Below are 271,501 nucleotides of genomic sequence, written 5' to 3'. Positions count from 1 at the left end.
CCCCCGCCCCGCTCACGCCATTTTCCAGGCAGCCCTTCCCTCCTGCGCGTTAACGTTTCCCTCGCACGCCCACCCCGCCCCGCAGCGCCCGAAAGCCGGAGACAAACAGATCCCAGGCTCCCCACCACAACTCCGCCGCGCCGATGCTCCCGGCCGCCGCAGCCCGCGCCCCCCTGCCCAGAGCGGGGACTGAAGCGCGGGGGGCAAAGTGCTGCCCCAGCACCCAGCGCCTCAAAAAGCGGCGGGGAACGACCTCTCGCCCCAGCCGCGGTTGGAGGCCGCGGTGGCCAAGGGCACGTGCCAGCGCTCCAGGAACAGCCGAGGGCCCGCGGCGGTGCCGCCGCCGCCGCCAGCCGGGACGGCCCCACTGGCTCCCGGAGCCAGGCTGGTTTGGGGAGGCGAGGAGGGAGGATTCACCCGCTGAATCGCATCAGCGGTACGCGCACGGTCCGCACCGGGACTCGACCCCCGCCGGGGTCCGTCGCCGCAGCACCGACGCCGAGCCGGGAGCGGGGCAGGGCTTCGCCTCCGGTTCAGCCGCAGCCACGCATCTCCTGCGCCAAGCAGAGAGTCAGAGACCATTTTCGTGGCATCCAGCGGGACGTGACTGATCGCGGCTCCCGGCGTGGGCAGAGGGAGCCGAGAGCTCAGTGTGGCGAGCCGGGGGAGGAGGATAACGCTGCTCTCGACAGAACCAGATAATTAGCAGCGATGGGAAAGGACAGAGGCAGGTGAGGGGCTCGGAGCCCAGGCCACAGCAGCCGGACCCCGCGGGGACCGGGCCGGGCTGCAAGGGGGAGCAGGGAGAGCCCAGGAATGGCCCCCCCGGCATCGCCCCGCACCCCCAAACTGCGGGGCAGGGCGAGAGGGGCTGCGGTGCCGACAGCCAGGGCGCAGCAGTCCCTGCCCAGCGCTGCTCTGGTCCTGCCCGGCAGCGGCAGGGGGGCTGGCAGAGCAGGATTTAGGAAAAAGCCCCTTCCCCACGGCCCCGAGGGCAAGAGAGGCCCTGCCCAGGGGCAGAGCAGCCTCCGGCAGCACAGCGGGGGCACGGCCATGCCCAGGGTCCCTCGTCCACCCCGGATGCAGGGCGATTCGGAGGTGCCCTCGGTGCCCTCGTTGGTGCCCCCAAATGCAGACTACAAGTCCCGGCAGGCGTCACGCCGCGGAGAGCCCGGCCAAGGGCACCCTGCGAGGGGGCAGGGCCGGATCCCTGCTGGCCCCCCGTCCCCCCGGAGCTGGCGGGAGGCAGTGGGAAGAGCTGGTGAGAGGACGCTGACGGAGACGCTTTTTTCCCATCCTAAAAATAGCAGCTGGCCATTTCCCCAGCTTCCCGGCCTCGCCAACGCTCTTCCATTAAATGGAAAAAAAAAAGAAAAAAAACCAACCAGCCACCTTCCATCAGAAAGAGAGCGGCTTGCGTGTGTCGAGAGAGGCACACGCACGCCGCAAATAGAAACCGGGGACAGAGGAGAGCAAGAGGGAGCGGAAGAGGGAGCGAAGCCGTCCGTCCCCAGTTATTCCCGAGATGTTTTAATTAGCGCTCGCTCTGACTTTGAGGCTTTGCTTATGCACGGCGCAAAGTATGACCTTTTAAAAAAAAAAAAAAAAGGGGGGGGGAAAGAGAGGGGAAGGGAAGAACAAGGCACTGGAGCAGCTCAGAAACTGGGAAGTCGGCTGAGCTTCAAATAGGCTCAGCGTCAGGCTCTCAGAGGCTTTTAATAAGCTACAGAGTGAGAAATTTAACACCACAGGTACTATTTTTGATATACTTGTGGGGGGGGGGGGGGGGGGGGGGGAGAGAAAGACAGAGTGAGCGAGAGGAGGGGGAGGAGGTGGCGGGGAGAAGAAGAGGAGGCAGCCAAGATTACATCCTGGGTGGCAGTGCCGAAAATAGCCCTGCCCCGCTCCGCCTGGGGAGCCGAGCTCGTGTCCCGCCGGGAGGGCAGGCGGGAGGCCGAACCTGCTGCCCGCTGACCTTTGCTGGAGCAGCTGCCCACCCAGGCAAGCCAACTCACGTTCCCAGGCTGGAAGACCGCAGGGAAAAGGGGATTAGAGCGAGGCAGAGGGATTGCAGCCCCGCGCGCCCAGGGGCCAGCAGCTGCCTCGGCCTCCCCCGGCGGGCGAGCAGAGCCGGGGGGGCTTTTGCGCAGCAGAGGGAACCTGAAATCCCTCCGGGGAGGCGTGGGGAGGATGGCACCGAGCGAGGAGCCTGGCAGCAGATGGTACCGTTGGCAAGACACGCATCCTCAGGCGTCTGGCACAGGCAGAACCGGCCCCTCGCTCAAACCCACTCCTTCCCCAGCGGCACTGCTGTTTCTCGAGGCGCGTGGGGACCGGCGAGCTCGCTGCAGACATGCCAGGGCCTCCCGCTTCCTCCCGGCTGCGAGGACCCCGGGGCAGCCTCCTCGGACGGGGCTGCTGGCTACCAAGCCCCCCCCCCCCCCCCCCCCCCAACCCCGGCAAGCAGCAACTTCGGCAGAGCAACATCATCAGCCACCCCCAACCACACACGGATTCAGGAAAGACTCCCACCACGTACGGCATCTGCTTCCCTCTCCGCGCCAAGCCTGTCTCCAAGGAGCAGGGGGAGATTTCCCCTTGCTCTGTGTGCCACGCGCAGTGGAAACGCAGCAGCAGGGGGAACGGGTCAAAGCCTGGGCAGCTGCTGCCCAGCTGCAAGGAGTAATGTGAAGAAACAGCCCGGACGATGTGAATTCCTGTGGCAACGGAGCCGGGAGGCTGAGCAAAAAAAAAAAAAAGTTGGATGGGGTGGGGGAGCCAGGACAGAAGCCTCCGGTAGAGACGTGCGCTGCCCCGTGGATGCCTCCTCCCGCGCTGCCGTAATCCTGCTGTCCAGGTGGATTACTGGAGGTGGAGGTGGCTGACTGCACAGGGAGGGGGTTATAAAATCCACCCGATAAGCCTCCCGTAGGTGAATCTCCCACGGGAATCCCCAGCCGAACCCCAGGGCAGCGCCGGAGGTACGCCTTCCCCAAGCGACTGCACCCAGCAGACCCCGGCGTGGGGGCAGGAGCTTGCCCCCGGGCACCCAGCCACCGGCGCAGCACAAGCTGCAATTTGCTGCCTCAGAAGAAGGTGACATGCTACAAGACGGGATTACATTTCCTTTTAATTGATCAGAGCGTTTTCTCCGCCTCCATTTGTCCCGCACCATCTGTACAATCGGGGAAGCCAGGACAAGTAGGACAGTCTGGGGTTTCTCTACATCGACAGTGGGATTCCTGCAACACACAGAAGCGGAGTTGGTTTTTAACGCGGGGTGGGCTCGGCAGAGCGGTGGATTCCGATCCCAGGGCTTGGCCCCGGCTCAGGCTGTTAAACCGCCGCGAGTAAACAAGAGCCGCTGGCTCTCTCAGACCTGACCTCACGGGCCAAAGAGCGCGGGGACCAGAGATCAGGGAGATAGCCGGGGAGCCGCTGCCCTGCTGTACCTGCTCCAGGGAGAGGCCGGCGGAGAGGTTTTTGGTGACTCACCTGCCGGGCACAGCGCGCACGCTGCCGCAGAGTACGTCTCCCAACTGCCAGCACGTGGGAAGAAGAGGGGTGAGGCAGAGTCTTAGCAGGGCAGAGGGAAAAAGGGCCGTGAGGTAAGCAGCCCGGCCTTGCCTCCCCCGAGACAGAAGCTGTTTGTTTTTAGTGGAAGGGAGCGTACACGGAGCAGAGGCCGCACATCGCTCTCCCTCCGGGGCCCCAGGCATCCAGCCTGCTCCCGAGCTGGCGTGGCCTGGCCCAGCGGGGACCTGGAGGCAGCAGCGAGGCCCCAGCAGCGACCGCAGGCTCCCAGCCTGCGTCCCGGCATCGGGCCGAACCCCGCGGCACCTCGGGCCGAACCCCGCGGGCGCGGCACCGGCACCGGACCCTGCTGCCATCTAGCGGCTCCGGTTCGGCTCCGGGCGGGGGCCCCCCATGAGCCCCCCAAAACTGACGCCCGACCACGGAAAGGGACAGCTCTCGTGTCACCGTTCCCTGCAAGCCAGGCGCAAACCCCTTGCCCGCTCCCGGGCAGCCCAGCAGGCCTGGCTGCCGTGAGGAAGCTCCCCATGGGCAGCACAGAGCGGGGACTCGTCTCCAGAGCAGATCTGGAAATCTCTGCCAGCATATAGGTGACATTTACCTTAATTACTCCAGGGCTTTTACAAGGGCTTCATTAGCTTCTACTTTAATCTGAGCTTCTGCTTTAGCTGCTTCATCGGATGCCGCAGCCATCTCCGAAACAGCCTTCTCCAGGTTTGATTTTGCAGTCTGAACACAAGAGAGGAAGGAATGCGTCATCGGGAGACCACCGCAGGACAGGTGACTTGCCCTGCAGCCCCTGAGTCACTCCTCTCCCACCCCTCCCTCCACTGCAGCCATCGGCCCCCCATGCACGGGGCCCCACAGACCCGCCTACACGGCTGCGTTGGCAGCAGACGGCTCATCAACTAGGGAAAAGCCGTTCTTGAGACTAAGAGGGGCGGGAAGGGGCAAGATCAGCATCTGTCCGAGGGGAGGGAAGTGGCCTGGAGAAGGGTTAACGACTGTGTGGCTTCCTCTCCCCACAGCCTGTGGAGAGTTCACTGAGGAGGAACTCCGAGCCTTTGATCCCCATCGGTGGGTGATGGGGAAGCTCGGGGTGAAGGCACAGCCCCCGGTCCGGGCATGCTTTCTGCAGCCACAGGAAGCTTCGGAGATAACCACCCCACACAAGAGAAGCAGGGAACAAATCCACGAGGTTTGGGGAGAAAATCTCCACGAGGTTTGGGGAGAAAATCTCCACGAGGCAGCCCAGCTGCCAGGGCTGGCTCAAGGGAGGCAGGGTGCAGCCCGGCCCACGGGGACTGGGGTACTCACAGCCAGATCCAGCATGTCCATCGTCACCGCCTCCTCCGCCAGCACCTGCACGGTGGAGTCGGCGTGGACCGTGACAGAGCCGCTGCTCACTGCAAAGGCACAACAGCGGGGGCCGAGTCAGGCAGCGCGGGCAGGGCTGCCAGATGGGCCTCATTTGGGGGTCCGCACACAGGACAGCAACTGGCAAGCTGTTCCCCGGAATCTCCATGAGCCCTTTGCCAAAACAAAACCTCCACACTCTCCCGTAACGTTTCCCAGGTCCCACAGGGACTCATTTCCTACCAGGAGGGAAGCTAAAGCAGGGGGATGCTCCCAGAGAGTCTAAGCAGAACCAAGAAAACCTGACCCCAGACCACGGCCTCACACGGAGCCCCATCGTCCCGGGCAGATCCCCGGCCCCGCAGGGCAGCCTCTGGCAGCCCCTGGGAGGCTGGGAAAGCAGAAATCCCTGGAAGGGCACCAGGGCACACCTTGATCGGCAGAGCCTCCCTTGTGAAAGCCCTGAGAACATCCCCCCCCACGCACACTCTCCTCCCTCCCCAGCTCCGCCTACTTTCCTTACCGAAGTACTTGGTGGCCGTGCCGTCCTCAGCGTAGACTGTCACAACTCCCGGTTTGAGGACCTGCAGGGTGGGGACGTGTGAGGCCAGGATACCGAAGGAGCCGGTCAGGGTGGGCACATCCACCTGCTTCACGTTGGCACCGTTGTAAAACACCTGGATGGGGAGGGCAGACGGAAACAGTCCGTCACCAGGAACGGAGGGGAAGGAGAGAGGTGGCTTCCCTGACTCTGGAAAGCAGAGGGATGCGGTGCGCAACCCGCTCCCACCCCGAGGGAGCGGCCCTGCTCCCAGCAGCTGGCAGGTCGCGGGGTTTAACACGCAGCAAGGCGTGACCGGGACAGCCTAAAGCTTCATAGGGTGGGAGCGGGGCCAGGCTCTGGAGAAGGGGTCCTGGCAAAGGGAGTGGGAAAGCGCTCCGAGCCTCCCGAGAGGCGTGGTGGTGGCGGGGGAGGCGGCACGCGGAGACATGAAGTCGGGAGTGGGCGAGAGGCGAAGGGTGCAGCTGGGAGAAGCCTGAGAAGAGCGTAGGGAGACCTTGACGCCAACCGTCACCGCTCTGATGGGAGTCAGCGATGCAGCGTCCCACACAGCTCTGCCGATGCAGCACAAATCCTGCCTTGCAACACCGCAGCCCCGTCCCCAGCGCCCTGCCCCGGGAGAGCGGCAAGCCCAGCTGCCCCCGCAGCCCCGGGCATTTCGGGGGCAGACAGAGGCCGTGCCCCACGCCCGGGAGCGGTGCCAAGGAAGCAGGCAGCGGGGCCGGGCCCCGACAGCCACAGCAGCTCCAGCAGAAGGGCCGGGGCTGGAAGAGCAGGAACGTCACCCCGCGGGCCCCGGCAGAGCTGCAGCGGGCCCCGAGCGCAGGGGAGGGCGGCGGGAGAAGGGGGCAGCAGGCCCGGGGAGGGGGGCTCGGCAGCGGCGGGCGAGGGGCCTGAGGCCGGGGGCAGCAGGGCAGGAGCCGCAGGGATGGCAGCGCACCCCCGCCGTCCCCGGCCCTGCTCCTGACCGAGCCCGTCCGCTCGGCCCTAGCTCCGGGAGCCGGCCCCAAGCCCCGGGAGCCGGCCCCAAGCCCCGGGAGCCGGCCCCGGGAGCCGGCCCCGGGCACCGACAACCCGCGGGGGCGGCAGCACAGGCCAGGCCTCGCCTCGGGGCCCGCAGCCGGGCACCGGCAGCCCCAAAGCGAAGCAGGGGCGACCGAGAGGGCCCGGGTCAGCGGGCCGGGGCCGGGCCCGCCGCCTACCTGCGTGGGCGAGGCGAAGGTGAAGGCCATGGGGGCCGGGCCGGCGGCGGGCTCGGCATAGCCGCGGGCGCAGGGCGGCGGCAGCGTCGAGCGGGCGGCGAGGCGCAGGAGGAGGCGGCGGGCGCGGAACATGGCGGGGGCCGGGGCGGCGGCAAGGGCGAGCGGGCGGCGCGGGGCAGGCCGGGAGGGCGGCGGGACTACAGCTCCCAGCCTGCCCCGCGCCGCGCGACTACACGGCCCATGGGGCGCCGGGCGGGGACCGGAAGTGGCGTCGGCGGGCGGGGGGGCGCGGGGGCGCATGGGAGTTGTAGTTCCCGCGCTCCGCCCGCCGCTTGTCCCGCCGGTCCCGCTCCGCCCCGGCCCGGCCCGGCCGCCCCCGCTCCGCCCCGGCCCCGATGGGGCCCGAGGGGCAGCTCCCCGCTTCCCGGCTTCGGCCGTGCCCTGCCCGCCCGGGGGGGGCCGCTCCCCCCCCGCGCCCTGCCCGCCCCGCCGCGGCGTGGGGCCGGGGGGGGCCCAATCCGGCACCGGTGCCGGGGGTCGCGCTGGCTCGGGGGCGGGCAGGGCTGGCGCGGGCAGGGCCGGTGCAGGCAGGGCTCGGGGCAGCCCCTGGCCCCACGTGACGCCCGCGCCGCGCGGGGGCGGCTCCGGTTCATTCATAAATCCCGGGGCCGCCCCGCCGCACCGAGCGCAGCGGCGGCGATGGAGCCCCGGTCCCGCTTGTAGGTGAGTGGCTGGCCCCGCCGCCTCGCGACAGCCCCTATCGCGACAGCCCGAGCCGGCCCGGCTGAGGGGAACCCATCGCGCGTGGACGTCCCGGGGGGTGCCTGCATCCCTGCCTGCATCCCTGCCTGCATCCCTGCCTGCATCCCTGCCTGCATCCCCCGCCCCACAGCCCTGCCTGCATCCCTGCCTGCATCCCTGCCTGCATCCCTGCCTGCATCCCCGCCTGCATCCCCGCCTGCATCCCCGCCCCACAGCCCTGCCTGCATCCCTGCCTATCTCCCGCATCCCCCACCGCCGGGCTGGGGCCGGGGGCCGCTGCAGCCGGGGGGAGCCGCGCAGGTCCCTCCACCCCACGGGGGGCACCCACGCGTGGGGCGCAGACCCCTCCCCCCCCCAGCTCCCGCTCCCACGGGCGCGCACGTGCAGGAGCGCGGCAGCACCGGGGGGGGCCCGGCCCCGAGCACCCACCTCCCCCCGCCCTGCCCTGGGCACCGGCAGCGGGCGGGAGCGCGGCCCCGTGTCCCCCCCACCCGCGGGGACAGCCCGGGGACCGCGGGGACCGGCCCCCTCCTCCAGACAATGGCCGGCCTGTTCCCGCCGGGTCGCCATGGAGACGGGATTTCTCCATGATGGGGAACAGCAGGGACATTCTTCCCGCTCACCCCGGGGCCCCCCGCCTCGGGCCGGAGGGTGCCCCCGCCGGGATCCCACCCGTGGGGTGCCCGTCCCGCGTGGGGCCGCAGCCCACTCGCCTGCTCCCCCTGAACCTGGGGTCCCCCTGCACCCCCCCCGGCACAGCTGGAGGCCAGAGGAGGGACCCCCACCCCCTTCCCCTGCCCCGGGGGGTCGCGGCGTGGGTCGCGTCACCCCACGCTGCCCCGCTCACCCCAGTGGCTCAGAGGTGCCCGAGGGTGGGTGCGGGCGGGGGATGTCCCACCCAGGTGGTCCTCAGCACCCCGATACCCCCCCCCCCAGAAGGGTTCGCCCCCCGTCCCACGGCAGGGCAGCCCCCGGCCCCGTGTGACGCAGCCGGCGTGGCTCTCGCCGCCTGCCGTGACGCTGTCACCCCCCACGCTGTCCCCGCAAGCGGCTTTTCCCACCCGGCCACGGGCTCCATTCACATTTTTCGCTGACCTGATTTTGAGCGGTTTCCCAGCACCCCGGCCGGCGCAACGCCCACCCTGCCCGCCAACCCCGGGGGGGGGGGGGGGGTCCCCAGCATTGCCCACCCCAGCTCAGCTCCGGCAGCCTGGGACACACGGACGGGGACACACGGACCCGCAGTGGGAGCCTGGTGGCCCCCAGGAAGGACCCTCCTGGAGCCGCGCTGGGCGGCACGGGAGGGCGAGGAGGTCTCAGCCGGGTGTCCGAAGGCCACGGGGTTTATGCCACGGCGGGGGTGCGGAGGTGTCCGTCTGTCTGTCCATCTGTCCCCTGGCCCCGGTGGCTCTGGCTCCTCAGGAGCTCGGCCCTTTTCCATCGCCCCTGGGCCCAGAGGCGGCCCCGTCCCCTCCTGCGTGGGCACAGCCCGGTGACAGAGCCGCTGTCCGGCTGACTCAGGAGCATCACCCGTCACGCTCCAGCGGCACCCACGCCAGCTCCGTTCACCCGAGGCGTGGGGCGGCCATCAGCTGCCCTTCCCTGCCGAGGTGCCCTGCACGCTGCTCCCTCCGAACCCCGCGGGCAGGGGGCCAGGCAGCCTGGACCCCCGGCAGCCCCGGCTCCTCCGGCAGCGGCGCCTGGGTGCGGGGGGCTGCGCTTTGGCCCCGTGGCTCCCTGGGGACGGCGATGGCGGGGCAGTGCGGTGTCACCTCCTTCCCTGCAAGCTGTCCTGGTCGGGACCCCCGGGGCAGGATTGGGACCCCCGGGGCAGGGTCAGGACCCCCAGGGCAGGGTCAGGCCCCCCCGGGCCAGCTCTGGCCACCGTGACTGGCCACTGCTCGGCGGCTCTGGCTCCCAGCCTGGCATGGGGACCGCGGCCTCTCCCCACCGGCCGCCGGCGTGGGGCTCTGCGGGTGCAGGGCCGGGGTCTGCGCCCCACGCGAGACCGGGAGGCCCCGGGTTTGGGTGCGGGGGGGGGGTAACTGCCTGGCCCACCCAGGGGCTGTGCCCGGCCGGGGGGCTCCCGGGGGGGGCAGCGATCCTGCCTCCTTCTCCCCATCCCACCTGCATCCCTGCATCCCTCCGGAGCCACCTTCCCTCCATCCCTCCTGACCACACCCTCCGCCCCTCCCTCCCCTCCATCCCACCGTGCTTCCAGCCTCCCTCCTGACCACACCCTCCCTCCATCTCCATCCCGCGCCCTCCCTCCCGGCAGCTCCGCACCGCGGTGCCGGGCAGGGCCCGGCCCGGCCCCCCCCGCCCCCGGCCGCCGCCTCCCCTCTGTCTCCCCCCGCCCCAGGACGCGCTCGGGCCGGGACGGACCATGAGCGATGAGCCGACCCCCTGGGACAACGCGACGGAGACCACCACGGTGAGCGGGGCCCCCGCCCACGCCGCCGTCCTGGGGGGCCCGGGGGAGGCTGGGGATGCGCGTCCCGGCGTGGGGCAGTGCCTGGGAGCCGGGGGGTCTGCACCCGGGTGAGGACAGCGGCGGCCACCCCGCTGCCAGCCCCCCTGCTCCACCAGCCCCAAGGGTGGGTGACACCGCTCTGCGCCCTGCGTGGCCCCCCAACGTGCTCCGGGTGCTGGGGTCCAAGGGGTCCTGGGTGCTGCCGCCGGATCGGCCCCTCTCCCACAGCCGGGGCTGCTGGCTGGGGGGTGCGAGCAGAGACCCCCACGCTGGGGCTGGGGTCCCGTCCCCGCTCCCGCTCGGCGCGGGGGCCGCTGGCGGCTCTGCCCCCCGGCTGCGGTTGCCTTGGTGAAGGCAGGTCCCCGGAGCCGGCAGCAGGCCTGGGGGCGGCGGGGGAGCACGAGCGTCTCTGGGGAGCAGCGCTCGGCATCAGCCTCGGCGCGGGAGGGGGCTGCCCCGGCACCCCGGTGAGGCAGGGTTTGGGGCTGGGCCGCGTCCCCCCTCCGCCCCCGGCGCGTCCGCGGCGGCTCAGCCCCTGCTGCCCCGCGCAGGCGGTGCCCGGCGAGGTGTCCCCCCAGGATGGCTATGTGCTGCTCCTCGCCCTGCTCTCCATCTTCATCGGGGGCACTCTGGTCCTGCTCTCCAGCATCCTGATCATCTGCCGCCGGTGCTGCGAGGCTGACCGCCGGCACTCCAGGTGGGGATGGGCGATGCCGCTGTCCCCGGGGGTGTGTGGCACCGCGAAGGGGGCCGGGGGTGCTGGCGCGGGCCATCGCTGACCTTCCTCCCCCCTCACAGAGCCAGCGATGACCCCGAAAAAACCAACACCACCTACCTGGACGACTCGCAGCCGGCCCAGGGTGAGTGCCGCGGCAGGGCTGGGGCGATCGCCCACCGGTAACACCAGCTGCACCCCCGGCAGCACCCCCAGCTCCCCGGCGGGGGGTAAAGCAGCCCCTGGCCTCCCCTCTCCTGGGTGCAGCCCCCAGCCCCGGGGTAGGAATGGCCACGCACCCCCTTCTCCACAGATATCACCATCAAAGTGGAGGACCCCGACTGCCTGTCGTCCTCCAGCTACCGGGATGTGGAGGGCGAGCGGTTCCTGTCCTCCAGCTCCTCCACCGCCCGCCGCGTCTCCTTCAACGAGGCCGCGCTCTTCGACCAGGGCAAGAAGACCCAGGAGAAGGGGAGGAGGTGAAGCACCGGGCTGGGCTGGGGGGGCCGGGGGGCCGGGGCTGCCCCCTCCTAACCTGGCGTGCCCGGCAGGTACACGCTGACGGAGGGGGACTTCCACCACCTGAAGAACGCCCGCCTGACCCACCTGCACCTCCCGCCGCCCGCCCTCAAGATCGTCACCATCCACGAGTGCGAGTCCAGCGAGAACAGCCTGGCCATGACCCCCCGCCTGCCCCCGCCCAAGCCCGGCCTCGCCATCTTCCAGGTGAGCACCCGGCACCCCGGCGGGACAGGGGACCGGGGGCATGGGGGGTCCTGCAGCACCCCAGGGAGGCATGGCTGGACCTGGGGTGGGAGCCTCAGGGCATTGCTGGATAGTGGGGACGGGAGGTGCAGGGGTGCAGGGGGCCCCTCCTGGTCCCTGACCTTTATGCGAAGCCCCCTGAGCGCGCTCTGCCTTGCAGCCCCCCGTGGGGGCCCTGCCCCAGCCGGCGCTCCCCAGCCATGCCGTGTGCCCCAGCTCTGCCCTGCCCGGGGACACCTACAACTCCACCGTGGACACCAGCTTCACCGAGGCCAGCCCGTCCGCCTCCTCTGACTCCGGGGAGGGCCCCTCGGTGAGTGCTGGGGCGGGGGGGCTGCGGGGCAGGGGGTCTCCAGCCTTGGCAACCTGTCCCTGCCCCAGGGATCCTGTCCCCGCCCCGATCCCCCAGCACGGGGCCGGCCCCGCACCCCAGAGGGCCTCTTGCCCCCCCTGCTCCGTGCCCGGGCTCTGGGAGAGATGTGGGCATCCAGCTAGAAACAGGCTCTGCCCCCCCCCGCCATCCCCTGCCCCGGGGGACATTTGTGCATCTGCTGCAGCCGAGCTGGGCAGGAGCGGGACAAAGGAGCTGGGGCCGGGGGGGGCTGTGGCTGGAGCTGAGCGGGCGCTCACGGCCCCCTCTGCTCCCCCCACAAGTTCGCAGCGGCACCCAGGAGCGGGAAGGCGGCTGGGACGGGCAGTGCCAGCCCTGGGGAACCCCCCCCAGCCCCCGCGCAGGGCACGGTCCTGCAGTTCTTCACCCGCCTGCGCCGGCATGCCAGCCTGGACGGGGCCAGCCCCTACTTTAGGATCAAGAAGTGGAAGCTGGAGAGCACCCAGCGGGCGTCCAGCCTGGACACGAGAGGTGGGAACCGCGCGTGCGGGGGGCCCGGACCCGCAGGGATGTGCTGGTGGGGGTGGCGATGCAGGGACGGGGAGGGGGTCACCGTGCCGGGGGTGCGACGAGCACCCAGCCCTGCCCTGTGCCCCCCCAGGGTCCCCCAAGAGGCGGCAGTTCCAGCGGCAGCGGGCGGCCAGCGAGAGCATGGACCAAGAGGACCGGGACCCTCACCAGACCGACATCATCCAGTACATCGCCCGCACGGATGATGTGGCCTTCCACCCCGCTGGCGGCCCCTTCCTGCCCTCCCCCGCCAGCCCCCCACCCTCTCTCGGCAGGTATTTTTCAGTAGATAGAGGGGACAGGGACGGGTGAGCCGGGCACCGGGGGACCCCGCGCTGCCCCGTGCATGGGGGGCTCCCACCTTTGTGCAGCTTTTGGATGGGGCGGCCGGGGGGGGAGGGTCTGGGGACAGTCGGTGATGGCGAGGGCGGATTGGGGCGTGGGCAGGGCGGTGGGGACAGCATGGGGGACCGCGCGGCACCACGGCGCTGCCGCGAAGCCGGCGGGTGCCGGGCTGGCATCTCCCCTGTCTGCTGCTCGGCCGTGACGCCTGGGTGGTGCCCGCAGGCTAGAGCCGGGCGAGGGGGGTGCGGGCAGCCCCGGTGAGGCCGGCGTCCCGGAGCAGCCCAGCGCCTACCACGATATCTGGAGCCTGCGCGCCTCGCTGGAGCTGTACGCTTCCTCTGAGCGGAGCAACGACCAGGACTCCGTGCGCAGCGATGGCGGGGACAGCGTCTCCTCTGCCGGCGGCATGCCCCCCTGCCCCTCCTCCTCCCTGGACGAGGCCGAAGGCCCCGAGGAGAAGCTCTGGGGTCGGCCCAAACCGGACGAGTCAGAGCCCGGCACGCGCAAGCTGCTGCAGATGGACAGCGGCTACGCCTCCATCGAGGCGCCCAGCCGGGGGGGCGAGGAGGGGCCCCCCAAGGACCAGACGGCCTCCGAGAAGCGCATTTGCTTCACCAGCGCGGGGCGGAAAGGCACCATCTTCGAGAGCTTCGAGGGCCGGGAGCCGGAGGAGGAAGAGGAGGAGGAAGAAGAAGAAGAGGAGGAAGAGGAGGAGGAGGGGAGCACGGCCCGGGGCGCAGCGGGTGGGGGACCCCCCCATCCCCACAGCCCCCTGGCCTGGTCCCCGTACGGGCAGATGTTCCCGGGGCGGGACGCGCTGCCCCGACGGGACTACAGCATCGACGAGAAGACGGACGCCCTGTTCAACGCCTTTGTGCGCCACGACCCCCAGTTCGACGAGTCCCCGCTGCGGGGCAAGCACCGCTCCCGTACCCACCTGCGCAAGCAGTGGCAGCACGCCAAGCAGTACAGCGACCCCGGCGTGCGCTACCCGGCGCTGGAGCGGCACCGCACGCCCCTGCGCCGCGGGGACAGCGCCAACTACCCCCTGGACGCCCGCTTCCACAGCCCCCTGCCCCGCATCGTCAGCGCCGGCGACGAGGAGGCGGCGGAGGCGGCCGATGGGGTCCCCCCTACCCCAGCGCTGCCCGACCCTGAGATCCAGGTGATCGTGGAGGAGCCCGGAGAGGTGGTCCCCGAGCCCAAGGCTGGCTCCGAGCCCCCCGGGGACGACTGCCCTGGCCCCGGGAGGTGCCTGGGGCTGGGCTCCGGCTCGGAGCTGATGGACAAGATCGCCGGTGGCCTCGAGGAGCGGCTCTACGGGCACTTGAGGAAAGCGGGAGAGAGCACCGAGCGCACGGTGGCCGTGGCGGCCAGCGATGCCCCCCCCGACCACAGCCCTGTCTAGGCCCAGCGCGAGGGGGGAGAGACCCCGGCGCAGGGGGGCTCGGTCCCCACCGGGGTTTTGGGGCTCCATCCCCTTCTGCTGCCGGCGTGGGGAGCAGCCCGGGGTGCCGCGGGAAGGGTGGCCCCGGCACGGGAAGGCCAGGAGGGCACCTGGGGTCCCCTGGCCATACCCCCCCCAACTGCGGGGGTCCGGTAGCGTGGGGTGGCCGAGCTCCCTCGCTCCCGGGAGCGAGGTGCCAGGCGGCGGCGGCGGAGAATCCGGGCCGGGGGTGCCCGGGGGGGGGGTCGGGACGCAGAGGTGGAGCAGAGCGGTGGCTGGGAGGTCAGCGAGGAGGGACTTTGCTAATAAACCCCCAAACCCAGCTGAGGCCTAATCCTTACCTCACGGCAGAGCTGTGTAGCAGATACGCTCTCCCCTCCCTCTGTTTTTTTTTTGTTTTTACAAGCAATAATGCCTCCTGTCCGGCCGGGGAACGTCCTCGCGAGGAAGGGGCCGCAGCTGGGCATCCCCCCGGCCAGCTGGGGGATGCTGCGGGGCGGCCCTGGCACAGCGGGCAGTTATTTGGGGAGGGGGGAGTCACCTCGTGCCCACGAGCCGCCCGGTGCCGCAGGGAGCCTGGGATCTCAACTGGAAACGGGGGGGGCCTGGGGCAGGAGGATGCTCGAGGGGTTTGGGTGTCCCCCCCCGGCAGGGGCACGGGCGAGCCGTGGGCCCCGCAGCATCCCGAGGGCTGGGGAGGCAGGGCCGGCCCTGGGGCACCCCTGTAAATACCCCCGTAGGGGTGGGGGCTGCCCCCCGGCCCCTCTGCCCGGGTGCACAGAGCGGGGGAGGTCTGGCCAGCACATGCCATGGGTGGCCCCCCCTCCGAAGCGCTCCGCACCCCCCGGGAGCTCAGCGCCGGGCTCGAGGCGTTCGGAGGCTATTTATTGATTTTTACAGAGGTGGATGCTGGTGTTCCGGGGGAAGGGTTGGGTTTTTATTTGTGTTTCAAAGGATGGGTGGGGGGAAAAAAAAAAAAAAAAGCTCAAGATGCATTACCTGGGAGACTGGGCAGCGGGGGGGCAGGAGGGGCGGGCAGGGCTCAGCCAAGGGCCCCCTGCGCCCCTCCACGGCACCCCAATTGCATGCGAGTAAAGAGGCCGGGTCGCTCCTTCCCTCTGCAAAGTCTCTGTTCCAAAGCACTAACTCGATCTACAACTCAGTGTTTTTAAGTCTATAAAGAAAGGTGAAAACAAAAAACCCAAACCCAACAAAACAACTGTGACTTCTCTGAGCTTGCTTCTTAATTTCTCCCTTTCCCGGGACGGCCGGGGCCCGCTCCTGCCCCGGCATCGCCCCCGCCGCTGCTCCCCGGAGCAGGGTTTGCACCCACCCCAAAGGAGCTGACCCCCCCCCCCCACCTGCTGCAGGAGGAAGGACATGAAACCCACCTCACTGTTTTCACTTTATTTTTTTTTTCTTTAAAAAAAAAAAAAAAAAAAAAAAAAAGGAAAAGAAAAAAAGACAACGAACGCACCCATTCCCTTTTCTGAGCCCTTTTACAGCATGCAGGTTTAATAGAGTTTTGCTTTGTCTTAATACCTGTTTGTTTTTTTTTTTTTTCTCCTCATCTCGTTTATTTTAAACACATCACGATGTGTAGGAATCTCTAAATATACCGCAAATATAAACAAAAAAAAAAAAAAAAGAGGAAAATATATAATATATAACAGTAGTCTAAAACATAAAGTGCACGGCAATGGCTTTGCACGACTTCTACACAGCCAGGGTGGGCACGGCTGGGGCCGGGTCCCACCGCAGCCCGGTCCCGCTCATCCCACCCTTCCCATCGCAAAATTAAAAACAGAATCAGTGTCTTGATTGGCAAAGAGTGATTGGGGAGGAGGGGCAGCATCTTCGCAGCCGGAGATTTCATCTTCCAAGGTGGTAAGTGGGGCCTGGCCACCATCAGCTTCTGGTTCCTGGTGCTGGCTGGAGCGGGGGGCCGCAGGGAAGGTGGGGGGCCGGTTCCTCTGGTTTCTTTTTGGATCGCAAGCACAGTCCGCTCCCAGGAGAGAGGCAGAGATGGGGCGAGGATGGGGGACGCGGGCTGGCCCGGGCCCGGGGACGCTGTTTGCGGGAGAACGGAGAGGAGGGGGGGTTTAGGCAGGGCAGGGCAGGTGCCAGATGGGGGGTGCAAGCCCCGGCCCCGCTCCTGGCCCCCGCTGTGACCATGGGCAGGTCGCACCCCGCTCCAGGCCCCCCTCTCCCGCCAGCACCCTGCAGCTGGGAGGCAGAGGGGGCCTGGGCTCCCTGCTCTGTCCCAGGGAGGGGTGGGCACGCTTGCACCGCACCTGGCCCTTCAGCCAGGCAACCCCAGAGCCGCCCCTGGAGCCGGGAAGCAAAAACCCAAGGGGAAAACGCAGCCAAGGAACTTCATTCATGCTGAGGAGAGGGGAGCGCGTTGGTGCTTTCCAAGGTTTTAAGGTGATGGCTAAAGGTGGGGGGGGGGGGGGGGGGGGGGCAGCGCAAGAGCAGGCAATTTCCAACGCGGTTGTCGCTGCAATGCGCGCGGGAGGAGAGCGGAGGCAGTGACTGAACCAGGCTCAGGGAGCCTGCACGCATCTTCTCCTTCCCAAAACCGCTGGGCAGCTGCCGCGGAGACCCCACGCCAGGTACCCGAGCGGGAAGGGGCGAGAGGAGCAGCGGATCCCCCGGGAGACCCAGATCCAAGGCATTTGCTTGCCGATAGAGTAACTCCCCATGCAGGTGACTCACTCCCAGCCATGAATTAAAGATGAAAGCTGCCACAGGGGCTGAGCGCGGGTCTGACAGCTGCAGGGGGAGGAACAAGCTTTTATTTCTGGCTTTTTTCACACCACAAAGCTGGTCGTGATCCAAACAGATAACAGAGCCTCAGCCCCACGGAGCGCCGGTGACGAGCGCAAGCGTGAGGGCGGGGGTGGATGAGCGCTGAACATGAGTCATTGCTGGCTCAGTTATGAATGAGGGGTGGGAAGAAGCGGACAGCGCTGCGGAGCCGAGGAGGAAAGAGCCGGAAGGAGGAGGGGGAAGCAGGGAGGGCACCCGGCTTCCCTGAGGAGAGGAAAGGGCTTGGGCATGGCAGTGGCCCGGCCGCGGGTGACACGGCCACCTCCCGGACCCGGGGGGAGGTCCCATGGGGGCTCCCCCTCTCAGGGCCACCTCTGGAAACATCCCCAGTGCTCAGCATCCCGCTGCAGCCCGGCTCCTCCGCATGCCGGAGGCTTTGTGCTCCCCCCAGGTTGGGAGCAGCAGGGAGCAGAGCGAGGGAGAAAGCGGGGGGACCCCGGCGCCAGGGAAAGGGGTTATCACGACCCAGCCTGACCACAGCCCAGGAAGGGAGAAAGGATTACGGCAGCAGCTCTTGCCTGGCGGGGCAGCAGCTTGCAGGGAGGGGGTAGAGCGGAGCCAGGCAAGCAGCGGCGCAGGGCGCACAGGGGGGTCCCCACTGGGCTGCGCAGCCCCCAACACTGCAGGCAATCCGGGCTCTGGATGGCAGCGACATTTGCAGAGGGATGCTCAGGACCCAGACCTCTCCCCTCTCCACACCCAGGACTACAAAACACCCTTTCTAGCTCCCTCCCGCTGCCCAGGGTCGGGGCAGGCTCAGATGTGCCCCCCACTTCCCCGGGCAGTCGCCCGGGGCTGCCGGTACCTGTGCCGAGCGCGGGGGCTCCGCCTCACTGCTGCTTGCAGGTGGAGAGCTTGCGGATCTTGCTGCTGGCAGAGCAGGCCTTGCGGGAGGGGTTGGAAGAGGCGCTCGCCCGCCGCTCTGCCTTCGATTTGGTGCTCAGCTGTCCCGTCTCCGTCCCGTTCATGCACACGGCCTTGGGCAGCCCTTTGCCACGGCTCTGCCCGTTCTGCCCTGCCTCCTCCTCAGGCACCTGTCCTGCAAGGGAAGGGAGATGGTGAGACAAAGGAGGGCAGCGGCTCCTGAGGGAGCATGCCGCTCCCGAGGGATATCGGAACCTGTTTCTACACCTTTGAGGACCACAGCCGAGGCAGCCCAAACAGGGGATGCGTGAGGCAGGGAGCCTGAGACCACATCTCCCTCCCTGCTCCCACCAAGGACCGGTTCGACCCCTGTTTCTCCAGCATGCAAGAGAAAAGGAAAACCTGAGGCAGCGAGCGAGAACCATGGGCATGGCCCATCCAGGCCTCGAGAATGGCGTGCCCGCTCCTCCCTGGGCAGCCACCGTGCCCACCCCGAACCCGCAGGCAGCAGCCCAGCTCCTGGCCGGGGAGCAGAGGGACAGCAGTGGAGGAAGTCACTCCTCCTCCTCTCTCCTGCTGCCTTCTCTGGAGGAGGGTGCAAGTCCCAGCCCCATCCACCGACCTGCGGAGTACCCAGGGGCTTGATGTGTTTGTAGAGCAAACACCCAGGCGCTTTCGCAGTGCACGGGAAGCTCTGCTTCACCCATGGCAGCGTGGCCATGTCTGGCAGGGGCTGGGGGCACTGCAGCAGCTCAGGCATGCCACCATCCCCTGAAGGGACACCCAGATGGGGGAATGGCTTCAGATCAGCCCCTCTCCCCTCCTCTACAGGCCGGCTCAGCGTGACTCAGCACAGCAGATGAAGAGCCGTTCCCGGAGGCATCCGCCCGCTGCCATGGCTGGATGGGGCTTGGGCCGCATCCGTTCACCCGGGCGGTGACGAAGGACCCCCCCGGCGCAGCCCTGGCACAGAGCGGGAGGGGACACCGCCGCAGACGCAGCCCAGCGCGCTCCCATCAGTAACGTGGCGCATCCCCCGGCCAGACACAGGGCTGATGAGAGGATTCGTCAGGTTCCCGGCTCCCCCCCACCGGATCCAGCAGAGGCAATTTCCTTCCAGCAGGAACGTCACGCTCCAGGGCCCTTCAGTTATGACTCAGAGGTTTGAGTGGAAGCAAAGGCTGTAAGACGATTATGTATAATTTTCTTTAAAGGATGCTCAATCCTTTCTCTGCCAAGGCCGAACGGCGCGTCATCTCTCTGTACTTGCGCCAACGATCACCCCACCGCTGCTGAGCTCGGGGAGGAGGGGGACGCACGTGGGGACGATGGGAGAGCCGCTTCTCCTCTGGAGGAGGACAGCGGGGGTCCACCTCGGACCCCTGCGCTCTCCTCCGCCTCGCCGCATCCCTCCTGGGTACCGCTGCAGGCTCCCGCCTGCTCTGCTCCCATCCTCCGTCCCTGCACAGCTCTCACAGGGAGCCCAGCAAGTCCTCCATGGGTCAAGAGCCATTTGGGAAACAAAAGCTGCAAGGGGACGCAGAGGTCACCTCATTCAAAGTCACCTTCAGCACCCACCTCCCTCTCCTCGGAGGGCTCGGCCTCGCTGAACGCTCGCAAAGCGGCAAAGGCGGCAGGAACCCGGACCCAGCACAGACCGTGGCCCCTCTGCCGTGGTAAACCGCTTCGGTAAAGCCTCACCGGTGCAGAAACTGGGAGCAAAGCGCAGGCTGCGGGAGGGCAATACCCTTGCGGGAGAGCAAAAACACCCCCTTGGAAATAAGGCAGCAGATTGAGCACTTCCATGGCCAGCATGGCCTGGTGCAGGCTGCGAGCACCAGGGAACCGGGGTGCTCACTGGGGAGTGGATTTCTCCCCCTAAAAGCAGGCTTAGCTGCAGAGCTGGGCCCAGGCAGGAATTAACTTGAGAAATGACTCTGCCAATTGATCTAGAGATCAAAGCACTCAGTTTTTCAAGCTAGTCAGCTGCGCTCCCGGCTTGCTAAGAGCTCGGGAGCACCTTCCCGGTGCTGTGGTTTGGACACTCCGGCACGCCAGAGCTGGGCCTCTGGCCATGCAGAAAGGGGTGAGGCGCTGCTGGTCTACCACAGGCTCAGGACAGGGGCCCAAAAACAGTGAGAGAGGGAGGGTAGGATGGATCCGCCCGTTGTAGGGCGATTCCGGGTTACAAGTGCAATTGATTCCCCCACGGACCTGCTGGTGAGCTGCCCCTCATATCCCTTTCCCGACGGCTCCACCGAGTCGTGACACAGCTCCTCGTTACTGGCTCGTCACCGCTTACCTGAGCGCTTCTGCCTCGCCACGGGAGGAGACCGGGATTGACTCGCCAGCGATGGCTGCTGGCTTCGTGCACCCAAGCCTATTGCTGCCAGAGCCGATGGCACCCGCTGCGCTCCCCAGGGGCTTTCTTGCACCTCCCAAGAAATACAGACCCAGCTCCTCGCACAGCTCACCACAACGGATCGAAGTACCTCGGACATCTGTCGCTACCTCGAATACTTTCTGAAAATGACTGCCAAGGTGAGAGGCTCAGGAGCACGAAGCAGAAACGCTAGCTGTACCCAGCTGTGCGCTTAGGGACCTGCTATCGATCGGGTCGGCTTCCGACCCCGTGAGGGGGGGATTTTCTAGAAAAGGCTGAGACACCCAACCCCCCCGAGCCCCTCCAGAAGAGGGGATGCGCTGTCCCCAGGGCTGCTCCCGGGACGGGGCTCTCCCCAGCGACTCGGAGCAGAGCGGCTCGCTGTGGGTCGGGCTGCAGCCCGGGAGCAGCGCAGCACGGCCGTACCCCCCAGCCGCAGTTCAGGGTTTTTCCTCTTCTCCCTGTGTCCCAACTGCACGCCTGCAGAGCCTCAAATAACCCCATTCAGAGCAAAGCTGAACACTTATCCTTCCCCTCCCTCAGCTGAACTCAGGCCAAGTCCATTAACATTTCTGACTGGGGAGGGAAAAAAAAAAAAATATCCAAACAGTTCATTTGTCTTTTGTGTGACTCTTCCCTCCTCCCCCTCCCACCCTGCTTGAAAAGCACAGTCCCAGGAGTCTATTATGGATACCAAGGAGGGAGGGTGAATTGCAAGCTAATTTTACCTCCTTCACCAATGACAGTTGCTGACGTTCAAATTAATGAAAATAAAAATTCAACATGGGATGAAGTCTTGGCAACTGTCTGCCCACGCGGAAGCCAGTGACCCAGTGCTATGTCTGTTCGAACAGCTACATCCTACCTTACCATTACCGGCTGAACAGTGCTAAAAATAAAATAAATAAAAGGAGGGCTGAGAGGCATTGAGAACGTGCATGTTCGTCCTTGCCACCTCTCACATTTCTTAATGGCTCCATCCAGCTCATTCAGGCACAAAAAAGGTTTCAAAATAAAACCGTGAAGAGCTTTTGAACTGCTGTGTTTGTCAGACACAGGCACACATACACAATCTGCAGATAGAAACGCACCTTTTCAAGCACCAGGCATTACTTAAAGACTCCAGTCCTGGCTTTATTTTCCAGCCTCAGACTGAATGTTAAGGGAACAAACCCAAAAACACTCCCAAAATGAAGCTATGCAGCCATTTGCCTCTGCAGAGGAAGTGGGCTGCAGCAGAGGAAGGGGTTAATGGTAGGGGAAGGAAAAAAAAAAAAAGCAGAGCACAGCCTTCTAAATCTGAAACACAGCACAAAAGCAACAAGCAAGATGCTTACATCCATTTATTGCATATGCTGCCTCTCTCCGAATAAGAAGGCAGCCACTTCTGGAGAGGATGCTTTGTCACGTGCTCAGTGCCACAGTTATTCTCTCCTCAGCACTTCCCTTGGAAGAGATGTTTAACACCGATTGAACCAGGGGCATGTAACATTTAAAGCTCTCTACAGAGCTGCATAAATCTTTAAATAACCCTTTAAAAATAAAAGCACATTCTCAAAGCCCCTTCTTCCTCTGAAGAACGCAAGATTTAATGAGGTTCCCTCTTTTCCCCTCCCAAATTGAACACCCACTCCCACCTATGAGTCACTTGTACTCCTGCTCTCACTGCCAAGCAGAACCACAACTGAATTGATCAGTCATTTACAAGGTTTTTTTAAATTTTTATTTTAATATGGCGTCACTGTTAGAAATATAACACTCGCATGGAGCTGAGCAAATTCAAAAGGATCCTGCAGGAAAACTTGGGTAAAAAAAAAAAAGGATTAACATTTATTCTCTAGGCAAGCTGCCCCCCCTGCCTTTGCAAACGCCATGCAAACCCACCGGAGCAAACAGTACCCGCGCTAGGCTCCCTCCTCAGCCCCACTCCTCCCATGAGCCGCTTGTGAGTGCTGCACTTCTGGTGAGGGGATTTCTGTCCCTCACAAACATTGAACCTCTAAACTGCACCTTCATATCCCATCTCACCAGCCCCTCTTACCCTTTTTTTTTTTTTTTTGTTAACAGCCTTATTTTCAGGGATCTCTGCAAGTCCTGTGAACAGCCTGACCTCTGTCACAGCCTGATCAGGAGTTGTAGGGTAAAGCAGAGAGAACGATCCATCACAGTGGACCAGTTCTCAGCTGATCAGTGCTTGAGTCCAAATCAAACCTGTTCCTGCCGGGTTTGGCAGCACACTGGACCATACTTTCTGTCCCTTCCAGGGGAAGCCAAGCCAGAGGGGATTTATCTGAGGGAGAAGAATTTGTTCCACGCTCAAATATGTTTCCAAATCAAGGGCGGTGAAGAGCCACACGTGTTCGGGCACCTACCTAGGCCAGGGCCCTGCCCGACAGCGACGGCTGCTCAAGAGCAGCAGAACATCCAGTGTAGAGGAATCCTCCTCCTGCTCCGGATGGTTCCCTGGGGACTTCCTGAGCTCTAGCCCACGCCTCCTGTGTTTGATAGCCCCCAGAGAATCCACCCTTCACGGACGCATCCAACCCAGCCACCAACACTACAAAAACGTAACAGCCAAGTGCTGGGAAGAGGACATTAGACTGGCTGGAAACGCCACTTTATTTCACTGTCTACCTAAGCAACTAAGCAACAACTCTTGAAATAACTCAAAGGTTTAAAACCTGTCACCGTTCACCAGCTAAGTTAAACCAATATCACCACCTCCAGCCCGCCCATCCTGTCTAACTTTTAACATGGGAAGTGCTGGTCTGCGGGGCCACAATTAACCTTTAGGTCTCTAATCCCTCTGAAACAGCAGAAGTTACACAGGAGAACTTAAAAAAAAAAAATTTCCAGTAATTTGCCTGTCATCTTCTGACATGACAGCTCTTATTTGGGTTTAAATACCGCTGTTTGCATTAGGAGTGTATAATAGCTGATATTACCGTTCTGGAGATGATCTCCCACTATCAGAGTCACCTGCCTGTGTGTGGGGGCACATCCACCGCAGCTGGCAGATAGACACGGCTGCCGGAGGAGCACCCGCACGGGCCAGGCTCGGGCCAGGCTCCCAGGCATGCACAGGGCAGTAACGCTGCCCGTGGGACGCAGCCCGGCCACCCACGGCAGGAGGAGGCCTGGGAGCGGACACCGACAGTCGAACAGCAGGAAGGCGTGCATGCGTGGGCACAACGCTTCGCCCACTCAGTGCAGAGGGCTGAGCGCCAACCCGCACCCGACCGAGAAGAGGATCTCATACGCTCTGCTGTTCTTCAGAGGAAGGGCAGAGCACGGTGTTTTTCCAAACGCAGACATTAACGTGCAACGCCCAGCTGCAGTGCTGCAAGGCCAGAGACCCTCGACAGCAACCAGGACAGACAGCTCTGTCCTGGACCTGCTGGACACACAACCACTCTCTGATGTTGGAAGTCTGCCTAAGCTTCCACTTTTTAATCACACTGAAGTGCATAAACCAGACAGCAACACAGGCTAAACACCACTGGAAAAGTTAAAAAGAAACAAAAAACATTTTAACTAGAGCGAGAACGGACAGGAATGCATCTTCTGTACAAAAATCATTTGTGGGGCAGGTCAGCAAGAATGGGCTGGATTTCACAAGCCGAGTGACCCACTCAAAGGGGTCACAAACCATCTTCCTCTGCAGCACGCCGAACCCCTACAGCTACCCTTTGCTTAAAAATACAAAGCAAAAAACTAAAGAACGATTCCCTTGCAGAACAAAGTTACCTGCTTTTGAAAGAATACAATTGTCCTGGAAATAGGTGAGATCCTGCTGAAGCTTGGGGGAAGCGAGGAGATGCTCCTGCACTCCCCAGCCACTGCCATTAGCTCAGGCCACAGGAAGCCCAAGAGGGCAGTGGCTTTGGGGCCTAGGCTAAGCTTCACGCTCCTCTTCTGCACCTGTGGCCGATGGGAGCGCGGCTTCCTCTCCAAACAGCTCGTCATGACTGCTCCGCGCTCCGCTCTGTCCTCTAAGCCCTGCCTCAGCTTCCTCCTCTGCAGCTGGGAACGCACAGGGAAGCAACAGAGCACCGTTAGACAGGCACATGCTTATTCACTAGACTGACGCCAAAAAAGCAGTAACAGACTCTCCTGTGGGCTCTTGGGTTGGCTGTGAGATAGTCAAGTACTAAGAGCAACAGATCCACGCTCACAGAGGTTATCATCTGGGAAGGCTGGCCCTCCAAGGGGGGGTTACAGGCACACATAGACCAACCATACCTTCCTTCTGCCTCTTGAAGCCAGTTCAGAAAGGAAAATGTAAAATTAGAAATGGATGCAAGTGACGCTGGTTATGGATTTTCAAGCCTGGCAGCCTCATCATTGTGCTCAGCCCCCACTGTCTGTGACAGGGCTTCCAGCCCCAACACTTCTGCAGAATTACCTCTCGGGCACTTACACGGGGGCTGTTCCCAGCGAGAGCTCTTGCAGAGGAAAATGGCTAACCTCTGGTTACAACAGAGGAAAAGCATCTGGCAAGTCCTCTTCTCTCCTGCTTCTGTACTTAGACTCACTGAAGCACATACTTGATTGCTAGGGCCTTTCTATCGCATTTTTAAGAGGATCCTTCCTTTCAAAAAGCCTCCACTAAGCTGTGAGGAAAGGCCTGGCCCCGGTCAGATTCTAGCACAAAAGTCTGCAGGATGTAAGAAGAGAGCAAAGGACAGAGCTCTGCAGGTCACCCAGCTGGCACTGGGACATTAGTTCTATTAGAAAAGGTTATAAATTATCCGACTGTCACCAGTGAATCAGCACTTGGAAATAAATCTATCTCACTTTGATGAGACTCCCTTCATCTTGGCAGGCTCCACCTCCGACCCACCTACATATCCGTTTGGCTGAACATCTGAGCAGACACCCTGTTGGGGACTGTGACCCAAGGATGTCGTACAGCATGGAGCGAAGCGCTGGCTTAGAGAGTTTGGCTCAAAGCAGCCTCTCCCCTTCTCCCCCTGGAAGGCACTGCCTGGGAAGCCAATCTTGTTTCCAGTTGTTGCCCAAAGAGATTTTCAGCATCAGGTACAATTTGAGGCTTATCAAAATTCAAGGCCTGACACTTTATTCTTCCATGATAGTGCTTCAAAAAAAAGCAATTTCCACCTAACCAGGAAACCAAGAGAAAAACAAGGTCTTCAGGTGCAAGATTCGGTAAAACCAGACCTTGCTTTTACTCAGGTCCACAGAAGCCCACCAGGTCATCATTAAGGAAAAACTAAAGCAGTTTGGTTAGTCTTGAACTACAAAAACGAGGGCTTTCCTTATCGCAAGGAAAGGTCAGTCACGGGTACCTCTAATCACACTGTGGTAAAGTAACTCAGCATCCCTACAAACAGTACTTGAAACCTTCCCTCCAAAACAATTAAACTAGGCTGGAGCAATTCATTTAGAAACTCACATTCTGTTGACGTAGGCAGTGAGAACACAGGCAGCAAGACAAAGAAACTGCTGCCTTGATCATGTACAGTCCCGGTGCTGCAATGACTGAGCAGTAGTAAAGCTGAGCTCAGTAAAGCTGAGCAGTCTTTGTCTTTAGCCTTACCACAGACGTGCCCTTCAGCCTTCTGCTCACAAGCTACATGGTTTAGAGGTAGAGAGAGGCCAAAGAAGGAAAGCTACTTGATTACCACCACTTTGTGAGAACCGCATGGTTAAAGCCACACACATCGCTGTACTTACTGGTTAGCTTACCTTAAAACAACAGGAAGTCCCCAATAGAGAAAGAGGCAATTCTGTAACCAGATAGTTACCAAGACCGGAGCAGAAAAAAGGTCTCAGTGCAAGGCTACAATCACCCTTCTTCCCCAGATGTGCCATCTACTCTGAACACTGAGTCATTTTAGGGCTCTGCTCCAAAATAACTCAGTCTAGCAAAATTGGCCAAAACTGGCTAAACAGAGTCCAGCAGGAGCAAGCTATTAGTTGATGAAGGAAGGAAGTGGGCATATGGGTAACGCACAGGAATGGGCACCCTGATTGATCAAATAACAGACCAAGGCACCCAGAGCATCACGGCTCGCTCACTCTGCGTCACTCCCACCACTTAATAATCAATAGTCTCCTCCACTGCTGAAAGGATTATTCAGACCTCAAGGCTTTTCCTAAAAATCTTTAAAACAGACCAAAAAACCAAAAAAGCCACTTCTGCCCTACCCATCCCAGCGTCATTCTCTCCTACCTGGTACTGTGAAGTCCTGAGTGTAGATGATATCATCTTCAATGTCATACAAGTCATCATCTTCTTCCTCATTGTAGCCATGCAGATCTTCCAGATAAGGCACCGCCGTCATACTTCTCCACCTGTCCTTTGTTTCTGGGCTGGGAGGTATGGGCACCAGAGCCTCTGCCTGAGCGTGTTTCTTACGAAACCAACTGCAAAGAGTCCAAGAGCAGAGTTTCATCAGTACAGCTTCACTTTTCAGAGGGCATGGAGAAATCCTTGACACTGCGAGATGGCCCCATTCCACCCCAGTATTCAAAGGTATGTGCAGTTTGTTTATGGAAAACTTCCTAGCCAGTTTTACGCCACTGCAGGTTTTTTAACGTGTACTAAGCAAGAGAGGCGAGCGTCAAGAAAGCCAAGTCTGTCTTGCTGACAACGCTGCAGGGACACCAACAGCTGTGTAAGCCGCTCCACGAGGTGCTCTATCCGCTGGGTGCTTTGTCAGCTAAGGAGAGACTAACAGAGCGCAGGAACATCCTCTCCATCACCAACTCGAGCCCAAACTACCTACCTACAAGTCAAACCACATTATTAGAGCTGCTAGAGCTCCTGAGTTGCATTGCCAAAGCAAGCAGAAAAGGAGAAGCTTCTATCCTGAAGCTGAGGCTAATCCAGTGCAACAAGACAAAAGAAAGGTTGCAGAATGTCAGTCTAAGGAGAGTGGATTTACTCACAAGCTCCTTTAACACGCAGTTTTCAACAAGACCACAGCAAAAATGCTTACACTTTATCTTCTTACCCCACCTCTGCCTCAAGGGACTCCTGTTACCATTAAAACTAGTAGCCATAGTGCTACCATCTGCCTAGTAAAGGATATCAGCTCTGAAAGCTGTTCTTAATCAGATCAAGAATCCAACAGGCTTGCATCACGTCAGCCCCTCAGAAGCCATATGGGTGGCCTCTTAAGTTTTTAATCGTACTTTCATAGCAGGGTTCCAACACCAAACTGTCTCTGGGACATCTATCAGCGCTGCATGAGGGCACTGAAAGTTTCCTAGAAGTACTGCTGGAACCTCTGCACTCCTACCGATCCTCTCTTAAATGCAGGTGTGAACAGAAGTTCCTTCAGACCTAGGAGCTTCTAACATGCCTTTCCAGCCCACACACCTCCTCCTACTCCCTGCTCCCCCTGCAACACGTCCCGCAGCAGGGAGAATCAGCTGCCTATGGCTAGCAAATGAAAAGGTCAGGCGATGGCCATCCAGTCTCTCCGTCCCTAATAAATGGTGTTGTCCTGCTGCCTTTGAAGGCGGTGTGCCCAGCAGCTGGCTGTCCCTGCTAGCAGGGAGGCTGTCCTACAGAGCTACTTCATCAGGCTGTTACTTACGCCTTGCCCTGGAGGGTCATTCTACACAAAGGAAGGGTCAGAAAGCATCAAAACCTCCCACATTTAGGACCATCTCCTGAACCGCAGCCTGCTTTCCTGATAAACTTTTGAATTGATATCAACCCCCCTATTTCTACGCTGTGGACTGGACGTCAGTTAAGCCACAGGGACCTATCCTTCCTGGTCTTTGCACAGTAACAAAGGAAAGAAAAGCCTCACCAGATCAACTGCTTGTGCTCACCTTGCTAAATATTATGCAGATGCCACTTACCTGCAGAAAGGGACATTCAGAGTCTTTCACAGCAGGAGAAAGTCTAAGCCTTTTTCCCCTCCCCAAAGTTTACTTTAGGCCACAAAAGGGTGCTGCTTTAGGAAGCAACTCCAACTCCAGAAGTCTCACTGAAAACACACCTCAAAAGCAGAACAAGATCTAAAATCATCCCCTCACGGCATATTCACTTCTTTGCCTGACGACTGCTGCCCTAGACCAGCCTGATGTGACACGAGTGCTTCCCCCTCTGTAATTTGCACAGGCATCCAGTAACTCCTGGCTAATAACCACCGAGGAGGGCCTGAAGCCAGTCACCAAAGAGCTCTTCTAAACCTGAACCATCTGGTTTTTATCACTCTAGTTCCAAATGCATTTTAGGAAGTAAAGGTTGGATGCACCTCCTGCACAGAAGAATGGTAGTTATAATTTTGTTCTAGTCTTACATTGCTTTAACAGTAGGCCTAGAAAAAGGTGGCAATCTAACAAAACTATCCAGCAAAAGCAAGGAGTTAGGAGATAAACAAACGAAAATGTAGCTACAGGCACAAATCAGCTAGGATTCAAAGGAGGAGCGAACCCTTATCAAGAAACCCTGCTTCACAATTCGCATCCTCAAACCATTTGCTCTGTAGTGATTGAATTCTAAAGTCAGCCTGCTGCTCTGAGGAAGGCAGCATCTTGCATTTGCAGGACAAAGGAGTGAAGTCATCCCTATAGCCTAAAGCTTTAAAGTTTTAAAAGTATTTTGGATAATCACAGAGCATGTCATCATCATGCAAGGAATCATGTTCTGTCCTTCCATGCTTACAGTCTGAACGGATGGACAACACCCCAAACAGCAAGGAGGCTGGCACGTTCCGGTTAAACACCGATGTGGACCTACTGGCATTTCTTCCGTGGCCATACCATGACTGTACTGGAAGCCGTGGTGAAAGCAGCGTATTTTAGGAAAGTGACAGAACTGAAGACAGATCTAATTTGTCAGGTATGACCTCTGGTGCATGAAGTGGCATTACAAGAGTTAAGTAAAATGTCACCCCAGCTACTGGACTAGCAGGAAGCGAGCGGGTCCAACATAACTAGGTTTTGGCCAACAGTTTTAGCAAACCCTGCGGATGGCTTCCTTGGTGATGTGCATGCCACACAGCACTCCTAATTTGATCATTTGATTTCCTTTTCTTGGGAGACTGCTTTCATCAAGGAAGTGACTGCCAAGATAGCAAATTCAGCCTAGGCTGATCCAGCCTGGCAGGATCATCTAGCACAGGAACAGAAGACCCAACACAGCCAGCTATTTTTGCCAGGGGCGCTGGAGCTCGAGGGACCCAAACTAAATGCCAGGGACCTAAGGACAACGGAATTTACAGGACAAATGAGATCAGAATGACTGTTAGGAAAAGGAGTATTTTAAAGGGAGAAAGCCCAGAAGTCTGTAGCAACTAGTGTTTTTATTTTGCTGTATTTCAGCTCTGCCTCTTTCTTTCCTTCTGTCCTACTTACCAGGAGAGTAAAAATAGGTTTTTATTAACAGCAGAAACCTGAATCACTGTACTCTAGTCATAATGATTCCATCCTCCGGGAGGTGATTTCAAATACTTGCATATGCATATATGGTAATGAGGATCTAGAGTGAGAAGAGAAATTCATTGAAGTTCTAAGAAAATCAAAGACCTCTTGGAAGGAGCCTCAAGCAATTCTGTATTGAGTAGCAGAGTATTTCCTGGCAAGCAATTTTCCAGCAGGGACAGAGATTCTGCTTTCTGCACTGGTGCTAAATGTTATTAGTGAAGATTTGCTCTTCAGCTGAGGACCACTGGCTCCATCAAATGCCCTAATCTGGCTCAGGAAGCTACTGGCCACTGTCTAAGCCAGAAAGCAGCTCCTCTCCCACAGTGCAACTCTCCCATCGGTCAGCGATGCAGATGAGATAAAGTCCCTCCTCATCCTGCCTTCACCACTGACCCTAAAACACAGGCTGCATTAGAGTTCTGCTGACAGAGTGCCCCATTTCACCATTTACTCCCAAACAGTTTCACTGATGTTTTCCCAAGCCAACTGCCCTGGCACAAACACAGCCATTTATTTACCCGGTGCTCGCAGACTGCTTGCTTTAACACTAAGGGAAAAGAAAAGCTTTTGCCCCTTTGTCCACAACATCCCCTGGAAGAGGCAGATTCTCCTCTGGTCTGTGAAACATTTCTTAGCCACTCCTAGCCCTCTGAAACAGAGTGAAGGGAGCAGTAGCAAGAGATCATTTCTTACTACTTTGCAAGCTTGTTGAGAATGTCTGCAAAGCACAGAAACTCCAGACAACAGCGGCACTAGTATTAGTTGTGATCCTGCCAGTTAAGACGTGGTGCCCAGACGGGTTGCTATAATCTACAGGGAGATAAGACAGCAAGGGTCAAGGACTGAATGAAAAAAGGAATCTGGGTTGACCAATGCTTAATGAGCCTGTCTGGTTTGCAGCTTCCAAGCTTGAATTTTACATCAGAAGTCATCACTCTGCTCTTTTCAAGTTCTGGTATAAGCAAGGTTAAAATAAGAATCAGTAAGCACAGCTGCGGCTTCTAAATGCTTACAGCTAATTCACTTCCCATTCTAGGTCACAAATATTTCAGTTTGCTTGTTTTTTATATGGACAATTTTCTCTGAAACCAGATGCCAAGCTGCAGATCACCACCCTGCCAGCAAGGATCGGTTATGAATGATTCTCCACCTCCCATGATACCATGTAAGGGCTTCAAGCTTACTGGAAGGTCACCGTCACCACAAGAAGCAAGTAACAGCATCCGAGTTTAATTCAGTCCTCTCGCAGACAAACATGGAAGGCACACAACAGTATGCCCTGGGGAAAGGTAACACACGCTAGCAATAAATATATAGCGGCATCCCTACAATCACTGCTCCAACTCCTGTAATGTCAAGAGATGTCCGAGTTCTGAAGTCAGGTTCATTAAAAAAATAGAACTGAGTAAGAATGAGAAAAAGTTTTCCCCTAGCTGATGCTAGGGCCAAAGGTGACAGTTCAGACTCCTACAAGGAGGTGTTCTGTGCACAGATGGAGACTCACATTCCTTTAACACGCCATACACAGTTGCATTATGAAACCGATTTGCAGAACATGGGCAGAAGAACCAAAGATTCCTTCCGTGTGCCTGCCACAGGGAAGGAAGGCAGACCCAGGTGCCTCAGCAAGTAGAGGTGGAGTGCTTTTTTTCATGTGTGTCCTACTGCAGGGAGATTACTGCATGACGCCATGGACAAGGGATGGGAAAAGCCCATGAGTACCCACGCTGCAGCAAAGGTTAAAGGGAAACCCCTCTCACTCCCTCACATGCAGGCACAGAAGTCAAGGAGCACGCTCAGCGCCTGCAAAGGAATCTACAGTGGCAACAAACACAGATTTCCAAGGGGTTCAGTACCTGTGGTTTGAACAGCATGGCAGAACATCCAACAGCTACCCTCCAAACCTCTCGGGGAGGGCTCTGGGGTGAGCAAAAGCACTCGGGAAGGTGGCACGGCAGCCTCCCGGAGGAGACACTAGCCCAGCAGGTTAATTTGCACCTCCACTAATAAAAGGTAGAAGTGCCTTCCCTTTCCTGCTATAAACTCTTGCAATCGTATCTATGACTGAACAAATTAAGTGTGACACTTCTGGAGAAGGAAGGCAAGATGGTTGCCTTGGAAACAAGGGACAGAGGTAGAATTCTGCATCCACTTCATCACTTTAAGTGCTGCAGCAGGGTCAGTGAATTAGTTACAAAATGCAGTATACGAGCATTAAGCCCTTCAGCAAAAGCACAGGGTAGAGAGGAGATGGTGAATAATCTCTGTAGGGAGCAGGCTGTGAACTCCCTGGCTGTTGGCAGCTTTTCTTCACTGCCCCACGCCCCCACCCCAGGAGTACAAAATATTCACAGAGGTGAACCAAAAGTGTCAGTTTTCCATTGAACATCATCCTATCCAGACCCTTCTGGGAAGAGCAGGTTTCAAGACTCTTTCATTGTTATTCAGGGGTCAGTTTCTGGCAGTTTATAAACTCTTAGCTGACAGGCTGAGAGAATTTTAATTCAATTTACAACTCGCAGGTCTGCACTGCACTGATCGACGAGGTTTGAAAAGCCTCTGAAAGCAAAGAAGAGGAGAATTTAGCTTTGTCCCACTGAATTAAAACAAAGTGCAGAAACACGAGTTTGATGCAAGAGTTTAGCTACAGAAGTGAGGGGAGGAAGGCAGCTGGCAGGTATAAAACTAAGCAGACTCTTCCTACAGCATTCTTCAAACAGGGCTGCCACTACAGGGGGGAAAAACATTTGGAGTAGCTGACAAGAATAAAGTGAAGAATGGCAGAATTACCATTACTGGGCAATAAAGTAAAAAAAAAAAAAAAAAAGTGCCTGCCTGCCTTCTCTGCCTCCTGCAGCTCTGTTGCTTCACGGAGCAACACTCAATGCTTCCTCAGTGTTTCCCCTGAGACACTGATTAAGCCTTTTATCCTTGATCCCACTACAAGACCTAGAAAGATCACTTTATGGAAGGTGAAATGCGAGCTGTTTATCCAGCTCTGGATGGGTCCTGAGCACCCAGCTCCACGGCCACAGGACGCCTGCTCCGTGATGCTTCCCTTGGGATCACCCTTCCCCGCAGGACAGGGGAAGACAGCCCCTTCCCATCGTGCTGACACGAGCCTGGTCTGGCAGCATTTGGCTCCAATGCAAAAAACACTGCCCAGGACACGGGGGCTATTCCTGCTGATTTTCAGTGCACTTTGATAATCTCAACTGTCCGTATAAGCAAGTCACCACTCACATCAGCTCAAAGACATAAAAGGAGACTTCCAGCAGCACGGAAAGACACAGGCTAATTCTGGTTTGAGCCAGTATCCATCTCAGCAGGGCAGCCCGGGTAAGTCGCTTGATGTTTCTATAGTCTAGTTCCTGTGCCTTAACACATGCTTTTGTGGGAGGAGTGTAGAGAAACCCAAAATCATTAATGACTATTACTCCCACACACACTAGAAATCTAAGGATTCTAGAAATCAAGTCTTTTCTCTCTAAAATGCTTTCCAAAAACCCTCTGACAGTATCTGAATGGCTACCTGCTGTCCTTCCAATTGCTTTGTTCAATTTAAAAAAAAAAAAAAAAATCAGGGTCAGGTTAAGCATAAGGGCTAAGCTTCTCTTCTATTTAAAGGAAAGCCAAGAGAACCAAACACTGGATTCTTTAGCACAATGCTGCTCCACAAAAAGGAGATGGACAGACACATCCAAAGCCCAAGGCTGCAAGCGCTGCTGTGCTTGATGTAATTATTAGGATGCCACAGCAGGAGGAAGGAGGCAATTACTAATAGGGGAGAAAAGCCTGTTAAGAAGCACTGGCTAAGCTCACAGAAAACTAATAAGAGACTAAGCCTTGGAAATGCTCCTGTGTTTGCAGGTAGAGTCTTTCTTCAGCCCCTCTCCGTGCTATGAGATGAAAAGCCTCACCACCAGCAGCTGTGCCCAATTAGAGGGCAGGCTGTGCCTACAGAGCAGGGGAGATTTGCGACTGCCCTCCATGCCAGAAGCATGCTCTAGTTTCTCCTGCTTTCTAACTACAGGCAGGGTCTCTAGAGAAACCTCTTTGCTTCCAGCTGGGCAAAGCTGACGCAAAAACTCACTGCCACATGGGAGAAGTATAAAATCAAGTATATAGAGTTGGATAACTAGCTCAAATACCTAGCAGATAGTGACACACGAGAAGCAACTACGCTGCCCCGAGCTTAGGGGCAGCTCACTGCAGCCTTTGGACCCACAGCACCGATAGGAAAGAAAGTGCTTTCAGTGTTTTTCTCAACACCTACTAACGTACTCCATAAACTCAACTCCTGCCATGCTTCTTTACAGTGCCTACTGATAAAGCGTCGGTTTGGCTGCGTGGCAAGCTGATCAGCACCCTCCGACTAGCTGTAATGAACAGGAGAACGACTTCATTACAAAGTACAAAAGCATACAGTGCTTTGCTGTCTAGCTTGAAGCGCTCTAGTCCTCAGTGGTAGATGGGAGGACAGTCAGTAACAGCAGGAGCTATTGTTTCGAAGACCAGCTCTATATGGTGCTTTAAATGCCACGTGGCATTTAGGAGGCCAGCCCCAAGCAGTCTCTTTCATGGCCCACTATTATTGGGAAGTGTGTGCATGGGGAAAGGCAGTCTTGAAAAGCAAATGCCTGCTCCTATCATCTCCCAGACCCAGTGAAACAACCAATGCACGGCACTTGGCTACTATTTAAAAGTGTCAGCCTGACTGCTTAATTAATTGACCAGGCAGCTACATAAGACCTGCCTTCCCAGCCTCTTTGATCTCTGTCGGGGTAGGTCGCAGTCGCTCCTCTGCAGCACGCCAGTGCAGTTCAAGCCTGTCAGGTTTTGTTCTGTGGCTCCTGCAGATGCCTCCCATGCCATAACATCTACCAGGAATCATCATCTGACAGCACACGGCTACCACTGCTGGTTTTTTTCAGAGACACTACAAGAAAATACTGCTCTTCCTGCCTGCAGGCAGCACAAAGGAGGCCCATCACCTTCCAGGATCAGAGCCTTGTTTTTACAAGGTTCCCAAAAGCTTTCTGGGCAAGCTTGTAGGCAGGACCTCTGCTGAGCAGCTGCAGTCCAGCAGGCAGCTCTGCATGTCCTCAGAAGCACTTCCTATTCAAATAGGAGATAAGCTAATGCAGCCTCCGCGATGAAGCATCCTTATGATGCTTTTTGTTCTTGTACTTTTATCCGCCCAGGAAATCTCTGCTCAGAGGCAGCATGTTCAAACAGATCCTTTTTAAAAAAAAAAAAAACCCACCAAAATAAAAAACCCCTCAGAGATAACAGGGCCTTTCCCCCCTCAGACAATGGCAAGGATAAAGGGGGAGGATATGGAGGAGGGAGGAGTACGACATTAAAGAGAAAGAAAAAAAAATTCATATTGTCCTGGAACACTTCTCCACATACTGATTCCATATGGAGCAAATACCAAGGGATATTTCTGTCACCAGACTGTCCAAAAAACCAGAACTAACGCACATTACTAAACAGTCCTAGTTCAATAACCCAGCTTTAAGGAACCCCTGTTCTTCTGTTCCATTAGTACTAGCTGACCTCTGAAAAAAATTATCCAGAACCCTTAATTATCAAGAACCAGTCATGCTAGAAACATATTTTCAACATATTCATTATTTACCGGTTAGCAATTCAAATGCTTTAACCGGATGCTCTAATAGGAGGAAAAAAAGCCAAGTAGAGGTTGCCAGAGCTCCAGCAGAGCTGGAGGAAGGATATCTAGTGACTTCCATGTGTCTGCTGTCAAAAGGAAAAATGAGTTGAGAGCAATAGCACAGGTACATTAGCATAAGAAGCAGAAAGAGAATGACTAATAGGAAGAAGCTGAACACTCACTTGTGCTGCCTTATCTGCTGTATTGAAAATCTCTTGGCTGGGTCGTATTCAAGCATCCCTGAAAAGAAGGAAAAAAAGTCCAGGTGTGATCACAGATGCTCTCAGCCAAGTTGAAGACAGGAAGCATAAAGTTCTACCCTTCCCTCCCACCTCCCACCCCCAACAGCGACTGCGGTGTCCAGTCCTCCTGGCAGCTTCGGGAGCCTTTACCTCCAGGAAGAATCTGCTGCACCGGTCGCAGGAAGCTCAGCACAAAATCCCAACTTCATCGCTGACTACCTGACCAAGTCTGTTCCTCGGTTTCCCCACCTGCAAAGTGGATATGACCCTTCCCTCCTTCACACGGCAGGGACAGAGGCTTGTACAGCCCTGGATCATAAGTCTGAGCATGTCTCCAGGCAAAGAACATCAAGACTTTGCATTTCACAGATAATGCTATTGAACTTTCTCCATGGAAGAGCCAAAGCCTTAAGCACAGCGTATATCCAGTTGCTCAGCATCCCAGAACTCTAGTGAAATTCTATTCTGGAAGTACAGCCAGGGAGAACCGACAAAAACATAATCCTACTGTCCATCCTTTTGCCCTAGCCAGGAGTTTGATGTCTGGCATCATCTGCTGAGATAACTGGGGTGGGGGCGAGAAGAGGGGGGAAGAGGAAGAGTAGCTTATCTGCATTCTCTCTAGGAGAGAGGGAGGTGGATTCCGTAAACAGACTCATGAGATGCCTACTCTGCTCCACTGTCTTTAAAAAGCTTCACAACTCAACAGAAGGGAAGTAGCAGATTTTGCCATGTTCTGCAGAAACTAGCCAATGGGACCTAACAAGTCTCATCCAGCAGCATCCAAGATATTCTCCAGTGAAGGTTCCAAGAATATATTAATCTAAAATGTTAACAAAGTCTCACTGCTGTACATTACAAGTTTTGCTTTTACTGGATGATACCCCCTTGTTGCTCTTGAAGCACTAGCACTGTTGAGTCTTGCACAGGTAGCATGAATAGTGAGGTTTTGGAAAGAGGGCAGAGAACAGGAGGAGCCCATCTCCAGCAGCCAGAAGAAAAGAAAGGCTAGGAAGCGAAACAGACTGTCAAACAGGAGTTAAGAAAGTCAGGACAAGGAGCAAACAGTGCAGAGTACTGGGGAGAGCCAGGACACAATGAAAACACAAGGATGGGAGATACGTTTGGACGGACACTTAGGAAGGGAGGGCTGGAAAGAGACACTGTGGTTCAAGTAAGAAGTTGCAAGGGCTTTGCAGATGAACTTCTGCAATACTGTTGAACAAAGGTAATGGAAGAGATAAATCACCACCAGCACATGTGATAACAAAAGCTGATCCAGAACATCTTCCTTGTCAGATCAGTTTGTATCACATTACTAACAGTAACGAATATGGGCAAAGAAAAGGTATAGCGCAGGACTGAAGTTATTTCCTCCCCCCGCCAAAACCAAAATACAGTTTGCCATGGCAATTTGTAAAGGTTCATCAGTGCTGATGACAGCACTAATAGCTTTAAGGCAGGTGGGGTCACTACTGATCCCCATTAAATCACTACGAAGTTGGTTAAAGAAACACCAGAAGACCTCTCCAGGCTAGAGAAGGTCAAGTGCATCACAAGCATCTGGCCTCATGAACTCAAGGCACTAGAGCCTTCAGAGCCCAACTCTTCAGAGCTCTTTAGACAAAAGCATATGGGAAATTTATACTTCCCTTGCCGAGACCATAAAACCCACCATATGGCTATACTAGAGTTACATGGCTGAGCTCAACTGGAGCTAAAGCAATAGCTCCCTGCTCAGGAGCTCTAAATCTTGAGAGTATTTCCTTATCTCGGGTATCTTCTCCCCTGAAAAGGCTAAAACCCTATAAACAAGCAACCAGCAGTCCAGGCTGCAGCTACAGACGAAAACCGTACATGGCAGGAAGCGATTAATGCCAGCGCCAGCAGCTGAACAGCTCAGCGGCTAGGTCTGCTACTGAGGGACACCACTGAAAGTGTATTTTGAGATGGCCTTACAGTAAGGGTGAGAGAAGGGAAGATACGGTTGAACCATCTTCAGCAGAGAAGGGATTTGATCCTGGATCTTGCTGTCCTGCAAAGTGCTGCAATGCTTGTAATACAACATTTAGGTGCTTTTGCAGGGCTAATTCCAAGTTGTTTCCCCACCTTAGCCATAGTTAATGAAACGATGCTAGAGAAAGCCCTCCTTTTTTCAGTGAGTTATACGAAACAAACTCCCTTACAGTTAAAAAAAAAAATCAGATTAACACTGAACACAGCCTTTATCATGGACTTTCTCCACAACAAGGGTCCTCGCAATGTGTGCTCCTCCTTTCTTCTCTACTCCAGCACGTGTCTGTAGCAGTCCCTGCAGCCTTCTCGGAATCACAGAACAGCTGAGGTTGGAAGGGACCTCTGGGGATCACCTAGTGCAATGCTCTTGCTCAGAGCAGGGCCAGCCTGCCCAGGACTGTGTCCAGTTGGGTTTTGAATGTCTCCAAGGACAGAAACTCTACACACCCTCCTGCAACCTGTTCCAGGGCTCAACCACCCTTGCAGTAAAGGAGTTCTCACGTTCAGGCATAATTTCTCCTCACCTTACAAGAAAAGAAGTAGTAATTGGAAAACAACATGGGAAGGTGGTTCAGAAAGAAAAATCCCACACCTAATTAAGTGACCTATTAATAAGATTATTAAGACAGTAGCTTCACAGCTGAGCTGTCCAAATGTGTTGGATTTCTTTTTTTTTTAAAAGAAATAGGACTGTAAAGAGATCTTACATGAAGTCTAGGGGACACCAAAGCCAAGTACTGGCTAGGTTATCTTAATGTAACCCCAAACAGCTAAGCCAGGACACCCCCCCTTCCCCCCCCATTTATTTCTTTAAAGAGCACATTTCAAGGTGCTTTTGGAATCCAGCTTGTTATCATTAAGTTCAGGATAAACTTCTGCACATCCAAGCAGATATAACTGGAAACCCTTCACAGAAATCTGAAGCACAGAGGCTCAAGGCTTTTGCACTTTCATTTTGGGATTAATTTCACTAGGGTGCTGCAGAAGAGGAGTTGGAGCACCCTCATAAGCAGCTCACTTTGACCAAAGGAAAAAAAAAAAAAAAACAACACCAAACCATGCAGCAATTCAAACACTGTTCAAGGAATGACAGGGCTAACAAAGAGATTTAAGGCATTAACCAGATGAAACCAGTACAAGCAGAGGATAAAGTTCTAAGGTAAATTATTAAAAGAGGCCTAACAGCACCAGTTACAAATAGCTATGGTGCAGAGAGCTGTATTGTTCTCAAGCAATTAAAAAGGCATAAAGAAGATAATTGACCAAAAAGAAAATTTACTTTCATGAAAATGGACCATATTTTGGGCAACATTGGAAAGAAAATGGTCTGTCCAATCACCAAAAATGTACATTCATGCGTTCAGCTCTGACTCACTCATGGCAGCTCCGTGGCTGAAGTCCTGTACTGAAAAGAGACTTCATCAAGACAAAACATCATGTACTATTCACCAGCCAAGTCATCTAAGAGTTCTGCCCACAGTAACCACACATACTCTCTACCATTTACGGTAAAGATTTCCATGCAGTTCATCTGCGAGTAGAGATGAGACACACTGTAACAGGGCGATTCTTCAGGAGGACGCCTAACTCGCAAACCTCTGCTCCCGTGGTATTTCAGAAGGATTCGCTGTGCCCATACATGGGATATTGTGCCCACTACAGCACGCCAGCAGCCTCAAACCCCTTTCAAATTATGTCAAGTGGCAATCTGGAAACTGGAGACCACGAACCTGTCTTGAGCTCCTTACAGGCTCCAGCCCGCACACTTCCATAGTACTGAGCAAGCAAAGCATTATAGCACATGGTAGAATACCCAGTTTTTAGCAGACAGCACAGTCTTAGGTATGTCATTTGAGAAGCCGGAAGAAATCTAACAGCAAGAGTTAATGAACTCAACCTGGATTTCACTTCAGAGTCTCCAACTTGTACCAACATTTCAAACAACCAATATAAAGCAGTATAAATCCAATCTGTAAAATGAGACAGGACTTTTTCCCTCTCCTTCATCCTCCACAAGCACAGCCAGCCGTTCTGACCAGAAACTCCCTCTGCAGGCAAACCTTGAGTCTTTGATCAAAGACATGCGGAAGACTTGCCACTGGATGGGTTATAGACACCAGCCTGCCTGACTTGGCTGCGGGGACTCCCTGCTGCTACAGAATTAAAGCATCACACCGTCATCAGAACGCACATCCTCTCACCATCCCTGTAATGAAAGGTCATGGCAGTTACACAGAAGTGAGAAAACAAAACACTGAGAGACTAACCAGCTTCTCCCCAGTCACAAAGTCTGTAGCAGAGCCTGGAGATCAATCCAGATGCTTAATGCAGAGACTGCAGTCTCAAAGCTTTCTCTTTCAGTAAAAGTAGATTAGAAAAGCAGGAAGAAAAGCTGACCTTGTGCATTTTTCTTGTCCAGAAGCAAACTGCATACAAGTTGCTAAGTCATGTGCAGATGGTGACAGAAGAACCTTAAGGCTATTTATAAATGCTTCCACTCTGACACATCTTTACTGACTGTACACACAGAAGCCAGAACAGTACTAGCCCTTCTCTTTTCCATCAGTGAAGAGTATAAATAAAGCTTCGTCCCTGATTAGGGAGACAAAAAGAGAAGCAGCATCCTAACTAATCTGTTGAAATACACTGTCATGCAAGTCTCTTTACAAGTCAGATACCACAGAAGCTTTAAGTTCTCTAAATTCTGCTTTGTCTGGAAAGAGGAACAAAGAAATAAAAACAAGCTCAAGGTGGGGGGGAAAAGTAAAAAAAAAAAAAAAAAGAAAACCCAACCCCACTAAAAAGTAGTCAATAGAAGAACAGGAAAAACCTTAAAAAGTGTATTCTAGTGTTTGCTTCACAGCCAGACAGTTACTATGGTCAACACAGCACTTATAGCCAGAGAGGAAATAAGCACTTTGCAGCATACTGAATTCTTCCTTACAATAAAACCAGAACAAATGCTTGCAGCACTGCAGAGTGCTTTAAGAGTCTTTTAAAAGCAATGCAAAGGCAAAACAAAGTCTCTAGTGAGATAGAGCTGAGCTGTGGGTGTCTGCTGCTCATGTAAAAGCATCAGCCAGCCATTGACAATATCTGATCTGCAGGCTTTTGATTCAGTTTCAACCTGCTGCAGAAGTAGCAGGCACCTACCAGGAAACATAGATGTTCTGGAAAAAAAAAAAAGCATGAACTAAATAAAGCATTCGGGTTTTGTCACCATAGCTACGTAGTATCACCACTGCAAGGCTCAGCCCTCGTCTTCAGCAGATGCCTCGCTGCCTGCTGGGCTGCAGAGATGCTCGGGCCTCCACAGCGTGGAGGGAGCCAGCAATCGCACTCCATAACTCAGTCACCTCAGGCCCACTGGGTACTCTAACCACTGAAAAAGTAAAGTGTGTCAAACCAAACAGGGAGAATGTCAGGAGTTTTTCCCAGCTTTTACTGTGTCACAGGTGCATACAACAAGATGAGGGGTGGGAGAGCGTTCTCGGGTGGGATGGAGGACAGCAAAAGGAATCCTTAGGGCTTCCCACTGCCCTGGAAGAAACGGTCAAGTGGATAGACATAGACATCCCCCCGCAGTGCAAGCTCCTCTGCTTACCAAACGCACTTGACTTGCACCTCTCTAGTGTCCAAACACAGAAAGGACGATGACAGACAGCAGCTAGGATGAAGGAGACAACTCAGGCTGGAGGAGACAGACAACAGGCATCAGGTGCGAGGCTCCTCTGTTTAAAATGAGGCAGAAGGAAAAGTAGGATATTCTGACTCCAGGTCTCATACAGGGGATGGAAAGAGAACTAAAAAGGGAGTTATTCTGCTAATGAAGCATAAGATTTGAAGCTATCAATATCCTCAGGACAAGAAAAGAGAAACAACCGCCACACTCATTTTCCCTGGGGGACAACACTAAGTGCAGCTGAGAGGCTTATCACAAACCTCAAATGATTTCTGCTGGATGCTTTAGAAGACTGGCTGCCAGTCTAGCCAGACCACGGGATTTACTCCATTTGGGCAATTCCCAAGCTCATAAAAAAGGCCATGTTTTGAGTCAGCACTCACAAATCAAACACCACACGTAGATCAGGACATCGTTCCCTGGGGCACGCGGATACGACATGGAACACACATCAGTCAGAAGTGCTGGGCCGTAAGCAGTAGCCACATTAGTCTCAGCAGAGCGGCCAAGATACCAGCTGTGCCGAGTGCAATTTGAAGCAATGCCTTATGTAATGCTTTCCGAAAGCTGTTAAAGCTAGTTAATGCTTTTTGAAACACATGGAAATAACTTATTTCATAGCCGGTATGGGGCCAGATAAGCTAAAATAGTCTCCTGTGAGCGGGATTGCGGGGGGTCTGCCACCTCCTCGGCGGCGGGGGGCCGAGGGGAGCCCTGCCGGAGGCAGCGGCGGGCAGAGCTCGGACACACAGCACCACCTGCCGCCGCCGCCCGGCACGCAGCCGGCACCGAGCGAGGACACCCGCGTCCCCAGCACCGCACCGGGCCACGGATGCCCTACGGGGCAAGAAAGCCAGCCCAGGCCGGAGCTGCAGCTCCTCACAGCAGCCGGGAGCCCACGGGCAGCACAGCCTTTCCTGCAGAGGCACAACTGCTGCTGTTTGTAGCACAAAGCACAGCTGTAAAATGCTTCGAAATTGTTAACCTTTTGGCTAGCCGCAAACTGCAACAGCGCTGTGACCGCGTAGAGGACACAGCACAGTACACAACCCCCCGGTTTAGTGATAACACCCGTATTACGAGCAGGCCTGACGACACTGCTGACAGGAGGAAGGGAAGCTGACTCAGTTTGCTCACGGTGCCCCACAGCTCTTCACCCACACTAACCTCCTAGCCCTGTGTAGCACAAGAACCCGACAAATAAAATAGGACTGCATCATTTCGTATTTGGGGTCTGATCTTTCACGAACAGCTGAAGACAAAGAAGAGGGGGCAAGCCCGTGCTGAGAGCTGGGGAGCACTACCACACCTGGCTGCTTCGCTGCCAGGGAGGCAGCGGGAACTCTGGGCAGGATCTCCCACATGCTAGAATCACATCCTATCTGCTGCCAGATGGGCATCACCAAATGGGCTGTGACGCACAGCGTAACTGCTGCCCTGACTATCCAGCTTTCAAAAGTAGAGGCTGTTCCAGCACTAAACCTCAACCTATTGCAGTAAGTGACAGGAACAAAAAGAAAAAAACCAACCAAACAAAACCCACAACCCTCTCCTACTCAGAAAGTGCTACTCCTGTTTCTACCACAGCCCTGTTGTGAAAGTGGACACCAGTCACTTTGCTCCAATATCCTTGCAAATCTAAATTGGGGGACGGGGGGACGGACGGACACACACAGATGGGGACAACTGGGATTGAAGCAAATGAATTCCGAGCAGAAGCTGATGAGGAAGGACAGCAGAGCCTGAGTATTGCGCGTTATAGAAAGCTTGGGCAAGGAACTTAACTGAGTGTTCTCACTTGCAAAACCTGCACCAATGCTATGATGCCATTTTAAATTTAACCTCTTGCAGGCTTTGTCTTTAGGTTTAAAAGCTTCTCAGAGCACAAGAAACACAATGCAAGAACCAACTCTTTATACAGCAGTGACTGCAACCCATGCAGGGTTTAGTGTATCTCAGGAAAATGCCAGTGTTCAAGATCTTTCAAAGTCTTACAAGGTTCATAACCATAACCTCCCTTTCTGACAGGATCCTATATCTTCAAAGGATACTTGGAATGAGGCCCTCCCCTGGCACTATGCAAGCTGAGCATTTGTTCCACCTATAGATTTTACCCATCCTTTTACAGTTACTTGGGAGACTCACCTCTCAATAAGTCTGAGAGTGGAGGACCACAATCCTCTGGAATTGTGTAGTCACCTTTCCCGATGTTTTCAAATAATTTATAGATATTATCCCCTTCAAAGGGGTATAGACCCGTTGTAATGTTGTATCTGTAAAGGCAGAAGGAGAAGCTGTATGAGAAAAAGCACACAGAACAGGTGTTCCGTTCTTACGTGACTACGTAAACCAAAGACGCCAAAAGGAAACTAAAAGATGAATATTTGACAGTATTTGCAATGCCTCTTTAAACTTAGCCTTCCTTTATCACAGCCTCTTCATTCACATGAGTCAAAACCAAGACATCTCCCTGACAGGCTGGGCTGGAAGAAACTTAAAAATAAATACAGATATTTGTGGTTTCTATTATTACAGTAGCTGTGCATCCCAGGTGCTGAGAAGTGGCTGGCAGAGTTACTCACTGAGAGTAAAGATTACTTTCTTCAGAATTACAAGAGCTTCAGGGAACATACACCCATCCAAAAGAGGGACCAACACCCATACACCCTCCCTGCTGCCCCCAACAACATACAGAAGAGCAGCAACGACAGCAGATAGCCCAAGACTGAGCTATGTTGGGGCTTTTAATTTTTTATTGCAGTTCCTGGATGCTGCATGCGCACTTACAGTGTGACCCCTGCAGACCAGATGTCTACTTTAAAGCCTGAAAAGGTGTCAAGGCCATTGGCAATTTCTGGTGGCTGGAATGCTGGCGACCCTTGGCTCGTTCTGCACGTGTCATCCTCTGCAAACGGATGCAATGCCTGAAGCAGAAGAGACCAATTAGTTTCAAGCTTTCAAGGCAAATTGTAACTCTTAGAAAAGTTTCACCTAGGGAAAAAAGGGGAAACTGCTACTGAGAATCTACTTACATATCATAAGCACATGCCACTACAATAACTACATGCCATCAGTGACAATTCTTGCACCACTCCTACCTAGCTAAGACAGTCTTCTATAATAAGAAGGATAAGGTCACGTAGCTTATCGCCATTTCACCACACTTTTGGGTTTGCCTAAGACTGATGTCTTCCTCTATATGCTTCCCAGACGGAAGTTTCGTGCTGTTATCAACAAAAGTGTTTCGCCAATTATAATAAATATTTGAAGTCACTCTAGAGCACTCTGCAAGTTTAACAGAACAAAAGCCTAAACCCACAATAAATCAACTGACACCACAAAGGTGACCTAAATCTAGAATGTCACGCTTCCCACATTCCTGACTTTGCCGCAGTTCTCACATACCTCTGCTACGCCTAAATCAGATATTTTTAGTGTCCCATTGGTTGTTAGCAGGAGGTTCCCCGGTTTTATATCCTTGTGAACAATCCCTTGGCTGTGCAAGTATTCTAAGCCGTCTATAAGCTGACAAAAGTACCTGCAGGAAGAGTTAGAGGAAAAAAGTCAAGCAATTCCGCAGACTATGTGAACTACTGATAATACTTAAAGCAAAAAGTGCTGTTCTTGGAAACAAGTCGGAAACACGTTTAGATTTGATGCTTAGGAACTTGAAACTGAACTGTGGTGTATAAGAAATGGCACTTAATCTTCTGACAAAGTCAGAAGTTACCTGCCAGAGCTCTGCAGCAATGTGCTGTGCTAACCACTTCAGGCTCTGGGCTCCTCCACACCAAAGCCCTCTTCACAAGTCTGCACATTTTGTAAGCGCTGAGCACCACGCTGGCACAGACCCGATAGTTAATTCTCACATCCGCTTTAGTCTAGACTAAGTTAAGCCAGCAAAAGATGCTCTTTCAGTGGCATAGCTTTCTCTAACAGGGGATGGGGGAAAAAAGTTTCCTTTCGCCAGTAGGAAGGAATGTTTTGCTGGTGCAGCTTACTGGCTGAGCAAGGGTAACACGGATATGGTCAGAGACTATGGGCAGGCCATTACTGTAATGTAGCGAGCATTGCACGTTGACAGCCTGGCAACAATTGTGCATGCATGTCTTATCTCATAATATCCAGAAATAACACTTGGCTTAATGTGCCTGTATTTCACTAAGGCTATCTGTAATCTCAGACACCTTTTTTAAACAAAATGAAAAAATGACCATCAAAATATGTAGTTACCACAGATCTGCTGGTCTGCACCGATTTGATATAGATGACAATCTTCTTGCATCTATTTCCAGAATCCTAAGGTTCCTTTACTTGCAGAGCGAAAGGCAGTTCAGATTATCCTGTCTACAAACTAAACAAGCTAACAGATCATGCTGGATATTGCCAATCCTTAATCCATCCAAAGACCTTTAATCTCTTTTCTGACACTGAACTGTATGGCTTGCCTCCATTTAGGCAGGACAAGTCCTCACGGATTCCTCCACTGCACCCATCTTTGCTGAACAGCAGAGCTGTAGGAAAGGGGCCAGGAAGGGGCCAGGAACCCTTGTCTGCACCTCGTGAAGGAAAACAAAAGTAACAGAAAATTCAATAGAAAGATGGTTTTTCTTCCCAGAATCTAAGGGTTATCCCTGCAACCACTTAATTAGCTTTTCATTTTTTCCATGGATGTAAAAGATGCAGTTATTACACAAAGCCAGTTTTACTTTACAGTGCAGCCAGCAGTCTAAGCAACAGAGTAGAACGTGCTCTTGAATTCAAGAGAGTGCAGTGGTGAGAGGCTAATGCAGCCTAAGGAAGAAAACCGTACTTACCCGTGAGCCTGAAAAACTGGAAACCTCTTTTCTGGGACACTGTCCAGCATCTCCTGCATCCCACACACACAGTACTCCATCACCATATACGTGAAGGCAGAGTTAAGGAAGCTTCAAGGTTAAACGCTTCTCAGGCAAACGCTGCGTGCGGACGGCAGCCCCGTTCTAGTGCAACTGGAGAGCTGCTGCACAGGCTGCCCTGCTACCTGGTACGCACACACCGGAGAGGTAGAGCCTGAGCTGTGCTGCACCTCCGGAGGTAGCTACCTTCCTCCAACTGTCTAGCAGGAGCAGGCAACAAACCCAGGAGAAAATTCTTCTGCTTAACTCCCTGCAGGGAGCTGCAACTCCCTGATCAGACCTGAAACAGGATGTGAACTCCACAGAAATTAAGTTGGAGATCTCACAAGCATGACAGAAACAGGATAATCCTCTGAAGTGGCAACAAAAAGTTAGGGAACCCCTGGCAGAAGAGCTGTAGGCTGTAGCATATTCTCCCAGTACCCTGGCTGTTCCACACTTGATGTAACAGTGAGCTCCCATCACCATTCCCAAAGTTTGTTATTCTTGATCTCCTGTTTCAAAATTATAAGGCTGTATGCACTTATTTAACAGCTGCTGCTTACCCCCATCCCCGTGGTAGTATTTCAGTAGCAGGAGAAAGGATCCCTCCCTAGAGAGCTGGGAAGCTTTTTTGGAACTGCATGGATAAAAAAAGTTACAACGGAATGCCAAGAACTGGCGGCACTTTTTAGCATTTGTTCCCTTGCAGCATATTCTAGTTTTCATCTCCTTAGGCTTTAACGCTGGGGCCAAACAACGGAAACTACACAACTGCCTAAAGCAATAATTGCCTGGTTTCCTCCTCTCCCTGGGCTTTTAAAAGGCAGACTGTGTGCAGAGAGGGGCTTGCAAGAACAGACCCTGAGACATCTGGTGGCTTTGCCAAGGGAGTGCACCTTCAAGATAAAGAGCAAAGAAAAGCATGACCGTCAGGCAGCCCATGCTCCCCAGTAACACAAAGCATTTCTTTGGTCACTCTAATTATTCCTGGCAGATGCCTTCTTAACCTAAGCCTAAAATAAGTTGCTTATGTCCCAGGATGCCATCTTAACTCTTGAGGCAGGAGAGGCTAAAGAGATGACCTGCGCTTTAAGTGGGATCTGTGCTAAAAATTGTGTTGCCCTTTTGTAGCACATTCTGTCGAGGTGCTCAAAAACTGTCCAAACTCATTAGTTTTGTGCTACATTCCCCATATGAGCTGCTCTTCAGGAGAACACTAAAGCACTGTAAGATTTTATGATGGGCACAATGCCACCCAGTAAATCAGTAGAAGCAAGAATAGCAGAAAGAGCTCCCAAAATTAATTCCTACCGTTTCTTACTCTGGAAGAAATCTGTGAACTACTTATATCACAGTGATGTGGAAGACATCAACTCTCCCACCTTCAAGAGAATAATACTAACAGTAGATTATATAGAGTAGCTCCTGGGAAGCAAGACCCAGGTCTCATTCTCATCTACAAAGGACAGCCTGATTTTGGTTCCATTTGCTGCCAGCCTGTTTTTCACCCCTTCTTTTGCAACTGATCCATCTCTGGTTGATCAGCCAGATTAGAGTACAAACTTTCAGGCTGGAGCAGATCTATTACCGGTGCCCCAACAAGACCGAGGCTCTTGATTCTTCTAATCAATAGCATTCTGCTCCCATGCACAACTGCACATACTGGTAACAGAAGCTGTCCAGAGAAGGTGCCAGCTGGGATGCTACTTATTGAACTGGGTTTATTTTCTGCCTGGATTAGCTCTCCATTCATCACTAGCTCTGCACTCCCAGCCACAGCTGGTCAAAGCAGCCCATTTAATACTAAATATAGTTGATATTTTTAAACGAGTCATCACAGCTTTCCCTTTACCAAAGAAAATCACAGAAGGCTTTGACTAGGCAGGTAAGTTGTTAAAACACTATCTTCCCAAGTATGAACGTGGCTGAAGCCTGCAGTTCACTTCTATCAGCAACAGAAAACTGAGAACAGAATCCTTCCTTCTTCCACAGGCCCAATTTCAAATGCCACAATGGTCATTCTGGAAATGAGGACTTTTTTTTTTTTCATTAGTAAGGGGGAAGTTGACACCCCTCCCCTATGCCCCACTCAACTTTCACCTTATATCGCTCCCTGCAAGGTACTAATACAGGCATTTGCATGACTACACCATGAAATGAGTAAGGGAACTGACCTACAGAGAAGCCAGCCTAAAAGAGAAAGTTACTTTTCAGCTGGATCTGTTCCCAAACCTGTTTACCATGCAGCTGCACAAGTGTTCGTACTGCCACATCCTCGGACGTGCTGCACGGGCACCAGCAGTGCCAATGAGAAGCCGGAGAAAGGTTAAGCAAGAACATGATCACGCATGAATTCCCGCTCCCAGCCCCAGTGAAAACAGCGCACTTCTCCAGGTACTGCCACTCGCACGCACAGAATAAGCGGGTTGAGAGACAAACTTTCTAAGAGTGTAGAAGCAGATAAAGATAAAAATAGTGAAGTTAATCTATACTTGCAAGGGAAAAGTATTGAAAAACAATTTGGTCTTTTTCAAATGCTATTGTTCAGAAAGTAAAGCAAGGAACAGCCCTCCTGGCTTAGAGAGGTCACATTTCTGAATGACCATTTTGAGTTGTCATCACCTGTTACCAACACATGAGGTCTCTCTCGGGCTCTTTTTCCCCATGCTTCTCCTTTAGCATCCCAGCTTCTTATTAATTAATTGGTATCTTTCTATAAACAGTAATTGAATTACAGTCCCTCCAGTCTGTTAAGGCTACAAAACACAAGAAAAAGTTGTTGTGCTTTTTTTTTTTATACTAATGATTTGGTGGCAGAGTATTTGATCTAATTAAAGCACACAATTAAATGACGCATTTTATGAAGTACTGTAATTGGAAGACAGTATTTAGAAAACACTAAAAAATAAAAGCAACCATTTATAACACGTACTACAACAGATCAGCTCAATAAGCTTACAAACTGGTTCAAGGCAAAGTGTACTCTAAGCATGGCAGACTCATTAGAAATCCAGCTGCTCACTTTGCAAGTTAAGGCATGTAATGACATTGGTTAGTGTCTATGTGCATGCGGGGGACACAGTGCACTGGAATAACATGTTAAAGTCTGAAAGATGCACCGAGATCACAAGCCACAGCTTTGATTCAAGAACTGAACAGTTTAGTCTCAAAAAGCTGGGCTGTAGATCTCACAGGAACAATATGCTTTCAATCTCTCGTGACCGTTACAAGCTTTAGGTCACTCAAAGCACTATCACAAGGGACTTTCACACAAACAACAAAACAGAGGAGGCTTGGGCAGGCTTGGGAGTTCATCTTATCTTGTCAAGGATAACCAGCAGCAAAGCATACCATCTGCCCGCAGAAAAGGCAGCACTGCAGCAGCACAGACCCTCCAAAGGGAAGGAGAGAGTTGCAGGCATCCGGATGCCAGTGAACGAGTAGATTTTTTTTCTTCTTTTGAGGAAAAGGAAGAAAGATACCTAAACCACTGCCAAGGACTTAAAGGAAAAAGCATTGCAAAAATTGATTTCACATAGCATAGGCAATAAAAGGTCCATCTTCAGGGGAAAAAAAAAGCACTAACATATACCGCAGCTAGGACAGGAGGTTAGAAATGACAGACCAACAGCTCTTTTTTCATCTCTGAGTTGAAGGTCATACAAAATGCAGTATTGCAAAATGCAGGGTCAGTTCTCCCCTACCCCAGCCCTGCATCTGTAACCTGGGGACAATATTTTGTTTCCTACCTGGGAAGCTGGGAAACTTAAGAAAACGTACTTGCATGGAAAGTATTCCAGATGTGCAGCATGTTTAATACCAGTGAAAGCAATTTTAAGCTTAAGAAACATTCAAAAGGGCCTTAACAAATGCAGACCTGTAATGATTCAGCACTATAACAGAGAACAATGGGAATTCAAACCTTATTAACAGCTGTGTGAAAAAAGGATATATTTTCTGCTTCTCTTCATTGTATAATACATCTACCAACTGGATAACATTTTTGTGCCGTAATCGTCGTAGGAGCTGAATTTCCCTGCAGGAAGAGAAAAGGAAAAAAGTTATATTTAAAAAGCCTATGTCCTTACTATGGAATGAAATTAATGTTTTCTAAGTAACATGGATTTTAAAAGACACTTCAAACCATATAGTCCCAGCTGCTTCACCTGAGACTACCTACGCATGCTCTTTGACAGGTCTTATGTTCTTGAATTCATTAGTCCAAAGTTAGACCATGAACATACTTACTGGTCACTGACTAGGAATATAAACAAGTACCCTTTCAGTTAACACTATGCAGCCAGTCAGTTTTCTCTGGGCAGGAATTTTAGTCTATTGGTAAACAACCGCAGGAGAACTATTCTCAAGGAGCAGCCTACCTTTGTGTCAGACATGAAATTGGTCGTAAGAACGCCCTGTGCCAATGCTTTAGTGCCATTCAACACAGGCTGCGTTACTTCTGCCAATAAAAAGTTTTATTCTGCACTCCAGTGTAAGCTTTATTCTGATTTTACCCATAAAATCTGTGCAGTGCTCCCCTTTAGCTATTTGACTGGTCAACAGTAGGACGTTGACAGCCAGACAGCCCCATTCAAAGTGAGCAGGAACAAGACAATGGCAAGCTTGATCAGAAGCAGTGCATCATGCTGAGCCAACCCACAGAAGACAACTCCTGGGGAGACCCTGCTGGACCCTCAGACACCAGGCTGGGTGGAAGGAGAAAGCAACCTGAGGATACACTCTGCAACCCCCCCGCCTCCACAAGCAGCACTGGCGCTGGACTTGCAAGGGCCTGCTGCAGCAAGCCAAGCTTCCTCCTCCTCCTCCTCCCACCCGCAGAAGAGGGGCTTACAGTGTCCCCTGCGGTCCCCTTCTCAGCTCACAGCCTTCCCTACGGCCCTGGGCAAGTGCCTCACCGGTCCCAGTTAAAGCTAGCGCTGACTAAAGGTATAATGAGAACTGAAACACTGCCCTGTCAACTGCTCAGGCAAGTCAAAGCCTACCCCGATTTGCTCCGCACGTCAAAGACGCAGCTTTATCAGCTTCCCTCCAATTAAAGCTTTTCAAACAATGCTGGACCGCGGGGAGCTTAGCTCACTACCAGTCTCTTCAGTTAAACCCCTAAAGACGCACTACACTTGTGTTGACCATAACATCTAGGACAGTCACTTCCAAGACAAATCTTTTGTGTTTGCACTTCGTGCTTCTTCATGCATAAGTGTCATCTGTAGTTACAAGAGCAGAAATAAATTTGCTTGGGCTTCCAGTCTTCACACTTCAGGGTATGCTTTTAAATCAGCATCACGACCAGGAACAACCCCCACAGATGCCAGTGTAACGCAGCATCGTGCAGTTAGGTGCGCTCCTGTTGTCACAGGCAGGCAGTGTCCGGTGCCAAACGTGGCAGAGCAGTTAACACGCTATACAGCCCATTTCAGCACAATTTCTGTTATTTAGCTGCGAAGCAACTTGAATATTAGTTACTTGCCAAAAAAAGAAATAAAAAGTTTCTATACCTAACAAGCAACTCCTTCTGATAGCTGTTGTGTTGTGAATGGATAGAAGTAATTTAAACAACAACTATAAAACCATCAAAAACTGGCTAATCTACTAAAGACATGAACAAATGAAACTAAATTGATTTTTTTATTACACCACATGAAATTCATCTGAAGAGGGGCTGTTCAGCAGAACGCAATTTTCTACAGAACATATAAACTACAGAAAAACCAGGAGAGGTACCTCACCCCCAGAAAGAGACAAATGCGTCGCCAGCAGCGCTGCATCTTGCACGATGCACGCGGTCTGCAGCCAGAAAAGGGGAGAAAAAGCCAGAAAACGTGCCGAGGCTGCCAAAGGGGCAGCGAGGCGCCAACGTTCCTGACCCAAGAAGCCCTGCACCGAAAGCTTCCTGCGACCAGGAGATGAGCGCGATGGATGTCAGAGCTGAGGGATGGAAGAACTCCAAAGAAGTTCACAGGTGGGAGACGACAACGGCCTCCCAGCAGCCCCTGCAGAGCTGGCCTTGGCCGGAACCCAGCAACCCCAAATCCTGCCTCAGCACCCCTCTGGCTCACCTCCTCGCTCCTAAAGCGAGCTGTCCGGAGACCTCCCACCGCACCACAACCCCGCTCCCCGCCACATGAACCACGCTGAGAGCTGCTGGGAAGCCACGCACAGTTTAACAGCTACAGGCTGTCCACCCCTGAGCACCATCAAATACAACGAGCTCTTCAGTGTCGGGGTTGCAGGCCAAAGACCCCTGAGCTGGCCAGTCCGTTTGTGTGATCAGTTTAAGTGTCTTTACAGCAGAGTTAGTACAGAAATCATCCTGAAGACACATCAAATTCCTCATAGGCAGTAGCCAACAATTGAGGCAGTTCCATAGTGCCCTTTATTAAAGCCATAACTTCCAGGAGAATTCAGAAATGAAGCGACCAATGTAAGAATTGCAACACTAGTCTCAAGAATGAGTCAAAACCAGGAGTTCCAGCCAGTAACTCCATTTCTTTCAAAATGTAGTCCTAACTTAACTCGACTGAGTGGTTCAGAGATCTGAATAGGATCCTCTGTTTGTAGAGAATAAATAATGTAAAACTGAGTGAGGAGACATCTTCCCTTGGCTATGAAAATAGACCCTTGCATGTCATCTCCTATCAGCTGTTTTGATCTTTGTCTCTTGGGATTTCGTACTGTGCGCCAAACCACATTTTAGTATCTTTTGCATTAAACTCAGCCTGCAAAATCCCACTGGATGCCAACTCTGAAGAGAAACAGGAGGATCAGGACAGTCAGGTCAGGGTGGTTCCGTCAGTGTCTGGAAGTGCAGATACTGCTCTTCACTTTGTTCTTCTGCTGCTCGATTCCGGGCTTGTGCTAAACTGTACATAAACTCTTCTTTCCAGTTTCTTTCTCTTGCTGTTTGGTAAGTTGCTTTAAGAAGCATGGTTACATTTCAACAGTTAGGACTCTTGAAAGCAGCATTACAAGGAATTCAGAGCACAGCTTCGGAAGCAAGAGCCTCTGCCCAAACACATGACACACCGAGCTCAGAAAGCCACTCACCCCTTGCCTGCACAATTAGCCAGCCTCTAATAACAGGCTGTGGCCAGTACAAAGGCTTGTTGATGCATCACATCTGATTAACAAACCAGTAACTGCTCCTTCGAAAGGCTCATAAGATGCAGGAATGCAAGCAGGTTTTTAAAGATGCCTGAGCAGCAGCATTAATTACTTCACTACCAAAGTTTAGGCCAGGCACTCTTCCTTTATCATATATGGCCTTAAAAAAAAAATTACAATAGCTAAACAGAAACCTAGGATAACAAGGCAAAGCTCAGAAGAGTGTTTAGTTTAAATGGCAGACAGATTTGCAAAGTGATGCAGCCGCTCTAATTATAGTAATGACCAAAAGGCTGAAGTGGATTAAATTAGCATAGAAACTGCAGCCAGCACTAGTGTAGGTCTAAGAAGTTTCTGCATAATGAAGGGAGACGGGCAGAGCGCTCAGACCAAGCCGGCAAGAGAGGGAACGAGCACGCAGACATATTTAAATAAGACTACTTTGCCGTGAAGGCAAAGAAAGCTTCCAATATTAGGAACACATTTAAAATCCTCATCCCTACAGCTCATTCCCTGTAATACGGCTTGAAAGCACAAATACTAATTCCTTCCACCTTTAACGGACTAATAAATATTTCATATTTCTGTAATGATTTCCCCCCCCCCCCCCCCCCAGGAGGACTTTGTGAACCAATCTAAAATGCCAGTGAAGTGCACCCACCTCTGGGGCAGAGGCCAAGCAGCCCATTTCTCAGAGGAAAGAGTACTTCTATTTTTAGCTACTCTTGCATTCTAGAACAACTGAGGAACAGAGAGAGCCAGACCACAGTCACCTCCGATTCCATTTTGGTTTTCAAACTTCACTGAGTAAGTGAACATAAGTGCTCACCTCGTCAGAAGGTGCCTAAAATTACATTTTTCAGAATTAACAACAAAAAAGCCATGCCAGCCCACTGCTTTCTTTGCAATTTGAAACACTTGTGCAGGCAATCGACAGCACTGGGAAAGAGAGATTTGCATGCCTGCAGTTTGCTGCCTTTCCTCTCAGGCAAGGCAAGGTGGCTTCCTGCCTTTCCCATGCTAGCCTAGTGAATCTGCACAGATTTTCAGGATACCTTCCAAGCTGCTGCAACTTTGCCTCCTTTCCCCGCTACCTCTAACATTTAACATGAAATTTCAATCACAACAGTTGCTTTTGAGATCAGGCCTCTCCCCAACACAGAGGGAAAGGGAGAATCCCAGCGAGGGGGCCAGGCTGCGCTCTCTGCAACGTGGTAATCGCTTCCATACCCATCCTACTCAACACCACTATTATGTGGCCAGAATAGTCTCCATTATGGAATTCCGTTCCTAGTTTTCCCAACTAGAAAGCCCTCAAGTGTGCGACAAGACAGACTGTCAGAGTTTGGGGCCTGTTTCACAGTATAACCACCTTGGAGGGAGAAGAGAAAAGAGAAAAGCTCTTCCAACTCAAAGGTTTCTTTGTAGTTCTGTCTGACCCATTAAGCTCATCCTGACAGATAAGTCTTATCCCTAGTAAGGCACCTTGCTTTGGCAAATAACAGGGTGGTGGTGGTGTTGCTCAGAACTGTATATAGCCAAGCTGCCTACTTGTGCCATGTGCTACACGACTTTGGAAAATGCCAAGGACAGCCTGGAAAGAAGACATTCTTCCCTGGACCATTCTAGTAAGAGCACATCTTCACCGTAAGATTTAGCATTCTTTCTACAGTTTGTTTCAAGCCTCAGTTTCATCAAAGCCATTCTTGCTGAAATAAAAATGAGCAGTACAGCCAAAAGATTCATTCCCTTCCTTTGGTTGACAAGGTTCCTTCACAGGTCTAAGCTCTTAGGATTTTACCGGAGACACATGACGGTGAATCTTTTCCATACTGCCTACCAGCTCAGACCATAGGTCAGAAGGGAGGGGCTGCAGCAGGTCTGCAGCGAGAGCCGGCAGCCTGGAAGAAGCTTACCCTCACCCACTCCCTTACTCTTCCGCACACAACCGTGGCCCATCTCAAGCTCTCCACATATGGCACGTGGTACCGAGGAACCAGGCACAGGGAACTGGCACACCTCCACCGCAGAGCTGCTGCCACAGCGAAGGGCTGGGAGACGTGCACAGAGAACAGCTCCATATGCCAGTTCTGGCACGTACCATAAATCCACTAACACCGTTCTTACTAATTGCTACAGAGGACTCAAGAATCATTCATGGTCTTTACGCAACTGAACAACTACATTATGTATTTATTTAGATTGATTTTGTAATCCTGTATAGCCAAAGCAAGTTTTAATTACAAGTTAGCATCCCCGATATGCCACAAAGCAGAGTAACTTATTCAAGGTCTAACTTGTGAACGGCTTTGTCCTGTTTATTTCACCTAAAAAAATAGCCCTCCACTTGCAAGGACACAACTGTCATTTTCATCCACGTGAGAAGCTGCGCCTTTTCGCTCGCACGAGTGGTATTTCAGATAAGAGACTGAGCAGAGCACTATTTCCTTCTTCAAACTAAGCTTTACACATCCGAATGTACATCCAACATGGGGAGGGGCTGACATCATCACGTGTTGATGAATCCAGTGCTGATCTACATCTTTCCAGTTTTAGTATCCAAACAGTTCTTCTCCAGCCATTACCCAAAATAATGTTGCGAGCATTACAGCATCTCCACCACATTCCCACTGCCTCTCCAGCCCCTAGGGCAACATGTCAAGACACAGAAACACCCGCTGCTGTCACCACACTTCTTTCTTTACGTGGACCCAGAAGCCCCCGAGAGGTTAACTGCTGCGGATGCAGACCAGAGCGTACCCTCTGCCACCAAACACAGCGGTCTGAGCCCTGACGGCTCTCACCTCGCAGAAGCTGACAGCCACAGGCAGGCCCCTACTCCAGAACTCCGCGTGTGCCTCCCTTAGCAGCCCCTCGGGCTCAAAGATTGCAGCGTTACTTTTTCTCTTTGCTAGTTCCAGGCCTTCCTCCACATCACGCTCCTAGCCAGGATGTCTGATGTTACAAGCCCTATATCCACCACAGCACAGCTACCTGCGCCCTTCTACGGATTACAGTCTCCAACATTTCACCACTGAATGCAAGCAAATGTCCAGCCTAGCAAAGAAAATAACAGAGCCACCCAGTTACGTACCGCAGACCTTTTTTGTTGGGAGCGAGGGACAGGAAATCAGATGAGTCAGCTTTAGCCCATCTTCGTCTAAAGCACACGCCTCTGCGGCTTGCAACAAGTCCTTCCTTTAGCAGAACTGTCTGTATTCCGAGGTGCAAGACTCTTGATTTGCAGACCCAAGGAGCACATTGTCAAAGTACAGGCCTACTACACATTTTAAACCTCCGAGGAATTCTAATGAGCATATATTCAAATCTAAGTAATCACCGAGCGTGGTAAGTACAGTACAAGACACTTGGGATACGCAGAGAAAGTCCCAAACACTTAATTAAAATGTGAGGCTATTAGCACACAGTTTTATTAAACTTGTGCTGCTAGAGACAAATAGTCTTCCAAGTTTTCTTTCATCTTTTTGGCAATCCTACTAAACTCATTTTTTGTACTAACTGGAAGCAGTAATTAGCCATAGTACTGTCTGGGCGGCTAAGCCACGCCAACCTTTCTCTAAAGTGACTAAAGAGAAGATTCCCTAGACTGATTTAGGGAAATGTATGTTTTACGAGTTTAAACCCTCAACATCCTCACCAGGACTCACAAATCCCTTAAGGGCTCATTTTTCAGGGGCAGAACTGGAGTATTTTAGGGTAAAGAAGAATCATTCGCTTTTATAAGTCTCAAACATATTTCAGTCAGAACTTCTAGGTCCCCAGAACTCTTTACTGCACCAAGAGACAGGGCTGGGGCAACCAGCCGGCACATGCGGGATGAGGCTGCGGTCTCAAATGTTAGTAAGGAGTAACACAGAGTTGGCATGAAGTAAGTCAGTGCTCCCCGAGTTGTAACTCCAACCCTGCGTACCCAGGGTCCCCAGTGCACAGCACAGACCTGTACGATCCTCCGCGGCTCATCGTTATTGTGCGCTCCCTTGCTGTCATTACTCCCTGTATGTGACTTGCTCATGCAATTACCCAAGGGCCAACAGTCTAGGAACTGTATTCTAGGGAATTTCTTTGATGACATACTATCAATGCAAGCTTCATCTTCAACACAGCAGCAGCAATGCCGAGGCATCCTGTGATAATGGCAGAGGCACAAGCCCATTATAATAATTCACTTACATCTCTATCAAACAAACCAAGTCACATATTTAGCTTTTTCCTCTATGGTTAGAAATGCTGGAGATCACTTTGGTAGGAACAGGCCCTATATTTGCAGTTACAAGAAAACCGTACAAGGTGTTTTGAGACTGAAATGGTCACTTCCAAGAGATAAGCACTTTTAAACCAAGCCTGAACATGCGCCCTAATTGCTCAGACCCTCTGCCAGTGCACTTCTAACACTTTTTTCTTCATACAGTGCCGAAGAACTTAACCCCTAGAGAGCAGACTAGTAGTTAAGACATTACGCAGTGATTCTACAGCAGAGAAAACAATTCATTAGGGATTCAGACAACTCTCACTCCTGACCATTTCATTTACCGTGAATGCAAACGCTTTGGAAGAGCCTTCTGCTTGCGCATAGCACTGGGGGCACTGGCAGGGAGAGGCAGCACCAAGCGGTGGTCTAGTTCTGGTGGCAGATGAAGAGATTTTTAATCTCAAAGGGCACCAACTGAAGTCGGGATGTTTACAAAGATTAGACAACTAATCACACTCTTCCCTCACATGTACTGAGCTGCAGACATCCTTGCGCAGATAAGGACGGAAGCGGGACTGGAAGCAGGCCTCACTGTAACACAGGAATTACATACTTACTTATTGCTGCACTTACTAGAAGCTTTCAAGAAAGAAAGTAGAACCTATTAGTGCGATTCAGTCCACAATCTGATTTTCTGCTGTTCTATTACATGTGAGTAGTTTGCTGGGTATAAACCACTCAGCAAAGCTGCTCAAATGCAGTTGTAGAAAGTGAAATTTTAAAGGAGTCTGGCCAAGCAATGTGCATTAAAAAAAAAAAAACAAACCAACAAAACATTAGAGTACTTTCCAGCGCTACTTGGAAATACAGCAATGGTTTGCTCCCCCACATCCATACTGACCAGTCAAACCATACAGGTTTGATGACATATCTCACCACAACAGGTTTATTCAGAGCAGAGACAGCTTTCACTGCCTGTTGCAGTAGCGCCGACAGGTTTTGATAAGGGCAGATTTCCACAGGTACCACAATATTAAAATATGACATTTTGCCTTAAAAAAATTCACCACTGAAGCAGCAGATAATGCAAACGAATAGGTGGAAAAGAGAAAAGGACAAGGTGACAAAAATAGGAACTTGAACTAAAGTAAACCCTTGTTACAAGACAACATCCAAAATCTGCCTTGGTGTTTTGAAGCAGGTGCGGCCAAGCCAGAAAAACATCCACAGCAAAACAGAGTGGTGCTTGGCTAGTCTGCTTTAATAACTAACCTTAATGAAACCAAAGAAGACATTCAGACAGGCTCCCTGCACGAATAAAACTTCTACAGAGTTCACTCCAGAACACAGGACCATTACACAGCTCTGACATCAGGAAACTCTCCTGTTATTTGGCAAGTTGTTTTTCCACAAAGAGGGGGCGGGGGGAAATTTAAAATTAAATTTTCACCAAGGAGGGAATAATCTCCCCCTTCTTCAGTAGAAGCTCTTGATGTAACTCAAGGAGGGGGCAAGGGTGGAAAGGGGCACTCATGCCTTTTACCAGAAAAACAAGAAACATTTTATTACATATTAACCAACAGTTTACTCTGACACTGAACCTGAGCCAGCAAAGGAGAGAAAGGGAGGTCCCGGCATTAGGATTTGTGACTATTTTGTAGCTAAGTCTGTCACTGAAAGCTGGAAGGCAAACTTAAGCAGCTCACTGACAGAAGTCCCAGTACAGGATGTGAAACATCTCACAGCCGAGCTCAGAAACTCAAACCAAATTGAAAAACAGAAACAAGACCCTGCTAGGTCAGGGCTCTACACTCAGCACGCCACGGCTAAAGACGCAATACAAGAGTCTTCTAAACACCTCGCAAGTCTTCCCTCCCACTACGAGATAAACCCTTGCAAAGAGTTTGTTTTGGCTGCAGAAGGCTCCCCTCCACAGCAGATAAACAACTATCTCGCGGGGCTGGGACCAACAGCTTGCTGCGGAAAACACAGCTGGCTGCGAGGTCCCGCAAGCAGAGCGCAGCCCCAAAAAAAGGGAAAGTTTCATACACCCGGCCCTACAAGATGACGCTTAACACCAGGCTTCTCCCACAGTTAATTTTAATTGGTTACTTGTGCCCTAACTAATCAGTATGTAACTGGCACTTTGAAAGCTTCCAAGCGCAGATCTTGAGTCACTGAAATAAAAAAGGTTGACAACTCTTGTCCCCATTTTACAGCGGCAGAAGCCAACTGAGAAGAGCCTTGAATTACTTCCCAAACTCATTGGTCAGACGTGAAATGAAGGAAAAAACCCCAAGACTGCCTGTGCCCACTGGGTGCACAATCCATTGGATCGCGTTCCGGGCACCTATTACACAGGTGGGAGCAGTAATTGCCATCCTAAAGAGCTCAAGAGCCACACACCCCTAGATGGGCCCACAAATAACGCAGAATGCAACGACACAAGGTGTATTTCTGCACTCGCAGCCACACCACCTCTCACCTTGCCTAGCCGACAGCACCACAGGTTTACCTCTTCAACGTGAAATCTTAAAGAGGAATTTCTTTAAGGAATGCTATTTTACTCTTGAAGCAATACTATTAAAAAGGTAACGCGTGTTACGGGCTGTCTGTTCAGACAGAGGGACCTGCCTCGCTGGCCCTTGGGAGCCAGCTCCCTTCCCTGTTCCCAACCTCAACAAGAGCGCTGGCTGCAGTTCAATGGTAAAGACATTCCTGAATACCTTGGGTTTAGGAAGCGCTTCCACAGCAGAAAGCCATGTTGTTACTTAAAATGATACAGAACTTCAGCTGGAAAAAAAATGACAAAGTTTAACCCCTCAGTTCCCAGGTACTGGAAATATTTACTCACTTTTTCACATTTGCCTCCCCATTGGGAATTCTGCGTAGCTTCTTCTTCTTCAGTATTTTCACAGCTCTCCTACAGAGGGTTTCAGAGTCCAACATCTCCTTGACTTTGCCGTAAGACCCTTCTCCGAGTAAGTCTCCCATCAGGTATTTGCCGATGAGCTTGGCCCTTTTCCGCCGCGGCTGGTAGATGACCTCCGTAGAGTCAATGCGATGGATAAAAGTGTCCATCCCCACAGACATCAGCTCACTCTCTGCAAACATACCCAGCTGCTGTGGCTCCTGCATATCCATCCTGGATTAAGTTCCTTAACTTGTTTTCCTTAAGCGCTCAGGGTTTTAATCCTGTTTGTGAGTTTCCAACACTCCCTTTTACTCCTTCTTGAAAAAAAAAATCCAGAAGATTGTACAAACATGAATAAAAAAAAAAACCAAAACCAAAAAACCTATGAGCTGCTTCCAGCTCAATTGGATGCTAAAAGATCCAGGCCTGGCTCCAGTAACACAATGTCTTTTAAAAAGAATATATCTCTCTGACCAGATACACTCAGCTTGGGACTTGCTTTGCTTCCGACCTGGTCGCACTGCTAGGGTTCTTTCAAGTCAACTTGGCCTTTAACTCGGCCCAGTTTGATTCTTAAGTGCTAGGTCATCCTCTGGGACTTTAGGCTACCACACAAAAACAGACAACTGCCAAGTCTCTTTCGTGACTTTCCATTCCTAGTAGATCATAGTCACCAACTCCAAACTGGATGGCAGGCGAAGCGTTTCTGCCCTGCTGTCCTCACCGTCCAGGTACGACCACAGATGGGTTTGGTTTTTTCAGCCGTTTGGAAGCTGGAACCAAGTTTCCTTGAAGGAGTTTTCAGAAAGAATTCTAACGTCCTCGCTTTTCACGCCTACAAAAGTTTGAGGCCTTCGGTGCCTATCAAGATCTCCCAGGGGCATCCTTCGACCGCCTGGATTCCTCCTGGCACATGATGTGTCACCACCACTGGTCCAGGAGTCAGCCGGTGTCAGACAACGCAAAACCTATTACAGCTTTACCGACCCGCCTTAAAACGGGAACAACCAGGAGGAAGTAATTCTCTCTGCCCAGGACCCAAACCACCCCATTCCCTTTTCCAACAAGGGAAGGTCAATGAGGAGAGGCCAACCTGGCCCGGGCTCTCCCCTGCTCCTTCCCGCCCCCTCCGCCGGTGTCAGTCGGGGTGGGCAGGAAACAGGCGGCACGGCAGCCGCGCCCGGAGAGCAGGGAAGGGACGAAAAGGGGATAAAGACACTTTCAGTGCAACCAAACTAGCGGTGGAGCCGGGAGGGAAGGGACCCCCGGGGGGCGAGGCGACCCCCGGCTCCTCCCCAGCCGCAGCCGAGCTCCCCGCTTCCACAGCGGGGCAGGGGGAGCCCGCCCGGGCCGGGCCCTTCCCCCGCGGGCCGGGGACGAGCCCCGCAGGCAGCTCCGGCCGCTCCCTCGGACCCGGGCCTCCGCGCCCCGCTGTGGAGTCGGGGGAGGGGGGCGGGCAGCCTCGTCCCCCCTCCCCACCACCGGGCTCGGGAACCGGGCCGGGTCCGGCGCCGCTCTCCCCCCCCCCCCCGCGCCCCCCTCGCCTCAGGGGGAGCCCCGCCGGCCGCTGCCCGCGCTCTGCCACCGCGGCCCTGCCCAGGGGCCCGCTCCAGCCGCCCCGCGAACCCGCCGGCTCCCGCCGCCGTCGCCCCGTTACCCCCGCCGCCAGCCCCGCCGCAGCGCGCACGCCGCCGCCATTTTGTTTACCTCCCGCCCCCGCCCGGCCCCGCCGCGCTCCCGCCGCTGCCCCCCCCCGGGCCTCGCGCCCCCCCCCCGGCGGCCAACGTGCGCTTCCATTGGCCGCGGCGCCGGCCCCGCCCCCGCGGGCTCGCCCGCTGGTTGGCTGCGACGGCGCCACGAGGGGGAGGAGCCGGCGGTGCGGTTTTCGCTTCCGGTTGGCTCGCTGCATTTTTTTTCCAGCCCGCCCACCCACTCTGGCGGGCGACGGAGCGTTGTGATAGGCCGCAGGAGCTGTCCGTCATCTGCAGGGGCGGGGCTGACGGCGGCGGGGCGGTGGAGGGCAAAGGGCAAAGGGCAGGGGGCGGAGGGCGAAGGGGAAGCGGGTGCCATGGAGACGGGGCGCTGGGCCTGTCCCCGCCGTGTCTGCCATCGGGCCCTGCCCTGCCAGGAGCCGGCCCTGCCGCCGCGGTCCTCGCAGGCTGCCAGCCCTTGGCCGGCTCTGCAGCAGCTCCAGGGCCGGGGTGAAGCCGGGGCCTCCCGTGCGCCAGCTCCCCAGGCCTGCGGAGCTCAGCCCGGCTCCTGGTGCGTCCCGGCCACCTCTGCCCGGGCCGTCCCGCAGACCGGTCGGTGAGGAGCGGGCTCCAGTCGGGCCGGGCGGGCAGGCGCTCGGGAATCTGCTCCCTCACTGCCCACCTCCTAGGAACAGTCGGGGATTTGGCACTGCCCGTTTTGAAGCAGCGCACAAACGCTCCCGAGTCAAACCGCCTCTCTCCTGGGAACCTCTTCTGCTGACCCGTACGTTTCGTGCCAAATTTAACGTGTGTTAAACCGCTGCAGTGCATGCGGGGAATTCTGTTACGAGAACTCTGCTGCGGTGAGCGTACCGCTCCCCTCCTCGACGGCTCCTGACCCGTCCCGCCATCGCTGCCCACTCGGGCCCCTTTTTCCCATCCTCCCCCCATCAGACCACACTTCACTGGCTTCTCCTGCCCCCGCCGAAGGCTCCCGGTGGGTCCGGCACCCTTGGGTGCTTTGATGGGGACATTCAGTCCCAACACATGTTTTCATGCTCTGGGATAATAATAAATAATGGGCAGTAAATAAAACAATGCGTTTTTTATCTGTAACCCTCAGACAGAGGAAATGGGCTTAAGCTGCGCCAGGGGAGGGTTAGGTTGGAAATTAGGAAAAATTTCTTTACAGAAAGGGTGGTCAAGCATTGGAACAGGCTGCCCAGAGAGGTGGGGCAGTCCCCATCCCTGGAGGTGTTCAAAAAATGGGCAGAGGTGGCACTTTGGGACATGGTTTAGTCTAGTCTACCCTTGATTGGTTTAGAGTGGACTTGGTAGTGTAGGTTAATGGATGATCTTAAAGGTCTTTTCCAACCTAAACGATTCTATGATTCTATGACATGACACAGGCACAGGGGACACTGCAGCAGCCTCCGAAGCGAAGCCAGCGCCGGGCTGGGAGGCGGCATCTGTTTTCTTTCTGCTGTGCAATGTCAACACTGGCACCGAAGTCTTCTGTTTCCGATCAAAACTGCGGATGGGGAAGGGTTTCCATCCAGTCAGACACAGTGTTCGTTCTCCTCCCAATTCTAAAACCCGCAGGCGATCCTTACTGCCCGTCTTTAGCAGCACGATGGCCTCTGTGACCATCCTGCGATTCCTAAACCCGCGTCCCGACCCTTCCCCGCCTGGAGAACGGCCAGGGATGTTGCTCTGGCTGCGGGAGGTGGATTTCCTGGGGAATTTACCAACATCATTTGCGTTTTTCATCCCAGATGCTTACGTACCCTCCTGACCCCCTCACCCTTATCTCACAACTATTTATTTGCCTTTCTCTGTGTTACAGCAGCAGCACCCAGGGATCACCCTAGACCCTGGGAGACACGCGGCGCTGTCGCAGATAATCCTGCCCAAATGCCTTATCTCCCCAGCAGGCAGGACAGGCAGCGGGCAGGCAGGGACGCTCCTCCCAGGATAGCCAGGCTGGGAAACACAGGGCCAAAATGCGCTGCCAGGAGCCTGCCGGTTCCCCCGAGGCAGCCTCCAGCACGGGTCACCACCGGCACATGTTATCCAGCCTTTAGACCTTCCCACCCCCAGCGCAGCCCACATCGGTGCTGAACCGTGTCGCTTGATGGAGATTGTTCCTGATATGTAATGTAAATTTCTTGGTGCCATAAATCCCACACTTCATAGAATCACAGAATGCTTTGGGTTGGAAGGGACCTTTAGGGATCACCCAGCCCAACCACCCTGCAGTGACAGGGACAGCTTTAACCAGAGCAGGGTGCTCAGAGCCCAGTCCAACCTGGCCTGGGATGTTTCCAGGGATGGGGCCTCCACCGCCTCTCTGGGCAACCTGTGCTAGTGCCTCACCACCCTCATTGTAAAAAATTTCTTTCTTATGTCTAGTCTAAATCTATTTTTCTTTAGTTTAAATCCATTATTCCTTGTCCTGTCACAACAGGTCTTGCTAAAAAGATTTCCACAGGTTTCTCACTTTCTCTGCCAGCACCGAAAGCCGTACCAGGTCCAGTCCAGTGTCTCTGGCTCCGTGCTCACTCCTCCACCTTGGAAAGCTTCTCCCGCAGCTCTCCCAGCCAGCGTCAGTGATCCCGTGCTTTCAGCAGCACATGTTTAAGGGCATTTAAAGCCAGGGACACAGATTCCTCAAACCCCCTCTGCTGAAATCTGTGTAAAACTCGTTCTTTTCCCCTTTTATTGCAAGAGGAAAGTTTATACACGGGAGAAACGAGGAGTCGGGCCCTACCCGCTCCTGGCAGGGCGTCTGGTGGGTTTGCACCCACCCTGCAGCCCCGGGCACAGCTCCGCCACAGCCCCAAGCAGGCACGGAGCGGCTGCCTGGGTGCATTTGTTTTTTAAAGGCTCTGTTATTTGTTTGACACAGTTTCCAGCTGTTGCCATTTGCTTCAGTGTGTTTAAAAAAAAAAAAAAAAACACCACAAACCAAAACATCCCTGATTGAACACATGCAATACTTCCCTGTGAATAAGTTGTGATTTTCTTTATTTTGAATTTTGCACTAAATCGTGTTTTAAGCCCTTCTCCTGGAAGGGATTTGGTTACTGGGCAATCTCTACCTTTATTAAAAAATGAAAACAGCCTGTTAGCCCTTGTGGCCATGCACAAGAACTTGGAGAAGGCTAGGGAAAACATGAAAGGGCAACGAAAGAAATCCCTGGCACAGTAGTTCTGCAGAGGTCCATGGTTTCCTCATGCCCTCCCCAGATTCGGGCAGCGGGAGCACTTCCTCCTCCTCACCCCAAGTGAGGGGACACCCAGCTTTGGGGGCCACACACGGGAAGCGGGGGGGGGGGGGGGGGGGGGCGGATGAGGCCAAACAGCTGCAAGGGCATCCTCCAAAATAGCGACCCAGCGCCCAGCTCCACCGCCCCAGCATGTCCCGAGGGGGACGGGCTGTTCTTGGCACAGGCGCCGGCACGGCCAGCAGCCCTGGACAGCCTCGGCGATGGCCGAGACGCTTCTCCTGCGGGGATCCTCTGCTGTCTAAGGGTTGGGCTTCACACCGCTGGTTCCCCCCGTAGGGGCATTAGAAGGGTCTCCCAAGATGAACGTTTTCACCGGGCGCATCAGAGCACGCTGCAACCTCCCTCCTGGCCCAGACGCCACGCTCCCTGCCAAACTGCCGGGGCGAGGGTTTGCGTTAGGACAGCCGGCTCCAGCGCAGAGGCTGCCGGCGCAGCCCGTGCCGTGCCAGCTCCTGCCGGGGAACAGCTGGCTGCAAGTGCCGATGCACTTGGTCTGTGCAGTTACCGGCTGCACACCCGCTTCCAGACACACGGAGGAACCAAGAGGTTTCCAGCCGCAGCGGCCTCCCAGGCCCTGCTGCACTAGAGGGTAAAAAAACCCTTTAGCAAAAGGATCCGGCCAGGCTCAGCTGGGAATTGCGCAGGGGGCACCAGCTCCAAAAGCTGAGGCGTTATTTTGAGGCGAGACAGGACAAATCCACAACTTCTGCCTTTTCACAAGAGCTACTGGCGCTGCACGGGATCACAAAGCACAGGCAGAAGAGCCCCGAGCCCATTTTGGGGGGCCTGAGCAGTGTCACAGCACATCCCTCCACCCTGGGATCCCCAAAAGCTCAGCGGGTCCCCAGGGACGGGTGTCTGGGCACAGCAACGCTCTGGGTTTCACCCCAGCTCCGTTGCTGGTTTGTCCAGGGTGTCCAGCCCCGTAACTGCAGGGGGTAGGGGATGCTCCGAGGGGTGCTGAGCCCCCAGAAGCAGGGGTGCACAGGAGCAGACGGCCCCGCTGAGCACCCCAGGCTCCTGCCAGCGCTGCCGTTCCCTCCTGCTCCCTCGCAGGCTTTTCTCATGATAGCGCCTGGCCACATGTGATTTACTTCGATCTTGGCACCGAGTCCAGAGTGCTGGAAAGCGATCGCCCAAATTCTGGTAAGTGCCGTGCTTCCCCTTCCCGAGAGGGACGGGTTCCCAGCAGCAGGAGGGCAGGATCGATTGGAAACCGTCCACAGCAGAGAAACCCAGGCAGGAGGCAGCTCCCATCGCTTTGGCCGCGGCTCCGTATCTGCGTTGCATCAGCTGTACTCTGCTCCCTTGCCGGTCCTGCTGCCCGCCCCACCGGGGTGGCAGGAAAACAGGCTCCCCCGGAGGCGAAATCCTGCCTGACCCTCCAGGAATGGGCAGCTGGAGCGGGGCACGGCAGGATCTCACTGCAGGCCCCCCCCAGCACACAGGGGGTGTCCCCAGGCACCCTTGGATGCCCCAGCACTGTCCCCCATCAGGGGCTTGTGGCTGCATCAGCTTTCCCAAGCATCTGCAGCAGCATCTTCACCTCCAGCTGGGAACCTGCCCAGGAGCCAAGGGGAATCAGGCTGAGACCTACAAAGCTCATTGCATGTGGGCCACCGCAGGGTGCACGGCCACCGCTGCCACCTCGTCCCCTCCACGGACAGGGCAAAGCCCAGAGCCCTCGGCCATGGCCCCGCTTCCCAGCCAGGGGCGCAGGAAGGGGGTCTGCCTGAACACGAGATGGTTTTGCAGGACTCTCCCACCCCAGGATGGCCCCTGCCAGGCCCAGCCCCACCACCAGCACAGATGGGACCCCTGGCACCGGGGCAGCCCGGTTCCCTGGGGGCTGCCGGTCTCCCCCTGCAGCTGCCTCTTCCCGAAGCTGCGGGGAGGCACAGAGCCAGCTGGGTGCAGGGCTCCTCACTCTTCACCCCGGTGGAAAGTCAGGGGATTTCCAGGCTGTAGGAAAAAACAGGAACCGGCTGCGTGTGACAGTGGCCAGGCTCACCCCGACACAGCCACGGCTGGTGGGAGCTGCTCTGCAGCGTGCACCAGAGCAAAGCCTGCAGGACCAGGGCCCTCGGACTCCCTCCCATCTTTGGCCTCATTTCTCTGGGACCAGGTGCCCTCCAGGTACCCAGCCACCCAGGAAGGGCTTTTTCTTGGGAAGCCAGGCCATTTCCCAGGGACATCCCTCCCCTACAAGGGCCAAAGCATCAGCATGCCGCTCAGCCATGCCCCAGCACATCATGTTTCTCCTCCTCACACCCCACCAGTGCATGCACAGGGCAGCCCCAGTGCCCCCAGTCCCACCACCCCAGACCAGCACCACTTCTGCTTCATCCCTTCCTTGGGGGTTTCCTCTCCAGCCTGTCAGGGAGCTGCAGGGCAGGCAGGGCCACCATGGGGGTGCCACCCCTCGCAGGGGGGGTTCCAGGGAAGGCAGAGCCCTTGGCACGCCAGGAGCATCCCTGCCTGCTCCCCAGCTCCGGGGGCTGCAGCTGAAGGCAGCCAAACCACAGCCCATTGCTGCCAGTGGCAGGGGCTGTGCTGCAGCCTCCTGGCTTTGAGCGTTTGGGAAATGCCTGTTGCATGTCACAGCAGCGACATGTTCAACAAGAAAACTTGTGCTGGGGTCCCCTCCAAGGTGCTGCCTTCTCCTTGTGCTGCTGGAGCAGCAGCAGCAGGCTGAGGAAGAGGATGAGGTGTTCCCCATAAGCACCCACCCCACTGCCTGCTCTCCCCTGAGCTGAGCCTCCCCACCCCTGTGCTTACCCCAGCAGAGCCCCCACTACCAGCACAGCCCAGGGATGCTCCTGCAGAAGCACCTGCACCCCTCCCGTCCCTTATTAAGAGGTGGCAATTAGGGCAGAGGCTTTATCTGCACCCCTGCCCAGGAGGCTGTGCTGTTGCAGAAGGAGAGGGTGGGCTGCAGGGTGGGCTGGGGCATGCCCAGGAGCAGGCAGGGTCCCTGCTGCTTTAGGAGCAGCTCTCTGAGGCCAGCTGATGGTGCAGCAGCACCTGCCCGCAGCTGGAGCGTGGGGGGCAGGGGCGGCTCTGTGGGGCAGGGTGCCCGCACATCTGGAGCGTGGCAGCACCCCGCAGGCTGTGCCCTCTGCGGGGGGCGCGCACCGGGGCAGAGCCCGCGCACCGGGGCAGAGCCCGCACCCCGGGGCTGCTGGCTTTGCGGGCTTCCTCGGCAGCGGCCCCCAGGGACCGTGGGCTGGGGCAGCGGGGCCAGCGGGTTCATGTCTAAAACGGGAACCGGGTTGGGATGGGGGGGGAGGAGGCGATCGCAGTAAGCGAAATAAGTGGTTGTGGCACCAGCTGCAGAGGCGTTGGTGGTTACAGGATGAGACTGCTTCATTGCTGAATGGATCGGTATGTGTTCTTCCAGTGTATTTACTTATTCATATTTGTCTCATACTAAATAAATAGCTCTAGGGGATTTTAGACTCTTAAAATGCATGGCTAGCTAGACTCCGGCAATTGCTCTCAGATAAGGTGGCCAGTAGCCTGGATGGGGACGAGGACAGCCCTGCCTGGCCCGCCGGGACGCTGCTCGCACCTCCAGCGTGCCCGTGGCCCTGCGTGGGGCAAGAGTCAGAGCAGGGTGATTTATTACGGGGATGTGATTTAATAGAGCCAGAGCCTTTGGTGTTAAGCTCTGGAGAAAGGATATTTCAGAAAGCATGAAAGCGAATCGCTTTGATTAATTAATGCATGCAAATGAATGAAGTCTTCTGAGAGCAGCGCTCATTGATGGGATTAAAAGCCCAAACGTGACGAACTCTCCGCTTGGGTCTGAGGGGGAGAAAGGGAACCTTCCCCTCGGGGCTGGGGAGGGGACGTCACAGAGGCAGCGCTGCCCTTGCCCACGGCAGAGCCTGCGGGATGGGGGTCCGGGTTCAGGGTGCTCGGGCCGCGCCGCACGTGTTGCGGCCGTTGGGAGAGGGGGGCTGCGTTCCCCTCCGCCCTCGGGAGGTTCCCCGGCTGGTTTGGGGTGCTAGGGCTGGAGTTTGGGTTCAGGCAAGCTGTCTGCGAAGGGCAGCAGGTTGCGGGAGAGGCGGGGGAGCCCGGGAGGCTGAGGTTTTGCTGCCGTTGGCTCTGAAGCTCCTTGCGATGAGGTGTTCAGCTCCTGGCAGAGGGAGCAGGACCAGCCGAGCGTGTCTGTGCTCAACCAAGCGCACGGCTGAGAGTCCCAGGCAGCGCGGAGCGGGAGGCGGGCTGCCTTCCTCCGGGGCTGCTGCGAGAAACCCCAAACCTTTTGTTCTCATCATCTTCTTTGAAGACAGCTCCTTTGACGGGTGCGATGCTGCTCTCGGGCCCGCAGCCAGCGGGCTCGTGCTGCTGGGGTTCCCATGCAAACCCTGGCAGGGCCAGGGTCCCCGACTCCTTGAACCCCTTCAGAAGGGACTCCCCTGATGGGAGCCAGGCTGGGGACCTCCCAGCTCCCAAAAGGGCCTTCGCCCCCCGGCCTCGTCAGATGAGGACGCCTACACGTCCCTAAATCCGGGCTGCCCGTGCCGTGCCAGCCTGCGCCTCACTGCAACCGCTTGTCTGGGGCTTCGCTGCGAGCGTGGAGCCTGGGGTGTTTCCTGTTATCAACGGGATCGTCCCCGTAGCGGAACCGAGAGGCTGGAGATTAAACTGGAGCACTGAGCCCACGCCGAGCGCCGCACGCGGCTTCTGCTGATGGCAAAGCTCCTCAGTGTGCCAGAGCGGCGAGTTCACCCCGTCCCCGCTCCGGCTGCGGTGTCACAGACGTCCCCAGTCAAGGTCCCCCCTCCCGGCCACCAGTGCCTTTGGCAAGAGCCTGACGTTTCAAAAGGCCAAGCAGATAGCGGTGGTTCTGGTCTGCCGGCGCTTTCCTTCTTGGGGATAAATTAAACCCAAGATACCCATGCTGCCACCGCTGTGTTAGGGATACCAACGTAAAAATAGACCTGTCTGGCAAGCTTTTTTTATATGACTGTCTCGGGATTTTTGTTCTTATCCTGGGACTTAAAGGGGCACAGATCCAACACAGGCAATGGGAAAAAAAAAAAAAAAAAAAATTACAAGAACGGATGGGAGAAGCAATCGAGGAGCACGGGGTGATTTGCCAGAGTAGTTTATTTTCCAGCTCTGTGATTCAGCACTTCAGCTGATTCGCAGTTAATTCTTAAAGCGAGACTCTTGTGGGATGGCAGTGAGCGGACATTCCTTGGAAGCTGGTCAGGATTTAAGTGTTTCCTTTTTCAGCTCTCCCGCTTCCTCTGGAGGCAGATAGCTACTGCCCCTATTCCACAGGTAGGAAAACTGAGGAATTTCCTTTCCTTGGGTGAGGAAAACGACTTGCCAGCGCCCACTCGAGCTGTGGGCAGATGCTGACCATGTGAGCGGCCAAGACCGCTTGAAGATTTGGGTTTCCCTCCTGCGATCCATGGCTCCATACAAGAGGGAAGGCAAGCGCTCCCCAATCCGTGCCAGCACAAAGGCCTGCAGGGCCGTGCCGTGCCGGAGCGATGGCCATGCCGGGCCCGTCAGAAGGGCCTGGATGGCGGTTTCTGGGCCGGGAGGTGCCGCTCGGTGGGCAGCGTGAGGGGCCGACGGCAGCCCCCCGCGTTGACCGGAGCCAGGTGTGGGGCAGGCAAGTGCTCGGTGGGGTGGGAAGGCGGCACAGGCCCTGCCGTGGGCAGCAGCACCGGCTCCTGCTGCGGCCGGTGACCCGGGTCTGGCGCTTCCCTCAGCCCGGGGCCCCTCCTGGCCCCCGGAGCCGCCTCCCAAGGCTGGGCCCTCCTTTACCTGCCTCCCCCCTGTCCCGGCCCGGGGCCTGCCCTTCCTCCGGTCCTGCCCGGGCACAGCACCCCTCGGCCCCGGTTCCTCCCTGTTGCCTGCTCCCGGCTTCCCCCGCTCTCCCTGGGCCCGGTTTCCCCGGCCCGGTCCTGGCTCCCCACGGTCCCTGTTCCCCGGTCCCGGTTCCCCGGTCCCGGCTCCCCGCTCCACCCGGTCCCTGTTCCCCTGGTTCCCCGGTCCCGGCTCTCCCCGGTCCCGCCTCGCCGCTCCACCCGGTCCCGGTTCCCCCGTCCCGGCTCCCCCCGGTCCCGGTTCCCCGGCCCGGGCTCCCCGCTCCACCCGGTCCCTGTTCCCCTGGTTCCCCGGTCCCGGCTCCCCCCGGTCGCTGCTCCCCGCCGCCCACGGCCTGGCCCCGCCGGTGCCGCCCCCCGCCCACTTCCGGCCCGGAAGTCCGTGTCCCCCCAAGATGGCGGCCGCGCGGAACCCGGAAGTGCGGAGAGTCGGCGGCCGCCGGGCGGGAGCCTGAGCCCCGCGGGACGCAGGTAAGGGCCGCCCGCGCCCCGCTCCCCCCGCCACGGATCCCGCGCCGGCAGCCCCTCGGGGCCGGGTCGCGGGGCTGCCCCCGCCGCGGCGCTGCCCCGGGGCCGGTGGGGCTGAGGGCTCGGTCCCCCCCGGGCCGCCGCCGCCGCGCCCCGGCCCGGTCCCCTCAGCGGGCGGAGAGCGCCGGGCCCCGCTCCGTGCGACCGGGCCGGGGAGGGAGCGGGTCCCGGGGCCTTGCGGGGGGGGGGGGGAGCGCGGCCTCCCGGTGTGCTGCCGTCCCGGCGGGGCCTGCCCGGTGCCGCCTGCGCCCCGGGGCCGCTTGTCGCCGCTGAGGGAGCGGCCTGCGGCGCGGCGGGGCCCGGCCGCGGGGCCCTCGGGCTGCCCGGGGCTCGTGTGGCGCCTCGGGGGCCGGGGCGGCGGCAGCGAGCGCCAGGCCGCGCTGCCCCCCGCCCGGGAGGGTCACCCGTGTTTCTTCCCCAGGCGTGTCCGGCCCTCGGGCGGAGCCGGGGTTCTCGCTGTGAAACAGCCGGTGCCCGCTGAGCGCGGCCGGGGGGGGGGGGGGGGATGTCTGTGTGTCTGTCCCGTTTGGTTTGCGCAGCCCCGGTCTGTGGGTCGGCATCGTAGGAAAGCGAAAGGTGCCGGGGAGCGAAAGCTGCGGTGCGGCGGGGCCGCTTCTGCTGGTGCCGGGCCCGGTTTCGAAGCCGAGAGCGGAGTCCGAACTCCGCCTGAGCCTGATCCCGAAAAGGGAACTGTTGCCCGGGCAGCGGCTGAGATTGGCACAGGCCAGCGAGCTCTGGTTTTCCTGCACTCCTTGTTCAGCCACTTTTAAAGCCAGGGCTGTAAAAATGTGTACAGAAATCCATCGCGGGCCACGGCCTTGATTTGCCAAGTTTCTGGCTGTTGTGGTGTAGCTCTTAATGGCCCAATTAAGAGCCTCTGAAAAATAGAGCTTATGCTAAGAGACTCTTAACTCTAGTGCTGTTAGCGGTCACTGGTGTGCTCGGTTCTTAACGTAATTAAATACTAACGCGAGGTCTAAGAGCGAGCTCCGTTCTCAGAAGTAACCGTAAATATCAGCATAAGAACTGTGACTTCAAATTAGCGTGCTTCATTTACAATTAAAATAAGACCGTCTTTTGAAGGGCAAGTTCTGCAGGTTCAGTGCCGGGATCCAAAAGCCTGTAAGGGTGTTTCTGGTTTGCGCGCTATGACTGCTGTAAACTTAGTGGGCAGAAAGGTATCGGCCGTACCTGTGCCGTGCCGTTGTCTTCTGCAGATTATCTACGTGTCATCTGAAGTGTTGAGCTCTCTGACCTGTGTGGGTGCATCTAAACCCAAGAGCAGCTGGCGATGGGAATGTATTTAAGTGGAAAATTACATCCTAATCCTTTTGCTTTGAGTTCAGGGAACATTGTGCATCCCATAAAGCAGTAAAAATGTTTGCAGAGTTCATTAGGTAGGATGCCAGCTGGAGACTTTGGAAGCCTGAATTCTGTTCTTATCTCTGCTGCTTGCTCTTTTTTCGATGGAGGTCTATTCGCTTGATGTTTGCACCCTTACTTTCCCAAAATAAGACTTAGACCTGTAGCAGCTCAACTGAATGAAGTCTTGTTCAAACACTAATGGGAGTGCTCTTCAAAGGAAGAGTACTTGAATTGTCTAAAGTACTTTTTCAATCATTGCCAAAGTAGCAGCCTAAAACCACCTGAAATCTCAGCGCTTAGCACTGGCGCAGCACAAACCTGGTGTTATCCTGGAGCGCCTGAAGTCGCTGTATTCTGTCTGCCAGCTCGCCCAGTATTAGATGCTGAAGTTAATGGAACGGTGATGGGCATTAGAGGGTCTTTGTCTAATTAAAGAGTGGCATTTTTTTATCGGGGGCCGTTTCATGCAGTAGCTAGGATGGCTGACGAAAGTTGAAAAAGAAAGGTACGTTTCCCCCGCCTGCTTCCTCCGATAGTGTTTTGCCTTTTCTTGGAATTATACTCGTGCTTTTGCTGGGCTTTCAGGCCAGCCGAAAGAGAAGATATTTTTCCTTTATAAAGGAGAATATAATGGTAAACCCACAGAACTTGACAGGAGATGGCATGCATGGCTAGTGCATTCTGCAACTCCTTTTCTCTTTAATGATTAGATCTCAAGTTTGATTCTTTTAAAAGCGTTCTGAAAGATTTTGCTGAGTCCCATGTGTGGATTTTTCTTTTCTTATGTGTGAAGTCACACCTTTTAAAAAAGCCCTAGAAATTCTTAATCTTGCGCTAAATGCAGTTTCCTCCCATGCTTTACCTTTCTCAGGGTCTTACATCCTCATTCTCGAACAGGAACAGGCTTCTCCTGGAAAATCATTCGTCCCTCCCTTTAGCTGCCTGGTTGCTTGCTGTTGAGCGTCGATGTTTTGTTTGGTGCTTGCTGAGCTCTCCACGCAGTGGGTCCCCCCACTAATCCCTGCCGACTTTGGAACAAAAAAAGCAGGACCAAGCGTCATGTTTCGTCATGTGCCAGGCATGGGACAGGCTGCGTCTGCCAGACCGGACACTCATTGAAAAGCTACAGCTACTTTCATCGCAGGTTTTTTTTAACACTAAAGCATACATGGACAGGAATTTTTTGTTATTTGTTTGTTTTTGTTTAAAGTAGCGAGCATATGGTGTGTTTGAGGGTTGTGTTTCCTGACTGAATAGGCCTTTTTAATGGTTAAGTTATAGATCCCTGAAATGGAGGGTCTATAATAAAAATGCTGACACAGGTTTAAAGCTTTTTGAATAGTGACACTGTAATAAAGAGCTAACTGTGTAGTCGCTGAATACTGTGCTCTGATTTTTATTCGTGACAGTCTGGATCTCTCAGGAAAGCCTTCTAGGCTTAATTAGGAGTTTTATATTCTCCCGAAAGATTTTGTTTTTCGGCTTTTAAGCTTAAACCTCCTCAGTCTTTCTTGGTAACACGATCAAGGTCTGTAAACATGGAGCTATGAAAGAGGTGAATACGTGCGTCTTTCACGGAGAAAGTATGCGCTGAGCATGCCTGAAGGTTGGCTGGTTTGAAATGGTGTTTATGTGCTTACAATCAATAGGGAAGCAAGCTTTGATGTCCTGGAGTGTTTTTTCCTCCGTGAATGGCTGCATGTGAAACAGAACATCGAGACCTGCTCGGCTCCAGCGGAGAGTATTTCTTCCAACGTGTCTCTCGTGATTGAAACTGGGGGTAGAGCAAAGTGTAGAGAATCAGGGACTGTGTTTTCTTGGCTTCTGACCTTCGTCAGCCACGTTCTGTGCCCTTCTCTTTCCCTTTTAATTAAGTAGTGTAATAATGCATTTCTACCTTTCAGGTGTGCTTCTGAGGTTGACTTCATTAGTGCTTGTGCTACAGCTCCGTCTGGATGTGCTTCGCTGTTGCCGGACCTTGGCTGTGCTGAGCGCCGTGGCTGCCGTGTTAGCTGGCAGCCAGCACCCTTCATGCTCTCGTTCTGGTTTGTTTTCTTCCAGAACTGTACTGGTGACAGGCGTGACAAGGGGAGCAGCTCTGACGCTCCCGGTGCCCTGCTCGGGCTCTGTCCCGCTGGCGGGGGGTGTTCAAGCCCCTGCTTTTGGGAACCATTTCATGAATTCACTGTCTGAGCTGCTAAACTGCCTCAACCCGAGCTCTGCCTTACGGGGCTCGCGTGTTTACGCTTTGGAAATTTCAGTGCGTGGTTGTGTGAGGGTGATGCTGTATAGATTTACACAAAAATGTGCTGAGTGTTTCTGGGCGGAAGCGTGTGTAGTGTATAGAGAGGCATTTTTGCTCGTTCCAGAAATAGTCCTATCTGTTCTCCCAGGTGGAAGAGCAGGGACAGATGGATTCTGTCTCTGCCCTACACACCCGCTTTGCTTTGAGTCTGGGTCCCTGTTGGAGCAATATTTTGTTGCTCAAAGCAGAACATTTGAATTTGGAGGCAGACCATCAGAGCGAGAGCAGCCTGCGAGCGGAGGGGACGGCCGTCTGCTTTGCAGCCGCTTCGTTGTGGGGAAGTAGCACAAAACTTGGATCGGTGAAGCAGGGACCCAACAGCTCTGCTGGTGGAGAAACAGAGTCCAGGGAAGCAGGAGAGATGATGTTCTGGAGTCACCGTGAGCGGAATGAATGAAAAGTGAGGTCAGCATTGCAGGTAGCATCAGCAATTAACTTTAATTGTGCAGCCTTGAAACAAAAGTATTTGTGGAAGATTTAAGACAACTTATGTCAGTGGATAGATTAACGGATAGATTTCTGTTGTTGCTAAAGCTGCTGTGCCACTTAATTGCCTAGTATTAATCCCTGGAAATTTAGGGAATGGCACATTGGGGCAGATGCCAGCAAGAAGACTCCAGATTAAGCTTTCTTCCCCTCTCATTATTTAGTCTTGCATTTCTGTGCAAGGATTAAGGCCACTGTGACTCTCGGAAGTATCCAGACAGCACCAAGGAGCGTCCCAGTGATGGGCAGTGCGATTCTGGGTCCGGCACGGGCCTGGGTTGGTGCAAAGGTTCTTTATACTGGTGTTGATCCCTGCCATGGTGGGGAGAGGAATGACCTTGCTGGTGTTTGGTAGGGGTGGATGGATGATGGGGAGGTGAGCCTCCTTTCCCTGCTCGCTGCACTTGCTCTGCGGCCTGAGCTCGTTCCCGTGCAATGGGGTGGCAGTCACCGTCTGCGCAGTCCGTCTCCGTGTGTGGACGTGCTCGGCCGTGCTGTACGGCACTTCCTTGCTAATGGTATGGCTAGCTCCGTGGCAGACCTGTATAGTATACATACAGCCACCGCGCTCTTCCCCAGTAAGTCAGATTTTGCTCTTAGTCAGCTGCAGTTCCTTATTCTGTCCCTTGTTCTTGCCTCTGCTCCTACAGTCCTTGCAACCTGACCTGTCTCTGGTTTTCAACTTTTTTCCTGGCACTTACAATAACCGTTTGTTACATGCTGATTTAAACCTTCCCGACTTACTTTAAGTCTACTTGTGGGGGACAGTTAATATTTTCTTGTAAAGAGGACTTTTCCTTCCAAAAAGCTGCCTTTGATTCCCCCCTGCCGTATGGTCCAAGCTTCAAATGAGGAGGAGCTAGCACTGCTTGAAGGGTAAAGCTCTTCCTTTTCATTCCTGAAGCACCACTGTCTTTGGGGGCCAAGGTTGCTCTTTTGCCTGCACCACCGTGTATCTTGCGTAGATATGGCAAGACGCTTTGGAATGATCTCAATTCTTCTTCCCTTTGCTTACGGACTGTCTAATTCCAGCGGTTAACCTGTCAAACAGATTTGTTTCATGCTGCAATTCCGTATTGAGTTGCATAGCCCAGGTAAAGAGGGGGGTTTGCCCCGTTTCCTTCTCGGTGTTGCTCAGGAGCCGGGCAATGCTGTGCCTACACACTTACAGCTCTAAGTCTGTACAGAACAAATGCTCCCAAGTGCATTCTTCCTTGCCAAAAGCGTTTAGGAGATCAAGGTGGCTTAAAGTGCTTGGGTTAGGATGCCCTAAAGTGATTCCATTTTCATCACAGGTAATAAATATCTTTTAGATTGGTGTCATCCTATGCGTTTGTAACTGGACTGGGTTGTATTCCTCCTCTGCCTAAGGTGAGATTTTTCACCCCTCTTTTCTGTAACTCTTTCTAATAGTACTTTGAAGTTGTCTGCATGGGGCTCAGGTTTTTTCATGTTTTCTAATATGCAAGGTTGGAGACGTATTCTTCCTTTGCATGTTTTCATTGAGATAAGTGCACGGAATTGGCATAACTCTCTCTTCTAAGATAGTTCCTGGTAAGGAACAAACTTTGGACTCTTTGGCTTTCAAATATGAATTGACCAGTCATTTGCTTAAGAATAAGAGAGCTGGCGTGAGTCACCCACAGTATTTTCTGTTTCTGCATTAACTTCTGCCTTCTTTGTAAATTAACTTGAAATTCCTTTTCCAATGGTGTTTCAGATACTTAAACAAGCAGTACTGTATTTAATTTTGCCCTGCAAAGAACTGGATTTGCCTAATGAAAAAGGGCTAAGTTGCAAATAGCAGAGAGCATGAGAAAAATGGTATTTCCATTCATATTTTGACTTATCTGCAGGGAAAAGATCTGATACTTCTGTTCGTGTTGAACTTTTATACTCCGATACTATCTTTTGTCTGCTAGTTCCTATCCTAAATATGGTGAAGCCTCATGGTAGCTCTATGAGGGGACCATGACTGTATCAGAAGGGTAGATCCTAGTTTCTCTCCCTTGGTTTTCCTGTTTCTCCGAGTGAGTCAGTGACTGGGTCTCTGATTCGAATCCTTCCCTTCTTATCCCTCCAGGCAAAACGTTGTGTGGTCTAAACTGTCCAAAAATATGGCAAGAAGAAACATTAAAGAGGAACTTGACGCTAGCTTGGCACTTGAGACGCAAAAACGGGTTCCGTAGTATTAAGTTCCCGTTTCTCTGGGCAGTTATTTACTAATTGTATTCTGAAGAATTCCCTCCAGCTGCCGCTCCCGCGGGCGCCTGTGCCGATGGCTCACCCACGGCAGCGCGTTGGGGGAAGGAGTGGACGGGGCGGCGTGGGGGCTCGGGGCTCCCCTCCTGCTCCGTGGGGGTGGGTGGGCAGGTGGGAGGGGAGTTAAGCAGAAGGAACTAGATCAAATTTCTGAGGTCTCTTTGTCATTATCCAGCTTGTGGTAATTCACGATCGGCAGGTTTAGCTCTGACTGTTCTGTGCATACCTGTGGTTTCCTAGCTATCTTCCTTTAATGGAGCCAATTTAAAATACACTAGCAAAGACTGAACGCGACAGGAGGAAGTGCTTGCATTTACTGAGTGTACAATGGGTTGTTTTCACCTCTCTTGATTGCAGATACCCGTGAACTGAGCCCCTACCCATAGTTCTGCCCATCCTGACTATTGCAGAGCAGTTCATTACATTTTTCAAATTGGAAATTGTCTGCTGCAGTGCTGGTGCGATAAACTCCAAAAAAGCTCAAGCCGTTCAAAGTTGAAATTTGTGCTCCGTAACCTCTAGGCGTGATGAATTCCAGACTGAAGCTGCCCCTTACCGCCTGGGCTGAAGAGCAAACCTTTAAGCTAACTGTTCCTATAGCTTAATCGGAAGAACTTGTGATATAATCAAATTGTTTATGGGGCTTTATCGTGCTATGCAGGGAACCAGTTTCAGTATTAAACACGGGCTGCTCAGCTGTAAGGAGCAAGTCCAGCATTGCTTGGGTGCCATCACTCTGAATCTGGGAGATCACTTGGCTGTCTCCTTGCGATGGCTGCAGAAGAAAATCGCTGAAGTTCTCGACGTTAGGAACCTTATCTTCGTGTTGTTGGGGTTCCCTTTACGTTCTGTCCCAGCTACCCCTTGTACCAGGTGCTGGTCTGCAGAGCTGGTGTTCTCCTCTCCCAGCCTTTACCTTCTTTAACACAACTGCTGCTTATGGGAGCATCTTTGGCGATTCGAGAAAACTTCTCTGCTTGGTTGTAAGTAAGTTTGGTTGTAAGTAAGCAGCTTTACAGATTGTGCTTTGAGATTTTTTTTTTGCAATTATATAGGTTTTGTGGCAGGGAAACGAAAAAAAAAATCCATTCCAGTGATTTTTAGGGGATTTATCCTTGCACTGTTTGGTGGTGTGGTTTTGGGGTTTGGGGGTTTTGGTTTTGTTTTTTGGGTTTTTTTTTTTTTTTTTTGTGGGTTTGGTTTTTTGGGTCATACTGCTCCCTGAATAGTTATCATGGTGCTGGAGTGCTTTGGTTAATTCTATGTGACAAATAACCCATTTGTAAAATCAGTCTAATTACTTTGCAGTTACCTTTTGAAGCATAATCCACTTGGGAAGCTTTTTGAAATTCCTCGTTAGTGTTTGGTACCTCCTTGTACGAACGACTGTTTCCTGCGCTCACGGGGATGTGACGTATGCCGTGCACCAGGGGTTCATCTTGGTATGATGTCCTAATATGACTTCTGTCGTTGAGTTCAAGGTCACTGTTTTTCTTGATTTTGCATTCCTTATTTTCTAGCACTATGAAAAACTTGAGTCAATTCTCGATTCTTGAATTTGGTAGCAGCACTCTGCTTGTTTAGGGGTTTTGGTTTGGGTTTTGGTTTTCTTTTTTTCCTTAAGTAGAAATTTTAAAAGTGAATAATCAGCAAACATCTCAAGTCTGCTTGTCAAAGGCTAACAGGACACGGGAGAGGTGTTGTTTTTTTTTTTTTTTAAAGCTTTTTTCATCTGTGACTTGTGAAAGAGAGTTTCAACTCTGTGGTTTGAATCTTAGATGGTACTAGAGGTTGCTCTGAAACTTTCGAAAAAAGTATTAATCTGTGTCACTAGAACCTTTTTTGACTGTTAAGATCAAAAGTTGGTATCAGCAATTAATTTTTTGTTCACTGCTGGCCCTGGAGTTTCTAATACTCCCATGTCAAATTAGTTGCTGATAGTGCCCTAGGTTTGGTAGATATTTTCTTTTTTTTTTTTTTATTTAAAAAAATCCTGGCGGGCCACTTGCATGCTTCTGTAACAGAAACGATCCTAAAGTAGAGAGCTCTGATTTGCCTTTGCGGTGGGAACTGTTACTTTGTTGGAGTATATTTGGCAAGAGAAGTGGTAGAAAAATGTTGAAGAAAAAGTTTGCTGTAACAGTTCACTCGCAAACTGTGGGCCTCTCTGTTTATCAGTTTTTATTGTTACGACGACAGGATGAGATGTGGAAATGAGAGCGCTTTGGCTTGCAAGGAACTTGCTGATTTTCATGTTTTTCCATGACAAGGCTCTCTGGAGGATGGTAAGACAAGCACATACCAAAGGCTGTTTCCACTTCTGTTCTCCTGACAGGTATTGTCCGCTGTCCTCGGGCTCACATAGATCTCTGAAACTGGCTTTAGTCAGTTTTTTCTTTACCTTCTTCTTGGAATTTGAGTGCATAAGCCAGACAGCAGCCCTCTCTTATCAGAGTGGAGGAGGTTGCGGTTTGGTGACGTCCAGCGCGTGCTCTGCTGCCGGGTTGCTGGTGCTGTTCTGGTCGGACAAGAAGTGCCTTCAGCATCCTCTGGCATCGAGGCGGCGGGTGGAAAGGGTGCGGGGTGTAGAGTGAATTGTCGATGCCTCTTGCTTCCCACTGTTACCAATGCTTGGATGTATTTTGGAATTGATGCTTGGATGTATTGGAATATACACTAGCTAGAGTCCCCCCCCCCATAAACCAAGGCGATAGAGCATTTCAGCTTTCTTATTTCCATGTTTGTATTCAGACTTTTTTAGTGGTTTGTTCTGTATAAGTAAATGCTGACAGGGCATGATTGCATTTATCAGAACTAGCAAGGAGCTCACGCGGGCGGACAGTCCGTAGCAGCCTTGTGATGGTTATTAGCTGGTGTGTGACATTTGTGCATGGTTCTTCAGCAGTGCACTGTTTTGGGTTAACTAGAAAATGTTGAGGGGATTCATCCTCTCGGTGTGGCCTATAGGACAAGACTGGGAGTCCACGACATCTGGATATCATTCCTAGCTGTTACTGGTTTTCTTGGTATCTCCGAACAAAAGTTGTCTCGTTTTTGGGTTGCCCGTCTGTAAGGCTGGCCTGCGGTTCACTTCTCTCTCTTCAGAGGAATTATGTCATGCAATTCAATGCATTGTCTTTTACCATCTGACCATTGCTCAAGTGCAGAAGTTCACAGGTCCTTAAGCAGTTTTCCTTTGTTTTGCTGATGGGGTATGATCTATTGTGCAAGAGTTTTCCTACGGAACTAATGCTGGTTTAGGGAAAGGCGCTCTGCTCTGCAGAGAATCCGGACGGTGAAATCTGGTGTTGCCAAGACATGAGATAATGTAGAGCAGGCAGGGAGGAACTCTGATATTGATTTTACCCTTCATAAGTTACTTTGGGTGTGTAAGTAAAGCTGTATATTTGCTACGGCTGTTACGGGAATAACTGCTTCCGATTTCCTATCGAAAGCTGTTACAAATAGGAGAAAAAAAAAAAAAAGCAGCAAAAAACCCCTGAAATCTCTGAAAAGAACAGACGCGGTATTTTAAAGGCACCAGAGGGTATCACTATCTCTAAAGCAGTCTGTGACATTGACCCTTAGGTCAGCAAACCTCACCACCTCTGTTCACGAACAGCTGAGCAATATTTAAAGGTAATATTTAAAAAAAAAAAAAAAAAAAGGCTGTCTTCCTTACAGCCTTTTACTGCCAGTGTCTCTCTTGAGTTGGAAGGCTGGAGGATCTTGGAGCAGGTTGATGGAAGTAGAAAACTGTAGGTTTGCTGCTCTGCTCCCCACTGCTTCGTTGGGGGATTGGGATGTTGTAGCCCAGGCTTAATTTGTAATCTAGGTCCTCTTGTCAAATCCACCAAGAGAAGAAGAAAAGCCAGGAATTTTATGATTGGGAGAAGGAATGGGACAGGGCTATTTTTAAAGCAAACCCTTCAATTCTGTTTTGTGCACTGGAGATAAGCGGAGTCACGATAACCCTCTGTCTTGTCCCTTACTACTTTCTTCCTTAGATGTAACTCAAAATTGCGTAGGATCTCTTGTGGACCACCAGTGGCATCAGAGAACAATTTAAAGGAAAAGAAAAAAGCAACCCTGAAGCCCGGAGAGGAACGCATCCCCCGGGATGATTGTGTAGCCATCGTGCTGAAGCACAGGCTGCGTCATTTCTCGCTGGTGACGCTTCCTGCATCTCTTCACAATGGGTTTGGGGTCAAAGTCTGCGTTTATGCATCCCCGTTCGTGAGTTCTGTTGCTATAAATCATGTGGCTTGGGAGGAAGAAGTCCGTGAATATTTTAATGTTTTCACAGTCTTTGTGCGCAGAGCCGCTTGATAGGTGGGACGCGAATGTTGGGCTGCCGGAGGAAATTCATCTGCAGTCCTTTGTCTTCAGGAGATGTAACGCAAAGCGGGTTTTGCTTAAATAATAGGACATCAGCATCAACGCTTAATTTGTGCGTGCGTGGGGCCGGAGCACCCACCAGTAATGCTGTGGGTGCAGCCGTGCCGGTAGGCTGACTTCAGTCAAGGAAGGCCGTGAGCAAGCAGCTTCTAACGAGGCTCCAGGACTACAAGTGGTCGAGAGGCTGCGTTTTGAGAACCCTGGTGCTAATGTTTAGCTAATAAATCAAGAGGCCTGAGGCCAGTATAACAATATTAATTAGGGTGCTGGGGTGCTAGCTAAGTGTTTTTTAGCTATTTTTTGCTCCTGGGCTTATGGACTATAAAGCCTGAGTGTGGATTTTATGGTGTAATAAAAAGAAACACTTCTGCTTGTAAAAGAATGAGACTGCGGTAAATCTCTGGTGAAATAAAGCCAGTGAAAAGGATCTAGGTGATCCCAGGCCTTTGTAAGGAGCATTTATTCTGTTAGTGATTAATGAAAACGGTCTGAGCTTTTTTTTGTAGCTTAATGATCTTTTCAGGTAGCCTGGTGTTAACTTCTGCTGGTGTATAAACTTTACTCTCTGGAGGTGATGTTTCATTGCGCTTTCCTAGGGAAAACGCTTGCATCTTTGTCACTTAGTCTTTTTTTTTTTTTTTTTTTTTAAATACAATTTATCAGGCTGCGGGAAGAGGCAACGATTGGATTAGCACACTCCGCAGGCTGGTTAAACCCGCGGCTGCTGGGAGGACTGGCCAGCCTGCTCCTGGGGAAGTTGCCTTCTGCTCTGCAGCCCCACCCCGACAGCCGCAGCTTGCATCCAGCACGGGCTTGTGAGCTTACGTAAACCGTGTGCATCCCAGTGTGACTACCTCTTCAGCTAAAATAAAAGGGGGAATACTTTTTTAAACCACAAAGTGCTTAGCCTCTGGCAAATGATTTAATTCAGTCTGGAAGCCCGTGTCTTGTAAAGGCATTTGTGCGCCCGCAATTTGTTAGAGGAGCAGAGGCAGCGGGATCGCGGGTCTGTGCTCTTCACCCAGAAAGTCCCCCGAATGCGAGGGCTTTTCCTGGTAACTTTTCGCCAAGGGACGGGTGTCAGCCTCTCCGCCCTGGGCTCGGCGGGGCGGTCGCTGGTCCCCTGCGGGCTCTGCAGCCCGCACATGCAAGCTCGGCTCGGAGCTCTCCTGGCATGGCTGCTGCCACCAGAGAAAGAAAGACAGAGTCACTTTAATTTTGCTTTCCATTACAAATGCAGAAATAATTTTGTCCGCTGAAAGGTCACTTTATTTTTAAAGGGTCTCTGACTCAGAAGTGGCTTTTCAAAAATATTCCAAGATACAGCAAGCTGTATCTTCTAGATGATCAAAGCTGGTATATTTTAAATTGCAGCTTCAGTTTGTGCTACTTAGTTTTTCTGCTTGGCTAGCTTGCTCGATGAGAATATATTGGGCAGTTTCATTTACTCGGCTGTCATGCTGCAGGCTTCTGGTGGCGGACAGGGTCATGGGAGGCAGAAGAGGGGCAGAGAAAGATGCAATGGAAGTAAAGACATCACGGATGCTTTTCTCTTGCTCCTCTGGTTGTATAGGTTGCTTTTACCATCTCTCTCTTTTTTTTTTTTTTTTTTTTTTTTTTAAATCCAGTTGGAAATTGATGTTCTGTGGGGTTATGGAGAATTTAGTGGAAAAAAAAAAAAGAGAAGTTACTTTGGAGGTTTTGACCGAGAAGTTGCACTGAAGGCAATGTCTTATCATGAGGTTAATCCCTGCCAGAAAAATACTCTTGCTTTAGCAAGTATGATTCTGAAATCTCATCTTGCTAGCAACAGGGAAAATGCAAGACAGCTGATTAAGTTCTTATATTTGTTAGATTAGTGCTGAAAGTATACTATGGGGTTTGACCTTTGTGCATAGCAGTGGCAAAAAGTATGAGTGCACACTGAACATCTGCTGTGAAATTAGGGAGACATCAAAGTACAGCGAGATGGGAGATGTGAGCGCACTCTGACCCTGCGAGGTGATTCACTCGTTGCTCAGCATGGCCATCGGTAGTCCGTGGAACGATGTTCCACCTACGTAGCATATTTTCATGAAAACAAGGGATTTTGGGGAACTGGTCGCCATGAGTTTGCACAGAAGTGCAGAATATTTTTGTATATTAGGCAAGAAAATTCCTCGAGCTTAAAACCAGCTGTGTGCCTACTGCAAAAATCGCAGATGATTGTGATGATCTGCCAGACTTCCGCAGTGTTTGCAGTGAGGCGGGAGAGGTGTGTTTAATGTAAGTTTGCAGGTCTGTGTGAATTCCAGGTGTGGTGATATTTGAGAACTCTGTTTCCCAGTAAAAACCTCTGTTTTATAAAGAGGCAGCAGGCATTTCACAGGCTGACGTCTGTTTACGGATCTCTTAGCTGCACTTGGTCTTAGAAGTGTTTTTTTGTTTCTTCTCCCCTTTCATAAAATTTAAATGTGCATTTCTTTTCCTCCGTAGGACATGGTGCAGGGTGAAGAGCACAGATAAAGAACCTTCCGCCACTCCAGAGCCTGTTCCACCTGCCCTGAGGACTTCATGCGGCAGGACGCAGGCTGATGCCCTCAGCACACCCTGCCATGGACGGGGGGAAGAGCTATCCGCAGCACGAGCACCAGCAGTCAGGCAATACACTCTACAGCATCCCCGGGCTCCGCTCCCAGCTCGCCGTGCCAGCCATGGAGGTGAGGGCCCCAGCAGCTTCTCGGCAAGCGGTGGGGAGAGGCTGTTTGGAGGGTGTCACCAGAAGGGGTCTGAGCAGAGCACTCCAGCCTGTCAAATCCTGGGAGTCCTGGTGCATGTTTACAGGAGCTATTTACCAGACTTTCTAGGCAGCTGTCCAGGGGCATGAAGTATTGATTGGGAACGCTGGAGGGTTGAGCTGATGGCTGTCTGCTGCCTTTGAAGTGGGAGGAGGAAGACAAGGCTGTGATTAAAACAAAGCCTCTCTAAAAGCTGGCAGGTGCCAGGCTCCTCAGGAAAGGACTAAAGAGTTTACACAGAATTGCAAACTTTGTTTCTACCCCAGCTCGTCTCTCTGAGGCATCCTAAATCTACTGCTGGGTCCAGCTGTGCCTTTTTTGAGAGTGGCAGAGATGAATAGGGTTGTATTTGTCCCGATATGGCTGCCAAAACAAGACCAGGGCCCTGATGCATTTGTTCTCAACAGAGCAAAAAGCAAATCTCTATCCCAAAATAGCTTACATGTTCCTGCAGTTTTCTGTTTCTGTTTATAACTCTTGAGTTTTGTCACACATAGGAATATAGAGGTTAAAAAAAAAAAAGAGGCCCATTTCACCAAGTGCATGTTGCCTCATGTTCACCATGTCCATTGTTGCTTTGAACACAAAAAAGGACAGATGAAAGAGTGATCTGTGGCTGAGTAATAAGATACTGTATTCTTCCCATGATTGTATTGGTACATGCTGAGCTAAAAGCTTCCCGTCACTGTTGGAGACTTTAGGGAGGTGGGAAGACAAAAAGAAAAGAATGATGTTTTTGGGTGTTTACTTATGCAAGCCAATTTCAAGTTAATGGGTTGGTGCTTGCTTTCCGCAGAGACTGAGGTTAAAGGGCTAGGAAGGGAGACTGACCCTACTGTCCTTCTGGGGACAGCAATAGGAAAGTAGGTGCAAAAGCTTAAGCTGGAGCGTAGCGCTCGATTTCTGCTATGAGAGATTGAGCCACCTCTGCTTATGGAGGGCACTGAGGGAGGGAAGTTATAAGCCTAGCCTCGGATCTGCAGCTGCAGGTAATTGTGCCAGTCCTCTGCTGCTGTAACTGTTCTGGTTTCTCCTTTCAGAATTCCATGCTGGCTGCCAACTCGTGGAGTAGCTGCTACCCTGCCTCTTTCCCAACCTCATCTTTCCCAAGTGAAAACCAGTGAGTGCTGTTCTCCTTTGTATAATTCCCCTCTGCTCTTGCACACCCCGTGATTCAACTGTTTCTTTACTGCTTTCCTTGTTTACTTTATTTCACTAACTGATGGGGAAATAATTGCATCACACACTGATCTTGTGGCATTTCATAAACTGCTACATCTTGGAAAAAGCAGCAAACAGCTTTTTTTTTTTTTAAAAAAAAAAAAAGAAGATAAAAACTTTGATTTCTGGTAAACCTGGAGGCAGCTATAAGGGAGGAATAGCCTTGTTTTAGCCTGGATTTGTTACGCTTATGGAGTTCTTAAAAACACCCCATTAGCACAATCTGGCCGAGCAAATACATCATGCAATCTCTAGCTTTATACAGATGGTGCAGACAAGGAAGAAGGTATTGCCGGTACCAGGTGGCAGACTTACAGGTGAAGTGAAGTTAAAATCTTTTGCCGTGTCGCTGACTGGAAGCTGACTAAATACTACCATCGCATGTCTATATTGGAAAAAATGTGCACAGCCCCTAACTGCGCAACCTGGAGCTCATCGAGAGTCGTGACTTTTTCTTCTGGTTATAACTGATGTTCTTCACCGATAACCTCATCCCACAAGGTGTGAGGTGATGAGTACAGGCTCGCATGAAAAATTGTGACTGACTTCCAAGAAAGCTGCCTAGTATACAGCACAGTTCAGTGCTGTAAAGCAATGTTGTGATGGGTTTGGTAGTTGGGTACTACCTTTGCATAGTAACGGTGGCCCTGTCTGATGGGAAGGACATCAGCCATGTGCTTTCTAGATTCAGTGCAAAAACTTTTCTAGATTACCTGTGCAAAATAGCGTTTTTGAGGCATCTTTGCATAAGAATAAACATTGTTCTTCCTTCTCCCCCTTTCTGATGAACCTCCATCCTGGATCAGAAGGTAGGATATGCCAGGAGATGTTTGGGACGACGTAAAGTGGCCTTGTGCCACCACTGAGTGACTTGGATTGGAACTCTGTTGACTGGGAGATGCTGACTGTTGGGAAGAAGGTTTGAAAGCCGATTGACGGCTGCTTTGGTCTCTTTGTTAATACAGGGAGTGGCGCGGGTGTACAGGATGCGTTTTTGTGTAGGTCAGAGGTGGGAGGGAGGAAAAATAACTAGAACTTGATATTGTGAGCTAATAACTGTGTTCCAGGTGCTTGAGGATTTAGTTTAACCTCCTTCCTAAAGGGATTTTAGCATCTTTGTGGAAAAGCAGAGAGATCCATCCCCTGGCATGTCTAAGTTGCAGCCTGGCTGTCAGCAGTGAGAATCAGCTCCTCCGTTCGGAGGGATGGGATGTGTTTTGTGTCTCTGTTAGTTCTTGTTTCTCCTGTGCCTGGTCCACCTCGGTCTGCAGAGCGAGCTAGTGAGCAACGACGTGGTGGATGGAATAGGGCAGTTCTTGGTGTGAGATTACCAAGAAGCCGTCACAGGTGCTGAATGGAGCTCTGCCTTGCTGGTTACTCCCCACAGTGAGAATTGGAGAGGAGTTATCAGACAAGTTCAGTATCTTTGCTCTTAGCCTGCCTGTCTCTGATTGGAAGAGGGTGTACTTTTTGAGCATGATTCCTGTAAATTACGCTTCGTGAATCCTCAAGAGAGCTGTAACAGAATTTCTGTTTTGCTGTATTGAACCACAAGATTAGATTGTGTTTATCTATTGTGTTGGGTTTTTTCTTTGACCATTTGTTCTGGTTTTGCCCCTTGCTTTCTTCCTGTTTAGTGCTGCTCTGCTGCTCATGTCAACTTTGCTGGAAATGTTATAGCCTTGATCCTGCAAAGACATGCCTGCCATTTAACACAAATGTAAACTTGTTGACTTTGCTACAGTTACTTTTGGAAATGAGGCTCATCCTAGCAATTACTTGCTAGAGAATGATTTAGCCAAGGCTGACTTTAGCTTCCTGGTTTTTATATCCTGGTAACTGTAAAAATTACCTTTCAGGTGAAATTTTCCATATATGTGTTTCACAAACCCAAAGAAGTCTGTCCTTTCATATTTGAAAACTGCAGCTGAATCTTTTTTAGGTGGATTTAGGGTTAGGGCGTTACGGGTAGGAATCCTGAAAGAGATGGAAACATTTCAAAATGGGATTGTAAAGGGAGTTGTAATTATAGCCCATGTTGTAAAATAGAAAAATGCAGATGGCATTAGAGTTAGTACAAGTTTCTCTTCAAAATCCTTGCAGAAGAAATCTCATTTGCAAGTGGCTGTGTTTGGACATGGCTTATTCTCATAGCAACAGCTTTGTCCTGAAGCAGGTTTTTCCTGTTTCTTTTCAGTAGTTAACTTCCATGCTAAAGAATTTATTTAAAAGATACCAAAGCTTGCCTTTTTGTTTCAGATTTTCTTAACCTGAAAAATGTAAACAGCGTATTAAACCTTGCTGAAAGAACAAATGAGGTTTGGGTCCCCTGTAGGGAAGAGCTGTAGCTCAGTTCATTTCGAAGGCAATTATCCCTGAAGAGCTGGGCTTCCTTTGCAGCTGCAGCCTCAATACATTCCTTGCTTCAGGGAAATCTGGGTCAGTCCGGTTGTGCTGTTGGAAGTGGTGTCACACATCTGCAAAAAAGTATTTCTCAAAACCTGGAGCAAAGCTTTCTTCCCCAGTTTCCAAAACACACAACACCCTCTTTTCCTGCTGTTTTCATGTCTTTTTCTGCTTTGCCACCTGCGTGCGGAGTATTGCTTACTCTAATTGTAAAGCAGGCTTTGAAAAACATAGATTGGTCTAATGATGGGGAAGAAGAGTGCCAGACTGATGCCAAGGCAGCCTGTGGCCTCGCCAGCTTGTCTCTGATCTTCTGCTGGCCTGAGATGTGGCGTTTGTGTCTGAATGGAGGGCTATAACATCAGAGCGTAAGGTCTGGCCAAAATACACGCAGGAGGTCTCCAGTGAAATTGCAGCATGGCCCCAGAAGGGCTTCAAATACATGGGTTGCATTGATGAGCAGCTGGTATGGAGCGTGCAAGGCAGGCACAATATCACAGTAGTCTAAACAAGTGTTGTTATAGCTACTAAGCTGTTAAAGTATGGAGACCCATCTCCTGGGAGGGATGTGCATTGCATTGCTCACCTCTGAGGCGTGGATTCCTCTAAACCCCTGTCCACTGTGTGTTCCTCTAGGACCTGCTGTTGGAAGTCCTGGGCTTCAGGAAAACTGAAGGAAATTATTAAATTCTTTACCAAAAAAACCCCCCAAACCAAAGCAACCCAACAAAAAACCACCACCCAACAACATTCTGCTGGAGTATGTGAAATAGCCCTACCCTGAGACGCACTGGCTGGACTGACCACAAATGATTTGCACGAGTCAGAGGTCAGCTCAGGTTTGCCTTATACCAAACTGTTCCACTGCTGCTATGTTTAGAGTGGGTGGCAGCAAAAAAAAGCAGTCTTGCTCTTTAAAGCAATTGTCTGAACTTGATATAATCCAAAGATGCTCCCCACCCAGCTCATAATGTCCCAGGATTCAGGGATGAAAGAATTTCTCTGGGCCAGCTGCTTTATTCCTTAAAAAAGGGTGGGAACCATCTCTGCAGCAAGACTGTTGGGTGCTTGTTGGGTTCTGAATGTTGCACACCTTCATGTACTTTCCTTCATGTTTTCCTGCAGGAAAATGTCCCTCTAGTTAGATTTCTAAATATTCTTTTTCATAACAGCTGAATTTTTGGGCTTGGCTTTATTGGCTTGTTTTGCTTATGGGGCAGGGAGCAGATGCTTATTTTTCTTAACTGGTACCTGTTGAAGGACACGTACTGGGTCAGCACACGTAACCTCCTCTTCACACAACGAAATGCTGATTTCTTCAAACTGTGCTCTTCAGCCAGATCCCTCTTTCTCTTTTGTGAAACAGAGTTCAAACAGTGGTGGGACCTCTTCTGAGGGGCTGCTTAGAGCCAGCGCAGCCTCTTCTGTCTGAAGAGTACAGTGCTTCTCTGGACTAAACTTCATGTTAGTGCAGAATAATTTCTCTAAGAACTTAACGACTAAATGTGTTTAGACATCTGGGCTGAAAAGGTCTGGTTTTATTCATCATGAAAATCAGCATTTGGTTTTCTGCAGCTGAAAGAAGTAAAACAAGATGACTCCAAACTCCCTGGCATTAACTCCTTAAACTCTGATCTTGGTGCTGAAGAGATAAGTTTCACTGACTAAATGATAAGCACATGTATGTAATTATTATGAGGTTAGTAATTGATGTAGGACCTCGATTGTTTCAAGAGCCAACCTCAATGGTTAAAGCGAATCAGTGGCCTGAGAGGGACCGGTGTAGCACTTGCACGCAACGTTGGATGGACGTCAGTTGTGCGTGTCCCTGGCTGTCTTCCAAGTTCAGAGGGGTTTTGGCTCTGGGATGGGCCAGGTTAGCTGGAGCCTGTCTTCATGGGCGAGTTGAGTGTCTCCATGGCAGGACGTGGACTTGCAGTGTTGGCGTTGATGAATGCAGGTGGTGTTTTCTGTTGTCCAGGACACCTGGTTCCTCCTTTAGTGCTGCAGCTTGAAGTCAGATCTGAGGACAGGAGTGCAAATGGGCAGTCTTTTGTAAATCCAGTGTGATTAAACCCAGTATAAATTTCCTTTCTAAAACAATTTTTAGCTATCCAGTGAACACCCTCAGCCTCTGAGGGGAAGGTCTTGACTCAGAGTAGCTTCCATGGAGCAGTTTACCTGTAACTAAGTCCTGGAGAGTGTAGCAGGTATGTACAGGGCAATCTTGCTGTTTTCACATCTTTGCTTTGGCAATACAGCAAGGTTCGCATGCTTGATTCTTCCAGTTAACACTTTTTTTTTGCAGTTTAATTCAAGCTAACTTGTCAGTGGCTTTATGCCGGCTCTTCAAATGAGGGTGAATAAGTTCTTATTGGGGGGGGGAAAAAAAAAAAGGTAAAGCACACACCAAAGGTACTAAAAGGACTTTGGCAAACGCTGCATGCTTGGTGGCTTTTCTAAGAGGATCTCAAAGCAGTGCACTGAGTTGCTATTGGCTCTTATTTCAGACTGCAAGAAGAAAGCGCATCTCACATTCACAGATTTGAAAACCAAGATTAAGGGAAGCAAAATAACATAGCAAAGCTGGTCATTCCACAGCAGTTCAGGCCAGGGAGGTTGGGGTTGTCTTGGTCTTCTTCCCATTACCTTAAGTGACTCTTGTCCAGACCCATGAGGTGCTGGTGAAATAGGAGGCGGTGTTCACTTTTCCGGTAAAAATGGTTTTCCCGTTCCCTGGTTAGTTCGTTAGCGCTGGCCAAGCTCTGTCTTCATGCAAGAGAGACATGAGACCACAGCGGTTTCAACTTGAAAGCAGTTTAAACCAGCCTTTCCCTTTGTGTAAATACATTAATTCCCAGAATTTATGCAGAGATTTTAATTTGCCTGAATAGATTAGGAGGAGCCGAGACTCCAAGTGCTGGGCAGTCAGAGCGATTATGTGCAGGTCTGCTAAATCCACCCCTCTGCGTTCGTACAGGGTTAGGTCGCTGTTCTGGTGGATCTCTGCAGCAGGTAAAACGGCAGCAGCGCTGAAAAGGAGGAGAAAAGGAAAAGAGGGGGAGGAAGCTGTTCCTTTCTGAGAGTATTATCTTTAACGATGAAAAAAGAGCAGGAAAAATGTATTTAGCAGAGCGAGATAACTATGTTTGCACATAAATATGTATGTAAATGTTAAGCATGTTGTATTAATGAGCTGCTAGCCACACACGGCATTTTAATTGCTTAATAATACTTTGGCAGTGCAGTCATTCCCCAGCTCTGCTCCTGGGTAGTATTTCTTTTTAAATTTTGTTTCTCCCTCCCCCCGCCAGTGCCTTGTTAAAGTTTATTGCTGTGGGTCCTGTAACCCTGGCATTATGAAGAACGTACAACTTACCACAAGAGGAAACCAGTCAGATCGGGTGAAACATTTTAGTGGTTCCAGCATGCAAACGTGTTGGGTGGCGATTGCCCAAGCAGCGTGAGTGCACAGCCCTTACGGGAAAGATTACGAAGCACATTCCTTGCTCCTGCAGGAGAGGGAAAGGGCTTGCGTGTGTAATAGCAAAACCAGAAGATGGTCGTGTAATACAGGCCAGAGGCTACTCCTGGGAAGGAGGAAGGGAATTGTCTGCTCTTTTGCAATTCTTACCTCCTCTCTGCTTGGAGGAAGCTGGTGCTGGGGGAAGGGAGGCAGGAGGAAGCGCTGGCTTGCGCCCTACCCAGGAGGGAGCAATCAGAAGACCTTTGCTTTTTTCACTTGTTAGTTCAGCAGAGATCTTGCTTTGTAACTAGGTATGATCGGTTACATCCATAATTCATCTCTGTCTGGGCTAATAGCTCTGTCTAGGGTTGCATGTTCCCTAACCTTTCCATTTTTACCTGTCTTTAAGTTAGGATCTGTGACCGGTAAACCTCCCCGTCAAGGGTGTGCAAAGGGGGTGGTGTTTCCTTTCCCTGTCTGTGCTAGTTTGCAGGGCTGTTTCAGTTTTATGTCCCAAACTAGCATTCGGGTGTGATATTTCCATGCAACTTGATGCTTCTCCTTATGTAACGTGATTGTCAGGTTCCATCACACCTGTCAAACGCTTCGTGCTGGGAACATCTCAGAGGCTTAATTTTGCTTTGTTGCCAGGACTGAAATACTTAGTCCCGCAGAACCTCTTTATCTATTAAATCCTTCCCAGTTTACACAAACTGCCGAGAATTGAATTCTTACTACAGCTTTCCAGACTCTTACACTACTGAGTCTGGGAAGTAGAATATAACTTGTGGATGTATTATTTTGCCTAGATATCTCTTCTGGATAAACACAGCTTTTTTTTAAAATATCAATCTCCTGTATGTGTCATCCCATAGTTGCAACTTCACTGCTGATGGAGTCTGAAGCAACCTGAGAAATACTCAGGATTGACAAGAAATAACTGCTTTTCCCATTTCCTTACAGGCAATATTTTAATTCCCGTCACGATTTTTACATGAATTCCATCAGCAGACCGCATTTCTTGGATACAAACTATGCATCTGTGGACCCCACTGACTTCTTACCAAAAAATGGTGATTTTCCTCAGGTAAGTACATAGCTACTGAAGGCTTTGGGGGAGAATGGTACTTCAGGGTGATGGGTTTTATTTTTCAGTATTGCCTTATTGAGGGGAAAGGAAGAGACTGGCAATATCTTAAATTTGTCTAGCACCAGATAGGAATTGTGTGCAATTGAGAGAGATTCTCTGACAACCACAATTCAGGAGCTATACGTTGGCTTAGTAGGAGCTTATCTGTGGTAAAATTGCTTCTGTTTTTTAAAGTGACGTTTAACATAAACACTGAAAGCGCATGGGAGAATCCCATTTGCAGGAGGGTATAGGTAAGTGTGAATTTGAATGTGCTTCAGAGAGTTAAATCATCTGCCTCCTGAAACGCTCTTCACTTGTGTATGTTGCGTGTGCTTTCTCACTGATTACGAGTGGTGGATTCCTGAATAGTGAATATTTAGGGATTACATCAACTCAGTGCCTAGCAAACTGAGATTGGAGCCAGTTCATTTTTTGCAGAGCTGAAGTGTGGGAAGAATGAATAGTCACCCCGGTTCATGCGGCGTCTCTAGGGACCAAGAGGCATCCTCACCTCAGGGATCTCTCTGGGTGGGAAGGAGCTCTTTCCATGGTGTTTTTGAAATGTTGTGCTGGCTTTTGGCAACATCTCATGATAAGATTGGTCAGTAAAGCCTGGAAAGCAGCTGATAGGACAGAGCTGACTTGGAATAAAGAAGGGACTAGCTATATCCTTTCTAGGAGTTAATGTAGATATTATCGATGTCTGGCTGTGTATGTTCTTTGCGTTAGGGTTTCCCCCAGCATCTGAAGATACACAGTGAGTAAAACTGCAGAATGGTACCCTGCTTTGACCTATCAAGGCAACAGCCAAACTGAGTGAACTCCCTAGTCTCAGCTTTCCTATCTCAGTAAGTCACTGAGACTGGGAATAACTCTGAGTTATCTGGGAAGCATGCAGGTGCCAGATGCAGTCCAGCGTCCTGCCTCAGTTAGGCAAAGGGCACAGCCCGCCGTGCTTCAAAACCCTGCGGGAAGTAGCCAAGGAGAAGGAGTGCGGGCAGAGTTAGAGAGCAGCCCTTTACCTCCAGCCCCTGACTTGTGTCCTGAACCGTTGTTTGAGCACAACTCTCCCATCAGACAAGAAACATGAGAAGGAGCAGGGCTGTGGCGGTGCTCTGAGATGGGCACGTGCTTCAAGCCATGTGCAGAATAGCTTTTTCCACTAGACAATGCTACAGGGAGCTTATATTAGAAATTAGTGATTGAGAGAGAGAGAGAGATATTTTAGTATGCTTAAGGTCTTCTAATGAGACCTGATTAACAGGTTGGTTGGGGGCTCATCGGGTGCTGACAGATTGGACCTTCAAGCCTCAGGGGTGCTTGGAGGGTCTCAAAGGAACCTTTTAGGTGTGCAAAATCATGGGCTCTCTTCACAACCTTCATCTGTTATCTGTAAGTTAAACTTGTTTCACTAAAAGTATTGTTTTTTCCTGGTCACAAAGCAGCTTACCAGCAGAGCCAAGCTTCCTCTGAGTGTGGGAACTAGCTAATCTGAACATCACAGTTGTCTGCTTCAGGTTTGTGACTCAGTGTGATAGATAAGCACAAGGGCACTGTTTGGGTGTTGTGCGAGATGGAACCGAGTTTGTTGTTTTCTCCTTTTCTGTGCTCAGGTGAAGACTGACCTTTCTAGATGTTTCACTACTAATTCTACGCATGCCTTACAATGCAGCCCTAAGTTGCTGAAAACAGCACAAGGGAGACATGAGGATAAACTGGGGCAGTACGGGTGTCCTGCATGCTAGCACTGTGCTTTGACGCACCAAGAAAAACTTCAGCAGGCCCCATTAAGCTGCTGTGCGTTTTTGAATGTATTTTATTTTCAGTAACTGCTGAATGTCAAGACACATGTATAAACAGAAAGTCTTTCCTTCGTAATGTGTCTCTTCTTCCTGCGTGATTCATTAATTGATGCATCAGCAAATTGATGCATTTCCCTTCTTCTTGAGGGGAATGTGTTAATGCCCCCTAATTGTGCTTTAATTTTCTTGCCGTGGCTGAAAGAGGTTTTGAACCTCCTTGGGGCTCCGATTTCTGCAGGTTTGGATTTACATATGCTGGGGATTTGTGCGATTTGAGGTGAGCCACTGGCGCGGTAGCCCGAATTCAACTCCCTGAGCAAAGCTGCTGGGCGTGCCTCACGTTGACTCACCTGACGCAGCGGATCTGGTCAGTCACCAGCAGCTGTCGGTCAGAGTCTTCTAACTGGATAAAACCAGATAAGTAAATGAATCGCAATAGCATTGATCTTTGCCTCCTGCAGAATTAATTGCGGGAGGAATGAAAGAGAAATGTGATCTCATCAACTTGTGGAAGCCATTTAACAGCCTGCGATGGGAAGAGGGAGAGGGGTCCTCTCCGTAGGTCTCAGCTTGCAGGCCCGGTGTAGTTTGGCTGATGGGTTTAACGGGAAGAGGGCTTAATTATTTCTTTAACTTATGTATTTTCTAGTATCTAAATGGTCGATCAGCTTCCTTCCCCTGCTGCATCACCGAAATTGATCTCAGCCAGCTTGGAAGAGCACATTTTTGGAGATTGTTTGTGAAAAGGAGATGATGCTTTGTGTCGGCTAGGTGATAAAAGAGCAGGAGGGCTCTGAGACAAACCAGACATAGCTGACCTCAAATGATTTCCAGAACAAGAAATAATTCTTGTGCCACTCTCATCATTTTGGAGAGGAAGCAACAGACGGGAGCGAGGTGATTGTAGGCAGTTACGCTTTTGCTTGGACCCCTTCTTTCCAAGCCAACTGTTGTGAGACTGCACCTATTACAGTGTGCTTGCAACTGTTCTTCTGCTTCAGTTATAGGAACAATAAAGTGCCCATCTCCAAATCTAACACAGCCAAGCCAGTTCTTTTACTCAGGTATTGTACCACGTAATAGCAGGTGGCGCTATGTTCGTTCCCACGGGGAACAGAGCGTTTTTATGGGTGCTTTTCTGTCCTGTTTGGTGGTTGTCTGTAGGTCTGTGCACTCAGCATTACAGCTTCGGGCTTTCTGGAGATTCCCACAGATAACCCAAGGCAGTGATGTGTCACCCTGTGTGCTCCGAAACTGAGAAACACTGAATAACACCCTTTTTAGAGCTTTGTTTTCCAAACTGAAACTGATCTGATCAAGCTCGTGCCTCAGCGGCATGGTGTCTGTCTCGAGCTGCCACAGGGCAGACAGACAGTGCTTGCCAGGTGTCTAGTGTGACAGTGCCCCATTAGTGTGAAATAACACTAGTGTCGGTGCTCTGCTTCAGTCTTGAGTCATCCTCCAGCTCAGATGGCTTGTTCTGCTGAAGTACGGAGCCAGGTCAGCCTTTCTGAACACTCAGCTCTTGACTACTTTGAGCTTCCTGCGTGGTTTGCTCCTGGTGCTCTCACATATTAGAGTGCAATAAGCACTAACATGGAAATCCATTGATAAAACCTAGGGCTTTCTCAACTACTAGTCATTGCTCATCCAAAGAAAAGCTGATGATTTTTTCACAGGAGCCGGAATTAGAGCCTGGATCTGGTAGAGCAGCAAGCACTTAACTGGAGGCAGTGGCATCAGTCTGGAGTCATCTGGGAGCGTCCTGGAGCTTTTCCATCCCTTGCTTCAGCAGTATTTTCCACTGTACTGATTTCTTGCTGTCCCAGATGCCAAACTGCTAAATATTAACAATCTGCCTGGGAAGCTGAAACATGCCATTCAGAAGGTGTGGGAGCAGCTTGGGTGGTTACATCTTTCCAGGTGACCATGTAGGAAAGTACCTATCTTTTCCATACTTGCCTAGTGCAGTGGTAGGAGTGACGAGTCCCGTTAAACTTTCCTGTTATGACCATGCCAAACAGAGGAGTGAAACCAAAGAGAGAACATGAGGAGTTCGCATGCTTTGGTAAGAGATTCTTGATTAAATCTGTGGTCACTGGGCAGACAAAGTAGATTGGGTGCTCACATGAGAACTTGTGCTGCCTTCATACATGAATACAGGCTATTCTCTTTGCTCAGATACCAAAATCCTGTCTATGATAGTTCAGGAGCACAGGAGAGCTTGCTATCCCCTTGGGTTAGAGCCCTCTGTGTATCTCGGCAGCCTGCCAGTGCTTGACTTCTGCGTGCTGTCGTGGGGGGGCAGAGGGAGGAGATGGAGGTGTCATCTCTGATCTGGAGTGAAGCTTTGTGGTCCCCACGTGTGATCTGACAGTGAGACGGTGAACGCCACCTCCCTAAAATGTACCTGCAGCCATTCCAGGCTGCAGTGGGACTCCAGCCTGCCCTCGGACTGCGTAGCCTGTAGGCAGTTTGTCGTGTTAAAGAGTTTTCCAGGAATACTGAAAATCGATTTAAAAGGTCTAAATAGCAAATAAGTAATGATTCTGAGGTATTTGTGCAGTAAACACTTTCTGTTGGTGGTGATGATCGGAGGATTGTTCACGTACCCTAGGGTTTGGGGGACTCGAGGCTTTGGAGAGTGGGAAGGCTGACGCGTTTTCCTCCAGCACTGGCACTTGCTCCCCTCTATCTTCTCTCCGTATTTTGTTTCGGAGGTCCTCAGCTGGACCATCAGAGTGTAAAGCCTTTGCCGGCCTGAGGATGCCGTGAGTGGGAGTTGCCACATTTCTTAATTGCTCTGGGAATTTCTTTTTAGTTGAATCATTCACTGCTGCCACTCGGGTCTGGTGAAGAGCAATTTCTGCGTGTATCGCAGCCGCCTCGCTCAACGCCTGCTGCATATTGGAAAAGGTGCTTCATTTGCATGGTCAGAACAGACTAATGTGAACTTGTTTCCTCCACAATATTTTTGTTTTTTGGCTTGCTGTTGGGTGATTCATCCTTGCCGGTCTGTTGGCATTCTTTATATAAACAAGTGGCTTAAACTGAGGTTTAGAAAATAGTTATATGAGGCCGTATTGGGGTCTGATAGCATTTCTTGATCTTGGGAACTGTTGTCTTAAGCCCAAGTCTCTCCCAGGCCCTGTGGTGTTGTCTCTTCATGAAAAAAGCCTACTGACTGCACACATATCCTTGGAAATCAAAGTACTGAAGAGAAGCAGGCTTTGGTTTCCGTTGCGTCCCTCACTTTCTGCTGTTTATTCCTCCAGCCTCAGGTACTGGTAGTTGGAATCCGGTGCTTCTGTGCAGTAATTCTACTGCAAAGGCATTTTTATCATGTCAGTGCTATCTTGTGTCACTGATGGTAAGAGCTGTTAATTGCCACAACAAAAAAATCTAAATCCAGGAGGTTTTAACTTACGCTTTGGCATCTGCTGGCCCTCAGCAGGGGTGTGTGGTGAGCTGTAGTCTGTCCCCAGAGCCTTATCATAAAAGCAGAGCAGCCTGTTCTAGAAAAGCATACCTGTCACTTAAATACTCACTGCTCTTAGCCACCACAGATTTGTCTTTAAATGTCACTGTTCTATCCTGTTTAGAATTACTTTAAAGCACACACCTCTGCCCATTTCCTCCCTCCTTTTGTTATCGAAAATGATCCTGCCTGTTTCTGATAGTCAATCTGTGTTTCCCTTTGCTTAACTCTGACTTGCTCCTTGTGGCTACCCAGAGCAGGATTTTCCTGAATGCACAGAAGCCTCCTCTTCTGACTTCATTTGCCATTAAGTTACACTGCAAAATAAAACTGATCTTTTTGCAGCGAGGGCGAGCAGCTCCTGTTGAGCGTGCAAGGTGTGGACGTGGCAGGGAGCTCTGCAGAAGCTTCTTCCTCTTCTCCTCAGTGAAGCAGCTCTGCGTATAAATGCTTTGGCAGGAAACTTGGGTACCCTTTTTAAAATCTGAGTTGTGCTTGGACTGGAGGAAGGAGGTCAGTCCAGACTGATTTAGCTTGTGGGGGCAGGGAGGAACTGGCTGCTCTTGTGTAGAGTCATTTGCAGTAATGCTGTAAAGATGCAGTTACAGCCTTGTTTGATCTGCTTGTGGTGTATGGGGGCTCTTGACCACATGTGTTAATCATAAACCAGCCCTCTTTTTACTACCAGCTCCTTGCAATCTCCTATTAATCTTTCTTGTTAAAAGGGGGGGGGGGGGAATTAACCTACTCTTAAAAAAAAAAGGTATTAATTTTTAAAAGTGCTTCAGTGCACAGAGCTGTGGTGATTTAAGAGAAATCAATGTAACAGTTATTAAATTATATGCAAGACTTGGTTCTGACTGAAATGAAGAGTTTCCTGGAATAAGAAACGTCCTGGAACTTCCTATCGCTGTCCTGGAGTTATGTCTACAGGGAATACAGATATTAAAATCAATTTGAAGACAATTAACTGGCTCTGGTGCCTTTGAAGCATTTTATGAACAAGTTGCTTTACATGCTCCTGTCTTTGTTGCACTCCGGGGTTGGGGTTTTGGCTGACTTAATTACACTTTAAAAACACTTTCGGTGAGATGCCTAACACTTACTTCAGGCCTCGGTTTAGAAAAATGAAGGCTGTGATTATAACGGCTCATCTGACCTAGTTACAGTAAGTACGGTGAAATCGTGTTGGAGATGACAGCGTGCACTGCCTGGCAGGCGGCCGCGAGCGCCGCTGCCCTGCTCTCGGCGTGGGCTCCTGCCTCGCCGTGGCTCGCCACGTGTAGGGTGCCTGGGTGGTGAGACATCAGATAATGCACTTTCATAGAATCATAGAATCCTTTAGGTTGGAAAAGACCCTTCAGATGATCCACCGGATAAGACAGCCACGCACCTGCCTGAGCTCCCAGCTTGGAGCTGAGCGAGTGTTGCCGTCGGTGTGCGAGGAGACAGCGGCATCAGCCCGGGCTGTTAACACGTGTGAAGGGTTTTGGGTGCTTTGGTTGTGAGCTGTGCTGGAAACAGGCGCACCCGTAGCTGGTCAGTGCCTGTGTGCTGGGTTTGCAGCAAAGGGCCAGACCAGGCAGGTGTGTGTGGGTGCTGCGGCCCTTTCCTGAACTGCAGGGCTCGGACACCAGCACAGGATTCACCGACCGAGGGCTTGGTTTGCTCGGATCATCTGATTTAGCCACCCTGAGCTGGTTACTGAGGAGGAGGGGACGGATCTGGGATGCAGATGACATTGTTCTAAAGCAATAGAATAACGCAATAATAGAATAAAGCAATAATTTTGGTTGGATGAACTGTGCTTTAGGAGTAAATCTTTCCCTTCCATGTATAAGAGGAGCTTTTGGGACTGTCTCAGGCAGAGATACCTGTGATTAAGTGATAATAATTCTGCTTTTGAGGCATAATTTGTTGTCAGTTGTGCTTGGCTCCGGATTGCAGGAGCCGGCCGAGATGCCCATGGCCCTAGGGAGGGGGTATGAGGGCCTGGAGGGCATCGGCATCTCCCCTGTTCCAGAGTTGTTAGTTTTCGTCTGTATGGCTATCTTCAAACAGCGATGTCCACCTCTGGGCAGGCAAGAAGGCACAGGAGGCAACGGAGAGCTGCCTTCTGAAGTTCTTGGCAAGCACCATTCTCCGCCTCCTCCCCTTCATAAAGCTAACAAAAGCGGGAAAAGTGCTGATCTGAAACACAGAGTGCTCTTAAAAAATGCTGGTAATATAATGTAATAGCAGACCACTGGGAGATGTTTTAAAATAGATGCTTTAATTCAAAGCAGAATTGGTCTGAGTCAGACTGATCAAGTGAGTTCCCCTGTCTCCAGTTCTGCAGGCGGTCACTGTGTGTCCTGATCTGTAACGCGCTCAAAACACCAGTGGTCCCACCACAGCAGTCCCCGTGAGAAATACTGCCTCCGACACAAACACCTTCTTCAGTCATTTTTCTTTCCCTGGCCTCATATGCCTTCTATTCCCCAAGTCGCAGCATCTCGCTGCCTGCTGCCACGCACTGGTCTTCTCCAGCTTTCAGGATCACCCGCAAGAGTTTACTCTCTCGCTGGCTTTCCTTTATGCTTCGCAAGTTTTCCTTGTTTCTCCTTATTTTAAGGCTCTCTGCATTCCCACCAGCATGGGCGATCCCCTCTGCGCTTGCTCGGTGGCAGGCTGTCTCCTGCCCCTCTCCCCATTCCTGAACAAGCAGCGATTGCCTTCCAAATTTCCAGTCCTCAAGGGAGCTGTGTGCTGGCAGGGCTTGCCGATCCGAACACCCCCCTCACACACACCGAATTTCAGCTCTGGTTATAAAATACCTACCAGCTGCTTCGTTACCATTGTTCTTAGTGCCTGTTTTAAAAATAAACCATTTGTGGTCTCCAACTTGTCAAAGCCTCTCAGTGCAGTCGCTCGCTGTGCACCTTGCTTCCTCTTGCTCGCTTTTGAAACTAGAGCAGAGGCTGCCCTGTACGTGGCAGGAATGGCTCTTGGTTCTTGAAACAGCCAAAATGCAAAGCAAAGCCTTGCACCCAGCTGGGTGAAACCAGTTGTGTCATGGGAACAGGAAAAGTGAAGCACGGTTTGTCTTTCTCTCCCATCTTTCATCCCTCTGAAAAAAAACCCAACCCAACCTTGTTAGGACAAACTGCATGTGCAGATATTCAGTACTCTTCTACCCTTTGGCTACTCTTAGACTTATTGTTCCAAGACACGTTGCTGTGATCTGATGGTACATCCTAGTCACTGCCCAGGTATCTCTCCCGTGCGTGCAGCTGCCTGTTTGCATGGGATGGGACCCAGCAGCTTGGCTTGCAGAGACCTTCGGGGACCTGGTGGCTTTTTTCACAAGCGTCTCACCGGGTCAGGAAGCCGAGCCCGGAGTGTGCTTGGACACATCTGAATATCCCATCTTTTGGCAGCTAAGTATTTCAGGAAATTTAGCGCTGAACTCTTTGGTTGTGTGAGGGTGATGAGCTGCCAGGTCTTCTCCTGTGCAGGTGTATTAGTCTATATCGACTTGTATCTGTGCTTTCCTAGAAGTTCAGCACATGCTTTCAAGAAACCGTGAGCACATTCAGGAAGCTGTCCTGTAGGTCAGTGTTTAGGAGGTGGCAGAGGATGCTGCGAAGGTTACCCAACCAGGTAACTAACTGGGTTGTGCATTTCAGGTTTTGCTGGAAGACGGTAAGTCAAATTAATGCGAGTGCTGGAATAATTCTGCTTTCCTGTCCCTGTCTGTTGGCATGCGTGTTCGTGAATTAATTGTGGAGAGCAGAAATGCTGTGGCATGCCTTCTCCCCTAGGACAGGTTGTTAAAATTCCAGGTGGCGGTTTCTCAGTGGGTTATCTTATCTTCTGTGATTATATTACTGTGGTCTTGCAAAATCAATTTAGCAGTCCTGGTTATCTATAACAATGTCATATGTCTTGCTTCCTTTTGGCGGTCCAGTTTTGTCGCCTACTTTTTGCCCCATTTGTCCACGGACAGAAAAGGAAGAGGAAATAAACGACCTGCTTTTTTTAAAGGTTGCATAAATAGCAAGACCTTGGTAGTCTCAGGCAAGGGGTGGTGGTTTAATCAAGGGCACACAGCAAGGCAGTCACCAGCAAGTCACTAATTAAGACATTTCAAAAACGAATTTAGTCTCTTCACTTCAAATGTATCATTAATGCACCTATCCCAAGCTCCAGGGCACTACCAGCTAATTAAATACAATCAAATTCAGATAAAAGCAGCAGTGAAAACCCACTGCCTTTCTCCACCCCAAACCAGCTGCCCACAGAAACCAAATGCTTCATTTTCACCACAGTTCCTGCAGAATGCCTCTTCTGCAGCAGCGCTCACGTAACTGCTGCTCGCAGCCTTCACCCGGAGGTGGAACGTGCTCCGGTAACGGGCCGAGCCCAGCAGCGAGGGACGAGGGCTGCTGGGGCTGCCCTTTCCTCGCTTGCTCCGACCGTGGCACCGGCATCCCTGGCTGCAGTCTGACTGCCTGAGGGAAAGGGATTTTTCTTTCCCGTTTGCTTGTTGAAAAAACTCTTCTGAACCAGGTGTTTTGCATGATGGAATGTGGATCCTCATTATTAAGGGCTATTAATGTATTAATCCCTGTGGAACCCCTGTGCTGCACTTGGTTGTGCCATGTACTCAGCTGCCCTTGGAAATGAGCCCTGTTGTGGGTTTAGCACCTGCGGATGGTTTCCTAGCCCCGGGACCCAGTGTGTCTTTCTTGCAGGGGCCGGTCCTCCCTCCTCACCAGATGTCATAAAGCAAAACTATCCCCCTCTGGTTTGTCTCCTGATTCTCAGAGGGGTTGGAGAGCACCTCATTTTCTGCTCTCATCTCTTGCAGGCCTGGGAGGGGCTTTGCTGTCTTCTGTTGCTCCAAAGTTTTCTTTTTTGAGAATTGCCTCACAACGTGGGATTTTCCAGCAGTTCTCGGCACGGGGCTGCAAGAGCCCTTGCATCAGCAACGACAGCAGGCACCAAACGCTGGCTCTAACGCAGAACGGCGATGAGCTGCGTTTCGCTTGAAGCCGTGCCGTGGTTCTGTGAAAAGACTCGGAGCAGGAATGGAGAGATCTGCAGCCGGTGCTCCTCTCTCTGTCCCCAGCGTGTGCACCTGCACGGCTGCGGTCGCGCTGAGCCGGCTTTGCTGGCCAGGTTGAGTCCCTCTCCCTGCCCTTCTCTGGCGGCACGGCTGCCCGAGAGCGTTTAGCACCGAGCCTTGCCGAAGCTGCGCTCCTGGACACGCAGCGGTGCAGCGTCCAGCCCGGGCGCGCAGCCCGGGGAGCGCGGGGGGACTAACCCCGCGGCCAGAGCCCGGCACCGGCGCTGCCGCCGGCTGTGCCAGCGAGGAGCAAACAGGAACCTCTTGCGCCCAAAGCAAACAGAAGAATTCTCATGGTTTTTCTGCATGGCGGTGGGTACTCTGGCAAATTCACTTCTCCTTCAGCCTCGGGCTGTGTTGGAGCAGACTTTCCTTAAGCTTACGATGACTGAATCCCTCTTAGATGTCCCTTTTTTGTGCCTTTTTCCCTTCCCCACCAGAAATGGTGCTTATTTCTGTTACCAAAACTGTTAAGTCAAAAGGGAAGGCCTTAGAAGGCAATGTTCCTGGACGCAGAAAAATCACAATGATCTAGAAAAGAAAGTTAAGAAAATGGCTACTCCTTCTTATTCTCTAATTGCAATGCTTGGGGTGGGGCAGATACTGAAGACAAAAGAAAGCACATGGCTCTTGGGGGGGGGGGGGGGGAGCTGTGAATACTTCTCATAATCTTTTTCAGCTTGATTACTTCATCCGAGTCCCTGAAATCAGGAGGGCAGGGGCTTCTGTGGGGGAAGCACTGGTGTTTTCCTTGCTGGACGAGGCGAGGGAGCCAGGCTCCTGCCCGGACCTCTCCAGCCCCGTGTCTGGCCACGCCGCCGCGGAGCACAGCTTTGTTTACAGTGTATCTGTGGTTAAATTACACCACATACAGTAATTCTCATCGCATTGCCAGTAATTTCACTGACTTACCAAGCAGGCATCATTTCCTGAAAGTCAGCCCTTGTACTTAGAGGAAGTAAGAGCACTCTCCTTCATGACTAAACACTATATGCAAATTTCCACAGGCTTAGGACAGGCGCACTGTATGGCTGTCCTTTTTTCCTCCATTTTCACTCCTTTCCTCTGCATGTTAATTTTTAAAAACCCTTGATGAGCTCTCTTCCTGGCTGTTGCTGCTGTCGCGGTCATGAATGAAGACCTTTCTCCATTATATACTGAAAAATCTCACCTTGCTGCTTCATCCACGTCCTGCTCTGCCGACAGCAAACTGAATGCTGTTTTAAAATGTCCCAAATGCAGTTCTGGCTAAAGTTCCCATCTCTTTACAAGGTAATGCCTGATTTTTCTTTTTTTTTTTTTTTTTTTTCCTCCTCCTTGGAATTCCCGGTGTGTTTTGTTTGCAAGGGTAGCCAGCTCCAGCTGCTCCCCCGGGCTTGTGTGTCCCCCTTAATTTTTGCAATGGCAGCAGAGGTTTAGGGGCGATGACTCTTGATGCAAAGCAGTGGGAGCAGATTTACTGTGCTGAAGATTTGATCTGTGTTTTGCTGAAACGTGTGGTACTTGGAGACTGTTCCTGTCAGTTAGAACTTGGTCGCTAACTGCAAAACTTGGAGGAAGAGGAGCTCTGTGGAGAATTGATTGGTGTGTTTATGTAGTCGTGATAGCTTTCAGGAGTTTTATTTTTAAACCAGATGCTGGGTACAGAAAAGCAAGGGAACAGCTTGCCAGCCAGAGTACTGAACCCTTAAGACTGCAACTTTATTGCCCCATATTTAGAAAGACTTCGGATTTTGGCAGCTAAAAGATTTTCTTTTAGTGATTGACTGCTTACATTGCAGCTGTTTAGTTCTTGATTCTGTCTTTCCTGAAACATAATTTGCTTCATCTGTGATTTTTGAGCCACCAAATCTTTCTTTGTCTGGCAGCATAGCTTTGTTCATGTACGTATGTTTGTGTGTGCCTGTGTATATATACTTTTTAAAAAAAAAAACCCTATCAGCTGTGTGCTATGTAGTAAAGTAATGGGTAGTTGCTGTGCAGAAGGAGTATTTGTTTCCTCTGTGTCTGGATTGTGAGCAAATAAATGATTTATATTGATGGTCAAAAATATTTTTAGGATGCCTGTCTCTTCTGTATTTAGTCTTCACCTGTTCTTTCATTATTTTTAACAAAGACTTTGTTTTGGCTAAAGGAACTGAGCTGTTTCCAGTGGCTGGGGGAAGGAGGTTAAGTGTTTGGGTTGCTTCGCCCTGATTTTTTTCTGATCTTTTCTAGGGAGTTAATTCTTGGTTTTGATAGCTTTTCTGTTTTGGGATAATGATAGAAGTAGTGTGCCATAGTAGCATCAACTGGCTATTCATTTGCACTCACTGTTTAGAAGCCCAGCAAATGATTATCATTGATTTATCAAGTTATTCACTAGAGCATCTGCTGATATGAAGACCAGACAATGATTTGTGATCCTCCATCTCCTGTTCTAGTATGTTGATGTTATTTCACTTTAATGTAAATAAAAAAGAACATGCTGGTGAGACCCATAGCCAGCAGCTGTGCATAGCCTCAGGATCAGCTGGCTGTTGACCCCTTATAAAATTCTCTGTTAAGCGGTCACCCTGCTGTAAGGGAATCGCCCTTTTGCCATTTTATAGTGGGCTTCTATAAACTTCATCTCTGACTCAAGCAGTTAGTTCTGAACCGTGTTTTCACAGCAGACTTAAAGCTCTCTGTTTGTGTCTGTCTTTCTGTAACGGGAGAAACTGGGAAAAGTCTGTGCTGTGAGACGCGGCACTCGGGGTTGAGATCTTCAAGCTAGCATTTCACCCATGTGTTTGCTGTCCTGGGGCAGAGGAGTGTTTAACAAAGCAGGCTGAAGAGATGGAGGCAAAGCAGGTCTGCCAGCCCCCTCCAGTAAAATTTTCCTACCGGTGATGATCTGCAATGTGCTGTCTGGATTTTGGTTGCAGGCTATGCTAAATTGGAGGGGGGGGACCCAAAAAATCCAGAAAAAAAATCCCAACCCCCCCCAAAACCAAATAGCCTAATTCCAGAAACAAGATTTACGTGGAGAATGGTCGCAGAATAGCATTTGAAATAAAGATCCTGCCTTGTGGGATAACTTCTATCTGTTGAGAAATTGGACTTCCACTGAACATAAAATAAGCGCTATCACTGTAAAAAGCTCTTATTTCCAATGAGAAAATTTTAAAATTCTTATTAATCAGTCTTAAACAGGGACAAAATAACTTGCTTCAAATCCTGACAACTGAGACGGGTGACCTCTCTGGAGCGATTTCACTGAGCAGCTTTTCAAGCACGTCAGACCGTTCAAAAAGCAGAAGCGGCGCTTTCCCGATCTGGGAGCCGGCTTTGCAGTCCCTCCCCTCGTCTCATCGCCCCTTTCCAGCGCTTGCTGCACCTGTAACCTTCTCGCTCTTCATGGTTTCTTGGGCCAGCTCTTCTACCCCCAATGTCTTCATCTCCTTTTCAGCTGCTTCTGTCTGCACGTCGGGGGCTTGGCACCTTTCGGCTGAGGGTCTCTTCTGGCTGGGATCAGCTGTAGCTGGCATCAGCATCAGTGGGTCTGACAGTGACTGTATTCTGTTGAGGAAAGGAGACCTTTTGCTCACTCTCTTTTTTCATGAGCCGATGGTTTAGGCGATGATCCTTCCTTTCCCTTGAGGAGATTCAGGTAGCTGCTCCTCTTTGCTCCATATAAACCAGTGGAGTAATTAGTCAAGGCATGGTTTATAACGACACAGGTCGTAGTTATCAGTATGGCCTTGTATTAAACTACTACACTACGTTTTGTATATAAGCAGGTCTAATTTACTGGGGTTGCGCTGTAAGCTATTCAGGGCGGGGATCTACCACGTTACCAGTTTTAGTGCTCTTTAGATAATGTAAATACGTAAGACAAATGGGAGACTCTGAAAGTTTGTGACTAATGCCTCATAATACTGCAAGAGGATGGGCTCACTGAAGTAATTTCCAGGACTAATGTTTTCCTCCCTCTGACTTGGCGGCTGATTTCCTCTTCCCATTTCAGTCCAGTGCCCCGAGCAGAGGGGAGCGGTGGTGGAGATGGTGGGGCTGGAGCCTTCGCTGGGGGATTGAAGGGGCTGGGGTCAGGAAGGCGGAGGGCACTTGCCGGGGTATCTTGGGTTGTGTCACGGTGCTTTCACATGTCCCGTTGCTATTCCAGCCCAGCGCTTTCCTCTCTTCGGAACCCTAATGAGCAATGGCCACTCTAGTCTGCTCTACAGCCTTCCTGTTGCCATGCCTATGTGTTTGCAGGCGTTTCCTCCTGAACCCATTTCTGCCGGTGGTATTTGCAAATGAATAAAACCTGCGCAGAAGCGTCTCGCCGTGGCTCAGCAATGAGAGCGGGTGGGGATCTGAGACCATCCAACTCCTTGGGATGCTGCTGCCGCTGTCCCTGGGTGGTGCAGCCCTCAACTGAAACGCTGTCAAATGCCGACGTAGATCCATGTGACAAAGTTTTTCATAATGAAAAGAAAAAAACACACCCCCCCTGGCTAAACAAAGCTGGGTTTGCCGTGCAACTCCAGCCTTTTGGTTTAGCGCTCTCTTGCCTGTAGCTTGGTATCTCCCAGGCTTGCCTGTCCTTGAGAGAGGAAAAACGTGCTTCTCCTCTCAGCATGCAGATTATAATAAATGCCTTTCGTCTTTTAGATTTCACATCAAGGATGATGATGCCTCCTCTTGCGTGTTATGAATAGGAACTAGTTCTTGCACCTCCTCAAGTGAGCTGAGCTCTGAGGGCTTGTTGGGAGCAAGCTTCTGCTCTTCCTCCTGCCTGCTGAACATCGTGTGACATGTGCAAGGTGGCCGGGCCCGAGGTGTGCTTTTTTTAGTTTGGCATTCAGGATCTCCTCAGGCACCCGTGAAAAGTTAGCACGTCTGCATTGTTCATTGCCTGTGGACAAAGCACTTGTACCATCACAGATTTCGAGTGGGAGTGTTGTAGTTCCAGGTCCATCTCGAGCTGTTTGTGTCACTGTGTTGTGGTGGGTACTCAAAGAAGATAATAGCTGTTGCTTCGAGTGCTGGGCTTTGAAAGAAACTTCTTCAAAGCAGTTCTTATGAGCCTCTTGATATCAGTCTGTATTTATCCTCTGTGTAGTATCTGGACTGTCAGACACCCCAAGTGGAGTTTCCAGCTGCTTCGGGTCATCTGACTGCTGCCTAAGTCCAGTGTATCAGGTACCAGAGCAGACGGGTGAAGGAGCTCCATCTGCCTGTCCATCTCTCTCTCCCTCCTTTCTGCAGGCCGGAAGAGTTGCTACAAAATTGATCTAAGCTGTTTTATACCAGGCGTAATATGAGAGACTAGTATTAGGTGAATCGTCAAACTCTCTTCCTAAGCCCAGATGTCAATGCTCTCTGCTTTACCCACGTCCCGGTTGGATCTGAAGAGGTGTGGTAGCACAGGGTTGTAGATCGTTGAACTCCCGCAGCGCTTGTTCGTGGGATCTTGAGTCCAGAGGAGGAAGCAGAAGGGTGGTGAGGACAGCAAGGGGAGGTGATGGCTTGGTTCAGCAGCACAAGGGTTCGAGGTAATCGGCAAGTGTCTCTGCAGGGGACTGGAAGGTTGAGAGAGGCTGCAGACCTTGGGAGGTGGGAGTTAATGGCGGGGGGAGGAAATCTCAATAGCATGAACCATGTTAGCTTGAATCCCACATACACTGCCCATACAGTACTCTAGATCAAGAGCTTAAAGCTGTGGGAAGTAGACAGACAGGTTCCTGCAGTATGCACTAGACACTTGCTCTGGCCAAGAAATGCTATATTTACTCAAGTGCTTTCCTGCTTTCTTGAGTGTGAAACAGAGCCCCATTTCCAGAGATCACTTAATTCCAAGATGATAAATCTAGGTGCCTGCTTCAGTCTCTGAAAAGCCTTGGTTTCTGAGCAATCCTAAAATAGCTGTAGAAATATCAAGAGTAAGTGCTGCACAGGAAACGCTGTGCGTCTGCTGTTGGGCTGACAGCAGCGGTGTCACACATGAGCACAAGTACCTGGTGCTAGCAGGAGGGTGTCCTGCAGAGCAGTACTGCCCTGGGAGCACAGCCTGACAAACAGCCCTTTCTCCTTGAGCCTTTTGGTCCCCCTGGTTGGTTTTTGACAAATACAAACTTTACACGCCATGCCTGCAATCCCTGTTACTGCTTGCCCTCGCTTTAGTGCATCGGTGCTCTCGCACAGCTGCCAGCGCCTGCACCTATGGCTTCGGAGCAGCGACTGTCGTCTTGGGTGCCAAACAAGACATATCTGGGAAGAAGGTGAAGGGAACGTGTCCCGATGGCTTTGAACACCGCAAAAACATAACTTTTGATAGCAATCGGGGGGCGAGTCTGACCCAACTCTTGGCCCGAAGCCCTTAGGAATAACGCAGGCAGGCTCAGCTGTTCATGATTTTATGTCAGGCAGGGCTAAGTGACTTTTAAAAAATCTTTGGCTGCCTTTCTGCCTTGTAGTAGGAAATTGGCCCTTGACTGGAAATGAACAGCTATTTCTCCTCATATCAGACACTGCGGCTCTCCTGGCAGCCGTCCTGCGGTATTATCGCACTCATTTGGTTATCTGGCGTAGCGGAGAGCTTGAGCTGGCTGTGTACTGACAAACCTGACCCTTGTGAAGAACCACAAAACTGATTTGTGTTGGCAGAGTCCTATGGGGCACCAAGAAAGACCTGTTGGTCTGTCTGCATATTCCTTTGGGATAGAGGCACGTCTCCAGCAGGACCTGTGTGCTGGAGTGTGTTTTGAAGTACGTTGCTCTTCAGGAAACAGCAGACAAAGTTTTTCTGCTTTGAAAAAGTTTGAAAGTGGTATTTGATGTGGAAGGAGAGCTGAGGGGATGTGTTGGAGTCACGGAAGGTGCAGTCATCTGTGCCAGAGCTAAGGATGTAGCGCAAGAAGTGCTTTTTGGCTGTCAGTTCTTGCCACCTGAAATTTGAAAAAACAGACAAGGGATTGATGATAGGGAGGGGACTGAAGGCTCTTTCTGAGCTAGAGTCCGCATGACTCAAACCAACATCATCACTGGGCTGGCACAAAATAAAACAATTGTAAGCTGTCTCAGCATAGGCACCAGAAAAAGAGCAAGGGCAGAGCCCCATCCTCATCACTGAAGCACATTCCCTTCTTGTCCAGACTGAGGCATGCCCTTGGGAAAAGGATTGGTAGATTTACCAAGATTTATCTAGATGCAAATTTAGATGACACTAGTGCTCCTTCCCCCCTGCTCCTGGCAGCCTTGTTTGTGCAGAACCTGGCATGAGGAGACTAATTTTTTCCAAAGCCTCCAGGTATTGCTGTGTTATAAATTGCAATTAAACAGCTGTGTCATCGTCAGGTGGAGCTGGTATTCTGTGGGCTTCTGTGTGTAAATGAAATACTTGAGTCCTTTGGGTGTTAGGCTGAGGACTTTTCACCGCTCAGCAGTCTTTTTAATCAAACACAAAGTTGAGGTGACTGATGTCTTGTTCAACACTCCTCTTTCTTCCACTCTTGTACGTGGAGATGTGCACAGTCTGTTAGCCTTGAATGTGTACCAGCACTTCTGTCCAGTCAGTGTTCTTCCTACTTTTTCAGGAAACTGAGGTTTTAAAACAGCTGCTTAGAGCACATCCTCATTTACAAGTTAATTTCGAAGTTTTGTGGAGCATGAAGTAATGGAGCTGCTCATTTAATACTAAGAAATTAAAACTTCCTGGATGAGTAGGTGTGAGAAAGGAGCTCGCTGGTCTTCTCATCCTGCGTCCTCTAACTGTGGTCATTTCTCCATTTCAGGATTCTTCATACCTCGATGAGCTCTCCAACAACAACTCCCTCTTCTCGTCCCCTGCGGATTCCCTCTCTGACATTGCAGATCCGAAGGACTTCTTGCCTGCCGATAGTCTGAACCACGTGCCAACACTATGGGATGTAAACACGCCGCAGCAGAACCAAATAGAGGTACAGGCTGCTCCTCTTCTATCCTCCCCATCAGACAGTAAATACCTCAGGCTTCATCCCGTGGTGTTTTCACCAAGAAATTAAGAAACTAACCCAATTCCCTACAGGGGTGAAGTTGCTGTATGATGATGTTGTTTCGCTATTACCAACTTCACTTGAGGAGGGAAGGGGTGAAGTGATTACACATACTTTAGTCTCCTGGAAGCAGGAGAGAACCCGGACGTCCTCAAAGGGGTACATGCACTCTTTCAGAGTGTGGTGCAGGCACTAGCTCTTTCTTCTGACAGCTGTGGCAGGTAGGTGCATCACGAGGAAGATGTATCCCCAAAACATTCAGCAGGTCCAGGGTGGCCTGCGATGGGACGCTCAGGAGTGCTGAAGAGATGGACTCAAGGAAAAAAAGCGTGAGGTAGATCATTAACTGTCCCCAGCAGCAGCCACTACCATTTGTTTATTCTCCATGGCAAATATTTTAGTAACAATGATTAAAAAAAACCCTGTCTCAACTTAAGACTAACCATTTGTGTTTACTTTTTTGAGTCCAAGTCCCTGCAAGCTTTTACATCTCTGAGTTTTCCTGGGCGTGTGATCTCCCGGCAGTCCCACAGCAACATGTGGTTCTGTGCATTTTTACCAGCCTTCTGCCATCTGTTTTTCCTCATCCGTTGGGACTGATTACTCACTATTGCACAACCTGGTATCAGTTGCTATGGGAAGGCACCAGCTTTGGTTGTTGGTGGAACCGATATCACACACATCTGCTGAATCTCTAGATGTCAGCTCTCACAGTGGATGCCCAGCCGTGCAGTAGGTTTCCTTTGTAGGTCATCGTCTTATGAAGATTGTGAGGGGAAAAACTTTCAACATGAATGCCCAGAAGGGGAATCTGGCATGCCTGTACTTTAGTCACTGTTGTATTTTGAGGTTCTGTCGTGTTTTTAGAGGCTGCATTTTGCAGTTAGTAGTGTGTCTGACTGTATTTCCATGATGCATGCTGGCTGTTTCTCACAGCTTGGAAATAAGAGTCTCGGCAGCAGTTCTGCTTTGAAATGATGCTGCTGTGTAGCTCAGTGACAGGTTGGTGTTGAAGGAGTGTGGCTTGGTGGCAAGGCTGCTGGCCTGGGACGTGGGTAATCAAAGCTCCTCTCTGCCTTAGAATTTCGGCGAGATCTTAGGCCGTTCGTGCAGATCCTCAAATCAGACACCTGAGCTCTTGCTGAAATCGGTGAGATTTGATCACCTTTATAGACCTTTGCAGCGTCTGCTTGGCCCTCAGCCTGCCTGTAATTGGAGGCAGAGAATACCACTGCCCTCCTTCCCGTGGATAAATGTGTTGCAGATCAAGGGCCACGCCGCTGCACTGGCAGCGAGGGCTGCACAGGCAATCCGCACACAGCCTGGTAACTTTGGACCAGTTTGAACTTGAAGTTTGAGACAGCGGGAAGAGAGCTGAGCTATTTGAACCAAAGAAATGGCTGAAGACATCACAGGCTTGTAAACCGGATGATTAAAAAAGCTAGAAAACAGATACATCCCCCAAGACAGAGAAGGCATGTGCCTTATTACTTCTAGTCTCCTATTATTATTGGGTTTTTTATATAGCAGCCTAAATCACTACAGAAATAGTTCCGTGGTGTCCTATTCCTAAACATGTGAACTCTGGTCGAGATACTCGATGCCTAAAAAAGCTTGTAGTTTTGTGACTGTGGAGTAGACAGCAAAAAACTTAGTGGGAAAAGCTGTTCTAAATGCAGCATAAAGAATGCAAGTGAGAAACAAATATGTGTCCTGTAACTGTGAGACTAACTTGTCTGACCATAGCAGAGCAGCCGTCTCCTGTCTTGTTGCATGCTGTTCTTCACGTCCTCCCCTCACCCCTTCTTGTCCTGCAGAGCACTTAGGTTCAGATAAGGCCAATTAACGCCTTGGAATTCCATTTATAAACGATTTCCTTTTGAAAAGAATCTCTAGCTATTTTAAACGTTGTCTTAGCTTTGTTTTCTGAATATAGAGGTGGTTGGGGGGGGTGGTTGCTTTTTTGGTGTTTTTATTTTACCAAGTTTGACATTTCGTGACAGTTAAGTACCTCTTAGGAGATTTCAGTTTCATTTTTGCATGGGAGGTGGTAACTCACAGGGCGCTAGGTAAATGGATTGTCAGACTGACTCATGATTGGCAACTGTTTGATTACCTGAATTTCAAATATTCTTTTTTTGTTGTTGTTAAAGGAGGCAAATGAGATTGCAAAATCTCGAGGCAGTGCCGAACAAAATGTTCCTTACTGTAACATTCAGTACAGGATGGAGACTTTGCTGATATCCTGCACCAGTATACAAGTGATTTAGATAATCTTTCCCTGTCCCTTCCCACATCATTACACAGCCATCATTTTCCATAAAATGGCAGGAATTTTGGCTTTTGAGTAGCCGGAGCAGTTACTAGACCACAGTACAAAACTGGACGTCGGTCACTTTACACCGTCTGTAACCCAGGCAAATTCAGTCCTCATGCGTTTGGATACAATACATCCAATCGGTTGTAGCTGTGTAGTCAGCTTTTACCCTTGCACGGTGTTGTCAGGACAGTAGTTAATTTACTGAGACAGAATTTCAGTCTTGGAGATTCAGGCGGAGCAGAAACAGCAATCTCTAAACACCTCTGATACGTGGGACGTCTCGTAAGTGAAGCTGGGTGCGTCCTGCATGCGAGACCCACGTGTAGATCCCAGGTACAAGAATGGCCTTGTACCTTGTCCTCTTTAAAAAAGAAAAAAAATGAACTGTCTTCTGTGTGTAGCAATTTGAAGGTACAGTGTGGAAAAGACTGTATCTGTATTTTAGCTTTCCCTCTTCTTTCTATCTGCTGTCACTAGCAGTGGGGAAATGGGATTACAGAAAGGGGGGCAGAGCAAAATGGGAGAAAGGCGTCACAGTGAGCCTGCGCAATGCTGAACAACTGTTCAGCTTACCAAGAAACCCTTATCTCAAGTGCCCGGTGCTGAAGCTTTAGGTGGAGTGTTTGTGGTTGAAGAGGAAATGGCTGGGCACAGAGCTGCCTTCATGTGCCCGTGCAGAGAGAGCTGTTATCCATAAAGAAAGGAGACGTATGTAACAGGTTGGCTCTGTTTATCATTTCAGAAGTGGGCATGGAGGGAAGAGCTACTACACTGTTAAATATTTGCAGAAGTTAGCAGAAAAAACACACTTGCTTCATTCGTAATGAAGTTGTGAAATACCTTTTAAAAATAGTTCATGTAATCCATTGTGTTTTCTCACAACCATCTCATGAGTTTACAGTGTTTTTAAGATTGGGGAAGCAAAGCCCTGCCTCTGAAGCCTGTACCTAGAATTTTTGTGAGCTGCTGATGTAGTTTTTTCTGTCTAACTCATTCACAGCACTTGAGAAATGTGAACATCCTTCTCCTCGCTCAATACGTAGTGAATGAATTTATGCAGAGGGGAGTTGGCTCATCGGCCAGATGTGACTGTTTCTTTTCCCATGGAAGTCACGGCAAGATGGGGCAAAACGGAGAATAACGCAAAGAGGAAAGAAATGGAGTAAGACCGAGTCTTTGATTGTGCAACTGTCAGCGGCTTTACTGAATGAGTCTCTCTCCTGCTTACATCCCAGTGTTCTCACGGACGCTGGGTATGCCTCTTACGTTAATATTTTTAGATATGTAGCACAGAGGAAAGAGAAAATCAAACTGGGAGGTGAGCAAGAGTAGAGAAAGGAAGGAATTGTACAAGTTCAGTCTGGGGCAGGGTGATAGTGTATCGCCCACTGTAGCTCCTGGTCCCACCTGGACTGGCCCTCACAGCATATTCTCAGCTATGCAGTTAGTTTTTCAGTGCCCCAAACAACCAAGGATTCTGTCACTTCCTTTGCAATACCTGAGGTGAAATGCTGTGAGCCAAAGCCACGTTGCTGAACTGGGATAGCAGGGATTTATACTTTGAAGATTGGGTGATGCAAAACCAGGCCTGCATTAACTTTCCACTGCTAGAACTGAGCGACGCGTGTCCTCCTGTTCCAGCGGATCTGGGCCTTTCTCTTGCCTAAGAAACAACTTTTATATTGAGCTCAGATTTGTAGGTGGAGATGTTTCACCTGCTCTCCAGATTTGTTGGCACTGAAAATAGCTCTTCCGTCCAGCTTCCTTCTGGTAATTCTGACTCAGGCTTCCAGTAACGGAGGGTGTTTTTTTCTTTCTTTCTTTTTTTTTTAATTTTTAAAAAGGAAATAATCGGAGTGTTTACGCTTAAGGACTTCCCATCTTTCACTTCTGCTGGTGGAGCATGGGTCTCTCTGTAAGTCTGGCACTCTTCGCAGGCTATAAACTTGAAGTAGTGCTGCTTCTGGAGTTGCTGATTACTTTGGATGCCATGACCTGCTGGCTTGACCTTGCTCACTGTCGGGAAATTCCAGTGTGATTTTGTTTGCGTGGGGGCAGAAAAAGGATCTCCTCAATTGTGCCTTCCCAGCTAGGAGTGTCTTGGGAGCTCTCCTAGCTGGCTGTGGTGCAGCGGGCTCGATGGTCCGAAGCCATCATGAACTCGGAGACAACAGTTGGCACCTGGAGAGACCCGGCCAGCCCGTGCGGCAGCCTGACCCCCACGTCGCTGGCCCGGTGGGGGTCTCGATGCGGTTTGAGCTCCTGGGCCTCGTGGCTGGTCTCTGTAGTGGAGGTCCTGGTCTCTGCAAGAGTGAGGTGAGCCTGAGGGGCAGCTGGAAGCGTGCAGGTTTTGGTGGTCTCAGGCAAAGGATAGTGGTCCTTAACCTTGGGACAGCTGTTAATTGGTGCTGACCCGCGGGTTGTGTTCTGGTGCAGTTATCTAATTACTCTGAACAGTGGTTTTAATGCTAAAAACAAAATTGCAAAATCGTTAAGTAAATGCTTGCTTCAAGGGCAGTTTGCAAGAAGATGTGAAGTGTTGGTGTTCTGATTTAATGCTTGGTCCTTTCCCAGCGATGGCTTTTGGTTGCAATTTTGTTCAGTCTTTCCCATTCGCCCTGTTTGGATTTCCTCGGCTGTACTCCAGTCTCCCCTTCTTGTCCCCAAAGTGATGCTGTTTCTCTTCCATTAGCGAATCCAACCCCGAGCTCTCAGTTGGACTCACCAGTTCAGAATAAAACACACGATCCCGCAATGAGAATCTACACAGCAACTTTTAACAAGGGCTTGTCTTGTCAGGAATGGCAGAGCAGTTTTGTACAGAGCTCCCTGCGAAGCAGATGGGAGAACACGGACTAACGTAACTGCTCCAGTGCAGAGCAAATCCAGTATTCCCTTAATAAACTTCAGTCAGGTCTTGACAGGGGCTGCTGGCTTGTAAGAGTCCTTTGAAAGTGGCAATGTTTGCACAGGTAATCTGTTAGTGCTAAAGGGAGGTGTTTGAAAGGTGGGCTTATGCCTGAGATCTCCTGTTTAAAGGCAAAACGTGCCATTTTGGGATGCCCCATCTTAAATTAATATTGTGTAGTTTGGCAGAAAGACTCCTGTCCTGCAGGTGTGGGAGGACCTGCGTCCCTGCAGGCTGCGGCACGCGCACAAAATGTTCACACTTCTTGCAGGAATGTATTTACTTTGGTCAGTTATTCCTTCTGTGTGTTGACAAAGGCATGCATGGCATTTGCAAGATTTCTTAGTTTCCAGAGTTATTGCCCAGGGCTTTTCATTCACAAACAGAAAGTATTAAAGCCAACTGACATCATCAGAGTGCAAAATCTGAGTATAAAGCCCAAGTATCTTTACTGTTGTCGTATTTTCATACTTGCTGGGGGTTAAGACTGCTTTCTCACCTGCACCCTTTCTGTTCCAGCTGTTCTCACCCAGCAGATCGTTCACTGGCTTAAACAGTTCAAGTGACCATGTTCCTGCTGTCCCCAACACCCCGCTCCTCATAAGCTACCAGGTGAGAACAACAGTCGGCTTCAGTAGGATCAGGCACCAGGCTCTTAACTTGGTACCGTCGCAGCGTGGTGGGGAGCAGTTCTGCCCATTTCCCTTCAGAGGGAGTGAGACAAGAAAATCAGCCAGATACAAGTCACTGCCCTTTCCCAGAAGTGTCTTATATTTCCCTTGGTGGAACCTCGCTATGTTAAAGAATGATTTGGGCTTTCTTTACAGCTAAACCAGCACAGTCTATAGAGGCTGCTCCTCCTGGAATTACTACATGACTTTGCTTTATGCTGCCGAGTGCCACACTGAGTTTAAAGCTGGTTTAGGTCCCTTACTCAGGGCCAGATTAGAGCACAGCTGGGCAGGATTCGTGCTAGCCCACAGCCCCTCTGAAAAGCGCTGGAAACATCTTTCCCTAATTTGGTGTGGACTAGGCGTTGAAAGTAGCTCTTGAAGCACTTGCTGGGCCCCCGGGGTGGGCTCTCGCAGATGGTTTTCTTTGTGTTGCTGTAGTCTATAAATGAGATGAATTGTATTTGAAGGGTTTGTGAATTTGCATAGGGAGGGTTTAAATGGTAGTTTCTGGCACTGTGTAGCACTGCGTGTGTCCATAGTTCAATGAGAACATTAACATTTGGTCAATGCTGTGTTTCTTTTCAGTCTCAGGCTCCTGCAGAGGAGGAGGATGAAGGCGAGGAGGAAGAAACAGAAGAGTTGGGGCAAACGGAGACCTATGCAGAATACGTACCTTCAAAGTGTGAGTTTCTTGCCATCGTATGAATATGGGAAGTTCTGTTAACTCCATTGTGGACCAATCTAATTAACTGCTCCCTTATTTCCCTGCATGCAGTATATGGTGTTTGCTGTGGCACATCCCAAGCTTGTGATTTTCTAGAAAAACTTTACCAGTGTACTGGTACTTTGTTGGCGCTACGCTAATTTAACAGGAGACTTTTCTGTTGCTTGCTTTTGGGGGTGGCATGACTTGTTTTTGGCAATCTGAAATTTCTGGAATAAAAGAGTGAAGAGCAGGTGTCGGGCTTGTCTCTTCTGATCCCGAGCAGAGGGCTACAGGCTATTAATGAAGCCTGCAGTCCTTTTTGAGGTGCCCCTGTGGGAGCGAAGATCTTGAGTTACCTGTTTTCTGTATTGTCATTTAGCCAAGATTGGGAAGCACCACCCTGACCTCGTGGTTGAAACGAGCACTCTATCCAGCGTCCCCCCACCCGACATCACCTACAGCCTTTCCCTGCCGTGCTCCATTGCCGACAAAGGGTCACTCTCTGCACTACAGCTGGAAGCAATCATTTATGCCTGCCAGGTATGTGGCTCCACCTTGCCCAGCTTGCATGTCTTAACACTAGAAGGAAAATGCCTTTTGTATGGACAGATGTTCAAGTGTGGTTTAAAATAACCTGTAATATAGGTGATGAAACTTCAGAAGCTTTGGCATATGGCATTTTAAATGCCTTTTGAAAGGATTATTTGAAGCTGGGGACTTCTGTGGGGTCTGTTTCCCAAAGAGGCAAGAACTCTTGACTTTTGTTGCAGAGGGGGGTGCTTTACATTTTGGGGGCCTGGGGACCTTTTCTGTGAATTGCCGCTTGTGAGCTTGGCCGTGACACTTGATCATTCCTGGCGTCATTTGTCGGAGCAGGAAATGCACTTGCATCGATGGGATATGTGAAAGGGTTAAGCGGGGCTCTTATAAGCTCACATGAAAGCTGTTAGCAAAGGCAAATCCAGTTTAATTTCCATTTCTGTTCTTGATTTTGCAGCAACATGAAGTTTTATTACCCAATGGGCAGCGAGCTGGGTTCCTCATTGGGGACGGTGCTGGAGTTGGAAAGGGCAGGACTGTTGCGGGCATCATCTTTGAAAATTATCTTAAAGGGAGGAAAAAAGCTCTGTGGTAAGTTGTTTGGGTTTTTTTTTTCCTCTTTTCCCGTAAGACCTTGGAGTTAGTTTGGATCTGGGAGTAAGGAATTCCTTAGTGCTGATGTTGGCTTTATAGTTGACTCATGCTGTGGCCTTTGGTAAGTTGTTTCCACCTCTTTGTGCCTGTTTGCTGTCTGTGAAATGGGAATATTTCCCCTGCAGCGGTGATGGAGAATGAGTCACTATGAAATAGCAGATTATGTACTACTTGCAGTGCAATGTCAGGCCTATCCCTGCTCTCTTTGAAGTCAGCGGAGGGTTATTTGTGGACTTCCCGGGTGCAGACTCAAGCCCCTAGAGTATGGGGTTTTCCTGCAGAATACACACAGCTTGTAAGTGGCAGACTGGAGTCTGCTGTAGGATCTTGCATTTGAGGTGTGTGGGCCGTTGGAAATGTGACAGTTTTGCACACCTACTATTGCTTTAGTCAGAGCTATTAATCACTGTGCATGGCCTGACTATCTCCTTAGGAGATAACCAGACCCACGTCTTGCTTTGCAGGTTCAGCGTCTCCAATGATCTCAGGTATGATGCTGAGAGAGACCTGAAGGACATCGAAGCCTCCCACATTCCTGTGCATGCTTTGAATAAGGTAGGGGAGAGAAGTTGTAATGGTGTTCTGGAAAATCAGCCTACAGGAGCAGTTAGATGGATCCGCCTTAGCATGTAAAGCAGCAGTCACTTCTGCCTCCGCATGGCTGGTGGCACAGGCAGTAGCAGACAGCAAGCTGCTTGCTGTTCCCTTCTCTCAGCGTGCTCTTCCCACTCCGGACTCTTGCTATTTTTATACGCTCTGCAGAGCTGCACTGTGAGCACAGAGCTGTTTCCTGCAGGGAGTGAGAAGTGTCTCCAGGCAAGTGCAAAGTACAGCAGGACTTGAACCTTTCTCGCCATTCCTGAAGAGTCCTGCAGAGGGAACAGCTCCTGTTAGATGGGGCCGTGCTCTGCTCTCCTGGGCTGACATTTCCCAGCGCCAGTTTCATGAAGCTGCTTTTCATAGCATGCGAGTAGGGGAGCACATACAAATGCACAGATTGGTGCCTGGCAGGGGGCTGCAGACACAGTGCCATGGCTGAGCACGTGGGCTTTTCCCCCCAGCTGAGCGAAGCAGAGAATTTTCAGACTTTCTACCAGTTATTCAGTGATGAGGTTAAAGTATTTCTTAAAAGAAACGATCGGCAGTTGTGTAGTGGCTATTCACAGGGTTCTTCATAGCCTGTGCTTTAGTCTCCTGTCCAGTGCGTCAGCCTTGTCCAGGCTTGTGTTTGCCACGCTGCTGGCCAGTTCACTGAAACAGTCTCCTCTGGTTTTTAATGGTGTTGAACAACCAGCTCATGCGAAATCAATGGAAACCACATGTGTTCAACACCTCTGAATGCACTCTATTAAGAGACTGAAAGGGATGTTTGTTTTCAGACCAAAAAGGTTTTAAATGGAACTTTCTTCAGATTGGGACCGTGGGTTTTTTCCCCTATTTTTTATTTCATTACAGGTGGGACCCATGATATGAAGATAGGGAACAACATTACCTGGTCAAAGAGAAAATTATTTTCTAGAAGTAATTAAAGCAGATGGGAGGGTTCAAAACAATTAAACATTCTAAACTGTTGCTGAAAAAAATGAAACGACTTCACTTGGCCAGAAAATTGAAGACCTAGCGTAGTCTCCACATTTCACTGCGTGCATCCAGATGTGCTGACACATTGGCTAGTGGAACTTGTCCAGACATTTAAAGTCCTTGTCATCACCATATCTCAGTGCCAAATAGAAGTGCTAAAGACGTCAGCTACCAACAGTCTTTTGTCTGTTCTGCTCTCAGATTGGATTTTGTTCTTGGAGGCAGGAGCATGTGTCCTGCACAGTCACAGCACAATCGGCAGTATTGATTGTGGGCAAAGAATGGGCGCGACATACTGGGGACAAGCATCGTGAGCATGTGTGCTCTTGTTCTTCCTTTCTGCAGATTAAATACGGTGACACAGCTACCTCAGAAGGAGTCCTTTTTGCCACTTATTCTGCGCTGATTGGTGAAAGCCAGGCAGGCGGGCAGCACAGGACACGCTTAAAACAAATTTTGGACTGGTGCAGGGAAAATTTTGATGGAGTTGTATCCTTTAAAAAAAAAAAAACAAACCCAAAACAAAAAACCAAAACCCAAAAAACAAACAAACAACAAAACCCCCAAAAAACCCCAAACCAAACTGGAGAGAGAGAAGAATTGCATGGTTGTGATTGTACTTCAAGGAACAAAGAGCTTGGGGCCATCTGAAGTCACTGGGAGCAGCTGTGCCGTGCAGCCTGGTGCCTGTGGTAGATATTTAAATGCTGTAAGCACATGCATCCCCCCACGCTCCTCTCTCCTCCTCCTCCAAAGGCTGCAGTGTTAATGGGAGGAGGGGAAGAATGCAGCTGGGATTAACCTTTTCAGGATTCTCCCTCAGCAATACAAGACAAGACGCACCTTGGAAGTGAAGGGAGAAGGAGGGAGAAATGACTTTGGGCTCTGAGGAGCAGAGGACTAGGCAAAACCGATGGATTTCATGCAGTGTGGGGAATGAGTGAGTCCTGTTGATATTGGGACTGGTTGTTCACTTGGCTGGAGGAGGCTGGGTTGTATTTTCTGTCTGCTCCCATCCTCATGATGAAAATAGATCCTTTCTCCTTAACTGCCGTTCCCCTCCAGATTGTGTTTGATGAATGCCACAAAGCCAAAAACGCCAGCTCTACTAAAATGGGCAAAGCAGTGCTGGACCTTCAGAACAAACTGCCTCGAGCAAGGGTTGTTTATGCCAGTGCCACAGGTAAGCTTCTCTCGGCATTGTGTGGGCACCGTGTGTAAACAGTCGCCTGTCACCTCTGTGATCTGAAGGATGCCCTTCGGATGTGAGCACATACACGGAGAGTACACGTTCCTGCAAGAAGACGTGAATGGTACTGCAATGCTAGAGGGGAGCCTAGGGTGCTAAGATCTGCCCCGAGTGCCACCACTGCCCTTTACTTGTGGCTTTTTGGCAAGTCAGACGTATTTCTCTCCAGTTTAACTTGTTCCTGGCCAGCCATTCAGCTGTATGATGATGTTTATCCACTTAGTGTATGGAGGGCAATGTTTGGAAAGGTCCTCGGGTCTCCTGAGGCATGACAGCAAATGACCATCCTCTTAAGAGTTCACTGTACTTGAGTCAAAACTATTCACAGCTTCTGTGGTTTTGCTAACAGTGAATTCTGTTCAAACAGGTGCCTCTGAGCCAAAAAACATGATTTACATGAGCCGCCTGGGGATCTGGGGGGAGGGCACCCCTTTCAGAGCGTTTGATGAGTTCCTGCATGCAATTGAAAAGAGGTAAGTCCGTCCAGCATCCCTTTTCATGTGGCTGACGTTTTGTGGCAGCCTTCGTTTGGGAAACGGGTGCAATACCTGAGCCAGGAGAGGTGCTGGTTCTGCAGAAGCACCTACCCGGTGCTGCCCTGTAGCAGAGGAAGGGGTTTCACAGTTGTCTTCCTCCCCCAGGGGAGTTGGTGCAATGGAGATCGTGGCAATGGACATGAAGGTCAGTGGAATGTACATTGCCAGGCAGCTCAGTTTCACTGGAGTGACCTTCAGAATCGAGGAGATCCCGCTGGATCAGCAGTACAAGATTGTCTACGACAAAGCAGCGAAGTTGGTGAGCTGGTCCCGCTGCAGCGGGGAGACTGATGTTTAATTGCGCTTTGGGCACAGCCACTTGTTATGTTGGGAGGGTTTGAGGACCCTAAACGTGGCCATGACCACAGACTTTGTTTATAAGAAAGAAAAGGGTACACATGCTGAGCTTACATAAAAAATTATCTTTTATTTTTTCACTTCTATTTAAAATTTCCATATTTGCAAACCAGAGCTTGCAACGTCGTGCTAGCACAGAAAGGAGAGGGTGACCAGGCTGTTCATTCAGCCTAACACAGTGACATAAATACTGATGTTAAATCAGATTATCAAACCCCAGACTGTTCTAATAACCTCCTGCACAGCAGTAAAGAAAAAGAAAACTAAGATATTAACTCAGCCTTTCTTGGAATTGCCTGCAGTGGGCAGAGGCCTTGATGGTGTTCCAGCAAGCAGCCGACTGGATCGGCTTGGAGTCTCGGAAATCCTTGTGGGGTCAGTTCTGGTCAGCTCACCAGCGCTTCTTCAAGTATCTCTGCATTGCTGCTAAAGTCCGGCGACTCGTTGAGCTTGCCAAGGAAGAGCTGGCGAAGGATAAGGTGTGGTATCAGAGCCTCGCTGCAGTGGCAGCAGCCATCGGTCTTACAAGTGATTTTTTTTTTTTTTTGTAGTCTGCAACTGAAGGGAGTTAATTATTGTTCAGCTTGACTTGAGAGAAATTTCAGACCTCTTTAAAGATTAATTTCTCTCCAGATTAACCAGAATGAAGTGCAGCGTCCACATTTCTGAGAACGTTGACGGTAAATTATACTGAGGAGTTACCATGGGCTTGTCTTCTGAGGCATTACCCACTGCTCATTTATGGTAGATGTGGGCAATCTGATCTGAAACAGTATTTTGGGTCACGTTCAAGCTAGAAGAGGTACCAGATCCTTCACCTTGAGCACAGCCCTGTCCTTTCATCCATCTGGATGTGATTTGGAAATTTTAGGCAGAAACTACCTAGCAAAGTCAGTTAGCTTCTGCAATCAGAGTCATCCTCTCTGTGGTGCGAGCAGATGTATGGTTTTGGATGTTGAAAGATTTGAGATGGTTCTTGATCAGGAGCTCTGCTACAGGCCCAACACCTGTTTGGGACAGGGTCCAAGGGAAACGTACCTGGGACTGTGAAACACAGTCTCTTGAGCCTGTAGCTGTTTGCCCTGAGGCCAGCTGCCGTACGCCCTCCCTGACACCTTGCTGTGCCGTCCCTTGTGTTTCCCTGCAGTGTATCGTCATCGGCCTGCAGTCCACCGGGGAGGCTCGCACCAGAGAAGTCCTGGATGAGAATGACGGGCATCTAAATTGTTTTGTCTCTGCTGCAGAGTGAGTTAAAAATCCCTGTTTTTCTGCTGGGGGGATGTATGGGAGCCTGGAGGCGTGCTAGGGAAAGCCCTGCCCTGGGGCCACTTATCACTTGCAGTTCTTGAAATGCAGTTTCCCAACGCCTCGCCCTATACAAGCTGTAAATGGGGAGAACGCTTAGCTGGGTCCTTGCAGCACTATTTCTTCAGCGTGACTTTATGAGCTAGATCCTGGATTTTGAAGTTTTCCTGTGGTCTGACTCTGGAAAACGGGGCTGTTGACAATGAAGAAATGAGCGAGAGAATCTCATGTAATGACAGGGGCTGGGATGATAATGTGAGGTGGCATCGCTGGAGCAGCGAGAGGAAGGAGTGATCCAAGGAGTTTTAGATTTGCCACTGTTGGCTTTCAGCACGCATACGAGGCAGGACACATCGTTCGATTGCCAGGCTTCTGCAGTGTCCTGGTTGTGTTGCCTTTGTTCCTAGCTAAAGGGCAAGTTGGTTGAAGCCAGCAGCAGGACTCCTGCTACGCTTTCAGCAGAAAATGAGGTTTATGTTCCCCCACGTTTCTGCAGCTTTCAAAATACTAGCCCATCCCATGAACGCAGCTGTTCCTGCGTGATGGGTGACAAAAACCTGGGACGCTGGGTTGAGTTGCGTTTCCTCTGTTCTGCAGGTGACAGGGCTGTTACTGTTTTCTTTTGAAGTGACTTAATGCAGGTGAAAGCAGTGAGAGATGCCAGAGACGGTATGTGTCCAGTTTAGGCAAAGCTTTCCTCCCTTACTGATGGAGGGGCTGTGTTGGTCCGCGTCACTCTGCTGTCTCCAGTCCATTCCTGAAAAACAAATAACAGTTTGGTGACAGCGTGCAAGGCAAATCTAACAACTGCTTGGATCGATTTTGTCTCTTGGATTGTTTTTCATGTCACAGAGTTCAGAGGAATTGAGTCTAGAGGACTACGTGGTCCTTTTGAGCTTTGCTCAGCTGTGGAAGGAGGAAGGGTCTGTTAGTGATCACGCATACCGCTCGACTCTCTCCCCACTTCTAGAGGCGAGAGCTCTTTGCTCAGCAGCACTGGCCAGATAACTGAGTGTCTCCTGGCATCTGCTGAGCCTCCAACTGCGGCGTCCTGGTTTTACAGCACTTCAGGGGATTTCTTGAGGGGGGTGTGCTGGGAAGAAGCAGTCGTTTAAAGATGCCGAGAAATGGGGTTAAAAATAAACGGATTGTTCAGTGAGCGAATACCAGCCCAACCCTTTGTTCGCAGGGAAAATGGGGAGTGCAAATGTCAGGAAAATGAGCAAGGTTTGATGGCAGGGAGGCTCCAGACCTGAGAGTGAGTCTTTGCATTTTGAGCCCAGGGTCACCTCAGCACACAGGACAAAAGGGCTCTTCCTGGTGCCGTGTCATTGCAGTCACTCAGCCAGCGCAGGGCTCTGCCCCTTCAAGGGAGCAGTGCTGTCTGTCTCCTTCAGCCCCTCACACCAAGGCTCTTAGAGCTCCCTCCCTGGTTCCCAATACTCCCTTTTTCTCACACGGGCGAGTTGTCATGTCCATACCTCTCAGCTGTTGCTTTCAACATTTTTTTTTTTTTCCTCCCAACCAGAGCTCATTCAGTACTGCCTTCTCATTGCACTGGGGGTTCATCCCCACCCTACACGAACAGCATTTAAGCATTTGCTCTTTTATTTGCAGAACAGCCCACAGAGACATTTGTTTTCCACCTCTTATGATTTTTTTTCCATTCACCTGAAACCACTACGTATCCATGTTTTGTCACTTTTCTCTGTTTCGTGGGCAAGCGGGCCCACGTCCAGTTAATCAGAGGACTTGGTGGAGCACATTTGTTGGACAGCCTGACAGTGGTCTCTGCTCTCAGAACACAGAGAGGGCCTGGGACACTGGGACTTACTGGATTTTTCAGTAGTGATGTAACAGCTTCCCAGTATAGCGTTTCCCGTTTAAAACTCCCTCTTAGTTGCTATATAAAGGTCTTGCAACTTTGGCATGCCATGTGGTCTGTTGCAGTGTCTCCCTGGAACAGCCCCGCTCCCTCCGCCAGCTGGGAGGCCACGGCAGAGAGCGTTTTTCCCGGCATTACAGTGCTTTACATCCCTCAGCACGCCCGTTTCACAGCTGAGGATCTGCTGGCGCAGCCCACACGCCCGTGGCAGAACCCTTTGGTGAAACACGCTCGGTCTGAGTTGCTGCTGTTCTGGAGAGCCACGCTGTACCAGTGGCTGGCTGATCACGCGCTAGTAGTTGTGGTGCAGGATTTACCCCTCTTTCATGAAATGTGGTGCTATCTCAAATACACATTGCTACATGATAACCGGCAGATGTTCCTGTTCCTGGTAGCTAGAATAAATTTTGCATCTTACTTTCAGAGGCGTCTTTCTATCACTAATTCAGAAGCACTTTCCTTCAACCAAAAGAAAGAGAGAAAAAGGAACTGGCATTAAAAGAAAACGTAAGAGCACACTCCACTGCCCAGCATCTGACCTCCTGCCTTGCTGCTTCACCCCAGCCACTCAGCTTTTTCTTTTTCTTTTTCCCTTTTCCCTACTTCATGCTTTTTGCTACTCTGCCCTGGTTTCAGTTTGCCCTCCTGCACATCTCCCGTCACTCTCTCTCATCTGGAGGACGGCAGCTCTAGGTCATTCACCCTTTCTTCCCTCTAACCCACTTCCCTGTCACAGCGTAGGTCCTCACCTCCACCACTTGCCCAGTAGCTCTGCCCCTTTCCCTCGGCCGCTTCCTTGCCTAGACTGGTGGGCAGATTGCACAAGATCCTGGCTGCATGTCTGAAGCCCTCTTGCAGCAAGGGGGGGTTTTCTCCACTACCATACTTATAGCATGGCAGGTGTCCTGGGGAAAAAAAAAAAATCACTTCCCTGCCAAATTCTTGGCTGCAGCTGCAGGTAAGAAGAGCTTGGGGATTTCTTCTCCAGTGGGGTGTGGGAAAGGGGGAAGAGGGGGACAGCAGCACTGTCAGATTGTGGAGGTTATCCTGACTGGCTGCTGTTGCAGAGCAGCCTGTGCAAGCTGGTTTGTGAACCCTCTCACGTAGCAGGGGCATGTCTTACTGTGCTTGGAAGTAAACAACGTCCCGAAACACTGGCACCTTCCTGTGTCCTGCACATTCCTCTGGAGGCAGTCAAACCTGCGGACTCCTTCCCCTGAGGAGTTAGCGCTGCTTATAGAGCCGGCTGTGTGTTCATCCTGACGTGTGCAACTAGCTTCAGCCCTGATAAAGATTGCCTTGTTCTTCCTTTCTCTCTCTTCCGTTCTCTCTCTCTCCCCCCGCCCCCCCCGCCTCTCTCCTTCCCTTCCTAACTGCCCCCCACCCCACCCAAGAGGCTCTGTCTTTCCAAGATCAGCCTTTCATTTGGGGCAATCTCAGCTATTTTGTGATTTCTCCTCCTCCTCCTCCTTTTTCTGAGCTGGCACTTGCTGTTCTGCATTGATGCACGAGGCTGGGGGCTCTCCCTTGACACGGCTCGCTCTCCCTTGCAGGGAAGCAGAGGGGCCGCTGTGCCAAGGCTCTGAAGGGCGTGTGTGACCCCGCGGGTGTGATCAAGATCAGCGATGACAGCAGCACCGACTCCGACATGGGGCTTGACAGTGACTTCAACTCCTCCCCAGAGTCCGTGTTTGAGACAGACGATGTCATCTTCGTTGAGCACACCTACAACGGCTTCGCAGCTGAGGACAGAAGTAAGCAGAGCAGCAGCACGGGGCCAGCTCCTTCCTCCCTGGGGGGAGCTGGGAACCGGAGTCGCTTTGTTCAGTAGAGCATGGCACCCAGTGCACGGGAACGCAGCTGGAGACAGCCGCCCACCCCAGTGCCCTGCGAGCACGGACAGCGGCAGATCAGGCGTGACCCTTTTTGAGGGGGGTCTGGCTAAGGGGATTGCAGAGTCAGTGAGCTGATGTGAGGAGACTCTTGGTGTCTTCCTGGAATGGTGAAGCTCCTTCTGTACTTGGAACAGCCTTATGATCTTGGCTAGATTTTATCCTGTGATGGTCAAACTTGGGCTTGTGAGGTTGATTCCCATTAACCTGCTGTGATCAGCGAGCAGGAAGAATTTGTCCTGCATGCTCCTTTCCCCACCAAAACAGGGGGGAGCACAGAGGGAATTCACTCCATGCTCAGCAGCATTTGTTGCAAGTCAAGGTGTCTTTGGCTGCTCGTGAGACAGTGCCCCCAGGAGCCCTTTGGGACAACCTTTTTCCCCCCTCTCTGATTTGCAATTACCGGGTAACTCTAAACTTTTGCATTTTACGTTGCAGGTAATTTTCACATGCTGCCTTCCCAGAAAGAGATGCATGGCCTGAGAGAACTAGAACACGTGGAAAAGATGAAGCAGGACCTCCTAGCAAAAGTAAAAGCACTGGGCAAAGAGCTACCTCTCAATACCTTGGATGAACTCATCAATCACTTTGGGGGCCCGGAGCATGTGGCTGAGGTACTCCTCACAATCAAGAGTGTATTTCGGTGGCACCGGGTGACAGGAAAAGGGGCCAGCAAAGAAGGTTTCTGCTGGAAGAGGGTTTCCTCTCCTTCCATACAATCTGAAAAAACTGTTGACAATTTACTTTCTAAATTGACTTGCTGCGCCGTGCAGGTCTCTCGCCTCCGCTGACAGCCTCTCTCTCTCCTGTGCGGTGTGTGCAGATGACGGGGCGGAAGGGCCGGGTGGTTTGCAGACCGGATGGCTCCGTCATGTTCGAGTCTCGTGCAGAGCAAGGCCTCTCTATAGACCATGTCAACCTGAAGGAGAAGGAGCGTTTTATGAAAGGGGAAAAGGTGAGTCATGTTCCAGCTAAGGAAACCTCCAAACATCTGCACGGGAGCGAGTACACTGAGAGGGGAAGGAAAAGGAGGGTGCTTTTTGCATGCTTGTGCCTTGCCAGCCTCAGGCCAGCAAGGCTCTGCAGCTTTCTGTCCGTTTGACCTGCTGGAAGGTGACAAGGAGTCCTGGGTCCCTTCATGGGCTGGGGCTACCGTTGTGCTTAGAGCTGTTTCTTGAAGCATTTTTGCAGATGTCCAGGAACCTCGCTCTCCTTTCTCACTTGTTGTCTCTCTCCCTTAGCTTGTAGCAATAATCTCCGAGGCCTCCAGCTCAGGTATCTCTCTCCAAGCAGACAGACGGGTGAAAAACCAGAAGCGCCGGGTCCACATGACGCTGGAGTTGCCCTGGAGCGCCGACCGGGCCATACAGCAGTTTGGTGAGGGCTGGGTGTTCTTGGTCACTTTCCCCTTCCTCTGAGCGTGGTTCAGACCGTGAAGCCTCGGGCAGCCCTGGGAGGGAAAGGCGTGCGTGGCCGCCTGCGCCGGGCTTGTGCTACAGCCGGGGCAGGTGTATTTAGCTTTCCGAGATACGGCACCTTGCAGAGCACAGTGCTCCTGTGTTTTGCCAGGATGGAAGTGCTGACACAAAGCAGTTGTGACTGATTTTTCTCGTGGGGAAGGTTTGTGTTGACTTCAGGAGTGATTTGCAGTGTGGGAAAGGGGAACCCTCCCATACATGTTAGCAGTGTGTCCTTGTGAAACATGCTGGGTGTGCCTGGGGATTTCTGTTCCACCCTGGGGAGGCTCTGTACGATGGGGAGGGACAGTTCCTCAATATGTGAGCACAAAAGAAATAATGCACATCCTAGTTCAAACTGCGTAGTCACTCCTCAGCCCCAGAGGGTCAGGGCTATAAACTCAGCTCTGCCAAGGTGTCAGCAGCACCAGGGTGATGAATGCAACTGTGCCTCTGTCCTTTTTCCCCCAAAGAGATATCTCCTTTGAAAACCAGCATGGATGACATGGAATGTTGTCTTGGCTCTCTCACCTCTTGCTCAGCTTCCCTTCCCGTACCAGCCAGGCAGTACCAACCTCTCCTTTCACTTCTGTTCTCGCATCCCTGTAGGTCGAACGCACCGATCGAACCAGGTTTCTGCTCCAGAGTATGTCTTCCTTATCTCTGAGCTGGCAGGGGAGAGGAGGTTTGCATCTATCGTGGCAAAACGTCTGGAGAGCCTAGTAAGTGCCCTGCAGCAAAGAGATTAATATGTCGGTTCCAATTCTCTCTGAAAAGCTTCCATTTCGGTGTTCCCACTGGCATGGCTAGTTTAATTAGCAGGGGGGATTGCATCACCCCTGACGGAAGGCATTGTAGTTGTGGAACGCAGAGTGCTTTTACCATCCTGGGATTTGGGAAAGGAAGTGAAGAAGAATATGTAACTGAGGCATCAGGAGGAATTTCAGGGAAGCAGAACCCAATTCCAGATGCTGGAATTCCCCTGCTGTTACAGGAGCGTAAACCCATCTGTTTCCATAAAGCTGATGAAATAATTAATGGAATAATTAATTTGTCTCTGTTTCATTTTTCTTCACTTCTGATAAATCCCCAAATACTTTGGTAAAGTCTCAGTATTCCAGAGGAACACTGCCTCTCCCCGCAGCACGTTCTTATCCTGGCCTCTTCTGAGACGTGGCCTTGGCCATCCTTCCGTGGTGTTTTGCAACAGCTAAAAGTAAGAACTTTTTGCTTGATCCTCCTTCCTAGGGTGCCTTAACTCACGGAGACCGACGGGCCACTGAATCCCGAGACCTCAGCAAGTACAACTTTGAGAATAAGGTAACTTGCGGCTCTTCTCGGGGTAGCTCAGCGAAGGAGGGGTTGAAGTAGTTAGCAAGTGCCTTCAGCGGGAGCCAGAGCCAGGAAGATCATTGCTGGCATCTACAGGCAGGATCTGGCCTAGCACCCAGCTCCCTGCCCGTAGCCTCTTCGACAGCATGCAAAACTGAGTTAATAATCAGCGTTGTGCATCCGAGCACCGCGCTGGCGAGAGGCTTGTGCTCCCACGGGGGAGCCGGGAAGGGCGCTTGGGCCTCTGCCCCCAAGGGAGCCGGTGCCAGCGCCGGGGTGCGGACATGCAGGTTCCTGTACTCCGGTCCCCTAGGGACAGAGAAGGGCCCTGGCACATGGCTTCCCCCTTGGCACAGCCGTCAGGTCAGTGGCCTTCATGGAGGCGATGGCTTTCTCTGCAGTGCCAGGAGAAGTGGTGTGACACACTCAGTCCACTGCTGGGCTGCCAATGTAGGTTTGTCCCATGCGTGATTCTTGCCTCCTTTCACAGTACGGGGCTAAAGCACTAGACAGAGTTCTCTCCACTATCCTCAACCACACGGAGAACAGAGTTCCTGTGCCCAAGAGCTATGACAGAGGGGAAGCTGCATTTTTCCATGGTAAGAACATTATCAGCTCTGGGGTTTCTTTGCATCTTGCTGGCCGGGTCAGTCTCAGGTTTGAGATGCTTGAAGAACCGAGCAGCAGGCTGGAGCAGAAGGTCAGAGAGAAGGAACAGTACCACTGGCTTAGCAGCTCACTAGTGAGCAGGACAACTGGCCACTCAGATGCATGTCACCCTGTCAGAGGCGGGGGCAAATGGGTCTGGGACAAGCTTAGCTGTGAAATAACAGGCACAGCTGGAGGGGAAACAGCCCTGCAGGACTGCTGAGGAGAAGCTTAACCCTAAAATGTACAAGCTGTCTTCTGCCGTTCCAGAAATGAAGCAAGGTCTCATCTCTGTGGGGATCTGCTGCAATCAGATGAAGTATGGCACCGTCTCAGTGGAGAAGGGTACGTGTCAAGCTTTTCCTCTCCAGCGTAGGGGAGAAGTGAAAGAGGCGGGGGTGTCATGGCCCACCCGGTCCATCTGGGAGCACAGCCTCGAGGGGTTTGCTGTGCAGCTGGGGCAGGATGCTTGCTTTGAGGGGAGGGTCCTGCGGGGGTTAGCCCACGCTGCAGGTCACCTTTCCCTGCAGCAGCCTGGCAGCTGACCACAGCTGGAGGAACAGCCCTTGGGCTGCTCTCTTGCGCATTAGTGCTGTGCTGCTGTCGGGAAGGGACATTGGGTGGCTTGTTGGGTGGCTCTCTTTGGGAGCGTGCTGGTGGGCTCCGTGCCCAACTGTGCCGTGTTCCCTGACCCGCCACGCTCTTGCAGACTGCTCCATCACCAAGTTCCTGAACCGCATCCTGGGTCTGGAGGTGGACAAGCAGAACATGCTCTTCCAGTATTTTTCTGACACCTTTGACTATCTGATTGAAAAGGACAAGAAGGAGGGCAAATACGACATGGGCATCCTAGGTATGGAGAAGGAGGGGTGGCCAGACCTCTCCCTTCTGCACCCCTGAGGTTCTCTGCTCCTCCCTGTGCTGACTGATGGCTGTTCAGCAGCCATCTCGGGCACTGCGGTGTCCCCACGCAGCACAGATCTTGAGACTCTTGCTGGGAGAGGAGGTGGTGCAGGAAGATGTATCTTACAGCAGTCTCTTCTCCTACAGATTTAGCCCCAGGAGTGGATGAGATCTACGAGGAGAGCAAGGAGGTCTTCCTGACCCCTGGGCACCCTCAGGATGGGCAGGTCGTGTTTTATAAGGTAGGCAGCCTGCACAGCTATCTCTGCAGTCCAGTCTACTCCAGTGCTTCCCAGTCTGGGGCTGTGAGCTGCTGGGTCCCTCCCCTTGCCCTGTGGCTTTGTGTCACGTCTGCCTTGGCCGTGAGCAGCTGACTGCTGGGAGTTACACGGAGGAAGCAAGGAGAGGCCCTGCCCTGCCCCAGGGGCTCGGGGCTGCCGTACCCGTGAGGGCAGCCTGGCAGTGCCTGTTTCTAGGCTGCAGCAACACCAAGTTTGTGTTGAGGGTGTGCTTTGTGAGACAGACACTGATGCACTTGTCCTGTGCTCTGAAGTTACAGAATCTTTGTTTGTCCCTGTTTAGATCAGTGTCGACAGAGGCTTAAAGTGGGAGGAAGCTTATGAGAAGTCACTCAAACTGACAGGATCCTTCGATGGGTTCTACCTCTCCTACAAGGTAGGTCCCTGGGCTCTGCCGGGGTGACGGCACAGTTTGGAGGGTGACTCCAGCGGGAGAAGGTCCACCATGGCTGTAAGAGGTCTATGTCTGACCTCTTGCTGGGAGATGCCTCCAAGAACCTCCATCCTGGAAGGAAGGGGGTTAGTTTAGAGAAATACGGGCTTGGGGAGAGAGGCTGGGACTGTAACCATCAGCTCTACCCTGACAGATGCGAGGCTGCAAACGCACCTGTCTGCTGGCAGAGCAGAGCCGCGGGAAGAACTTCATCCTCTACAAGCCAAATATTGGGAAGCAAAGCCAGCCTGAGGGCCTGGACAGTCTGCAGAAGAAGTACCAGCGGGTAGGTGGGAGCTGCAGCCCTCCAGTGTGGGGAGAGGGAAAAGCCTCTTTTTCTGAGCAGGGTGGCTTTGGAAGGACATTTACTCTAGCCCCTTCACAGCTCCTCCTAGACCTGCTGTGGACTGGGCAGAGAGAGTGGTAGCACCTGGGTGTCTGTCGTGGTTTAGCCCCAGCCAGCAGCTCAGCACCACGCAGCCGCTCGCTCACTGCCCCTGCCCTGGTGGGATGGGGGAGAGAATTGGAGGAGTAAGAGTAAGAAACACTCCTGGGTTGAGAGAAGAGCAGTTTAATAATTGAAATAAAGTAAAATGGTAATGATAATAGTAACAGTATAATAATAATAATAACATACAAAGCAAGTGATGCACAATGCAATTGCTCACCACCCGCCAACCGATGCCCAGACAGTTCCTGAGCAGCGATTGCTGCTCCCCGGCCAACCCCCCCAGTTTCCATACTGCCCATGATGCCGTATGGTATGGAATAGCCCTTGAGCCAGTTGGGATCAACTCTTCTGGCTGTGCCCCCTCCCAGTTTCTTGTGCCCTTGGCAGAGCATGGGAAGCTGAAAAGTCCTTGACTGGCATAAGCAGTGCTGAGCAACAACTAAACCATCAGTGTGTTATCAGCATTATTCTCATACTAAATCCAAAACACAGCGCTATGCCCGCTTCTAGGAAGAAAATTAACTCTATCCCAGCCGAAACCAGGACAATGTCCTAACTCCCAGCCCTGGATTTCAAATCTCAGCTGCATGTCAGACCGTGGAAAATCTCTAATGCTCTGTGTTTCTTCTGCAGGTGCCGCCCGAGGAAGCCAAGGAGCACTGGGAGAGCAGTTACCGCTTCTCCTTGAAGAAGTGTAACCATGCTGTCTGGTAAGGCATCTGCAGCCCCAACCTGTCCTGCCCTGCCCTCGCCAAGGCAGAGCCAGTGCTGGGGAGAGGGTCCCTGGCTGTGGCAGTGGGGAAGGACCACGCTGGGGAGGCTGCGGGTGGGGATCCTGCTCTGCCGTGGGAGCCTGTGCTGATTTGGGTGGTTTTCTCCCATTTGAACTGAAGGAACAGGAGCTGCAAGCTGATCCAGGAGGGGAAGGAGTGCGTCCAGGGCATGCGCCTGCGTCACTACTACATGCTGTGCGGGGCCCTGCTGCGGGTCTGGAGCAGGATCGCCAACATCATGGCAGACATCACCAACACCAGCTACCTGCAGATCGTCCGCCTCAAGACCAAGGAGAAGAAGAAACAAGTCGGTGGGTGAAGTGCTGGGAACGGGAAGGGGAGCAGAACATCTTAGGAGAAGGAAGAAGGGGTCCAGCTGCCCAGTGCCAAAATTCCCTTCCTAAACAGGGCCGTGTCCCTGCCTGGAAGCGCCCGTTGCTTAGGTGACCCCATGGGAAGGAGGGGAGCTGGGGGTCCCCTGACACGTGTTTGGGCACTGGGCAGAGGGTGTGAGCCAGGCCTGAGCTGTGCCCCCTCCATGCCCGTGTGAAGCGGTACTGTTGCTGCCTGCTACGAGCCTGCCGCGGAGATGCTTTTGCTCTGGTTGCAGTCCCATCTCCCTGCTCTGCAGCCCGGCCGAGAGGCGAAGCAGGCTGGGAGTGTGCTTGACAAACGGGCCCCAGTGCTGCTGCCCATCCCTCTGTCCCCGCAGTGCCGCGTCCCTTCCTGAAGTGCTTTGGGGACTGATGCACGTTCCTCCCCTAGGGATAAAGATCCCTGAGAGCTGTGTCCGTAAGGTGCTGGAGGAGCTGAAGCAGATGGACGAGAACGTGAAGCGAAAGCACAACCGACTCCTTCAGGCCCAAGAGCAGAGCCTGCAGTTCCCCCTGCCGCTGCACATGCCTCTGGACCTCACGCAGACGGGACCCGGGGTCCCCCTGCCCAGGCACTCCCTGCGCCAGGATGAGATCCTGGACTTGACCTATAGCCCTCCCAGCAACAGCATTCCCGACGTGGTGATGAACCCAGAGCCCGGTGCGTTGTGCTTCCCCTCTGAGCCTGTTCTCCAGCCACACCAGCAGCACAGATTTGGCTTCAGCCACCCTTCTGCCTTCCAGAGCCCGGCCCCCATCCTGGAGGGGAGCGTGCCTCTGAGCTCCTCGCTGCACGAACACCTGCCTCTGCCTCACCCGGGACCCTTGCAGACACTGCAACAGCAGCAAGAAGATTTTGTCCAACAGGATGGGAATATCAATTTTAGAGAGATCCTGGAGGACATGCTAAGGACGTTAAATGGGACCCCCCAGGAGAACATACTTCCCCAGGAGCGCCAGAGTGTGATCCAGTTCAGTGGGCCTTTCCCAGACTTCTGAAAGCCAGCTGGGCACGCCAGGCGATGCTCGGCCGCTGTGGATCCGCATCCTTTGGTGCAGAGGTGAGAGCTGCGGAGCCCCAGCTTTTCTACTGGTTTGGACTGACCCTTTTCTGTTTTTGAGGGTAAAAAGAAACCTACAGTTCCTTAAAGTTTATTTATATATAATATACAGTCAGGCATGTATAGATTTGTATGTAACATGCGCTTGGGGGGGGGAGTTGAGTGCTGCCAAGTTCAGCTGATCTGGCCTGATGGTCTCTGCTGTGTTCGAGTCCTGCTCAAGGGTCAGCGCCCGCGTAGGACTGAGGAGAGACACCCCCTCCTCTGTGCCCGTCCCCCTGCAGACTACTGAGTTTCCGAGCTGGGTCATGCCTTCCCCGGCCCTCCAGCCCAGAGAGCTGGTCCCCCCCGAGAGCTGGCTGACCAAACCGTGCCTGCATCGGCTGCTGCCAGCGCTTCTCTTGGGCTGCCCCAGCCCTGCTGTGGACCTTGAGGCTGCTCTGGAGGGCTGGGTCTGAAGGCAGAGGTGAAGGGGAAGGGAATGCTGTCCCAGAGGAGTCGGGAGCCGCCGAGCTCCACTGTCCCTCTGTCCAGGGCTGAGCAGGCGTAGTTGAGAGAAGCAAAACTGACTGTGCCTGCTCTGCCCTTCCCGGGAAGGGACACCGACACCTCTGGGGCTGTCTGAGCTCCGCAGGAGAGGGCAGGAGCTGGCTGCACCCGCGCCTCCTTTGTCAGTACAGTGGCAGAGCTCGCGAGTTTGTCAGAGCTCAGCCGCACTGGGACCAGAGGGGGATTCCCCGGAGCAGAAGGGCCACGTGTCCCATCAGCCTGTCCTGCACTTTAGCCTCGCAAGGTTGCTGTGGCTGGCCATGCTTTGCCCAACTTCTTGCTGTCGCGTGGTGTCTTCTCACCTGGCCGTCTTGCCGGTCCCGTTCTGTAGGGCTTGTCCTTGGCTGGGCCATGGACGCAGGCCCGGGTGCCTGGATCTGGGTGACCTGCCCTGCCCACCGCTGACCTTGGTGAGAGCTGCTCCCAGGCCCCAGAAGGGAAGAGTTCCCTGATGAGCACCGGGGATGTGCAGTATCGCTGCTCATGCTGCAAATTCAACCTCCAATACCAAAGAGCAAAGGTCTGCTTTGCAAAGCACTGCCCCAGACAACCCACTGCCCCTTGGCCAGGAGTGGCTGGGCAAGCTGCCTTCTCCCCAGGACAGAGGCAGCCTCCAGCCACTTCTGTCACCATCCCTGTTCCAGCAGCATCTCACCTCGGCAGGTCCCGGGGAAACTGTCTTTTGTTTTCTCTCTTTAATCTAAGGAGTCTGGCAGGAAGCTGCCTGCTGGCAGGAATGCTCCAGGCCTGGCAGCTCCTCTGCAAGCCTCCCCTCTGCTGTGTTTCTTTTCTCTGCCTTGAGTCGTCGAGGTATTTCCTAGAAGCGGCACCAGGATGTTTTCAGGGGAAGGATGCGAGACCTTCCCCGGCTGGCCTGGCCCTTCCTCGGAGAGTAGCTGGGGAAGGAGGTCCAGCCGGGAGAGGCCTTTGCTGGGGTCCCCCATGCCCTGACAGGTCAGTCTTGAGGGGCCTGGAGCTTTACGGCTCCTGGTTGAGTCCCTTCCTCCAGGCAGAGAGCCTTGCCCCCCTCAAGTCCCCCCCCAGGGCTCAGGGACTGGTCGAGCACCCTGTTTGCTGTTGAGAAGTGCTTTGGGTCAGCGTCCGCAGTGTTTGTGCTCCTGCTGAGACGGGAGTTACCTTCCCTGACACATTAAGACCATGGGACCCGCCCCATATGATGCACGTCTGGGCTCATTTTTGAGGTTCCTCTGGTCCCTGCCCTTCGTTTGGGGGCTTGTCCTTACCCCCCACCCTCCCCAGCTGGCGTCTGCCTCCCACCAGCCCGCCTGGCCGGGGTCAGCCCTGCAGTCAGGGCCGCGTTTTACTGCATTCAAGGAAGCGTCCTTACCTCAAAGTTAACACCAAAGACGAGGAGCCCCTGCGTGCCCCCACCCCGGGGCCCTGCCGCTTCCCTGAAAGTTTTGTGCTTTTCCCGCAGCTTCGCTCGCGGCAGCCACGCTCGCCTCTCGACGCAGGGCCGGCCAGGGATGGCCGCTTTCTCGGGGTGCCGCAACAGCCTTTTCCTAGTCCTGACCAGAGCAAGGCTCTCCCCTTCCCCACACCCCCCTCTATTTAAAATACGTCCCAGTCCACACCACTCGTGGAGAGGCCCTGGCTTCGCCCGTGTCCTGGTTCGTTTGCTTGGCGCTCGCCAAATTCTCGGCGAGGAGAAAAGGACGCCGGGGAAAACCCATTTCAGAGAGGCTTAAACTCAGGAATAGCGAGGAGGAATTCTCCCGCTAGGCACCCTCCGCCAGCCACTTCTCCGCCGTCACCCGGAGCCTTACCCAGTGGCTTTGACGTTAATTTTAAAATTATGCAATTCTCCCTCCCCGATCTCTGGAAAAACAGAGAGCACCTTCAAGGAAGCCCTTCCCTGCCCCGATCCTGTGTTTTTGTCAGGGTTAATAATATGTAACAATATCTTTTAACTAAATTATTATGCAGTTGTCCTACTGATTGTATGTATTTTTAAATGAGTCCCTTTTTTTCTTCCCTTACACCTTTTTGTTAGCACTTTTTAATCCGCTTGTTGTTTGCCTTTGTTTTTCTATGTGTATTTATAATTAATTGAGATGTATATATGTAAAGAGATTTTTTTAGAATATGTGCCTTTGACTAATAATTCCTGAATTTTCTACTTGCCTCAGAAGGATAATTTTTCATTCTGCTCAGTAAAAATGGAAAGGAAGCCACGTACGAGATTTCTCTAAGTCCCAGCTCTGTCTGTCTGTCCAGAGGCGTAGACCTGCCCCAGGATCCCATCTGGGACTCGGATCGGGACAGGGAATCCGAGGGACAGGGAATCCGAGGGCCAGGGTCCCACGGGCAGCTGGAGTTTATCTCCTGTCACCAACTCGGGGCAGCTGAGGGCTGCTGTCCCCAGCCACCCCCTCCTCCAGGGGCCGAGCCAGGCAGGGGCCGTGCGGAGGAGGATCCTTTGATGCGGCCGCTCCTTCCCAGCTTTGCTGGGGAAAACACAGATAAAGGAGCCACTGTTCAGGCGCGTTCCTCCAGCACGAGCTGCTGCTGCTGCTGCTTCGTCACTTGTGCCGGCTGCGGTGCCAGGACATCTCGCCCAGGCACTGCTAGCTCTATCCCGGCGGGAGGTGGGATGGCGGTGAGCCACGGGCGCTGGTGACGGAGGAGCAATTTGCGCAACTGCAGCCGGGCATCGCGGCGCTGCCAACGGGGTTCACGGCGAGACCCAGTGGGGCTGCGGGGCAGCTCCTGAAACCAGCCCACCTACCCTGGTGGGCTGGAGCAGGATCCTCCTGGCATCCTTGTGCTGGTCCGCAGGCACGTGGGGGGATCAGACTTGTGGGGGGACCCCAGCAAGGACCCTGGGGCTCTTCCCCACTCTGCCCTTGTCCCTGCACTGAGGACAGGGCTCCCCGTGGGTGGTTGGGGGCTGTGGATGTTAAGGGGAGACCCAGCACCTCCCCCAGACCCTGGGGAAAAGAGGCAAAGCCACGTTCCTGCACAGCAAATCGGTAAAACACGAGCACTCCCTGCCCGCGGGAGCCGCTGGCCCTCCGTGGGCTTGGCCAGACGAGGCTGCGCCTTTGCCAGCGCCAACAAGCTGCAGCCGAGACTTCCCGAGGAGGATGGATGCACCTGTGGTCCTGCGCGCTGCCATCGGACACGTCTCCGGCTACGTGAGGTATTTCACTAGGTCCCAGCACGACTTGCTTCTGTTTTGCAGTAATTGCTGCTGGCCGTGGCTTGCGCCACTGCTGGAACCAGCCCCTTTGCTGCCCTGCCAGGGCCAGGAGGGTATCGGGGCCGGGCTGTGCTGCTGGGTGCTGTCAGCCTTCAGCTGTGTTTGGAGAAAAACAACCCGGTTGCCTCATCTGGGCAGGTGCCTGCTGGTTTAGGGTGAGGGAGGGTGCTTAGGAGGGCCAGGTCCCAGCAGGGATGCACACACCTTCCCCCTGCTCCGGCTTTTCCTGCGTGAGCCCCTCAGGAGCGCTGGCTGACCCAGGATTTGTGCGCAATTCCCCCCTCAGCTCTAATGAGGATTATCCCTGCTGTTGGCTCAGGAGTTGCATAAGGTCTTGGCTCCACTGCAAAGCTCCAGGTTCTCACCGGGAGCAGCACAACAGATCCAGCCCCATCCACCCCTCTGCCACACACCCAGACGCAACCTGTCATTTCTAATATTTTTATTGCAAGGGGACTCCAGATCCTGCTTTATGCCCAAAGGGCTGCCCAGCAGCAGCCACCGGCCCCATGGAGCCTTCTTCCAGCAGGTGCACGCCAAATCTTCGGGTCTGCCTCACCAGCAAAGCTGGCTTGAAGGCAGGCCGTCATGGGGGCTGGGTGAGAAGACTCCCCAGGCAGCGGGAGGGCTGGTGCTGGGTCAAGGGGACAGTGCAGGGGTGAGATGAGCAGATCTATAGGTAAGCAGGCAGGTCTTTCTCAATCACCTGCAAGAGAGAAGGGAGCATTGCGCTATGAGAACATCATTGCCCCAAAAACGTGCCTGAAGCTGCCCCTGTCCCACCCCAGAGGGACTGCCTTGAGCCAGTGACCTGCCCTGTGCTGGGCACCTGCTTCCCCTGGTGCCACAGCCAGCCCCCCGAGCACCGGGGTGCCTTTTCACCCTGCGGTCAAAGGAGGAAAAGAGATGAAACACGGCAGCAGAGCCTGCTCCAGAGCACTGCTCAGCCCCAGCCACACCATGTTTCTCCACAGATGTGATCTGTGGAGAGCTGCTACCGCTGTCGCACTTCCCCTTCTCCCGTGGGACAGGCAGAGCTGCGACACCAACCATGCCGGCAGCGGACTTACGTAGGGATCCTCCATCGGACTGTACCTCTTCACCACTTGGCCCTCCCGGTTAATGAGGAACTGTGGAAGTGAAGCAGCACCCAGGTGAGCGAGCCCGACTCTAACGCAGGCTCTGCAGCCCAGGGAGCTGTGCACAGTGGGGTTGGGCTGGGGGGGTCCCGCCTGCTGAGCTGTAGCCCCCGGCAGAGCTGGTTTCTGCCCCTCTGGGGCAGGGCTGGAGGTAACCAGGCTGGGGGCTCCCAGGGGTCTGCAGGCACAGGGACTGGGACAGCGCAGGAACCCCTCGGGACGCTCCTACCCCGATATCCGCGCAGAGAGCGGAGCCTGTGCGTGAGGATCCCTCCTCCCTGCGATGCCTCAGGGACCCCCCACCGCCCCTCAAAGAGCGAGGCTGCGACCCGAGCAAGCCTGGGAGAAGGTGACTGTGTCCTACCTTAGTGAAGTTCCATTTTATTGCACTAGGAGAGAAAAAACAGGAGTGAGAAGCTGTGGCAGGAAAAAACCCCTTCCTCTTGCAGCAGCCAAGCCCCGCTGCCTGCTGGGGTGGCTTCCGCAGCCCCCGCTTCCCGCACTCACTTGCCGAGGGTGCCTCTTCCTTTGGGCTGCTCCTTCATCCACTTCCAGAGCGGGTGGGCATCGTCCCCGTTGACATCGATCTTACTGTACATGTCAAACTTCGCACCGTAGTTTTCAGCAAATGCCTTAATCTGAGCGTCGTCCCCGGGCTCCTGAGGAAGGCAGCAGAAGGGGTGCTCTGCGAGCGTCCCGGGGCCGCGCACGGAGCTCCCTCACCCCGCTCCCCCGCGTTACCTGTTTTCCAAACTGGTTGCAGGGAAAGCCCAGGATGCGTAAACCCCTCTCAGCGTATCGGGCGTGCAAGTCAACAAGCTGAGTGTAGTTTACAGCGGTCTTTCCTCATTTTGAAGCCACGTTAGTGATAATGCAGACATAGCCGCTGGAAAAGAGGTGAATCAGCAGCTGTGCCCCGGGGGGAAGGCAGGGAAATGCGGGTAAACAAGCTGATCTCCCGGGTTATGCAAGAGATTGGCCCGCTGCGGCTTAATCACGGCCCGGAGCCGTACCCAGGCCCTTTGAGCCGTCTTTCTCAGTCCCAAGGCCGAGCGGCGCCCGGCCCTGCCCACCTACCGGTACTTCTCCAAGGAGACCTCGTTGCCATCGATGTCTCGGGCGTGGAAGTCATAGATGGCCTTGGCCGAGCGCCAGTCCTCCGCCTGGGCACACTGCGGGGCGCCGGGAGACGCCGTCAGCACCGGCCGCCCCCACCCCCCGCCGCCGCCGTCGCCTCCCCCCCGCCCCCGGCCGGGGGGGGAGCCCCGCAGCCACCGGCCCCACACCGGCGGCTCCGTCCCTCCGCCGGGGCCGGCAGCTCCGCGCCCTTCGCTTCCCAGAGCGGCTCCCCGGGGAGGGGGCTCCTCCTCCCGCCCTGCTCCGCCGGGCCCAGCCAGGCCTCAGGCCTCAGCCCCCCGCCGCCCGCCCCGGGCGCCCCACGGACGCAGCCCGGGAGAGCCCCGACCCGCAGCCGCCGCTGTCCACGGCCCCGTCCCCGCCGCCCCGGGGCAGGGCGGGCCGGGCCGGGCCGCACGCACCATGCTCCGCACCGGGCCCCGCGTCGCCAGCGCGCACAGCAGCGCCCGCCGCGCCGCCCGACCCCATCCCATCGCGCCCCGCCGCCCCCGGCCCCTCAGCCAATCCACGTCGCGGACGCCCGGAGGCACCGCCCCTTGCGGCCGCGCAGCCAGTCAGCGCGCAAGGAGGCGAGCCCAACCGGCCGATGGATGGGAAGCTGACCAATGGAAGAGCAAGGCGGGCGGGGCGGCCGCGGGGCGGTTTATCGGCGGGGCGGGCGAGCCCATGGGGGCGGGGGGCGTAGGGCCAGCCCATGCGGCGGGGGGGGCGGGGCGCTGCGGGCCGGGCCCCGCCGCGGCGGCGGTTTCCCCCCTAACGGGGGCGTGGGGCGCGGCCTGCCCCGGGCTGGGGGGGCAGAGAGCCGGGGAAGCGCCCCGGCCGCGGGCGAGGGACCCCCGGCCCCCCCCCGCCCCGAGGCGGCGGCGGGCGGCGGCGAACTACGGCTCCCAGCAGCCCCCGCGGCCGAGGCCCCCGCGGCTGCCCCGGTGCCGCCCGTCGCGGTGCGGGCAGGCGTTAGCGCGGGCGGCCGGCGGGGGCCTGGGGCGGCGGGCGCCATGGACGACGAGGAGGAGACGTACCGGCTGTGGAAGATCCGCAAAACCATCATGCAGGTGCGGGCGGCGGCGGCGGGGCCTGCTGGGGCCGAGCCCCGGCGGGGGTGCGGGGAGGTGTGGCGGCGGCCCGGCCCCGGGGCCCGCGGCGGAGCGGTGCGGGCGGGTCGCGTCGCGTCGCCTGACAAAACTGGCCCGGGGGCTGGAGCCCCCCTCCCACGAGGGCAGGCTGGGGGAGCTGGGGGTGCTCAGCCTGGAGAGGAGGAGGCTGCGGGGAGGCCTGAGTGCGGCCTGGCAGTGCTGAGAGGGGCCGATAGGAGGGGTGGGGGCAAGCTTTTTAGCAAGGCCTGTCGTGACAGGACAAGGAATAATGGATTTAAACTGAAGAAGAATAGATTTAGACTGGATATAAGGAAGAAATTTTTTACACTGAGGGTGGTGAAGCACTGGCACAGGTTGCCTGGAGAGACGGTGGAGGCCCCATCCCTGGAAACATCCCAGGCCAGGTTGGACGGGGCTCTGAGCACCCTGCTCTGGTTAAAGCTGTCCCTGCTCGCTGCAGGGGTTGGGCTGGGTGATCCCTAAAGGTCCCTTCCCACCCAAAGCATTCTGTGATGAATCTATGACCTGAGGGTGTTCTCGGCAGCTCTGCCACGATCGGGGCTACCTGGTGACCCAGGACGAGCTGGACCAGACGCTGGAGGAGTTCAAGGCGCAGTTTGGGGACAAGCCCAGCGAGGGCCGGCCCCGGCGCACGGACCTGACGGTGCTGGTGGCTCACAACGACGATCCCACCGACCAGATGTTTGTCTTCTTCCCGGGTGAGCAGAGCCAGCAGCGGGGGTGGCTGCAGTTCCCTGGACCGTGTTGCCTCTGCCCGGCGTGGTCAGAAGTGGGGCGGGAGGGCCAGGCTTCGCCTTCGTTTTGCATTCGAAAAACAGGCAGACGTGGCACTTTGGGACATGGTTTAGTGGGCATGGGGGTGTTGGGTTGATGGTTGGGCTGATGATCTTAGAGGTCTTTTCCAACCTTAGTGATTCCTAGTTTTACTTTCATTAAAAAATAATCCAGCCAGCAAGCCAGGAAACATGAAATTATGACTCTGCCCTTGATTGTTTTAGTGGTGGACTTGGTAGTGTTAGGTTATGGTTGGACTGGATGATCTTAAAGGTATTTTCCAACATAAACGATTCGATGATTCTGTGATTCTGGCAGGGTTAACGGGGCAAGGGAGGGCTCTTCGTAACCCTGGGTCTGATTCCTTTCCCAGAAGAGCCCAAGGTTGGAATAAAGACGATCAAGATGTACTGCCAGAGGATGCAGGAGGAGAACATCACCAGAGCGCTGATCGTGGTGCAGCAAGGCATGACCCCCTCGGCAAAGCAGGTACAACGTACTGTAAAAGAAGGCTGCCTCAGAGCCAGGGTGATTGCGGACCGTGGATGTCCTGCTCGTCTGTTTTTCGGTGCTGCTTTAGGTTAATAAAAGCCTAGAATTTCCTTCCAGATAAAATCTCTCGGTAAAGCCTGTTGTACCTTAATACAGGCTCTCGGTTAATGTGCAGGTGTATTTAACCAGAGCAACTGGTTCTGGTTCCAGAAGAACAGCTGATGGCCCCTCAGTAGTCAGGAAGTTGATGAGAGAAAAGAGGATTTTTGCCAGCGGTCAAGAGATCTGTGCGCTCTTTGTCTGCGTAGCTGTATCTGTGTGAGCGCGAGTGTCATGATTCCACATTCGCAGCGACCAGTGTCTATCGAGGAGCAGGTCTGAGTGCAGGCAGGGATGTCCCGGAGCAGTGCTGCAGTCTGACAGACCTTTTCCTTTTCAGTCCCTGGTAGATATGGCTCCTAAATACATCCTGGAGCAGTTCCTGCAGCAAGAGCTTCTGATCAACATCACAGAACACGAGGTGAGCGGTATTGGGCAGTGGAGCGAGGGCAGGATGATCGGTCTTTTGTGCCGAGCTGCAGCTCAGGCTGCTCCCAGAGACCTCTCGGTTGGAAGGCTGGGATGAGTGACGCAGTTGTAGTTTTCTTCCTTACAAATGCATTGCTTCTCCCGCTGCCGTGAGGAGCCAGTCGCTCTCTCGGGATTTCTAATCTTACAGCCTCTCTCCCCTGTTGTTTACAGTTGGTCCCAGAGCACGTCGTCATGACAAAGGAAGAAGTAACTGAGCTACTGGCCAGATAGTATCCTTTGTTTGTTCCTTCCCTTCCTGCCTGGGTGTGATGCATACTTACTTTGGACTGAAAATGAATACATCCGCATGTGATGGTTTATTACTTTGTTCCGTGAGCCATGCTAACGAACGGGCACCCGGGCCACTTGCGTGTTCTGTGGGGGAGCTTCTCCTTGACTCCCTGTGCAGTAAACTGAGAGAGAACCAGCTCCCGAGGATACAGGCCGGGGATCCTGTGGCCCGGTACTTCGGAATAAAGCGTGGTCAGGTAAGAGTTAGGGATGGGCTCAAGCTGCGTCAGGGGAGGTTTAGATTGGATATTAGGAAAAATTTCTTCACGGAAGGGGTAGTCAAGCATTGGAACAGGCTGCCCAGAGAGGTGGGGGAGTCCCCATCCCTGGAAGTGTTCAAAAGACGGGCAGAGGTGGCACCTGGGGACATGGTTTAGTGGGCATGGGGGTGTTGGGTTGATGGTTGGGCTGATGATCTTAGAGATCCTTTCCAACCTTAATGATTCCTAGTTTTTACTCTCATTAAAAATAATCCAACCACCAAGCCGGGAAACACGAAATTGCTACTCTCCCCTTAATTGGTGTAGTGGTGGACTTGGTAGTGTTAGGTTAATGGTTGGACTGGATGATCTTAAAGGGCTTTTCCAACCTAAACAGTTCTATAATTCTAAGAGAGAAGTACACTCGGGCAGCAGTTCCCCGTGGGCAGGCCAAGGAGCTGAGGTCCTCTGCGGTATTTCAGCACTCTTGGTGGCAGGAAAGGCATCTCTTCCAAACGTAAAAGCTGTTGTAGGTTAGGTACGGGTGTGTGTAAGCCAGGCAGACTTCCTGCTAGGAGACAGCAGTCTCGGCTGCCTGCGGAATTGGCTGGTAAGAGCCAGCAGATGCGATGCCAATGCCACGCTCTGTGATCTCCCCCTACGCTGGCAGCGGCACTTCCACGCTGTGCCCGCAGCTGAAGCAGGGAGCTCCACGCTGGCCGGCTCTGCGGCTGCCGCAGCTCAGCGGCCGCACCGGCTGGGGCTGAGCGCGCGCCTGCATCGGGCAGGGAAGCGTTGCAGGGGAAACCCGGCGCCGGCTTCTCTCCCTCATGAGTTCCTTCTGTCGGCCTTCTAGGTGGTGAAGATCATAAGGCCGAGCGAGACTGCGGGCCGCTACATCACCTACAGACTGGTGCAGTAATCTGGAGCTTTCAGGTAAGGCGGAGTACGAAACCCTCGGGCTAGTGGAGGGCTTTGGGCAAGCACCTTAGACTTAGGCTGGCGCTTGCCAGGATTGACATGAAGCGAGCGGCCTCCAGGAAAAGATTATCTCAGAACTTTAAATTGTTTGTGGAGGCAACTGAGAGGACAGACGAGAGCAAGGCTTAATCAGCCCCTTGCCTCAGTATCCATCGCTTGGGACGTGCCTGTCCATGTTCAGGGCATCAGCGGGGCTTGGCCTGGAGAGCACTCTGCCGAGGGAGGCGTGAGGTGATTCACAGCCCGAGTTCTCTTTCTTCCAGGTGTGGAAGAGTTGTGTGACACCTCCTGATCTTCCCACCTGCTGGCAATTTCCACTCTGAGATGTCTGCCTTTTCATAGGTGGCCAAGAAAATTCTCTTTCCGTGTTGCCTCTACACAGTTGTGTTACTTGGCCTAATGCCTTGTTTTCCAGCATGGACTTTGCTGTAGCTCCTTACTCTTCGCTAAGGACTTGTGCTGTGGAAGTCACCTGAAGCGACTGATTTGTGCAGGGAGGAAGCGAGTGGGAAAAGGCTTTTGCTTTCCTATTTTATTTATAGGATCTTATTTTTAATAAAGGTTTGTACTCTCGCTGTTCCTCACTGGTATTGTATTCCTCAGCCTCTCTGTACCAAAGCTGCCTGGACTTTGCTAGTTCCTCTCTTTTTCATTCCGTTTGGAGTACCTTGCTGCTGAGGCTCTGAGGGACTCCCCATCACGGCCGAGCCAAGAGCTCGCCCTGCAGATCTCTGATCCAGCTGCCGTGTGCAGTTGTGACGCTGCAGTTCAGACTTACCTCGTTGCTTACCTTACCTGTTCTACCCTCTGGCCCTTGTTCTGAGACCTTGGTGTTCAGATATTGCAATGGAGAGTCGCCTATCACCCCCCCGTCGCTTTCATTTTAATCTGTTCCAGGCCTCTTGAGGGTTTTTAAACTTCAGTTTACGTGCTAGAAATACTTGGATGCTTCCTTACGGTGCTTAGCCTCCTGCGGCCGTGGGTGTACGGGTCTGGAAGACTCTGATCTCCAGGACAGACACGGGTTGGAACACACAGATTTTATTTATTTTTGGAAATACGTCAATCCGAATGCAGCAAAACGCATAACGCAGCTTCATACAGCCATGTCATAACAAACTACTTTACTTTTTCCATGCTGAATTAATATACAGATAGAAGGGCTCCTGTTACCATGTGAAGCTCAAGCATAGCTTTTGTCCCTTCCCTCACTCGCATTCACCTCTCATCCATCCTCGCAAACACACGTGGTACCGCCCGTGGTAGCAGTGCTGGTAGCAGGACAAGGCAGTCGGCCTCGTTCCTCTTGCTACCGTGGAAATGACCTGCTGGAAAAATCCAACCGTCTCGTTGAAAAGCTGCAGAACAGAATGTCTCACAGGTATCTCTAGCTCTTCTTTGGTTCAGGAATTAACTGTTCAGTTGTACGTTAACTTTGGTTTTGTGTACCTTTTACCTCCTATGCTGAAATGCATTTCCAGTTAGTCTCGGAGAGCTTTGGGAACGGTAAAGCCCAGGCTCTCCCCTGTGCTGGAGACGGATGCTCTAAGGAATCAAACACCTGGCTGATTGCCCAGCTCTACAGTAACGAGGTGCGTATAGCCCTCCGAACACCGCTGGGTGTATCTTCAGCTTCGCTCGCTCGGCTCCCTTGGCTGGAGATCCGCCTCTGCCTTCCCCCTCGCTGTCCCGTTGCGGGGGATGCGCTTCAGACCCGGAGCGATGAGGCCTGACGCGTGAGCAGACGCGTCCAGCCTCTCGCTGAGGAAGGGTCTGGCTAATTATTAGAAAACAACTTTGGATTTGTGCAATTCCTTAGGAACCCGTCGGCTGCGAGTTGCTTGTGTGTGAGGTGCCCTTGTGAACCTGTCCCCGGCCGGGAGCTCTTGGTCTTTGCTCGTCGTGTGCCCTCCGGGGCTGAGGGTCTTGTGGCACGCTCAGCAGTGCTGGCGGGAACGCAGCCCAGGTACAGGCAGGCTAATGGAAGGAAACAGCTTTCAGCATTTTCCGAGTTAAAATCTACTTGTTTCTCTGCTTCAGTGCACAAAAGTCTCGTAGCTTTCAAAAAAAGCAATACTTTGGCTGGTCTTGTTTAACCTTTTAAGATATTTAACCTTTGCCAGCAGAGGTAGTGGATTCATGTTGAAGGGTTATCTCTTTACCAAAAAAAAAAAAAAAAAAGCCTCTTACACTGGCAGGGGCTGTGACTCGGTTCAGTCCGTGGCGGTCCTGAGGAGGAGGCGGCCTCTCCCCTTGGTGACCTTGGAGCTGCCCAGCTCCATCTCGGGGCCAGCTGGAAGAGCAAAACTATAGTCCTGGACTTGCAGCTTAAGATTTTTGGAGACCAAATGTCTGCCAAAAAAATAACCCCTGAGAGATCAGGCAATGCTCAGGACCCTACAGCCAGGAAAACCTGTCCCCTGAGCTTGCTCACAGCCTGCGGGTTGCTCTTTGCGTGGCTCCTGCCAAGTAGAAAAATGCCCATAAATACAAGCAGCAATGCAAACCTTGTCAGCCCAGCCAGGAAAGGCGCGTCGCCAGTTGAGCCCCGTGTTGCTTGGAAGTGCTGAGGCAGTAAATTCGTCGCTGGACTTTGGGTGCCTGGCACAGTCAGTTATAAATGGGAAATGTACCTTGCAGGGCCTGGCAAACCGCGCACCCACGGCCCTAAAGCCGAGACCGGCTCCGTGCGAGATGGCGCAGGTGGCTTTTACCCGGCTACACCGAACCCAGCGCTCCTCCGGCCGTGTCACCGCTTCCCGGCGAGCTGTTCCCCAGGCCGGCAGAGCCAGCCTGTGTGCGCGGTGCTCGGCGTTGTCCGTCTGTCCGTGCGGCACCCATGCCTTGCTGCAGTGCCCTTCTGCTCGCTGCTGGCAAGCTCTCCCCGTGTCGCCTCCTGGCAGCCTCGTCTCCCCTCCCAGCTGCAGCAAGGATGATAGGATCCCGTGACTCTTCCTATCTCGATTTCTGCAGTAGAGGTGTAGGATTAGGGAGCGCGGCAAAAATTAAGTCTGTGACCTGGCACGGGCATGGCAAAGCCCTGGGTTCCTTCCCAGTCTGGAACAACAAGCGAAGGGTCTGCTCTGCTTCAGCTCCTTCCCCAGAAATGCCCTTCATGGGCTGTTGGATTGAGCAGGCGCTCCCAGCAGTCGAGGCAGACTGACCCGATTTTCCCGGTCGGGAGCCGAGGGGCTCAGGGGTTTTGTGTGAAAGCTCCAGCCACGGAACAGCGAGGACCTGCCTGCAGCTGACACACCAAACCCCCCGAGCTGCCCGTGGCTCTGTGCTGTCCCTCCTCACCCCTCACCATCACAGCTTTGCGAGTCGCTACGCCTGGGTCGTTTCTGGGTTTTGCCCCTTTGCCCCCATCCCAGCGTCTGCAGTATTTTTGTTCGGTGGCTTAGATAAACCGGGGCTGCTGCTCGCAGCCGTCTTGGCACCTGGTTGCCAGATGCCGGGCAGCAGCAGGCGTGGATGTGTTGTTGGACTGGTTTGTGTTGTAGTCCGTGTCGGCAGCAGAAAGGCGGCTCTCGGGGTATTCTTCTGCATCGCTTTGCTCTTCTTCCAGGGGGCTGCGGCAGCGGGGAGCGGTGCCCTCCGTGTCCGACTGGCCCACGCTGCAGCTCCGGCTCCGCTGTCCCTCGCTCCCGTCATCACAGAACTGAGCTTCGTCTGTGCTGGTCTCGCTCTCCTGTTTTGTTAACTGGGTTCGTGGCCCCCCGTCCGCAGCGGCCAGCAGCTCCCCGCTGTCCTCCAGCTCGGAGTCGGAGTCAACGGAGCGGTCGCCGGACTCTGTGGGTCAGAGGGAGCCCTGCGTTACGCTCTCGCCCGGCACCATGGCATCAGCAGGAGCTTTGCTCAGCAAACTTGCGGTCTTCAGGACAGGGGAGGGGGTCTGTGCTAGTGCCGCTGGTGACATCTCGTACCTCCCGAGAGACCTGTGCCCACTGCGGAGGAGCCAGCGGGTGCCTTTCACTTACCTGCAAATGAGTCGGTGCTGTAATCCAAATTGCCCTTCTCTGAAGGCAGCTCTAGGTAGGGGATGCTGCCGGGAGGAGCTGCTGGCTGGGAGCCTGCGTTGGCCTGGGAGGAAGAGGTACAGTGGTGAGGGCATGGAGGAGAAAACTCCCATTCACTGAGGACAGCGTGGCCAGCGGGAGCAGGGAGGTGATTGTGCTCCCGTACTCGGCGCTGGTGAGGCTGCACCTCGAATACTGTGTTCAGTTGTGGGCCCCTCACTACAAGGAGGACATTGGGGTGCTGGAGCGTGTCCAGAGAAGGGCGATGGAGCTGGGGAAGGGTGTGGAGCACAGGGCTGGTGGGGAGCGGCTGAGGGAGCTGGGGGTGTTCAGCCTGGAGAAGAGGAGGCTGAGGGGAGACCTGATCGCTCTGCAGCTCCTGACAGGAGGGGGCAGGGAGGGGGGTCGGGCTCTTCTCCCAAGGAACAAGCAATAGGACGAGAGGAAATGGCCTCAAGCTGTGTCAGGGGAGGTTTAGGTTGGATATTAGGAGAAATTGCTTTACGGAAAGAGTGGTCAAGCATTGAACAGGCTGCCCAGAGAGGTGGGGGAGTCCCCAGCCCTGGAGGGGTTCAAAAAACGGGCAGAGGTGGCACTTTGGGCCATGGTTTAGTGGGCATGGGGGTGTTGGGTTGATGGTTGGGCTGATGATCTTAGAGGTGCTTTCCAACCTTAATGATTCCTATTTTTACTTTCATTATAAAACAATCCAGCCACCAAGCCAGGAAACATGAAATTATGACTCTGCCCTTAATTGGTTTAGTGGTGGACTTGGTAGTGTTAGGTTAATGGTTGGACTGGATGATCTTAAAGGTATTTTCCAACCTAAATGATTCCATGATTCTATGATTCTATGAGTCTATGAAATGGTTCCACACAGCTCATTGTTCACTGGAGAAATACCAACTCGTCCTGGTGTAAAAGCACGTAGGCTCCATCCTTCCGTCCCCTGCCTGTCTCACCTACTGAGACTGTTCTTTTGGGGCAGAAAATCACTCGCAAGTGGAGTGGGGATGCACATGGAGACGTGACGAAGCAAGGCGGGTTTTCTAAGAGAAAGGCAACAGCGTTGGCCAGGCCCGTACCATCGTGGGGCACAGCAGGGATGGGGTCACTGGTGCAATCTGCAGGGCAGAGCAGGAGGCCAGGGCACCGTTCAGGAGAGGGGTGGGGGGTGTTGGGGCTGCAGGAGGGTCTGCCCCAGCTGATCTGCTCCAGGTTGCAAGCGCCAGCAGGCTGTTGTGGTAGGCTTCCCATCCCCTAAGGGTGCTCCCTTCCCCGGAGGCTCCTACCAGGTCAGAGCAGCTGGCTGCCTCCTCCTTGCTGTCTGTGGCGTATTTGCTGGAGTCGGCCAGCGCCGCGGTCTCCTTGTTCTCAAAGATGGTCGAATAGAAGATGATGAGCGCCTCAATGATGCGAGCTTGGTGGGGATAATCAACCAGCGAGGACAAGGAAATAGTGGCATCCGTGGGCCTTGGGCGCATCAGCGTTGGCCCAAAGACGATGCCCAAGTTGCTTGAGGTCATCTTGTTGTCCTGTTCCACTTCCACAATCCTGGGGGGGAGGAGGAGGAACGCGTGAGAGCAAGCAGGGAACTCATGAGAGCAAGCAGGGAACTCGTGAGAGCAAGCAGGGAACTCATGAGAGCAAGCAGGGAGAAGGGACAGGTGGACAGGCAAGGCTTGCCCAGCCTGGCACATCCAGGCTGGAGGAGATGCTAGGCTGGCAGCACAAGAGTCCTCTCTCGTGGCACACGCGAGCTTCGTGAGCGCAGAGAAGTAGCTGCAGCCACGGATCTACCTCCCTGCTCCTGGGAAGGGCTGGGCTGTCCCTGCTGCCAGCGTGGGTCCGGTGGGGAGGCTGCAGTTAACCTTCCCACTCTAGGGAAGAAAGGGAAGGTGCCCCAGCACCCGCACGGGCTCTGGACCTGCCCTTCTCACCTTCTCAGGTGCTGCAGGAGGTACTGGAGCGTGGCCATGTTCTCCCAGGGAAGCTCCTTCAGCAGCTCCTTCAGCTTCAGCACCAGGTTCACCACCACCTTGTCCGTGTCGGCTCCTTTGTCCACCAGCTCAGGGCCCCCTTTCCCACTCTTGCCCTTGGCCTCGCCGCCCTGCAAGCTCTCCTTGGCCAGGCCCATCAGCTCGTTGTACATGCGGAAGGGCATAATGGGCTCCGGCAGCTGCAAGCAAGAACAGGGGAGATGGGTGCTGGAGAGCCATGCTGCCTGGTCCCGGGGGAGGCTCGCCCCCTCCCCGACACCTAGACCTGCCCAGTGCTGTTGAGCTGAGGACACCTGGGCCCTTTCTACAGCAAGGAAACATCCCCAACGCTTGCAAAGAGTGCTACCCAGAAGGTAATGTTTGTTTATCCATCTCCTGAAGCGTGTAAATCCAGTCGCATTTGTCCTAGCCAATTAGTACCTGTGGAGTTCAAGCAAAAAGCAGCGTTTGATCAACCCGTGGGTGCTCTCTGCTGGATAGGACCCTCCGGGTGAAGGTTAAGGAATTCTTTTTCCCCTAGGAAAGCCCTGGGCTGGGGTGAGCAGAGCAGCAGCTCCCCAGCAGACAGGAGGGGTTAGAAAGAGGGCAGGAATAAAAGACGACAGGAAAGAATTGTTCTCGGGGTGGAGAAGGCAGGATGTAATCGGCATAGCCTGCAGCAAAGGTGGGGCTGCGGTGAGGTGGAAACTCTTGCTTTGAAGTTTGTATGAAGCACCCCGAGCAGCATGTTAATTAATTGGTGCTTTTGCATGGCTGGCGGTGTTTTCTGGGTGGCTTAAACGGATGGTTTTGGGGATAGGCTGCCTCTCACAGCACGTCCCCTCCAGCCCAGCACTCTCATGGAGGGGCTTTAAACCCATTTCTCTGCAGTGAGACGTTGGATTGTGGCTCAGGACTGATTCTTCCTCTCTTTCCACTCTGCTTTTCTTCTCTGGAGAAACCGCAGAGGCAATTCAGAGCCCTTCTCTCTGCGCAGGGGACCTAGGGACAAGGCTCCCTCCTTGAGCTGAGCCTGATTCTTGCTTTAACGTGCAGGAGCCCTTCTGTGGCGTTACACCAGCCCTCCAAGAAAGGCAGCACTAAAGAGTTAAGCGGTGAGGCTGCAGGGCGAAGGAGAAGCTGCTTCCTCTCCATCTGCCTTGTGGTGGCTGGTTGGAGGATGTGGGTGATGCCGTTTGCACTGCCAGTTTTCAGCTTTGCTTATTGGCATTTGCTGGGGGTGGAGAACAGCTGTGAGCAGGACCCAACACCCTGCTGAGCCCACCGCAGGGCGACCCAAGGGTCCCAGCACCCGGCTGAGCCCACCGCAGGGCGACCCGAGGGGCAGAGCACCCTGCTGAGCCCACCGCAGGGCGACCTGAGGGTCCCAGCACCCGGCTGAGCCCACCGCAGGGCGACCCGAGGGGCAGAGCACCCTGCTGAGCCCACCGCAGGGCGACCCAAGGGTCCCAGCACCCGGCTGAGCCCACCGCAGGGCGACCCGAGGGGCAGAGCACCCGGCTGAGCCCACCACAGGGCGACCCGAGGGTCCCAGCACCCGGCTGAGCCCACCGCAGGGCGACCCGAGGGGCAGAGCACCCGGCTGAGCCCACCGCAGGGCGACCCGAGGGTCCCAGCACCCGGCTGAGCCCACCGCAGGGCGACCCGAGGGTCCCAGCACCCTGCTGAGCCCACCGCAGGGCGCCCCGAGGGTCCCAGCACCCAGCTGAGCCCACCGCAGGGCGCCCCGAGGGTCCCAGCACCCGGCTGAGCCCACCGCAGGGCGACCCAAGGGTCCCAGCACCCGGCTGAGCCCACCGCAGGGCGACCTGAGGGGCAGAGCACCCGGCTGAGCCCACCGCAGGGCGACCCGAGGGTCCCAGCACCCGGCTGAGCCCACCGCAGGGCGACCCGAGGGGCAGAGCACCCGGCTGAGCCCACCGCAGGGCGACCCGAGGGTCCCAGCACCCTGCTGAGCCCACCGCAGGGCGCCCCGAGGGTCCCAGCACCCAGCTGAGCCCACCGCAGGGCGCCCCGAGGGCTACAGCACCCGGCTGAGCCCACCGCAGGGCGCCCCGAGGGTCCCAGCACCCGGCTGAGCCCACCGCAGGGCGCCCCGAGGGTCCCAGCACCCAGCTGAGCCCACCGCAGGGCGACCCGAGGGTCCCAGCACCCGGCTGAGCCCACCGCAGGGCGACCCGAGGGGCCCAGCGCCGCGTGGGGAGACGTGAGCTCAGCCCCGGCTCTGCCGTGCGGAGCGACCTATGCCGGATCACTTCCCTTTTCTTGTACTTGGTTCCCCAATTGCAAAGGGGAGGGGGGATTTGGTGCTTCTGCACGTTGTTTTTCTGCGGATACGAATACCGCTGCTGCAGCGGCGGCGGAGCCACGTGAAGCGAGGGCTCACCGAGAGCAGGAAACCCGCAGTCAGCTCGGAGGAGGCGCAGTGCGAGTGCTCATCCCCGCTCGCACACGTCCCCCCATCTCCACCGCTGATCCGCTCCCAGCCGGGAGGGACCCCCACCACCCACCCTGCCATACGGTTGTGACGCCCAGATTGTGCAGAATTACTCCTGGCCAGAGATGCCTCGGTGAGGCCAGGTTTGTTTTGGGGAAGTTAGTTCCTCTGGCCACCTCTCCTTGCCTCCCCCCAAGCAGAAGGTATCACCAGCACCTTACCTGTCTCAGGTAGAGCTTCAAGACGTTGCTGATATCATGAGGGGAGGCCTGGGACAGCTCCACCAGCTCTTTCCCATTCTCAAATGCCTGGCAAAGCTTCTCCACCCGGGTCTTGACGCCATTAACTCGGTAGATGCCCTGTAAAAGAGAGAAAAGTGGAATTGAAATGGGGGGAGATGCTTCTCCTTGTGTTTGCATGAGACAGTGGGCTTCTAGCTCCCACCCCCTCCTTTTTTGAGGCTGGAAATCCCTCTCAGAAGTTATTCTGGGACCTCCCCTTCCAGCTCGGATGTTACTGTCACTCCTGTTTCATAGGAAAGAAGGAGGCAAGAGAAGTGATTTTTTGAGGTCAGAGTTTGGGGTATCAGGGCCAGTTTATCATCTGGGACTTTCTGGCTTCCTGCCTCCAGTAATCTGAAAAACGAGACTGTTGGTTTTCATGCCAAGGCAGAAGAACATTTCAAGAGAAGGCAGCTGAGCCAGCTTAGCTGAAGAAGGAGGAAGAGTGCGTCACCTTGGTTTTCAGTGCCCGCTTCTCAATCTCAGAAACACACTTCTTGATGATGAAGGGGATGCCGTCTGAGCTACTCTGAGAAGCCTTTGTGAAGTCTTGCCCAAAAAGCTGCAGCTTCCCTTGGAGTTTCTTGTGCCCGCACTGGATGGCCAAGGTTTCCAGACACTTCTTGTGGCAGGCCAGGTAGCACTGGAAAACACAGGGAAATGCGTGGAGGTGGGAGCCAGCACCATGGGTTAGGTGGAAGGGCAGCCACTGAGACACGCTGGGCATCGCTCGGAGAACGAGGAGCTGGTTGAGCAGGACGGCAGACAGGAAAAATGCCTTTCTTGGAGACACCGCAGGACCAACGCAAAGCACATGGACCCCTCCCCAAAGAGGCACAAGGCAGACGTTTCGAGCAGCGTGTTCCCCGCAGCTGCTGTTGGTCAAGTCACTGGGGATCGCGTCTTGTGAACAGCGCAGCCACCCCGGCTCTGCGCGGCGTCGAGCCCTCCGTAGCCCTGGGAACGATTGACCTGTCTCAGAGGGACAGACCCCAAGCCATGACGGAGCATGAAGCAGTCCTAGAACAGGGGGAAAAAAAGCAGTAGCAGCCGGGAATGTCTTCCTAAACGCATGTTAGAGCTGTGCTAAGGTAGGCCTGCCCCAAAGTTCATGCTGGCATGTCTTCTTCCACAGGAAGCTTAGACCTCCCGGCTGGGGTTACACCCATGGTTTGTACCACATGTGTGGTCAGGGCTCCTGGCCGGGTTTCTACAGCAAACCTGTGATACCCACATGAAAAGCTGCACCACAATATGCTGCTGCGGAGCGTGTGGCTCTCATATGAGGACAGAGTGAATCACAGGACCGAGTCCGGGCAGGTAGCGGTGAGGTCACCCCATTCATGGGGCATATCCTCCGTCTGTTCCACCCGCCGAGCGCTCTTCCCACTTCTCCCAACTTTACCTCCTCGCATTCTGCTCCCTGGAAGTAAACGTAGCTGTTGCACTCCCGACACTTGGAAGGGGTACGGAGCTTCCTCAGCCGATGAGTCTGGGCAGCCTTGGATAAGCCAACGTTTCGGAAGGGCCCTGTTGGAGCCGTCATCTCTGGTGTGATCCCATTGATGCCTACGAGCAGAACGAAAAGAAATTCAGCTGCGTCCTGGCTCCTGAGGAGGCAGGGTTAAGCAAAGCTCGAGCAGAGGGGTCACTGTCACAGAGCAGACAACCAGCTGGATGCACTAGGTCTTTAGCAACGTTGCAAATAACCTGTACGCTGAGGTGTACAGCCCTAGCTCATCTGTTCCCACCGGTCTGAGCAGAGCTCATCCCTTGGTAAAGCAAATGCTGTTGGGCTCCTCATGGGGTCACCATCAGGTATCCTCCAAGCAATTGTTCACTTTACCTCCAGAACTACTGAATTTGGGAAAAGTCAACCTGCTGTTAGCTTTGCCATGGGCTGCGGGTGCACAGCGGGAGCACTGTGGCACCTCCCATGCTGTCACGTACTCTGCTCAAAGGGGGTTGCGTTCTCATCCTTCTCTTCCAGCTCTTCGCTGGACGACATGGTGCCGTTGGAAGACAACCGCTGGAGTTTATGGCTGAATTCACCTGCCCAAAGAAAACGCAAAAGCCAGTGAGATTACCGGCAAAGTTGGTTCTCTTCTGAGTGTGCTCTGATGCTCGTGGCTGATTCCCACAGCAAGCAGTCGTGTGCCTTGCGCGGCTGGGTCAGCTCTGTCTGGAGAAAATGAGAAACTGGGAGCTAGCAAGGGCTGTGCGTGCCCGTAGAGTGCCTCACAGTGAAGCAGGCTGCAGCCAGAGTAGCGTGAAGGCTCAGTGGTCCCTCATCCCATCCCATCCCAGATTGGGATCAGAGCAGTTATTTACAACCCAGCGTTATTACAAGGCAGATAAAAAAGAGAAGTGACGGATCCCGCCTGACTCCGATGCTCTGGTTTTAGGCTGACTATTAGAAGGGGAAGGACTGCCTGCCCTGGGCTGTTTTCAGTATCTACCTGCATTTGAATCCAGGCTGCTGTCAGCTTCACTGATAGAGGTTGGCCAGGATTTGTGGACCTGGTGTCCCCTCCCACCTGCAGAAGAAAACACATAGTCTGTTTGAGATCGCTTCCTGCGTTCAGGAGAGAAACACGGGAGAAGAGCCTAGACTCTGGGAGACAAACTACTGAAGGAAGCTGCTTGGCTCCCTGTTGACAGGCTGGTGAAGGGGCTGGTGGGGTTGTGATGCCTTCAGTAACACAGCAAGGGAAATGCGACGGGAAGATGGAGAAGGGTCTTCTGTTAGGTAGCACTAACAAAAGCAAAAAACCCCTATGGATCTGATTTTGTGTCCTTTGGGAAATTCAGCTTGCAAGGCTTTCCAGCCTGTCCTACTGCTGCAAAGAGAAGCCCCGCCTCGGTACCCATGGAGGTCCTGCTTCGCTCCTGACCGAGGGCAGGACACAGCCTGCCGCGAGCGGTGCCGTGGGGACGGCGAGGCAGGGGCTCCTCTCCGCTCCGGGCTCACCTCTCCGCTCAGCCGCCACAGCCCCGCTTTGCTGCTCCTTGGCTCCTGCTCCTCCTTCCGAGACGGTCCCGTCCTTGGGCAGCCCGGCTCCGTCAGAGCCGGCATTCATTGAGAAGTCATTGGCGTTGAAGCTGCCTTTCCGTGTCCGAGTAAAGGGGGACCTGGCAGGCAGAAAGGAGGAGAAAAGGGAATGGCTGAGTGGATGAGAAGGAAGGACGCTTGAAAACTTTATTCACGGCTGCTATCCATCTGTCTTGGGATTTACAGTCCTCTGTCTTAGATACCAGATAGCCTGTCTCATCCATCGGAGGATGTGAGAGGAATTCCCAGCTGCTCCAGCCCCAGCTTTCCCAGCAGGAGCTGCCTTCAGGGACACTGAAAGCGTGCTGGTTTCTGCGGGGGAGCATAGTGCTAGCCCAGGGGAAGGTTGCCAGCGACAGAGAAGACGAGTGGAAACCAGGAATGATTTCTCCCTCTCCTTTCCTACCAGGCGTTGTGTGACACGTAGGGCTCAAAGTCGTACTGGATGTCAGGTTCGTCTCCTCGCTGCAGCTGCTTGACGTGAGAGGCGTATTGCTGCCCGGGGTCGTAGAGCTTGCTGCTCTCGCACAGTGTCTGGAAGTTGACGGGCAGCGGAGCCGTCTGCATGTGCATGATCTGGTAGAAGGAGATTGTGGCCTAAAAATAATGTAGAGAAAATCAGACGTGAGCTTTGTGAGGTGACGTACAAGGAAGACGGAGGCAAGGAGCTCCAGGTTAGATGAGAAATCAGGAGCACAGAGCGGTGCTTGGTCTGCAGCCTTGAGCCTTGGCTTTTCAGAGCACAAGGGAGTGAAGAGAGCTCTACATCCACCCGGACCTCATCTGAAATAGGAGCAGCTAAGCCAGGTCTGCTGGGGAGGCAGCTCTGAACCTCTCCTGAGCAGGGTACGGCCACCCCCCTGCCCTGGGGGCCATCCCAAGCAAGCCCCACTCACCGTCTTGATGACCTGGTCACTCTGTTTGATCACTTCGTGGATCTGCCGCAAGGAGTTCACCTTGGTATCCTCCAACTCCTGCTTCTGGGTATTTGCATCCGCAACGCAGGTCCGATACGTGGCCATCGCCTCTTCTGCCTGAGAGTTGGGAGAGCAAGAGGTGGAAACAGTTCATCGGTAAGGAGAACAGCTCTCTGCACTTGGACCCTGCTCCTCTAGGCATTCCTGTGCCGTATCCGAGGATCCGTGGGGAGCTCTGTTCAGTCCACTTAGCTCAGGGCTGCCCCTGTACTAGGACAGCAAGGAGCGAGAAGCTCAGCCAGAGTCCAGAGCGGTCACGTTCCTACCTTGTTCTTGGCTTCCTCTTCCAGCCGCCTCTTCTTGTCCAGGGTTTTGGTGGTGATGCTGCTGGCGGTGTTCTGCTGCTCTTCTTCTGCTTTCACTGCCATGTACTTGGCCTTGTCGTGCTCCTCGCTGCGCTGCATGTATATCTGCTTGGCCTTGCGCAGGTTGACCTCTGCCTCTTGCTGCCGGTGAAAACAGTGACCCAGGGTGAGGACTGATCTCTGCAAGGGGATCGTTATCCCCCGCAAAGCTCCCCAGGGCCCCTTTCCTGGCCCCTGCATCCCGTGTTTGTCCGGCGTCCCCCAGCACAGCAGAGGCTACTGGAGAGGGGCAAGGAGCATCCTCGGAGGCGTACGTGTCACGGGGGTACTCCAGACCGGGCTCGGGGAGCGCAAACCCAGCTGTTACTCACCAGTTTCCTCTGCGCCCGGTGCCACTGCTCCTTGATCTCCTTCCTCCGTTTTTCATGTTCAAGGCGCCTCACTGTTAGCGGCTGAATCGGGAGGGAGAAACAGCCCCCACGGTGGCCTGAGCTAAACGCTCGCTGCCCTTCCCTTTGCAAAAGGCTTTGCAAGGAGAAGTTCCCTGGCGCGGTTGTTATCATTCCCCAGCACATCTGGGCTCGGTTTGTGGGAGGGAGGGCTTGTGTCATGGACAAAAATCTGCAGCCTGGGAAGTGCCAGATGCAGTTTCCTTCCAGACTGAGAGAAGCAAAGAGCCGCCCTCTGCAGCGACAGGCCATCAGTTCCCTCCTGGAAAACAGCTCTGGAGAGTGGCTGTCCCTGGGAGATGGGCGCAACTTGGCCTGGGCTGGCGGAGGAACGTGGGAATGCAGAGAGGCCTCGGATGAAGTGGAGATCAATAAGGAGGTGCTGCTTGATTTGCCAGATTTGGGGGGTTTCTCCTAGACCCTGTATCTAACCCCTCGAAGGACCTGGCAACTGGCTGAGAGCTTGGGCTCGCTGATCTGCTGAGGCCAGAGCAAAGTGGGGAATGCTGAGCCCGAGCAGTGGCTGAGCCAAGCAGGATTCCAGTTTCTGGAAGTGCTGCTCATGTCACAAGGACTAAGGAGACCACCAGCCTCCCTCGCTGCCAGGGAAGACCCTTCTGAGATGGCCTTTCCTGGGGAAGGTGGCATCCACAGCTCCCCAGGGACACAGACCTCAGGGACCGCGTCCACCCCGCACCGAGTCACCCAGCTCGGGACTCAGCATGCGTCTGCGCATCCCGGCGTGCGCGCAGGTGAGCCCGCGCCGCTGGTCCTCTCACCTGCAGGAAGGTTTGGTGCTGCAGGGTGTTGGCAGCCTGCAGAACCGACGTCCCGTGCTCCATATCCTGCTCCAGGGCCAGCAGGTAGATGGACAGGAAAGGCATGTTGGTCTGAGAAACAAGAACACACGCGACCCTGAGCCCCAGCACCGCAGCGTGAACCAAAGGAGATGCGTCCTCCGTGCTGCGTTCAGGGAAGAAGAGCAAGAGGCTCAGTTTGGCTGCCTGCTACTGGTAAAAGCCCCATCCTGGACCAAGACAGCGCGGTTGGAAGCTGCCAGGAGACTGCTTGGAGGTTGGTCGGATGGGGCTGGAAGGGCCCCGTGGTGTCACCTGCCCGGTGCCTGGGCTGGAGAGCAGGGGCCGGGGCACATCTGGCGTGTGAGCCTGCCCAGGCTCTCCCTGCTGGCCCAGGCAGAAATATCAGCTACCGATGGACAAGCTTTTGCAGGGTCTCAGCCTTATCCTTTGCTTTGGTTTGGATGCGTGAATTTTGCCAAGAGAGCTTTGGAGAACTGCACGCTTGTTCTCCTGGGCAAAAAGCCGGGTCACACAAATAAAGCTCTCCAGGGCTGCTTGCTCCTGATACAGCCTGGATGCCGGGTGGCTTTAGGGACATGTGGACTTACCTCCTGACTGATGGTTTGCTTGCAGCTGTTTGCCATCTTCTGAAGCCCTTTGGCAAACTCCATCTCTGGAAAAAAAAAAGAAGGTTGGAAGTGAAAAGACATACGAGACACCAGGATTTCCCTGCTGACCGGGTTCCTTTTGGAAAAGAAATCAAGAACTTCAGGAATGAAGTTCACCACTGCCCTTGCAATGTCTGACTCCCTCAGCCTCGTGCACGTGATCGTAGAGGACCTCGACCTATTCTGATGCTGCTCTGAGGAGTTCAGCCCCGCTCCGGAGAGGACCCACCCGCCGTCCTCCCCATCTCACCCAGCGTGGTCCTTTTCTCCAGGTAGCCAATGAGGTCCTTCATGTACTTGGAGATGGTTTTGGCGTACTGGAGGGCAGCATCTACCCCCCCCTCGCAGCGCTGCAGCATCACGTCCACTTCCTCAGCAGGAGGACGGCCTGCGATGGGACGAGGGGGAAGGTGGGGAGAGAAAGAGGAGACCCTGAATGTGCTACTGCCGCTGCGCTCGCTGACCCGCTCCCTCCAAACGCCTTCAAGTTCCCAGGAACACTGGAACAGCCGGAAAAACCCCAGGACAGCCTGGCTCACCCCTGCAAACTCTGTGAGCTTTCAGTGCAAACCTCCCCGTATCTGTGCCGGCATCGTGCTGTGCTGGTGTCCTGCTGGCCCCGGTGCCGGCAGCAGCTCTGCTGCCTTTTCTCAGCCGAGGAGCCGTGTGCGGCTCAGAACCGCGGCGGTGATGGGGAGGACACCGGTTCCTGTCAGCCGCTCTGCTCAGCTGGGTACCCCACCACCCCAAACCCTGCAGCCAGAGTCTGCCTGCTTACCCGTGTCATAGCTTTCCATGCCCGAAGGCATGCCGTCTCCTCCAGGCCCAGGGATCCCCCCGTAGAGGCTCTCCATAGTCTTTGGGAATTGGGAAAGAAAAGGGACTGATCAGAGAAGAGGAGGGGGAGTAGTTGGAGGGGCTGGCGGATGGAGGGGAGGCAGAAAGCCGGAGCTGCTGGAGCCTTTCTGCTGTTGCTGGAAGTCTCCTGTGCCCAGCCCGTGGCCCCACAGGAAGGCCATGAGCTAACGGGAACGTCGCTGGAGAAATACCTGGCTCTGTGCACGCACCAGACCAGGGCAGAGCTAAGGAGGGCAACCAGAGCCCTATTTTCTGCCTCTGTTGACAGAACTGCTCCATCCCTTCCCCAGCCACTTTGCCCTTTGGATCGAGTTGCCAAGTGGCTTTTCCCCTCCTTGGGATGGCGGTGAGGACAGGAGCAAGGAGGCAATGCCTCCACGCAGCTCCGATGGGCTTGGAGGTGAGCTGGGAATCCCACGTCTGGGGCTTGGGGGCTCAGCCCCTTCCCGAGCCCAGTCTGAGCACCCCGGCACATCCCGAGCCCCGCGCGATGGGAGCGGGCATCACTCACCTGGTTCTGGTCGCTGGGTGGGATGGAGAGGATGGTGCTGCTGTCCACCTCCCCCATGAGGAATTCGGACACGCTGTGATGGGAGGAATACGACTGGGCTCAGGACGGGCAGTGACAAGCAGGGCTGTCACCCAGCAGCACCCGACCCACGTCCGAGGGACCTGGCGAGGGCCAGGGCGGTCGGAGCTGCAATACTGGTTTCAGTGGGGATCAGCTCAGCTCCACGTGATGAGGTCTTGGTCATTCAGGTGGAGGAGCAGAGCTTGGCTCTGAAGAGGGGCCTGGAGATGGAGCCTATGGGCTCGAGCAGGCTTTGGGGTCCCTCCTTGGTGCTGGAGGAATTGCTGGTGCGAGCGGCAGGAGGAATGAATCCCTCCCTGCGGGGTCTCTCCGGTCCCCAAACCAGCTCCACCGCAGGGCTGTGCATGGGTGAGGGGACGGGGCGAGGGGTGGAGACGTGTCCTGGCTGGCTGGGGCAGTGGGGTCCATCGGGGGACCTTCTCCGGGGGATGGCTGGCCAAAGGTCCCTTACGTGCTGCTGAAGGACACTGCGATGGTCTCCACGGCCTTCTCGAACTCCCGCTTGTCCGTCTCATTGTTGGATTCGTAATGGAAACCTGGAAATGAGGAAATGCGGAAGCGCTGTCGCTGCGAGCGCCTGTCCCTGTCCCTGTCCCTTTCCCAGGCAGGAGAAGGTCCTGCTGGTCTCAGCCCAGCCGTGGGGCTGGGGCTGGGGCTGGGTCGGGCTGGAGGGAGCAGTGGGGAGGAGAGGACTGTCCCTATGGATGACGGACATTCTCTAGCGTAGCACAGTGTCTCTGCCCCCCGCTTCTCCTGGGGCTGACTTCCCTGCCAGCATCGCTTGGCTCATGGATGATCTTAAAGGTCTTTTCCAACCTAAACGATTCTATGATTCTGTGCTTCTGTTCACTCCTATTACCCCGGGCTGCTGGAAAATTGACCGTGGACCTGTTCCACCGCCTTACAGCACCTCCAGAGCCCCCTGCTCCGAGGCAGGGGGTGGCTTCCTCCTGGAGGGCTCTCGGCTGCAGCCAAAAGAGGAACTGCCGGCGGCAGCGGGAACCGGTGCAGACAGCGCTTGGCAGACGCCCAGGCCAAGAGACGCTTGTGACGCCTTCACCGGCAGCCAAGGCTCCTCTGGGGTGCCGGGGCCGGTGAGCCGGGAATGGGGGGGGGGCTAGGATCTGCCCCCACCCCTCTGCCCGGGAAGGTGGGCAGCCTAAACTCGCTCCATCCCAGCCTTGTGTGGGGCCAGCCCCACGGCAGACCGCCTGCCACCCGCCACGAGGCTTCCTGTCCCCTCGCAGTTGCTGTTCGGTGTCCAGGAAGCGGTGTGGTGACGCAAAATGTTGTGCTCTGCCTGCGGTTAGTGCAGTCCCCCCCTCCCCGCTGGTGTAACTGTGGGCAGGAGGTGGTGCCCTGGCCAGGATCTGGGCTCCGCAGACCCTGCCTTTATAAACACGAGGTGCTGCCAGGAGCGGGGTCCAATTATTTAAGTGTTTTTCCTGTGGCCATGCTTGGAAACCCCCATGCAGGGATCTGGGTTCTTGTCATTTCTGACACTACATCGTCCTTAAAACTAGACCACAGCGAGCAGGCAGTTGATGCTTTCACCCTCTCCGCCTGGCCGTGGGGCAGCTCCGCTCCCGGCAGCCCTGAGCCCCACACGTCCCGGCGTAGGGCAGGAGGGGAGCGGGACAGACCTCCCAGCCCCATCGTCTCACCCTTGACTTTGGAGATGAGGGTCCCGGCGGCCGTCAGGGTCTCCAAGGTGTTGAGCAGCGGGTACTTGTTGATGACCTGGCGCAGGATGCGCAGGGTTTCGCCCAGGCACTCGTGGGCCAGCGGCCGCTGGAGCTCCTTGGGGTCTGCAAGAGAGGGGGGCTGAAACTCTGCCCCGTGTCCCTGCCCCGTGTCCCTGCCCTGCATCCCTGCCCCATGTCCCTGCCCCATGTCCCTGCCCTGCATCCCTGCCCCATGTCCCTGCTCTGTGTCCCTGCCCCATGTCCCTGCCCCATGTCCCTGCCCTGCATCCCTGCCCCGTGTCCCTGCCCTGCATCCCTGCCCCATGTCCCTGCCCCATGTCCCTGCCCTGCATCCCTGCCCCGTGTCCCTGCCCTGCATCCCTGCCCCATGTCCCTGCCCCATGTCCCTGCCCTGCATCCCTGCCCCGTGTCCCTGCCCTGCATCCCTGCCCTGCATCCCTGCCCCATGTCCCTGCCCTGCATCCCTGCCCCATGTCCCTGCCCTGTGTCCCTGCCCTGCATCCCTGCCCCATGTCCCTGCCCTGCATCCCTGCCCCATGTCCCTGCCCCATGTCCCTGCCCTGCATCCCTGCCCCATGTCCTTGCCCTGCATCCCTGCCCCATGTCCCTGCCCCACGTCCCTGCCCTGCATCCCTGCCCCATGTCCCTGCCCCACGTCCCTGCCCTGCATCCCTGCCCTCCGGAGCCTCCCATCCACCCCCTGCCAGCCACGTCCTGGGCAGGGTCCTGCCAGGCTCCCAGGCCACGCAGCCCATCCCCTTGGCTTTGGGGCTCTCCAGCACTGGCACGGCCACATCCCGCTGCTCCGGCACCTCCCCAGCCCTCCCCTTCCATCCCCGCCATGCCTAAACCAGCCCGTGTGTGTCCCCTGCCCGGCGCAGTGGCGGGCCCGGGGCAGCCAGACCTTTTAGGCATTTTTTCCTCAGTAGTAACTTTTTCCCTTGAAAGCGGTTTGGGAATTTCCTCCTTGTTTCCTTCCCTTCCTCCCCACCGGACGGGCACTCCCAGCTGCTGGGAGGGATGCAGCAGGTCTGTCCTGCTGCCGTGCCCCATCCAGCCGGGCTTGCCACATCCCGCGGGGTCCTGCCCCGGGAGCCGTCCCCGCTGCGGGCTCCAGCCGCCAGCCCGGGGGTCCGGCCCCGCTCCCTGCCAGCCCGGGGCTGGGCGCTGGGTGCTGGCAGCCTTGTTAGGAGGTGAGGAGCCTCCCGTAGGGAAGCACTGGGATGGGAGCCTGGCACCCACCGCCCAGCCGGGAAACCCCCCTCCCTGTCCCAGCCCCCAGCTCGGGGTCGGGAAGGGGTTTCCTTTGCTTCCTCCCCCATTTCCAGGCCCCTTCCAGAGTGGGAAGTGGGGAGACCAGCAGGGCTCGGAACAGGGCTGGGAATGGGGCTGGATGGGTGCAGAGAAGAGCCGGGCTCTCCAAAATCACAGCTGCATCCCGCAGGTCAGCCCCAACCTCTCCCCGTCTCTTTGCCAGCTTGGGGATGGCACCGTCCCGGCTGTCCCAAACCGGGTCCAGCAATAACCGTGGACCCCAGGCTGGGATGGCAGCGGGACAGTCGCCGTCCGGCTCAGGGATGTTCCCTCCCTGCCCTGCAATGCCCAAACCTTCTCAGCGACCTGGAGGCATCACCCCCCCCGGCTGCCATCCCACCGCCCCCCTGGCAGCGCAGACCCCAGCCGCGTTCCCACTGTCCCAGCCATGGATCCGGCCACCGGGACCATCGGCAGCGGTGCCCGGGGTTGGGCGCTGCCGTTTTCCACAGCAAGCGGGGATGCGTCAACATGTTTGCAAAGCCAGTGCCAAAAACGCAGCGTCATGTGACCCTCACACACAGCCCCACCTCGCTACGGGGACCACGAGATCGCCGCCGCTCCCTTCGCCTCCTCGGGCAGGGATGCCCGCCCGCCGCCCCGCAGCCCACCCAGCCCCACGCCCGCACCGGGCCATGGGTCCCACCCCGCCGGCCGCCCCGGTGAGGCTGATCCGGCAGGTTGGGGGGCCGGGGGGCCGTGCCCGGTGCCCTGTGGGGCTCTGGGGGCCCTGCAGGCAGCTGGCACCGCTGCGATGTAAACAGGAAAGCGGGCGGATGAAAATAGCTTGCAGGCAGGAAGCCGTGTTATCCTGGCTCCGAGCTCCCAGCAGCCACCCGCAACCTTCTGTCCATGGCTGCTGCGGCTCTTGCATGGCCCCCCCGGGGTCCCGGTCCCCTCCCGGCCCGGTGCAGAGACCCCCACCCATGGGACCGCTCTGTTCCCAGGGAGGGGATGCTCCCGTGCCGTCCCTGCGGCGGTGGGTGCTTTGGAGCCGCGTGGGCAGCGCAGGGATGGTGGGAGCCGGGGGCGATGCCGGCACTCACCGTCACGCAGCACCACGTCCCGCAGGTTCTCCAGGGCGTCGGCGAAGCGGGCCACGTCCGTCAGCAGCTGCGAGATGTCCTCTGTGTCGATGAAGGGGCCCTCCCCGCCGTCCATGGGGCTGTAGGAGGTGGGGGTCTTGTGGCCCTTGGGCACGACCCTGGGGCCCGCGGCGGTGAGGGGGAAGCCAGCGGCGCTGGCATGGCGGCTGAGGCTGGTGGGGCGCTTGAGGGTGCCCACGGCGCTGGGGCTGGTGCTGAGCTTGGAGCTGGCGGGGGGCAGCTCCCCCAGGCCGGGGCTGGGCGTCTCCAGGCAATCCTTGCGGGAGAGGTCCTGGGGAGCAGGGACGAGCGTGAGGCGCCGGCGGGCACGGCCAGTGCCACGGGGCATGGCCGGGACCCCAGCTTGGGCAGGGAGGCGGCAGCACCCCGGGACCCCCCATGCCAGCAGCCTGGAGGGGACGGGCTGTTGCCTGAGGGGCTGGCGCCAGCCCTGCAGCCGTGCCTCAGTTTCCCCAGTTAGGCGTCCTGGCAGAGCCTCAGGATCTTGGGCGGACGGTTGGGCTGATGATCTTAGACGTCCTTTCCAATCTTAATGACTCCTAATTTTTACTTTCATTATAAATAATCCAGCCACCAAGCCAGGAAACATGAAATTACTACTCCACCTTTAACTGGGTTAGCGGTGGACTTGGTAGTGTCAGGTTAATGGTTGGACTGGATGATCTTAAAAGTCTTTTCCAACCTCAACGATTCGATGATTCTATGATTCTGTGACCCAGCACAGCTGTGGCGCGGGGACGAGGCGTAGCCCTCCCCGGCACTTCCAGCTCTTTGGGGATTTGGGGGGCTGGCAGGGATGCTCTCGGCGCTGTCGGCGAGAAAACGACAGCGGAGCGGCAGCTGGCAGGGTTTGGGCGCTCGCCTGGCTGGGGCCGCCATCCCCACTGTCCCCACCACGCCACAGGCAGCCCCCGGCAGCTGGCATTGCCCAAGGCTCCCGGCGGATGAACCACCCCCAGCACGGGGGTTTCGCAAGCAGCGTCGCCTCCAAAACCACGGGCCGGGAGCTGGCTTGGCCGTCCCGTCTGCCCGCTCGCCCCGTGGCACCCACTGGCCCCAGCCAGCCCCCGTGGGTCTGGGTTTGTCCAGGGGGGCACACGGTGACCGTGTGGGTGACGCTGCCTCGTCTCCACCGGCACCCACCACGCTGCAGCTCCCCAAACCCGGGGGGTCCGCGGGGACCCTGGCACAGCCAAACAACGCCAGGATCCGGCCCCACGCATCCCTTCCTCTTTTTCAGCCTGTCCCATCCCCATCCCTGCCAGGGATGGGGGCAGGGACGGGGACGCCTCACAGGCCACTATCTGGAGACTTCGCAGCTGTTTTACGGATGGAAGGAGCCCCCAATTTCAAGGGGTAAAAATTACCCCGAGGGAGGGGCTGATACCAGCACCTTCCGGGGCCGTGCACCGCGCCGGGGCCACGCGCCCAGCGAGGGTCCTCGCAGCACGGGGAGGGGGCCCAAGGCCACCCTTGCCCCTCCAGCAGCTCCGGTCGGTGACCCTCAGGCACTCATGTGTGTCACGAGTGCGCTGGGTCTCAGCATCCCTGGCCGGGCACGGCCGGCTCGGCGCTGCCGGGTTGGCGGGGCCGGAAGCTGTCTTTGGTGCCGATGGGGCAGACACCGAGCCGGCCGAGAGCATGAGGCTGCCGTGGGCGGCCCGAGGCCGGCCAGACCACCACGGGGCTACAAGGGGGCAAAGGCCCCCACCCCAAAATGGCTGGGGCCAGCCCAGCCCTTGAAAACCTGTCCCTGTCCCCCCTGGGGTGCAGCGGCCCCGGAGACCCCGGTCCCCCCCCACCGGCACCCCCGGGGCGCACCCGGCCGTACCGTCAGCCGCACGGCGGGCGCGCGGGGCAGCGAGTCCAGGGAGCGTTTGGGCGAGTGGGCTTTACCCGTCCTGCGGCGCCCGGCCGAGTAGGGGCTGTAGCTGTTCCTCCCAGATGCCCGGCTGAGCATCCCTCCGTCCGCCACCCATAGGCCCCTCTCCTGGGGGGGGTCCGGGAGGAGGGTGGGGACGGGTGCCCCTTGCTAGGGAGCCGCGGGCGGGCTCTCGGGCCCCGTCGGCCCCGTCTCGCCAGCCCTGTCTCGCCCCACGCGCTGCGGGCTGGGGCGCGGGTGCAGCGCAGGCGCGGGGAGGGCAGTGCCAGGGTGCGCAGGGGAGCCCCGGCTGCCGGCCAGCCCCGCGGAGGCGAGGTGCTTCCTCCCGCACCCCTCCAGTGCCGGGGGGGTACCCGCAAGTAAATAAATATATGGCAGAGCCGAGGCACCGGGGCTGCCCAAGCCTGGGCATCCCCCCGTCCCTGTCCCCTGGACAGTTTGGGGGTTTCGCTGCCCTCCCCAAACCCTCGGCCCCAGCCCCCACCGCTAGGCTCCCCTGCCCTTTGCCGCAGCCCCCCGTTTCCTCCCCTACCCCGCTTGTCCCCCTGCCTCCCCAGGCGGCTGCTCTGTCCCCTTTGTCTGGGGCAAAATCCCCCCTCCCCAGGCCCAGGGAGCAGGGTCCCTCCTTGGCTCCCCCCTCTCCTCGCGGACCCCCTGGCCGTACCCAGGTCCCCCTTCCCACCCCGCAGCTCTTCCCAGCGGCTCCGTGGGCGCCGTGACCCCGCAGCCCACCATGGTCCCTACCCTGCCGGGGGGGGGGGAACGGGGCACACTCACCGGCAGGGTCTGCGGGACGGGGCTTCCCGCCCGGCTCTTCTTGGAGATGGAAGGGGTTTTCATCAACTCCCGCTTCTTCCGGGAGAACATGGTTCCTAGGGGCTGCCGAGACCCTGCCCTCGGCGGCCCCTCGCTCAGGGCGGCCGCCGTGCCTGGCTGCCAGCACCGCGCTCGTCACCGCGCCGGCCACATTCGCCGGGGCAAACTGTCAGGAGGGCGCGTGTGACGCTGCCTTATTTCCTCATCTGCTTCAGAGGCGAACCTGAAACAGGAAAAGCCAAATGCGCACCCAGGGCGCGAGGCCAGGGGGAAGGGGGACCCCGGCTGCCCCTCGGGGGGCTCGGGCCTGTCTGCAGTTTTGCAGGAGGCGGCAGAGAAGATGCCGGCGCTTTTGGGGGCGGTGGGGTCTCGGCGGCCGTTTGGTGCTGCACCCCACGGCTGCACGGAGGGGTCGGGGGGGAGCGGAGAGCCTCGCGCCACGGGACCGGGGCTGACTCCCGCGGGACCCCAGGCCTCTGTGGGGCTTGCCCTTGTTCGGGGGGGTTCACCCATCCAGGGAGGACAAGTCCCACCCGGAGGGGTATCGCTGGAGACCCCGGGGGTGGGGGTGAGTGGGATGCAGGGCTCCAGGCTCCCACCCGTGGGATGCTCCGGGCTCTGCCTCCGCCGTGGGCTCGGTGGCGGTGCCAGGACAGCCTGGCCCCAGCGGCCCCCCCGGGGTCACCGCCCTGCCCTGGCCCCCGCCAGCCTGCAGCCTCCGCGCACCCACGGCCCCCCACCCGTGACTCGCCCACCCAGGGGTGACGCAGCCCCGCAATGGTCGGGGCACCTACGGGAGCACCCGGCGAGGCGGCGGATGAACCCCGGGAGAGGGATGGGGTGGGACGGGGTGGGCCCCCCCGGGGTGCCACTCCTGCACCGTGGGGACCCCCGGCCGGATCCTGCCCCAGCCGCTGCCCACGGGCTGCTCGGGGCGGCTGCCAGCCCCCACGGGTGGCCTCGGGGGGGGGGGGGGGACCCGCTTCGTCCCGGGACCCCCCCGCGGGGCCGCGCTGCCTCCCGTGGGCGATCTGCCGGCCGTGGGGCGGGCAGCGGCCGGTCGGGGCGAGGGGAGCGGGACGGGGCAGGGGGTGTGTGCGTGGGTGGGGGTGCGGGGGGTGTGCGTGGGTGGAGGTGCGGGGGGGTGTGCGTGGAGGTGCGGGGGGGGTGTGCGTGGGTGGAGGTTTGGGGGGGGCTGTGCGTGGGTGGAGGTGCGGGGGTGTGCGTGGACGGGCGGGGGGTGCGCGTACGTGTGCCCCGCGTGTGCGCGTGGCCGTGGGTGCGCGCGTGTGCGCGCGTGTGCGTGTGCGGGGGAGCGCCCGTGGGTCGGGGGGGCCGCGCACATCTGTGCACGCACGGGTATGGGGCGATGCACACGCGTGTGCCCGTCTATAGGTGGGCGCGTGTGCCCGCGGGTGCGTGTGCCCGCGTGGGGGGGCGTGTGCCCGCGGGTGCCCGCGTGCCGGGCTGTGCCCACGCGCGCCGGGGGCGGCTCCAGCCCCGGTCGCGGCCCCGGACCCCGCAGGGTCCCAGCGCCCCCCGGTTCCCCCCGGCTCCCGGTGTCGGGGTGCGGGACCCCCCCCCTCCGCGGTCCGGCCGCTCCTGCCCTTATTTGGGCATTTCGGCCCCGGCCAATCAGCGCGGGGGGGCCGGGCCCGCCCCTCCCGCCCCTCCCGCCCCGCCGCCGCTCCCCGCTGCCCGCTCCGGTACCGGCTCCGCTGCCCGCTGCCCGCTGCCCGCCATGAGCAGCTCCCAGTTCAACAAGGGCCCGTCCTACGGCCTCTCCGCCGAGGTCAAAAACCGGGTGAGCCGCGACGGGGACCCCGGTGCCACCGGGCAGGGGGGAGTCGGGGACCGGGGAGGTACCGGGGCTACCGGGCGCTGCGACTCCCGGTGCTCCTGGGGGCCCTGGAGAGCGGGGCATCCCGGTGCCACTGCGGGGTCCCGGTTGCATCCCCGGCTCCTGGAGAGCCGGGGGGTCCCGGTGCGCCCCGGGCATGTGGAGCCGGACGGGGCCCGGTGCCTCCGGGGGTGGAGAGTGGAGAAGTCCCGGGGTGGAGATCGGGGGGTCCCGGCGCCAGCGGCGGGCGGGGAGCCGGGGGTCCCGGGAGGACGGGGAGCCGGGGGTCCCGGTGTGCCGGGGGCTCTGAGGGGCGGGGATGCCGGCGCTGGGCTCACAGTCCCGGGGTGCCCTGGCCCTGCCCGCGGGGTCCCGGGAAGGTGTCTCCGGGGGACCGGGGCTGGGAGGGGTCCCAGGGACCGGCCACCTCGCCAACCCCCGTGCAGGCCCGTGCGGTGGCCGGTATCGCCCCCCGCCCCCGGCAAACCCCGGGGCACCGCTCCCGTCCGCACCCGGGGCTGGGGGCGAATGGCCCCAGCAGCTCCTGTTGCCTTTTGCCGCTGGTCCCTGTCTCCCGGTGGGATGCTCCGACCTGGCCCGTGTCCCCACGGCCCTCGCTGGGGATGGGGCTGGTGGCCCTGGCAGGACACAGGTGGCAGCAGCAGCTCCCGGCTCACGCCTGCCCCTCGGAGCCCCGGACCCCCCGGCCGGGCTCACCCATGGCACCCTCGGCCACCCAGGCCTCGCGCGCCTGAGCCGCTCTCCCGCAGAGGTGCCACCGAGGCACCGCGGGGCCGGAAGGGGAAAGGGGAACCGGTGCCTCCGGCCGGGGTGTTTACACCCCAAGGAAGGAGCCGGGTGCCGCAGGGTGCAGGCAGCTGCCCTGCCCTGCCAGCACCCTCCTGCCCGGGCAGGTGAAATCAGCCCTTGACCGAAACGCTGAGGATGGGGCTGGGGTGCTGGTGAGCAGCGCTGGGTGCGACTCCGGGTGCCCCCATCCGAGCCTTCGCTGTGCCCCATGCAGTGGGGCTGCGCTGCTGTGGTGGGGGTACGGGGGTCCTGCCGGGCCAGGGGGAGCGGGGGGACCCAGCAACCCCTTCCCTTGGCCGTGCTCCCTGTGGGGCTGCGGTCAGGGATGGGTGCTGGGCACCGCCGGCACCCCGGGCGGTGGCACGGGCAGCGGCCACGGTGCCGGGCTGTACCTGGCCCCAGGCGAGCAGGGATTGAGCCGTGGTCCCCCCCCGGCCCCGGGGCAGCCCCTGCGCGGCTGCGCCCTGCCCAGGGACGCAGGAGCTGCCCGGATGGAGCCGGGGCAGGCAGAAGGGGCACTGGGCCGCTGCCTGCACCGCTGCCGGAGCTCGGCTGCGTGTGGCTGTGGGGATTGTGGCAGCTGTGGCGGCTGTGGCCGCAGCTGGGGCCGGGCTGTCCTTGCCCAGCCTCGCAGGGATTTGCATTTCATCACCCGGAGAAGACGGGTCCCTGCTTGCATCTGGGCTGGGCTCACCGGCGCTGAGCGGGTGGACGCGTGCTGGAGCCTCACTGCTGCGTGCTCTTGGGCGCTTCAGCTTGATTCAGCAAGACTTAAGCCAGTTTAACTGCCCCGGTGTGTCTGCTGGAAGCTGACATCACTGACTGGGAACCAGTTAAACCAGTGGCAGCCTCCCAGTCCGTGCAAGCCCTTGCAAACTGGGCTGTGGTGGGATCTGCTCAGGGGCTGGTGCCCTCTGACCCCTCCCGTGCCCTGAGAAACCTCCGTGCTGGCAGCGGGCTGGGAACAGGAACTGGCATGGGCTGCCCATGCTCCAGAAAACCAGCTGGTAGGACAGTGGGATTCCCCAGCTGGGATGCGCATGGTGTCGTGAGCGTGACCCTGCTCAGCTGGGCTGTCCCTGCATCCCACACCAGTCCAGCTTCCCCTTTGGGGCTGGGGCTGTGGGGCTGCAGCCCAGCGCAGCCTGCGGGCACGGCTGGTGTCTCCCCACCGGGGAATGGGGCCGGACCGTGCCCATCCGGGGTCTCCCCGTGGCTGGGATCCCTTGGGGCTACCAGCCCTGGTGCAGACCGGGACCAAGAGGGGACGGGATGGGCGAGAGGTCAGTGGCTGCCTTGCAGCCGTCCCCGGGTGCCAGCTGAGCAGCGACGGCACTCGGGGCTCCCAGGGTCTTCCCATGCAGCCCCCTCCTTCCCGCCCCAGGCCGGGGTGCCTTTTCCTTCCCTCGCGGGCCAAGGCCGATGCGATGCTGCCAGTGATGCTGCCGGCCCGGGCAGCTGGTCTCCATTTGGGAGGAGGCATCCGCATTCCTGGCATAGCCGCGGTGACCGAGGAATCTGCAGCGGCGTTTGGCCGCGCCGGAGGGGAGAGCGTCGCGTGGCCAGAGACCCCCGGAGCTTGGTGCTGGGCTCCTGCGGGCTCCAGGGGACAGGGAGGAATGAGGCCTTGCATTTCCCCACAGCCCCCCCGGGCAGTTCCTTCTCATCCTCCTGGAAAGGTTCAGAAGCTGCCGTGTGTGAGGGGCACCGTGCTCTGCGGGCTCACGCCGGGTCCGGCCGCGCCAACGCCTGTGTCTGTTGGCAGCACCGTGCTCGTGCTCCTGTCCCCATTCCCATGCAAGGGGCACGGGCACGGGCAGGGGCAGGGGCACGGGCAGGGGCAGGGGCAGCCCGGCCACTCTTGCTCCCCAGGCTGCGCGTATAGACGGGCTAAAACCAGCCGACGGTCGGGGATGCGGGAGGCTGGAGATGGGGGGAGATGTCCTCCCCTGCCATGGGGTCACGCTGTGACTCCCAGCCATGGCTCTTGTCACCTGCCAGCCCCGGGGGGGGTTCCTGTGTGCCAGAAAATTGGGGCTGAACAAATCTCCCGGGGCCGTCCGAGCCGCTCGCTGCGCCCACCTTGCTGCGCCTACCTTGCTGCGCCCACCTTGCTGCGCCTACCTTGCTGCACCCACCTCACCCCCCGGCTCTCTGGGGCTGGGGGCGGCCAGGCTGTGGGGTGCACTCCACCACGCTGCAGAGGCTGGGGACGGGGTGCCAGTGTCCCCAGCGCTTCCCGGGGACGGTGTTCGGCACTGGGCTGCTGTCCCCAGACCTCGCTGCGGGTCTGTGCCTGGGGTGGGGGAGCCGCCCCCCCCCCCCGAGGGGTTTGGGGTGCACGCCGGGGCCGTGCCTGAGCTGCCCCCTCGCCGTCCCCTCCCAGCTCGCCCAGAAGTACGACCCGCAGAAGGAAGCCGAGCTGCGGACGTGGATCGAGAGCGTCACGGGGCAGCAGATCGGGCCCGATTTCCAGAAGGGGCTGAAGGATGGGGTGATCCTCTGCGAGTGAGTCCCGAGCACAGCCCCTTGGCCCCCGCTCCGTTCGGATGGTGATGCGGGAGACCTGCCCTCCCGGGGACCCCCGCCAAGCCCTTGGGGTGGGAAGGGTGGGCTGGATCTGGCCATGCCCGCGCCGGTGGGACCCGACAGAGGTTTCTCTGCGGCGCTGCTTGGCCGGAGTTGCCCCCAAAGTGCCCGTGTCTGCGAGGAGCCCTGGGGCCATCAGGGACTTGGGGGGGGAGATCACCTTGTGCTTGCAGGGGAGACCTGGACCTTCCCGAAAGGGGCCCGCACCCTGCTGCCGCCCTGGGGTGTGTGCCCCGCCGCAGCCCCCGCTCCCCCCTGCCTCCCTCCAGGCTCATGAACAAGCTGCAGCCCAACTCGGTGAGGAAGATCAACCGCTCGGCTCAGAACTGGCACCAGGTAGGTGCGGGCAGCCCTGCCTGCAACCTGGCCGCCGCAGAGCCCCGGCTCTGCCCCGGCCCCTCCGCCATCACCCACCGGCGTCTTACCCCTCTCCCCCCGCCCCCAGCTCGAGAACCTCTCCAACTTCATCAAGGCCATGGCCAGCTACGGCATGAACCCCGTGGACCTCTTTGAAGCCAACGACCTCTTTGAGAGCGGGAACCTGACGCAGGTGCAGGTGTCGCTGCTGGCGCTGGCGGGCATGGTGAGCGCCAAGGGAAGAGTGGCTTGGGAGGGGGCAAAGCCCTGCGGGGACCCGCTGGGGAGACCCCCAACTTGGGGTGGTGCCTGTGGGACCCCGCGGCTCCCGGGGCTCCCAGGGTCTTCCCAGGCTCCCCCTGCCCAGGGAGAGGGAGGGAGGGAGGTCTGGGACCCCCGTCCTTCCTCACCGCCCCTCCCCGGCAGGCCAAAACGAAGGGGATGCAGAGCGGCGTAGACATCGGCGTGAAGTACTCGGAGAAGCAGCAGAGGAACTTCGACGAGGCCAAGATGAAGGCCGGGCAGTGCGTGATCGGGCTGCAGGTGGGCTGGCCCCGCGCGTGCTCCCGAGGGCCGGGCTGGCGGGTGAGGGGGGCCTCGGTTTTACCAAACCCTCAGCACCCACTGTCAGGGCTCCAAGCATGGATGGGGCGACCTGAGGCTCAAGGTGATTTGAGCATCCTCAGGATCTGGGATCATCGAATCGTTTAGGTTGGAAAAGCCCTTTAAGATCATCCAGTCCAACCATTAACCTACACTACCAAGTCCACCACTAAAGCAATTAAGGGGAGAGTAGCAATTTCGTGTTTCCTGGCTTGGTGGCTGGATTATTTTTAATGAAAGGCATCTGAACCCTGGCACTCAATGTCCGGGAGAGGCTGCGCTGGCTGTGCCCCCCGGGTTGTGGGGGGACGGGGCGGGAGGAGAAGGGGCACGCGTGGGGCAGTGCCCGGTCTCACCGGCCTCTCTTGTCAGATGGGCACGAACAAGTGTGCCAGCCAGTCCGGCATGACGGCCTACGGCACCAGGAGGCATCTCTACGACCCCAAGAACCAGATCCTGCCGCCCATGGACCACTCCACCATCAGCCTCCAAATGGGCACCAACAAGTGCGCCAGCCAGGTGAGCCACCGCGGCCGCGGCGCGGAGGGATGGTGGGGGGGACAGCAGCTGAACCCTGCTCCGTCCTGTCCTTCCAGGTGGGCATGACGGCTCCCGGCACCAGGAGACACATCTACGACTCCAAGATGGGGACGGAGAAGTGCGACAACTCCTCCATGTCGCTGCAGATGGGCTCCAACCAGGGCGCCAACCAGAGCGGCCAGGTTTTCGGCTTGGGCCGCCAGATCTACGACCCCAAGTACTGCCCGCAGGGCAGCCAGGGCGAGGTGGCCAACGCTGCCTGCGACCAAAGCGGGGACCCCCCCGGGTACCACTACCACCATGAGGAGGAGGAGAGCTACTGAGTGGGACGTCGCCCAGCCCCGTCTCGCACTATCTCATGTACAGACCTCGCTACCAACGACATTCCAGGCTCTGCTTTCATCATTCCCTCTTTTTAAATTTTTTTTTTTTTTTTAAATTTTGAAAGGAATCTTGTTTTTCTGAGCAAGGAAAGAAAGACCCCATTTCTAGAGGAGAGACCGGCCCTTTCCCGCAGCCCGCGGGCATCCCCAGGCCCCAGTGCAGCCCCGGCGTTTGCAGCAGGAAGGCAGTGGATGCTCCAGCACCGAGAAGGGGACGGTGTCGCCTCTCGCGCAGCCAAGAAGATGCATTCCCACCCGGCGCCCACCACGCCGCCCCGGCGATGCTCTGCTGCGGCAGCGCCTGGATCCCTCGGCAAGGGGGGGCTGGCAGCCGCCCACACTACCCCCGGTGCCGCTTCTCGCCCCGGTGCTGGCAGGACCCAGCTCAGCCCTGCGGAGGAGAGGGGCTCGGGTCGGTGGGAGCACGGCCGGGAGAGACCCCCAGGCACGGGGGGAGCCCAGGGCGCTGCAGGGCCTTGGCCCGGGATGGGGGATTGCGAGTGTGAGCGTGCATGCACCGCCAGCAGCCTTGCGCTCTCGTGTGATCTCTAGGAGCGAAGCTGGAAATGCCTTTTTTGCAGAATTCATAGGGACCAAGTTTCCGAGGCTCCGGTCGTGGCCGCAGGGCTGGGCTGGGAGCCCACACACCCGGCACGCCCTGCAGGCACCCGGCTTGCGGTGCCGAACGCCGCAGTAATGCGATCGCCTGGCAGGCTGGAGCCAAGGCTGCCTGCGACGGCCGCATCCTGCGCCACGGGGCGATGCCTGAGGGTGGGCAGCTGCCAGCGCGGCGCAGGGCTGGGGGTGCCGGCGCACGGCGCAGCCCCTTGCTGTGCCCGCCGGCTTCTTCGCCTCATGTGGGGTTTTTACTGCAAATGCTCTTATATTGAATTTTTTTTTTTTTTTTTAAAAAAAAAAAAACCAAAACTTTTTAACTTAAGCAGGAGATGGTTTCTGGTGCAGGCTCCTTGCGTCAGTGCTCGAGCCAGGTCCCCCCGTGCCTGGGGGGGTGGGAGCTGCTGCAGAGCTGGGTCGGACCCCAGAGCTGCGGGGCCGTGGGGCGGGAGGCTGCGATCCGGGGGGCCGAGCCGCTGCGTGTCCCCCGGGGCCGGGGCACCGAGTGGGAGCTGGGAACTGGCTGTGGGGTTAACGGTGCCACCGTGCGCTGGTCCTGAGCGTGGGTGGGCAATAAAAAGCTTCCCGAAGGGACGTGCTGTGCCGTGAAGCAGAGCTGGGCGCTGCGGTTAAATGCGGGGCGCTGCTGGCGCGGGCTGCTCCCGGGGCTCAGCGCTGCCCTGAGCACAGCCAAGGGACCTCCCAAACCCCGGTTTGGTTGCCCCCGGGAGCCCCGAGGGCCGTGGCCCAGCGGTAGCCCTGGGCTTGTGGCCCCGGCTGTGCCTGCGTGAGCCCTGGCCGAGCTGGGATCCACTTTTTGGGGTGAAACGCTGCGGTTCAGAGAGCCGCGCTCCCCGACTCGGGCCGCGGCCTTGCGTTATCGCCTGCTGCAACGAGAGGAGCTCAGCTTCGCTCCCGGGGGGCCCTGCCTGTGCCGCCTCCCCCGGTATCGAGCCGCCGAGGTTCACGGGTGCCAGCACGGTGCTGCCGGCCATGCTGCCCGCCGCAGCGTGACTCAGCGGCCCCTGCCTTCGGGACCCTCCTGGGGCCATCGCTGCCACCCAGCACCCCAATACCACCCCGGTGCCCCCCACCTGGAGGCTGCCACAGCCCCGGGGGCTGGGGGACCCTCGTGGGGAAGGGTCTGTCCCTCGGGAGCCCGGCGAGGGGGGGGTGGGGGTGGGGGGGGGTCTCCCTGCCCACCGCCTCGCGGGGCCTGGCACTCCAGGGGGGTCTCAGCCCCCCCCAGGCCGGGCTGCAGCGCCCTTGGCAGGGGCTCCGCTGCTCCGTGGGGGTCCCAAGGGTGCCCAGCCCAGGGCGAGGTGGGGCAGGGGCGTGGCAGGGGGCGTGGCAGGGCGTGGCAGGGGTGGGGCAGGGCCAGAGCTGGCCAGGGGAAGGGCAGGGGTGGGGAGGGGCTCCTGCCCCTCGCACACACACCCCCACCCCCCGCCCTCCCGTGCCGCACCGGCCCCTTTAAGACCCGCTTCCCCTGACGTCACGCCCGCGGCTACTTTGTAGCGCAGGGAGGGCGGGGCCTGCGCACGAGCCCGGCGGAGCCCGCTGAGGCGGGGGGTGTCTCTTAAAGGGGCCGCGCGGTGGCGGCGTGAGCAGGTAACGGGGGTCCCGGGCCGGGAGCTGCTGCGGGCGGGGGCTGTGCCGCCGGGGGCTGGCCTGGGCCGGGCTTCGGCCTCGCAGCGTCCCCCCGGGCTGTCCCAATGTCCCCATCATCCCCCCGGGATGTCCCCGTGCCCCCCCCGGGATGTCCCCATCGTCCCCCCCCGGGATGTCCCCGTGTCCCCATCCTCCCCCCGGGATGTCCCCGTGTCCCCATCATCCCCCCGGGATGTCCCAGTGTCCCCCCCGGGCTGTCCCCATCGTCCCCCCCGGGGCTGTCCCCGTGTCCCCATCCTCCCCCCGGGATGTCCCTTGTGCCCCCCCCGGGCTGTCCCCATCATCCCCCCGGGATGTCCCCGTGTCCCCATCATCCCCCCGGGATGTCCCCATCGTCCCCCCCGGGGCTGTCCCCCTGTCCCCATCACCCCCCCCCCCGGCCCCTCCGCCCCCCGGTGGCTCCGCATCCCGCCCAGCGCGGGGCTCGGTGCGGCGGGACCGGGGCCGGGGGGTGCCAGGGTCGGGGGCCGCCGTGCTCCCGGTTGCAGCGATGGGGAGTGTTTTTTTTTTTTTTCCCATGAGGTGAGTGAGCAGATTCCCACGCGAGTCCCCTTCTGGGAAGTGGCTTCTGGAGCATCCCGGTGTTTTGTGTCTGTTTTGTCCCGAAAAGAGCCGCTGCCCCCCGCTCAGCCGCTGTCACCCCCCACCCTGGCAGCCGCCTCCCGGGGCCGGGGCGCTGGGTCCCCGCTGCAGCGGGTGCGGGTGGCACAGCTCTCCCCAAACCCCGGTGCCCCCTCAGAGGAATCCTCCCCCCGGACCCCGCTCTGGTGCCACTCGTGTCCAGCCCCACAGGCTGATTAGCCGGATTTCCCAGCCGGGATCCTAATCCCGCTGGCTGGTGCCTGCTTATCCCCGCTGCGCCCCGGGACCCGGCTTAGCCCCGAGCGCGGGCAGAGGCAGCAGCGGGCAGGTCGTCGCCTGCCTGCCCTCCTGCCCAAACCCGGGCCGGGGCTGGCGGAGGTGCGAGGCCGTGGGAGGCGAGAGGGCAGGCGGGTGAGTCTGCAGCTTCGGCCACCAGCTCGGGGTGGTGGAACGGGCAGCGTGGGTGCCCCAGGGGTGCCTTGAGCTCACGGTGGCCCCGGGGGCAGCTCCGGAGCTGGGCTTTCCTGGAGCGTGGGTGTTTGCCGGGCGGGAGGCTGCGAGTTCGGTCGTGCCACCTCTGCCTGCCCAGGTTTGGCACGAAGCCGGCCCGCGCGGCTGGAAGGGGAGGCTGCTGCTTTGCTGCTGGGTCCTGGGGGCTGCCGACCTGCTGGCCCCTGGCCGGGGGTGGGTGAAGTCCCAGGAGCTGGCTGGGACCGGGCTGGGGACGGGGACGGAGCTGCTGGGACCCCAGCACAGCTCGGGGGGCACCTGTGGGACCTGCGTGTCTGAGCTCACTCCTCGAGCTCATTGCATGGGGCCAATTTCCCCTCCTGGGGTGCTGAGGGTCTCACCAGAAACACCCGACCTCGCTGCTGGCCCTGCCACATCCCTCACAGGGGGAAACTGAGGCACGGGCAGGTCCCAGGCCTCCCCCGGCGGCTGCCCAGCTCTCCAGGGCTCGCAGCCGCTCCCGTCGCCGGGGCTGCTGGGGCGCCCGGCTGCTCCCCGCGCTTGGCGTGGTGCGTGTCTCGGGTTCATCGCTCCCAACGCAGCGCTGACCTGGAGGGGCTTGCAGAGCTTGTGCCCTGTTTTGCTGCTTTTGGTTTAGAGAAGAATGAGATTTGAGGGCTTTGCTCCGGAAAGGAGCTTTGCTGCAGGAACGCCGGGCTGGCTCCTGCCAGCACCCGGAGCTCAGCCGTGTGCCCGGCGCTTTGCCCGGTGTGTGATAAGCCCCGAGCCAGAGGGAAGTGAGAGCCCTGACCGTCACCCCCAGCTTGGTGCTGACCCCCCGCTGCTGTCACCCACAGCTGGACCTGAGTGGGGTGCAGAGAACGTGCCCCCTGCACCCCCGCCATGGCCGTGGGCACCCAGCTGGGGCTGCTGCTCTGGAAGAACTTCACCTACCGCCGGCGGCAGCGGGTGAGCGGGTACCCGGGGCAGGAGGGTGCCCGGAGCCGCTGGGTCTTGGCGCAGGGGCAGGCAGAGCCATGGGGACCCCCCCTATCATGGGTCTCCCCCCAGATCCAGCTAGCCATCGAGCTCCTGTGGCCCCTCTTCCTCTTCTTCATCTTGATCTCGGTGCGGCAATCCCACCCACCCTTCAAGCAGCATGAGTGTGAGTGTTCCCCTTCATGGGGCAGCCCCCCCTTCATGGGGCAGCCCTCCCCATGGGGCAGCCCCCCCTTCATGGGGCAGCCCTCCCCATGGGGCAGCCGGCCTCCCCGTGCCTGCCGGGGACCCCCCTTGCATGGGAGCCCTGGGGTGGCACTGGGGGAGGCAGCCCTGGGAGGCGGACATGAGCCAGGGGCTCGCTGGCATCTCCCTGCCCAGGTGTGTGCGTGGCCCTGGGGGTCCCGTGCTGCCCCCCCGGACCCTCCTCTCCCTCTCCCACAGGCCACTTCCCCAATAAGGCCCTGCCCTCGGCCGGGACCCTGCCCTGGCTGCAGGGCATCATCTGCAACATGAACAACCCCTGCTTTCGGCACCCGACGGCGGGAGAGGCCCCCGGCGTGGTGGGCAACTTCGACGGCTCCATGTGAGCGGCGGGGGGCTGCGGGGCCTGGCCGGGCAGCGGGGCCGGGGTCTCACCGCCCGCCCCGCGTCCCCCCAGCCTCTCCGGCGTGCTGGCCGAAACCCGCCAGGTCCTGCTCCACACCAACGGGCAGCGGCTCCTGCGCAGCTTCGCCCAGCTCCTGCCTGCCCTGCGCCAGCTCCGGGCGAGCGGGGCTCAGCGGAGGGGTGAGCACCGGGAGCAGGGGGGTGCCAGGGGAGCGAGACCCCCCCATGGCTGACCCCTACCCCCCCCAGCCCTGCCGGTGAGGGACTACCTGAGAGAGGACGAGACGTTCTCGCGGTTCCTCCGGACCAACACATCTCTTCCCCCCGCGCTGGTGGACGAGCTGATGGGGGCTCGGCTCAGCCCCCGCATCGTGAGTGTCGGCTCAGCGCCTGCTCCCGGTGCCCGCGGCGCTGGGGGCTGCGGCGTGACCGGCCCTCTCCCGCCAGCTCTCCCTGGCTGGCACCCGCCTCCCGCTGAAGGCCGTGGTCTGCAACGCCTCGGAGCTGGGGGGCTTCTTGGCGGGGGGCGACGCCGCCTCCACCCAGCGCCTGCAGCGAGGGCTCTGCGCCCTGCCCGGCCCCCAGCTCCGCGCCATGGAGGGCTCCTTCCTCTCCCAGCTCGACCTCCCCCGGCTCCTTGCGGTGAGCCCCCGGCCCGGTGCTGGGACGCATTGGGTGCTGGAAGGCGCCGGGGCAGAGACCCCCGGTCCCCCCGGAGGGGCTGTGAGCCCCCGGCCCGGTGCTGGGACGCACTGGGTGCTGGAAGGCGCCGGGGCAGAGACCCCCGGTCCCCCCGGAGGGGCTGTGAGCCCCCGGCCCGGTGCTGGGACGCACTGGGTGCTGGAAGGCGCCGGGGCAGAGACCCCCGGTCCCCCCGGAGGGGCTGTGAGCCCCCGGCCCGGTGCTGGGACGCACTGGGTGCTGGAAGGCGCCGGGGCAGAGACCCCCGGTCCCCCCGGAGGGGCTGTGAGCCCCCGGCCCGGTGCTGGGACGCACTGGGTGCTGGAAAGCACCGGGGCAGAGACCCCCGGTCCCCCCGGAGGGGCTGTGAGCCCCCGGCCCGGTGCTGGGACGCACTGGGTGCTGGAAAGCACCGGGGCAGAGACCTCTGGCCCCCCCGGAGGGGCTGTGACCCACTTCCCATGCTCCCCTTGCAGGAACAGCTAAGCTCGGAGGCGGGCGGCATCACCAGCACCGTGGAAGTTTTGGGCACCTTCCTGCGGGATGCAGCATCCCTGATGGAGCAGGTAGCACCCCGCTCCCCTGCCCCCCCCCATGCAAGTGCCCTCCCACCCTCCCCCGTGCACCCCAGCGGTGCCCCGCTCCCCACAGTGCCCCTGGGCATCCCTGTCCCCCACAGCTCCGCTCTGCTCCCCATCCCGCTCTCCCCAGGTCTCCACCATGACCAGCCTCGCCAAGCTGCGGCAGGAGCTCGGGGTGCTGACGGCCCCCAACGCCAGCGCCTCCGGCTTGGGCGCCTTCAGGGCCCTGTCGCGCATCGCCTGCGGGCACCCCGAGGGCGGGGGGCTCAGGGTCCCCTCCCTCAACTGGTATGAGGACAGCGATGTCAAAGCCTTCCTGGACCGCAACAGCTCGGAGCAGAGAGCCACGGCCCCGGGCAGCGCCAGCAGTGAGCGGGCTGGGCTTTGGGGGTGCTCAGCCAGGGGCTTGCTGGGCACGGCCCCCCGGGGCTGCCCGGGAGGTGGCGGGGGGCCGGTGGCGAGGGGCCGGTGGCGAGGGCTTGGTTCTGCCCCTGCCCAGGTCCCTTCTGCCGAGAGCTGGTCCGCAGCCTGGAGTCCAGCCCCCTTTCGCAGATCTTCTGGCGGGGCATCAAGCCCCTCTTCATGGGTAAGATCCTGTACACGCCGCCCGGCCCCGGCCCCGACAGCATCATGGCCGAGGTGAGTGGGGGGCTCTGGGGGGACTGGGGGGGGTCTCACCCCGTCTCTGCCTCACCCCCCTGCCCCATGCAGGTGAACCGGACCTTCCGGGAGCTGGCGGTGCTGGGGGAGCTGGGGGGTGCCTGGCGGGAGCTGGGACCCCGCGTCTACGCCTTCCTCAACAGCAGCCTGGAGATGCAGGTCCTCCGGGTGCGTGACCCCCAGACCCTCTCGCCATCGGTGACCGGGCTGCGGTGGGGTGCGGGATGGGGGTGCGGTGGGGTGCAGCCGGGGCTCCTGGCCAGGAGCAGGGTGGGATGCAGCCAGGAGCGCGGTGGGCTGCATCGCCCCGCGGTACCCTGGTGCTTTGCAGGAGCTGCTGCTGGCCCCGGGGACAGCCCAGCTCCTGGACGGGTTCCTCAAGGGCACCTCCTGGAAGCTGCCGGCGCTGGCTGGGTTCCTGGCGGGGCCGGCGGCGGGGCCGGGGCTCACCTGGCACCAGGTGTACGCCGACGCCGACACGGTCCTGAGCGCGCTGTCGCAGTTCATGGAGGTGCGTGTCACCCCAGCTCCCGGGCGGGCTGGCTCCCCGAGCCCCGCTGAGCCCTGCCTGCCCTGCCTGCAGTGTGTCTGCCTGGACAAGATCGAGGCGGTGGCCACCGAGGAGCAGCTGGTGGCCCGGGCTCTGGAGCTGCTGGAGGAGCAGCAGTTTTGGGCAGCTGTGGTCTTCCAGCCCCCCACCAACGCCACGGGCCCCACGCTACCCCCCCACATCCGCTACAAGATCCGCATGGACATCGACGATGTCACAAGGACCAACAAGATCAAGGACAGGTCGGGGGACGCCCTCCCCTTCGGTCTCCACGGCTGCCCGAGCAGCCTGTGCCCATGGTGGGGGGTCCCCGCTCCCAGCACCGTGCTCTGCCCCCAGGTTTTGGGACCCGGGTCCCGCAGCCGACCCCTTCAGCGACCTGCGCTACGTGTGGGGGGGGTTCGTCTACGTGCAGGACCTGGTGGAGCAGGCGGTGGTGCGGGTGCAGACCGGGGCTGCCCCACGGACGGGGGTCTACGTCCAGCAAATGCCCTACCCCTGCTATGTGGATGACGTGTGAGTGGGTGGCAGGGGTGGCCCCGGCCCCCCGGGACCCTCGAGTGACCCGCTGCTGCAGGGGACGGGGCTGAGCACCCTGCAGCATCGCTGCCCTGGGGAGGCTGGCCTGTGACCCGGGTGTCCCCTGCCTGGCAGTGGCCCCGGGGTGTCAGGTCGGAGGTGGAAGGGCCGGTGCCATCTCCCCCAGGTTCCTGCGGGTCCTGAACCGCTCGCTGCCGCTCTTCATGACGCTGGCCTGGATCTACTCGGTGGCCATGATCATCAAGGGGGTGGTGCATGAGAAGGAGACGCGTCTCAAGGAGACCATGAAGACCATGGGGCTGAGCAGCGGGATCCTCTGGCTCAGCTGGTTCCTCAGCAGCTTCATCCCCTTCCTCCTCAGCTCTGCCCTCCTTGTCCTCATCCTCAAGGCAGGTTGCATGGCATGGGGGACAGCGTGGGTGACACAGGGAGGGTTGGGGCTGGGAGCCGGCATGGGGGGCTCTACAGGCTCCAACCTACCTCGATCCGCAGCTGGGAAACATCCTGCCCTACAGCGACCCGGCCGTCATCTTCCTCTTCCTCGGCACCTTCTCGGTGGCCACCATCAGCCAGTGCTTCCTCATCAGCACCTTTTTCCCCCGCGCCAACCTGGCCTCGGCTTGCGGCGGCATCATCTACTTCTCCCTCTACCTGCCCTACGTGCTGTGCGTTGCCTGGCGCGACCACATCACCTTCCCGCTCCGCGTCCTCGTGGTGAGCGGCCGTGGCTGCCCCCTCCTCAATGCCCCCCGTGTGTCCCGGGCGTGCCGGCTGGGGGGCATTGGGGCTGAACCCCCCCGGGCCGGTCTTTCTGCCCATGCCACCGTTCTTGCTGCTGCCAGAGCCTGCTGTCACCGGTGGCCTTCGGCTTCGGCTGCGAGTACTTCTCCCTCTACGAGGAGCAGGGGGTGGGCATCCAGTGGCACAACCTGGGCACCAGTCCCGTGCCAGGAGACCCCTACAACTTCGCCACGGCCATGGGGCTGCTGCTCCTGGATGCCGGCCTCTACAGCCTGGCCACCTGGTACCTCGAGGGTGTCTTCCCAGGTGAGCATGGCCCCCCCCGGCCCCTGGCAACCCCCCCAGCCTCCGCCCAGCTCAGCCCCCATCCGCTGCAGGTCAGTACGGGATCCCCAAGCCCTGGAATTTCCCTTTCCTGAAGAGCTACTGGCTTGGAGAGCCATCCTCAGGCGGGCACCCTCCGTACCCCACCAGCACCCTCGCTGCACCCCAAGGTGAGCCCCTGCCCGCCCCGGAGCCACATGGCCGAAGGGCGGCAGCCACGGAGCTGGGCTCGAGCCCTCCCGCCTGGGCTTTTCCCCCCAGCTGGGGGTCCTGCCCCCCATGGCAGGGGGTCCTGCCCCCAGCGAGGGGTCCTGCTTCCCATGGCAGGGGGTCCTGCCCGGAACATGACCTTCTGGTGGCTTCCAGCACTGGTGGAGGAGCCGCCTGCCCAGCTCCAGCCCGGTGTCTCCATCCGCAACCTGGTGAAGATTTACCACAACAGCAGCCGCGCGGCCGTCAACGGGCTGAGCCTGGACTTTTACGAGGGGCAGATCACCTCCTTCCTGGGCCACAACGGGGCCGGCAAGACCACCACCATGTGAGCTGGAGGGGCTGGGGTCTGGCTGGCGGGGGCTGCCTGGCCATGGCTGGGGACAGGAGCTGAGCCTGGCTCTGCCCTGGTGCCGTCCCGACCTGGGTCCCCATGAGGCCGGGCTCTGAGCACCCCACATAGAACAGGGCACCCCGGCCCCCAGCCCTGCTGGTCCTGCGTTCCCTGACCCCCTTCCCATGCTGGTCGCCCATCCAGGTCCATCCTGACCGGCCTTCTGCCCCCCACCTCCGGCACTGCCTATATCCTGGGCTGGGACATCCGCTCCGATATCGACAGCATCCGCAAAACCATGGGGATGTGTCCCCAGCACAACGTGCTCTTCGACATGTAGGCAGGGGCAGGGCAGGCAGGGGGGAGCAGTGCCGGGGGCTGGTGCAGGCAGGGCTGCCTGCCTCACCCCTGCCCGCCCCAGCCTGACGGTGGAGGAGCACGTCTGGTTCTACGGGCGGCTGAAGGGGCTGTCGGAGGAGCGGGTGAAGACAGAGATGGAGCAGCTGATCCAGGACACGGGGCTGCCCCACAAGCGCCGGGAGCAGACCAGGAACCTTTCGGGTGCGTGTGGGGGGGGCAGGACGAGCACCCAAGTGGGGGTCCATGGCCCCAGCCCACCCCAACGCTGTCCCTGCTGCCCCGCAGGCGGGATGCAGCGGAAGCTCTCGGTGGCCATCGCCTTCGTGGGTGGCTCCCAGGTGGTCATCCTGGACGAGCCCACAGCCGGCGTCGACCCCTACTCCCGCCGCAGCATCTGGGAGCTGCTGCTCAAGTACCGCAAAGGTCAGGGCTGGGGGAGGGAGAGAGGGGACCCCGCTTCCCTGTCTGTGCATCTGAGCCCCCCAGCCATGGAGAACCGGCAGTGGGGCCCGTGGGGCGAGCAGGGAGACATGCTGGTGGGGAGATGCCCACAAAGCGGGGGGGTCCAACAAGGGGGTCCAGCGTCCAGCCCGCTGCCTGCCCCCAGGCCGCACCATCATCCTGTCCACCCACTACATGGACGAGGCGGAGCTGCTGGGGGACCGCACCGCCATCATCTCGCAGGGCCGGCTCTGCTGCTGCGGGTCCCCGCTCTTCCTCAAGGCCAGGCTGGGCACCGGCTACCACCTCACCCTGGTGAAGCGGGAGCAGGTCGGGACGGGCGGCAGCACCGTCACCGTCCCCGGCACCACCAAAAAGGTGGGTCCCTCAGCCCCGCCGAGCATCAGCCAAAAGGGTGGCCAGTGCCTCCATCCTGGGTGTCGGGGGAGCGCTGAGCCCCAGGCTTGGGGCCAGATCCTGCCGCAGGGTGCCAGGCTGCAGCCACCCTTTCCCGCAGGACGGCAGCGACTCGGAGCACAGCAGCGACACGGGCTTGGGCAGTGAGAGGGGCAGCGAGGCCAGTGCCGTGGGTGAGGGTCCCGTCCCTCCCTGTGCCCTCAGCAGCATCACCCCCCGGTGCTCCCCACATGTCCCCCATCACCTGTGGGCACATTCAGCCCTGCCGCTGGCTCTTGTGCCCCCTGCACCCCTGCAAACCCCCCCAAGGACCCCCAGACCGGGGTGCAGGGCACATGCCAGCTTTGGCCAGCTTCTGCGCTGGCCACTGGCTCCTGCCCCAGGTTTCCAGCCCTCCCCTGTCACCCCAGATGTGGCCCAGCTGTCGGCACTGATCCAGAAGCTGGTCCCCGGCTCCCAGCTGGTGGAGGACATCGGGCACGAGGTGCTCTTCGTCCTGCCCTACAGCGGGGCCAAGGATGGGGCCTTCGGGGACCTCTTCCGTGAGCTGGACGCCCACCTCGGGGAACTGGGCATCTCCAGCTACGGCATATCCGACACCACCCTGGAAGAGGTACCCGGAGGAGCTGCGGCTCCTGGGGAGCCCACCCTCCCTGCCTGCAGCCTGGGGGATTTGCCTCGCCGGGGTGGTGGGCGCTGGTGGCTGTGTTTAATGCCAGCCCCCTCCCGCCCTCAGATCTTTCTGAAGGTGGCCCAGGACATGGGGGTGGATGCTGACTCGGCAGGTAAAATGCCTCGATGCTGGCTGGAGCTGAGCTTCAGGGTGCCGGGGTGGGGTGGGGGGGCCGGGGGGAGGTCCTCGGCAGCCCGGAGCAGAGGGGTGCGGGTGTCCCCAGCACCCTGTGTGGCCCTTGCCCTGCCCAGGGCTGGGGTCCCTGCTGGGAGCACCCACGGATGCAGGGAGGTGTCACAGGCTGTGGCCTCAGTCCCACCCTGCTGCTCTCATCCGCATTTTGTCAGGCACCAGGAGAGGAGCGGCCCCCGGTGAGGGGGGGGGCGCGGAAGCAGCCGACGGGGAGCTGGGTAAGAAGGAGGGGGCTGAGACCTGGGACCCCCAAGCTGCCCAGCCCCGGGGTGCCTCCTGCCTTCACCCCCTGGGCTGGGGCCGTGGCACATGTCCATCCGGGCACGCGTCCATCCAAGCAGGCATCCCTTCGGGCACGCATCCCTTTGGGCACGTGTCCCTTCGGGCATGCATCCCTTCGGACAGACAGCGGGCAGGGGGAGGCTCGGGGACACTCGTGCAGCATCACTCCCACCCAGCCTCAGGGCATCCCCCGGGGCGCTGCGCAGGGCGAGGAGCAGGGGCTGTGGCAGGTTTAGGGGAGCCTGGCTCTGTGCAGGCATTGGGATGGGACTTGAAATCGCAGGGGATGTATCCAGACCCCTTCTTCTGGAGATAGAGCTGGCGTAGGGGCAGCTGCGGGTGTCTGGGGGGGCTGTGATAGTTTGGGGAGCTGGCTCTGCCCTGGGTTGGTGCTAACCCCAGAGGGGCAGGCGCCGGCGTGGCTATAACCACTCTTTCCTCTTCTTTACACTGAGCCCAAGGAGCCCGGCAAGGTAGGAGCTGGGGACTGGGGGGGCTGGGGGGCTCCTGTCGCATCCCTGCATTCAGCGCCCTGTCCCCGCCGGGGTGGGGGGACGCCTCTGCCAGCACACCGACCCCCCGCGCACCACCCGGCACGAGCCCCTGCCCCTCGCCACGGGCTCTGCCAGCGCCGGGGCCAGACCCATCTCTGCCCTTGCAGCAGAGGAGCCCCAGGAGACGGACCTGCTGCGTGGGGTGGGCGGGCAGGCCTGCGGCAGGGTGAGGGGCTGGGCGCTCACCCGCCAGCAGCTCCGCGCCCTCTTCGTCAAGAGGATGCTCCATGCCCGACGCAGCACCCGGGGCTTCTTCGCGCAGGTACGGCTGGGGGACGGGGATGGGACGGCGACGTGATGTGGAGGGTGGGGAGGGGATGGGGCAGGAGGGTGCGGAGCCGGCCCTGACCCCTGGCCCCCGTCAGATCGTCCTGCCCGCCGTCTTCGTCTGCATCGCGCTGCTCTTCAGCCTCATCGTGCCGCCCTTCGGGAAGTACCCACCGCTGCGCCTCGAGCCCTGGATGTACGGGCAGCAGTTCACCTTCTTCAGGTGCGTCACCATCCCTGTGGCCCCCATTCCCGCGTCCCCCATCCCCTGCTGCCGCCAGCTCACTCCCACCTCTCCCGGCAGCAACGATGCCCCGGGGGACCCCGACACGGCTCGGCTGCTGGGCGCGCTCCTGGCTGAGCCGGGTTTCGGCACCAAGTGCATGAAGGATGCTGGGGAGGCGTGAGTGCCTGCACCCTGCGGGGCCGGGGGGCCGGAGGGGCTGGGAGGGGGCAGCTTGGGCTCAGCCCCCGCCTCGGTGCCTGCCTCTCCCCCGGGAGCAGCCGGTGCCGTGCCACGGGACCCCCCTAGCCATCCCCACGGCGGGGGGGCGATGGCAGCCGCAGGCAGAGGCGGGTACCTCGCACCAGGCTGGTAACCAGGGTCTCTCTCCCCCCGTGGTGCCGGGTGCCCAGGACGGGGCCATGCCCCCCAGCTTCCCACCCTGACGGCTTCTCAGCCCCCCCGGCCCCCCCAGCCTTGCTGGAAGCGCTGCGGCGTGGGAACTGGACGCAGGCCGAGCCGTCCCCCCCCTGCCAGTGCAGCGGGCCGGGGGCTCGCAGGATGCTGCCCGACTGTCCCGAGGGGGCTGGGGGGCTCCCGCCGCCCCAGGTAAACCCCAGCCCACAGCGGGGCCAGCGCGGCACTGGGGCACCGGCGCTGCTGGGTGCGGGTGCAGGTGATGCTCCGTGTGTCCGTCCAACTTGTCTGTCTGTCCCCCCAGGTGCGAAGAGGCACAGGCGATGTCCTGCAGAACCTGACAGGCAGGAACATCTCTGACTACTTGGTGAAGACCTACCCCCAGATCATCCGCCAAGGGTGAGTGCTGGGGCCGGGGACACCCCGGGGACACCCCAGGGACACCCTGGGGACACCGCGGGGAAGACGGGGCAGGGCTTTGGCACAAGGTGCCACCACGCTGGAAGCAGGGAGGGACGCTGGGGACCAAACCCAGCCAGGGCTGGAGGCAGCAAGGGCACCACAGGGTAAGGGGGAAGCACTGGGGGGCTTGTAGCCGGGTGGGCAGGTGCTGCCGTAACGTCTCCGTGGGGGTATTTCTCTCCCCCCCCATTTCTTTCAGGCTGAGGAACAAGAAGTGGGTGAACGAGCAGAGGTGAGCCTGGGGAGGGGCTGGGGTCTCGCGCAGATGGGGGGGAAGGAGCAGGGGTCGGGCAGAGCCTGAGCAGTCCACGGGCAGAGTCCTCATCTGGGCAAGCTCAGCCCTTCGCTGCGTGCCCCTCACCGTGGCGTCTGGGCGGGTGAGGTGCCCAGGGCAGGGTGGAGGGGCTGGGAGGGTTTCCAGAGGATGGCAGGTTTGGAGGTGCCCGTCTCTCCCCCTCCAGGTACGGTGGCTTTTCTCTGGGCGCTGGTGGCTCCCAGGCCCTGCCGTCAGCAGCGGAGGTGGACGAGGCGGTGCTGGAGCTCCGGGCACTGTTCAACGTCACCCCGGTACGGCCGGGCCTCTGCCCCCACCCCGGCTCAGCTCCGGCATCCCAGTGCTGGGAGGGTGCTGGCCTGAGCCCGCTCCTCACCCTGTGTTCCCACACCCAGGGCAGCCCCTCGGACCGGCTCCTGGACAACCTCAGCCGCTTCATCGAGGGCTTGGATGCTCGCAGGAACATCAAGGTGCGCCCAGCCCCGGGGCTGGGGGTCCTGCAGGGGCCAGAGCTGGGAGGTAGCAGGGGATGCAGCACCCGGGTCCCTATCTGGGGTTGGAGCAGCTCGAGAAGCACCGAGCCCAGCCGGGGCTGGAGGGGAGCGGGAGCCCGGCGGGGAGCCCGGTGCTGCGGTGCAGCTAGTGGCAGTGCCGGGGTGGGTGCTGGGGTGGCAGGGGGGCTCTGAGCCGCCGGGCCTCCCTGGGCTGCAGGTCTGGTTCAACAACAAGGGCTGGCACGCCATGGTCTCCTTCCTCAACGTGGCCAGCAACGGGCTGCTGCGTGCCCGGCTGCCCGCCGGGACCGACCCCACGTTCTACGGCATCACAGCCACCAACCACCCCCTCAACCTCACCAAGGAGCAGCTCTCAGAGGCCGCCCTGTGAGTGCCGGGGACAGGGGTCCCGCAGGTCCCCCCCCATCCCTGGCTGAGCCCTTTCCTCCATGGTAGGATGGCCACCTCGGTGGACGTGCTGGTCTCCATCTGCGTGATCTTCGCCATGTCCTTCGTCCCGGCCAGCTTCGTGCTCTTCCTCATCGAGGAGCGGGTCAGCAAGGCCAAGCACTTGCAGTTTGTCAGCGGGATGAAGCCCATCACCTACTGGCTGGGCAACTTCGCCTGGGACATGGTGCAGGACAGGGACAGGGCTGGGGTACAGCTCCCGGGCGGGCCAGGTCCCATTTGTGACCCTCCCCGCTCTGGCTTCTCTGTGTCCACAGTGCAACTACCTGGTCCCTGCGCTGCTGGTCATCCTCATCTTCCTCTGCTTCCAGCAGAAGTCCTACGTGTCCTCCGCCAACCTGCCCTCCCTGGTCCTGCTGCTGCTGCTCTACGGGTGAAGGGCCAGCGGAGCCCAGCCGGGGCTCAGCCCCCCCAGGGCTGGACCCTGGGGAAGCGGGGGGCACAGGGGGCTCTGAGCGGGGCTGGGGGCAGCCCTGGCTCGGGGGGTTGTGGTGATGGGGGGCGGGTGCTGGCTCGCCCTGCCGTGCCCCCCGGGATGGGACGTGCACCTCAGCCAGCCCCTGCCTCTCTGCCCCTCCAGCTGGTCCATCACCCCCCTGATGTACCCGGCCTCCTTCCTCTTCAGCATCCCCAGCACCGCCTACGTGGCCCTGACGTGCATCAACCTCTTCATCGGCATCAACGGCAGCGTGGCCACCTTCGTGCTGGAGCTCTTCGTGGACCAGGTGAGCCCCCGGGCTGCCCCGGACCCCCATCCCGTCCCTGTGGGGCCGGTGCCAGCTCCCCCACCCCTCTCCTTGCCGCCCCGACAGAACCTCAACAACATCAACCGCGTCCTGAAGAAAGTTTTCCTTGTCTTCCCCCACTTCTGCCTGGGCCGAGGCCTCATTGACATGGTGAAGAACCAGGCAATGGCTGATGCTTTCGAGAGGTTCGGTGAGTCTGGGGGCATCAGGGCTGCTCCCCCTCCCCAAAGCCCGGCCAGCGTGGGGGCCCACCCTGGTGTCCCCCCCTCCTACAGCCCCTCTTGCCGCTTGCAGGGGACAAGCGCTTCGTGTCCCCCCTGTCCTGGGATCTGGCGGGGAAGAACATGTTCGCCATGGCTGTTGAGGGCGTCATCTTCTTCCTCTTCACCCTCCTGCTGCAATACCGCTTCTTCCTGCGGCTTGGGTGAGGACCGGACATGGGGTGGCCGTGGGGTAGCTGTGGGGCAGCCGTGGGGCAGGCAGCCCTGGAAGTGCCCCTGCTGCTGTTGCCCCCAGGCCGCGGGCTCTGCAGCTGCCCTCGCTGGGGGAGGAAGACCAGGACGTGGCCAGGGAGCGGGCGAGGGTGGGCAGCACCCCCCCGCACGGCCACCTCCTGCTGCTGAAGGACCTGACCAAGGTGCGTGCCACGGGGCTGGACCCTGCCCCGTCCCTCGCTGCGGGGCTCCAGCCTCTCCCGTAGCCCCCAGTCCCGCTGGTGGGTGACAGGTGGGGAGCACCCAGGGCCGCCTCGGCTCTGCCGTGCAGGTGTACCGGCGCAGGAAGGCTCCGGCGGTGGACCGGCTCTGCGTGGCCATCCCCCCTGGGGAGGTGAGTGCTGGACAGACGGACGGATGGCATTGCGGCCAGGGCCGGGGCTGCCGTGACCCCGGTCTGCGCCCCGCAGTGCTTCGGCCTCCTGGGGGTGAATGGCGCAGGGAAGACCTCCACCTTCAAGATGCTGACGGGGGACACGGAGGTGACGCTGGGGGAGGCCTGGCTGAAAGGGCACAGGTGGGCGAGACGGAGGGGCCCCACGGCCCACCCGCTGCTCCCCCTCTCCTTGTCCCCGCAGCACGCGTGCTGTTGTCCCTGTCCCCACCCTGTGCTCCTCCTTGCCCTCATCCCTGCAGCGTGCTTGCGCTTGGCTTCATCCTCGTCCCTGCAGCGTGCTCATCCCTATTCCTGCAGCATGCTCAGCCTCGTCCCTTCCCTGGAGCTTGTCCGTGTCCCCACTGGGTGCTCAGCCGTGTCCCCATCCCTGCAGCGTGCTCATCCCTGTGCCCACAGCGTGCTCAGCCTCATCCCTGTCCGTGGAGCTTGTCCCTGTCCCTGCCATGTGCTCAGCTGTGTCCCCACTGGGTGCTCAGCCGTGTCCCCATCCCTGCAGCATGCTCATCCCTATGCCCGCAGCGTGCTCAGCCTCATCCCTGTCCGTGGAGCTTGTCCCTTTCCCCGCTGGGTGCTCAGCCGCGTCCCCACTGGGTGCTCAGCCGCGTCCCCACTGGGTGCTCAGCCGTGTCCCCATCCCTGCAGCGTGCTCATCCCTATTCCCACAGTGTTCTCAGCCTCATCCCTGTCCGTGGAGTTTGTCCCTGTCCCTGCTGGGTGCTCAGCCATGTCCCCGCTGGGTGCTCAGCCATGTCCCCGCTGGGTGCTCAGCCGTGTCCCCGCTGGGTGCTCAGCCGTGTCCCCGCTGGGTGCTCAGCCGTGTCCCTGCTAGGTGCTCAGCCGCGTCCCTGCTGGGTGCTCAGCCGTGTCCCCATCCCTGCAGCGTGCTCATCCCTATTCCCACAGCGTGCTCAGCCTCATCCCTGTCCCTGGAGCTTGTCCCTGTCCCCGCTGGGTGCTCAGCCGTGTCCCCATCCCTGCAGCGTGCTCACCGACCTGCAGTCCGTCCACCAGCACATGGGTTACTGTCCCCAGTTCGACGCTGTCACGGACCTGCTGACGGGGCGGGAGCACCTGGAGTTTTACAGCCGCCTGCGCGGCGTCCCAGAGGAGGAGACCCCCAGGGTAGGGCCCACGCCCCAGCCCCCCCATCCCAGGGGATCCCCATCCTCATCCCCTCCATGCCTGTTGCAGGTGGCTCAGTGGGGCATCGCCAAGCTGGGGCTGGAGCCACACGCAGACCGGCCGGCGGGCAAGTACAGCGGGGGCAACAAGCGCAAGCTCTCCACAGCCATAGCCCTCCTCGGCTCCCCGCCCGTCGTCTTCCTGGTGAGTGGGGGCAGCAGGGGGGTCCCGCGGCAGCACCCGGCCCCTGCCCGGGCTGACGTTGCCACGGGGGCTGCTGCAGGATGAGCCCACGACGGGGATGGACCCACGAGCCCGGCGGTTCCTGTGGGACTGCATCCTCAGCGTCATCCGGGAGGGCAGGTCCGTGGTGCTCACGTCCCACAGGTGAGTCCCCGCTCCCGGGGTCTGCGGCACCCCCGGAGGGGAGCACCCCTCTGCCCACGGGGCACCCCGGAGGGGAGCACCCCTCTGCCCCCGCGGGGCCTCACACCCCCGGCCCCAACAGCATGGAGGAGTGCGAGGCGCTGTGCACCAGGATGGCCATCATGGTCAACGGCCGATTCCGCTGCCTGGGCAGCGTCCAGCACCTCAAGAACAGGTAACGGGACTCGGAGCTCAGGGACGGCTCCGGCAGCGAGGGGCGGCTGCCCTGCGGGGACGGGGACACGGCCGGTCCCTGCAGCAACGCCCTCCTCTCCCGTGCAGGTTTGGGGACGGCTACACGGTGGTGGTGCGGGTGGGCAGCTCCGGGTTAGCGCCGGTGCAGAGCCTGATGCAGCGCCGCTTCCCCGGCATCGTGCTGAAGGAGCGGCACGGGGGGCTGCTGCAGTACCAGCTGCCCGCCCGTGCTGGCTCCCTGGCCAGCATCTTCAGCGTCCTGGCAACCCACCGCGGCCCTTGCCACATCGAGGACTACTCCGTGTCCCAGACCACTCTTGACCAGGTGATGGGGGACGGCAGGGCACGGGGGCCAGGGTCCTGCCGGCGCTGCCCCTCACCCTGCCCTCCCCGCAGGTCTTTGTGCACTTTGCCAGGGAGCAGAGCGATGAGGACCCCGGGGGCTCCACGGCCCCAGGGCAGGATGCGGCCCCGGTGGCCTCCAGCCCCGGGAGGAGGCTGACGCCGTTCCTGGAGGATGACAGCTACCAGGAGAGCACAGTCTGAGCAGGGCCACGGTGCCCCGTGGACCCCCTCCCCAGCTGTCACCACGGCATGACCCGGGGTCCTGGGGCTTCTGGCCACCCTGGACCCCCAGAGCTGCACGGGGGGCCCTGGCTGCGTCCCTCCCGCCGGCACGGGGCCACCATCCCTGTGGGATGGTCCAGGCACTGGGGAAGGTCCGAGCGCCAGGGCCGGGCTGGCCCCAGCTCCCCCTTGGTGGGGTTGTACCTTCTGGGGGGCTGAGTTGGATGGGGGGGGTCTGCCCTGGGCCCGGGCTGGCCCTGGGCCCCCGACTGCTCGCTGCTGAGTGGAGCCTGCCTGCTGTCAAAGAGCAATTAAATAAAGACCCGTGGTATTGCCCGGGGGGCTGGATCGCCCTCGCACCGCTGCAGCCCCGTCCATGGGGGCACAGGGCAGGGGGCACGGCAGGGTGGGTGGCAGCAGGGTGGCCCTCGCCGCAGAGACGTGGAGCAGCCGGCCTGGCCCCCTGCCCTGCTGCCGCCCCTTCCCCACGGCTCCCCGAGTGGCCGAAGGTCGGCCGGGGTCTTCCTCACCCTGGATGGTCCCCAGGCAGGGGCTGCGTGGGCAGCGGGCTGGGCAGGGGTCCCTGCCCTCCGCCCTCCCTGGGGTTCCCTCCTCTCCACCTTCTCCCCCTCCGGGGTGCCCCAGCGTGGGGCAGGGGTCTCGCCCCCTCAGCCCCGAGTCCCTTTGGGGTCTGCGCCACACAGGGACCCGAGCAGGGCTGGGCTGAGGCCCCCGGGCCGGGGGACGCAAAGGTTTTGGGGTGCCTGTCTGCCCCCTCACCCCTGGGGCCCCTCTCCTCTGGCAGGGGGGGCACGGACCTCCCCCACAGGGCTGGCGGGCTCTGCCTGCCCCCCGGTGCCCGGTACATGCCCCACCTCCGCGGCAACTGTCTCGGGGGGGTGGGCACCCCCGGCACGGGGCGGGGGCCAAAACAGGGACTCCCCGGTGTGTTTTGGGGTTGCGATCGTCCCAAAAAAAAATATGGAACGCTTCACGAATTTGCGTGTCATCCTTGCGCAGGGGCCATGCTAATCTTCTCTGTATCGTTCCAATTTTAGTATATGTGCTGCCGAAGCGAGCACGAACTGCTGTGTCTCCTCAGCACTATTTAAACCTCTTTCAAATTATAATTTTCCTCTCATGGCGAGTGTGTCTGCCTCAGGATCCCGCCATTTTCCTCAAGTTGTCACACACTCCAAGCAATGCCCGTCGCTCTCTATACTCAAAACCCATCTTTTTGTCAGAAATTTTGGCTTTTCTGCGGCTGATCCTCCCGTGCGGTGAGGGCGGCTCCGCGCGGTGCATGACGGGAGGTCTCCTACTTTGCATCCCGGGGCGGGGCCGGCGCGTGTCCGCCGGCGTCCCAGAGTTCCCCGGCAGCGCTCGCGCAGGCGCCTTGCCGCCGTTGTCGGTGCCGGCGGAGGAAGATGGCGGCGGGGCGCTGAGGGGACGGGACCGGGACCGGGCCGCTCCGCTCCGCTCCGCTCCGCTCCGCACCGCGCCGGGAGAGCCGAGCCGAGGCGCCCGGTGCTCTCCGGGACGCGCGGCACCGCGCTGGGCCGGGCCGCCCCGGTGACGGACCCTCCCATGGCCGCGGGGCCGGCCCAGGAGCCGCGTCCCCGCTGGGCCTGCTCGGGCCGCGCCGCTCCCCGGCCCCGCCGAGGCGGCGGCCCGCTGAGCCCTGGAGCCTGGCCCGAGCCCCGCCAGGCCTGACGCGCCCGCCGCTCGGGAGGCGTCTGCGCGCAGCAGGCCGGGCCGGGCCCGGGGCGGCGACCCCTGAGGAGAGCGGGAGGGGGGCAGCGCCTGCCCGGCACCGAGCAGCTCCCGGCACCGGGCTTCTCCCCGGCCCGTCAGAGGCAGCGCTTGGCTGTCGCCCCGGGGACCCCTGCGGAGCGGCCGCCGAGCCCCGAGTCCGCTGTGCGGAGGAGGAACGGCTCCTCCGGCCCCGGTCAGCGCCGCCAGCGCCCTTCGGCTCCCGGCCGCAGGCGTCAGGATGTCCGAGAACCAGCCGAACGCCAACAACCACCACCCGGCCAACAACAACGGCGGCGGCGGGGCTGCCGGGGGCAACAACCGGGGCGTCCGCAATCCCAACCTCAACCAGAACCCCTTGATCAACGTGCGCGATCGCCTCTTCCACGCGCTCTTCTTCAAGATGGCAGTGACCTACGCTCGCCTCTTCCCGCCCTCCTTCCGCCGCGTCTTCGAGTTCTTCGTCCTCCTCAAGGTGAGGGGCAGCTTTACGGGGGCTTTATGGGGAGGAGCGGACAGTTCCTCTTGCTAGCCCGCAGTCCGGCGCTAAGGCATAAATTTCCTTATAAACACAAAAAGGCTCGGCTCTGCTAGAGGTCACAGCCTGTGTTTGGGCCACGTACCCCAAGCTGGCCACTGCGCTCTCCTGGGCCTCTTGTCTCTGAGAAAGACCTGAATAGTTGTAACGATCTGTGGTGGTCCCCACGCCACCAGAGCTCTGGTACCAGATCTGGAAATAAAAAGGAAATTATTGAGCCAGCTTGCTGGGCAGTCAGACTGGTGTGGGTCAGGCCCATGGATATAGGCATGAAAGATTTCTGTTTCTGTTTCCAAACAGCCACTCTTTTTGGATACATTGCATATGTGAGAGATCTGGTTGTTGGAGCTTTGCCAGAGTCTTATCTTTTCTGGAAGTGATTAATGCGCAACCCCATTTTAACCCAATTTTTTTTTTTTTTTAGCAGTCAGCACCCTCGGCTCTGCCTGCACAGTATCGCACCTCTGCGTAACAGGGCAAAAACCCGCCTGCTTGCTTGTTGATGTGGGTGCAGGATTGGAGCCCCGCAGAGGCGCCTGTCGGTCTCCGCGGGGCAAAATACCCGTAGGTTAAATCCTGCACCGTGGCTTCCAGGGTGCAGGCTGATGCTTCTCATCAGTATGGGAAATTAAGAATAAGGGGAAGGGGGGAGAAGAGCTTGCCAGGTGACGGCAGCGCCCTTCTGCTCCGAGTTTCTAAAATTCACCCGCTTGAAGCAAGATAACATTTAGGACAACTTGTCTCATACTGCACATATACATTCTGTCCCCTCCCAAGAAATGTTCAAGGTTTTAACATCTCTGGGTTTTTTTCCCCCTGTTGTGTAACTGGATTCAGGCAGACAGGGAGACTGGAACGGGGATGGTGCTAACCGTGAGGCTGTCAGGCAGAGCAAGTGGTCTGGCTGGTAGCGGTTCTTGCTGCTGTCTGCTTTTATCAAAGCACTCCTGAGGAGGTAAGAGTATGCGCAGGCCATCTGCAGAGAACAGCCTGCTCCCGCTTGCAGGATTAGGAGTCAGCCAGACTTCAGCCTGGTCTGTGCGCAGGGCACTGGTTGGAGGTGAAGTCAGAGACCGTGGTCCTCACACTGGTGTTCATGGAGTCCCGAAACTGCTCGAGGTTCTGCCGGCTTCATCGCGCCTCCTCCTGCGATGAGGGAGGTGTTTCTGATTCACCTTCCCTAGCGTCTTCCTATGCAGCTCCTCTGCAGATGTGATGTTTACCACTCTGTTTATTCATAGCAAATAGGTCAAGAACGAAAGGTAGCAAGGACAGCTAGTCTAGTTAGGAATGGGCATCTTAATCCAGTTGGAAAGTGAGTGTATGGAACTTGGCTGTACTGCTTACCAGCGTTTCTTGGAGCTTTCAGCTGTGAACTTTGGGCAGGGTTGGGTAACATCGTGCTAGGTTTACTACCTTCACTATAGGAAACACATTTTATTAGTCCACTTTGTTTTGCTGTGACTTTACGGCTGTTCCTTGGATTGAGCCAGGGCGAGGTAGTGGTGATGCTCCGCGAGCCCAGCCTCGGCAGGCCGGCTCGGCCTCCGCTGTGGCAGAGACCGTGCCTTGCAGCGGCGAGTGGCAAATCTGAATGCGGAGCTGGTGGTTCTGCCATGGGTTTGTGTTGTCCTGCTGTTGCGGTGGGCTGTCTTTTGTTGAGGTTTGCTTTATTCTGCCTTTGTAAAGTTGGGCAGTCTTCTCTGGGCTTCAACAGGAAACACTTTGTGCTGAGGAAGGAATGGTTGAAAGCCACGGATGTGTTTCTGTTTCTTTGAATATGCTCTGGAGCCTCACCACACGTTGGTGCTGTGTTTGATTGGTTTGCCTGTGGTGCAGTCGTTTTGGGGATGGTGTTCGTTTGCAGGACCTTACGTGGTGCTGGGGCCTATGTGTGTGACCTGTGCTTTCTGCAGGACACACGTACTGCACAGGTAGCGATGGCAGCTCTGGTCTTGTGAACAGAAGGAGATTGTTCTTGCTGCTGTCTCTGCTGTGTTCCCCTGTTGATACGGTAGTGCTGGAATTGCCTGATTCTGGGCTGCTTTATTGTTGATGCAGAGACGACTGGGGTTGGAAAGCATAAAAGCTCTTGTCCACTTGCAAATCCATTGGTCCAAATTAACCCAGCGTCTTTATGGGCAAAGAAGAGATGGTTAAAACTGGGGAGCCTGTAAACAGGCTGCAGTTGGTTGGGCTGATGGTCTCTGCTTTGTTTCTTGTTGCTTGTAGGCTCTCTTTGTGCTCTTCATCCTGGCTTACATTCACATCGCCTTCTCCCGCTCACCCATTAACTGCTTGGAGCATGTGCGAGAGAAATGGCCACGCGATGGCATCTTGCGGGTGGAAATACAGCGCAACTCAAGCCGAGCCCCCATCTTCCTGCAATTCTGCGGTGTCGAGAAGTTCCCAGGAATGGTAGTTGAGTCCACAGCTGAGGAAGAGGAGGAGGAAGAGGAGGAGATGACTGTGGACATGTTTGAAAACAGCTCTATCAAGGTAAAGACATGTTCCATGTGTACACAGGAGATGGGAACCTGGGTGTCGGTTTGGGGAGAAATGGTTTGTTAGAATCTTAAGTATGCCTCTGTGGTCCTTCAGTCACCTGGAAACAAGAGTATGTTCCTTGGCTTTTCCTGAGTCTCCACGTTAGCCTCTGATGGTTTAAGATAGAAAGCAAAGCCTGAGAAAGCAGCCTCTTTTGCCCTGCTTTTGGCGGTGGAGGCCTTCACCGGGAGCACAGAAGACGGGAACTGAAGTGACTGCTAACATGACTTTCCCTGCCACGGTTTCCCAACAGTTTGAGCTGGATATCGAGCCCAAGGTGTTCCTCAAGCCATCCCGGGTGAGCAGCACCGAGGCACTGACCCACAACGAAAGCCAGGAGTTCTCGTTTAGTGAAGCAGCCACTAAAGGTATGCAGCCTCTGGGGGAGACTGTGTCCGAGTTTGAGATGCTAGCCAGAGCAGGTAAAGACAACTTACACTGCTATCTGTGCTCCCTCCTTCCCCGTGCATCTTCCCTGCACGTCTCATTCCTTCTGGCTTCTCCGGGCACTTGCATAGTAACCTTAAATGGCTTCCCTGATGCATTCACCTGTGGTTAATCTTGTCAATACTAACACTAGATCCCCAGCGAGATCTTTCCTTTGGCTGGAGGGAGGCTGGGAGTCGGGGGTCGTCCGGGCTATAAAATTTGCTGAAGCCTCTTGGTCTGGCATAGTGTTTCTGCAGTGATCGGTGCCAGATATCACAGATGAATGTGAACCTCCCTCTTCTGCGCAGTTCGCTGTCCTCTCAAGAGCTGCAGGGATCCCACTGACAGCGCACATTCCTCCTTGTATTAACAGGGGTTGTATTTTGGGTCCCTGAGTCAACACCAGTACTTGGAATAGCTAATTAATCCTGAAAGCCACTGAGCAAATTTTAGTGGATTGCGAGATACGGCGCTGCTGCTCTGCCTCGTTCAGGATATCATCCTGCTTTATCCCTCCCCTTGTTCCAGCACGACTTAAGCTGCTAACGTCTCATAAACTCTAGTGGGAGATTTAGTGGCTTTGTATTATTTAAAATGGAATTCCAGTGTTGGAAAACTTCTGTTTCTAGTGGTTAGGGGAGGCAATCTATTAAAACATATTGATGTTAAAATAGAAACATGGCAATTGGATTCTTATTTAATTTACCTTTTTCACCTATGCTTTTATCCCTGGAAAGACTGGAATTCCTTGCTCTTCAGAAGTACTGGGTGTTCTAGCTGTGGAGGACTGTGAGACTGGACACTGCAGTGGCACTGTTCCCTTCGTCTTGCAGTGGTTTTGCTTGATGCTGATCCAGAACTCATTAGTCCTGAATTTAAGATCATTCAGTTGCATAAGACTAGAGAACAGTAAATATTTTTGGTGCAATACCTTTATTAATAGTTGCCTAAGTCCTGTAAGAGAGTCACGTTGTACAGTGCTGTATGCACTCATGGGCTGTGCCTTGATTTGCTGAACGCCTGGTTGGAAATGATCCAGCAACGTGGTGGGAGAGAGAATTGTGCTGCTTCCCAACGTAGTTAAACAATTCATCCTTTCAAACGGGTCCCAAATACCTGTTTTTATTGTTTTTCCAGGTTTCTTGTGCTGTCAGTACACCAAATTTGATGTTAAGGCAGAATATTTTACCATAGAAAAATGTTTTATGACGGAAAGGATGTAATTCTTTTGTTGATATTTAAACACTTTATTTCTATTTGAGCTTTAAACTGTTTTATAATGGAAACAAAAGATGAAACAAACACACCAGCCCGTGTTTGCTGTCCAGGAAGTGGGATCAGAGGCGGGGAAGTAAAGTGAGCATTTCTCTCAGTGATGTGTCTCTTTAAGTCAGGAGAGGCAGGTGCATTGCTTTTAAGTTACGGTATCCTTTTAACTTTTTTGCTGTGGTCTTGTGAGATGCCTGACGGCTGCCTCCCCTCGCCTCTTGCAAGATAACACTGTGACAGTTTGAAAGATCGGGGATTAAATTGCTTGGCTCCGACTTGAGCAGGCGGTTTTGTCCTTTCAGAGATGATGTAGCAAAAAGCATCTATTTTGAACCTTTCTTAAAAAAAAGTAAATAAAAAAATCAAGGAATCTTCAGGCACCAGAATTTGTTTGAAAAGCCGTAATTGCTCCTGCCTTTAGTTTTGAGATTTGTAATTGCAGCAGTGACCTCTGTCTCCTGAGAAGTGCGGTGCTCTTGCCCTGTGGAGTGTTTACTTGGTATTCAGCAGGTGTAAAGTGTATTTTCCTGCTGTTTTCTAAACAACATAGCAGAAATTGAACAGAGCAAGAACAAGTGGTCTAGGGCTTGCCAGGCAAAGATGTGGGCAGATTCTGGACAATGCTCGACAGAGCTTGGAACCACTGCCCTGAAGCTTTCCCAGAAGTTTCACGTTAAGGACTAACGTCAAGGGAATGTGCCGCAATTTCAAAGAATTTGTATTGATTTGTTTTAAATTGGTTGAAGGAAGCCTGGAGCCTGTGTTTGCAACTGATTCTTTTCCAGAACATGGTGGGAGGGAAGGAGGGAATCCAGAGGTGCTATTTCTTCTTGATAATTGTTTGCAAACCCTGCTGTTGAGTCTCCCTTCCCACCTTCTCTTGCAGTGTGGCCGCAGGAAGAGTACATTGTGGAGTACTCGCTGGAGTACGGGTTTTTGCGCCTGTCCCAGAGCACTCGCCAGCGCCTCAGCATCCCCGTCATGGTGGTGACTTTGGGTGAGTGAGGGAACCAGCCCACTCTGGTGCAGGGGTGGGTAAGTGCTCTGCAGAGATACCTACGCACGTTTCCTCTTTAGTCTTGTGGAAACTATTTATAACAGCTGATGGCGCTCATTTTCCGCATAGGAGAGCTGCTTTATGGAGTCTTTATTGCTTTAGTAGGTCATACCTTTGCAAGAGGAGTAGTCTGAAATGGTGGAGGCTGGTTCAGTGAGCCCTGATGTTATGTCCAGCGCGGTTTTCTCATTGAGGAAGGAAGGGCCTCCTGGTACGGAAGATCTAGGCTCAGCACGGAGCAGCAGCAGCACAGTGTTAGAGCCCAGTGGCGAGAGCAATTGTGCATGTGTCAGGGATGATGCTGAGCAGATCTGCGTGGTGCTGGCTCAGTGTACTTCTGTGCCCCTGTTAGCACCAGCAGACTGTTTTCCTGGAACAGCGTTCTCTTCTCCTGGTATTTACTCCATTAAAACCTGTCCAAGTCAGAAATACGGTCTCAGACTTTCTCATGTCTGCAATCATAATTGAGCTGTAACGAGCTGTAGTGCAGCAGACTAGAGTTCATTACTCCTAATCAAACTGAAGTATAGCTGGGCTGGAGTATTAAGCAGTGATCCCGCGTAGGTAATGGGCAGTTTCCATGTTAAATGTCTATTTACTGACCTGGGTTTTCCAATTCAGCTAGACAGATTCCTTCATAAGTATCCTAGTAGTTTACTGAAAAATTATTTGTGTTCATGCTTCCTGTTTTGCTTAGATTTGGGTTATTTTTACAAGCTGATCAGTGTTTGTACAGGAGAATGCAGTCCCAGCTTCATGAGATGGCCTTGGTCGGTGCCCGGAGCTGCGGGGAGGCGTTTGCGTGTCCCCTGCTGCGGGAGGATGGCCGGGTATGGTGGGCCCAGCAGTGCCGTGCTGAGGCCAGCTGATGGCTAAAAGGTCTCGGCCTGGCCCTCTGAGAAACCAGAACTTGTTTCTCTGGGACATTATTTGGGTGAGCCTAGGGAGATAGTCCAAGCCTAGAAGGCAAACTCCCTTTGTGTCTGTGCCAACAGAGAGTATGACAGCCCTGATGTAATTCTGAAGGCCTGATTGACGTGAGCATTTTGACAGTGTGACTCGATTTGTCAGGGTGCAGCATTTTCCCTCCCAGTGCTGCCCAGTTTAGTTATACTGCCAAAGGTCCGAGCACAGACGCAGGTCTGCTGGCAAATGTGTCCTTTTGAGTGATGAGACGACTGTGTGCTTGCCACCGCCTTGCCACCTCTGTGGCTTAAGGTATGAACAGCCTGAATTTTTTTTTTTTTTTTTTCTTCTCTCTAGATCCTACCAGGGATCAGTGCTTTGGGGACAGGTTCAGCCGCCTGTTGCTGGATGAGTTCCTGGGTTATGATGACATCCTGATGTCAAGTGTCAAAGCTTTAGCTGAAAATGAAGAAAACAAAGGTAAGGCTTGGAGGAATCGCTTTCAGCAGCTGTGCAGAGCGGTTTATGTTTTTACGATGGATGCATGAATATCGTCTTCTGACTATTGATTAATCTCTATGCAGGGAACAGTTCCCTGTGTTACGTAGGGATGTTATTGCCAAGGACAAAATGAAATCAGTGGAAGGGGAGAGATGTCTGCAAACATGTTTTTCTACTGCCTTATTGCACTGCATAACAACAAGAGCGCTGCCGTGAGGAGGTGTTGCCGTAGATTTGCTTTAAATCCTATTTCTTTAGAAGGCACTGGAAGTTTGTTTTTAGTTGTGGATTAATCATACTGAGCTTGTGGCTTTTTTTTTCCCAGGTTTCCTTCGCAATGTGGTGTCTGGGGAGCACTATCGCTTTGTCAGCATGTGGATGGCTAGGACTTCGTATCTGGCAGCCTTTGTCATCATGGTCATATTTGTAAGTCAACAGGAGCCAGGCATTGCCTGGACTCTGAGCCTGGTTCTGGTCAGCGTATGTTTGGTGTTACAGTACAGGCCTGAGCTCACATCTGCTTTTAAAGCTAAGCCAATGGTGTATGAGGTTCTACTCTGTTGTTTGTTTGTTTGTTTTTTTAATGTGGGTTCTTAAAGTCCTAGAAGTGAAACAAACAGAGGAGCTGAAATGGAATGAAATAATGGGGTTTTTTTGTCAAAAGGGAGATTCAGGTTTGAGAGCCTCTTAAGTGTAGTTAAACACTTAGGGTGCCAAGAAGTTTGTCCCCTAAGACTTTTAAGAACAGGTCTAACTAATTTGCCAGGAGCGATCAAGATAGAACCGGCTCTCCTGTGATTGTGTGAGGTGATTACAGATAAGTATTAGACAAGATCCCAAGTGATAACTAAGCCTGTGTTTGTAGTCTTGGGTGACTGCCTCCCTTTGTGTCAGACCGTCCACTGCTGCAGCTCCTTGCACAATAATATTGTGGCCAGCGAGAGAGGAGGAAGCAAGCGGTGGGTGACCGTTGTTGGAGAGGCATTGTGAGCTGCTAGGAGGAGCGCAGATGTAGGACAGGAAGAAACCCTAGTTCCAGCTCTGCTGCTGCTGTTTGGTTTGGCCCCTGCTCAAATATTCGGAATCGGTCTCTTTACAAATAAATTACTTACTGTCTATTTCACTTCAGTAATACAAAGATTAATTCCTGTTTGTGAAGTCCTAATTACTCCTTGGGAAATCGGTCTGCACAGCTCAAACTAGCAAACATGGGATGTGCACAGCACGCTGTGCAACGCTGCAAGTCCAAGCTTGCCTGGCCTGGCCTGTGCCGTAGCGTGACTCTGAAAGTGACTCCCTGGACCTGTGCGGCTCTTAATGCTGGCTTCTCTTCTTGTATTTCAGACTCTGTCCGTTTCAATGCTGTTGCGCTACTCGCACCATCAGATCTTTGTCTTCATTGGTAAGGATTTTCTAAGGGGTTTAGGGTGTCCTGGACACTTTGCCTGCTCCAGCGCAGTGTATCATGTATATAGTCTTGACTGTCATCGTTTAGAAGGGTCCTGCATGTCACTGCACAGGAAATATATCCCCCCCCTATACCCTCGTCACCGTGCTCACATGAGCTGTTCTGTCTTGACAAGTATCGGGGAAGGTGGACTTGGGGCAGTGGACTTCACTGCCCGTTGCAGCGTTCTGAATGGGGAGTGATGGCGGGGTGGAGGGTTCTGTGGCCACACATCCACTTTGTGTTATAGCATGTTTTCCTTCTTGCAGTTGACCTGTTACAGATGCTGGAAATGAACATGGCAATCGCATTCCCTGCAGCTCCCCTCCTCACTGTCATTCTGGCTCTAGTAGGTAAGGACGTGAGCACATTTCTTGTGCAGCAAGTCCCTTTGGGATCTGTAGAAAGTATAATTCCCTGTTCTGACCTGGCCACGGCAGGTGGTTATTGTGTCTGCTCATCACAAGGTGGAAGGCTCTGGAATTTGATGACACAGTGAGCTGCATTGTCCTTCTGGGTCCCCTGGAAAAGCAGTTTATTTGGAAGTCACATAAACTGAAGCTTTGTCTGTCACTTTAGTTCATTTCGGACTCACACTTCCTGTGACCACGTTGCATTAGCACAATTTGAATTTAAAAAACAAGCAACAAAAAAAAACCCTGAAATCTGCGCTGTCCAGAACCAGCTGATCCTCTGGCCTGTGTAGTGACTGCAGTCAGCAGTGACACATGTTTGCCCTTAGCTGCTGCTTTAAGCAGAGCTGATTTATCCTGCTGGGGTCTTTGCCGTACGTTCGTGCAGCCCCAGCTCTGGACATGACAGAGGATTCCTTCACGTGCCCCTTTGCCAAACTGGTGTCTGTGCCCTGCGGCATGCTGATGTCAGCCACCCTCTGTCCTGTAGGTATGGAGGCCATTATGTCAGAGTTCTTCAACGACACCACGACTGCGTTTTACATCATCCTTATCGTGTGGCTGGCTGACCAGTATGACGCTATCTGTTGCCACACCAATACGAGCAAGAGGCATTGGCTCAGGTAAGAGCTGGCTGGGATCTCATTCCCGTATTGCGCGTTCTCACCGCATGTCCCGTTCTCCGGTGGGAGAAGGCTGCTTCAGATCCTTTCCAGCCCTCTCAGGCGGGAGAGTTTCCACTCTTGAGCGCTTCTGTATGTCTCCTTGGGAGCTGCCCTGCGTGTCGTAGGGTCCAAAGCGCAATCGCTTCCACTTTGGGTCTCATGCTTGGGTCTCGAGGATCACCTCAATCCTTTGGTTTGCCCTGTTGAAGACCTGTGCGTAGCGAGGCGATTCTGATTACCTGTTAACGGGAATCTGCACCACCCTGCGCAAAGTGCCCCAGCTCGGAATGGAGTTAGGAGTAGAAAGAAACTCATGTTTGTCCCGTCTGTTGACGTATCCTGATATTTATTGCCTTTCTGTCCAGGTTCTTCTACCTGTACCACTTTGCCTTCTATGCTTACCACTATCGATTCAACGGGCAGTACAGCAGCCTGGCTCTCGTCACCTCATGGCTCTTCATCCAGGTGAGCAGCTACCGCTTCTGCCGCATGTCAGTGCGACCAGCCGTGGGGAGGTGGGTGCCATCCTGTGAATTCAGTCCTGGTCCCTCCACCTGCCTCAGAGGGGGTCTGCCTGCCTGCGATTTAAACTGTTACACTGCTGATTGCTCACACCGCCTGCGCTGTTAAAAAGGGACGGAAATCAACTGCAGTTGGTTTTGATCAAACTTCTTGTCAAGCTGAGTTTGAGTAGCAGTCTGTATTTATATAAGAGATTGAAATAATCCCTGGTTTGGAAATGGAACGGCAGAAGGAAGCTATCGAACAGCAGGACTTTTTGGTTACTGGCTCAAATCCAGCCACGTGACTGACAGTAGGCTGATGTCAAGTGAGTTTTAGAAGGTGTTAGGGAAGAATTTCTATCCCGTCTTTTTGGAAGCAATCCCACTGAGGATCTCCCAAGCAGAGGCTGAGGAGTTGGTCAGGTCTGGGCAGTGAAGATGCTGGCAAGACCAGCTCCAAATTGTTGTCTCCGATATCCTGGTTCAAGCAAACCTTTTGTGTGTCTCTGGCTGATGACCTGCCCCCTTTCTCTGCTCGGGGTGGAGGCAGGGAACTGAGGATGGGCCAGAGAAGTGCCTTTACCCTTCTTGTTCTCAGCCCTTAGAAAGGAAGGGGGGGTTGTACTCCACTGCCTGTCTTCAGAGAAAAACTATAAAAGCAGCTTTCGGGAATTGTAGTAGAAAGAATAAATCTTTCCAAAATTTCAGATAACCTCTTGGCTATCAGAACAGCCAAATTCCGCTGTCTTTACAGTGAGAGGAAGGCACAGTTTTCTAAGGTATGTCTGGGCTCGCAGCCCAGGCCCGACGAGTGACTCCTTTCCCTTTGCCTTCTCTAGCATTCGATGATTTACTTCTTCCATCACTATGAGCTGCCAGCCATTCTCCAGCAGATCAGGATCCAGGAGATGCTGTTGCAGAACCAGCAGGTAGGCCAGGGGACTCAGACGACGCTCCAAGACAACCTCAACAACAACACTACAGCAGCCCCCGTCGATGTGGGGAGCCGCCGACCTCACCTGGCCGCCGGACCCTCTGGAGAGAGCAGCAGCCCGGCTGCCCTGACTCCCAGCGAGGCCTCCAGCGTCATTGCCGCTGCCACGGCAGCTTCTGTTGGCAGCGATCTGAACTGGGTAGCCGAGACGGCCGCCATCGTCACTGAAGCCTCGTTTCTCTCCGACCTGAGCACTACGCTCCTGGAGCCAAACGTGGTGCACGAAGCCGTGGCCAACGGGAACCCTCAGGATGCTACCGCTGCCTCCAGTTTGGTTGCCCGCATCAGAGTCAGCAGCGACCACCCGGAGACGGCCGTGGGCTCCATCACCATTGAAGTCACTTCCACATCTGCGGTGGCCGCAGCAGATGTTCCCCCCACCGCAGAAGCGGCACCGGCCGCGCCCCTCGTCCCGCTGCAGGAGGAAGGGGCCTCCCTCCCCAGCCCTTCCCTTCCCGAGCAGACTGAGGCTGTCGAGGGCTCAGACAGCCAAGCAAAACCTAGCGGCAAGAACTGCGTTGCAAACAGCAGCGTGGCAGAGACCCCTCCGGCCCTTGCGGAGGACGCTGATCAGGACAGACGTTCGGGCGGTGCTCTTGGGGACCGGGGGGAAAGCAGCCCTTGCCCAGCACCAGCGGATAGTGCACCTAGCTCCAAACCTTGCTCGGAGCCAGACTTGAGGAGCCTGTCTTGAGTCCCTGCTTACCCTAATTCTGGACTGCCAGCAAGGCATTCGGATTTCGTTTGTTACTATTTCTCACTTCACCATCATCCTTAATCCATGAATTCCTCTTAGCGGAGGCAGAGCAGCTGGGACAGAGCGAAGGTGCTGCAGCGAACTCCCCTGGGAAAAGCACGCGTGCGCTTGGGTACGAGAGGCTGACGTGCGTGGGACTGCCGGGAGGGAGGGACGAGGCGTTCGCTCCCGTGGCCCGCGAGGCTTGGGGTCCTGCGCTCGGCTCCGTGCCCCAGCTTTTCCTTGCCCCCCGCTGCCCCAGTTTTGCCCCCCATGGCCGAGTTTGCAGTCCGGGTGCTGTTCCCAAGTGTGAGCTGATTTGTGACAGACCACGGGAGCGTGTGGAAGCTTTCTGGTTAAACAGCAGCTGTGTATGAACGGGGAGGGTGTTTTCAGACACCCTTGGGAGAGCCACAGAAGGCAGAGGAGAAACCTGGTAAACTTTCCTTCTCCTTAAGGGGAAGAGCAGCTTAAGACCTTCCCCAAACACTAGATCTGCTCACGCCAGGGCAAAGCTGGGCAATAACCAAAGCAGAAACTGCACTTCAGCCCCATTTTTTTTTTTTTTTTTTTTTTTTTTTCCTGTCCTTAAACTTCCCTCGGTCAGTGGGTTTGGGGGGTGGAAGCTGCCGTGTCCAGGTTAGAGCTTCCATCCCAGGAGAGGGGCATTTGGCTGGGCTTGGAAGCAGCGGGGTCGATTCCTGTGCTGTTGCTTCTGCTGCTGCTGGTGACCTCTGCGGGGGCTTTCGGAATTTGGCCTCGCTTCGACGTATGTGGCCAGCATAAAGTGGGAGCTCCTTGCACAGGCAAACGGTTTCAAGTATTATTTGCTGGGAAGCAATCTGTAGCGACGTTTGGGACGAGGAGGACAGCGGCTCTGTCTCTGTACAACTCTGCTTTCGGCACCTGCCACTGTGGGTGATGTAGTTTTGCTTTTCAGTGCCTTGTCCCTTCAACGGGACACGTTTGCATTTAAGATCAGCCCCATCCCAGAGGAGAGATCCGGCTTTTCACTGGCTGAACTGTTGCATGAGATGGTTTAGCAAAGAACCAAAACTCTAAAGCCAAGACATTTCAGCTCATTTTCCCCTCATTTCCCTGGCAGCGGAGGTGAAGCTGGCTGTGCCCGACCCCTCTGCGCTCTGCCTGGCTCGCTTGGTAGTGTGGGGCTGAGTTGGGGGGGCTGGGATGGGACCGGCTGCCCTGAGGGTATGGCTGGAAGCCGGCTTTGTGCTTGTAGGTAGAGTGGAGCGACACGGCTGTCGGGCTCTTTGGGAGGGGTGGGGGGGCTGGGTCGCCGTAGAAGTGTCCCCAAGTTCAGCCTCATCCCCCCGCAGCCGAGCAGCATCTGTGAGTCCGTCTCCCTCCCTTGGAGGGCTCTTGTCTGCGTTTCGGTGTCTCCCACCACCAAGGGGTTTCCATGTCAGCACCGTGGGGGCTCAGAGCCCCCCCGGCTTCACTTTCTCTGTTTCCAACCTGGGTGCCCTCCCTGTTTTTGTGGGTTTTTTTGGTTTGGTGTTTGGGTTTGGTTTTTTTTTTTTGTCTCAAGGAGCTCTGGGGGGTGTTGCTCTGGGGAACGGAGGAGCCCGCTTGTGACCAGCCTGTGAGATCCTTCTGCAGCCGGCGTCCTGGGAAGGGGCCTCGCTGGCAACCGGCTCCCTGCCTCCGGCATGGATGTGCCAGGGAGCAAGGAATAATCGGAGGCTTTTAAGAGGAGAACGTGGGTGGGAGGGGAAGGGAGGGAAACAAACCAAATGATTTGATGAATGAAGAGTAGAGTTCATTCTATTTAATTAATATACAAAATGTGTTTATATAATAATAAATATATGTAACAGCTGCTGGGTGCTGCTCTGGGTGTCCTGCTAGCAGTTGTGCTGGGTTCCTGCTGGAAGTTGAGGTGGGAGGATCCTGGGGTTTGGGTGCGGGCGCAGCAAATGGAGCACTTGGTACTGCAGATGCCTCTGCCACGGTCGCGGGGGGCTGACGGCCGCCCGCTTACGGCTCGCAGGGGTGGCTGAGCACAAGCCCCCGCCGTGGCTGCGCCCACCGGCCTTCGGCAGCCTCTGGAAGGCTGCGGCGAGGGAAGATCTTTTGCTGTGTTGTTGCCCCGCTCCTTTTACGGCTGCCTGTAGTCACCCTCAGTTGGACTATGGGATTTTGAATTTCTGGCGCCGGCGTGTCCGTCTCTCTCCGTCTGCCCAAGGAAGGCTCCGGTTCTGGTTTGAGGTGGCTCTGGAGATCAGCCCGGCTTTGCCTCCCTGGAGCTGGCTCTCCCGGAGGAGAGGTTTGGGTCTCAACCCGTCCTGCTGCCACATCTGTGCTGTGGGATGAGGGCTACACACCTTCCTCCTCCTCCTCCTCCTCATCATCATCATCGCTGCTGTCCTGCAGCGGGGCTGGGCTGGGCTGGGCCGGCTTGTGCCTGTGGAGCAGGGAGGGGAAGGGTTAACCCTCACCCCAGGCCTTGCTGGGTTTAGGTTGCAGCTGGAAGAGAAAAAGCAGACTTGATTTTTCTCCATCATCTTTATTTACACGGTTTAAAAACACAGCGTTGCTGGAGGGGCTGCCAGCGGTTTGCTCCAGTTTGCCCTGGCCCAGGGGCGTCCCTTCTCATCCTAACCCCCTGCCTTCCCCCAAAACAAACCCCCTCACAGGACGAGGGAGGTGAGGAAGAGACGAACACCCCGGAGCTGGGGAAGGCAGCCCCGGGACATCCCCACCTCCATCCTGCCCCCCCCCCCCCCCCCCAAAGGGTCTTTTCCTTCCATCCCTCATCTCCGCTCCTGCCCCGAGCGAGGGGAGCGGGCGATGCCCTGCCCGGCTCGCTGCAGAGCAGCCCGGCCTGGGGGGCTGCCGGCCTCCACCCCACCCGGGGAGTGGGCTGAGCGCTGCCCCGGCCCCCCGCTCCCTGTCACCTCTGCTCCCGGGGCTCCTCGGCGGCCGGCGGGGTGGGCAGCGCCCGGCCGCTCTTCGCTGGGCCCAGCGTGGCCGCCAGCTCGCTCTTCCTCGCCAGGGCCGCCCGCAGCTGGGCCTGCAACTCCTGGATCTTCTCCTCCAGCTCCCGGAGCTCGCTCTTGCCGGCCACCCTGTCCGGGGGCCGCAGCACCCGCCCGTTCCCAGGGCACCACGGGGACCCCTCGCCCTCGGGGGGGGCTTTGTCCGGCTGGAAGCGCACCTGCCGTGCTTCCTTCCGCAGGGTGCTCCAGGGCTGCCCCGCTGCCGGCCTCAGCTGGAGATGGCACCTTTTTGGGGAGGGACGGAAGGGTTGAGCTGGGAGCTGGCGGCTGGAAGGTCCCTCTGTGGCCCCCCCGGGACAGCGGGTACCCACGGGGAGGAGGAGGAGGAGGAGGAGGAGAAGAGCGAGGCAGGCGCCCAGCCCCAGCCGTACCTCTGCTCCAAGCTCAGCTGCTGCCTTTTCTGCTCCTCCGTGCCCGTGTTCAGAGCCCGGTGGATTTTCTGTGGGGAAGAAGGGAAGAGTGAGCTGGGGGGGATGGTCCAGGGCTGGAGGAGGGCAGAGGTTGTGCAAGGGAAGAGGGAGCAGCCTGTGTGTCCCCCCCCGGCCCCACCTGGCTGGTGTGCAGCCAGTAGCTGAATTTTTTCTTGCGCTTGATGCGGGGCAGGACGAGGTGGTAGAAGACGTGCTCGCCCAGCGAGGTGAGCAGGGAGCCGCTGAGCCCGATGCAGAGCAGCACAAAGAGCCCCGAGAAGTGGTAGATGCCCATCTGCAGGGTCTGCGGGGGGAGGGGGGGGGTGTCGGGTGGGCTGGGGGGGGTGCCAGCCCCCCCAGAGCCCCCCAAGCCGAGGGCCCGGCCGCTCGCACCTCCGTGACGGCGAAGACGCGCTTGCCACAGGGCACCATCTTGTACCACTTGTCATGCAGGAGGTCGATGAACCCGGCCGACTTGTAGCGGCTGATGAACTCGGAGATGTTGGAGGTCAGCGGCGAGTTCTGGGGGAGGCCGATGCCGTAGCCTGGCCCCGGCAGGAGCGGGGAGGGGGGGGGAGAGTGGCAGCGCTGGGACAGGGTGGGGGGCGCAGCCCCTGCCATGGAGTGGGCACCTTCCCCACCCTGCATGGCCATGGCCCCAGCCCAGCCGCAGCCGCAGCACACATGCATGTACTCACATACACACATGTACTCACATACACACGCGTGTACTCACACCTATGCACAGACAGAGCCCCCCCACCCGCCGCAGCCCCCTCCCCAACCTTCAATGGCGAAGGGTTTGCCCACGGTGAGCAGTTTGCAGTCAGAGTCGATGGAGACCTCGTAGTCCAGCAGCGACTTGTCCATGATGAAGGCATTGAGCCTGGGGGCCTCCGTCCTGCACCAAAACAGGGGGACCCTCAGGAAGGGGGGCTGCTTCCCCCCCCCCCTTCCCTGGGGTCCCCCCAACCTGACACCCCCTCCCTGGGGTGGGGGGGGGCGGCTGTGTGCGGCATGGGTGTGCACAGGCTGCAGGGATGGGCCAATGTCTGCCCTGGGATGGGTAAAAAGAGGGGACCCCCCCACCACCTCCCGTGCCCTCCCCGCCCCTCACTTGAGCATGGTGACGCCGGCGGGGGTGGTGGGGACGTTGTACCGCCGCATGTACTCGTGCATCTCGGGGAAGCTCTTCTGGATGTACTCCTCGGCGCTGCTCTCCCACACCGTGCCGAAGCGGAAGCCCTGCGAGGGGTGATGCAGCTGGAAGGGGGCGCGCAGAGCATCAGTACCCCCGGCCCAGGCGGGGAACAGCCCCCGGCTCCCTGGGGATACGTCCCCAAGCCCTGAGCACACGCAGCCCCCGGGAAGGGGCAGGGGTCTGGGCAGCCCGTGGAGATGCAGCAGCTCTTGCGGGGTGTCTGGCCCAGACCCCCCCCCCCCCCCAAGGGCAGCCTCAGCGCGAACGCAGCCCACTTCCCTGCCCTGGAGCTGAGGCCAGGCTTAAATACCGGGATGGGGGGGACACAAAGCTTCCTGGGGGCCTGGGAAGACCCCCCCAGCCTCAGGAGGGGCTCCCTGGGGCTGGGGAGACCTTTCACACTCATCCCAGCAGGGAAGGTGCAGTGGGAAGGACAGACCACCACCGCCCCACTCCCTGGACCTCAGCCCTGTCTGACCCCAGCTGAAGCAGCCCAGACGCTCGCCTACCTTTGGGTCGTGGATGCCGGAGAGCTCCTCGAAGGTCTTGTCCCCCACCATGACGGCCGCGAGGTTGGCCGTGTAGCTGGAGAGCACCAGGAGGCAGAAGATGGCCCAGAGGTTCATGAGGAAGCGGCCAGTGCAGCACTTGGGCGTCTTGCTGGACACGGTGCGCCCAAAGAGGATGGCATAGCAGAGGTTGAGGGCTGAGGAGTAGGAGAAGATCTTCATGCGGTTGCGGCCGTGGGGGGTCATGCCGTAGGGGCTCTTCCACTCGTACAGGGTGAGGAAGAGTGCCGTCATGTGCAGGGCCACGAAGACGCCCACCCACATGGTCCAGTGCAAGGGCCACATGAAGGCCCCAATAGGAGACGCCGTGTCCTTGGTCCTCACCAGGATGCCCAGGCTGGTGGAGAAGAAGGGGCTGGTGAAGTCGATGACTTTGCTCCTTGCCGAGTTGATGCTGAAGGAGGTGACGGCCATGTGGGCCGTCCCGCTGAGCAGGTCCCCCACCAGCCCCGTCCAGCGCCCGTTCTTCCAGGCCCCGTATTTCCCATCACCCACGATGTAGAGCTCAAAGTCGAAGGGCACGTCCTCGGCCAGCTTCTCCAGCAGGTCGATGCAGTACCCGTAGCAGCACTTCTTGTACGCCCGCGGCACCGAGCCATTGGCGGCGCCGAGCTCCTCAAAGAGGGCGTCCAGCACGGCCGAGTCGTTGGTGCCGGGGTCCAGGCAGAGCTGCCCAGCTGGGCAGCTGCCGTCCTCGTCCACCCCCCTGGTGAAGACGAAGGGGTGCTCCACCAGCGTCACCACCCGCAGCCTCACACGGGCCCCCCCGGCCCCCTCGCCGGGGCTCTTGCGCTGGCGGTGGCTCTGCCACGCGCCCTCCTCCAGCTCCAGCTTGCCGTGCCGCCATGTGCCCACCGTCACCCAGGTGGGCTCCCCCCGCGAGTCCCGCCGCAGGCTCCAGACGTGGTACTGCTGCTCCGGGCGCACCAGCGTCGCGTTCTCCACGCGCACGGGCCCCGTCCGGCCGTGGAAGGACGTGTTGGCCAGGAACCTGGCGGAGGGGTGGGAGAGGGTGTCACAGCTCCGGCGTCACCGGCTCTGGGGCCACGGCCGGGAGGAGCACGGGAGTGAGGGATGAGGTTCGGGGCCGGGAGCAGGAGGTGCCTGACAAGGGCACGGAGGAGCAGCAGGATCCAGCCCTGCTGCCCTGCGGCTCGCCGTGCTGGCAGAGCCAAGCGTTATTAATATTTATAGAGCAACGATGCTCGGGTGGCATTAGGGAGATCTGAAGCGGCACGTTGTGTCCCCCCCTGTGCAGCTGGCAAAATCATGTCCTGGGGTGGGGCAGCGGGGACCGGGGGGGGGGGGGCTGAGCCCCACGGCGGTGGTTGCACACGCTGGGGACCGCGCTGGGCTCTGCACATGAAGCCCTGGGCTCCCCCAGCTCTGCCCTCGCCCCGTCCCAGGGCTGGGGCACAGCCCCCACCCCGTGCACCCCGATATGATGGAGCCAGGGAGGAAGGGGAACCCACAGAACCTTCCTTACCGGGAGAGGAAGAGCCCCGAGGACTCGCCGCCCGCCCGGCGCCTGTCATTGCAGTTCACCATCGTCTGCAGGAGAGCCAGGTCAGGGCGGACACGGGCAGCGCTGGCGACAGCCCGGGACACCAGCTCCACTGCGTCCTGGATGAAGAGCTCCAGCGGTGGCCGGTTGACCTCCCCGTAGGCCAGCAGCCCCAGGGGCAGCCCCTCGGTCTGCAGCTCGCCGGCGCTGAGCGGGGAGCCCAGCAGCCAGTGAAACTCCTGCGGCAGCAGACCCGACTCCTCAGCCGCCCGGAAGATGAGCCGAGCGCGCCGCAGGTCGCAGCCGAGCATCAGCACGGGGCTGGTGAGGGTCCTGAAGCGCTCCGCATGCTGCCGGAGGTAACGGGTGGCCCCGGGTTCATCCAGGTAGCCAAAGTCCAGAACGGTGCGGAGGAAGAGCTGGGAGTGGCGGGCCCAGAGGCCAAGGAAGCCGGAGACGTCCCAGGGATGGCAGAGCACCAGGCTGGTCTCCTGCCAGTCGTTGGCCTGCAGGATGCTCCCCAGCACGTCCACCAGCGTCTCCAGCGAGCTCTGCCGGGCCACGTGGAAGTGGAACGGGCTCTGCCGACACACAGGGGTTGTGGCTGTGCCCCTGCCCCACTCCTGCCCGTGGGAAGAGCCCAGAGGCAGCAGCAGCCATGGTCCCTCCCACCCTGGAGCCACCCCGCGCTCCCTGCCCGCTCTCTGCCCGCTCCCTGCCTGCTCTCTGCCTGCTCCCTGCCTGCTCCCTGCCCGGGGAGATGGTTCCCCGCACCCAGCGCTGGCCGCGCACCCACCCACGAAGCCGGAGGGATGCTCAGGGACCAGGAGTTGTCACCTCTGCCCAGTGCAGCCCGGGGTCGGCGCGCACGTGGAGGGGCCCAAGCGCGGCACGGCCCCGTGCGGAGGTGGGCTGCCGGCAGAAGGGAGCGGCCGAGGGAAGGGAGAGGGACAAATCCAGCCCCCAGGACACAGGGCTGGGACAGGTCTCAGCTTGGCAGGGTTTGGGCTGCGAAATGCGGCATGGGCACAGACGGCCATGGCTCCTGGGACAGCGGGGCTGAACCGGGTGGCACAGGGGACTGCCGGGATCCAGCGCCGAGGCGTCCCCGGAGCCCTTCTGGGGCCGGGACTGGGGCTGGGGGGTCGTGGGGCTGCTGGAGGAGCCAAGGAAGTTGCCTTGGAGTGGGAGCTGGGATGGGGCTGGGATAGAGCCGGGCAGGGGCCAGGAGAGAGATGAGATGAGGGCTGGGATGGAGCCAGGGGAGAGCTGGGATGGAGGCTGGGATAGAGCAAGGATGGGGCTGGAATGGGGGCCGGGAGAGGGCTGGGGTAGAGCTGCGATGGGAGCCAGGATAGAGCCAGGATGGGGCTGGGATAGACCCGGCACGGGGGTCAGGATATAGCCGGGATGGAGGTGGGAATGGGGGTGGGATGGAGCCGGGATGGAGCCAGGACAGAGCCGGGATGGAGCCGGGAGGGACTCGGGATGCAGTGAGGATGAGGGGCTGGGGTAGAGCCGGGATTGGAGCCGGGATGAGGATCGGGATAGGAGCAGGGACGGAGCCGGGAGGAGCAGGGCCGGGAGCAGGGACGGAGCGCTGCGTCCCGGTGGCCCCGGTCCCGGCAGCCGCGTCCCAGCGTCCCGGGGCCGAGCTGCGCCCGGGCGGAGCGGGGTGCGGGTGCCCGGGGGTGCGGGTGCCCGGGTGCAGGTGCCCGGGGTGCAGGTGCCCGGGGTGCAGGTGCTCGGGGTGCGGGTGCTCGGGGTGCGGGTGCTCGGGGTGCGGGTGCCCGGGTGCGGGTGCCCGGGGTGCCGGTGCCCGGGGGTGCCGGTGCCCAGGGGTGCCGGTGCCCCGGGTGCGGGTGCCCGGGGGTGCTGGTGCCCGGGGGTGCTGGTGCCCGGGTGCGTGTGCCCGGGGTGCGGGTGCCCGGGGGTGCGGGTGCCCGGGGGTGCGGGTGCCCTGGTGCGGGTGCCGGTGCCCGGGGTGCGGCTCTTACCTGCGCTCGGAAGGGCAGGGGCCCGCGGGTGTCGGGGAGGCTGACGAAGGGGATCTGGAGGGCGGCGGCGAGGAAGTCGAGCTGGAGCAGCTCCCGGCGGGAGCGGGGCAGAGCCAGGACGGCGGCCACGCCGCGCCCCGCCAGCGCCCCGCAGAGCCACCGCGCCAGCGACCCCGGGTCCCGGGTGGCCGGGGCCCCCGCCACCACCTCCAGGCTGAGGTTGGAGGGCAGCGCCGGCCCCCCGGGGCTCCCCCCGGGGCTCCCCCCGGGACCGGCGGCTCTGACCAGCGCGGCGCGGAGCCGGGCGCGGCGGGGGGCGGCGGGGGGCAGCAGGACCCCGAGGCGCACGGCGGGGCCGGTGCGGGCCGGGACGCGGCAGGGTTGCGGGTGTCCCCCCGCCGCGCCCAGCGCCGCCGCCAGCAGCCAGAGCGTCCGCAGCCCCGCCATGCCCCCCCCCGCCACCGGCCCCGCTACCGGTGCCGCCGCTCTGCGCCCCGCCGGGGCGGGCCGGGGGCGGGCGGGGGGCGGCTCCGGGCGGGTGGGCAGCGCTCCCGGGGGCCGGTCCCCGCCCGGCTCCGCAACCCGCCTGTGCGGGCAGGGACCGGCGAGGGGCGGGCAGCGACCGGCGAGGGGCGGGCAGGGACCGGCAGCGTCCCCCCCGGGCAGCGCCCGGCCCCCGCTCCCCGAGCCGAGCGGGGGGGTCCGGGACGAGACGGACGAGGGTCCGAGCCCCCGGTGGGGCACGGCGGGCACGGCCCACGCAGCGCCAGGCACGCCCGCACCCCCGCACTCGCCCACGCACGGCGCGGGTCCCGTCCCGTCCCCCCGCTTCCCGCACCCCGCAGCAGAACGGGGGTCCCCGTGTCCCCCCCGCCCGGTGCTGCCGCGGGAGGGCTGCGACCGTGGGGTCCCCCGGGAGGGCGAGGTGCCCCAGCACGGCAGCGCCTGCCGCTTCCAGCGGGGTCCCGGCGGCTTTTGGACCACCGGGACCTTCCTCCTCCTCTTCCTCCTCCTCCTTCGGCTGGGGGGTTGCTGAGCCCCGGTAAAGCCCCTGTAAACTGTCCCCCCCCCCCGGTAAAGGCCACAACCGGATCCCTCCATCCCTCCACAAAGATGCAGCTTGAAACTGGGGGGGTCCCGTCCCGCTGCGTGGGGAAGGGGCCTCGCGCTCCTGCGGCGCAGCCGGCCACGCAGCAGCTTTGCGGCCTTGCTCGGCAGGGAGGGAAAGCGGGGTCACCCTCCTCGCCCACCCCAGGGAAAGGGAGGCACGGCCTGGCACGGGGGCTCCTCGCTACCCCGAGCACCAACACCGGCGGCCAGGGAGCCTACTAAACGAAGAGGAAAAAGAAAGCGAGCAATGGAGCCAAATACCAGCTGGCAAAATGTATTGATCACCAGACAAATTTAATGAGTCACAGCTAATGAATTCCCCGTGGGGCGATGGGCCTGGAGCGGGGTGGCCATCACAGCAAACCCTGCCAGGGCACGGGGAGCGCTGGCAGCCCCTTGTTGGGGGTGCTGGTCCCCCCCGGAGCAGGATTCCGACCGCAGGGTCACCGGGCAGCTCCTTCCCCCGGGGATGAACGCAGCGCAGCACCTGCTGCCCGGGGCCAGAGCTGGGGAAGGGGGGGCTGCAGGCTCCTGGCACGAAACAGCCCCCCCAACCCCGGCCTCAGCACAGGAGGGGGCTCGCAGGGCTCTGCCTGCGACACAAAGCCCACGGGTGGAACCAGGAGAGCGTGGGATGAGCGGGAAGAAGGGCTTGGCTCCGGGCTGGGGGCTCTCCCTGCAGGGGGGACACGCTCCCGCTGCAGCCCCCAGCACCAGCAGGCCCTGGCTCGGGCTGCTGCTCCCTGATGCAACCGGTTAATGTTGATCCAAACTGTCAGGAGAAAGGTGGGCAGCACCAGGACAGAGAAGCGCTGCTTATTAAGCTAAAAGCATTATTTAAGCAAGCTGGCAGGAGCACGGTCTGCGCGGACGCTTTGTGTTATTAAAGTGCACTTTAAATCAACTGCGCCTACTTCTGGGGTATTAAAGAGGCCGGTGGGATAGGGGTCCAGGGGAACCCCCCCCTCCAGCCCCGTGGGCTGGGAAGCGAAGCCTCGTGGGGACCCGCGGGGCAAAGATGAGGGAGCAGCGCAGCTTCCCTCGGACGAGAAAATCGCTTCCCTCGGACAAGAAAATCGCTTCCCCGCTCCCTGCCGACAGCCCCGCCGGGGAAGCGGTGGTGGGTTATTGAGCTCTGTGAGCACCAGCGGGGTGTTAAAAGAAAAACCTCAGGCACCTTTCACTATAAAAAACAAATCTTTTATGTAAAAAATAAACCTAAACAAAACCCACAACCCCCGCTGCCATGCTCGTGACAATACAAAAGGCCGATTCCCCAGAACACTGTGAAAACAAAAGTAGCTGGATCCAAATATATATAAATTGTCAACTTATGAGATTGGAAATAGCACCTTGCTGGCTCCCCTGCCCCTCCCCGAAGGAGTCAGCCCCGCACCCCGAAACCACCACCCATGCTCTGAGCCCAGGGACACCCCCCCCAGCACCCTGCCCAGGAGGCTGGATGGGCCCATGCGGGGGTCCCGCCTCCAGGCTCAGCACCCCGGGGACCCCCCGCCTGTCCCCACGCAGCCCCCGCTGTCACAAGAGCGGAACAAGCCCGCAGCAGGATCCCGGCTGTGAGGGGGCTGGCGATACCAAGCAGCGTTTCCCAGGGCAGGCTGGGTGGAAGAGGTCTCTCAAATCCAATCTCAAACCGGTATTAAGAGGAAAAAAAAACACAAACCCACCCCACTTCTCTGTCTGCACTGCAGGGTCAAGTAACAAAACAAAAGGGCCAGGGGTAGAGACAGGGGAAGAGCAGAAGCTGCGTCCTGAACCCCTCCCTTGGAGCCGGCAACGCTCCTCCTGCAGCCAGCCGCTCCGAGTCTGCCCCAGCCGGCACCGAGCAGCAAATCGGGGTGAAAACGGTCCCTGTGTTGTCTCGCACGCAGCAGCCCTGCAGCCCCCGCGCTTGTCTCAGTCCCGTGTCATCGAACGGACGCCAGACCGAGCAGGCAAACGCTCCAGCGTGTGCCGCGCGCCGGCAAGGACGCGAGCCAGGCGTGCTTGCAACGTCTGCGTGCGCAGGTGCCCAAGGGTGGGCCGGTTCTTCCCCAGGAGCTGGGCAGGGAGAGGCAGAGGGGTGTGAGGGCAGGGGGTGCCTCTTCATTTGGCTGGTTTGGTGATGATGCGAGCGGAGAATTTAAAGAGGTCCTTGTTGATTTTCCGGAGGGTGCTCACCTGCTCTTCCAGCTCACTCACCTGGATCGTCAGGTGCTCCTGGTCTCCCACCAGGTTCTGTGACAGAAAAACGCGACAGAAAAGCTTCAGACACCCAGGTCTCGCCTCTGGCAAGTGGAGGCGAGCGCTCCCCCTGCCAGCAGCAAATCCCAAACTCTTTAGTCCTCTCCCTTCTCCATCTCCGACTCAAACTGCGGCCCCTCCTGCCTAAGCCATCAGTGAATTCCAGGGCTTGTTCCTCCCCCGAGCTTTGCGCAGTGCCCCGAGGACTGCTTCAGCTGACGAGCGGCCCCTCCGAGCGATCTGTACCAGAAGGACGCGATTCCCCCGTCTCAACGCAGCTCTCACCTTTTCCGTTGTTGAGTACATCTGCGAGTACATCTTCTCAGCTTTCTCCAGGTAGCTCTCCCCAGACTCCTGCCGGGACCAGACAGGAGACATTGATACAGAAGACCCGGGCCCTCTCCCAGCACCCCTGGGCAGGGTTTCCTGCTGGAGTAGGCAAAGAAACCCCCCCTGGCCCCCAGCCCAAAGCAGCGACCGAGCAGAGACTCCAGCGGGGTACAGCCAACACTGCAGCACCGGCAGAGCCTGGCTGGAGCTGCAACCCCTTTCAAAAATGGAAGGTCTGTGCCCATGGGACAGGGGGCCCAAAATGGTCCCCTCGAGCGTGCCTCGTGCAGGCATCCACCAAGCTCCTCTCCCAACACGGACAGAGCCCTTCGCCCGGGCAGGGGGAAGCACTGGGCTCGCATCGAATCTCTCCCTGGCATCATGCTGCGAGCGGAGGAGCCCGCCTGCCTGCGGGACCGACATTTCCAAAGCAGCAGCCGAGCTGTCCCTGCACCGCCGGCTGCCATCCCCTCCGCCGAGCAGCGGGCAAACAGCCCCTCCTGGGCTGGCTGACACCTCCCCGACACGGAGCCCATCCATCAGCCGTGGCAGGGCTGTCGCTTGCCCGGAGACGGACGCTGACAGAGGAGAGAAGCTCTGGGACCGCCAGCAGAGAAACGAGGGGACCGATGGACCGGCATGGCACACAGCTAGCCTGTGATCATTGACGGTGCAGGATACCCCCTGCCTGGGGACGGCCACGCTGGGGTGACTTCAAAGGGACACCGTGAGCCCCAGCCAGGAGCCTGCTCCATTTGGAGACCTTGGTCCAGGGGCTCCTATCCCCCGGCTGAGAGCAGCTCAGACGCAGCCGAGAGCAAGGGAAGAGCCTGCCTGCTCCCTGCCTGCCAGGCTCCCACCACACCTCAGCTAACGGGGCAATTCCCCTGCTTTAAAAAAATGGCACTTGGGAAAGTTTAGTAGCACAGGGAAAGGTCGGAACAGGCCGTGTTGCTGCTGCCCATCAGCAGCGGATCAGCACCGACCAGCCTCCGCCGCTGCTCTGGCTGGAGGAGAAATTTTGCACCCTCTGGCACAAAACCCCCCTCCCCGACCTCTGGCTCGCCCCCTCCCCAGCAGCCTGCTCCTCCCCGGTACCTGCTGGTGAAGCCCGAGGCGCAGCGTCACTCCCTCGTTCCCCTGCTCGTCGTTGCTCTCGGTGCCGTGGAGGTGTTTGCTGAATTTGGGGAGAGGCACGCTGGGTTTCCCATCCGGGTTGAACATGTTGGCTGGGGCCAGCACTATGAAGGCGTTTGTAACCGGGCCTAGGAGGGGGACAAGAGGAGGCGACGGGTCAGCCTTCCCCCCTCCGGCAGCGTTGCCTCTTGCCCGGTGCCTCGGGCAGCCCCGAAAACAGATAGCACAGCCCGCGGCACAGGCAGCTGCCAGGACTCCTGCCTTCCTCCCCAGCACCCGGGAAGAGGCAGAGCCCCTCTTGCCGTCCTCGGCGGTGGGGAGCGGGGATGCGGCTCTGCAGCCTGGGCCCGGCGGGGAGGAGGGGGCAGCCAGGCCGTCCTCCGCAGAGCCAGCCATCCATCAGCGCCTGCCGCTCTCGCAGCTGTCTCCCGCGATGATCTATCACACGCTCTCGTTTGGCAGAGCTAATGAGCGCTTTAATTACCACATTTACCTACAGAGGCTGCTGCTTTCTGTCAGCAGCCCCCTCCGAACTCGTGCTCGCTGGCGAACTCCCACCGCTGTCCCCCACGCCCCAAAACCTCTCCCCGTCAGACGCAGCGACCCACCCCCCCCAGCCCCCTGAAGCCCCCCACGCTGCCTGCAGCCACCTCCAGCAGCCAGCCGGCCCGTGCGCGAGCAGACCAGCTCGGTCACCGCTAATAAATCCCTGACCATCCATCTTCCCCTGGCTGAACTCGACAGCGCGAGGGAAAGGTTAAAAGGATCCAGATGCACCTGAGCGGAGGCAGGCTGCCGCAGCACCCGCCCAGCGTCCCCACCAAAGGTGGTGGGGAAAGGTGTGGGATGGGGCTGGGAGGGATGGAGCCCGGGGAGGCCCCGGAGGGGCTGGGAGCTGCCCAGGACTTTCAGTCTCTCCAGAGGAGACGCACAAAAGCACCTCTGATGTGGACGAGGGCTCCCTCGCCATCGTCTCCCCTCCAGCTAAACCAGAGCCTCCTCCGAAGCCTGACCCTCCCACGATCCGAGGCTGGATCCCAATGGCAAAGCAAAGGCTCCACCGAATACTCGGTCTAGAAGCTGCTCTGCCAGCAGTCCCAGGCCGGCCCCAACGCTGCTCTTTGCCAACGCTTTGCTGTAACAAGCCATTTGTTTTACTCTTACTCCCTCCCTATAGACAAGACTTTTGCTGCTTCTTATGAAAACATCCATTAGTGAGATTACCGCTGCTGGTTCGCTGGCAATTCCAGGAGCAATTTGAAAGGAAGGGACAAGAAAGGCAGAGGGGAGAAAATTGCACAAACTAGGCCACAGATCCCCAAATCCGGTCACCACCCAGGCACAGACCCCCCCCCAGCCGCTCTCAGGCCTCAGTGCAGATGCGAGTCCCATCCAACCCCGCCTCGTCACGATGGCTCGGTGACACCCTGCCAGCGTGGGCAGAAGGACTGGACTCAGATCGGGGAGAATAAATAATCCGTCTCCCAACACTGGCAGCCACCGGCAGGACGGATCAGCCGGAGCATCCCTGGGGTGGCCTTGCACGAATGAGCGCTTGGGGATGGTCTGTGCCACACAGTGTTTGCAGAGGAAAGGACGGAGCTTGTGTGACAGGACAGGATCCAAGGTCCGGAGCGATTCTGGGGCAATGCTGGCAAGAGAACTGGGGAGCGCCGGCCTCCCCATACCAGAGGTCCCCTGCTTCCCCTCGGAGCGGTGCCAGCCACGCTGGGTGAGTGGGAGCAGCCCTGCCTTGCCTGGCACAGTCACAGCTCATTACCTGAGAGCAGCGGCCCAATTTCTCAAAGTCCATCCGCCTGCCCATGCTCTGCACCCCCCACCTGCCCACCCCTGTCAAGGACAAGCAAACCTTGCTGGAAAAGCCCCCTGCATCTGTCCTGCCTGCACAGCCGCGCTCCTCTCGAGCCCTGATCCACGCTCTGACCTCTCCGATCTATTTGCAGCACCGTCATGTGGGGAGGGCAGTGGTTCCTGCCTTGCCCCTGGCTACCTGCACTGCCCTGCGAGCAGAGGGACCTTGCTCTCCCAAGCACACCAGGCCGGAGGTTGCTGTCACGTCAGCCACGGCAGAAAAGCCCATGTCATCCCTGCCTTGGGAAGGGAAAGGCTCAGGGAACGCGCTGGAGGGGTGAGCAGGGTGACAGCAGGGAACAGACCTTGCTGGGAGGCTCACGTCGCTGCTCAGAGAGGCAGCAAGAAAGGCCAAAGGGAGATGGCAACCCACTGGAAACCAGCGCTGCAGGGAACTCGCTGTCCCACTGAGATGGGGTGGCACGGCTGCTGAAGAGAGGCAGCGCTGGGACAGAAGAGCCGCAGAGCTCTCGACGCAGGGAGGCTGTGGGGAGCCTGCACTCTGTGTGGGGACCCTCCATCTACGGTACAGCTCCCCTGGATAGCAGCTCCTGATCCACAATACAGCTCCCATCCTGCTCCCGGGCTCAGATTAAAGGCACACAGCAGCAGCAGGGTGGTACCAGTGCCAGGGAAGGCAAATCCCTGCCCGCAGCAAGAAGCAAGCCAGTGGAGGCTGCAGAAAGCACCCGCACGTCATGGTGCTGGCACCTAGCGGCACGGTCAGCCTGGTCCTGCCCCTCATGGGAAGAGCTTGTGTCCATCTGCACTCCCCTGCAGCCTCAAGGAGGGTTTTAATGCCTGGCTTGGCCAAGAAAGCTTGGCCCCCCTCCCCGATGACTCACACAGCTCAGATTTTGTCTGCTTTCACCCCTCTAGTGCTTAGTGGAGCAAGGCTGGATGGGCACTGCAGTAGGTCCCCATTAGATACAGTCCTTGGCAGCAAAAGGGGAAAAAAGGAAAGGGTCTGCAGGCAGCCCGGCTTTCAGCGACTGCCCTGGGGCAGCAGCTTGCCCACCTCTGCCCTGGGGCAACATCGCAGAGGAACAGGGTCTGCCCTTCACCACCGTCACCTTCTGGGAGGGCTTTAGGCAGTGCCCGGAGAGCAGTGCTGCCAGCCCCACCGGCGCGAGCAGCGTTAAGAGACCGGAGACCAGCACAAACATAGAAGAAATCCACTGTTAGCAACAGCTCAAATGCAACAGGAGGTCTAAATCACCCACTGCTCTGAGGCACCTAATTGCTGATTTGAGCCTGTAAAGGCTTGTTTGCATGGTTTATTGGAGCCATTAGACTGAAATCCCAGACAACTGCTTATATCGGATTCAATTCAGGCCTAATGAGCTCACGGGTGCTCGCTGCTGGGGTCACAGGGACAGTCTCTTCTCCAGACACATCCTCCCCCAGCCTCCCCAGGCGTTAGGGTGTGTGGGGGGCAACCGCTCCCTTTGGAAAACAAGGAGGAAGATCCTGGATGTCCTCAGTGACAGGGTGAAATCTATGACTCACTCCCTGACAGTGCACAGGGGGGTTGTTAGCAGACACGGGCAAGGTCAAAACATTACTCCAGACAGCTAAGGCGTCCCTCTAATGCCTCTACCCTTCCTGGAGGTGTGAAGCAGGTAGCAGAGAAATGCCAGAAGTGCCCAGGGCAGCATCAGAGCAGCAGAAGTAAGACAGCAGCAGCCTTTGGCAGTTGAGGAGGAAAGGATCCTGGAGATAAGGGCATGCCTACCTTTGTGATTCATCGTCTTCAGGCACTGCTTGCTCTGGACGTCCCACAGCCGGACTGTTTCATCATGCGAGCCGGAAAGCAGCAGGCTGCCATCTGTGGAGACCGACAGACACGTCACCTGGTTCCTGGAATGGGGAAGAGGAAGTTTAAACTCAGGATGACCCGAGGACTGCCAAAAACTGGCGAGGTGGGCAGACGGGGGCGATGAAGTGTTTGGCAGGTATGTCTGGTCCCTCACCTGTGCCCTTTGAAGACCTTCCCGTTCTCCCGCTCTGTCTGGAAGGTCCGGTCTCTCTGGACCGGCTGTAGAAATGAAGGAAGGAAGGGAGAGGGTGGTTTAAATTCAGGACTGAAGCAATCAGGTTCATCACTGTGTCTGAAGAGGGCAGAGGAGATACAGGGGAACCCAGCCCTCCCATGCCCCAGCAGGTCACACCAGTCACACAGGTGGGGAGGTGACAGTAGCTCAGGTGCCACGTCAAGGCTCGGCCACATGACAGCAGCAACGAGCAGATCTGCAGCCCCACGCACTCACCCAGGCAAAGAGGTCAACCTGGAAGATGGATCCATCCATGCCGCCGCAGAACATGTGATACTCAGAGAGGTCAAGAGTCACAGCCATGATCCCCACATCGAAGAGGACGGAAAGCAGGAGCTCCCCAGATGAGATTTCCCAAAGCTGGAGTGAGAGGGTACAGGAGAATTAGGGGCTTAAACGTTAACAGTGGGATTGGAAGAAAACATTGCTGCTTATCAGCACCTGCCCAGCGCCAAGCTGGCAGCACGTACTGGCATCCCCTCCTTCCTGCAGATGGGGAAACCGAGTCCGAGGCATAACCACGGCAGAACCCAGGATCAGCCTCTTCAGGACCAGGAGACAAGTTTGCCAGGCAGCTCCGAAACAGCCTTTAACCCCCTCGCGTGCCCGTCCTGCCCCCCAAGGCAGCCCCCTCCCTGCAGGACAGGAGCAGCAGGCGGTGGGCGCTGGGCTCCAGCCTGCTCTGCTTCCTCCCCTTCGAGACTAAAGGATAGTAAGGGGAATCAGAGGAGCCGACCCCAACATTCCCCAGGAGAAGAGGGGCTGCAAAGCACGCAGAGGCCCAGCCAGAGGGCAGGTGCAGAGAAACTGCTGGTGTTTGGAAAGGCAAAGCCCATTAGGTCTGGCAGCTCTGAGTCATCACAGAGACAGCCAAGAAATTCAGCTACTGCAACCCTCACCGACAGCTCTTGCTGCAGCCCAGCAGAAGCTCTGCTTTAACCCTCTGGGGCCTGCGCACCTCTGGGACTCTCGTTCAGTGGGACTGAGCTGAGCCTTACCTTCGCTGTCTGGTCAAGGGAGGCTGTGGCAGCTCGTGCCAAGGGCCCTCCAAAGCCACAGCACAAGTCTGTGATGGGGAGGCTGTGTCGGGACCACACGTGGCGAGGGTCAGGGATCTGGGAGGGCTCTGCCTGCAGCACGCTGTAGGGGAGAACAGAGACAGGTTGGCACGGCAGGTCAGCAAGAGCAACGCTGCGGATGCCAGAGCGAAGCGGCTGTGAGGAGAGTTGGCCAAGGCTCTGCTTGCTCCAGGATGGCCCTGCTGGCTGCAAGGACCAAGCAGGACACAGAGGCTGTCAGCAGCCACAGCACGTGCGATACCGAGGACGAGGGCCACCACCGAGCTCCCCATCCCAGAGGGGAAAGAGACCTCCCCTGCCATTAGCAGGGAAAGGGCACAATCCACTCTGTGTCAAGCAGGGAAAAGAAGTCAGAGCCACATGCCACAGCTTGGGAAATTCAGATGAGACACTAGGAAAAAACTCTCTGGCAGCGAAGATAACGGTGGAACAGCCACCTAAGGAGGGCACACTCATCATCACCAGCAGTCTTTACAAACAGCTTAGACACGCAGGCTTAGGCAGAATTGATTCCGCCTCTGGGAAGTGGTGGCTGATCTCTTGTTCTAATATTCCTCGCCCAGATGCTCCCTGTCCCCCGTACAAATGGGCCGAGACCTCCCCGCAGGCCACCGTTACCTGTAAAGATTCCACACCAGGGCCAGGCAGTCCTTTGCCCCCGAGAGAAAGTGGCTGCTGTCATCAGTAAAGCAGAGGCATGTGAGGTCCTGGTAGTGTCGGTTCAAGATGGCTAAGAGGTTCCCGTTGGAGACCTAGAGCAAGAGAAAGGGCAGAAGAATATTAGGAAAAGAGCACCAAGATGCCCTGGAATACCGCAGCGCCCTGCCCTCAACAGCTGTGGGTGCAGCAGCACCTGCAGCTCCATCCCCAGCTGGGCATTGCTGTACCGGGCGTGAGCAGAGCGCAGAGTCCCCACGCCGTGGAGCTGTGCGGAACAGGGCGGTGGCAAACGGAGCGAAAAGGGAAGGTTGTGCTGACCACGCGAGCCCGTTTGCACCTCACCAACGGCAACTGACACAATCAAGGTGCAACCAGTACAACCATGCACACTTATGACTGAAGAGAAATAGAGCAGAAGACAGTTTGAAGAGGTCCTGCCGACGTTAACTGTGGAACCTAGTGATGCCAGTGCCGTTTCTCTGGTCGAGACACAAGCATGAAATAAAGATTTCCTGTTTACTGTTAATATTACTCTGATGGCTTCTTCCAACCTCCCACAACATCTAACGAGATGGCTGCGGGGGTTACGAAAGCCGCAGGAGGCTGCATGCCACCCGTTGCTGCTCTTCAGCACGGCTGCATGGTCTTGGGCCAATGGAGGCTTTAGGGTGGACAAGGAGATCCCTAAAGCCGGAGCTTTTCTTGCTGAAAGGCAACGCCACAGATAGGGAGGGAACTAAGGAGGCAGCGAGGGAGCCCTGTACAAAAGAACAGAATCGACTCCCTCTCGTCGTCTGAATTATGCCTAAAAATAAAACCAAACTGCAGTTCAACAGAGAAGAAGTGGTTTCACAGAGAAGGCACAAAACGAAGGCTCCTGGGCCCACTTCCAGCTCTACGATGGTTTCCATGCAGCCTCTCCAAGGTGCCTGTTCCCTCTGCCAAGGAGGACAGTGCCCTCACCCACTCCAGACAGACGCTCGGAAGCGTTTGCAAGGCAAGGCTAGCTGGGGGCAGACAGAAAGGGCCACATTCTGCAGATGAAGCAGAGCAGAGACCAGCTCAGAGCATCACGAGCGAGTAACTCCCACTTGCTGCAACCTCAGCCCAGCATTCCTTGTGAGGGCTTTTTCCCCCCCCCCAACATTGCCACAAGCACATTTTTTAAAGAAAAATCTGATTAATTAAGATAGAGCTGCCCACGTAACAAGCCTCAGAAACATCCCCCGGGACTACGAGCTTTCCAGGTTAGACATCTCGGTGTTTAATCCCAGGGCTCAGAACAAGCTTGGTTTTTTTATTTGCTTGGTGAAGTGCTTAGAACGTAGTGTAATCCCCACGTAAACACACCACTAATTAAAAATAGAAGGATGATGACCAGAGCACAGCAGTCTCTGCAGACATCTAGATCACAAGTCACATACAAATATTAGACTAAAACGTGGAAAAAGTGCGAAAGAAAAACTACGTCCCATGTTTCTGCTTTGAGGGAGCAACATCTGACCCCTGAGGCATCTGTAGCAGCTTGGAAAGAGAAGGAAAGAACAGATCTAAGCCTCACCCAGCACCTCCCACCACAATTCCTTTTCCTCCCTGCTTTGATGAGCTGCCCCACAGTCTGCATGCCCACAGAGGCAGCCAGCCCCAGCCTGAGGGGCAACACGGAGCCCAGACCGCACCAGCGACATACACGACCCAGCAAAGCCTTCGCCCCACTGCGGAGCCCAAAAAGTGTGGATTTACTGACACCTGACGGGACAGGAGCACTTGCTAACCGTACAGGATGCCAATCTCTACACCCCCATTCCCCGTGCCAGCTGGCAGCCCCCTTACCTCCCACAGGTAGATGCTCTCAGCAACCCCAGCCAAAATGTAGAGCCCGTTGGGAGAAGCTGTCAGGCAGGTTACCGGCCCAGGGCATATGATCTTCTGCTGGAGCTGGTCCTGGGGGCAGAATGAACACAGTGACCCTTCAGTAGGGGCTGGCGTACGGGAGGGAGAGAGAAACAAGACCCTGGTTCAGTTGAGACCCGGCCCGTGGGAGAAGAGGCAGCTCAGGCAGCGTCCGATGCGCTTTGAGTTGTGCCCTCAACCCACATCAGCACTGCCACGGTTCGGAGATTCAATGCCAAAGAGGAAAATGATGGAGGAGCACAGTCCACGCGTGCAAATCGCATCGAATTGCTCTGCATTTTGCTGGTTTTGTTGCAGTTGCTTTGTGTTTAGCCCTGCAGGGAAAAGGTAAATTCCCCTCCCTCCCTTCTCCATCCACAGAGCTCCAGCCACACGCAGCAGGAGGGGCACGGAAAGGCAAGGGATCTGGATGCCATTGTGCTCCACAGCCGGGAAACCTTGGAGATTCAGCAGAAAACAGGCTCAGAAGATTACAGCAAAATAACACTGATAAAAAATTAAAAAAAAGAGGATGCGAGCTCATAGCCTGGGAGAACAAGCAGCAGGTCTGCGAGCAGCTCCTCACAGGTCGGGGGAACTGGAAAAAAACAGACCCTGATCTGTGGCAGCGAAGGGGCTGCGTGTGCTGAAAGCCACGGGCTGCTGCTGCTCTCTGCTGAGGGGAACAACAGGGGATGGCAAAATTCCGGCTGTGTTTGCTGCTGTTCTGCCCTCATTTAAGCACAAGCGGGATGCAGCTAGCAGGAAGAGGAAGGGGTACGGCTGTGTAGGGACGGGTGAGGTTTGTCCAGCTGCGTTTACGCTTCCATTTTTGGCTGGAAGGCGCAGAGAGCGGACCGAGGCGATGGGAGGGTTCAGGCAAAGCGGGCCCAGCCACGGGGCGCCCGCATCCCCCCGGGTTCTGCCTCGACGGGGACGGGGGTCGCGTTCCTGGGCAGCCCTGGGAGCCATGACGCTCCCTTCCAGCCTCAGAAAGGGGATCCATGGCGGGGGGCGCGGCCTGGGGGACACCGGCCCGGAGAGGAGCCCAACAGCCGATTCCTCCTGCAGAAAACACCCTTCCTGGAGCTTCCCGTCCCATCGGCCGGGACCACTGGGAAGGGAGCCAGGACTTACGGGATCCATGATTCCGTGGCAGGGGGGGCAAAGCAGGGAGGGGGCTGCAGGCAGGTCCCCCTGGAGATGGGGGGCTCAGGGGCATCACTGGGGGGGTCTCTGCAGACAGAGGGGGGGTCAGGCATCTGCCTGCGCTGATGGAGGTCATTATGGAGGGAGGTGGCCTGGGGGTCTGCCCATAGAGACCACGGGTCTGTATGGGGAGAGGGGCCCTGGGGGGGGGGGTCTGGCCATAGAGACCAGGGGTCTGTATGGGGAGGGGGGCCCCCACCTCAGAGACTGGGGGTCTGTATGGAGAGGGGCCCTAGGGGGGGTCTGGCCATAGAGATGGGGGGGCCTGTGTGGGGAGAAGGGCCCCCACCACAGAGATGGGGGGTCTGTATGGGGAGAGAGGCCCTGGGGGGGTCTGGCCATAGAGACAGGGGGTCTGTATGGAGACAGGAGCTCTGGGGGAGGGGGTCTGACCATAGACATGGCGGGGGTCTGTGTGGGGAGAGAGGCCCTAGGGGGGGGTCTGGCCATAGAGGCAGGGGGTCTGTGTGGGGAGGGGGGCCCCCACCACAGAGACGGGGGGGTCTGTGTTGGGGAGAGAGGCCCTGGGGGGGTCTGGCCATAGAGGCGGGGGGTCTGTATGGAGAGAAAGGCCCTGGGGGGTCTGGCTATAGAAACAGGGGTGGTCTTTATGGGGAGATGGGCCCTGGGGGGGTCTGGCCATAGAGACGGGGGGTCTATAGGGGGAGGGGGACCCCCACCACAAAGACGGGGAGGTCTGTATGGAGAGAGGAGCCCTGGGGGGGGTCTGGCCATAGAGACGGGGGGTCTGTATGGGGAGAGCGGCCCCCACCACAGAGACGGGGGGTCTGTATGGGGAGAGTGGCCCCCACCACAGAGACGGGGGGTCTGTATGGGGAGAGCGGCCCCCACCACAGAGACGGGGGGTCTGTATGGGGAGAGCGGCCCCCACCACAGAGACGGGGGGTCTGTATGGGGAGAGCGGCCCCCACCACAGAGACGGGGGGTCTGTATGGGGAGAGTGGCCCCCACCACAGAGACGGGGGGTCTGTATGGGGAGAGCGGCCCCCACCACAGAGACGGGGGGTCTGTATGGGGAGAGGGGCCCCCACCACAGAGACGGGGGGTCTGTATGGGGAGAGCGGCCCCCACCACAGAGACGGGGGGTCTGTATGGGGAGAGTGGCCCCCACCACAGAGACGGGGGGTCTGTATGGGGAGAGCGGCCCCCACCACAGAGACGGGGGGTCTGTATGGGGAGAGTGGCCCCCACCACAGAGACGGGGGGTCTCCAGGGCGGGAGGCCCTGGCGCATCCCCACAGGGACGGGGGGTGCCCTCCGCGGTGCCCGGGGCCGCCCCCCCAGAGCCGAGGCCTCCCGGGCCCGCCCGCCGCGCCGGTACCTTCCTCTGGAGCTCCCAGACGTTGATGTAGCTCTTGCCGAGCTGGGCCCCCAGCAGGTGCTCGCCGCCCAGCAGCGCCAGCCCGCGCGGCCCGCTGTTACCGCCGCGGTAACCGGGCAGCGCCGAGCCCGAGTGCAGCTCCCAGACGGAGCAGTTGCAGAGCGGCCCGGCGGCGTCCGACACCAGCGCCACCTCCATGGGCGCCGCCATCTTCGCGGTCCGCCAGGGCCAGAGAGAGCGCGGCCGCCGCCTAGAGCGCTGCCCCCCCCCCCCGCCCCCCTGCCCGGCCGCGGCCAACCGAGAGCGGCGCCGCCACCGCTGTGCGGCTGCGCGGGGCGGGAGGGGCCGCTGCAGCGCCCGCGCGCGGCGGGAAGCTCAGCAGGACCCGCCCCGGCCCGGCTCGGGATGGGGGACCGGGGGTACCCGCCGTGGGCAGCTCATAGCTCTGTGAGCAGCTTGTGAGGATCGCGGAGCGCTGTGGGCAGCCCATAGACCTGTGGGCACCTCGTGGGGACCCCATGAGCACCCTACACTCCTATAAGCACCCCACAGGGACCCCATGAGCACCCTACACTCCTATAAGTACCCCACAGGGACCGCATGGCCGCCCCATAGGGACCCCATGAGCACCCTACACTCCTATAAGCACCCCACAGGGACCGCATGGCCACCCCATAGGGACCCCATGAGCACCCTACACTCCTATAAGCACTCCATAGGGACCCTACGGGCACCTCATGAGCACCCTACACTCCTATAAGCACTCCATAGGCACCCCATGAACACCCTATACTCCTATAAGGACTCCATAGGGACCCTATGGGCACCCCGTGGGGACCCCATGAGCACCCTACACTCCTATAAGCACTCCATAGGGACCCCATGAGCACCCTACACTCCTATAAACACCCCACAGGGACCGCATGGCTGCCCCATAGGGACCCCATGAGCACCCTACACTCCTATAAGCACTCCATAGGGACCCTACGGGCACCTCATGAGCACCCTACACTCCTATAAGCACTCCATAGGCACCCCATGAACACCCTATACTCCTATAAGGACTCCATAGGGACCCTATGGGCACCCCGTGGGGACCCCATGAGCACCCTACACTCCTATAAGCACTCCATAGGGACCCCATGAGCACCCTACACTCCTATAAACACCCCACAGGGACCGCATGGCCGCCCCATAGGGACCCCATGAGCACCCTACACTCCTATAAGCACCCCACAGGGACCGCATGGCCGCCCCATAGGGACCCCATGAGCACCCTACACTCCTATAAGCACCCCACAGGGACCGCATGGGCACCTCATGAGCACCCTACACTCCTATAAGCACTCCATAGGCACCCCATGAACACCCTATACTCCTATAAGCACTCCACAGGGACCCTATGGGCACCCCGTGGGGACCCCATGAGCACCCTACACTCCTATAAGCACTCCATAGGGACCCCATGAGCACCCTACACTCCTATAAGCACCCCACAGGGACCGCATGGCCGCCCCATAGGGACCCCATGAGCACCCTACACTCCTATAAGCACTCCATAGGGACCCTACGGGCACCTCATGAGCACCCTACACTCCTATAAGCACTCCATAGGCACCCCATGAACACCCTATACTCCTATAAGCACTCCACAGGGACCCTATGGGCACCCCGTGGGGACCCCATGAGCACCCTACACTCCTATAAGCACTCCATAGGGACCCTACAGGAACCTCATGAGCACCCTACACTCCTATAAGCACTCCATAGGGACCCCATGGACACCTCATAGCCCTACGGGCACCCCATAGCCCTATAGGCACTGGATGGGCACCCTATAGCTCTATGGGCACCCCTGGACACCCCCAGGGACAGAAACCCCAGACAACACAACTTTTTTTTTTTTTTTTTAATATTTCATCAACTTTACAGGGTTACAATTGTCTTAAATATTCTGAAGTTTAAATACAATCTGTATAATAATGTTATTATAAAATGTAAACTTTCAGTGTTTTTATTTTATTTTATCTTTTTTTTAATAATCAAAAGTTTCAATACCTGAATGTTTGCAAAACTGAAATATTTCACCGGGGGCCCGGGTGCGCCCAAGGCCGCCGCTCTCAGAGGTAGAATGTGGTTTTTATTCTTTTTCTTTTTTTTGTCTTTTGTGGTTTTTTTTCTTTTTCCTTTTTTACCTGAGTTAAGATATGCACGCTGGGTAAATGCGTCTGCAGCTGTGTCCGTTCTTTTTTTTTTTTTTTTTTCCAAACCCCAGAGAAACTGATTTAGGCGCTTTTTTTTTTTTTTTTAAAATCGATATGCAAAAAGAAAAATAAAGTGGAAGGTAATACGCTCTCAAAAAAAAAAAGGGGGGGGGGGAGAAGGAAGAGGAAGGGGGGGAATAAAAATAATTAAAAAAAAAAACAACCCAAAAACCCAACCAACCCAAAACAGTGACTGTACAAATGCAAAAACTCACTACGAAAATCTTAACGCCCACCCTGGGCACGAGAAACCCCCCCCCCCCCTCCCCTGGGATTTCTCCTTGCGGGGAGCTGGGCTGGATCCTAACAGCAGCAGGAGCCGGATGGAGCCCCCCCGGATCCCCCCCCCAAGGGATGGGGGGTCCATGGAGCCACCGAGGGGCATTTCCAGCTCTGGAGAGCAGGGGGAGGAAAAAAAGGCTGAAATTAAAAAAAAAAAAAAAAAAAAAAAAGCTGGAAAAACCCCAAATCCCCTGAGATTGCCGCTTCCCCGAGCAAAAAAAAAAAAAAAAGGGGGGTGGGGGGGGATATCGGTATGGGACCCCCCCACCCCCAGGCACCCAGGGAAGGGGGAAAAAAAAAAAAAAAAAACAACCCACCCTGTGCTCGAGGTTGAAACCTGAGGAATTGAGATACCGAGTTGGGGGGGGGGGGGGTGTGTTTCGGTATCGGGTCGTGATTGTGTCTCACGCAGATGTGGGTGAAGCGTTTCGGGGTGGAGGGGAGGGGGGCGGGCAAAAAAAAAAAAAAAAAAAAAAATTCTAAAAAATTGCAAAAAACTGAAACTTGGCCGGCTGGAGGGAGAACGATGCTTAAAATAAATCCTCAGGGCTGGGGCTGCGGGATGCTCCGGAGGTCCCGAAGGACGCGGGGCGTCCTTCGGGACCTCCGGAGCATCCCGCAGCCCCCCCCCGAGCATCCCCATCATGAAGACGAGCTCCTGCATCCCATTCCTAAATTGGCTTTTTTATGCCGGTCCCCTCTAGACACCCCCCCCGCCATCCACCGCCCGGCTCCTGCTCTCACCCACCTCCTTATTTTGGGAGGAAAACACGGAAAACACGCCCCAATCGGCTTTGCACAGTAGGATATTGAGGGGGGGGGGGGGAGGAAATAAAAAGATTTGCTAACGCAGCCCTGCTTTCCCCCCCTCCATGAGCCTTTAGGGATGGTGGGTGGGATGCCGGGGGTGGGGGGAGCATCCTGCTTTTGCCGAGCAAATCGGCCCCCGCGGCGCCGCTGCCGCCGTGGTTTAATGCCGGAGACCCCCCCGTCCCCCGTCCCCGGCGTGGGTTGGGGGTCCAAGGAGGAGGAGTGGGGGGCGGCGATGGCTTTCGGTTCCATTTTCTCCGCTGAGAAAATAAAGCGACAGCCTGAAAGCAGCGGGTTCCCAAGGACGGGGACGGGCAGCGGGATGGGCAGCGTGCCCCCCCCCCCCCCCCCTCCTTCACGGCACCCCCAAAAGTGGGCGCAGACCCCCCAGCTCCTGCGCAGAGACTGGGGACACCGGAGGCTGGGGGGCGCAGGCAGGCTGCCCGTGCCGGGGGGCTGCCAGCTCTGCCCGCTGCCGGCAAAACCCAGCTGGGGTGCGACCCCCGGCCCCCCCCCACCGGCCCCATACAAAGCCCCGAGGTTTCGGGGTGCCCGCGGGGTTCCCGGGGGAAGGAGCAGAGCTGGACCCGGCCACCGACAGCAAGGAGAGGAGAAAGGAGGTTACGCGGTTTCCAAGCTCCCGTTTCCCTGATGAACACTAATATATATCATTTGCATGTTAAAGTTCGATTCTTTTCTCTTCTTTTCTTTTTAGAGAATAAAATAGAAGCTATTTACAACAAAACAATCAAACAACAACCTCTTAAAATCCCATATAGTGAGTGTAGTTCTCAAAATAAAGGGGGAGGGAAAAGGATCTAAATGAATAAAATATCTCCCGATTTCCAATTTTTTTTTATCTTTTTTTTTTTTTTTTTTTTCCTTTAGAGAATGCCGGGGGGTTTCACTAAAGCTCGCGTCGGCAGGCGTCCGTGCGTCTGTCTGGAGGTAACACGAGTTAAAAAATAATAATAATAATAATAATAATAAATGTACAGTGCAAAGTGTGATGTGAGTGAGGTAAACGGTCCCGGACCGGCGCGGCACAGCGGGATAGCCGCAGCTCCGGCAAAACCCCCGGGCTAAAGCTTTTCTCCTTGCAAAGGAAAACCCAACCAACGTGAGAACAAGGCCAGCCCCCGGTGAGACCCCGGCCCCCCGACCGCCGCCGGGCGAGGGCTGGCGGGGTGAGCTGTGCCCCCCTCGCCGCGGCTGCCGGTGTCGGCGAGGGGGAAGGGGCCGGGGGCGTTAAGGCGAAGCGTTGTTGGAGGTAGAGCTGGGGGGCACGGCCAGCCCGGCCGGGGCCGCGGGGGTGCCGCCGCCGCTCCCCACCCCGCCGCCGCCGCCGCTGCTCCGGCTGCCACCGCTGCCGCCGTTGCCTTTGCTGTAGGCAGAGGAGGGGAGCGAGGAGGAGGAGGAGGAAGAGGAGGAGGAAGGGCCGGGCGTCTGGGCGAACAGCACACCTGGGGAGAGAGTCGGGGGCTGAGCTGGGGGGCGGCGTGGCCGTGCCAACGCTGCCGGCACACACCACGTCCGCAGCCGAAAACGGGGCGAACGCCGGCGAGGGGTGGGTGCACGGCGGCGGGGGCTGCTGGGGACGGCAGAGGCCAAGCAGCCCCCGGCCCGCGCGGCGAGAGCCCCTCACCTGTGTAGACGATACCATTGATCTCAACCGACATGCTGATGCTGTTGGTGCCGTTGCTGCTCAGGCCGGCGGCGGAATCCTGGCGGTTCTCTGCTGGGGGAAGAGCCGGGTTATGGACGCCGCCGGCACCAGGGGCCGCGGCAGCTTTGCCGGGGCGGGGGCCGGCACTGACCTGGCGAGCGGGTGCCCTGGCTGTTGATGCGGATGCTCATGGGCAGCTGGGCCGTCATGGCCAGGAGGTTCTGCTGCAGCGCCCGCTGCATCAGCCGCTGCTGCTCGTCCGTCACCAGCGCCATCTTCTTCTCCGGGGGCTCCCCCGACTCCAGTTTCTCCCGCAGCTGCTCCAGTGCCACGGCTTGGGCGGCCGCCGCCACCTGCACCGCGGCCGCCTGGGCCGCTACCACGGGGTGGCCGGCCAGCGAGACGGGGAGCCGGCTGGGCATGGAGATGGGGATGGGGGAGTCCTCCTCTGCAGGGGCAGAGAGGGCGGTCAGGGACGCAGGGGACAGGGACGGATGGGTGCCACCACCCCGGGGTGTCCCCGGCCACGGCGCACCGGCTCGGGGCCCCTCCATGCCTCGTGTCCATGCCAGGGGCTGCCCGGCACCTCCTGCTCCTCCATGGGGAGCCGGAGCCGGGTGACCAGAGTCAGGGTCCCCAAAACAAGCCCCAGTGCACACAGCCTGGGGAGGGGACGGGAGCGTGACCCCCCCAGTCTGCAGCACCCAGCTCTGCCCCTTTCGGGGCTGCGTCCCCGGTGCCGGGAGGGGGCTGGGACCGGAGTGTGACCCCCCAGCCCGCAGCACCCAGCTCTGCCCTTTTTGGGGCTGCGTCCCCGGTGCCGGGAGGGGGCTCAGCCCGCGGCCCGGACCCCGCGGTGGCCATTACCTTTCTTGATCTTCTGGACGGGAGTGATGGACCCGCCGTTGGTGGCGGAGGCCAACCCCAGCGCCGGCACCGGCAGCTTGGGGGAGGAGAGGAGGCTGTGGGTGCCACCGGGCGAGTAGGTGAAGAGGGAGCTGCCGAAGCCTTGCCGGCGGCCCTCCCGCCGGTTGCTGTCGATGGCCGCCTGCAGCTCGTTGGGGTTGCTCAGCCCTCGCTTCTCACATTCGTAGGGGTACAGGTACTTCATGTACCTGCCGGCGGAAAGGGATGGGGATGGTGACACGGCGGCTGGGCCCATGTGCCGCCCCGTCCCTCCGTGCCACCCCTTCCCTCCCCACCATCCCCGGCCCGGGGTCCCCCCCAACATCCCGCACAGGGCAGAGGGTGCACGGGCGGCACCGACTCCACCAGAGTTGCCCCCCTCCCCAGCCCACCGCACCGCGCCGAGCCCCCGCCGCTCACTGGGTGCGCAGGGTGAAGGCGGCGCTGGTGATGGAGGTGGGCAGGTTCAGCCCCTTGGTGATCTCCCGCCACAGCTTCTTGTTGATCACCTCCACCAAGCCGCCCTTCTCCGTCACCAGCGTGTAGAGCATGTACAGGTCCAGCACCTGCTTGGCCATGATGGGGATCCGGTTGACGGGGGTCCCTGGGGAGCGGGGGGAGGAGAGAGGGGGTCTGGGCTGCTGCTTTCTCACCCCCAGGGCAAAGCCGGGGGGAAGCCGGCGAGACCCCCCGCGAGGCAGTGTGGGGCCGGGAGGCTTCTGCTCCTCCCTCCCCTTCCACCATCTCTTTCTTTCCCCCTCAGGACCCCCCGCCTCGCTGCCACCTCGCTGAGCATCGGCCCCACGCACAAAGGAAACAGAAACTCGCAGTTTTCAGCCACAGCCCCCGAAATGGGGCCGAGCGCGGTTTCTTAGGCTGAGGTCAGCGGCACCCGGCAACACGAGTTATTTATAACGGCAGCGGCGGCGGCGCTTCCCGGCCATGAGGGTCTCGCCGTGCCGGGGGCCGCACGTGCATGGCGGGGTCGGGGGGGCATCCCGCCAGCGACGGGGCTGCAGGGTCCCCTCCCTCCCGGGGGTCTCTGCCCTCCTGGCACCGGCGGGCGAGGGGGCTCAGGGAGGACGCCGGCAGGACGCAGCCAGCTCCGGCAGCGCCGGGCCAGCGGCTCCCCGGCCCCCCCGCGCACGCACACGTGCTTCCCCCAGCGCCTGCCTGACAAAAGGCTGAAGGCAGTGATGCGTCAGCATTTCCAGCGCTGGTTTCCACGCAGGAACCAGAGCCTCGACCAGGCGAACGCTTCGCTTTCAGCCCTTTCCAACCCCTCGGACCCCCGGCACCCACCCATTGCCAGCCTGGGCAGAGCGAGAAGGCAGCTCCGGCAGCGGGGGGGCTTCGCCCTTTGCGATAACCCGGGGAAAGGACGGCGGGGGGAGGCAAAGCCAGATCCCACGCACCCAGGAGGGGCCGGACCCCGCGGGGAAGGGGCCGCAGGGTGCTGGATGCGATGGGCACGGGGAGCAGGGCCGGGCGAGCCGGGGGCCGCAGGCGCCGGTGCGGGATCCAGCCCAGCAGGTTTGACCCCGCTGAGCAAAGAGGTTAAAAATTAACCAGCAGCCCAGCCGGAGCTGTGACCTCGGGGTTGTAACGAGGGGCGAGGAAATGAGCCCCCGGCCCCAGGAGGGCGCGGGGGGGAGCGGGGCAGGCTTGCGGAGGGGGCTCACCTCGCTTCTGCATGAAGCTGAAGAGGTCGTCCAGGAACTCCTTCCTCCTGGGGTCGCCATCCAGCTCGTACAGCTGCGCAACGAGGGGAGAAAAATGCTCAGAAAAACCCCTTACCCGTGCCCCCCGCCGCCCGGCGAGCCCCGACCCTTCCAAAGCAGCATCCCTGGCGCTTGTGCCCACCGGCCTGAACCGTCCAGCTCGCCATCCGGCTCAGGGGGGGCCCTGCATAGGGCCACGGGGTCCTGAGGGTCCCTGCGCCCAGGGGCTGACCTGCACCCGTGTTCTGGCAGAAACCCCGGGTCGGCGGTGCCATCCCCTGCCTGCCCCGCTCGGACCCGAAATGCTGGTGCCAAAATGGCAGCGCTGCCCCACGCCTCACCCGCAGGCCGGAGCGGCTCCCACGCTGCAAGTGCCGCAATTGGCCCCCAGCTCTTCCCGGGAACGCCAATCCCGGTTATTTTTAGCATCCACTGTGTGTGCTCGGCACAGAGTGGAGCAACGCTTCGGTGTGATCCCTCCTCCGCACCTGCAGCGCCGGAGAGAGCCAAGCGCCGGGAGCCGGCGAGCTCGTGTGCCACGGTGCGAGCTCCTGTGCCGCGGCACAAGCTCGTGTGCCATGGTGCGAGCTCCTGTGCCACGGTGCGAGCTCCTGTGCCACAGCACAAGCTCGTGTGCCATGGCGCAAGCTCGTGCTTGCCGTGGTGGGCTCAAAGGGGGTCCCTGGGAGTACAGCCCTGGCAAACGAGGGCCGTGGCGAGGCGAGGAGGGTGCTGAGCGGGTTGCAGGATGCCCTCCCAGCTGTGGCATGCTACTGGCTGCCGTGCAACCTGGCAGAGCCCGCTCCTCTCTGCTCGGCGAGGCCGGTGCCGAGCATGGGCTGCCCCGGTGAGGCTTCGTGCCCATTCGGCAGCAGCCGTGGGGCTGGCAGCCTCTCCTCCTGCAAGATCGTGTCCCCCCAGGCCGCCGCGCTGCTCAAGGCACGGCTGCCAGAGCAAACCTGGCAGGATGAACCGCGCCACGGCGCACCATGCAACGCAGCCGGGACGTCTTTCTGAGCCGGGGCAGGCAGACCCAGGCGAGGCTTCTGGCACAGCCGCGCCTCGAGCACCGGTTCTGCTGGGGCAGCTTTTGTTGGGACCCCACCCCACGCCTGACAGCCCGGCACATTCCTGCCTGATTTATGGCAGCAGGATCTGCTGGCCGGAGCGTCCCGGCACGCAGGCAGGCACGCCACGCTGGCTCTGCCTCTCCCCGGTGCTGGCAGCTGAAGCCCAGCACGGTTTCTGCCGGGAGGCACCGGCTGGTGGATAATCCACCCCCCAGGAAGGGTGGCAGCGGAGGGGCTGCATGGGGCAGGCGCTGCCCAGACGCCGTGGGGATGGACGCCGCAGCCTTCGCCTCGCCCCGTCCCCGCCGTCCCCGTCCCCTCGGTGCCGAGCGGCTCCCGCTTTTCTCAATGACAACTCTGAATAACTGCCAGCGGAGCCGCGGCGGCTATAAATATTAGCACATAACTCACCAGGCACGCACCGCGGGGCCGCCAACCGTGCGGCGGCACATCAGCACATTAACCGGGTCACCGATACGCCCGCTTGTCCCGCGGGCATGCCCGGCACGGCACCCCGGTGGCACCGGGACTCGTGGGGTGGCTGTTGCCCCAGCTGCAAGCGAGGGGTGCGAGCCCCCTCCTCCCACTGACCCCCAGGGAGGATCCGGATCCCGCGGGGCTGAACTCGCCGGCCGGTGCCGATCAAAGGGATCAATGGGGCCGCGCGATAAGAGGGGCAGGGCGCCGCGGGAAAGCCATAAACCCCCAGTTCCCCTGGAAACCTTGCAAGGCTCGCCCGGCTCCCAGCAAGCCCCCGGGGAAGGGGCAGGAGCTGCCAACTCCAGCCCAGACTCCTCAGAGCCCCTCTCCCACCCCAGCGAGGGGTGCGGGTGCAGGGGGAGCCCCGAGGAACTGCGGCACAGAGGGAGCTGAGCGGTGCCCCCCGGCAGGGCAGGGGCAGGATGCGGCACAGCGGGCACCGCCGCGGTTTTTTGGGCTGAGCCGCCCAGGCTGCTCCAGACCGGCCGAGGGATGTTGGGCCGGCGCCAATCCAGCCTCCCCCGTTTCCTCGAGCGACTCCGAAAGCCGCACGCAGAGAAAGGGCTTCCCTGGCGCCCGCCGCTGCGGCACGATCCTGCGGGGTGCTGAGCTGCTCGCCGCTCGCGGGGCTGCACTCGAGCCGGCGGCGTGGCACCCCTGCCGCCTGCCACGGTTCCCCCCAAACCCAAACACCCCGCACTCCGTTAACCCCACTAAAAGAGGCGACAGCCCTGCCTGCGCAGCTGGGGCAGCGGCTGCAACCTCCCGGCACCGGCACCATGGCACAGATGCTGCACCAGAGCATCGTGGGGACCCCCAGCACCGCAGGGACCCCCAGCACCATGGGGGCCCCCAGCACCACGGGGACCCCCAGCACCGTGGGGACCCCCAGCACCACGGGGACCCCCGGCCCACGGGGCAGCACCAGTGCCACCGCAGCTCCCGTGCATCAGACGCAGGAGCGGCAGGCGGTGTGCCGGGTGGCCGGGGCGCGCTCAGCCCAGCCGGGGGATTAAATACAAACCCAGGGAGGGAGAAGTGCCGTGGCGCAGCGGAGGGGAAGGGGGGGCTGGAAAACCGTCGCCCTCCTGCTCGGGAGAAAGGAAAATGTGAAAAACCAGAAGTGCTGGCAGCACGGGGCCGTGACCCCGGCCCTAGCAGGGTTTCACCCGTCCCCGGGGAGAGCTGGCAGCGGCGTTGGCCTCGGCCCCCACGCCGTCCCCAGGGCCTGGGGTCCCGAATCGCAGCGGGGCGCGGGCACGACCGGCCAGCACCGAACGCGGAGCTGTCCCGGCGCAGCACCCAGCGCAGCACGAGGGAGTCACAAGCAGCCTATTAACCTGCAGAGCTCTAAAAATCGATTAGCCGTTTATGAAAACATCGGTTCATTCAATTTTTATAAAGCCAGCTCTTAAATAAAGCTGCTCTCCCCTGGCTGCAGGTGGGAACTGCGGCTGCGTTTGGGAAGGGACGAATGCGCCGGTTCATTTACCGCCGCGACCCCCCCGGTCGTGAGCTCCCCCCGGCTCAGTCCCGAGGGGAACGGACGCGTTTAAGAGGATGAAAGAAAATTAACCGTCAGCTGAGGAAAGCGTGTGCCGGCCGGGCCGTGGGGATTAGCGGCAGCCGGCGGGTGGCTGCCCCATGTGCCGTCCTTCCACGCGCCCCCCCCACCGCCCGCCAGCCCCGGTGGTCCCATGCCGAACTCTGCTGGCCGTGGCCACTCTCCCCCCGCCACCCCAGCCAGGACGAAGCCACGGAGGTTACCCGGGCTGGCGAGCAGAGGGAAACCCACTCCTGCCTGGCGCCCTCGAGGCCCTGCCGGCACACCCAGCTGCGGCTGCCGGGCAAAGGACATTTCGCAAGCTGCCGCTTGTGGTTACCGGCGAGATTTCGACAGCTCCACCGCGCTCAGCTGCTGCTCGCCGGCTGCCGCTGCCCTGGAGTGGGGAGAGGGGCTCGGCCGGGCTCCCCCATACCAGGCGCTTCCCTGGCTGCACCCCCAGAAGCCCCCCCGGACCCTCGTCGGGCTCTGCCGACGCCAGCAGAACCGCCCAGTGCGAGGGCAGCTTCCCAGGGAGCTTGGCCAGCAGTGCCGCGAGGCAAGGATGTGACGTGCCCTGCCGTGGCCGGGACGTGCTCTGCCTGCACCGCGGCGGGCACCGCATGACCGAGCAGCATCCGCCGAGCTGCCCCCGTCCCCCCTCGCCCCCCGGGCACAGGCAGAAACATGGAAGGGGGCAGAGACGAGCGACTTCCAGCAGCCCCCTCGCAGGATTTCCTCGCATTGACAGCATCCCGCGTTTGCCGGGACGCCTCGCTGGCAGCCCGCGGCGCTCCCACGCTGGCGAGGAGGCAGCAGAAGAGCCATGCACCCCGCAAACACCGAAAGGCAGCGCAGGCATTGTAGGAAAGCTTAGATGTTGGGTCTCAAAATAAAAATTGAGGAACAGAAACATGTTCTCGTTTCAGCAGCGTGCGAAACCGAGCACGCAGCCGGGCTCGGCGCGGACCGGCTGCCGCTGGCACCACCGGACTGAAATCAGCAGGTGCTGACCCCCGGCTGGTGTCGATCCCCGGCTGCTTCCGATGCCCTGCCTGCCACGCTCGAGCACGGCTTCTGCTTGGCACAAAGCACGGTTCCTCGTCGGGGAAGTGTGGGCGGAGGCAGTGAGGCTCGGTGCAAAGGTAACGCCGGCCGCCGGGCAGCGAGCCGCGGGGAGAGGCCGCCCTGCCGCCGCTGACTCAATAGATTTACATTTCGTAATTAGGGAGGCCGCAGGGAGGTGGAAACGACTTAATCTGTAACACAGCTGCCCTGAGAATATCCTCTTACCGTGCCCCGCTGACGGGTCCCCACGGCGAGAGCGCGGTGCCAGGGGATGCCGCGGCACAGCCGACCCCAGCCTGGCTCGGGGTGGGGGGATAGGAGATACCCCCCACCTCCCCAAGAGCCCCCCAGGCTGGGGGATCCAGCCCGGTGCAGCCGGTGCTCCCGGCGCTCACCCAGCACAGAGCAAATGCCCGGCACCACCGGCACAGCTGGCTCTGCGCCGCGGTGCCCGATGTCTCGCCGCCGGTGCAACCCCCATCGGCTCCAGCCCTCCGTCCTTGCGGCCGGCTGAGGACGAGGTGCCAGATGGCCATTGCCAGCAGATATATAATTAAGTGGAGGAGGAATTAGGAAGGCGGCGGGCAGGTGGGCGGCGCTGACCCTGCACCCCAGTGCCCCGGCAGGATGCCGGCCCGGCGTTTGGTGTGGATGACCGGATTAACGTTTCAAACCAGATTACAGGAAAATCCCAACCCGTTGGCTTTCAAAGGGCTGCCGGGGAGGCGGCCCCTCGGCAATGCCAGGAATGCGGGACAGAGCCCTCGGCACGGGAGCAGTGCGTGCCAGGGGTCTGCCGGGAGGGACGGAGGTAACATCCCCCCGTCCCGAGCAGCCCACCGCTCCCCTGCTAACGGCCCCCCCGAGCTGCGGGCAAAGGAGCACAATTAAAGCAGGGAAGGGAAGCGCCATTTAACGAGGCTCCGAGAGCACGGCCCCGGTAATGCCGGAGCTTATGCTGGAGCCAGGCGAGTCTCCCCAGCGGCAGAAACCCCGCGCCCACCCCGCCAGGGGGTCACAGGGACCCCCCAACCAGAGAGCAGGGCTGTGCGGGGCCGGGGCTGCGGAGGAGTCCGCATCGCAGCGTCCGGAGCCAGCGTCCCGCGTCCGAGTTAAAAACAACCCCCCCGCCACGGCTCGGTTCCGGGTTTTCAAGCCTCAGGGAATAATTTTCAAGTTTCTTTTCCATTGCCAGGAAGTCTCAACACTCCCGGCTTTCCTCCCTTCTCTTCGAAATTGGCCTGGGACGTGCACGCCGTGAGCTGGGGGGGGCGCAGACCCCCAAGAGCCACAGCAGCAGGGATGGGGGGGGCTGGTGACCCCTCCAGCGGGGCCGACCGCCTCGCAAGGGGCTGGAAAGGCCTGAATTTCTGTATTTAGGGAAAAAATACAACAAAGGCAGCTGCAGGGGAGAGCCCACCCCGGTGAGGCGCCCACGGCAGGTAGCACGGCAAACATCCGCGCTGATTCCAGCCCGGGCGGCGCGATGGGGGGTGGCGGGGGGGGCTGGCCTCCTTCTCTCTCTTTCTTTTCTTCCTTCCTTCCTCCGAGCGGCCCCCAGGGACGCGTCCCTTTGTCCCGCTGACAGCCGAGGGGCGATGCCGGGAGGGGAAGAGACGGCGCACGCTAACAAGTTATTTAACGAAGAATAAACACGCGGGTGGTGTTTCCCGTCTTGCTCCCGGCTGGCGCACGCAGCCCCCCGACCCCCGGCACGCCGAAGCCAGGACATGCAGTCGGGGTGGTGGTGGGGGGGGCACTTATTCAGAAAAAGAAAGTAATTTGTAAAAACTGGAGAGAAGGGCTGGCGACAAGTGCCGAAATGAAGTGTTTCGGGTGACGCTGCTGAGGTCGTTTCCCGTAAGATGGTGGCTGAGTCAGGGCTGGGGGTGCCCGAGGCCGTGCAGCCCCTTCTCCGGGCCGGGGTCAGCGCAGCCCCCTTCCCTCGGCAGGGCTGTCGCGGTGACCGGGGGGCAGCACCGGTATGGCCCCCCCCAGCCATGGGGGTATCGGGTTTGCTGGGGCTGATCCCTCCCGGCAAAGGGAGATTCTGGCCCCGGCACAGATCCCGCCACAGATAAAGCGCTCAGCTTAGGGACGGGTCACCTCTCGCCGTCCCCATCCCTAATCCCCTGCGAGCCCCCACAAATCACACCCTTCCCTCGGGAAGGGGCTGCCAAGGGGCAGGGGCGTGCGCCCCTTCCCCAAAATCCCCAAGGGCGGCCCCCGCCACCACCTCGCTCGCCAGCTCCGAGGCCAGCCGGGAGCGGGATGGTGCTGCCGGGAGCCTCGCCCTCACGGGACGGGACGCGTCCGGCTCTTGCTGCCAGCGGCCAAGTCCACTGACCGGCCCGGCGGGATTCCTGCTGCCTGAGCGCGGCCGGGGCCGCCCAGGGCGGGGGGCCGCTTCTGCGGGGGGGAGCCGGGGAGCGCTGGGCCCTCACCGCTGCGCTTCCCGTCTGCACTATTGTTCCCGTCGGTTCCCAGCATTGTCCCCTCCACGGGTCGGCACCGCCCGGACCGGGACGCAGCCCCGCCGCAGGTGCCTCTCTCCGCCGGTGCCTCCTCCTCGGGATGGGGGCTGCGGGAGCCGGTGGGTGGCAGATCCGTCGGCGCTCCTGCGGCACAGGGACAAGCCCAGTCCTGATCCCCAGCCATCGCCCCAAAGGGCTGGGGGTCCCAAGACCACCTGGGCTTCCGCCAGCACCTGCAACTCCCCCCCGAGCGATGCTGCAGCCGCATCCTGGCCGTGGTCCCGTGGGAGCCACCCCTGCCAGACACGGGGGGGGAACAGGGATGAGCAGGAGCCCACGGCACCGCAGGCAGCGTCCCGTCCCAAACCGAGCCCCCAGCAGGATGGGGGTCTCGCGCAGCCCCCATGCCCAGACCTGCCGCCTCCCCAGCCAGGCTGGTGGGAGCAGCCACACGGGCGACCCGGGGGGGACGCGGGCCGGTGTCAGCGCTGACACGGCGGGTGTCACCGCGCCGCGGAGGGGGACGTTGAATGGGCGAATTAGTCGCCATTTAACCTCCCTGACCCCCCATTGTCTGCGCGCCCATCAGCCGCCCGCCACGCCACGCCGCGGGGTCGCTCCTGCCCGGCCAGCCGGCAGCCGCCGGGACGCTCGGCATGGATCCACGTCCACGCGCCGGAGCCATCCCGGTGCAGCGTGCTGCTGGGCCCGGACGGATGCTGGCTCCCAGGACGGCTGCGCTGTTGCTGTTTTTCCCCTTCCCGCGGAGGAGGAAGCGAATCCTGCTGCAAGTGCATTCCAAATGACGGTTTCCGAGGGACCCGCTGGGCGGCAGCTTGCCGGGCTCCAGCTAAAACAAAAACCGGTTCAGTGTCTGAACGCCGACGCGTGGCACGGGCTGCCCAGAGGTCACCGCCGAGCGGCGGGGGGACGGAGGAGCCGCTGCCCCCTGCCAAGCCGGGAGCCGCCGGCTGGGGCGGGCGGATGGGAGTCATCCCGGCAGCGTCGGCTCTCCCGGCCTTCGCCGCGTGCGTGCCGGTGCATGCCCTTGACACATGCTTCGCTATCGCACCGGACCTTGTGCAAATATTAATTCAGTGGAGTCAGGCAGTGTTGAGAAAGCTCGTCCCAGGGAGCAACACCCAGGGTCCGGCTCGCACGCTGCTGGCGCAGCTCCCCACCACCGGCTGGGTGGACCCCGGGTGGGCAGCTGAGCCGGAGCCACGTGGCACAGACCCGGGAAAACCATGGCCAGAGCAGTAAAGCTTTTCCCCATGGAAAAGTGGTGCAAACCCTTGGGGCACCCAGCTGAGGCCCCTGCCTGGGGCTGTCCCTCCCCGTGTGCCCCAGACCTCCCCGGGGTGACACCCAACAGGGCTGGCAGGTCCAGACCCCCGGGCGAGGACCCGACCCGGGCACGGGGGCAGCTGTGCGGGCAGGAGCGGCAGCTTGGTTGGCCTTTGCAGGCGAGCTGGGGTTTAAATTCCACCATATGTAAATGATCGCCTTAGAAAGGGGATCGCTGTAAGCCGGAGCAGATGAGTCACCCAGGGCTTCCACTGCCTGGCCGGGGATTTGTCTAATTGCAAATCTGTTCCTGAAATGCGAGGTCCCGCACCTCCGTCTGCCCGTGGGACGGCTGCTCCGCCAACCCCACCAGCGGTCCCCGCCGCGGTGGGGGTCCCGGGGAGGGGGGGTTCCCGCTCGCCCCGGCCCTGCCCGCAGGAGTTGGAAGAGGTCCAGCAGCCACAGATGGTTTTGACAGGCAGCCAGCTGCGGGCCATCAGCCCTGGGAACCATCACCGCAGAGCTGCTCCGGCAGCGCCAAAACCTCGCTGCTTCCTCACGCCACCAGCGACCCATGGAGGGGAAGGGGGTGGCGGGGGACGGCCGCCGCCATGGCTCCTTTGCCATGGCACCGATGCGGCACCAGAGCGATGCTGGCTCCAGCAAAGCTGCTGCCCGATGACCCCGTCCCATCGCAGCACCGGAGCGGGCGGCAGCCCGGGGTGGCACATGGCAGGTGTTTGGGTCTCTGAGAGCAGGCACTACTGCCTAAGCGGGGGTCTCCATGGTGGCCGCAGGCAGAGGGGTGCTTGGGGGGGACAGGGAAGCCCTTTCCTGAAGGATCACCATCACCGGTGACAGTGGTGGGGAGCGGGGACCATGGGGAGCTACGCGTGGGGAGCAGGGACCGGCATGCCTGCCCCTGCCTGGGGAACAGAGCCGCGGCCCCGAGCAGCCCCGGCGCAGGGTGGATTATCGCCAGCTCTGTCCGGAGCGGGGACCCAGGCGCAAGCAGATTAAGCGACCGATTGGAAGGGTCAGGGAGCGGGTCAGGGGCCGAGCTGGGAGCTGCGCCTCGAGCTCCGATCCGGCTGCGCCGGCAGGCTGCGAATCTAGTGAGCGGCCGCACGGGCAGCGCGGGCAGGTGCGCGGTCAGGGACGTGCGCAGGGGAGAGCAGGGAGCTCCCGCCGTCCCCGAACTGCCACCCGCCCCTCGCCCCGGCCCCCGATTGCGGCACGTCCGGCTGGGCCCCAGGACCGGCTGCCATTTCTCCTGCGGTTTGGGCCAGAAATAGGGTGATGGAGCAACGCTGCGCCCTTGCCCAACCGCTCCGCTGCCGGGCGGCTGTTTGCTTTGCTGACAAAGGACCTGCTCTCGTCTCTGCTCTTTTTTTTTTTTTTTTCCTTCTTTTAAATAAACCCTCATTCCTGTTAGTTCAGCTGTGCTGGAGCTGGGAGGCGGCTGCCTCCTCTCCAGCCCTTGAACCAGCCCGGGGGGCTGGGGCTCTCGGGGGGACGCCAGCGGCGATGCCCAGGCTGGGGGGAGCCAGCCTGGCTCCCGAGCCGAGGGGTGCTGGGGGGACGGTCCCCCCAAGAGCAAGCAAAATCAGCCGGGCAAAGGCACTGGGGTGGGAGGGACACATCCCCTGTCCCCCACCTCGTTAATTATCCCGGGTCTCATTGGGACAAACGGCCTCACGCAGTCCCTGGATGCTGGGATGGGCACCCGCGGGCCGTGCGGGCACCCAGGCGTCAGGCTGGGGGTGGCACTCGGCAGCTAAGCTGCTCTCGCCGAGGAGAAGTCCCTGACCCCCGGCCGGGGATCCAGCAGGATTACGGCTCCAGGAATGCTCCCCGAGCGCCGTGAGCCGATTACCGGGCTGGATCCCTGGCCAGGAACACCCTTCAGCGAGCTGGACGGCAGCATGGGGCAAGACAGGCGATGGCTTTTCTCCCGGCACGGGTCCACCTGCGACCGAACCGCGGCCCTCAGCACCCCATCCCACCCCGTTCCCCTCCTCACCCCCGTTATCTGCCGCCAGCCCGGCCAGGCGCCGCAATCGCCTCCTCCTGGCGCAGGAGAGCCCGGCCGGGGGCCCCAGGGCGCTCCCCTTTATCTGTGCCCCCGCCGTGCCGCGGCACCAGCCGGAGCAAAACTGCGTTTGGGGTGGGGGGACGGCGACCCCCGGCCGGGGGACAACGCTCTGGTGCCCCTTTCCCCGCGCAAGGGCCCCCTCGCCCTCCCCTGGGGGCGGCTCATCCGCTCGGCTGGCTAATGCAATAAAGCTCTAATCAATATTTTAAAGAAAGTAAATGGACCCTCCCGCCCTTGTTAAGAGGCCGCAGGGCCCCCCGCTCCTGGCCCTGCTCCCCCCCCAGCCAGCGTTGGGCTTTTTTAAATAAAAATAATCCATGGGAGAAAGGGGCTCAGGGCCCCGTACCCCAGGCTCTGCTGCCTGTGGGGGCAGAGGGGATCCCCCACGCTTTAACCAGAGCCCAGGGTTTCTGCACGGGGCTCTGAGCCCCGGGGTTCCAGAGGAGAAATGGGCTTTTCCTCAGCCCCTCCTGTGGTTCCCCTAGGAAAATCCCAGCTTCATCTTCCCGGGGCCCCGCCACGTGCGCTTGGTCCCCAAGCCTGGGGGTGAGCAGAGTGTGGGGGGTCCGGTTTTGCCCCTGCTGCACTCAGCGTGCTGCCTGCCGAGGTTGCAGAGTTGCTTTCGGTTTATATATATATATATATATTTTTTTTTTTTTTTTTTTTTTCCCTAACCGTTGCACTTTGAAATGCCGTATCTCAAGGGAGCGCTGCTCGGCACAAGATAAGGGCTGAGGTTTTCGCCCCCCACGTGCCACTGGTGCAGTTCAGCCGTCCCCATTTCGGACAGCTTAAGAAACCTCTCATCCCCCCAGAACACCGGGACCGCACCGGCACCCCACCGCTGGCACAGCCTCCCCCCCAGCACCACGTCAGCTTCTTAAAGCCTCCGATGCTTCCTGCGAACGGGAGCCAGAAGACAGGGGGTTAAACATCAGCCTGGGGCACCCCAAATGGGGCACCCCAAAGGGAGCCCAGTGGCTGCTGCAGACCCCCCCCCCCATGCCGCCGGCCGCCCCGGCTGCCCTCCTGCGGGACACGGGGTGATGGGGTGACGGGGTGCAGGCACCCGGGGCAGCGCAAGCAGCACAGGAAACTCCAAAAGAGGCAGAGGCAGGAAACTCCGGCTCCGTGGGCTGCTGATGCACCCAGGGCTCACGCTCCTGGTATTAGTAGGGCGCAGTAATAGCGGTAACGAAACAGAAAGGTCAGGAGGGGAGTTCTCTGCAGAGCAGCAGCAGAGCCCCCCCCGCTCACCCGCCAGGGCTGGGGTGCAGACATCAAAGCAGGTTTTTCCCCCCCGTCAGCCCCACACCGCCGGCAGCAGCTCGCCGGCCAGGCATTACGCAGCAGTTTGTGGTGGCACGCAGCAGTGCCAGATTTTTGGCAGGGGTTGGCTGAGCCGCTCATGCTCCGGCGGCTCGTCAAAGCCCGGTTCCCCCCCGTGAGCATCGCCGTCCGGAGCGGCGGCACGATGGCAAACGCCCACGGTGCGAGCCCCAGTGAGCCCCGGCACCTGGCCATGGTGCCCGGAGGGGTGGGTGCTGGGGGTCACCCCCAGCCCCTCGCAGCACAGCCCTCCGCGGTGCCCACAGCCAGCCGAGACCCCCACGGCCGAGCCCAGCTCCAGGCCGGCAGCTCGGACACGCCGGCATCGCCCCAGCCCCCCGGGGACCCGTGGTGCCTTTTGGGGTGAGGTTAGAGACAACCCCAAACCCAAACGGGAGCGAACGCAGCCCCAGCCCAGCCGTGCAGCAACGTGCCGACGTCCCACCGGACCCCTCCGGCGCAGCGGGGCTACAACAAGCGCCAGATCAAAACGAAAGCGAGCCTGCCCTCGCTGCCGGCCGGTGCGGGAGGACAACGTGACGGCTGTTCCTCACGGGGAGCTTCCTCCCGCCCCAAAAATGCCCCTTTTCCCCCCTGAGGAGCCATCGCGCCCTCGGCAGCCGCTGCCCCCCGCGCCCCTCGCCGTGCCGGGGGCTCCTTTGTTCTGCTGCCCGCGCGGGCAGCGCCCCGGGTCAGCCGCCGAGCTGACCTCTGCCTGCGCGGTAGCCGTCCCCGGGGACGGGGAGGTGCCACGCGCCAGCTCCCTAACCTCCATAACTCTTCCTCGCGCCTTCCCCTTCCTCCCCCCCTGAACCGGGCCCCCTCCTCCTCCTCCTCTTCCTCCTCCTCCCCCCCCCCTGCAGCTCAATCCATCCAAACCTCGGTTTGCAGGAATCTGTCCCAGATGGGTCAATAAAACCCCGCAGCGGAGGTCGGGGACAGCCCCCCAGCAGGCACCCAGGGTTTCGGTGGGGAGATGGGCACGGGGGCTCGGATGGCGGCAGTGCCCGGCAAGGACCTTGAGCACAGAGAGAGCTGGGCCGGGGAGGCTGAAGCTGTTCACCAGCGCCAGCACATCTGGAGCTGAACCCGAACCGCAGCGAGACCTGGAGAGCCCCGGAGGTGGTGGGGGCTGGGGCCGGACCGCCAGCCCTCAGCTGCCTGGGGGGGCCCCCCCGAGCCTGCTTGGAGGCAGGGAGAAAGAAATCAAAGTCACCCACCTCCCCCAAACCGAGCCCACGCAGCCACAACTCAACCCAGGGGGTGCAGGGGGGGGGCCCGGCTCAGCTGAGGCGCCCAGGAGGCCGCGTGCTCCCCGCAAGCTTGCGGGAGAGCAGAGGGGCTCCCAGCGCCGAGGAGCAAGTTTGCAAAAAAAAAAAAGAGGAACCCCGAAATAGCCCCTTCCTCGAGCAGCGTTTCCCCGCTGCGGTGGGAAGGCCCAGCGCCGGCACGGCCGCGTTTGCGGCACCGCATCCCCGCGGGCTCTCCCAGCACCCCGGCGCTGCCGGGGTCTCCCCTAACGCGCCTCTACCCCGGCGAAGGGGCGGCAGCGGCGGGAGCAAGGGCAGGGAAGGGGTAAAACATCCTCTGCCAAGCAGCGCCGGGGCCAGGGCGGCCGCCCCACGCCCGACGCTCGCTGTTTACATTCCTGCTGCTCCTTCCCAGGCTGCGTCGGCCTGGCTGCGCCAGCTGGGCTGGAGCTGGAGCGCTCGGCGGCACGCGTTGGAGGGCGGCCAGGAGGAGCTCCCGGCCAGCGCCGCGCTGCGCCGAGCAACCCCCTGGCCCGGCTCCAGCGGCCGCGATCCAAGCACCGGCACGCTGGCAGGCTGACGTGCCGGGGAAAGCCTCTCCCGGCCGGGCGCTTCGCCTTCTCTCCTCCGCCCACGGTGCAGCGGTGGCAACCGCTTTCCTCCCCCCTCCGGCTGCTTCCACGATTACCCGCCGCGCAGGGCTCTCCCCGCCGACCCCGGGAAGCTTTCTGCTGGAATGCAAAGCCGGGGGAAAAGGGTGGTTCGGCCTCTTTCGCCCGCACAGCTTAAGGGGAAGAGATGGGGAGCAGGCAGAGGATGCACTGGGACTCGGGCTGGTGTCCCCAAGCGCTGCGGCAGAGAATCATAGAATCTTAGAATCATTTAGGTTGGAAAAGCCCTTTAAGATCATCCAGTCCAACCATTAACCCACACCACCAAGTCCACTCTAAACCAATCAAGGGTAGACTAGACTAAACCATGTCCCAAAGTGCCACATCTACCTGTTTTTTGAACGCTTCCAGGGATGGGGACTCCACCACCTCTCTGGGCAGCCTGTTCCAATGCTTGACCACCCTTTCCGAAAAGAAATTTTTCCTAATTTCCAACCAGAGGACTCGATGGAGACTACGGCACGGTCCACGGCGCATCTGTGGACCGCTGCGGCAGCACGGCACGGGTCCTGCAGGCACCGCCAGCCACCCAGCCCCAGATTTTGCCGTTGGATCCCGAGGGCTGGGAGCGATTGCCAGGCCGCCGGAGCTGGCGCACGGGTCCGGTACAGCACCAACCCGGTGACAAACAGGAAGATCACAGCTGTGGTATCACAAAAGCTTTTTCACAGATACAAGATCGCGTCCCCGGCCCCTCGCTCCCCGACAGCAGGAAGCACAAAAGAGAGAAACCACAAGAAGAAGAGGCAGCGTGGGTGCAGCGGCACGAGGGACGCACGGGGCAGAAGCATCCCTCCTTCCCCGCAGCCAGGCAGGAGCGCGCCGGCGAGGGCGGCCGCACGCTCCGCGCTCGCTTGTGCTTCCTCCACCAGCCCTGTTGTGAAGCTGCCTGCATCCAGATGTGCCGGCAGATCCCGGCAGCCCTTTCCCCCTTTTGGGGAAGGGGCAGGGGCCGTCGCATCCCTCCCGAAAGGCCACCGTGCCCCGGCTGCTCCATCTGGGTCCCATCTGCTGCTCTTGGCTCCCGTCCCTTCCCCAGCCCTAAACTCAGATGTATTTAAACACACACATCAAAGGCACCGGGCAGCCCCGGGGGAGCCCCAGCTCGCAGCACATTTCCTTCTATTAGCCGAAAGCAGGGCGCAGCGAGCTCCAGCGCCGGGAGAGAGCGGGAGCGTGCCTGCCTCCTGTCAGCCCGGCTCAGCCAGCATGGGGAAGGTGGCGGAGGGGGCAACCGGAGTGCTTTCTCCCCAGTTTCACTCTTCAATGGCATTTTGGCGGTGGCAGGAGGGCAGCTCTGCCCCCAAGCATCCATGAGGCTGGAGCCATCCTGCCAGGCATCACCTCTGTGGTGATGGGAGTAAGCCAGGTCCCCACCGAAAACGGCTCGGGGAGGGTCGAGAAGAGGAAAACCAAGAGTCCTTTCAGATTTGGAGGTTCGGGGTGGGTTTTTTCCATCATTTGCTGCCAGAGTCCTCCCAGGTTCCTGCAGCAAACCCTGTCACACTGTCCGCCTGTGCCAGGACCAAAGCCAGGACCTGCGCCACAGAGCCAGCTGGGACACAGGATCCCACCGGAGCCACTGATCAAAGTGACAGGGGAGGGGGCAAAACTGAGCCCAAGCACTAAAATCCCAGAGAAATCCCGTGCTTTCTTAGCACCAAGAATGGCAGCTCGATCCGAGAAGATCGCGGCACTGCCAGAGGCATCTCACCACGGCTCTCAAGGACGCAGGGATGCAGAGCAGAGCCGAGGAGCAGGGAAGGGACGGACACGGGGGAGCAGGGAAGGGACAGACACGGGGGAGCACGCGCATCTTGGCGGGCACCTACCTGCTTGAACTGCTCCTCGTAGGTCCAGTCGCCGTGGTCGGGCGCCGGCGGCGGGGGCTGCACGTGGCCCAGTCCGGAGGGGAGCCGCTCCTGCCCGCCCGGCAGCCGCTGCGGCTCGCCCCGGTAATGCTGGGGTGCCGGGGGCTTACGGAGCAGCAGGGATCCTGCACCCGCCCGCACCGCCTCTGCCGAGCTGAGCCCTTCCTCTCCCATGTCTTCCTCTTCCTCGTAGTCTTCCTCTTCCTCCTCCTCCTCTTCTTCCTCTTCCTCCTCCTCTTCGCCCAGGTCCTCTTCAAAGTCATCGTCATCCCACTTGCCCTTCCTAGAGCAGGGGGCAGAGGAGACATTTGGTTCCATGCTAGGCAGGGGGCTGGGTCCCCAAAGCCCACCCCTCTTCCCTGCCTGCCCGCCCCAGGGGCGCCCCACAGCCGTGGGGCTGGGACCACCTGCCCGGCACACGGGGAAGCCAGCGAAGCGCCGGCACACCCCCGTCGGCGGGTGGCAGCCCCGTGGGGCACTGCTGGCCACCGGCATCCCAAGACAGCAGCTCCAGCGGCAAGCAGAGCTCTGCCAGATGGCTCCCAGCCTGTTCCCTGCCCCGGAGAGGACGCGGGCTGGGAGGAGGCAGCCACGAGGGTGCTGCATAATTTAAAGCCAGACCGAGATCCTCTGTCATGGCTCCATGTAGCTCCCTGGGCAGAGATGAAACGTCGCCCCATGCCAGCCCGGCATGGGGAATCACGGCTGCCGAGCTGAGCTGCTGCTCTCGGCACCTCCTGCTCCGGGACATCCCGACGGCACCAACACACTCCCCGTCCCGAGCTGCACAAACCCAGCTGCCCGGCGCAGCGCAGGCAGCCCCCCGGCAGCCTCCACCACCACTCCCCTGCCCCAAAGGAAAGCCTACATCCCTGACCGGCCATGCCAAAACCTGCCGGGGCCAGACCACGTCCCTGCCCCTTCCCCAAACCCGTAAGAGCTGCTAGTCCGTGCTAGCATATACTCACAGATCCTCCTCATCCTCCTCGGAGCCCATCTCCTGCTGGTACCCGCCATCCTCTTCCTCCTCGCCGCGTTCCTCCTCCTCCTCCTCCTCGGAGACCTGGCTCTCATCCGACAGCCCCGGGCTGGACGAGTGGCTGAGGCCAGCGGCCGCTGCCCGCATGGCGGCCAGGGCGGCCATCTGCGCCCGCTGGATGTGCGCGCTCTCAGGCTCCGCTCCTTCCTCCGAGGGTGCTGGGGCCGGATCTTGACCACGGCCCCGGGCCGGGGTGCTGGCGGGGGTCTGCCCCGGGGCCGGCGGGGGCTGCGTGGGGGGTGGCGTGGAGCGCTGCTGCTGCTGCTGCTGCTCCTGCTGCCGCGCTTCCATCGCCTGCTGCAGCCGCGCGCGCTGCTGCCGCTGCAGGTTCTCCATCACCGCCTGCAGCTTCATGGCTCTGCCGGCGGGCGGTGGGTCCCCGGGGGGACGGGGGGCGATGCACCCGGGCGGCAATGCCCGGGAGGCGCGGGGGGCAGCGCCCGGCAGGCTGCCGCGCTCCAGCGGGGCTGGAGGCCAAGGCTGGGCAGTGCTGGGGGGGGAGCAGCCCTGTGAGGGGGCTGCCAGGGCCCAGGGAGGGGGGCGAGGGCAGCGGGGCGTCCGCAGCACTGTCAGGCTCTCAGGGCAGCCCCCCAGCCCCCCTCAGCCTTGCCCTGACGTCTCCTTTGCTCGAGGGCTCCGGCGGGATCTGCAGGCACGGGGCCGCTCGTGGGGATCGGGGCGCTGCCGCCGTCGGCCGAGCGCACCCCAGGCGGGCACCGAAACCTCCGCGGGCTCAACAGGCAGCGGCGGCAGCCCGGCGCATCGCCCCTTCCCTCGCCGACCGGGCACTTTCCGGAGGGGTGGCAGCCTTGGGGTCAACGCGGCGTCCCCCCGCTCGGGGCCAGGCGTCTCTAGTCCTCGGCCGGCTCGGCTTCTGGCAGGCGTCGGCGCAAACCTGCCGGGAGAAGCGGAGGAGAGGGTCAGCGGAGCTGCTGGCAGGAGCTGGCGAGCAGGAAGGAGTTAAAGACAGCACAGGAGCCTCATTAATCTCGAGCTAATGAGATAGGGAGGCCGGGCCCTGCTGCTGGAGGGGGAAGGGGCCTGCCGGACCCGATAGCCCTGCCTGGCCCTGCAGGCAGCGGATACCGGGATAGCAGCACCCGCAGATAACAGACCCACAGGGAGGGCGCTGGGAGAGCCGCCCGACGTGTCCCCCACAGGGGACGGGGCACTTCCCCACCCGGGGACACCAGGGACGCGCTGCACGAGAGCGAGGGGAGCTCGGGAGCTCGGCCGCCGGGATGGCAGCAGCAGGCAGCTGCCAGGCCAGCACCCAGGCACAAGTGGCACCGGGGTCCGCACCGCCCTTGCCCAGCGGGATCCCAAAGCGCGGGGGGATCCGCGTGTCCCCAGGGCTCCAGGGCAGCTTCCCATGGGATGGGCAGGCAGCGCCTCGCTCATCAAAACCTCGGCAAACAGGCTGCTGCCGGCCGCCCCCGCAAGCCCCCCGCACTTCTCCCCTTCCCTGGGGGCTGTGGGTCTTCCGGGGCGATGTGGGGCTACGATCGGCTCAACTCTGCTTCACCCCGCCGGCACGTCATGGCCGGGCCCCGCAACACCCCCACTGCCCCGGCACCCTGGCCTGGATCCCCCCCGCAGCACCGAGCCCCCCGAGCCCCAGTGCAAGCAGCAGCTGGCCCCAGCCCCTGGACGGACAGAGCTCCACCGGCGACAACTTTGGCATGACCTCGCCTGTGCCGAAGGCAGGGAGAGAGCTTGCTGCGCTGCCGCCGCGGTCGTGCCACGTACGGGCATTGACTCAGCTGGGCCATCACCCCATTTCTGCTGCCCCGGGGGCCGGTGGAGCGCACGCACCCCAGGACCCTCGCAGGGACCGACCCAGGGCCGGATCTGGGGGCCGGACGGGCAGACGCTCCCCAGGGACACGGGCAGCCCCCGCCGCGGGGGCAGGACAGCTGGCGGCACGCAGGAGCCGGCAGCTACGGCGTGATCCCGCAAATTCTGGAAAGGGGAACCCATTTCCAGCGCGGGCCGGTGCCGCTGCCGATTGGGTGGCCGGGTGGGAGCTGCTTCCCCCGTGCCTCGCTGCGGCGGCGGCCGCATCCGCTCAGAGCCCTGCCGCGCTCGGCTCAGCTCTCGCTAGCGAACGTGCAGCCACCGCGGCCGGCCCAGGGCTGCCGGCTGCGCCTCAGCTGCTGCTGCTGCTTCCGAGGGGAGCCGGCACCGGGAGCTGGCGGCCCCTCGGGCACTGCCCAGGCTCTGCCCGTGCCTCAGTTCCCCCTCCCCGAGCACAGCCATCTCCATCTTGTCCGCGGAGGGGAGGCGTTGGGGCAGGGACCCTCCCCTCTCTGCACAGGCAGAGCTGCCTGCACGGGGCTGCCCTGGAGCAGCGGCCGCTCGCCGGCCGTGACCACGCTCCCCGCCACGCAGCCGTCCTGCGCCGCGTCTGAACTCCATCCCCTGCGCCTGCAAGAGCCGCGAGCAAAACCGGAGCCAGGCTCGTCCCAGGCATGTGCTCCTCTGGCCCCGCTCCGCCGTGGCTCTGCCTTGCCACGAGTTGCCAAATTACTCAGTGCCAGCACCGGTGCTGCCGAGAGCTGGGAGCGGAGCTGCCTCCTCGAGCGCCCTGGGCCGCGGCCGTGCGGGGGCCACGCTGCTGCATCCCTGTGGGGAAGCAAAGCCCAAGCGCGGCCGGAGCGGCGAAGCCAGAGCTGGGGGACTGACCCCTCGCAGAGGGGCCCGGCGGCCGCGGTGACCTTGAGCCGTGCCCCTTTGTCCCTCCTGGCAGCGTGGGGCCGCGGGGGCTCGGTGCCTCCCCGCCGTGCGGCGCGCGGGGGATTTCAGGCGGCGATGGTGGCGGCACCCGCGTCCCGCAGGGCAGGTGCTCGAGAGCGACAGCGGCTACGCCGGGCTAAAAATACGTGGCGGCGGGGGTGTGACGGACGGCGCCTTTGTGCCACCGACGACGCTGGGCCCGGTCGCGGCCGGACACCCCTGCCCGCTGCCCCCCGGAACGGGCTCACGCCACCGCCGGCGAGGGGGCTCCGAGGGCAGCGCAGAGATTGAAGCAAGGAGGAGGAGGAGGATGAGGATGGGGAGCCCGGGCCCAGCTGCTGCCGGGCGCTGGGGATGGACAGGGCTGGGGGGGCCGCGGGAGGGACCCCCGGGGCGGGCAGGGGGTTCATCCCCGCAGCACAGCACAGCCCAGCCCCGGCCCCGCTCCCGGCCGCACGTGGCACCGGCTGCGCCTCGCCCAGCACCGGCGGCCCCCGGCTGAACCCGGGGACGGGAGCAGCGGCCCCCGGGGCGGGGGGGGCCCGGCCCCGCGAACCGGAGGGGTTGAACGGCCGCCACCGACACGGAGGGCCCGGACCGGGCTAGGCCAGCAGCTCCCACCCAGCCCAGCGCGGAGCCCGGCCCCCTCCTCCGGCCGGAGCCCCGGGAGGCCGCGGGCCCGGGGCTGTCCCGGCCGGGGGCACAGGGCGGCACCGGCACCGTCCCGTCTCCCCGATGGGGGCCGGCGGGCGGGGCGCGGGGGGCTCTAACCGGCCGGGCCAGTAACGCCCGCAGGGGACGGAGGGTCCGGGCGGCGCGGGGGCGTGCCGGCCGGGCCGGGAGCGGCGGCGGGGGGGGAGCCCCGGCCCGGCGCGGGGGAAGCGGCCGGTAACCGGCCGCGGGGGGAGGGGGCCCCCCGGTACTGCCCAGCAACCGGTCGCGGGGGTCCCAGCCCGCCCCAGGAACGCGGCCGGTACCCGGCCCCGGTCCCGGTCCCGCCCAGCCCCCGAGCGCGGGGGGAGGCCCCCAACCTCCGGTACCGACTGCGGGGGGGTGGGGAGAGGGTCCCGGTACCAGCCGCGGGGCCGGTGCGTCGGCGAGTCCCCGCTTACCCGGTGGAGGCCGTGCGCCGCGAAGCCACATAGCAGCCGCGGCCGCCCGGGGCTCGGGCTGCGGCGGGGCCGGGGCGCGCTCGGTGCCCGCACGGCGGCTGCTCTCCCCGCGGGCGGGCGGCAGGGCCCGGCGCTGCCCCACCCCTTCTCCCCATTGGCTCTCCGCGCCCACCCCGCCCCTCTCCGCCCCGCCCCACATCGCTATTGGCCCGCCGCGCCCGCCGCGCCCCGCCCCGCCCCCTCATTGGCCCGTCGCCGCCGCCGCATGCAAATACCGCGCGCGGCGGGGCCGCGGGGCCGGCCGGGAGCGCAGCCGCAGCGCCGCCCCGCGGCCGGGCGGGGGAGTGCCGCCGCGCAGGGCGCGGCCCCTTTAAGAGCCCCGCGGCGGCGGTGGGCGGCGCAGGGGGATTTAAAGGGGCCGCAGCCCCGGGGCTCTGCCAGCCGCCGAGCCCCGGTTTTAGGGGCTCCCCGCAACCACTGCACCCCCCCCCCCGTGACCCCGCCCGCCGCGCCCCGGGGCAGGGCTCCCTGCGGCCCCGCCCCCTCTGACGCCACTTCCTGCGGGGAGGCGGAGGCGCCGGTGCCGCCGCCTGTACCGGGCCGGGCCGGGCCGAGCCGAGCGGGCCATGGTGGTGCTGCGGGGCGGCGCGGGCCCTGAGGAGCCCTACCCGTGAGTGCGGGGCCCCGGGGCCGGGCGGGCCGTGGGGCGGCTGGGGGCCTGCCCGTGGGGCTGCCGGGGCCTGCCCGTGGGCCCCGTTGCGGCCTCGCCTCCGGCCTCGGCTCCGTCCCTGCCTCCCCCCACACCTCCAGCAGCCGCCGGTTCCCCCCGCAACCTCCTCGCCCCGCGGCTGGGGGGGCTCCGCTCCCCCGGGGGGGGCCCTGCGGGCGCCGTGGCGGGGCCGGGGGCAGCGGCGGGCGGGGGCAGCTGCGATGCCCCGGGAGAGCCCCTGCCCCGTCGGCCTGGAGCAGGGAAGCGCCCGGGCCCGGAGGCGGCTGTGTCAGAGGCAGGAGGCCGTGATCGGGATAACGGGGTAACGAGCGTTCACCCCGCCGAAGGCCATGGGTGCTCCTGGGGACACCGGCAGCGGAGAGGCAACGTGCCGTGGGGGAGCCGGGCCTCGGTCCCTTGGGACACCCGGTCCCGGTGGGTGTCCCGCTCAGCCTGCGCACCGGGGCTGCTCCCACCGCCGAGCCCAAGCCCCCCGCTCCCAGCCTGGGCTAGCGGAGGGCCCGGGCCGGGGCTGCCGAGAGCCAAACCGGGGAGCCCATGGGGTGGCTGTGCCCGGGGGGGCTTTCTCTTCACCCACGCCACGGTGCTGTGCGGCAGCGGAGGCTTTGCTTTGGGTGCCGGTGCCGTGTCCCGCTTGCTAAACGCTAAACAACAGGAACTGGTTAAAAATCTCCTGGCAGGGAACAAGGGGCTTCTTGTTTCTTGCCTGGAAATGAGAAGCGGAGGAGAAGCTGCTAAATTTTCTGTGCGGTGGCCCTGGAGCCGCTGGGCCCGTCTGTCTGGGGGTCAGGGCTTGCTCCAGTCCCCGGGGAATGAGCTCTGCTGGGATCCTGCTCCCTCGGGGTGATGGCAGCCGCGGCAGCCTGGCTGCGGCTTGCACGGGAAGGGATCCCGACGCCGAAGTTACCGATAAAGGACTGAAAGCAGAGCTTGTCCGAGCCTGGTTGCTCGCTCCTGGCTGGGTGCCCGATGCCATAAAGCCCGGCTCTGCTGGCACAGGCCTAAGGTCACCGTCACCTGTGAGCCTCCCGGGTTGGGAATGAATCCCGCAGCAATGCCGAGCGCCGGCGGGCGGAGGCGGCAGCGGAGGCGGCAGACGTGGCAGCGCAGGGTGCCGAGGCGGGGTGCCAGGCCCGCGAACACACGCCAGGCAACCTTGGCACCACCGCAAACGGCCCCGGAGGTTTTGGGGAGCCAGAGGCGTGTGCGGCTGCTGCCGAGGAGCTGGGGCTGTGCCTGTCCCGAGGCCCAAGCCTTGGAGCGGGGCAGGGGAAGGCTGGGCCGGGGGGTCCCAGCAGCGCTGGGGGTGCTCCCACCCTGCTAACACTTGCACAACTATTTTTAACAACTATTTTTAACATCTTTTTTCCCCCCGTCCAGCAGAGGCTGGAGGATGAGCCTTCCTTATTGTCCCGCTGCCCTGAGTTAGGGCTCCCCCGTCTATGAAAGCAGGGTAAATATTTACTGCATGTTGCCTTGGATTCCTTCTCTTTGAAGGGCTTTTTCTGTGGCGCAGCCATCCCGGGGCCACGCCAGCGAGCCGTGACGGCTCCTGGTAGTGCCAGGCTCGCAGCTGCCGAGCTCTGTGTACTCAAACCTCTGAACTGGGGCCGGTGGTAAGGTGACTCCCTCTATTATTTTTTTTTTTTTTTTAAACCACCTTTGTATCAAAACTCGATCCGCGAGTGCTGGTCGCTCTCTGTTTGCAGCTTGAGTTACAGCTCCCCACCCTGTCTGTTAGTCATCGCCAGGGATATGTGCATCCCTTTTATTTCTTCCAAGGCCACCTCTGCTGCTGTTTTCTCTCAAGCTGGAAGGGGGAGAGGTGTTTTTGTTTTCCTCCCCCAGCAGCAGAGGCCCTGTTACTGCCCTTGTGCAGGGGAAGGGAAAAAAAAAAAAAAATCAAGGTTTTGGCATGGGTAAGGAGCTGGCTGCCTTCCCAGGCTGTAAAGGGGTGGCACAGCCCGCTCTGCCCCGGCTGCTGAGGACGGCTGTGCCAGCACCCGATTGCGGTGCCGGGTCTCCAAGGGTGCTGGAAAGGAGGGGATGCAGCGGGGGCACGGCGGGGACAGCCGTGCCTGGTGGGGGCACGGCCCCCCGGGAGGGGCGAGACCGCGGTGCTGCGGTGACGGGGGAGGACAGCGGTCAGCCCTGCCGCTCCTGGCTGCAGCAGTGCAGCTCCCCTTCCAGCCCTGCCCGCAGGGTCGTGGGGGGCTGGTTTGTTTTGGTAGTGTTGGTTTTCTCGCCCACCTTCTGCTACGCTAAAGGAAATCCACACAAACCGGAGGGGAAGCTGCGACGCAGAGACCTTAGCAAGTGGGCAAAGAACAAGCAAAAAGATAGTGAAACTTCCTGTCTTTGGTGGAGTTTTAGTGAACTTAGAAACCAAAGTGGTTGCATTAAATGCCCAGCGAGCTTCTCGCTCATCGCTTGGTTTAATTTTCACATGAGATCGTCTAAGTTTTATGCTCCTTCCTAAATTCTACATGTGTCTAAGCAATGCCCTGCCCATGGAATTGTTATTAACAGAAGCCAAACACCTTTGGGTGTACCTGGCAGCGGTGCAGTCTTTCTCCCGGGGGCTGTAACTTTATGGCAATGAGGGCTCGCTGCCTGTTGCCCGCTCTGGGTGGTGCTGGGGTGGCTGCCGGTGTCTGCTCCAGGCTCCGCTGGCTGGTGCCACGTGCTGGCCGCGTCCCCGCAGGCTGGAGAACCAGCGAAACCGGCCCTTGCTGGGGCAGGGGAGCGCCCGATGCTGGGGTGGTGGTGGGGAGCAGCCGCAGCAGCGTAACGGTCTGGAGGGAAGAGCCAACCCAGCCGGTGTTTGTATGGCCGGGGCGGGTGTTACGCTGCCTTCGATAATCATCGAATCATCGAAGCGTTTAGGTTGGAAAAGCCCTTTAAGATCATCCAGTCCAACCATTAACCTAACACTACCAAGTCCACCACTAAACCAATTCAGGGCAGAGCAGCAATTTCATGTTTCCTGGCTTGGTGGCTGGATTATTTATAATGAAAGTAAAAACTAGGAATCATTAAGGTTGGAAAGGATCTCTAAGATCATCAGCCCAACCATCAACCCAACACCCCCATGCCCACTAAACCATGTCCCGAAACATCACATCTGCCTGTTTTTTGAACCCCTCCAGGGCTGGGGACTCCCCCACCTCTCTGGGCAGCCTGTTCCAATGCTTGACTACCCCTTCCGTGAAGAAATTTTTCTAATATCCAATCTAAACCTCCTCTGATGCAGCTTGAGCCCATTTCCTCTTGTCCTATCGCTAACTACTTGGGAGAAGAGACCAACACTCACCTCACTGCACCCTCCTTTCAGGTCGTTGTAGAGAGCGATCAGGTCTCCCCTCAGCCTCCTCTTCTCCAGGCTGAACACCCCCAGCTCCCTCAGCCCCTCCCCACCAGCCCTGTGCTCCAGACCCTTCCCCAGCTCCGCTGCCCTTCTCTGGACACGCTCCAGCACCCCAATGTCCTCCTTGTAGTGAGTGGCCCAAAACTGGACACAGCATTCCAGGTGTGGCCTCACCAGTGCCGAGTACAGGGGCACAATCACCTCCCTGTTCCCGCTGGCCACAGCATTCCTGATAGAAGCCAGGATGCTGTTGGCCTTCTTGGCCACCTGGGCACACTGCTGGCTCGTGTTCAGCCGGCTGTCGACCAGCACCACCATAATCGGATGACAGGGCCTGTTGCCGGCGCCGGTGGCTCCAGCGGCACGCTCTGGCTGGGCGATGGCAAATGGTGCAGCGGGTGTCTGGCTGCGTGGGGCACCTCAGGGTCCCTCCCCAGCCTCTGCCTCCACGGAAATGAATCTCTTCATCTTGCCTCGCTTGCTGGTGGAGTTAATTACCCAGAGCGTCTAGATGCTAATGCGCAGCTGCTTTAAACAGAGCAAATCCTTGGAGCGAGCCGTGGTTCAGCAGCGTAGTGTGCTGTGACCGGAGGGGTGCAGGGCCCCATGGAGGAGGATTCGGTGCCTGTTGCGTGAACGCTGATGGCTGATGCTCTCCTTCCCCTGTCGTCCCCACCGTGGGCTCTCCTCATGCAGCTCCCTGTTCTCACGCTGCTGCAGCCGCCCCAGGCCCTGGGGGTCTCGGGTGGGCTCAGGGTCTCGGGTGGGCTGTCGTGGTTTAGCCCCAGCCAGCAGCTCAGCACCACGCAGCCGCTCACTCACTGCCGCTGCCCTGGTGGGATGGGGGAGAGAATCGGAGGAGTAAGAGTGAGAAAACTCCTGGGTTGAGAGAAGAACAGTTTAACAGTTGAAATAAAGTAAAATGGTAATGATAATAACAACAAGATGATAATAATAATAACATACAAAGCAAGTGATGCACAATGCAATTGCTCACCACCCGCCGACCGATGCCCAGCCAGTTCCCGAGCAGCGATCGCTGCTCCCTGGCCAACTCCCCGCAGCTTATAGACTGAGCGTGACGCCATATGGTGTGGAATAGCCCTTGAGCCAGTTTGGATCAACTATTCTGGCTGTGCCCCCTCCCAGTTTCTTGTGCCCCTGGTAGAGCATGGGAGGCTGAAAAGTCCTTGACTGGCATAAGCAGCACTGAGCAACAACTAAACCATCAGCGTGTTATCAGCATTATTCTCATGAAATCCAAACCACAGCGCTATGCCCGCTTCTAGGAAGAAAATTAACTCTATCCCAGCCGAAACCAGGGCATGGGCTCAGTCCCTTCTGCCATGTGTCCCTGCAGGAGGATCGAGGACTGCCTGCCCCCGCTGGAGGACTCCCCGTCCAAGAGGTTCTCCCCCTCCAAGCGAAAGCAGTATTATATCAACAAGGCCATCCGCAACTCGGACCTCATCCCCAGGGCCAAAGGGCGCAAGAGCCTGCAGAGGCTGGAGAACAGTAAGGATCCGGGGCAGGGTCTGAGTGCTGACTCTTCCCGGGCTGGGTCTCTTCCCCGGGGCAGGCGGGTCGCTGCCCCTAAACCCTCTGCAGTGTGGCAGGCGGGGGGTGCTGGGGGTGCCGGGCCGCTCCGAGGGTGCTGCCTCCCCTCTCAGGGGCTTTGCTTTTTCCTCCTAGCTCGCTACCTGATGACGCTTCTGGAGCGAGATGAATGCGGGAGCGATGAGGGAGAGCTCGCCCACTCCGCCACCCCGAGCATCTTCACCGAGGCCTGTAACAACGAGACCTACGTGGAGGTAGGCGCAGCTGCCCGCCTGCTCGGGGCTCGCTGGGGAGGCCCTGGCACGGCACGTGCAGTTCTGGCAGTACGTGGTGTCCGTACTTCGTTCCTCCGACCCGAGGAGTGCTCTGCCTCCCCGGCCTGAGCTGCTGTGCCCTAGCTCCTGTGTCAGAGTTGGGGCTGGCATCTGTGCACGTGTGCCAGGGGCAGATCAGGTCCCGGGACCCCTGGTCCTGTGGGGTGGGGGAATCTCTGGGCAGATCCTCTTGCAGAGGATCCGCACAAATGCGCGGTGCAAGGGCTGGGTCCTGCTCAGAGCCTGGCCAGGCTGGCTTAGTGGAGGCTGCCGCTGCCCCCGGCAGTGCCCGGAGTGTTGCCGAGTGCCCCGGCGTACAGCGTTGTACTTGCAGAGCGACTGACGCTGGGTGAGCTGCAGCACTTCCTCCAAAACAGGCCCCTTGCCAAACCCTTCTGTTGCTTCACACTGTTGCGATGTAACCAGGCGTTTTGAAACTTGGTTTCTCTCCTATTTGATGCTCAGGGCTTTGGCTGCAGAGTGACCTGCGTGGTCTGTGTGCGCGCTCTCTTGGCTCTGCAGAGCTCTTTTCTCGCTCATTCAAGCCAGGCTTAGGAAGCCTGAGGTAGACCTGGGTTTGAGGCTGGATTGCACAGATGGGCTCTTGTGTCAGCACTTGGGCTCCCAGTAACCGTTAAAAAAACCACCTTTGTATGTTGGCTCCGAGTGTTAAATCTGCATCCCCTCCCAAAGCAGTTGTTACAAGCCGTAACGGATGATCAGGAGCTGGGGAGACAGGGAGAAAGGTTGTCATTGCTGCGGCTTGTGTCCGCCGTCGTCTGCCTCCGTGCTGGCTGGGGCAGCGTCACAGCTGCGGAGCTCTGCCCAGCCCAGCCCAGCCCCGTTCATTCCCCTCTCTGAGCTGCTGTTCCTGCTCTGCCTGAGCTGTCCTGAGGGACGGGTGGGTGAGGAGGAGGAGGAGGAGGCTCATGGGGTGCCAGGTGGGGCTCTGAGGGTGGCCGTGCACCGCAGGGTGCTCCCTGGTGACCTCTGTGTTGGGCCCGGCGGCTTTGTGTTGTCAGATCTGGAACGACTTCATGAACCGGTCAGGGGAAGAGCAAGAGCGAGTCCTGCTCTACCTGGAGGAGGAGGCCAGGAAGAAGCACAAGAGGAAGCTGCCTGTCAAGAACGAAGACAAGTGGAAAGGTGCTGGTGGGGACGCTGGGTGGGGAGAGCCTCTCCCTTTTCTCCCTTGCATGCGTTTTGGGAAGGGTGCTCTTCCCTGAGGGCTGCATCCTGCTCCCTGCGCCATCCGCTCATGGAGGGGGTGACTGAGCTGACCCCTCGGGTGCTGCAGCGGGGGGCGTTTATGCCTGCCAGACCCCCCCATGGACCCGGGAGGGTTTGTGGGAGTCAGGAGTGGCTGGGGTGACAGGCACAGCAGCCGTCCCCCAATTGCAAACACCCAAATCTCAGCACCCTCCAAACGCTCCTTTGCTGGGGAGGGTGTTGCTGGTCCGGGGGTGACTGTGCAGACCCACGAATGAAGGAGGTGGGCAGCTGGGGTCCTCCGGGGCAGTTAGGGGGGGACGCTGGGCTCCCTCTGAGAGGTGATGCCGTGGGGCTGCGGCCAGAGCCATCCCACTGGCGCTGGGGATGTGAACCACGTCCGAGTCCCTTCTGTCTTCTCTCCGCCGGCTCCAGAGCACCCTGCCTACACGCCCAAGGAGTGCTTCCAGCGCATCAGCCGCCGCCTGCGCTCCACCCTGAAGCGGGGCCGGATCCCCATGGTGAGCTGGGGGCTACGGGGGGAGGGGGCGGTGGGGCCGGGGCAGGCAGGGCTCCGGCTGCCAGCCCCCCACGTGCAGCTTTGTCCAGAGCCGTGTCCCGAGGGCTGTCCCCTGACCTCGCGTGCGGTCACCGAGCCAGACAAGTGCCAAATTTCAGATGAGCTCCTAGGGAATGTGCTCCAATTCTTGGATGACCTCTGCAGTGGTGGCTGACTGCAAACAGACATTCAGCTCCCTGTGCAGATGGGTTTTCCTGGCTCAGTTCAGATTGTTCTGGCAGTTACAGGGCACTTTGACGTGGTTGTTTCCCAGTCTCTGCTCGATGAGCAGCTGGTGACGGGGGAAATCCAGTGTGTTCGCCCACAGGGGCAGCAGTGAAGCCTTTGGGGTCTTCAGAATGGCCCACGCAAGGCTATTTGGAAAAACTCAAATGCATTTTGAAAGGGGACAAACTGCATAAACCGCTGAGTGGACAATTAAGGCTGAACGGAGAGGCAAGCGTGGCCTGGTGCTGCCTGGCTCGGGGAGCTGAGCTGCCACGCGCAGCCCCTGTGCCGTGCTGCCTGCCCAGACACTGCTCTCCTGGGCCCCGGGGGGGCCTGGCTCCCTGCTCCCTGTTCTCAATGGTGCTGTTTTCCTGCTCTGTTTGTTTTCTTTGCTCTAATTAGAGTCTCTAAAAGTAGCCTCGGCTCCTCCTGCCCACTGGCTTCTGCTCAATTTGTTCTCAAATGAGACTTGTTTCTGCTGCTTGTCTCTGGGGTCATGGTGCTCCAGAGAGCTGCATCGAGCTGATCTTTTTGCCTGTTGGGAGAAAAGGGGATGCGAGGCACGAGGCTTTCCTGGCTGCCGCTGCTCTGAACACGCAGGTCGATGCCAGCCCTTGGCACACAGAGCGCGGAGTTGGCAGGGGATGGATTCTTCCCTACCGCGGGGGCTGGAGAGGGGAGTTGTCTCCTTTCCTCGTGCCTTCCTGCTGTCTTGCATCCAGATGTCTTGCCTGGGAGCTGCTGGCGGTAACGCCTTGGGAGTCGGAGGCCCCGTCGTGCTGGGGCAGTGCAGACGTGGCAGGGGAAGGCCGGTTGTGGTCACAAAGTGCCCGTGGCTCTGCCTGACCCTGGCTTGGGGCAGCAGCTCCTCAAAGGCAAAACGCGGGCGCTGCGAGGGGCGCAGAACTGTACGGGGGCAGGTGGCTTTGCCCGCATTGGGGTACACCGGACCCTCGCCCAGCTCCTTGCTCTCACCGCAGGGCCCAGCCACCGCTGCCGTCTTCTTGCTGACAGCCGCTGCTTCTCCTTGCAGGGGACGCTGGAGGGCCTGGAGGAAGAGCTGCTGGCCTTCTTCTCTGTCACCCCTCACTCCATCTACACGGCGCTGATGGACAACAGGTATTTTCCCCCGCCTTGGGCTCTGCAGGTGTTGCTGCTCCCCACGGAGCGGGGCCGGGGGTCCTGAGCCATGCGCACCCTGTGTGCGGGGGTTCCCAGCTCACCGCAGCCCAAGCCAGCTGCCAGGGTTCCCCGTGCCCCCCAGCCTGCGCCCCAGAGCTGCCCCAGGCTGCAGAGGGGCTCTGGGGGCAAAGGGGACCCCTCGGCCTCCCCTCAGCCAGGCTGGGGTCTCCGGCTGGGGATGCTCACCTGGCCTGGCCCCTGCGGAGCCCCCAGGGAGGGATCCCTGCAAAGGGACTTGTGGCACTTTGTGCTCCCCGACTCTGATCCGTGGGTCCGTGGGAGGAGCCAGGGCAGGGCAACACTCGGGAGATGCTGGTCTGGGACGTGTCAGCTCTAACCCTGTCCCCCATCTCCCCCAGCTTCGAGCGACTCCTGCTCCACGCGCTCTGCCAGTACATGGACCTCGTCTCTGCCAGTAAGAGCCTCATGTTTGGTTGGTTGGTTTGGGGTTTGTTGTTGTTTTTCCCTTCTCTTCCTCACTATCTCTCCTCTCCAGCTCAGCCTCTTCCTCCCTTCCTCCTCCCAGCCCCACCTTGTGCTGCGGCTCACAGATAACCCTGCTCTCCTGCCTCTGCTGCCCGAAGCTCCCTCGGGAGCCCCGGTCACCAGCACTAGTGCGGGTGGGCAACATCGGCCACTGCTGGGCTAGGGGCCCAGCAAGCCAGGGTGATAGCCAGGCCCAGCTCTGCCTGGGAGCATCTCGTTCGCAGCAGTGCTGCCATTTCTCCTCTTGTTTCTGGGTCTGGATGTCTCAAAGCAAGAGGCTGCTCGCGGAGCTCCCTCTCCTGTGGCTGCTGCCTCCTCCTCCCGCAGAGAGCAGCCGTGCCCGCGCCCTGCCCGTGGGTTTCCCTAGAAGGTCTTGTTGCCAAGGCAGGGGAGGAGAGGCACCGGGCTCTGTCCCTGCGGAGGAGTCTTTGCTGCTGAGCGTTTCATTAGCAGCTGCTTGTGGAAAACAGCATGAGAGCGCTAACGATGTGAAGTGGAGCCTGTGGTGCTGGCAGGGATGCGTGGAGGGGGCTGGGGGGACAGTTGCTGCCTTTGCAGAGCACAGGGGAACCTGTGCTTGCTACGAGGGAGGAGGGGAGGTAGCTGGGCTGGGAAGGCCATGTTTGGGACCCACGGCGAGGACGGTGGCGCGCTGACTGCTCCCTCTCACCCCCAGGTTCAGACATCGAAGGGAAACGTCAAATGAAAGTGAGCAACAAACACCGTGTCTTCCTGCCC

At 57.6% G+C, this 271,501-nt stretch overlaps 14 protein-coding genes and 1 non-coding gene across 22 annotated transcripts in view; 7 read left to right on the top strand and 8 right to left on the bottom strand.

Moving 5' to 3' along the window:
* Positions 1-3,112: 3,112 nt before the first annotated feature.
* On the bottom strand, positions 3,113-6,786 carry ATP5F1D (ATP synthase F1 subunit delta). The gene is made up of 5 exons (XM_075723736.1): positions 6,655-6,786; positions 5,414-5,567; positions 4,852-4,940; positions 4,136-4,263; positions 3,113-3,242 (listed from the first exon to the last, which is right to left on the bottom strand). Exons 1-4 carry the CDS (start codon positions 6,784-6,786, stop codon positions 4,141-4,143), a joined length of 498 nt encoding a protein of 165 aa, XP_075579851.1. The 3' UTR covers positions 3,113-3,242; positions 4,136-4,140.
* A 3,016-nt stretch (positions 6,787-9,802) lies between these two features.
* CBARP (CACN subunit beta associated regulatory protein) lies at positions 9,803-14,023 on the top strand. The gene is made up of 9 exons (XM_075723818.1): positions 9,803-9,850; positions 10,441-10,586; positions 10,688-10,749; positions 10,918-11,083; positions 11,156-11,330; positions 11,530-11,682; positions 12,024-12,231; positions 12,362-12,545; positions 12,838-14,023. The coding sequence occupies exons 1-9, from the start codon at positions 9,803-9,805 to the stop codon at positions 14,021-14,023; spliced, it is 2,328 nt and encodes a 775-aa protein (XP_075579933.1).
* A 3,701-nt stretch (positions 14,024-17,724) lies between these two features.
* STK11 (serine/threonine kinase 11) lies at positions 17,725-61,545 on the bottom strand. Of its 3 annotated transcripts, none has more exons than XM_075723531.1 (9): positions 60,233-61,545; positions 49,999-50,082; positions 45,984-46,073; positions 44,572-44,704; positions 43,954-44,090; positions 43,312-43,439; positions 35,409-35,466; positions 26,338-26,531; positions 17,725-17,933 (listed from the first exon to the last, which is right to left on the bottom strand). In XM_075723531.1, exons 1-9 carry the CDS (start codon positions 60,520-60,522, stop codon positions 17,725-17,727), a joined length of 1,323 nt encoding a protein of 440 aa, XP_075579646.1. In that variant the 5' UTR covers positions 60,523-61,545. The 3 variants fall into 3 exon arrangements, with proteins under 3 accessions (XP_075579646.1, XP_075579648.1, XP_075579647.1); XM_075723533.1 differs by having other exon boundaries at positions 17,887-17,928; XM_075723532.1 differs by lacking the exon at positions 17,725-17,933 and adding an exon at positions 23,629-24,164.
* Positions 61,546-84,945: 23,400 nt separating this feature from the next.
* On the top strand, positions 84,946-136,319 carry SBNO2 (strawberry notch homolog 2). Of its 4 annotated transcripts, XM_075723493.1 has the most exons (32): positions 84,946-85,168; positions 86,287-86,366; positions 93,303-93,426; positions 111,619-111,783; positions 117,606-117,698; positions 118,346-118,442; positions 118,846-119,006; positions 119,464-119,597; positions 120,125-120,215; positions 121,587-121,730; positions 122,307-122,424; positions 122,858-122,963; positions 123,132-123,285; positions 123,686-123,862; positions 124,531-124,628; positions 126,998-127,080; positions 128,127-128,327; positions 128,904-129,079; positions 129,289-129,420; positions 129,707-129,842; positions 130,532-130,644; positions 131,171-131,242; positions 131,745-131,853; positions 132,173-132,247; positions 132,612-132,755; positions 132,953-133,047; positions 133,388-133,480; positions 133,692-133,823; positions 134,622-134,698; positions 134,882-135,072; positions 135,527-135,796; positions 135,880-136,070. In XM_075723493.1, exons 1-32 carry the CDS (start codon positions 85,043-85,045, stop codon positions 136,020-136,022), a joined length of 4,110 nt encoding a protein of 1,369 aa, XP_075579608.1. In that variant the 5' UTR covers positions 84,946-85,042; the 3' UTR covers positions 136,023-136,070. The 4 variants fall into 4 exon arrangements, with proteins under 4 accessions (XP_075579608.1, XP_075579606.1, XP_075579610.1 ...); XM_075723491.1 differs by having other exon boundaries at positions 135,527-136,319; XM_075723495.1 differs by lacking the exon at positions 135,880-136,070 and having other exon boundaries at positions 135,535-135,576.
* A 4,106-nt stretch (positions 136,320-140,425) lies between these two features.
* GPX4 (glutathione peroxidase 4) lies at positions 140,426-142,717 on the bottom strand. 2 transcript variants are annotated; one of them, XM_075723650.1, is made up of 7 exons: positions 142,646-142,717; positions 142,185-142,279; positions 141,849-141,993; positions 141,615-141,766; positions 141,472-141,496; positions 141,039-141,098; positions 140,426-140,674 (listed from the first exon to the last, which is right to left on the bottom strand). In XM_075723650.1, exons 1-7 carry the CDS (start codon positions 142,715-142,717, stop codon positions 140,642-140,644), a joined length of 582 nt encoding a protein of 193 aa, XP_075579765.1. In that variant the 3' UTR covers positions 140,426-140,641. The 2 variants fall into 2 exon arrangements, with proteins under 2 accessions (XP_075579765.1, XP_075579767.1); XM_075723652.1 differs by having other exon boundaries at positions 142,185-142,270.
* Positions 142,718-143,223: 506 nt separating this feature from the next.
* POLR2E (RNA polymerase II, I and III subunit E) lies at positions 143,224-147,240 on the top strand. Of its 2 annotated transcripts, none has more exons than XM_075723546.1 (8): positions 143,224-143,296; positions 143,883-144,057; positions 144,507-144,622; positions 145,065-145,145; positions 145,367-145,425; positions 145,605-145,683; positions 146,543-146,622; positions 147,083-147,240. In XM_075723546.1, exons 1-7 carry the CDS (start codon positions 143,240-143,242, stop codon positions 146,606-146,608), a joined length of 633 nt encoding a protein of 210 aa, XP_075579661.1. In that variant the 5' UTR covers positions 143,224-143,239; the 3' UTR covers positions 146,609-146,622; positions 147,083-147,240. The 2 variants fall into 2 exon arrangements, with proteins under 2 accessions (XP_075579661.1, XP_075579660.1); XM_075723545.1 differs by having other exon boundaries at positions 146,931-147,240.
* A 2,300-nt stretch (positions 147,241-149,540) lies between these two features.
* Positions 149,541-169,980, bottom strand: ARHGAP45 (Rho GTPase activating protein 45). Its single transcript, XM_075723420.1, has 23 exons — positions 169,891-169,980; positions 167,172-167,502; positions 164,770-164,913; positions 163,557-163,641; positions 163,025-163,097; positions 162,434-162,512; positions 161,906-162,043; positions 161,596-161,660; positions 160,967-161,077; positions 160,110-160,190; positions 159,700-159,879; positions 159,353-159,490; positions 158,863-159,053; positions 158,376-158,536; positions 157,864-157,941; positions 157,355-157,456; positions 156,810-156,973; positions 155,859-156,047; positions 155,345-155,482; positions 152,627-152,865; positions 151,979-152,240; positions 150,648-150,750; positions 149,541-150,459 (listed from the first exon to the last, which is right to left on the bottom strand). Exons 1-23 carry the CDS (start codon positions 169,978-169,980, stop codon positions 150,068-150,070), a joined length of 3,534 nt encoding a protein of 1,177 aa, XP_075579535.1. The 3' UTR covers positions 149,541-150,067.
* A 1,690-nt stretch (positions 169,981-171,670) lies between these two features.
* CNN2 (calponin 2) lies at positions 171,671-177,268 on the top strand. The gene is made up of 7 exons (XM_075723584.1): positions 171,671-171,733; positions 174,966-175,087; positions 175,438-175,504; positions 175,614-175,751; positions 175,952-176,068; positions 176,501-176,647; positions 176,725-177,268. The coding sequence occupies exons 1-7, from the start codon at positions 171,671-171,673 to the stop codon at positions 176,989-176,991; spliced, it is 921 nt and encodes a 306-aa protein (XP_075579699.1). The 3' UTR covers positions 176,992-177,268.
* A 4,004-nt stretch (positions 177,269-181,272) lies between these two features.
* Positions 181,273-196,048, top strand: ABCA7 (ATP binding cassette subfamily A member 7). The gene is made up of 50 exons (XM_075723821.1): positions 181,273-181,338; positions 181,441-181,534; positions 181,813-181,954; positions 182,030-182,157; positions 182,227-182,348; positions 182,425-182,619; positions 183,135-183,224; positions 183,370-183,604; positions 183,739-183,878; positions 183,951-184,067; positions 184,231-184,410; positions 184,483-184,691; positions 184,789-184,965; positions 185,156-185,378; positions 185,482-185,703; positions 185,832-186,036; positions 186,108-186,224; positions 186,421-186,592; positions 186,803-186,934; positions 187,020-187,159; positions 187,244-187,381; positions 187,566-187,777; positions 187,917-187,989; positions 188,227-188,429; positions 188,553-188,601; positions 188,837-188,899; positions 189,419-189,436; positions 189,625-189,779; positions 189,883-190,007; positions 190,089-190,187; positions 190,421-190,616; positions 190,729-190,823; positions 191,086-191,118; positions 191,348-191,453; positions 191,556-191,630; positions 191,872-192,041; positions 192,111-192,288; positions 192,380-192,495; positions 192,703-192,847; positions 192,935-193,058; positions 193,163-193,292; positions 193,385-193,505; positions 193,634-193,696; positions 193,773-193,879; positions 194,740-194,881; positions 194,951-195,085; positions 195,165-195,268; positions 195,390-195,482; positions 195,590-195,827; positions 195,899-196,048. The coding sequence occupies exons 1-50, from the start codon at positions 181,273-181,275 to the stop codon at positions 196,046-196,048; spliced, it is 6,762 nt and encodes a 2,253-aa protein (XP_075579936.1).
* A 996-nt stretch (positions 196,049-197,044) lies between these two features.
* On the bottom strand, positions 197,045-197,151 carry LOC142595511 (U6 spliceosomal RNA). The gene has a single exon (XR_012831783.1). It is a non-coding gene; the product is annotated as a U6 spliceosomal RNA (small nuclear RNA).
* A 911-nt stretch (positions 197,152-198,062) lies between these two features.
* Positions 198,063-211,002, top strand: TMEM259 (transmembrane protein 259). Its single transcript, XM_075723611.1, has 11 exons — positions 198,063-198,296; positions 200,592-200,858; positions 201,160-201,328; positions 203,491-203,601; positions 204,925-205,047; positions 205,394-205,494; positions 206,413-206,470; positions 206,785-206,868; positions 207,419-207,551; positions 207,959-208,058; positions 208,936-211,002. Exons 1-11 carry the CDS (start codon positions 198,063-198,065, stop codon positions 209,782-209,784), a joined length of 2,229 nt encoding a protein of 742 aa, XP_075579726.1. The 3' UTR covers positions 209,785-211,002.
* A 1,066-nt stretch (positions 211,003-212,068) lies between these two features.
* Positions 212,069-218,974, bottom strand: GRIN3B (glutamate ionotropic receptor NMDA type subunit 3B). Its single transcript, XM_075723771.1, is given in 11 exon segments — positions 212,069-212,275; positions 212,277-212,313; positions 212,745-213,071; positions 213,218-213,285; positions 213,396-213,560; positions 213,650-213,801; positions 214,042-214,157; positions 214,374-214,519; positions 214,967-216,017; positions 216,513-217,153; positions 218,528-218,974. Coding segments are annotated over 11 exon segments (3,357 nt in total).
* Positions 218,975-221,743: 2,769 nt separating this feature from the next.
* On the bottom strand, positions 221,744-233,667 carry WDR18 (WD repeat domain 18). Its single transcript, XM_075723777.1, has 10 exons — positions 233,458-233,667; positions 230,847-230,957; positions 228,972-229,105; positions 228,273-228,414; positions 227,491-227,634; positions 227,194-227,258; positions 226,956-227,080; positions 223,310-223,476; positions 222,167-222,235; positions 221,744-221,875 (listed from the first exon to the last, which is right to left on the bottom strand). Exons 1-10 carry the CDS (start codon positions 233,665-233,667, stop codon positions 221,744-221,746), a joined length of 1,299 nt encoding a protein of 432 aa, XP_075579892.1.
* A 4,394-nt stretch (positions 233,668-238,061) lies between these two features.
* Positions 238,062-257,637, bottom strand: ARID3A (AT-rich interaction domain 3A). The gene is made up of 8 exons (XM_075723744.1): positions 257,213-257,637; positions 256,206-256,527; positions 241,068-241,140; positions 239,806-239,989; positions 239,347-239,594; positions 238,640-238,927; positions 238,459-238,548; positions 238,062-238,276 (listed from the first exon to the last, which is right to left on the bottom strand). The coding sequence occupies exons 1-8, from the start codon at positions 257,635-257,637 to the stop codon at positions 238,062-238,064; spliced, it is 1,845 nt and encodes a 614-aa protein (XP_075579859.1).
* A 4,120-nt stretch (positions 257,638-261,757) lies between these two features.
* Positions 261,758-271,501, top strand: part of R3HDM4 (R3H domain containing 4) — an 11,117-nt gene continuing 1,373 nt past the window's right edge. Inside the window, exons 1-8 of the mRNA XM_075723541.1 lie at positions 261,758-261,801; positions 266,589-266,743; positions 266,921-267,039; positions 268,122-268,245; positions 268,744-268,829; positions 270,129-270,214; positions 270,637-270,692; positions 271,440-271,501. The exon at positions 271,440-271,501 is cut by the window's right edge and continues 1,373 nt beyond it. Coding sequence (XP_075579656.1) covers positions 261,758-261,801; positions 266,589-266,743; positions 266,921-267,039; positions 268,122-268,245; positions 268,744-268,829; positions 270,129-270,214; positions 270,637-270,692; positions 271,440-271,501 — 732 coding nt within the window. The remainder of the gene's footprint in view (positions 261,802-266,588; positions 266,744-266,920; positions 267,040-268,121; positions 268,246-268,743; positions 268,830-270,128; positions 270,215-270,636; positions 270,693-271,439) is intronic.

This window comes from Pelecanus crispus, chromosome 20 (assembly GCF_030463565.1).
Source record: "Pelecanus crispus isolate bPelCri1 chromosome 20, bPelCri1.pri, whole genome shotgun sequence".
NCBI lineage: Eukaryota > Metazoa > Chordata > Aves > Pelecaniformes > Pelecanidae > Pelecanus > Pelecanus crispus.
Note: the sequence above shows the minus strand (reverse complement) of the source record. Positions and strands in the feature narration are given on the sequence as shown.

Excerpts from the sequence above, each read along its gene's own strand:
- TMEM259 (XM_075723611.1), top strand. The coding sequence starts at position 198,063 with ATGTCCGAGAACCAGCCGAACGCCAACAACCACCACCCGGCCAACAAC. Across the intron at positions 198,297-200,591 it reads AGTTCTTCGTCCTCCTCAAG|GCTCTCTTTGTGCTCTTCAT; the intron begins GTGAGGGGCAGC and ends TGTTGCTTGTAG. Across the intron at positions 201,329-203,490 it reads TGAGATGCTAGCCAGAGCAG|TGTGGCCGCAGGAAGAGTAC; the intron begins GTAAAGACAACT and ends CTTCTCTTGCAG.
- ATP5F1D (XM_075723736.1), bottom strand. The coding sequence starts at position 6,786 with ATGTTCCGCGCCCGCCGCCTCCTCCTGCGCCTCGCCGCCCGCTCGACG. Across the intron at positions 5,568-6,654 it reads CCTTCGCCTCGCCCACGCAG|GTGTTTTACAACGGTGCCAA; the intron begins GTAGGCGGCGGG and ends CTCCCCATCCAG. Across the intron at positions 4,264-4,851 it reads TGGACATGCTGGATCTGGCT|ACTGCAAAATCAAACCTGGA; the intron begins GTGAGTACCCCA and ends TCTTGTGTTCAG.
- ARID3A (XM_075723744.1), bottom strand. The coding sequence starts at position 257,637 with ATGAAGCTGCAGGCGGTGATGGAGAACCTGCAGCGGCAGCAGCGCGCG. Across the intron at positions 238,928-239,346 it reads CGTCCAGAAGATCAAGAAAG|AGGAGGACTCCCCCATCCCC; the intron begins GTAATGGCCACC and ends CTGCCCCTGCAG. Across the intron at positions 238,277-238,458 it reads CAATGGTATCGTCTACACAG|GTGTGCTGTTCGCCCAGACG; the intron begins GTGAGGGGCTCT and ends CTCTCTCCCCAG.
- POLR2E (XM_075723546.1), top strand. The coding sequence starts at position 143,240 with ATGGACGACGAGGAGGAGACGTACCGGCTGTGGAAGATCCGCAAAACC. Across the intron at positions 143,297-143,882 it reads TCCGCAAAACCATCATGCAG|CTCTGCCACGATCGGGGCTA; the intron begins GTGCGGGCGGCG and ends TGTTCTCGGCAG. Across the intron at positions 145,426-145,604 it reads ACTGAGCTACTGGCCAGATA|TAAACTGAGAGAGAACCAGC; the intron begins GTATCCTTTGTT and ends CTCCCTGTGCAG.
- ARHGAP45 (XM_075723420.1), bottom strand. The coding sequence starts at position 169,980 with ATGTTCTCCCGGAAGAAGCGGGAGTTGATGAAAACCCCTTCCATCTCC. Across the intron at positions 163,642-164,769 it reads CCTCATCTCCAAAGTCAAGG|GTTTCCATTACGAATCCAAC; the intron begins GTGAGACGATGG and ends CCTCATTTCCAG. Across the intron at positions 160,191-160,966 it reads AGCACCAAACCTTCCTGCAG|CCGCTAACAGTGAGGCGCCT; the intron begins GTGAGAGGACCA and ends CTCCCGATTCAG.
- CBARP (XM_075723818.1), top strand. The coding sequence starts at position 9,803 with ATGAGCGATGAGCCGACCCCCTGGGACAACGCGACGGAGACCACCACG. Across the intron at positions 10,587-10,687 it reads GCTGACCGCCGGCACTCCAG|AGCCAGCGATGACCCCGAAA; the intron begins GTGGGGATGGGC and ends CCCCCCTCACAG. Across the intron at positions 12,232-12,361 it reads GTCCAGCCTGGACACGAGAG|GGTCCCCCAAGAGGCGGCAG; the intron begins GTGGGAACCGCG and ends GTGCCCCCCCAG.
- STK11 (XM_075723531.1), bottom strand. The coding sequence starts at position 60,522 with ATGGATATGCAGGAGCCACAGCAGCTGGGTATGTTTGCAGAGAGTGAG. Across the intron at positions 44,091-44,571 it reads CTGATTTAGGCGTAGCAGAG|GCATTGCATCCGTTTGCAGA; the intron begins GTATGTGAGAAC and ends CTTCTGCTTCAG. Across the intron at positions 17,934-26,337 it reads TCAGGACTTCACAGTACCAG|GACAGGTGCCTGAGGAGGAG; the intron begins GTAGGAGAGAAT and ends CTTCCCTTGCAG.
- SBNO2 (XM_075723491.1), top strand. The coding sequence starts at position 85,043 with ATGCCCTCAGCACACCCTGCCATGGACGGGGGGAAGAGCTATCCGCAG. Across the intron at positions 124,629-126,997 it reads TGTTTTGTCTCTGCTGCAGA|AGGCGTCTTTCTATCACTAA; the intron begins GTGAGTTAAAAA and ends TCTTACTTTCAG. Across the intron at positions 133,824-134,621 it reads TGCAGAAGAAGTACCAGCGG|GTGCCGCCCGAGGAAGCCAA; the intron begins GTAGGTGGGAGC and ends TTTCTTCTGCAG.
- WDR18 (XM_075723777.1), bottom strand. The coding sequence starts at position 233,667 with ATGGCGGCGCCCATGGAGGTGGCGCTGGTGTCGGACGCCGCCGGGCCG. Across the intron at positions 230,958-233,457 it reads TCTGGGAGCTCCAGAGGAAG|GACCAGCTCCAGCAGAAGAT; the intron begins GTACCGGCGCGG and ends TTCTGCCCCCAG. Across the intron at positions 223,477-226,955 it reads GAAGACGATGAATCACAAAG|GCCCGGTTACAAACGCCTTC; the intron begins GTAGGCATGCCC and ends TCCCCCTCCTAG.
- CNN2 (XM_075723584.1), top strand. The coding sequence starts at position 171,671 with ATGAGCAGCTCCCAGTTCAACAAGGGCCCGTCCTACGGCCTCTCCGCC. Across the intron at positions 175,088-175,437 it reads GATGGGGTGATCCTCTGCGA|GCTCATGAACAAGCTGCAGC; the intron begins GTGAGTCCCGAG and ends GCCTCCCTCCAG. Across the intron at positions 175,752-175,951 it reads TGCTGGCGCTGGCGGGCATG|GCCAAAACGAAGGGGATGCA; the intron begins GTGAGCGCCAAG and ends CCTCCCCGGCAG.
- ABCA7 (XM_075723821.1), top strand. The coding sequence starts at position 181,273 with ATGGCCGTGGGCACCCAGCTGGGGCTGCTGCTCTGGAAGAACTTCACC. Across the intron at positions 184,068-184,230 it reads TGGAGATGCAGGTCCTCCGG|GAGCTGCTGCTGGCCCCGGG; the intron begins GTGCGTGACCCC and ends GGTGCTTTGCAG. Across the intron at positions 190,008-190,088 it reads CAGCAGTTCACCTTCTTCAG|CAACGATGCCCCGGGGGACC; the intron begins GTGCGTCACCAT and ends CTCTCCCGGCAG.